Below are 288,358 nucleotides of genomic sequence, written 5' to 3' on the forward strand. Positions count from 1 at the left end.
GCCAATCCTGGAGGGTTGGCAACCCCGTGCCCCCGATCTCCGCTGGCCCCAGCTTTGTCCCCCAACTCTTGCTCCATGCAGAATTGCCGCCAGACAGCGACACCCGCGACGTCCAACCCAAGCGCAGCCAGTTTGCGGTGCGTCGGGGCCGCCTCCCGGTCCTGGAGTAGGCGCGGGCGGACGCAGAGCCAGCTGCTGCTTCTCCACGGGGCCAGCGAGCAACTTCTACCGCGCATGCGCACCGACCCACCCCAGCTTGCAGACGCTAGGTCGCTGTGCTAGTAGCTGCCATGCGCGTTGAACCTTCCCTCCCGCGCATGCGCTCTGAGCCCTGGCCCGGCGGCGGGGTGGGTGGCTCTGCGCCGGCGGCTGCCCCGAACGCCGGCCTAGCGCCCCAGCCCTGCTGCTGGACGGGGCCGCTCGGCCTGACATGAGGCCGTGAGCCTGCACCGCTGCCGGCTGAGGTGAGGCCGGGGAGTCGGGCCCGGACCCTGCCGATCCTGGCCGGGGTGCGGGCTGCGGGGGCGATGAGACGTGCGGCCTGGAAGCCACCGCTCGGGGGGCAGCTGCCGCCGTGGGGGACAAGGGGTTACGGGCGGGCTGGCCGAGCTGCTCAGGGAGGCAGCCAGCTCCAGCCAGGCTGGGGGAGGCCGGGTCACAGGGAAGGGGTGGGTGGCTGATGTGTCCGGCGGCCTTGCAGGGATCCTGACGGGCGCTTTAGCGGGCGGGTGGGGAACACGCTCGGGGAGCACATCGCCAGCACGAGGCGTTCAGCCCCTTGCTCCCTTACAACAGTTCTCTATCTGTGACTGGGAGTGTCGGACTGCGACTGACACAATACGGGGAGAAACTGACTGGGAATCACATGAGGGGAGGATTCACTGCTCAGGTGCCCTGTTCCTCCGAAAACTTGCACTGAAGTAAGGCAGTTGTCTAGCCATAGACTATTAGGATTGGAAGAGACCATCTAGTCCAACCCCTTACATGTTTCCTACTATTTTAAAGACTTTTTTTTCTTATTACAGGTGGGTGGGCCATAAACCACATCTATTTTACCCTTTGTTAATAATATGGGTTGAAACTGATTTTAAATCTTACGTTGTGAGGTACAGGTGAAATCACGGAGGGAGGAGGACCTATCACCCACTTACTTTCAATTCTCCTGTTAGTGTGTCTCAGTATTGTTGAAGTTTCATTCCACTCCTTCAACTTTTCTTATATGGATGCATCTCTGTGTGAGGTCTTGATGTATGAAGTGCTTTTGTGGAGAAATTTTGTTTTAACAAAGGCTTTCTGGGTTAACCAGTGCTAGGCCTGTTCTTTGACAACTTCAGTGTTAAGGGGTTTGAACATAATTTTATAAACTTGTAATCTGAGAATTCTCCACAAACTCATTCCCACACTCAACTCAAGGTTCATAGTTTTTTAGGCACATGGGAGGGAGATATGATGCTGAATCAGACCAGAGGTCTGTCTAAACTGGTATCCATCTAGTAGTGACAAGTACCACTTGATTCAGAGGAAGATGGAAGCAACCCCTGTAATCTCTAGGAAGTCTAGACTAGTGAAATTCGATTAAAGTATCTGTTCATGGATGGTTATGGGCTAGCCTGTTTATCAGGGAAGCTTCTTCCTAATCATTGATATTTTATCCTTGATGCCCTGAAGCAGAAAGGCTAATATTCCCTCTTAATTTTTTCAATGGTTTCTAATGTTAATTCTTGTTATCCTTTACATGTCTAATTCCTTTTTGAAGTCTCCTAAGGACTTTGCCTTTATCTGGTGGCAGTGCGTTCTAGAGATTAATTATGCAGTGTGTAAAAATGATTAAATAGTTCCTTGTCTGAAACTGAGACTGAGGGAAAAAAGTCTTTCTCTGTGACTCAAGAGCCTGTCACAAATGTATGAGCTCTGTGATAAATCAGATGATTCCAGCGATGTATGGGTGGAGTGAGGGAATAACTTGACTAAAAGGCAGAAGTAACATAGAAGATCTTGGGCTATAATACTGACAGTAATACTGTGAAATTCCTGTTCTTTTCCTGGCTACACTATGACTTCAGTCTTTTATCTGCTGAATGTTCAACAGTAGGCTGGCAAAACTATTTAATTGAAATAAGAATGTGAAACTAGTTTGACTTGAAGCATTAAAAGTTGAGTTTCAGAGTAGCAGCCGTGTTAGTCTGTATCCGCAAAAAGAACAGGTGTACTTGTGGCACCTTAGAGACTAACAAATTTATTAGAGCATAAGCTTTCGTGGACTACATCCAAAGAAGTGGGCTGTAGTCCACGAAAGCTTATGTTCTAATAAATTTGTTAGTCTCTAAGGTGCCACAAGTACTCCTGTTTTTTTATTAAAAGTTGAGAACTTCTTAAGTGGTGTCTAAAACATCTTGCTGTGTTGCGTAAGTGCTATCACTTCAAGTTGCAAACAACCTCTGTTCCAACATTCTCTGGTAAAAACTGTTGTTTTTGACATACTCTTCAATTTCTTCATGTTTGGTGGTGGTTTGTTGTTGTTTGTATAATTTCTGTCTGATTAACATTTTCCCATTAAATTTCTCTTTTAGTTCTCAAAAATTGCCCTCTACACTTTCCCACAAAAGGAAGAATATATGATTAGATCAGCCATGCTCTAGAGCAGTGGTTCTCAAACTAGGGCCGCTGCTTGTTCAGGGAAAGCCCCTGGCGGGTCGGGCCGGTTTGTTTACCTGCCGCATCCGCAGATTCGGCCGATTGTGACTCCCACTGGCCGCGGTTTGCTGCTCCAGGCCAATGGGGGCTGCAGGAAGCGGCGTGGGCCGAGGGACATGCTGGCCGCCCTTACTTGTTTAGTAACCACAATTTTGAAAGCACAAAAATTAACCTATATGATCAGTCCTGGAAAATGATATCAGTCCCCAGCTGCAGTTAATTTTTTATATTGATATTGTGCTTTTCATCCCAAAGTATTTTACAAGGATATACATATGGCACTACTGAAGTCCCTCTTCAGTGGTGAGAGATGCTGCACTTGGATGAAAGAGCACATTTGCCAAGGACACCAGGGCAATCACCTGCTCTTACAAAAAGTATGTTAGTATCTTTCTAGTCCACACAGGATGGACAGGTGGTATTTATACAGGGTAACTGTATACTTTTTTTTTTTTACACAACCCACCCTAGATTAGTGACTGCATCTTGATTGCGAGTCCTGTATGATACCCAGCTTTGGGCAAATAAAGAGTATCAGTGACACATTCCCATTAATCGGAGTTGAATGAGGTTGAGTTTGGCATTGGAGATTCCCCTGCTCCCTCAGTTTATATACTTAATGTACATTTAACTACTTTTCCCTAATCCTTGAGCACACAATACTAGGAAACGTACATTGGGAACACTCTGGGAGATGGACTGGGTGGGACATATATAATGACTTTTTCTATCTATCTGATTTTTTTTTTTTTTAAGTCTCTGGCCCATTTGTTATTCTGACATTGTGGTTGTTAAGTTTGGCTGTAATATTTTATAAGGAAGTTGGTCCCAGCAAGTAACTGTTTCCGTGTTGGTGCTTCCAAGTGTCATCCCTGATACAGAGGGCAGCCAGCACCTGACGTTCCAATGGAAGACCTGAATATCTGAAGAATGTCAGTGCAATCCTCTGAGGCAAAGGAGCCTTCCCAAAAGGGAGCTGAATATATTTCTGCCCTGCTGTTCCTGTTCTTTGTGATACCTGTCTCTCTTCTATCGCACTTAAAATTGTCCCTATTCTTACCTTGTGCATTTGTCTCCCTATCCTCTAGACACACGAGGAAGAAGTGGCTAGTTCCATTATGTGTGCGTCAGCCAAATATAACACCCGGGGTCCAGCCCTCATCCCAAGAATGAAGACCAAGCACCGCATCTACTACATCACACTCTTTTCCATTGTCCTGCTTGGCCTTATTGCCACAGGTATGTTCCAGTTCTGGCCACACTCCATTGAGTCATCCAGTGATTGGACAGTGGAGAAGCGCAGTGTCCATGATGTGCCTGTAGTCAAGCTTCCTGCTGACAGCCCCATCCCAGAACGGGGAGACCTTAGCTGTAGGATGCACACCTGCTTTGATGTCTATCGGTGTGGCTTCAACCCCAAAAACAAGATCAAGGTCTATATCTATTCACTGAAGAAATACGTGGATGAGTATGGGATGCTGGTTAGCAACACTATCTCTCGGGAGTACAACGAGCTGCTGACTGCTATCTCTGACAGTGACTTCTACACAGATGATGTCAACCGGGCCTGCCTCTTTGTGCCGTCCATAGACGTGCTGAACCAGAACACGCTCCGCATCAAGGAAACTGCTCAAGCCTTGGCACAGTTATCCAGGTACTTACAGAAACCTTACTTTGTGAATCATAAAGTTAGAGCTGGAGAGGATAAGGTTAGTGATGGGAAAAGTTCTGCAGTGAGCCCTGGTCAGAGCTGAGATCAGAATTTGGGAGAGTCTGGCATCCATGTCTCAGGGAACAGCTCTCAAACTTGCTTTAATGATTTCTTCTCTTTAGATGGGATCGAGGCACGAACCACCTGCTGTTCAACATGCTGCCTGGGGGGCCACCTGACTACAACACAGCACTGGATGTTCCCAGAGATAGGTAGGCATCATGCTGTTTCTTTGAGTGCATTGAAGAGTGGCGTGTGTAGGATAAAATGTCCTTAAAGAGGAAGTGGGGCTCAGAACTCTTGGTAGTCCCAATACGAATGCTACAATTCCTGAGTCTTACATAGGTGGAGTATGTCTTACCCTGTTTTGATAGGAGATGGACTGTCTAGCTTTTTTAAGTTGAGAGGACAACTGTTTGTCCATGGCATTCTACAATGTTGCCCATGCTTAAATTCACAGGGAGTGTGGCCCATGGTAAATATTGCAGCTATCAATCCTCCATCTTGATCTAAGCTGCTAGGCTCCTCTGATCAAGGTGAAGCATTCTGTGCTTAGACCTATAGCCTCCACAGGGTGCATTTTAGTGAAGATGAAGAATGACAGACTTAGTTCTATTTAAATCAAATTAGGAGCCATTCTTGGGCTTCTCTCTAGCTGCCTCTGCTGGGCAAAGTTTAGCTGCTCCTGCTTTGTATTCAAAAGAAACAATATTGCTATTCTAGCTGACTCAACATCGAATGTGATGATTTTGACACCAGAGCTTGATTTGTGTTGTGTGTGATTTCAGGAATTGCACTGATCCAGTAATTTATCGCTGACTATAACGCTGTTGGTTTTCTCTATCCTTCTCTGGCTTGTGCATTTTGAAAATTCCTTCCAGGAAATTACTAGTTTTGAACCCTTATCTTAATTGTTAGTTGTAGGGTAGGTTTCTCTACAGGCGTTCTGGGAAGGGGAAGAGAGGGAGTAAGGGTATGAAGAACATAGCTATAATAAAGAACAGACACTTTAGGTGGAAAGATGGGAAAGGGAAGAAATTTCCAACTATATTAAGCATAAAAAAGTAAATAATTTTACTTCACTGACCCACATGCAGTAGGCCTTACAAAACCAATACAGCTATTAGAGAGCAAGATGGACCTCTTCTGCCACATGATCAGCAAAATTCTGGCTAAAATCTGATTGCAAGATCTTTATTACTGATGATAGCATATGAGGCAGAATGTGGCTGGATTTTTAGATCTTGGTTTGTTTGCAACATTTCAACCATTTTGTCTTTTTATTTCAAAACAGAGTAGATTTTCTCTGCAGTGTTCAGTATACTTTTTGGAGTTACTTTACTGACATTAAACTGTAGTTGCAGTCCGAAAAGGTAAAAACCAAAACACATTAGGTGCTTTTGACACAAACTTGGCCTGAAGAGGGCAGTCAAGCACAATTATTTTACCATCAAAACTTGTTAAACATGTAACTTCTCTCACACTCGCGTTCTCTCAAGTTCTATCATTTTGAGAGTTTTTCATTTCATTTGCATTCTGTTTAATAGACAGCTCTGTTTTGGTACATAATATATAATAGTAACTGTACCTATGAAAGGAATAGATCTGTTGAATTAATGCAATAGATTTACTATGTGCTTCACAACTTTGTTTTATTGACCTCTTATGTATCAGGCATCCATTTAAAACTGGCCTTGTGTGTCTTGGACTTCATACACAGCAAATATATTATTTCACTAGGTGTTTGTTTTAAGCATATGGCATACTACTGGGAGAAATCAGGTAGTTCTGAATCCTCTGAGGTCTATTAGTTACAGGGGGAACAGGATCAGACAAGAGTGAAAGAAACTGCTTTGTTGCAACAGAAAGTCATGAAGTCCTAGGTAACAAATCATGACTCTCCATTTTGTTGAAACTTGCCATCAGTGACACATTTGTTTGTAGCAGAATATCTTCAGAGAGCCTGAGTAGTAGGGGTTATTATATGAGGCTTTCACTTTTGAAGACCTCAGTTCAAATCTAACAAGACCATCTGTACAGAATTGAAGGTCAAGAATGAAGTGCATTAGTAGTCTCTGTAAGACTCTAGGACTAGACTTCCTAGGAGTGCAGCAGGTCAACATTAAAGTATACATTGGTGCTGTCTGGGAAGCTTGCACAAAGAGTCTACTTTATTTCTTTGGTATGTACCAAATCTGGTATGTGGCCCAAAAACAGTGCATTGTGAGGTTCATGAAATATGACAAATATGTTGTGTTGATTCAGTGCTGAACATTAATCTGGGTAAAATAAGACCTTATGTGCAGAGGAGAGTAGTGATGTCTTTTATGGTATTCCTCTAGCTGGAAAACTTTTAGCTAGGTTACCTCACTAGTTTGTTTGTTTTGTTAGAGCTTTAAAACCAATATCAGGATTTCCAGAAGGCAGCTTGAAAGCTTTCGGTTTCATGACCTTGAAGATGGAAACATGGGTTGTCAGTACTAAGTAGTATGTTTAATTGGTGCAGAAACTGCTTTGCTGACAGTGTTGTAGAATATGTAGCCTTCTAGCCTTAATGCCTGGAAAACAGACTCTCTCAGAATTTTCTATCCGGTAATATAGTGGTTGCTCTCATAGGGATGAAGAAAGATTTCCGTTAGCTGGTAGACAAGGCAATTCAGAACTTTTTCTTGGGGTAAATCTAAACCTAGTCTATAGAAGGAAACCTACCTAATAAGTTCCCAGGCAGCCTGCCTCCTTGCTGTTGGTTCTTGAATTAACTGTTGAGTTGGGCACTGATTAGGGATGTAAAAGTTTAACCCGTTAACTGATAAGCGAAACTGATAAGATTGATACTTAACAATTAAACTCCGCTGCTGTCCTGAGCCCAGGACTCCACTGCTGTCCCGGGGCCTGGCAGTCAGGAGGGATGGGGGGCTGCATAAAACGTGGGGGCGCTACAGCACCCCGCGCACTCCTCGTTCCCTGGTTCAACGTTTAACTGATAAATTTTTAATTGGTTACATGGTTACTTTTTTTTTACTGCTATTTACATCCCAGCACTGAGGTTTAGGAGAGTGGGTTTACAAGACTGGGGAGAGAACTAGTGATGCTCCAGAGTAAGTATTGGACATGATCAAGAAAACTTACAGCAGAGGGGAATGCAGACAGTGTTTTGTACTTTCTGAAGAGGAGAAAAGCGATCAATGACTGGGAAGAGGTTAGGGTGCGGTGGAAGGAAGGAGAAAGGAACTGAGAACATGTTCACTCATCTTTAGTTCAATGCAATTTAAAGACTACTTGCCTTCAGTACTCTAAAGGCTAATACCTTGATTACTGCACTGTATGATGAAAATCTGAGTGGAGTTAGTTAACTGGTATTGGTTCCTGTGGGTTTATTTTGGTAAAAGTCTGTGTGATGCACACCTGCTTTCTCAAGGCTGATGAGATGATGTCATCTTATGTGGCGGATTCAATTAAAACAATCTGGTTGGAGTTTTATCATGAAGGGATAAAAATAACCTGGGTGTAAAAGCGCAAGAGGAGCAAGACATGAGCCAAATCCAAATTTTCATTCCTTGCCTTGCAATTGAATTAATGTGAATGAGGTAATTGTATTAATGTGAATGAGACAAGGAACATGAAATTTGAAGGGTGGGAAATAGTCACAGCAACATTTGACACACAGAGACACACACAGTCACTGAAGGTAGGGCATTGCAATCCAAAATAATCACTCTGGCTTTGGAACCTGAATTCTCACTCAGCACCTTTTTTAATTTTTCATCCTGTGCTTAAGTAACCTCTTTCTCCTATAATGTGTAATTAGCCAGTGCTGGTATGTTTGGGTTTGATCACCTATACAGAACTGCAAGTTCAAAATATCTTTTGTTTCTGTAGCACCTTTTGTCTTGAACTCAGAAAACTCTGAAAGCAGTTCACAAACTAAATATATTTTGCTTGCATCATCACTGCAGTGCAGCCATATCTGGAGTAAAGTGTGGTAGCTTTTTAACAGAACAGAACAACTCCACACTACTGTTTAGGACAGGCAGTAAAGCATCCTGTAGAAACTTCAAGGTTATTAAAGCAGTTATTTATTGGACTCTGACTAGGACACCTTGGTCTGATGAAAAATAATTTAGAGTCTTTGAGAGTAATCTACAAGTTTATTTTTCCATCAGATGTGAAAGACAACATCTCCAAACATCATGCTAAGGAATTGGTTTGGTGCTAATTCCGGGCAAGAGAGTCACCTAATGAATCATCAGTATTGCTTCCTGTCACACCCTGGCATTTTTTGGATATCTCCCATTCAAGTACTGACAAGACATATCCCTGCTTAGCTAGTGAACTCTGGCAATATGGCTACTATCCATAATCATCTTAATCATTATAGACAATTAATGCTGCTCCTCAGGGTTCTTTCAGTACTGCCTAGTATAATGGTATGTCATGTTCTGCTCCTTTTCTCCAGAAAATGGGTGGAACTGGCATTGGAAAAATATATATTTTTCTACAATGTAAATTACTTTATATGGTAACTTGAGCAGACCCAGTATTCCTAGGACAATTTAAAGTATAGCGTTCTGTAGTGTATGACTGGGTGTAATGAATTGTTCAGGAAGGCTGAGTGAAAGAAGCTGAATCCAGGATTTCCTAAATTAGGGCAATGCATTCATTGTGCCACCTGGCCATTGGGGGTGAAGTGAGGACTGAAAGGTGGTCTCTCTACTAGCATGTTTCAAAGAAGCGCAGTCAGGAATAGCAAATGTGTAATATACTAGAGTTCAAATTTCTGCTGGCAATATGAAAGATTCATTATTTTCTCTCCTACATGTTCTTTTCCAGTCCTTAAAGCTCTTCCCTTCTGTCTGGCAAAAGGTTGCCCTACACAGGAAAAGCCACAGATGGACTATCTCCATGACAGTCAAGGCATTCCCATTGGGAGGATACACTGTATCTTCATATAGGTAGAGCCCTACACAGATACAAAATTTACATCCGTATGTGATCCGCAGATATCTGCAGATTTGCAGGGTTCTAGATCAGTGGTTCCCAAACTTTAACCGCTTGTGAACCCCTTTCACTAACACATCAAAGTCTCGCGAACCCCCTCTTAAAAATGTATATTCCAGGGTTTTTCTCCTTTACCTGAGTATAAATTATAAAAGCAGTGATCTTGGAAATATAAAATTTGTTTTTATGACATGCTTATTACACACTATTTATTATTATTTATCATTACAGCATTTTTATTACATTATGAAAATGGCAACACTCTTCCAAGATCTCACTTTCGTAGCTTGTATCACTTTGAGTAAGCCTGTTATAAGACAGGGCTCCTACGTTTCCTCAAGGAATATCAGATGTGAAACAGCATGAAGGTATTTAAGCAAGCCAACTTAGTTCCTCCTACACAAGCATTCGGTTCTTGAGCAATCCTTGCAAACAGTGAATGTTACAACAAAGCTTAAACTTGTTCTTTATAATAATTTTAAAAACAATACTAGCTGCCTATTTAATTTTAAAAACAGCAAAAAATATTCACCTCCCTTTCCGTTTCTTAGAGTCTTGAAGTTTAAATCTTCTCAGTGTGATAGATATGCTTGCTTTGATCTGCTTAGCTCTTGGAAGTCCAGGGGCTCCGGGGTTGCTGGCCCCGTGCTCTGTCCGCCATTAGGGAATTTTTTCCCGAGAATCCCCTGTAACATTTTGCGAACCCCCAGGGGTTCACGATCCCCAGTTTGGGAACCACTTCTCTAGATATACCTCTACCCCGATATAACGTGACTTGATATAACACGAATTCGGCTATAATGTGGTAAAGCAGCGCTCCCGGGGGGGGGGGGGGGGGATGTGTGGCGGGGGGCTGCGCGCTCCGGCAGATCAAAGCAAGTTCGATATAACGCGGTTTCACCTATAATGCGGTAAGTGTGTGGGTTTTTTTTTTTTTTTGGCTCCCAAGGACAGCGTTTTATCGGGGTGGAGGTGTAAAATTTGGATCTGCATCCATCTCTTAACATGATCTGCCCATATCCATGGCTATAAAGCGGATATCTGCAGATTTGCAGGGCTCTACATATAGGGAGGTTTTCTAACCTATTCTTAAAAATCTTCAGTGATGGGGATTCTACAAACACTTGTCAGGAATGATTTAGGGATACTTGGTCTTCTCTCAGCACAGGGGGCTGGACTAGATGACCTCTCGAGATCCTTTCCAGCCATACATTTTTATTGTTCTATGATAACCATCTTTTATTACTCTTCTGTTTCTCAGTAGACAGTACTACAAGCTTCATCTGCTCTGAGGTTTATTTCAGAGCATATGGTTTATCTTTTGTCAGTGTGTTTGCCATTTATAGCATTTTCCTTAATGTAAAATCTAAGTAAACTGACTATTTTATGTGGTGTATTCTGAAATACAATAGTTAACAATTCTATAGTGCCTTCAATCCTGAAAAATCTTTGTGTTTTAAGAAATACAAAATCACTGCACCTATAACTGAAATGCAGCTTACCTCTAACAGTTCAGAGCAACGTTAGGCAAAAAGTAGGGCAGGAACTGAAGAATTTGGTGTTGAGCTAAACTGAATTAATTTAGGATGTAATTACTCAAACTGAAATTTAGCTATGACAACAGGATCATTAGTGACTACAAGTGATTAGGACCATCTCATCCAAAACACACCACCTCTACTAGCACTATGCTCCAAAAAACAGTGGAGACACTGGCTCAGTAAAGATTCAAAGAGAAGAGTACCACCTCTTGAATTACCAAAGCTATTCTGGAGCATCCAAAGCAGGCCGATCCTTTGGGGGAATTTGATATCTTAGTTCTGAGCCAGTATAACTGCATGTTAAAGAAACGTTCACAGTTCCCTTTTGTTTTGTACTGCAGCTGGGGTAAGTTAAAATAAAGGTAAAACTTCATGGGAAAGCCACTGATAAAAGTGCTACAGACACTGACATCTCAAAGCAGAAAAGCCTGCTCATATGCTAGGAATGATGACAAAGTATCACGACCTGGAATTTAAACGTAATATCCTATGTGCTCCATTCACAATCTTTTCATTTCCTTACACTTTCAGAGCCCTGTTGGCTGGAGGAGGCTTCTCCACATGGACCTATCGGCAAGGCTACGATGTCAGTATTCCTGTTTACAGCCCTCTGTCTGCAGAGGTGGAGCTGCCAGAGAGGGGACCAAGGTAAGCTGATCCTGGTGAATTGGACTGGTTGCATTCACTAACTTGTTAAATGTGTGGTGTTAGCATCTAGATATAACTTCAGACTTGCTTATAGTGCTGGGCATGTTTGTAAGACATGGTGATAACGGACGTGTTATAGGTTTGTGTGTATAAATCCATGGTACGCTCACATCTTGAATACTGCATGCAGGTGTGGTTGCCCCATCTCAAAAAAGATACGTTGGAAAAGGTTCAGAAAAGGGCAACAAAAATGATTAGGGGTATGGAACGGCTTCTGTATGAGGAGAGATGAATTAGACTGGCACTTTTTAGCTTGGAAAAGAGACGTCAACGGGAGATATGATAGAGGTCTATAAAATCATGACTGGTGTGGAGAAAGTAAATAAGGAAGTGTTACTAACTACTCCTCATAACACAAAACTAGGGGTCAACAAATGAAATTAATAGGCAGTAGGTTTAAAAAAAACCCAAAAGTATTTTTTCACACAACGCACAGTCAACCTGTGGAACTCTTTGCCAGAGGATGTTGTGAAGGCCAAGACTATAACAGGGTTAAAAAAAGAACAAGATAAATTTGTGGATGATAGGTCCATCAATGGCTATTAGCCAGGATGGGCAGGGATGGTGTCCCTAGCCTCTGTTTGCCAGAAGCTGGGAATGAGCAACAGGGGATGGATCACTTGAGGATTACCTGTTGTGTTCATTCCTTCTGGGGTACCTGGCATTGGCCACTGTCGGAAGACAGGATACTGGGCTAGATGGACCTTTGGTCTGACCTAGTATGGCCATTCTTGTGTGTTGGGGAATGGTGGGGGGGATTGGTGTTAGAATATAGTCATGTTCCCTCACCGATAGCTGGCTGAGACTTATGTCGGTGTTACAGGGAATGAAGCATAGTGCCTTTTGGCTGGCCCCGCTCCAGAGATTGCAGTGGTGGTTATCTTCAAATGGGCATGTTTCTAGTAGAGTTGTGCTGGGATTCAAAATATATAATCATTGTTGATAAAATTTTCAGGCGACATGAAGACTGGAGAAATGGTAAATAATAAGGATGGGGCAGTTATTCAGAGAAATATGGATTGCCTGGTAAATTGGGCCCACTCAAAAAAAAAAATGTTTTCATACAGCCAAATGCGAGGTTATACATCTAGGAACAAAGAATGTATGCCATACATACAGAATGGGGGACTATATCTTGGAAAGCGGTGACTCTGAACAGGATTTAGTGGACAAACAATTCAACATAAGCTCTCATTGCAATGCTGTGGCAAAAAAGGAGGGGAAATGCAGCCTTGGGTGTGTAAAAGGGGAATAGTGAGTAGGAATAGGGAGGGATTTTACCTCTGTATATGGCATTGTTGAGACTGATCATTGGAATGCAGTGTCCAATTCTGGTGGCCCACATTTTAAAAAGATGCTGAAAACTTGGTGAGAGTGCATAAAAGACGCAAATAATTAGAAGGCTAGAAAAAGTGACTTATTTAAAGAGCTCAATCTGTTTAGTAGATCAGCAAGAGAGTTGATTAGTATTTGGGTACTTTCATGAGGAGAAAATACTGGATACTAATGGCTCCTTATCTAGTGGAGAAAGGCATAACAAGAACCAGTGGTTGGAAGTTAAAGCCAGACAGTTTAAAATTAGAAATAAAACACACATTTTTAAGTGAGGGCATTAACCTGTTGGAACAAACTACCAAGGAAAGTGATGGATTCTTCATCTCTTGATGTCTCTAAATTAAGACTGGTTGCCTTTTTGGAAGATATATTTTAGTCAATTACAAATTGGGTTCATTACAGGAGTAACTGGATGAAATCCTCTGGCCTGTAATATACAGAAGGTCAGACTAGATGATTTAACTGTCCTTTTTGGCCTAAAATCTATTAATCTATGATTTTTAAAAAAAATATTGTGTTCATAATACCTTTTTATCTGAGCAGCCGAAAGCACTTGACAATGAGGCCTTACTTGCCTGTCACTATTCCTATTTAACAGATGAGTAAACTGAGGCAGTAAACTTAAGTGACTTGTTCACATGTCACAGCAAAACCGATACGGAGCCATGAATATGACCCAGAAACTTTCAATCCTTTGTGTGATGATCACTCCCTGTCAAAAGTTGTCCCTTCACATATGAAATATCTGCTACATAGTGCAATGCTAACAATGATGCATTTTTAACCTGTGTACCTTGCGTACTTGAGGCAGCACCCAAGTGGTTAAAGGGATGCTGTCAACTTCAGATCAGAAGTTTACCTTACATGTCAGTAATCTCTTCTGCTGATAATGTCAGTGTTTTTGCTATTGTCTTTTGAGGGCTGTAAACCTGAATTATTTTGAATTTCAGGTCACCTCAATCTCTAAGGTAAACGAATGATTGCAGGACAACCTGGAGTGGTAATCATGTACACGTTTTTCTCATTGCTTCAAATATTCTTGTATGTGAACAATGCAGTGACACTTAAGTGAATCCCGTTTAGCGTTTGATAAATTGTTACCTTAAGCACAGGGGGAGAGAACATCATATTCATATTTAGGAAACAAAATGCATCGGGTAGACCTCAGCATCTATGGTTTCTCTCTTTAGTACAGACTTCTTCATAGTTCATGTCCCACATGATCAGCCAGGTGGCATGGCTAGTTGCAGTGCATGAGAGAACAGATGTGTATCGGGAGCAAGTGCAAGTGCCTCAGTCACTGATTTAGTGAATATTTTGCAACCACCGTGTATCATTGCACGCTGATTATTGGCAGAGTTGGTTGGGCTACAGCTTGGGTAGAGCGCCATCTGGTGGCCAATCATTGATGTAATTTCAAAAACAGTTGGTCACCATGAGTTCTATTTTTCTTTTGTGGTGGGAGTGGGGAAAAAAATGACAAAAGAAAGCTGGTCAAAATTCAATCGTAGGTCGGTAGATAGAATTATATATCCTTATTCTAAACTGTCAGGCTTGGTATATGTTAGGATTTTACATCTATTTATAGCAAGACTTGGATCACAGGGTTTTGGTGTTATGGGATGTTGACAATGTTATGCCAGAATTTTTGGTCTTAAACCATTAAAGCATAAAAGTGAACAACCTTGTGCAACTTCTGGCTGGCCATTGCCATTATTAGCACTTACCAACAGCTGTGCTGGCTTGTAAGGTAAATTTTATTTTTGTTTCCTTTAGAGAGCTGGATTTAGAATTTGTGATTTAGTTTCTTTATAGTTTAGTTGCCTAAAACAAAGTTATAAATTCAGTGATGCCAGGAGTGAATATTCCAGCAAGCCTCTGCGAGTTACAAAAATAGCATTACAAAGAAAAAAGTCCGTGTAACTCAACTGTCTATTTGGAGCAGCCAGAACTGCTGGTGTGGAGATGGTAAGGAGGGTGGGTAGGGCAGAGTTCAGCTTTATAATGTGTGTGCTTCAGAGCTGTATATTTAAAAAAACAAAACAAAAAAAACACCAGCCATTAAGTGAAGGGAAATTGGAATCTTAAATAGAGGCCTCATATTTCCTGAGTTTTCTTGGCGGGGGGAGAGACATACTGTGTATCTGTGTATTTCCTTGCATCAGACATAGTGGAGTAGTCTGTGTTAGCTGTTCTTTAAATGAAGGATCAGAATAAATTTTAGGACTGTGTTTTCGGTGCAGTGAGCTGTACTACAGCATGAACGAGCTGCACAGCTTAAAGACATGAACAGCTAACTTGAGACTGTATCCCTGCATTCTGACCTGAGCTGTTAAAATACATTTTTGAATATGTTGATATTAAAATAAGTTATCTAGCACATTAGCAATTTACATTATAAATATAAATTTGTTAATCTCAGCAGAGGTCAATGGCTGAATGGGGCTATGATGCTAAACTCAGACCTCTGTCCTATAAGTGGTCCTTCCAGGATAACCCAAAGGCACAAGGCTGAGTCAGTGAGGAGAACTTATCTAACTACTGCCCTTACTGTATCTATTCTGTGGATCAACATAGGGTGCCAGGGCTGTCCGCACCTTTCATCCATATAAAATTAACTAAAATATCTACAAGCAGAAGAACGTAGCATCAGTCATCCAAAGTGTTCTGGGTGCTTTACAATAAAACACTAACATCATGTAAAATATAACCAGGTGAACACATACTGCAATAGTCTTGCATCAGAGGCTTTCTCAGTATGTTACAAAGTTATTTTTGTTTCAGTTTATGAAACAGATGAAGATTTGCCCATCCCAAGCTTTTGGGCACCCTTTTCAAGACTTAAAATTTACAATAATCTGTACGTCGCTTTGAGGAGCTTATCTCTACTTCTTGTTATCCATACAATAATAATTATATCTGGCCAAATCTTAATTATGTGATATCAGTTAGTTAATAACTCCTTCCAACTCTCATCCTATTCTGTCCCCAAACGTTGGAGGAAAAAAGCTGAGTTTTGTGGTGTGTCCATCAGATAAGTAAATCTGGACTCTGCTGGGCCCAGATAGAAGGAAATGAGTTCCAGACTCTTTAGAGAGCAAACTCTTGGAAATGTCAGGTCACCTTGGTTCCACTTTTCAGTCCTCGTAGGTACTTCATCCTGTCATCCCAAATGGCTCTTCACCCGGAATACCGTTCTGACTTGGAGGCTCTTCAAGCTGAGAACGGAGAGTCTGTGCTGATCCTGGACAAGTGCACAAATCTGTCAGAGGGAGTTCCTTCTGTTCGTAAACGTTGTCACAAGAACCAGGTCTTTGATTACCCTCAGGTGCTTCAGGTAAGGCTGCTTAACCTACATAGCCCCACAGACCCAATGATGCTTAACTTAGCAAAGAGTTTTTGTTTAGTTTAGATAGCACGCTTCCTTAATTTTCAGTGAAATTGCTGGAAGAATTTGAAAATGAAAAGTCTATTGCATTAAACAGTATCCTAAAAGTAAATTATATTCTAATTTACAGTTATCCTCATTGAACTCGAAGGACCAAAAGTGTGTTATGAACTTGAAGGGATATACAAGGATTAAAGGGGATGCAGTTTACTGTTTGAAAAACAATTCCACACAGTGCCCTGTGTACCCATGACAAATTGAGATAGAAGATTTGACAGTATGCAACTATGGAAACATCTAGGTGAAATGTGTTTGATGGCCTTGGCCCAACTTCCAAAGGGCTTTTGATGTGTCAATGATATGAAGATAAAACCAGATAAGCTTTCTCAGACTTCTGTGTCTTCTGGCAAGCCCCCAGTACAGAGTAGAAGTACTTTAGCATGCAGTGTGGTGAAGCCAGCTATACCTTTGGCCAGTTGGAGAATATTCCACTGCATTCCATCTCTGGCCACCAGCATGTAATCCATCATTGAACTTCAACAAATTACGATAAATTTGTTTTTCTGCTGTGCATTTGTTGTTTTTCCTCCAGTTCTGTTACATTTTGTAGGAAAGATGTTTAAAATTCCAAGTGGAGGAGGGTGAGAGGAAGGGAAGGGTTGTTCTGAGTTGTAAACCTTCATCCAGAAAAAAAAAAAAAGATTTCTCTTCACTTTGCTTCTTTAATGAAGACTGTATCATTCAAGGATAGCAGGAGAGGGGATAGATAGATATATATAATTTTTAACTTGAGAGCTGGCACATGCAGAGATTGTTAAAATAGTTTCCTTTGCAGAGCCCTGCATCTCCCTTTGGAATGTCTGGCTGATAACAGCAATGATATGAGGAGATATATTTATAGTAACTTTTGTCTAGACAGGAAAAATGGTTATCTGGGCAGATGAGCATGTGTGTCCACATCTGGGGCTCTTTTCTTATTCCCCCAGACCTACCCAAAGTCTTCCACCTGCTGCCCTGTGATCTATCGAGTAGGTGTTTAAAATGTGTTTTGCTCCTTTTTCCTCCATCCTCCCCAAAGCAGTCTGAGATTTGATCCCAGCACAACCTTTCCTGCATTCCCTTTACTGTCGCTTTTATTAAACAGACTCCTGGACTGCTGGGTTGCTAATGCATCCTGGTTTACAATCTTCTCTTGGCTAAGATTTTAGGACTGCTCAGCAGTGTTCTGGTATGAACATAGGTTTCACAGCTTTGTTGGGAAGCAAGTGAGGGGACAGCAAAGACTTTTAATTCCTAGTTCTCATATTTAACTGCCCCCTTCAGAAAGCAAATTGGATGCCCTGAATAGATAGTCTCATATGAATATTGTACCATTGTACAAGGCACTGGTGAGACCTCATCTGGAATACTGTGTGCATTTCTGGTCACCCATGTTCAAGAAAGATTACTTCAAACTGGAACAGGTGCAGAGAAGGACTACTAGGATCACAGAGGAATGGAGAAACCTACCTTACAAGAGGAGTCTTAAGGAGCTAGGTTCGTTCAGCCTAACAAAATGGAGGCTGAAGGGAGATATGATTGCACTCTATAAATACAAGAGAGGGATGAACACTAGGGAGGGAGAGGAGTTACTGAAGTTAAGGGTCAATGTTGACACAAGAACAAATGGATATAAGCTGGCAACCAACCAGTTCAAGTTCGAAATTAGACAAAGGTTTCTAACCATCAGAAGAGTGAAGTTCTGGACCAGCCTTCCAAGGCGAGTTGTGGGAGCAAAAAACAACTTGTTTCAAGACTGTGCTTGATAAGTTTGTGGAGGGGATGGTATGATGAAGTTGCCTACAGTGGCTCATGGCCCATCCATGACAATTGTTAGCAAATATCTCCAATGGGAGAGAGATGACACTAGATGGAGAAGGCTCTGAATTAATACAGAGAATTCTTTCCTATGTGTCTGGTGGGTGGGTCTTGCCCACATGCTCATGGTCTAACTGATTGGCATATTTGGTGTTGGAAAATAATTTCCCCCGAGGTCAGATTGACAGAGACCCTGGGTTTTTTGCCTTCCTCTGCAATGTGGGGCACAGGTCAACTGCTGGTTTGAATTAGAGTAAGTGGTGGATTCTCTGTAACTTGAAGCCTTTAATCAAGATTTGAGGACTTCAGTAGCTCAGCCCGAGGTTATGAGCCTATTACAGGAGTGGATGAGTGAGGTTCTGTATCCTGTGTTGTGTAAGAGGCCAGACTAGACGATCATGATGGTTTCTTCTGGCCTTAAAGTCAATATGCCTCCTCACATACTGTGTTCCTTCTCTTTTCTTGGGCTCTTGGATAATAGATTCACTAGATCCTTTCTTAATAAATAAATCTATAAACAATTTGAGTGACCTTTTTTGGTGCTGGAGAAAGCCAGACTGACAGCCCTGGGGAGTAAAGTCCTGTTAGTGCAGTACTAATACATCATTAGCAGCGCAAGCTTCACCAATGCTGTAGCCAATGTACCTCATCCCTGCCCTGCAAAGGCCACCTATAAGGTGAGAGAATATTTCGCCTTCATGTCCTACTTGGTTCTCAGTTTCTCTGCTTTTGTTGCCAACCAAGTTGTCAATGCCAATAGGACTGGTGGTTTCTGTGGATACTGTCTTCTGGAAACTGGATTGTAACCAGAAAACTCTTTGTACATAGGCCATAGAACAGACATCAGATAGTAACTTACTAACATCCTGAGCTAGCTTTGAACCAATGACCTAGAGATGAAAAATCTTTGACCCACTACAGTCCCTGAACCAGTTCCCTAGCGTTTAACAAACATCAGTTATTTTTGAACAGTGTTATATAGTACTTTTTTTCTTTCTTTCTAATGCATATATCAACACAGGGAAAATTGTTTCTCAGAGTGTCTCCACTGACATTCCAGAGCATTTATATATTGTATCAGTTGAATAATCATGATTAAGGCTTCAATTTTGTCATGGATATTTTTAGTAAAAGTCAGGGACAGGTCACGGGCAATAAACAAAAATTCAGCGAAGCTGTGACCTGTCCCTGACTTTTACTAAAAACATCCCTGACAAAATGGGGAGGGAGGAGGGTTCTGCAACCTGCCCTGCTGCATGCAGTGGCTGGGAATTGTGGCTCCCCACCCCTACCCAGGATCTGGGAGCTGCCCTGAAGGCCTGGGGGATGGGGGGAGGAACCCACTGCCCATGGCAGCTGGAGGAGGGTCCCCTGCTGCCGGCGGTGGCTGGGCTGCTGTGGTGCCCCAATATCATGGAGGTCTCCGGAAGTCATGGATTCCGTGACATAATCATAGCCTTAATCATGATCATAGTCAGCCATTAAGATGTTAAATTTGTAAAGGGTTTGGCATTCTTTTGTCTTTCCTGATGGATTAAACTTCTGACATGGGATCACTAAAACACCATATGGAAAAGCCCTATTAGTTCATCCTGTCCTCATTTTTCGCCTTACACCCAGTGGCCAGTGCAGAATAAAGTTGCACATTTATTTTGAGTCTGATGGTCACTCAGAACATAATGATGGCAGAGAGCAAACTTGAGTGACGTTTTCCTTTAACCTCTGTGTTCAGAGGGGAATGAATATATAAATTATAGGGATGTAATATTTGTTCCTTTTTTCATCTTTGTTTGTGGTTGCTATTCACTGACAGGAAGCCACATTCTGCATCGTTCTGCGTGGTGCTCGCCTGGGACAAGCTGTGCTAAGTGATGTACTTCAGGCTGGCTGTGTCCCTATTGTTATTGCTGACTCCTATATTTTGCCTTTCTCTGAAGTTCTGGACTGGAAGAGGTTCGTATTTATTGGTTTGCACCCTCCATACCAGTGTAAGGTATGCATGCCACTTGGTGATGTGCAATAAATTCAAACCACTTGAAACCTCACAATCTAGAAGTGAAGGAACAGAATATGCAGGGGGCTTCATTGAGAATGCTGATAACAGGGCAGCTGAAGTCCACCCTATGGATGCATCCAAGCATAGGAAGTAATGGAGCAGGAAAATGAGAGGGGACAAAAGGGGGGTGGAGAGCAGCACAGACTGTCCAATTCTTGGCATTGGATTTCCTGATTCTTGCCGCTCAGGATATTAATCTATAGAACAAAAATTATTGGCCTTTTCACACTTGTATTTGCACCCAAGCTGTTTTAAATTTACTTCTAGTAGTTTACACCTCCCAAACCCCTGTGAGGGAAAGAAATATCCCCATTTTACAGGTGTGAGTGACTGAGTCACGGCAGAGATTTTGCATGCATGCAAAATGCCCATTTTGTGTGCATACAAGTTTACGTACTTAACACTCTTTTCCCCTAAATGATTTATTCAGAATTACACCAAGTCATTGACAGAGCTGGAATTAGAACACAGGAATTCTTGGCTCTCAGTCCATACTTAATTCATTAGACCACACTCCTCTACGTAGCCACTTGCAGCTGCTCTACTGCAAATGCACCCCACAGAGTTTTTGGGCATTTCCCTTAGGTTGAGCAGCTGGGGTCATGAAGAAATTCCCCAATGATCTAGTATTGAATAATTAATTGCATTACAGGGGCTTATGCCTTCCTCTGAAACCTCTAGAGCGTAGCATGTTATACCAGTTTAGATGGACTATTGGTATGTTCTCATGTGGCATTTTTATACTTTTTTCCCCTCACTGTTTTGCATTTAGAGCCTCTGTTGTGATACCTGAAGAAAAGATGCCTGAAATGTACAGCATTCTGCAAAGCATTCCTCAGCGGCAGATTGAGGAGATGCAGAGACAGGTAAAATAGCCTGAATATAGCATTTAAATCTATACATGAGTTCATATGTGTCCACTGCCTGTGTATGTGTGTGAAGTGTGGTTGGGAGTAGAAGCATTCTGCATATTCTCATATTATTAAAGTTCAGTTCATTCAGCTCGCTGATTTTTTGCACTAAAAATACAATAACTGACATTTATATAATGCTCAGAATACTTAAAATTATCTTTGCATATTCAGTATTTATCAATTTTTGGCACAACTAAATCTGCTGAAGAGCAGCTGTTTAACAGTACTACAGTATAGTTTAGGTCAGGAATTTAAGAACACTGCATATGATTGCAATTGTAGAAGAACGCTTGAGTAGGCAGAATTTAGTTACCCACACTGGAATTTCTCTGGCATGTTATGTTAACATCCATGCTCTTGTGAAAGATGTTATGGGATCTTCAGTGCCCACAATGGTCAGGGTCTCCCGAGCATGGACTGCGTAAATACTGTGAAAAGAAAAACTGAGGTCCAGACCACCTGTTCATTAAAGATCCCATGGTACTTTCCACAAGAGCAGGGGTGCTTACTTCAGTAGCTGGCCAAATTCCACTGTAAGTAATTTCATTTTACTCTCTTCTCCCTGCTTTCTCAACACACGATGATGATTTAAATTCCTGCAGAGTTCAATTTTATTCCCCTGTTCTTGCAAGTTAAGACAAGTTTCTGATAAAAGCATAGTGCAAATCTGTAGCTTCCTGCTCAGCCATAGCTAAATTCATTGAAGTGAGAGATTCATGAATTCTGCCGACCCTACATATGTCCAGATCTATAAATATACTTTGAAATCTTTGGATGAAAGGTGGTAGTTAAATGCAAAATGCTTTATGTACGTTAATTACACAAGCTCATCCCTGTAAGATAGATGTTATACGTATTTTACAAGGGGAAAACGGAGTCATAGAGAGGTTGTGACTTATATAAGGTCATGGAATGAGTTGAGTGGAGCCAGGAATATAATCAAGGAGTATTGACTCAGTTCCCAGTTCAGTCAAATAGATGATGCTGCCTGTTTGCCACAGATTGTTAGTGTCCATAATACCAGATACTTGCTCTGACCTTAGCATTCTCATGCAGGTGTGTGTGTCAGTGACTCAGCTGAGCAGATCAGTACAATTGTTGGCTGTATGCAGATTGTGGTAAAGTGGCTGAGCATCTTGGAGAATTACATTTTGGAGGCATAGGGAAAGAAGGATATTTGCATTTCACAGATACTTTTATGTAAGGTATTTCTGTCACCCTTGTCATTGAGTGCCTCATAGTTATTGATATATTTATTCTTACACCACCACTGTAGGTAGAGAAATACTGTTAGCCCTCTTTTACAGATGGAGAACTAAGGGACTTGTTTAAAGTCATATAAGATTTCTGTGGCAGAGCAGGAATTGAACCCAGGCCTCTGGAGTCCCAAGTTATAACCTTAGCCACAAAACCATCTTTCCTCCCTGATGATACTTGTAAATATCAAGGAGAGGGAGAAAATGTTTAAGTGGTCCAAGAGGTATAAGTAGGAGTAAGGAGATGAAATTCAGAAATAGGAAATTTAAGATAAATATCAGAAAATATTCCTTATGGTGAGATTTTTAATATGTGGAATAGTCTCTCCAAGTAATAGAAGTCCCATTGTTCAACTCACTTGTAACTACACAGTGCTGGAAGCTATACTATATGTAGGGCCTTACTAAATTCACAGCTGTGAAAAATGTGTCCTGGGCCATGAAATAAGCCCACCCCCATGAAATCTAGCTATTGGAGGGGAGAGGGAGGAGCAGAGCTGGGGGCACCTGAGCTGGGGTCTCCTACTGTTCCCCAGGCTCCAGCTGCTAGTTCCCAGGCTGGGGAGGCACGGGACTTCCTCATCCCCTACACCGGGGTCGGCAACCTTTCAGAAGTGGTGTGCCGAGTCTTCATTTATTCACTCTAATTTAAGGTTTTGCGTGCCAGTCATACATTTTAACATTTTTAGAAGGTCTCTTTCTGTAAGTCTATAATATATAACTAATCTATTGTTGTATGTAAAGTAAATAAGATTTTTAAAAAATTTAAGCTTCATTTAAAATTAAATTAAAATGCAGAGCCCCCCGGACCGGTGGCCAGGACCCGGGCAGTGTGAGTGCCACTGAAAATAAGCTTGTGTGCCGCCTTCGGCACGCGTGCCATAGGTTGACTACCCCCGCCCTACACAGTTGCTCTTGGGCGGAGATGAGACCCACCTCCGGGTACCTCCGCCTGCTGCAGGAAGCTCCACAGCTGGGCTCACAGAAGTGAGGGTGACAATCCCGCGACCCCCCTCTACAACAGCTTTGCAACACCCCCCTCCCCCAACCCTCTTTTGGGTCTGGACCCCCACAATTACAACACTGACATTTCAGATATAAACATCTGCAAATGTGAAATTGACTAATTTTCAAATCCTATGGCCATGAAATTGCCCTAACTAAATGGATCCATTTTGCATGTGCTGGTGCAAAGAATAGACTAGATAATTTAATTTTCCATTTCCTTCATGTCTAATTTCTATGACTAGTTTAACTTTCCTTGTATGCAGAACAGAAGCCTTTGTGCAAGTATCCCAGCAGCCAGCAGAGGTTTCCATTCGCTTTATTCACCCCACTCCAGTTAATTACTATGGCTGTGTTATCTTTAGGTCAACTGCCAGAGATGTGTACATGTTCACAACTCTAACAGGTGCTAAAAACAGCACCTATTAGAGTTGTGAATATGTACACGTGCCCCTATATACGTATGAAGTCTTTGCCAGGTGCTTTGAATTAAAATATATTTTTAAAAAAGCTCCTTAGAATGTCTGAGCTGCCAATGTAGAATACTCCATATTCACCACAACCCTTATGCATTTTAGTACCCAGAACTTGTATGCTATCTCCAATTTTCTCCTTCCCCACCAAGTCAAGTTAGTGTTTGGTTGGAGAAGATCAGTGGCATTTGATGTGGAGTTTTCTGGCATATAAATGGTTTGCACTAGCCATTTTTGTAAGTTCCAGAGTATCACTGACCGTTTTAGAGCTTCTCTTATTCCTCATTCACACCAAACTACTCATACACTTTGATTCTTTTTCACATGTGGTGAATATTCTTGTGCATATTAGCTGGTGAAAATTCTGGAATAAAATTGGAGCAAGGTCTGTCAACAGGCTCTCTGCCCACCTTCCTCTTGTCTTCTGAGGCTGGCTCTGTCTGCTGCAGGCTGAGGACACGTGCACAGATTATCCATTCATTTAACACTTTATCAGCCTTATTTATTGCTGGATTCCCAGTGCTAAGCATCTGTGAAGTCCTCTCTGTGATACCTGGTCTTGTGATATTTCCAGGACAGATATTCAGAAAATAATATCTAACATCTGATATGACATTGAATAGCAAAATAAAGGATTGATTCACAAAGTAAACCATCACCTGTCTCACAGCTGTCTGCATTCTGCTGTTCTGTCAGTTTCACAATGGGGCAATACATTTAGTTGGCCCTTGACATAGAGGTTAAAATATACTTACCTTCTTCTGATGGGAATTATTCTGGAAAAAAAAAATCCTGGAACTTCTTGTCTAGTTGAAAGGTCCTCCTGCGACATCCAAGTGCCAACACCTTCACTCTGTAAACTCTCATCTTCTACTCTTTGCTGTTTGACTCCTTAAATTATATTCAGCACTTGTATGGCACTGTGCATGCATTAATTAATAAATGAAGATTAATCACAATTCAAGACTTCAGGGGCTGGTGAGGGAAAGAATTTCAGAATGTGATTGAGTCTTTGAGGTGTCAGGTGCTAAGAGATTCAAAGGCACAGTCAACTTGAGGGTAACATCTCAGCCCTGCTGCTTTAGTAACACCTTGCCTGAGCTGGACCCTGACTAATAAGTATTTGTAGATGCTCCTCTGTTGATAAATTCAGGAGCTTGTTTACACTTTTTCCAGCTGTGAATTACACCTCTTTCCCCATTGCTTTCCACTGTGATGTGTGGCCGTGTTTGCTAGTATCTATCTGCTTAGCTGCTGTCTCTTATTTAATGGTTACAGAATGCTTTTCTAATCTGTACTCTGCTTCTTCAGGGGCATTATTTTCCTACATTCTGTCTTTGCACTGTTTCAGAGGATTATTTGTCATTGTTTGCAGGTAAATTACTTTGCTCAACAGTATTTAACAATGTATGCCCTGTTTTCTTCTCCTGCTATTCATTGCTTCACTTCTGAATAGGGTGACCAGATGTCCCGATTTTATACGGACAGTCCCGAATTTTGATTGTTTCTTACGTAGGCTCCTATTACCCCCGTCCCGATTTTTCGCATTTGCTGTCTGGTCACCCTACTTCTGAAGAATAACAGCACTTTCTTCACTATCTTGTGATGCTCATCTCTGTGAGGATGTGGCTCTGACCTGAAAGAGACTGACTGTAGCTAGCCTTAAGTGTCATCTATCACCTGTGAAACCTGTGGCCAGATTCCTTGTTAAAATGGGAGTGTTTAGTAGCTGGAACAGTGGAGTGGAATCATGACTATCCTCTGTTCCAATTCTGCCTCTTACACCTTAAAGCACTTTGACTGTGTTTAAACTGAGGCACAAAGAATGGAACTTGTCCAGTAGTAAAATGAATATAACAATGTGGTGAGGCTTATTAATGCTTATAAAGTAGTTTGAAATCCTTGTATTAAAGTTGCTATGGAAATGATTGATTATTGTGCTCTTGGATCTAGGTATTTTCATACCAGCAGATAAGAGCTAGGGTTCTTTTTAACTCCTTTCCTCCATCACCCACAACTTTCATAAAATTCCGCATATGGAGGAGATACCATGTGATAAAATGAATTTATCATTCACCTTTGAATGGCTCCTCTGCTCTGTCCACTAATCTGTTTCCTCCATAGCTAATTTTAATATTTCAAATAGGTTGATTTTTTAAAATGAAGGCAATCCCACAAAATTCCCTCGTTCACCCCTTGTGTCGATTAAAAAAAAAAATACACCTACTCCAGGCTCAGAATGAGCAAGACACAGTTCTGACAGTAATGTCATAATTTTATGTACAGAAAAAAAGAAGTCTACTAGCTTCCCAATGCATTCCCACCACATTTGCTTCTAGGCCTGGAAGGGCCTGAGATATTGGACCTTTGAAGTGTGCCATTTTGTGGTGTTTTTTTTAAATTTTTTTGGATGTTTTAATGATATTCCTGAGCTCTGTACAGTTGGACTTATGATCACTTAGGTGCCAGACATTACAGTAGAGCAGTACAAAGAAAACAACTTCATAGAAACTAACATTTTTCTAAAATATTGCTGTGAAATATCTGGCTCATACGGAATACATATTGCTGTGGTGTGGTGTAAAAGCTTTGTCCCTCTTTGGGGGTGACCTGAATAACACACACTGGCTTTTTTTTATAAATAATACAGCTATCCTGATCTCATGCTGATAAAACCACACCATTGTGTAAAACATACACTATTAGATGGACGCACATGATGAAAGAGCACCCCAGTTGTGCTAAATTCTAAACTATCTGTATGTACTATGCCAGTGTAAAGCAGTTGCTCCTCAGATGCAGAAATCTTTGCCCTTAATGGGAAAGCACTAGAATTGAATCGTAGTATTTAAAATTTTATTTGGCTGTCTTCTCCATTTGTTAGCAGCTCTCTGTACAGCATCTTTCTGTGATTAACTCAGTGGAGTTCATATATCAAGATTACATTTTTTTTTCTTCAAGTTGATATAGATTAAAAATCTCTGACAATAAGACTGTTGAAGGAAGTTGTTTGTGTTTAATTTTTCAAATTTTCTTGCTGGAATTACTTTGCCAAGTATCTGACGGGAAATCACGAAAGCCATTAAATAGAAATGTCTTAAATTTACGGCACAAAAGAATTTGTAAATAAACTTTTTCTTTTTTAGGTTTGGGCTGGGAGAAAATAGTTTGGTCACTATGAGAATTAAATCATTGCTATCATGAGGAGGATAACATACAGACACATTAGCCCTTGTGTTGTTTTTCCAAGGCTGACGTGACTTGGCTTTTGTGATTTCAATACAGCTTCATTTTGCAAAGCTGCTTTACCAGGACAGTAGATGGTATAAATCAGGGAAAAGAGGCAGCAGTATTTAGTGGTTTGAGCAGGACTAAAAATCAGGAAACCTGAGTTGTATTCAATCTCCCTGCACTGCCACTGATTTGCTATGAAACCTTGCCATGCTAGCCTTTGCTTTTTTTGTTCTGGCCTGCAAAATGTTTTGCCATCAGAGCCCCCAGCCCACCCAAACTCTGCATCCTGTGCCCCTCCCCAAAATTGAATCTTCATGTTCACACCCCACTCTGCATTGTTGTGAAAACATTTACAGCCATATAACTGATGGGTAAGATCAGAAAACAGGAACTCTCCCCTCCGTTCAGGGATTCTCCATTTCTATATTTTATATATATGTATGTACTGTGTCCCTGAAGAGAGGGAAGCATCCCTGTTTTCTAAGCTTAGCTTTCTTCTTTTTACAGAAATCAGTACAGTAGGACCTTCTTTTATCTAAGCCTCCATTATCCAGCTCTCCATATTTACCGAACCGCCAGCTGCCCGGGGTTGACAGCGGCTGGGGCTGTCAGTTGTCCCATTGTCAGTCCGAGCCTCAGCCGTGGCTGGAGCTCTCGCTGTCAGCCCAAGCCAGGGGCGGCTAGGGCTGCCAGCCTAAGCCCTGCAACCCATTCTCTGATTTATCCAGATTTTTGGTCACCTGATCTGGGCCGTGTTCCACTCTAACAGACTGGCCACCTGAAAAAGCCACCAGCCTGCTGAGCTGGTGAGATTGATACAAAGCGAGTGTGAGGCACATGCACTTCTGGGACTGCCCGCATGTCTGTTGTTCTGTGGTGTTACCATCCTGCTATCTGTGACAGGTTTCAGAGAAGCAGCCGTGTTAGTCTGTATCCGCAAAAAGAACAGGAGTACTTGTGGCACCTTAGAGACTAACAAAGTTATTAGAGCATAAGCTTTCGTGGGCTACAGCCCACTTCTTCGGATGCATATAGAGTGGAACATATATTGAGGAGATATATATACACACACATACAGAGAGCATGAACAGGTGGGAGTTGTCTTACCAACTCTGAGAGGCCAATTAAGTAAGAGGAAAAAAAACTTTTGAAGTGATAATCAAGCTAGCCCAGTACAGACAGTTGATAAGAAGTGTGAGAATACTTACAAGGGGAGATAGATTCAATGTTTGTAATGGCTCAGCCATTCCCAGTCCTTATTCAATCCTGAGTTGATTGTATCTAGTTTGCATATCAATTCCAGCTCAGCAGTCTCTCTTTGGAATCTGTTTTTGAAGTTTTTCTGTTGTAAGATAGCCACCCGCAGGTCTGTCATTGAGTGGCCAGACAGGTTAAAGTGTTCTCCCACTGGTTTTTGAGTATTATGATTCCTGATGTCAGATTTGTGTCCATTAATTCTTTTGCGTAGAGACTGTCCGGTTTGGCCAATGTACATGGCAGAGGGGCATTGCTGGCACATGATGGCATATATCACATTGGTAGATGTGCAGGTGAACGAGCCCCTGATGGTATGGCTGATGTGATTAGGTCCTATGATGATGTCACTTGAATAGATATGTGGACAGAGTTGGCATCGGGGTTTGTTACAAGGATAGGTTCCTGTGTCAGTGTTTTTGTTCAGTGATGTGTGGTTGCTGGTGAGTATTTGCTTTAGGTTGGGGGGTTGTCTGTAAGCGAGGACAGGTCTGTCTCCCAGGATCTGTGAAGCTCCCTAGTGAGCATCCTCCTTGAGCCATCCTTCCCTCACCTGGAAATCTATATGGAGTCTGTAACATTGGTGGTAATGCCTACAGGCAGTTACTGTACTGTGGACAGCATCCATTGTTCTACTTTCACTTCCCCTGTGCCACAAGTCAACAACAATATTGTGGCAGAATATTGAGGAAGGAAGGGGGGGTGGGGAAGGACAGGGAGTGGATGTGATAGGAGTATGGCAGAGAGGGGGAGTGGAGGGTGAGAGATGAAGGTGAGGAAGAGGGAGAAGGAGAGGAGCAGAATGAGGAAAAAGGAAAGGAAAACACAACACCTCCATGGCTACCACTAAAACCATCCCTTATGAAACCTCCTCCCCCAGGACAGATCTGTTTTTCACTTTGTAATTTGTAGGGTAAACAGACTTCCAGAGTCTTTCTGATTTTTTTTTGTCTGCAGATTCGTTTAACAGAGTATTGTATGTCTTGAAAATTTATGTTCTACTGATATCATAAATCCCAACTCATTGCCCCAGATCCAGCAAACACAGATAAATTCATTACTACCTAGGACTGGAATTTAAGGATAACCTTCAGGGTGGGGTCAAAGGGGAGTGCCAGGGGGTTTGGGGAGGTTTGGTTCCCCCCCCCCTACTTTATTTTTTACATTAGAAATTAAGGCATTGTGTACTCTGATGATGATGATGATCTTGCGATGACAAGGGTGAAGAAGCTAAAAGCTGATGCAACTGAGGAAAGGGATTTTTTAAAGTCACACTTTTAAAATGTGTTTTAACACTTGTTTAAATTCAGTGACTAATGAGCACACTAACAAAGACATTCTTTTTCTAAAGGTACAACATCCTTACCCCTTCAGCTAATATATGAGCTCATGCTACACCCCCTTCAAAACTCTGTAAGAGATTCTCTTGAAGAGCTAGAGAAGACCAGACTTGAGATTTGTGTTTTTGCCCTGAGGCAAAAACAGTCAGAAAAACTTAAACATAACCCCACAACTTTTCAGGCCTTCTTTATGCTCTGTTTAAAAAAAGAAAGACACAAGCCCAATTTTTAAAAGACATTGCAAGTCATTTTAGAGTGAGTTTTCAGTGTTGGATTGGGAGGTGAGATTCCCAGAACAAATAATGTCTGAGCAATACCACTGTAGTTTTTCTAGCTCATATCCCCCATGCCTCAAGTTCTCCAGGTCAAACGGAACTGAAGACACTAACATATGCATAAATCAGTAACTTATTTTAGTGTCACGTTAAAACATGAGTGGCTAGTGTCTCTGACCCCTTCCCTCTCCTATTTAATGTGCTTCTTTGACTCTTCTATTTAAAGCGGACTTTGTGGAGTAATTTCAGCCCTTATCAGTTTGCTGACAGCTATATGAGCCTTTCTGCTGGCTCCAGGCAGTGAGTGCAGGCGTGTGAAACTTCTCATTCTTGCACTGAAATGCAGGGTGAGGCACATATAGGAAGTAGGATTGTTAGCTGTAATTGGTGGATACTGAGAGAAGTATCTATTTCCAGCCAAACTTAATTTCAATATTTGGACGCTTATAGAGGGAGGAATGAGGAAGAGTGAGCTTCCATAGAGCTGTTTTTTTATCTTGTCATTTGAAATGTAGTTCCAGGATATATTGGCTCTGCCATTTGTAGAGAGCAGCAGGGCAGCTCTTAAGGGTGCTTGGTTTGGTCTTACAAGCTTTTTTTAAAAAAAAAATTGACTTCCAGCTGTATATCTTTCCTTGATGGAGGGCAACTTCTGTCTCGGGGCTCTTTAGAATCATCGTTATTGAATATAAAAACTTTCATCCATCTGACATTTGTAGAATTTTAGGGAGTGTGATTAGAGAGGCTAACCCCGTTTTAATCCTCCCAGAGTGCTTCCATGGAACCCTGGGTCCTCCATAAATGTCAGGCATGGACAGTTTGCCATCTTATCAGATGCACTGGAGTTAGCTCCAGCCCCCCTCTCCCTCTTGGGAACGGTCTGTTGCAGCAGACAGCAAGGGAAAGGAAAAACGATTACCTGGCTTACTGCCAGGAGCACTAGGGGAGTTGCAGAATCCTTGGCATTCGCTGATCAGAATTTTTTTGAGTCACTTGAAAAGAGCATCCTTAACATAGATTCTTCCTATCCCTACCCCCATCTTTGCCTTCCAGAAAGTAGCATATTGTCTTCATATTACCTATGGTGCGGAATAATCTCCATGCTACAACATATGGGATAGTTGAGAAGTCCTTGAGAGCAGTAAGCACACCACTCAATGATTTTATGGATCAGAGCTATGTTTTATTCTAATTGGAGCTAGGCAAAATTTTTGGATGAATATTTTTAGTTGAAAAATGCAGTTTTGGTCAACTCAGAACTATTTGTGAACTTGACATGAATTAAATAAATAGTTCAGGACAAACATTTTTTTGGGTGCAGGGGAGGAGGTAGATTCACAAAGAGAGTGTGGTACCTTCCTATAACTCCTAGTCCAGTGGTCAGGGCACTTATCTAGGATGTGAAAGACCAAGGTTCAGTTCTCCCCTCTGCTTCATGTTAAGCCGGGATTTCAGTTTGGGTTTCCGACCTGCCAAGAGACTGCCCTAACCACTGGGCTATGGGGTATTCTAGGACAGCTCTCGATCTCAGTCTCTCCTCCTGAAGATGTTCCACTTTGTATTAAGTACTTGAATAGTCGCTGGGTGGGACTAAAGATTATAAGGGAGGTCAGGACTTCCTCCTCTGGCTGTTTTGCAAATTTGGTCCTTTAAATATGCCTGGAAACAAAATGTTTCTGGTCGAATAGAATGTTTTGTGAATAAAAAAAACCAGTTGTTTTCCCAGCTCTAATTAGAATCTGTGTTTTCGGCCTCTAAATTACAGGGTTAGACATGAGCTTTAAGAGAGTAATTACGCTAACTTAAGTCAACCGTTCCACTTTAAACTAATGAAAATGCTGCTGTGAATTTGGATATCTTACTATCAAACCTTGGAAGGTTGCTGTATGCCAATTCCTAGTCAAGGGATATCTTGGGTATACAACAGTTAAATGCAGATTATCCAAATCTGAAAGCTCAGGATTTCTTCTAATTGAGAATATTTTGCACTGTTTGACTGAAGCAGCTGGTTGCAGACTAACAGTGTTTATGATCACCTGGTCCTGGTGCGCAACCCAGTTTCCACTCTGCTTCCCCATTTCTGTTATTTGGCCTGTACCCCAGTTCTCTTGCCCAAATCCACAGCCTGCCTACTAATTGATACCATTGTAAAATTAGTGTTTACCTATACAATAAAAACATTGCATTTTTATAGCACTTTCCATTCAAGGATCGTAAAGGCAGTAATTAAATCATTCAGAGCTGCTATGAGGGTAGGTATGATACCCATTTATACAACATATAAATGTGTAAGGCCCACACAAATAATTTACTTACACAAGGTCAGGCTGGTAGTCTAATGGAATCTGGGAGTCCTGACTCTGAGTTTTCTGCTTTAACCACTAGATCATGTTTCCTTATACAATAAGAATGTTTGGTTTTAAATTACGAAGTTTTTAGGTGCCCTGTAGTGGCACTCAATTTGCTGCTGGATAGTTTTCATATATGTTTGTTACCTTGTTGACTTGTTGAATAGCAGTTGTGCAAATCAACCTTTTGGATACATTTTCTTGAATGCCACATGGCTTTTTCAGGGGTAGAATAGCCAGCAGTTGAGCAGCTACCACTGTATAAATCACAGAGCAAGTGGAAATAGTGCAGCTGTTGTGAACTAACTCCTAGTGTTGACACAACTCTTTGGAACCTGTTCCATCTCCTGCCTGATGTCACTGTAAGAGTTCATGTGCACCCCCCAGCTGTCAATCAGTGCTAGGAATGCATTGTGGTGCCCTTAGGTTCTGAAACAGCTATTAAGTTCTTTCTCTCGTTTTACCTTTTTTGCTGCTAATTTTGAACATCCTTTAGACATGGGAACAGAACTTGGATGTGTCATTAAAAATGTTTTATTTAAGTAACACTTTCATTTCTAGAGATGTTCAGAAATAGTAGTTAACAGGAGAGCTATATGTTCCATTGAACTAATAATGGGATAAGAAGCCTTGCTTCTAGGATGGAGTTCTGAATATGGTCCAGGCTGAAATAAATTCTTTCAGTAACTGCCTAACAGCTGTTTTGTGGTCTAGATAGAATTAATTTCATCTCCAACTACTTTCTTGCTGGACAAGTTTGTACATCACATGGCACCATCGCATTTGGGAGTGATTGACCCCTTGGTTCTCAGCCTCAGTAGAAAGGCAAAAGACTGATTGGACCATGGAGGATGAAGTGCTTTTGCACCCTGAGAGATGGTTTCATTTGCTTAAGGTATGGGGGAAGCTGGGTAAAGAATTTCAGACTCCAAGGCTGTCACTCCAGTGGCTTTCACCAACACAGATATCACTAAAATGTGTGTTGTAGGCGGAGCTGGCAGCAACGCCTATGGCTGTTTAACACCTTCCAGTGTGGGTGTTTACATACATACATACATACATACATACATAAAAAAAAAATCATATTTCAGTTGTTAGAAAAGAATAAGCAAAGGGGATAAACATGCCTTATGGAATATGGCTTGCGCTCTGAAATAGGAGTGTGCTGGTTTTTTGCAAGTTAGAACATTGCAGTAACTTGACATACATTTTTTTTCATTATTACAAAATGCTGGTCTTTCATGTGTGTGATTGGCACTGGGCTTGTTTTGTGTTTAACCTCTTCAATCAAGGGAATTGAAACTTCCATTCTCCCAGCATTAGTATGGCAGTCATGGGAAATCTCAAACAAGATTGATCTTATTGCAGCAGTTGACACAAGTTGTGCTTTTATTTATTTATTTTTGATGTTGGATACTGATTAAAAGTTTCCAAGCATCTTTTAGCCGTGTTATAAAGCTAGCCAGCAGAGAGCTGGGCAGCTGCTGACCAGGGGAGATGCTGGCGGACACTGGACAAGATCACAGTGGGAAGCATCGGTGTGTGTAACTCAGAAAGCTGGGAAAGGTGTAAACAGATCCCCAATTTAGCTGCAGAGTGGGCTCTGCAAACACTGTTTTATTGGCCAGTGGCTCCTGCTTTACTAACCTCTAACCTTTACAATACTCAGAGGTGCTGCCCACCCGCCGGCCTTGCCTTTGAACCACTCTTGGCTCCTGCCACCTCAAAGGCTTGCAGTCAGATTCCTGTGTTTTGCTTGGGACCTCACCTCTCAGCTGGATGCCTGCAACAGAGAAAACTGATCTACCCTTAGAACATAGACATATTTGAAGGCGATACCCCTGAGACTTGAAACCTATTGCTTTGTGTTTCAAGAGCTGTCCATCAATTTTCAAGAAATGTGGCTGAACCTCCCCTTCCCCTTTCACTGGGTAGTCATATAACATTTGAATGTTCCTGCAATTGTATACACATGACTGATGTTTGTTCTTCTCTTGACTGTTCTGGCCTTTGTAACAGTTATAGCAGAAATCTAGATCGTCATAATTTTGGTTGTGTGGTTAATGGAGAGGGAGTGCTCAAAGCAGAAACTAATCTTATCATGTAGTTATAGTCAAAATGACTCTGTTTAAAATGGCATTGTATAGGTTTATATCTATCCTTTCTCAATGATTTGCCTATTCAGCTAAAAGGATTAGTCAACATTGTAAACTCCATCTGCGATCTAAAAAATCAAGCTATGTTCACCTCTGCCTCTTACACCTTCACCAATGTATCTGACAAATATGATTATCCATAAGGCAGAATAGAGTCCAGCTTGCTGTCCTGTAGTTGCATTGGCTCTACGGTGTCTACAAAAGTAAACCCTTGTTTGCTGTAAATTAGGAATATATAAGGTGAAAACCCAACAGGAGCAAAGATGTTCAGAAAATAGGGTCTGTTTCTGCGTACATATACTCTTTAACCATTTTTTTCCCTTTACACCATTTAGTTTTGTTTTTCCTGGGGGGTCCTTCTGCACGTTTTGGCCCCATTCCCCTCAACCAGAAGGCTCTGTGTTTTTGGGTCCTTTGCTGGCTCTGTGACTGGAACACATTTATGTTGCTGATCTGGGACAGAGATGCTAAGTTTTTGTCAGTCAGCCTTACCAGCAGTCACAGACTCAGGAGCAGAGAGGAGAGTTGGGTTTCAACGTGCTATTCCATGCATTACTCACAGCAGAATGTTTATAATGGGGGAGTCACAGTAGATCCAACTTGTGCAGGATTCCCCCCTACATTCTGTTCTTCTCTTCTGTCATGCATGCCCCCTTCCCAAGACTAGTCTGACATCCCCTGGATGGGAAACACTGCCTTAAATCCTGGTATGTTGGCAGTATATTAGGGATCAAGATATTCTTGGATTTAAAGGTCACAAAAATGCAGCTGTCTCATGGGCCAACATGGAAACCCTTCTTCCTGTCAAATACACCTCTACCCCGATATAACGCGACCCGATATAACACGAATTCTGATATAACGTGGTAAAGCAATGCTCTGGGGGGGCAGGGCTGCGCACTCCGGCAGATCAAAGCAAGTTCGATATAATGCGGTTTCACCTACAATGCAGTAAGATTTTTTTGGCTCCCGAGGACAGCGTTATATCGAGGTAGAGGTGTAGTAGTTTTGTGTGTAGTGTAGTTGCAGCTGGATTTTGAGCAAAGTGTTGCTATTGTGAACTAGCAAAAGTAAGATGAGAATTGAGGATGAAAACTTACGAACAAAACAAATGTGATACAGGAAAAACTTGGTAAAGCTAATCTTTAACAGAGACCTGCTTGTAGTGCATCATTTTGGTATCTGAGTGTCTCATGCCAGCATTGCGGTGGTAATACCTTGTGAACTACCACAGCCAAAATGTGAGACAAGGACCCAAGAAAAATCATAGTGCAAGAAACTTAAAGTGAATGGAATTAATATCTTGCTAGCACTAACATGTCCCTTTAACCTCAGCTCCAGGAGTCAGCATTTGTGATGTCAGGAGTTTACAGCAATAAAACTGAGAACTCCTAGAAGTCTACTCCCAGGCGACTAGTATCTGGAGGGTCAGACTAGTATTTTGAACCTTGACCTCTCCATCTCTGAGCATTGACAACTACAAAAAAAAAGTGGCAGTTAGAATGAAGAGAGGAAACCAAATCTTTGTTTCTGAAGACGCCAAATATACTTGTTTAATCCATGATTAAAATGATTGCAGTATAGATTGAAAGCAGATATTGGATTAGATTATTAAATACATTGAGATAATTTTATCAGGTCAAATTAAAATGAAACTGTACCTAATATTAGCACCAACACCCCTCCCTTCCCCCCGGTATTGAGTCACCTTATAAAAATATCTGGGTTAGAATGTCCCTGGTCCTTACCTAAATCTGCTCAATGCTTGTGATGTGTCTTAGCCAGTATTTCAGATGGACTTAGGTTGTAAGGGTGGCAAGAGGGGCCATGGATTATTTTACATCTGCTCTTACCCTGTGACATACATTGTTATAATCAGCATTTCTGATGCCTAAGGCAAGAAACCAAACAAGTACATTTGTGACTAATGAAGGACAGTTGAGAGGTAGGACAGTATAGATGTATATTTGTGTCCTGTTCAGCCTACACGAACTGCTTGAAATAAAGGATTTTTACCTTCATAGGCCTCTCATGTGATTAGGTAAAGTTAAATAAATGCAATCGACTTCTGGCTTCGTGAGGTCCTGGGACTTATGCAGTTCAGCACAAACGGGAAATGGGAGGAGAAGTACATGAGTGAATAGAAATATTGTTGTTTAATAAAATGCAATAGTTACCTAGTACGTTTTCTCACATTTATGTGATATTTCTACAAGTCACTCTTCTCCTCTGTTCACTCTTTACTGGTTTATCAGAAACCCAAACCAGGTTAAATTATGGTTTGGTCTTTATTTCGGGTGATGTGGCACCAAATGATTTTTATATCTATACATCTTGATATCTATCAATATATATCGATATCTGTCGATATCTATATAACTCCCCCTTTTTAAACACTCACTTGCTTTAGAAATCTTGTCTCTACCCCTCTTGGAAACTAGCCACACTACAACCTGCTTTGCTCAACTTTGAAAGACACTTTTTCATATTTTATAGATGATTAACTTAAATATTTTAGAAGTTTTTTGGTCAGGAAATACAGCATGAGTTTACTAATACTCCATTGATTTAATAGGTTTAATATTAACACTCCTATACATGGGAAGAGGCTTTAACTTTTTGCTTTCAGCCCAAATTTTCAAAAGTCACTTAATTTTGGATGCCTCAATTTTTGGGTAACCAAATTAAGACACCTGAAAGGGGCCTGATTTTCAGGAAGTGTTGAGCTACCTGCTAAGTCAGCCAAAACTGGCTAATCACTTTTGAACATTTAGCCTACGTTCTTTTCTCTTTCATGCAAACTCTATTTCTCCCATTGGGAAAATCAATGGGATGTAAATTCCTAAGTGTCTAAGTCATTTCTGAAAATAGGATGTAGGCTCCTAAGGCACTTAGGCACTTTTGAAAATTTTACCCTAGATCTTTATCACCTGCTGTAAACTACACATTGCTGCATAACCCAAAATTTTGCAGTCGTCAGTAAATTTCTCTCAAGCCCTGCCTAGCAGAGGAAGCAAAAAATGATGCTGATTGTAACTGAAGCATTTGGAGGTTTCTTTCCCATGGAACTGAATACAGAGAAACTGGTTCACATGCTGGCAGTAAGGAATTCATCAGCACAGCAAGCTAGTCATAGAGGGACATCCAGTATGGGGGATTGAGAAATGGCAGCTTAAACATTTGAGTGTGGGAATGTTCTGTTAGACCATGGGTCCCCATATGTGGGTCCATATGGTATGGTTGGAGGCAGCTTGGAACAAGATAGAGCATCGCATGCTAGGATATGTAGTCGCTGAGGTCTCTGCTTCTTTATTGAAGCTGTATGTCTTCAGTTAGTTCTACTTTATGTACATTTTGAGCCTGAAAGCCTCTCTGGGCAAGCTTCCGAATTAACCTTCAGCTGGGTGAAATTTTGCATGTTACTTTGTGCTAGTCTGAAAAAGTCTGTCTGCTCATGGTACCATAAGAACAAAAGAACATAGCCATACTGGGTCAGACCAAAGGTCATTTAGCCCAGTATCCTGTCTTCCGCCAGTGGCCAATGCCAGGTGCTTCAAGGGGAATGAGCAGAACAGGTAATCAAGTGATCTATCCCCTGTTGCCCATTCCCAGCTTCTGGCAAACAGAGGCTAGGGACACTATCCCTGCCGATCCTAGCGAATAGTCACTGATGGACCTATCCTCCATGAACTGTCTAGTTCTTTTTTTAACCCTGTTATAGTCTTGGCCTTCACAACATCCTCTGGCTAGGAGTTCCACAGGTTTACTTTGCGTTTTGTGAAAAAATATTTAGCAAAGGACCAGAGAGTTGCAGTTATCAATTACTGTAGTAATACTGGTTAGCTAAATTATATGTTTAGAAGTTTTGGCATTTTACAAATAACAGGAGGGAAAATGTTTTGTCCTTTTATAGCAGTGTTTCTCAATCTTTTTAATACCAAGGAGTGGCTTGTTGCCTTCCTAAACTGTGTCAGGGAGATCTCAGGGACTGGCGCCGGTCCACAGACTGATCATTGAGAAACACTGTTCTATAGGACCATCCATCCGAGGATTTCAAAGTGCTTTACAAACAACTAAGTCTCACAATACTTCTATGAGGTGGGGATTGCACATGTTTCACAGATGAGAAAACAGAAGCACAGAGGGTTAGTGAATTGTATAAAGTTAAACTGAATAAATGGCAGAGCCAGGAATAAAAGTGAAGATACCTGGCTCCCAGTGTAGCCTCTGGGTTACATGCTTCCTTTTACCAAAGCTTCCCTAGGCTACCTGATCAGGGAGTAAAAAGTTTATTTGAAAAAACACTGTGGGATGGAAGTGGGTATCTGAACCTACACCATATAAAAGGAAAGCAGTTAAAGTAGAGTAACCTCAGCCAGTGTGAAAATGGTAACACTTCAAGGCCTCATAAACCTTTTCAAGTGTGGCACTTTGGGAGCACTTGGCTCCTGCAATGGAATAAAATCTTACAATAGCATGGCGCCTGACCTAGAGGTTGGGAGAAGTGGTGCTTTATGGGCAGTTAACTTTTATTGCTTTCTTCCAAATCTCTTTTCTGTTGACTTTCCCCATTCTCACCAAACTGGGTGGGTAACTGATAGAAACCTAGAAGCTTCCTTTCAAGGAGCATAGTGCTCCCTGCCGATGTACACACCCCCTTGAGTTGTACCCTACAGTGCTCCTTTCCTCATGCCCAGTGTTTTTCTTTTATCAATATAAGCAGAAGGTTTATGTTGATCTGTCTTGTACTCTGTCGGAGCACCATTAGTGGCATTAACACTAGGTCTTGTAAACATATGAATGGACTGTGTAACCTGATGCTATGCTGGCTTGGAAAGAGCTTGGAAAGAGATGCTGGGCCCCCAAGTGTGTTTATTTCTAAGAAAAATAACACCTTGCTTAAATAAATGTTACTTTCAGTGCGTGGGCTACCTTCTTGTTGCAGGTTGCTGTATCGTCTTTCCTGTGAAATTAGCTGTAAATGCTTCTGTCCCATGCTCCTCATCTATTAAAGTGATGTGCGTATTGGTACCTGGAACACCTTAGTGTCTCTGCAGTCCACTTGACCAAAGTTGTAAGGCTGCAGCCAAGGAGAAGGAAATCATGGGTTTGGATGCTTTGTGTCATCTTGCTAAAGGGATTCCGAGAATAAGTATTTATGAGCAGTACGTTGGAGCGGTGCCTTTCTTTTTTGCTTTGTAACTATTTTTTCTATCTTGAATTTGCTAGGGGCTTGATTTATTCTCCATCTTACAAATATTGCTACAGCTACTAGATATACTACCAAAATTGCTTTCTCAACCCCCCCTTTTCATTCCCCCCCCAAAATTCTGTACAAATGAAATTGTTTGGATGTTGGATCCTTTTCATAAAGAGATCACTTCAGTCTTTTTTTTTTTTAATATATATTTTAAGCAACTTTAGATGGAAAATACTGGAATTTACAGCTTAGCAGAATGTCAACAATGATGGTGAAAGCTTCCTCCACGCTGACAAGAGGGAACAACTTTTGGCTTGCAGATATCACCACTTGTGGGGAGGGGAGAGAGAAGAGAGTTCAGTCTCCATAGTTTGTTCAGTCTTTGGTTACTTTCCTTGGACTACGTACAAGGGTGGCAAATGTATTACCTGCAGTGGTATGTTTGTAAAATGGACTGTAGCTATTGGACTGAGATGCATTTCATATAGGTTACTGAAGAGCCATTTAGTGGTAGCAGCTTAGCTGGCAACTTAAAGGCTCTCTAGGTCATTCTCCATTCTTTGGGCCATCCAGTCTCTCAAAACTGAATGTTCTGCTGGTTGGTGGAACAAGACTCTCTGGCAGAGGTTCTCTTGTTTTTCCACACTGGATCCGTCCAGGATCTCTTGCCCATTTAGCAACGTGGGAAAGTCAGGGTGGTAGCAACTCCCGGTGACCTGTTCGTGATCCCCTGCAAGTCACAGCTCCCTAGATTGAGAACTCCTGGTACTTTTAACAGTGGTTTTAAATGTATATTTGAGCTTAATTTATATCGTTAAAGTTGGTGATTGTCTAGGCACCAGCATTTAGGTGGGAAAGAGGCTAGCACCGGGTTAAATAGAGAATGCTTTAGAGAGTCCTTGAAGTGCTCCTGCTTTCATCCGTATATGAGCAAGTTCCCTTTCATAGCTGAATTTAGTGGTATCATGGCACATTTTGAAGATTGTGGGTATCTGGGCTTGGGAATAACCATTGTTACTATGGTTTGTGCTGCTGTCCTACAAGATGTCTGCGTCCTCTTGGTTTAGAACTGTATCCCTGCTAATATTTGGGCATAGTTATTTTATTTTTTAATTTATAAAGTGTCCATATATGAAGATATACCTATCTCATAGAACTGGAAGGGACCCTGAAAGGTCATAGAGTCGAGTCGAGTCCAGCCCCCTGCCTTCACTAGCAGGACCAAATACTGATTTTTTGCTCCAGATCCCTACCTGCCCCCCTCAAGGATTGAACTCTCAACCCTGGGTTTAGCAGGCCAATGCTCAAACCACTGAGCTATCCCTCCCCCCATCCATTTCCACCAAATCTATAAAATAACATAGATTAATACTTAGAATGGCACAAACTTGAAAAATCTCTTCAAAACATGGAAGAAATGCAGCTCTGCATGGTCACCTTGTGAAAATAATCTTTGCAGCATGCAATAGCAGTGGCCTGGGCTCGATGATCCGGGAGGTCCTTTCCAGTTTGTGTCCTGTGTATCTTTACCCTGGAGATCAGGCAGTAAGGCCAGTATCATAGCAGCTAGTATGAATTTAGGATGTAAGAAGGGTACAGCTCATTTGTGTGGGAAATGGAACTTTCTTGGGGGCCAGACCAAGACTATGGAATGAACTCCCGAGGAGCGAAGGACCATCACAAACCTGAGCACCATCCACTACAAATGCAAGGCACATTTCTTTGAGCTGCCCTCAAAATAAATACAGAGCAGCATGTATGTTAAAAAAACAAAACACAAACAGAAAAGACTGTACGCCCTACCAAAACAAGATACCCCACTCTACTTGCTTCTCCCGTAGGGGAGAGGATGAGTCAACAAATGTCATGTGACAGATCTGTAGTCTCATTGTTTAATGCACTATTGGAAGGTACTGAGCTACTATAGCACTGAGCACGGTACAAGAGCCTATCTAGAATATAATAGGGCTTGTCCTTGGGAGCTTCCCAGCTGATCTTATCCATCGTGTGCGATCAACCTTATCTGTGACACTGGAGAACTTCTCACAATAAGGAACACTCAAGGGTTTTCTGAGTGAGGCCAGATACCCAGATTCAGCAGAATGTGTACACGTTGAAGCAAGTCCACGGATCAACCCTCTGCAGATGCCTCGTCAAAGGAAGCAAGAACATTTAGTCACAGCCATGGCATAAAACATCAGTTGGTGGCATAAAAACTATTTGTTGAACTCTGAATGAAGTTTCTGTTGCTTGTCCTTTAGCCTCCTTCCTTCATACTTCAATAATAGATGGTTTGTAAAGACAAAGAAAAGAGAAGGCTCATGTATGAGCCATTGACGGGAGAAAGTTTGTGATTTGCCCCAGGACACAGAGGGTGTCGGTGTCAAAGCCAGGAGTAGAACTCAAGTTTTCTCTATTCCGTGCACTATGCTAGTAGATTATGATGTGTATCATTGACTCCCCACCCAATTCCTGCTACATCTTTGTTACCTTCTGATAAAAGCTTTCCAATCACATACACTGTAAATTAGAAAATTAAAATTATTTTGGATGAAACAGGGAAACACAACGTATATCCCTAGTAGAATAACTTTCCAATAATGCTTAGTAACTTACCATGTTGGACAACCTAGAATAGCTAGCCATGTTAATCACTTCTGTTTTATAAAAGCAAACAAGATAGGAAGGAAGTAATGAGCCCTCAAAACATCTGTCTGGAGACTTGCAATCCCCCTAGAAGGTTTTGGGTTTTGCCTTAAACAAACTCAGTTCTGAAAAATTACAACCAAATGTTGAAACAGTTTCTAGCTCTTCACCCAAAATTAATAATTACATAAATATTAGTTTGTAAAGAATAAATTCCCTTCACCCCCTTCTCCTGTCTTTTTCCTGGTGTGAAAATATAATTCTACTGGACACTGCAAACATTCTTGCAGCAAAATGAAGTGGGTTCAGATTAATTTCTGCTGCAGTCAACAGGAGATAGAGTGTCTGAATAGGTTCTGCATATAACCATTTGTCAGGAGAAGTTGGTTATCAGAGAAGTGAATAATCACCAGTCTAGCATTGCCAGTAAAAATTTACCAGATTAGGAGAAATGGGGTGCACCACTTACCAGCATGAAGTACCATGTTGGGTTCTGCAGTTAATTTGTATGTAACTTGTGCTGCTACTGTACCTAGGTAGGCTATGTAAAATTTATTCCTCTAGCAATTAATTTCTCTTACAAATAATAGTTCTCTAAAACTACTTATCAATTAATAAGTTAACACGCAGATGTAATGTAAAATCTGTGTTCTAACTAGAGCCCTGTGAGGATACAACATTTGTATTCGCATCCGATCCGCAAAAATGGTCTGTGGATGCGGATATAAAGTGGATATCCGTGGATTTGTGGCGCTCTAGTTGTATCTACTTGTGGTCTTTACAAATTTTGGAAGAGAAGGGCTATTAAATGGACTGCCCTGGTCAAAGTTTATCCTTGCTCTGTCTTTGGTTTTCTTTAGGATCTTGTGTAAGACACTTGTAACTTACTCCTCTCTATGGGTATGTCTACACTGCAATTAAAAACCTGCGGCTTCCCAGTGCCAGCTGGCTTGGACACATGGGGCTCAGGCTAAGGGGCTGTTTAACTGTGGTGTAGGCGTTGGAGTTCAGGCTGCAGCATGAGCTCTGGGACCCTCCCATCTTGAAGATTGCTAGAGCCCAGGCTCCAGCCTGAGCCCGAATGTCTACACTGCAGTTAAACAGCCTGTTAACCCAATCCCATGAGCCTGAGTCAGCTGGCCCGGGCCAGCCGTGGGTTTTTAATTGTAGTGTAGACATACCCTTGGCATCTGATTCTTCACTTTTTGTCCTGGTTTCTGGGGACACTAGGAGGATTATATAATTTTTGTAAAGTATTTTAGAGTTCTAAATATTTCTTTTTTATAATATTGGTAAATTACCTTTATATATTTCTCCAGCACTTCCAGTTGGGTACAGTGTTCATTTTTGGCCTAAATTCGTGAGTAGTTCCTATTTGCTCACTACAGAAATACATTCTCTCTCTGGAACCAAAGTGATTCGGTTTATATATGGTTTGTAAAGCACTTTGGGTTCCCTCTGGGTCAAAGGCCCTGTACAAATGTAACTAATCGTTGGATAAACCCATCTGCCTCCTGGAATATCCTTTGAATATTCTTAGGTGTCGAGGCCTGTGATTATTGTTCTTTCCCCAGAGTAGGGTAAAAAGTATTCTAGGTGACGCTACCCATTGTCGTTCTCTATGATCGTTCTTCCTAATGAGCCAAGGGTTTGTTGCTTTTTGTACCATTTGAGTGGCTTTTCCCTTCCAAAGTATAAAACAAAAACATTCTGAAAAACCTGACTTAAAAACTGCTTCCAGAGTGAGTGATGAGGGTGAGGACTTGGCAACAGACCCATTTTCTTCTCAGTTGTATTACTAATATTCAAAACAACACATTGGATGATGCCATTGCTCAGGAACATAATTGAGTCTGCTTGTGAACTTGCATCCTCAACACTTTTAGAAGTAAAATTTTGGATTTATTGCACTTATATATGGTGCTGTGCAACCTGAAGAATCCCAAAGAGCTTTACAAATTGTACCTATAGGAATCACTTTGCGCTTCAGTGAAAAGCAGCCACCTGTAGGATGGAATGCAGCAGCTGTTTAGCATTGCACAACTACACAAAACAGTTTAATTTTGTTATCCAAAAGCCTGTTCTGCCAAGACAATGGGATTCCCCAAAAAACTTTGAGGAAGATTTGATACTTTGCTAGCATATCTCTAGAGCTGGCCTTTTTGTATTGTTTGAAAACTCCCCTTGGCATAGTTAAATAGCACTTGGCCAGAGAGGTATATTCTCCTTTCTGTTTGTTTTCTGGCTCAGCAAGCTTCATATGCTGCCAGTGCATCTGGAAATGTCTTTCCTATCACTTGCTCTCCCACCTAGATGCACGTGCACACTCCTGCAGGCTAATGCTAAAGCTTGGGGAGATCCTAAATAGAAGTGCCTCTGGACACTTAGAGGTGCTGGAAATTCCTGCAGAAACAACTAAGCTCAGGAAATTCACTTTTATTAGGCCAAGGCACTTGAGCTGTGATCATTGGCAAAGCACGTTTCCTTTTGGGTTGGATGTGGTTCTTTAGTATCATTTGATTCCAGGCTTTTAAAATGTGTGTGTCTGTACTACAGAATTGTATCAGTCAGCATATTCATTACCAAATCCCATTTTTCCTCCAGCACTAAGGGTTTGTCTTGGGTAGAAACTGAATCTGGATTGAAACTTTTCATATAGAGTCTCAGCCTAGAATTGATTCATCTGTGAAATTCTGTATATTTATCTGTTTGAATATCACATTTATTTTTTTTTAAAAGCGCCTCAGTTTAGACCAAAGGCATGCAAATTTTACAACACTCATGGCTGAGTTGAAAACTTGCTGGGATCAAGGACTACAACTAATTTGCAAACATGTACATTTTTAGATACAAGAAATGCTAATATTTGCTTGCATTTCTATATTTAGGGCCCTACCAAATTCACAGTCCATTCTGGTCAATTTCACGGTCACAGGATTTTTAAAATTGTAAATTTCGTGATTTCAGCTATTTAAATCTGAAATTTCACAGTGTTGTAATTGTAGGGGTTCTGACACAAAAAGGAGTTGTGGGGAGGGGGTCACAAGGTTATTGTGGGGAGAGTTGCGGTACTCCTACCCTTATATCTGCGCTGCTGCAGGCGGCGGCAGTGATGCCTTCAGAGCAGGGTAGCTGGAGAGTGGCAGCTGCTGGCTGGGAGCCCAGATCTGAAGACAGAGCCACTGGCAGCAGCAGCAGCAGCACAGAAGTAAGGATGTCATGTTATGGTTTTGCCACCTTTGCTTCTGCGCTGCTGCCTGCAGAGCTAAGCCCTCAGTCAGCAGCCAGCACTCTCCGGCCGCCCAGCTCTGATGGCAGCAGGGCAGAAGTAAGGATGCCATGGTATGGCAATACCGCAACCCCCCTAAAATAACCTTGCAACCCCCCCTGCAACTCCCTTTTGGGTCAGGACCCCCCAATTTGAGAAACGCTGGTCTCCCCCCATGAAATCAGTATAATATAATGTAGACGCACACAAAAGACCAGATTTCACGGACAGTGATGCATTTTTCATGGCCATGAATTTGGTAGGACCCTATCTTTATTTTTCATAGAAGAATAGAAATTGCTTGTTTGGTAGAGTTTACCAGTAGCAAAAACCTGCAGCAGATCAGCTTTTCCACATGGTGCAATTACAAGGCAGCTGTATTTTAGGCTCCACTGCTTCAGTTGGCTATTGGGCTGCACTTTGAGTTCCCTCAAATTAGAAAAAACAAATATAACAGTAAATTATTCTCTGCTGTGGTTAAATCATTTTTGACATTTTGAGGGGAAAAACCGATAAAAATATGAAAGAAACTGGCTCCTTCATATACTTGCATGGAGTTTTATTCCACTAGCCCACTCACGAACGCATTGAAATGCTTTCCTCTGCATATCCTCCTTGCTTTTTATTGATTTTATTTATTTATTTATTCTGCAACTTCAGTAACTTTTTCATTTTGAGGTCTCCAGCCTCTGTGGAAACATCCCTCATTCCAGTGAATTTGCCTCCTGATTTAATTTCCAGCTGATTTCTCAGTAGCATTTAGCAGATTGCATATGATAAACGAAAACTGATGATTAGGCATCAGCTCTGTGGCATTAGCAGGGTCTGAAAGTGCATTTCATCCTTTCCTTGCAGGCAAGGTGGTTCTGGGAAGCGTATTTTCGGTCGATGAAAGCTATTGCTCTGGCCACCCTTCAGATTATCAATGACAGGATCTACCCATATGCTGCCATGTCTTATGAAGAATGGAATGATCCCCCAGCTGTTGTAAGTAGAATGTACTTCTGTGGCTTAGTCATAAAATAAGATTTTTTTTCTTTCAGGTCGTTGGTATGTACTATGCATCTTGGTAACATTACTATTTAAAGGTTTGTTGTATTTGTAAGTTGCACAAAATGTTTTTATGATATTCAGGTGAGTGTGTGTGTATGTATGTGTATATATATTTGAGTGTGTTTGTTAAATTTTGTGCGAATTTGATACCTTTGAAAGTGAATAACTTAAGTGATAACACTGGCAAAAGTCACATGGTATAAATAGATTCTGTGTGAGCTTCTGTCAGAACTGTGTGAGGAATACCTCCCCTACTTCCAGTTTTCTTCTTCCTGCTGTTGTCTTGTCCACGCAGCCCTGTGAATGTACACCCCTGGTATTCTAGTCCTAGAATTCGCTTGTACAGAAACTGATAATCATCCTGAGTGATCTACTTTTGGGACAAACTCATTTCACTTTTTATTTGGCCAGGATTTGAACCCAGCTCTCTGAGGAGGAAGTGCTAGTGTGTTAATTAACCTGCTGCACCATTCAGTCCTATTCTATTTTCTTATATTGCAGAATTTTGAAAACTAATTTCTCCCTTAGTTAATTTATATTTTACACATACAGAAAAATTAATACCTGTATTTCCTTTTTCTAAACTATCCTGCAAAAGCTCAGTCAAAGGGTTGGTAGCAGGACGGTTTTCAACTATACAGGAGAAGAGAGCTCAGGAATAGCTTTTTGATATTAAACTCCCTAAATTATTGGAGAATGATAGCATTTTCAATGGGCCTAGCTTAGGATACCGACCCATTAGCATTGCTGAGGGGGAGGCAAGCATGGCACTGACAGATGTCTAGTGTGAAGGTTGAGGTATGAAAGAGGGAAGCAATTACTCAAGAATGAGGAGCTCAGAACATCTTAGTAGACTATTTAGACCGTGGCTTAGTACAGCAAGAATGGCCTGACACCTGGCCTGAGTTCCATGGTAAAAGAAAAATAGGGATTTGGAAACATGCAGCATTAAAAGCCACCTCTCAGGCTGCTTCTTCCCTGCTCTCCCTCTAGCAGGATACCCACTGACTTCAATGACAGTTCCTTCTGCTGTGGGGGACAGATAAGCCCCTGGTTTTTTGTTTATAACTATATTTACAGGAAAGTGTATTTCTTGGGATCCTGTGGGATGAAAGATCCTAAAGCACTTTACAAGAGATCGGTCACCAAACAAACACAGCAATCTCTAGAGTGTAACACTGAAACTGGTCAGCAATACACAGCAACAGTACACAATAGAGTAATACAGGTAGTAAAGAGGAATACTCTATTCATTTGAAATTGCAGAAAAAACGTGAGGAGGCTCTAGTAATTAGCCAAACTGGAATTTGTCCAGCCAAACACCATACTGAGACTCTTCCATGCCCACAAATAGTCAGTTCCTTGGATTTATATTTCAGCTGAAAGAGTCTCAATACATGCATGAATATTTTTCTTGCTTCAGTATGGAAAAAAAGTCATAAAAATGTCCTTTGTGAGCTGTGTAAGCTCTATGTCAGCCAGCTATGCAGAGATCTTTTGTGACCCTCCTTCTCAGGATCAGTAAAAGAAAATACAGTTCAGATCAGGAATTGTTCTTTGTATTTAATTGCTCCTGAACAGACCCACGCAGTTCTGTGACATTAATGACCATGGATTTTGATAAGTATTTATTACTCCAGTATGAGTGCATATAAAAGTATAATTGATTCAATCACTTCTTATTTAACTGGCTAAAGTCTGTAGCTTGTATATTTTGACCCTCGCGCTAATAGTGGCAGCAAAAAACTGGAGCCTTCAGTAGCTATGATTTATCCATTGTAAAAAATGTTTGCTTTAGAGATACTTTATCTCTTGGAGGTGAGCTTATTATCATTGCAGTCTTCTAGGCAGCCTCCTCCGCAGGGTCCAGCTAATTTATAATTTCAGACACTTTGGGCGGCGAGTGCTTATATAGTATCTGCCAGCAACTTAATAAATCATTGAGTTATTTTTTAAATAATTGCACTATCCAGCTGTCAGAATTCCACAGATGGTCTGTGCTTGTCAAAAGGAATAATGTCCCACTTGAGCCATAAGCATGTTTCTTATATTGGTTTGTGCCTTGATAACATGCATTTATAACGACCCTGTTAATTTCTGATTAGTCCTGGTGGGAAATTATGATTCTAAAGATACATTTATGCATGTAGAGATTTGACACAGTATCTTTTAGGAGAGTGAAAGGTGCCATCAGATCCAGATATGAAAATAGAGTGAGTAATTAAAAGTTAGTTTGAGAATGCTACAAGTTTACAAATGATAGTCGTATTCTGGGCTAAATAAATTTCAAGGCTGAGACTTGTACAGGAAATAGACTCTGAAACTTAGGACATCAAAGTTCTCTGAGTCTAGGATATAGTTATTAGTCAGTTAACAAGGACCACCCCAAGTCACTATAGTATTAGTAGTGAAATATGCACTCAGCTGGGCTCCTGTAAATCCCTCTTCTGTTACTGGCTTTTGCCCTCAGAATTTGCAATTCACATTCCCAAAACAAATATGGCTGACTCATCTGACTCCTTCTCCTTCCTCTTTCTGTCACCCATCCTAATGCTACATTTTATATTGAATGCAGGTCCATCTACACTATGGTTCTATTGTGCAGTGTAGATTGCACACTGGAGTGACAGATTTGGGGAAGGGGTCAGAAGATGAGGCAACCTTATGTGCTGTGGGCAAAATCAGTGAGAGGTTCAGAGAGTGCAGTAGCTTTTTGGTATTAAGGGATTTACAGCAACTCATCAAAGATTTATATGGTCACTATATGGTTATTAACCTAACATTTATTATGCAGATCCCTGTGCACTGGCTAATAATGGCCCTGAGTGAATCAGAGAACACAGATTTGCTTACAGGTAGTTATGCACGAAAGACCTGCTTTTATTGGAGCAAGTGATATGAGTTTGGGCAGCTGGAAAAGGGAAACCTTCCTTACTACTTAATGTAACAGAATAAGAGCCTATTGTGTCTGTAAAGTTCATCACACAAAGGAGGAACTAGTGAGAATTCTTATCTGCGCTTCTAGCGGTCCTACTTCATTTGTGTAATGTTTTTATCTGTAGACATTAAATGTGATTCGTGCCGCACATAGTAACCTGACTCTCTTACAGTCACTGCAAACATGAGAAATAAGTGTTCAGTAACGTGCCTTACCATGTTACAAATTATGTCACTGGACAAATACTGTCCAGTTCAGAGATATAAAATAGAACAGTAAGTGATTGTTTTCCAGCTTAACAGTCCACGTAACTTGTTCAATTCCTATAACTCCCCCGTATGTAAAATTCTTCTCTGTGACTTCATGAGGTTACCTTGATTTGAGTCACCTTTTCATTTCAATCCCTTATTTCCCAAGATTTGATGTAACACTGCAGGACTTTAACAATAATTTGAATTAGTTCTGAATTAATATTTTTTAAAAAAATGGGATGATAACCTGTAAAAGTGCTACATACAGGAGTTTGCCAGGGATCTGAATGTTTCCGTAGACAGGTTTCTAACAACCTCATCTCTGAAGAGGAATCTGCTGCTTTCACAATGCTGTCTCCACCTAATTGGCAACAACATGTTGGGATTGTTGCAAAATGCAGGCTAATTTTCTAAGCTTTTTTATTTTAAGGTTTACCTTGACCACACCATCACCTTGAACTGTGGGGGTAGGGACATACCTTCAATCTTGGAACTATTCAGATGGTTACATACTCCTTTGAGAAGAATTTCAATGATTTTGGTATTTGAGGTGTTGGCTATTGTCTTTGACAATGAGGATGGAAATGGTGTTTATACACTAAAGTTCATAGTGAGGAGGTTCACAGCTAGATCTGTGTGTAGCTCACCTTTATTTCTATTTCTTTCATTGAACCCCTCACATGCTGAGTGGTGCTGCCACAATTCTTGTGCAACAGCAACACTTGAATGTTCTTTGACCATAAGGGAATGTAAGTTACATGAGACACGAATGCATATGTAATGCAATGCATCACATGTTGAGTGTGTTATACATTAAGGAAGTGATCAGAGCAATTTCACCTATTCAAATTGGTTGGCTGACTGAAAGTTTTTAGCCCTTTTTAAAAATAAAGGTTTCCATGTGAAGTGGAGCAACATCTGTGTTAATAGATCCTTCCATTGGGGCTGAGGGAGAAGGGAAAAATAGTAACAAATACCAAAACATTTGTTTTCTTTTATATATTATGATACAACACTGTGTGTATGTGTACACCCCCCCCCCCCAGATGTTTCCTTCTTTTAATAAATTAATATAGTGCTAGTAAAAGGTGCTAAATTGACAGCTCTGGAACCATCCAGCCCTTGGCACCTTTGCTGAGACTGCGCAAATGTGCCAGTTATTGCCATTTGTTTACTGATGCAGCCGTTATTCTTTATAAACTGGACTGAGATTACTGACTTCACATAAATCACTAACTATCTGTCAGGTGGTAGTCATGATTTTTGGTCTCTACCAAACTGGATTAGAACCAATAACCTTGAGTCGAAAGATTCCTTATCCTACTATCAGTCTCCCTCAATTAGATGTTTTCTAATTATCTAATACAGAGATAAATTAGTAATTGCAATTCTAGATTTTGGAGACTATTTTAAGTCTCGCTCTCGCTCTCTCTCTCTCTCTCTCTCTCTCTGTGTCCCTGTACCTTCCCAACATATGCAGATGATTGAGAATGACAATAATGTTGTTCTTTCCCAGTTTTTCTTTCGCTGGTGTTAATGGAATTCTTTCAGGCCTGCTTATAGCACAGACCTATAAAAGGTTTGGCCCCATTGTTGTCTGCCTTAGAGTTTTGAACTTGAATGTTATAAACTGTAGTTTAATAGTTTCTCGTTTAATAATTGTTGAGAGAATCGCTGTGTGCCAAGAAATAAATGCACTTCTCTAGCCGACCTCCATTCTCCTGTTGAGTGACTGCCAGACAATGTTTTTTTCAGTAAGGCAGAAAAGAGAATCTCCACCCTATTTAAACTAAAGTAATAGTCAAATTAATTTAATGCAAAAAATTACTTTTTCTCTGAGTAACAGTAGCATAGTTGCTATTCACTTAGCAAAAGCTAAGTCAGATGTTCATTTAGAGAATGGGTTGTGTGTTTCAGCCAACTGGCAACTAATTGAGCCTTTTAAAACACTTACAACAATTTCTGAGCTGTTTGGCTGGCATTTTACATCTCACTGTTCCTGTGAATAATCTAGATCCTGAGGGTTGCCAATTAAAAACATCACTCATCCAAGTTTAAGCAATAAGTGTTAAACAGATGATTCCACTGTATTGTATTTTCTGCTTGTGCCCCAATAACACTCTTCACCTTCAAAACATTGAACAAACATTTATCTGTGTATAAGAGGAAATCTTCCAGCAGTCTTATTGGCTGACACATGTGGTATAACTCACTCAAGTTTTCATTGCTACATTTTTCTGAAATGATTAGATTTCATAACATCCAATCTACTTCCAGGCATCTTAAATTTTACTTGTGAGATGCATTGGATCAGTTGGGTGGGATTTTGTCTTATTTGCCATGTTGGATTTCTTGCCATGTCTTGTTAGAAGGTGTAGTTACTAATACACTTCTGCAATGTTTGTATTATGATAGGTCATGTGTACCAAATATGTGATCATTCAGACATAAAAATATATTTTCTTGCTGAAACAAAATTTCTCCTTGCCTTACCTGCCAAGAGTAGAGTTCAGGATTCTCTGCTTATATGGTAAAAGATGACATAATACTTATCTAATGCAGTGTGGCTGGTACCTAATGTAGAGAAAGTTTAACTTCATCTGCTTGTGATATCCTCTGTGGCATGAGAAACAGACTCCTGGACTTGGTTCTTGGCATGCAGTGGAGGTTCAGATGTTTCACTTTAATGTCAGTTGTAATTTTAAGTCCACACGCAATCTGTCTGTGACTAATACTATTAGGTTTTTTTAGAGAGCTTTTTGCTTTTTTTAGTCTGGGAGAGCCTGAAGAGAGTAGTACATATACAAATGTATATGTAGGGGTTGTGTTTCTTATTCTCATGGCAGTTGTTTTACGTAGGCTGGCCTGAAGAAACTGTAGGATTTTTGCCTGCCATCTTATTCTGAAATGACTTTATTATCTGCCCCTTCCCCTATAATAACCCTTCTTATTTCACCAGCTGGTCTCTTGCTCGCCTTGTGGCCTAAAAAGTAGGAGGCTTGGTCTTCATTAATGGCTCAATAAAAATATATAGTAGTAGAATTTAGTCAGCTTCCTTTTATCCCAAGCTTCACATTCATAATGCACTCAACCTTTTCTGTCCCTAGGGGTGAGGCCTTGCAGCCGTACAATTGATTTCAAGTTTTGTTTTCCCAATTTAGAGTATGTTGCACTGTCTGCGTTGTCAGGAGACTACACTGTAGAGTTTTATTTTAAAGAAAACATTAATCCCATTCCTGGACCCCCATTTAGCAGTGTTCAGATGCTATGGTGATGAGCACCAATAGCACATGAATACCTTGATAGATGGAGAGATCCTAAAGATCCCAGTCACGATGACATTTGTAAATATGCACTCTGTTGTAAACAGCGCTCACCGTCCCCCTTTCTCAAATCCACTCCATTGGCACATTATTGAAATTAATGGAAAGAAGGAAAAAAATTAAAACTAAAATAAATACTTCACAGAATGCAGAGAGCGGCGATGAGTGAGATAACATATTTTATTGGATCAACTTCTGTTGGTGAAAGAGACAAACTTCAAGCTACACAGACCTGAAGAAGCACTCCTAGTAGCTTGAAAGCTTGTTTCTTTCACCAACAGAAGTTGGTCCAATAACAGATATTACCTCACGCACCTTGTCTCTCTAATATCCTGGACCAACACAGCTACAACAACACCGCAAATCACAGAATATAGTCATACTATAGAATTCACAACTGTAGGAGGTCAGAGAGAGTAAAGTAGATTTAGCTAGACTTTAAAAAGGTACTGCATCATTTTATATTTGAAGTTATGAGCTAAAAATCCTGTTTTTGAATCCTTTGAATCCACAATGTAATCACTTTGACTCTGGAGAAGTGGAGAGGGTTAACTCCTCTGGTTTTGCCCTTTGACCACTTGAGGATGGGAAGCATGATGAAATACTTTCTCAAAGTATTCCGAGGAAACACATCATGCATAATTGGAACAAAACAGAATAAATCAAGGCTTTTTTGGTCTTCTAATTCATAATTGAAACCACATTGAGGTTAAGATTGATATTTAAAACAATCCAACCAAAAAGCCCCTCTATGCAGAGGTAGCAGATAAGTACATCTCTGCTTTGCTTGGTACATGGAAGAACTGTTTAGTTACTGTACCATTCAGCACCTCATACTCCTCAGTCCTTGCCTCTTGGCTTTTTAATGACAGTGGGTTGTCCTTGTTCAAATTGAATATGGTTTTACTAAAAAGTGTGGTTAATAACAAGTATTAAGTCTGATGGTTGTTGAAAATAAAATATATAGGGAGGAAAAAGCCACAGTTCTTGTTCATGAGAGCAAGGGAATCTATGTGCTATATTGTTGCCAGTTTTTCCTACTAAATGGTATCTTGGAATTGTTAACCCTTCTGCTAGGATATGGGCCTTCTTCCACACAGCCTCAAGTTTTTAGAGCCCACTCCGAGGCCCCGTCTTTCATGCCTCCACCTTCTCTCCCTTCAAGTCTTTCCTTAATATGCACCTCTTCCCATTGTCCCTTTGCCACATGACAAAGTAATATTACTTAACAAACATAAACAATTTTTTTTAAAAAATCACGGAACTCATAAAATGTGTGTTTAGCTTCACTGCTTGCATATTGCCTTTAATTTCTCCTTCCTTTGTTTATACTTCGAATGTAAGCTTTTTGGGGTAGAGGCATTGCATTAGCTGTGTGTAGCATGTTATTGGTGCTATACAGATGTTATAATGCTTACAGTGATTAGCCAGTTATAGGATAATTGGGGTTGGATGTGATTTCTCAGGTGTCAAATATCCCACTCCTGGATCCTAGCAAGATTGATTTTGTCATACCTAACACACCTTTGCTCCATTGCACATGAAAGATTAGTATCAAGTGCAGTCTTAGGCTTGGTCTACACTACCCCCCCTAATTCGAACTAAGGTACGCAACTTCAGCTACGTGAATAACGTAGCTGAAGTTCGAAGTACCTTATTTCGAATTAGTTCAAACTTACCTTGGTCCACACTCGGCAGGCAGGCTCCCCCGTCGACTCCGCGGTACTCCTCTCGGCGAGCTGGAGTACCGCAGTCGACGGCGAGCACTTCCGGGTTCGACTTATCGCGTCCAGACTAGACGCGATAAGTCGAACCCAGAAGTTCGATTTCCAGCCGTCGAACTTGCCGGTAAGTGTAGCCAAGGCCTTAGATATCTCTAATGGCGGGGTTTCCCCTTGTCCCATTGCCCCCATTGCTTTAACTGCTCTTAAAATAAAATCATGTTTCATTCAATAAGGAAGGAGCAGAATAATGTTCCGGTGTGTTCCTGTAACAAGGGGGAAATGCCTTACTAGCAAATGGAAACTTTTTTTTTTTGCTTGTAGCAATCACGCACAAGCCAGCTGCAATACCTTTCATAGATTCATAGATTCTAGGACTGGAAGGGACCTCGAGAGGTCATCGAGTCCAGTCCCCTGCCCGCATGGCAGGACCAAATACCGTCTAGACCATCCCTGATAGACATTTATCTAACCTATTCTTAAATATCTCCAGAGATGGAGATTCCACAACCTCCCTAGGCAATTTATTCCAGTGTTTAACCACCCTGACAGTTAGGAACTTTTTCCTAATGTCCAACCTAGACCTCCCTTGCTGCAGTTTAAACCCATTGCTTCTGGTTCTATCCTTAGAGGCTAAGATGAACAAGTTTTCTCCCTCCTCCTTATGACACCCTTTTAAATACCTGAAAACTGCTATCATGTCCCCTCTCAGTCTTCTCTTTTCCAAACTAAACAAACCCAATTCTTTCAGCCTTCCTTCATAGGTCATGTTCTCAAGACCTTTAATCATTCTTGTTGCTCTTCTCTGGACCCTTTCCAATTTCTCCACATCTTTTTTAAAATGTGGTGCCCAGAACTGGACACAATACTCCAGCTGAGGCCTAACCAGAGCAGAGTAGAGCGGAAGAATGACTTCTCGTGTCTTGCTCACAACACACCTTGAATCTCTTCTCACAGACCCATCCCTTTAAAGAATTCTCACACCTCACCAACTTCAGGCCAGTCTCCCCAGCTGTGTCTCACATTGTGGGTTCCAGTCCTTGGGCTTTCCATGTTGTCTGTGGAGAGGTTTGCCAAACAACAGAGACAGAGTGATGTGAGATCGCTGTTAGGAAGCTGCCATTTGCAACCTGATACTGCTTGCCCATAAAAGTGATTCACAATAAACAAACTGTCAATCTTGGGTTAATTACCATGGCTCCTGTAATTAATATTAGCATGGGAGGGATGAAGAGGGGAAAGGATTGCTGTATCCATAGTTGAGTGTCAACACATTGTCATGGAAAGTGATAAATGATCTCTCCACCACTACCTCTTGCTCTTCTTTCTGACAGTGAAAGTTCAGATGGGTACCCATCATGAGCGTTAATAATGATGGGACTAAAACAAATGTTTCCTCACCATGTTGACTTCTCCAGCTGCCAGTGGTTGGGAGTAGTCATCTTGATGCCATGATGCATTTCATGCCCTGCTGCCATAACAGAGATTTAATTAGGTTTCTGTTGAGTTAATTGCCTGCATTGTTTGCCTTTCCCCAGCAGAAGTCTGGAAGACTCAAGTAAATTATGGAGGTCTGAATTTGCCTAATTTCCTGCAGAAAGTGGGGTCAAGAGGTCTCAGACTGTAGACACACACTTCAGGCAGGCAGCAGGGGGTTGGCTCTTAATGGCACTTCAGAGATGCCTAAATGCCCTTTTGAAATGTTTCTCTCAAACAAGGGGCCTTGGTTTTCTTTCCCCATTAGGTTCTAAGGAACAGAGTACAAGCTTTTCCTTTACTTGGACACCACTTACCGGGGGCATAAGATGAAATAAACATACTTCTTCTGAGAGGTTACCTTTCTTTCCCTAAGAAGATGTTGTAGTGAGGAAGTTTTGTACTTTGGACAGAGAGTAGGATCAGTTGGAATTGACATCATGTCATGTTTAAAACCCTTGATTGTTGCTTATGTTAATGCTCTTTTGGCAGGGGTTGTCTATATATAATTTGTGAAATACCTAGCACAGTTTTGGATGTTCTTTAAAAAAAAAAAAAGGGGGGGGGGGAAGTAGTGTCAGAAGATGATGATGAACAGAGTAATCCTTGCAAATTATATTATATACCAGGGGTCGGCAACGTTAGGCACGCGGCTCGCCAGGGCAAGCACCCTAGCGGGCAGGGCCAATTTATTTACTTGCTGACGTGGCAGGTTCGGCCGATCGTGGCCCCCACTCGCCGCGGTTCGCCGTCCCGCTCCAATGGGGGCGGCGGGAAGTGGCGCGGGCCGAGGGATGTGCTGGCCGCGGCTTCCTGCCGCCCCCATTGGCCCGGGACGGTGAACCGCGGCCAGTGGGGGCTGCGATCGGCCGAACCTGCCGCGTCAGCAGGTAAATAAACTGGCCTGGCCCGCCAGGGTGCTTACCCTGGTGAGCCGCGTGCCGAACGTTGCCGACCCCTGGTATATACTATTTCTATTACCATAGTGCCTAAGAGCCTGAAGTCAAGGACCAGGGCCCCATTGTGCTGGGTGCTAACACATTCTATTAAGATATACTGCAGCCAGAAAGGAACTTGCACAATAGAGGAAACTTCATATGGGAGCTCTTAATTTGGATGGTGGGGGTCATCATTAAATAATAAAAAGGCTATTGTCTGTAAGATTACTTCACCAGTTATTTCTTTTTGCTGGGCAGAAATGTAGGATTTTCTTGGCACTGTATTGAATATGCAGCAAAACCCCTGCTGCAAGTATTAATACAAGCAGCCTTGTGAAGGATGCACAAAAAAGATTCTCACCATTAAAAGGATCATTTGGAGGAGGTGGGAAATTGGGGAAAACTTGATATTCAGGATCTTTGAGAGAAAAAATGCAGTTTTTGAAGTTGCTCATTAAAGGTCTAATGAGGTAGACTGTGCTCTATTCAAGTTTTAGATTGTGATTCACCCTAGAAATTCTTGGGACTGCTCCATAATCAAAGAGAGTTCTACCCCTGCTCTTCAGGTCCCAATAAACATTAAAGAAAATAAGCCTAAAAACTGGCATTTCAGAAAATGTGAGCATCTGAAATCTGAGAGCTGTTCCTGCACATGTCAACTGCTAGTGTCACCAAGACAGACCAGTAGACATGCAGACTATTTTAGTAGTGTAAGTGGCATTAGGTAAAGGTGGATAAGGCAGCCATCTTTGAAGTGTGAGGAAAAAGAACCCAAAGACCCTTTAAGGAAATGGTGAGGCTCCATACCTTCTCCCAGCAAATAACTTTGGATATGTAAAGTTTATTTTCCTCCCAATACTAGCAGAATTATAGTACAGCAACTTTTCACTTAAAGTCATTCCGGTTAACGTTGTTTCGTTGTTACGTTGCTGATCAATTAGGGAACATGCTTGTTTAAAGTTGTGCAATGCTCCCTTATAACGTCGTTGACAGCCGTCTGCTTTGTCCACGGCTTGCAGGAAGAGCAGCCCGTTGGAGCTAGCTGGTGGGGGCTTGGAACCAGGGTAGACCGGCAGCCCCCCGTCAGCTCCCCACTCCCGTAAGTTCCCTGGGTGGCAGCCGCCCAGCAGGCTATCAATTGCCCAGCAGTTCATCTGTCCCTCCCCCCATTGCCATGTGCTGATCCTGCCCTCTGCCTTGGAGCTGCTCCCGGGAGCCTCCTGCTTGGTGTGCGGGGGGGAGGGAAGACGGGGGCTAATGTTAGGGTGTCCCCCTTCCCCCTGTTCCTGCACCCCATTTACCCCATCTCTGTGGTGGGGGGAATGACAGGACAGGGCTCAGGATGGAGGGAACTTCCTGGGAGCAGTTGCTGTCTCAACTTGATGATCTACTTAACAAGGCATTCCCTCCATTCGTGCTGCCTTGTAGAGGTGTTAGGCTACAGTAACAATAATGGTTGAACCCTTGAGGGCTCAGCCAAAAGCTAGTTCATCATTTAGCAGTAGGCATTCCCTGGGAAATATCCCACCCTCTTCCACCCTCTGACTCCACCACCTCAACCAAGCTTCACAATCATCATCGCTGTGCACAGTATTAAATTGTTTGTTCAAAACTTAGACTCTGTGTGTGTGTGTATGTATGTATATGTGTGTGTATATAAAAAATAATAATAATGTAGTCTTTTGTCTGGTGAAAAATTTTCCCCTGGAACCTAAGCCCCCCCAACCCCCACCCCCAAGTACATTCTTATGGGGAAATTGGATTTGCTTAATATCGTTTCACTTAGTCGCATTTTTCAGAACATACCCACAACGTTAAGTGAGGAGTTACTGTATGTATTTAATTGGGGTTTCTTTCCTGCAATACTGTAAGTGTTGGCAGTTATTGGGCAGTGTTTCTAGACTATTAGAAGTATTCCTAGTTCTTTGTTGGCTGAGATTCAAAGGCTTCCCTGCAAAACTGCGTCAGCTTCTCCTTTCCCAACTCCCAAACCCTTTCTTCCCCCACCTCCAAATAAGTCTTGTTTTCTCCTCTGCTTCTCTGTCCTAGCCTGGATGTCAGCATCTGAATAGCGACCTGGAATGTAAAAGTTGAGAGTCAAAATGCCTGCAATTTCATTCCCATCTAATGGTTCCTTTGCAGCTGCCTTCCCCCACATCTTCGGCTCCAAACAGAGTTGGCACACTCAGTGAGAACAGAGTTGTCTGTCTTGTCTCTTGCCAACTGAGCTGGCTTCCTTATGCTGGCAGTGCATTGAAATAAGAGCTTTAAAGTCTTAAAAGGGACCCCCTAGTTAAAATTCAGATGGAGTAAATAACTCTCTGAAATTGATCTCTCTTATAGGGTTTTCTATTTAACGGTGTAATAACTTTTTTTTCACACAGAATAAACTTAGTCTTGTTGAAGTTAATATTTTATCCCTCTTTATTACAATGTCAGCATTTGTCTTTTTTATTTGTGTGCCCATTTTGTGTCAAGATTGTGCATTTGCTGTTTTTTATTCTATTTCCACTCTAAAATGGTGGCTCAGAGCTGGCTCTCTGCTTGTTGGCCAACGACTGACTATGAAAAGTAAAATACTTTCAAGCAGAGAGTAGCAAATGAGAATCATGCCATGCTAGCTTGGTTTAAAATGTCTCCTAGTTCCCTTTCCCCACAAGTCATTCCATCCCTTCTACTCCACTTTTTCTGAAGCCCATCACTAGATACAAAGTCATTGTCAGGCAATGACAGAAATTGACATTAGGAAATGGGGTTGGCATGAAGGTTTTACGGAACTGTGAATTACGAAAAAGAAAATCAGACTTTTTGAAAGGGTGTTGACCAAAGAGATCTACCTTAACTAAATTCCAGCTCTGGTACTTACATTCTGACTGCCTACATTCCCCTTTTATAGTTTTAATTGACCCTGATCTGATCGAACATCCTCTCTGCTTTTACAGAAATGGAGCAGTGTGAGCAACCCACTCTTCCTTCCATTAATCCCACCACAGTCTCAAGGCTTCACTGCTATAGTCCTGACATATGACAGGGTGGAAAGCCTCTTCCGAGTCATCACTGAGGTATCCAAGGTGCCCAGTCTATCCAAGCTGTTAGTCGTCTGGAATAATCAGAATAAGAATCCACCAGAAGGTAAGGTGTGCATGTTGGAGGGAGGTGGTACATGTTAGAGTAGTGGCAGAACACCTACTGTACATCTAGTGCAATGCAACCTCTCTTTTTATGTACTTTTAAACATAACTATTTTAAACTATTTTGTAATACTTTTCAAATAAAAAAAAACTTGGTACGTTTTCATGACACTTTTTAAAAAGTTGCAAAATACAAAAGGCCAAATTAAACTTTTAAAAGGATCTGTGCTGGTGTTGCCTTTGCCAGCTGCTGATTCAACAGCAAGCCATGCAAATTTCTCAATGGATGATTTTTTCCAAAAAAGCCCATAACATACTGAACAAACATCATTAACGTTTGCTTTGAGGGGGGTGGCGCCTTAATTTGTCTACACTCATTTGATTTTTCTCTACAGACACTATTAAGCACAGTGAACTCTTGTTCCACTAAACTGTTTGTTCTCTGTAAACACAGAACAAATTTGGCTTGATGCAAGAATACAGTTTGGACATTTTGTGGTTATAAAATAAATGAACATTTTGATTGATGAAATAAAACCTGAGACATTCTGTGGGTCCAGAAAGAAGTTTCTGGGACATTGGGTTATCATATAAAAACTCTGAGACTGTCCTGATAAGTGAGGTGAATGGTCTTTTTATTTAAATATTTATGTTTAAAACACAGATGATTCTATTTATATCAGTGATGAACAGACCTCATGGAATTTGAGGACTTTTGAACCTCGCAGTCTTATTTTGAGTTCATGGGTTTATAAAATTATTTGATGCTCATGAACCTTTTTTCATGTCATTTAAATCCATATTATTTTCAAGGCAGCTTTGGTTTCAAAAACATACCAAAGAAAAGTGTTTGCTCTGTATTGGAGGTAAAGAGCCACCTGCTCCAAAAATCAGAACACGACAAGTAGGTGCCCTATGTACAGTGTCTATTTAGAATTTTTCTCTTCCTCCCCTTTCTTTATCTTGCAAGCTCTCTGTATTTTTCACTCTACTTGTTTTCTTCTCTCTTCCCCCATTGAATTTCCTCTGATCTGTTTCCTTTTTTCAGTCTTTCCTAACCTGAATGTGAACTCTCTGATGTTAGCGTGCAAATGAAACTTTCCAACCCACAATGTCTGAGTGACCTTTAATTTAAGAAAAATAAGCTTACCTCTCCTTAGCATCCTCCCTAAAATATGAAGGAGATGCTCTTTGGGTAAGAGTGCTTCCTCTAACTAGAATAACTGTTCTAAAATATTAAAATCTATGGCTGTAGAACCCTGTGAATTATTAATAATGTCTCTTCTGTCCCCAGTAGCCAATAAAGTGAATCTTCGAGACAACTCTTTGGGTTTGTAATATTCCTATATAAGAATGTACTGACAACCTGAGCGTCAAACTGGCCATTTATGTATGTTAGATACAATGTTAAACTGAGTTCCTGATCACTTGCACTCATTTAAGATTCCATGGCACTTTTGCAGGAGTCAGGCTATTAACCTCATTGTCCTGACCCATTTCCAATTTTGGTACATTGCATTCTGCCTCTTTATATTCTTATTCCAGTTTAAATTGGACACAGTATTCATTTCTTGTCTCAAACGGTTGTTTAGTATTGCTGTGTAAAACCCACTAGATGTGGTTGCCCATCACTGACAAATGAAGTGATTCTTGCATTTAATCGTGGTTGGTAATCATTTGAGATTAAAAGTGTTGCATATAAATGGAAGGTGTTGTTTTTGTGTACTCTGAAGTTTTTATTGAAAACAAATTCATAACGTAGTTGAGCTATTACTCCAGTAGAGTAAACACTGCACACAGCATGAATATAACAAAAAAATATTGATTTCTGCCCCAAATGGGTTGTTTCCATATATTCTTTCCGGTAAGGGAGAATTGAAACAAACTACTGATCTGAACAATCTCATATTAATAATCATTTTTAATAATATTAGTGGTGTAAATTCTTTTTATAGGCATATTAATTTTCTGTCTTCCTTATGTTTCCTCAGATATTATTAAATCATAAATCATCTCCAAAAAGAATGCATTTGCCTATGAACCTAATGATCATAGGTCCCATTTGAGAGCTTCGGTTATTGGGCTGTTAGGTTCAAACTGGTCTTTCATGGTAGTAAATATGTGTTTTAATAAATTATATTTCCTCATGTGGCTCTTATCTCCCCCCCCTCCCCCTTTGTCCATTTATTTTTAACATTTTGATAACCCATGTAATCTCCTGGACTGCAGCTGAGGAGAGGGCAGTTTGAGTAAATTAATTTAATTTGTTTTAATACAGATCCATGCAGTGAGTTCCACCTGGCTCTTCAGTGGGGTAGCAGGCCTTGGCTGCACTTAGTCACTCGTTCCGTTTCTCTATTAGCGATTCTAATCCTTGGACTTCAAAGCTTCTGCCATTTATAGCCTATTAAATCCAGGAAGTTTCTGATGGATTAGGGCAAGGAATGAGTTTGAAGTTTGTAATGTGCACCACTGTCACTGATAAGGTCTAGTTTATTACCCTACGGTAGTATCAGCACGTTTATGGCTATTCTTTTTTAATTGGTTATTGTAAAGCTGGGACAGTTAACGTACTAGTGCATCAAATGCAGGATTTCCTGGTCATTGCCATATAGGGGACACATTTCTGGGTCAGCTGTGCAAAGGCAAATCAGGGCTTCTGCTGTCAGAGCCAGTGGGTTTTTCGATATGCATAAATGGTGGCTGGGATGAAAAAATCAAAGTAATTTTCCCTTGTGATGACTTGCAGTAAATTCAGATTTGAACCCAGGTCTCCAGAGGTAAGGCTAGTGTGGTGCTACATAAGCATGTCACTTAACTGTTCTTTATTTTCCCATGTCTGCTCCAGAGTAATTTTATAAATTTAAAACTATACCAAATGCTTTTCCTGCTTAAAATGATCACTCACTTTGAGACTGGGTTGTATAATCAAGGGTTTTATATTTGCACAGAACATCACATAACTAAGCAGTCAAAAAGAAGCAAAATGAACTCTCTCTTCTCTATCTAGGAAAGAAAAGGGTCAAATTAAATGCAAATTTTAAAATCCCTGTAGATGCTGTTAATGGATGAAATGTGACTTTATAGAAGCCGAACCAGAGTTCTCTAGTTCTCTAACAATACAGAATAAAAATACATTTTCAAAATTGAAGATGCCATAATGTTTACTAAAAACTCCCCATCCCCAAAAGACTAGAATACTCCCCAGTCAGGCCCCAAATTATTAATAGCCTAAGTAGAAAGATAAACTTTGCAATGGATCCTAAAAGTCAACAACTACAGACTCTGTCAGACCCAGGGTTGAAAGTGAATTCCAGTCAAAGGGCCTCTACCAAGAATGTCCTGCTTTTTGGCCCCTGATATAAGAATTTGAAGCTGATCTTAATTGCTGCCATGTGATATAGGGACAGATGGCGTCTCAGATATGGGGGACCCAAACTCTTTGATTGGTTTAGTTAGAATGTTATAGTGAAACTGCAACTGATGATGCTTCTGAGGAACTGTCCCAGATTGAGATGTCACTAGAGGAGATTTTGGAACTAACTGATAAATTAAATAGTAATAAGTCTCCAGGACCAGATCACATTCACCCAAGAGTTTTGAAGGAACTCAGACTTGAAATTGCAGCACCAACAAGTATGGTATGTAGCCTATCATTTAAATTAGCTTCTCTACCAGATGACTGGAGGATAGCTAATGTGACATCAATTTTTAAAAAGGCTCCTGAGGCAATCCTGAGAATTACAGGCTGGTAAACCTAACTTGAGTATCAGGCAAATTGGTTGAAACTATAGTGAAGAACAGAATTATCAGACACCTACAATGAACACAATTTGTTTCGGAAAAGTAAACACAGCTTTTGTAACGGAAAATTATGTCTCCCCAATCTATTAGAATTCTTTGAGGGGGTCAACAGATATGTGGACAATGGTGATCCAGTGTAGATTGTGTGTATGGACTTTCAGAAGGCCTTTGACGAGGTCCCTCTTAAGCAAAGTAAGCAGTCATGGGATAAGAGGGAAGGTCCTCTCCTGGTTAAAACAGGAATCAAAGAGTAGGAATAAATGGTCAGTTTTCAGAATGGAGAGAGGTGAGTAGTGGTGTCCCCCAAAGATTTTTACTGGGACAAGTGCGGTTCAGCATATTCATAAATGATTTGAAAAAGGGGTAAACAGTAATGTGGCAAAATTTGCAGATGATACAAAACTACTCAAGATAGTTAAGTGCAAAGCAGACTGAAGAGTTGCAAAGGGATCTCTCAAAACTGAGTGATTGGGGATCAAAATGGCAGATGAAATTCAGTGTTGATAAATGCAAAGTAATGCGCATTGAAAAACATAATCCCAATTATACATACAAAATGAGGGAGTCTAAATTAGCTGTTACCACTCAAGAAAGAGATCTTGGAGTCATTGTGGATAGTTCTCTGAAAACATCCGCTCAATGTGCAGAAGCAGTCAAAAAAGCTAACGATGTTGGGAACCATTAGGAAAGGGATATATAATAAGACAGAAAATATATATAAATACATGGTATGCCCGAATCTTGAATACTGCATGCAGTTCTGGTCGCCCCATCTCAAAAGATATATTAGAATGGAAAAAGGTACAGAGAAGAGCAACAAAAATGAATAAAGATTTGTAACATAAGAATGGCCATACTGGGTCAGACCAAAGATTCATTTACCCCGGAATCCTGTCTTCTGACAGTGGCCAATGCCAGATGCCCCAGAGGGAATGAACAGAACAAATAATCATCAAGTGATTCATCCACTGTTGCTCATTCCCAGCTTCTGGCAAACAGAGGCTAGGGACACCATCCCTGCCCATCCTGGCTAATAGCCATTGATGGACCTATCATCCATGAATTTATCTAGTTCTTTTTTGAACCCTGTTATAGTCTTGGCCTTCACAAATCCTCTGGCAAGGAGTTCCACAGGTTGACTGTGTTGTGTGGAAAAAATACTTCCTTGTTTTGTTTTAAACTTGCTGCTTATTACTTTCATTTGGTGACCCCTAGTTCTCGTGTTATGAGAAGGAGTAAATAACACTTCCTTATTCACTTTGTCCACACCAGTAATGATTTTATAGACCTCTATCATATCCCCCCTTAGTCGTCTCTTTTCCAAGCTGAAAAGTTCCAGTCTTATTAATCTCTCCTAATATGGAAGCCTTTCCATACCCCTAATGATTTTTGTTTCCCTTTTCTGAACCTTTTCCAATTCCAATATATCTGTTTTGAGATGGGGCGACCAGAATTCCACGCAGTATTCAAGATGTGGGTGTACCATGGATTTATATAAAGGCAATATATTTTTTATTATCTATTCCTTTCTTAATGATTCTCAATATTCTGTTAGCTTTTTTGACTACTGCTGCACATTGAATGGATGTTTTCAGAGAACTATCCACAATCACTCCAAGATCTTTCTTGAATGGTAACAGCTAATTTAGACCCCATCATTTTATATGTATAGTTGGGATTATGTTTTCCAATGTGCATTACTTTGCATTTATCAACATTGAATTTCATCTGCCATTTTGTTGCCCAGTCTCACCCGGTTTTCAGAGATCCTTTTGTAACTCTTCGCAGTCTGCTTGGGACTTAACTATCTTGAGTAGTTTTGAATCATCTGCAAATTTTGCCACCTTGCTGTTTATCCCTTTTTCCAGATTATTTATGAATATGTTAAATAGGACTGGTTCCAGTACAGACCCCTGAGGGACAACACTATTTACCCCTCTCCATTCTGAAAACTGACCATTTATTGCTACCCTTTGTTTCCTATCTTTGAACCAGTTACCAATTCATGAGAGGACCTTCCCTCTTACGCAAAGTAAACTGTTATAGGATAAGAGCCTTTGGTGAGGGACCATGTCAAAGGCTTTCTGAAAATCTAAATACACTATATTCACTGGATCCCCCTTGTCCACATGCTTGTTGACCCCCCTCAAAGAATTCCAGTAGATTGGTGAGGCATGATTTCCTGTTACAAAAACGATGTTGACTCTTCCCCAACAAATTATGTTCATCTATGTGTCTGACAATTTGGTTCTTTCTATAGTTTCAACCAGTTTGCCCGGTACTGAAGTCAGGCTTACCAGCCTGTAATTGCCAGGATCACCTCTGGAGCCTCTTTTAAAAGTCGGTGTCATATTAGCTATCCTCCAGTCATACAGAAGCTGATTTAAATGATAGGTTACAAACTACAGTTAGTAGATTTGCAATTTCACATTTGAGTTCCTTCGGAAGTCTTGGGTGGATACCATCTGGTCCTGGTGACTTATTACTGTTTAATTTATCAGTTAGTTCCAAAATCTCCTCTATTGTCAGCTCAGTCTGGGACAGTTCCTCAAATTTGTCACCTAAAAAGAATGGCTCAGGTTTGGGAATTTCCCTCACATCCTCAGCTGTGAAGGCTGATGCAAAGAATTCATTTAGTTTCTCCACAATGGCCTCATCGTCCTTGAGTGCTCATTTAGCATCTCGATCATCCAGTGGCCCACTGGTTATTTAGCAGGCTTCCTGCTTCTGATGTACTTGAAATTTCTTTTTTGCTAATACTTTTTGAGTCTTTGGCTAGCTGTTCTTCCAATTCTTTTTTGGCCTTCCTAATTATATTTTTATATTTCATTTGCCAGAGTTTATGATCCTTTCTATTTTCCTCACTAAGATTTAACTTCCACTTTTTAAAGGATGCCTTTTTGTCTCTCACTGCTTCTCTTGGTTAGCCATGGTGGCACTTTTTTGGTTCTCTTACTGTGTTTTTTAATTTGGGGCATATATTTAAGTCGAGCCTCTATTATGGTGTCTTTAAAAAGTTTCCATGCAGCTTTCAGGGATTTCACTTTTGTTACTGTACCTTTTAATTTCTGTTTAACTAATTTCCTCATTTGTGTGTATTCTCCCCTTTGTATTCCCGCCTGTTAGAACAGCTTCTATAGGAGGAGAGATTAAAAACTCTGGGACTTTTCAGCATGGAAAAGAGGTGACTAAGGGAGGGTATGATAGTGGTTTTTAAAATCATGAATGGTGTGGACAAAGCAAATAAAGAAGTGTTTACTATTTCACATAACACACCAACCAGGTGTGGTTACCCAATGAAATTAATAGACAGGTTTAAAACAAGGAAAAGGAAATAGTTCTTTACACAATGCACAGTCAACCTATGAAACTCATTGCCAGGGGATGCTGTGAAGTCCAAAGTATAACTTGGCTCAAAAAATAATTAGATAAGTCCATAGAGGATAAGTCCATTAATGGCTATTAGCCAAGATGGTCAGGGATGCAACACCATGCTCTGGGTGTCCATAGACTCTGATTGCCAGAAGCTGGGAGAGGAGGAAAGGGGATGGATCACTTGATAATTGCCCTGTTCTGTTAATTCCTTCTGAAGCACCTGGTACTGGCTACTGTCAGAAGACAGGGTCCTTGGCTAGATGGACCATCAGCATGACCCAGTATGGCTGTTCTTCTTTTATGTTCTCACCTGCCTCTGCCCAAAACTCACCAGAGTCAGGAAGGCTGCAAGGAGCTCTGGGATGGGCAGGGAACTTGCATCATTTTTCATTGTGTTTTTTTTTGTTTGTTTTTTTAAATAAATTTGTGCTCCTTACTTTTAACACATGCAATTATGGAGGCCAATTTTCAGAGGCTAAAGAAAATCAGTGTCCTATTTTTTTGATGGTTTCTATAACTGTGCAAGAAACTAAAAATAGGCCATGGGATTAATCCAGTTTATTCAGAATTGAAAATGAGGCTTGATTGATAATTAATTGGATGCCAAATTTTGCAATTGGTCAGTCAGTTGAAAATGTTAATTTTAAATGGGTTAAACGTAACCAAATACATCCTTTAAATAAATACATGCTGGTGGTGTCTATCCACATAAATTTTCTCCCCCTTCCTATGAAGTGATCACCTACTGTCTACTCAGTGTTGTTGCATGACTAAGCATACCTTAGTAACTGCCATATAAATCACCTGTGACTTCTGTAAGGGATTTTTAGCTACCCTCAGACCTGTTCATATGAAATAGGAAAAAGTGGATGTAGCACTTGAAAAACAATGATATAGACGATTTCTAGTCTGAATAGCATAGGTGCTGGAACTAGAGGTGCTGGGAATGCTCAGTTGCAGGGCCGGTGCAACCACTAGGCGAACTAGGCAGCCGCCAAGGGCGCCTAGTGGTTGAGGGCGCCTAAAAGCCCGCTCAGGCAAGGAGGTGGAGTGGAGGTGAGCTGGGGCAGGGGGGCGCGGGGAGGCCGCCCGCAGTAACGGGGGGGGTGCACTGGGGAACCGCTCCCTGCCCCAGATCACCTCCACTCTGCCTCCTCTGCTGAGCACACAGCCCCCGCTCGAATTCTCCTCCAATTGGCACCGCAAGCCTGGGAGGGGAGGAGAATTAGAGCGGTGCTGGCATACTCAGTGGAGCGGAGGTGAGCTGGGGCAGGCTCCCCGGGCTGGGTTAGCTGCCGCGCGGGGGGCAGGCAGGGTTAGCTGCCGCAGGCGGGGCTCCTCTGGTGCAGGGGGCGGGTGGACATGGTTAGCTGCCGTGGGGGGTGGGGTGAGGGGGGTTAGCTGGGTGGGGGAATGGCGCAAGGTGGAAGTTTCGCCTACGGCGCGAAACTTCCTTGCACCGGCCCTGCTTGGTTGAAGTGGTTTTCATTATGTACAGGGTTTACAGTTTGATTCGATGGCTCTCAGTATCCCCATTATATAAATTGTTCCAGCACCCCTGTGAATACTGGAAAGATGGCATGTCTTCCTTAAAATAAAAAATTAAAGATATGTAAACTCTTAAATTATAATGTACAAAAAGATCAAACTGCTTTAAGTATAGTACTTTGCATACTTTATGTTTACTTAGCATTTTTCATCTGAGCATCTCAAAACACTTGGAAAAACACATCCTGTGAGCTATATTCCCATTTTACCGTTTTAGATAGTGCGGTAAGAGAGAGGTTAAGTTTGGTGTGCAAGGTCATACAGTGAATTCTTCTTCTTCCGCCTATTACTAACATGATGAAAACCATGCCAGTGAATCAGAGTCAGGGATAGGAACCAGGAGCCCTTACTTCTAGATCCATGTTCTACCTGTAATAGAACATCTCCCTTCTGGCATTTTTTGTTTGGAATAATAATAATAAATAGGGCTGTCGATTCATCACAGTTAACTCACGCGATTAACTCAAAAAAATTAACCGTGATAAAAAAATCATGATTATTCGCAATTTTAATCACACCATTAAACAATAGAATACCAATTGAAATTTATTAAATATTTTTGGATGTTTTTCTACATTTTCAAATATACTGATTTCAGTTAACACAGAATACAAAGTGTACACTGCTCACTTTATATTATTTTTGATTAGATATTTGCACTGTAAAAACAATAAAAGAAATAGTATTTTTCACTTCACCTCATACAAGTACTGTAGTGCAATCTCTTTATCCTGAAAATGCAACTTACAAATGTAGGGCTTTTTGTTACATAACTGCACTCAAAAACAAAACAATGTAAAACTTTAGAGCCTACAAGTCCACTCAGTCCTACTTCTCCTTTGCTAAGACAAACAAGTTTGTTTACATTTAAGAGAGATAATGCTGCCCACTTCTTATTTACAATGTCACCATAAAGCAAGAACAGGCATTCACATGGGAGTTTTGTAGCCAGCATTGCAAGGTATTTACGTGCCAGATACACTAACCATTCGTATGCCCCTTCATGCTTCAGCTACCATTCCAAAGGACATGCTTCCATGCTGACGATGCTCGATTTAAAAAAAAAAAAAGCGTTAATTAAATTTGTGACTGAACTCCTTGGGGGAGAGTTTTAGGTCTCCGACTCTGTTTTAGCTGCATTTTGCCATATATTTCATGTTCTAGCAGTCTCGGATGATGACTCAGCACGTTGTTCATTCTAAGAACCCTTTCGCTGCAGATTTGACAAAAATGTAAAGAAGGTACCAATGTGAGATTTCTAAAGATAGCTACAGTACTTGACCCAAGGTTTCAGAATCTGAAGTGCCTTCCAAAATCTGAGAGGGATGAGGTGTGGAGCATGCTTTCAGAAGTCTTAAAAGAACAACACTCCGATGCAGAAACTACAGAACCCAAATCACCAAAAAAGAAAATCAACCTTCTGCTGGTGGCATCTAACTCAGATTACGAAAATGAACATGCATCAGTCCTCACTGCTTTGGATTGTTATCGAGCAGAACCTGTCATCAGCATGGACGTATGTCCTCTGGAATGGTGGATGAAGCATGAAGGGACATATGAATCTTTAGCATACCTGGCATGTAAATATCTTGCGACGTCAGCTGCAACAGTGCCATGCGAACGCCTGTTCTCACTTTCAGGTGACATTGTGAGCAAGAAGACGACAGCATTATCTCCTGCAAATGTAAAAAATCTTGTTTGTCTGAGCGATTGGCTGAACAAGAAATGGGACTGAGTGGACTTGTAGGCTCTAAAGTTTTACATTGTTCTATTTTTGAATGCAGTTATTTTTTGTAGATTATTCTACATTTGTAAATTCAACTTCCAGAATAAAGAAATTGCGCTACAGTACTTGTATTAGGTGAATTGAAAAATACTATTTTGTTTTTTTACAGTGAAATTTTTTTATTAAAGTGAGCACTGTACACTTTGTATTCTGTGTTGTAATTAAAATCAATATATTTGAAAATGTAGAAAACATCAAATAGTTAAATGGTATTCTGTTATTGTTTAACAGTACAATTAATCGTGATTAATTTTTTTAATCGCTTGACAGCCCTATTAATAATAATAAAGTTAGGGGGGAAAGCATTAATTTGGATTTTAAGATCTGCAATCTTCCATCTTGAGCTGTGATCTTATTAGATTCTGTAAAGTAAGCTTAGCTTGGGCTTTTCCAGTACTTGAATGGAAGATGCCTCTCCCTGCTCCCCCCCCAAAACCAAGGTGCTTACAAGTAGTGGCAATGATGATTCAGTCATTGCTAAGCCTATGTCCCAGTGTAGTGTTAGATGACATGCTTTTCGATGACACAGGAAAACAAGATCCCGGTTCCTTGCCTTTGAATCCATGTCATGAGCAGTGTTCTAGGAATCGAATTTAATTGCAGCTGTAGAAGAATGCACTAACAGCAAAAAAAACAAAACAAAAAAATCTTTTGAAGACCACATGAAATTTTAGTATTTTGTATTTAATTTCTTGGTAAGAGTGGTGGATTTTTGTTTTGAAACAAAATTGAGAAGAAATCCCCTGGCTGATAACCATTTAAAAACATGTCTAATTTTGAACGTAACCCCTTTTCACTTACCCTTTAAACACATCTCTCTGATCCTGGTCTTACAGTCACTTTTGACCGCATGGGATATGAACCGTATGTAAATAGGTTGTCAACCCAGCTGTAGTGCCAGCAGACAAACATGACTTTATGTGTACGGTATTAATAAAAAATGGTTTAAAGCTTTGAAATATTATAGGAGAAAGTGATGTTTTTCACTCGCTCTGCATTTACTAAAATAAATATTGTGGTCTAAGTGTCTGCTGCTGGAATATTTGTGTAGGCAGAAATGTTTTTTTTAAATTCTCTCCATCCTATCAAATACTTCCCTCCTCCCTTTTTGCTCACATTTAAGTCTAAATGACTGGTTTTGAAGTTTAAGAAAATACATACAGCATGTGATAGAAGTTTCCAACAAGTTTTCATCATGTTAGTTTTAGGCAGAAGAACCTCTCCCTTCCAGCACCCACCATGTTTGTTCCCAGGCCTATGACTTTGGAGGGTGTTTACTTTGGATGGTCATCACTGTGGCTATTACTTTGTGCTGCAATTTCATTTATTCATGATATTACATAGTGCCATCAGCCCAAAATGCTGCTCTACACTATATTTTTTAATTGTGTTGAGATTGGCTTATTTAGACATTAGTATCGCCTCCACCATTGTTTATTTGGTGGATACCTTGGACTAAAAGGGTGGATGGGGTAGACAGGACAAAGTTAATACTTTGTCCTTCTGTAATGTTGTCTTTTAGTTTTTACACAACATATGTAATATGAAGGAACCACGCAAGGAGATACAAATAGCCACGTTTCCTAAGTGTATGGAACATTTAAGGCCTAGTTACAAATACACGCTGCTGCTCTAGCAGGGTTCTGGTGGCTTCCGAAACATAGAAGACAGTCAGGGGCTCACAAACTATTTAAATTGGTATTACCCCATTCATATACACAGGTATGTTTCTTCTAAAAGGTCTCAAAGTGTCTTACAAACATTAAACCTTACACCACCTTTGTGAGGTAGATGCATATGATTATAGATAAAAGGAAGCAGAGGTGTAAGTGACTTACACATTAGAGAGTAAATGGGTAGCAGAGCTGTGAATAGAACATTAGAGTCCTAGCTCCTGATAAATGGTTCTAACTATTAAAGCTTGCTATCTCCTGATGTTAGGATGACTAGTAAAATGAAAAATGTTTGGAGTTTTTATTGAACGTTACTAGGGAAAATAAATGTTCTCAGTGCTGAATCAGACATTGAATTTCAATGACTTTTTCCTTGTAAAAGAACCTGAGATTAGCAATGGGTGAATGGAGGGAGTTCTCTTGCACTGTGTTGTAAGTCATGGTGATAATGGTTAGGATTAGAGACCCAGCGCTCTGCTCAAATCAGTTGGATCATCTACTAGCATGGAGAGCAAGGAAGGCGAGAGTTGTTTTAAACCATCCATCTTCCTTACTAACCTAAATAGAGAAAATAATCAATACAGCTTTATTCCATATTTGCTTAGACACAACCTTGCTCTAAGCTGTGCAGAAATCATCTTCTGAGAATTTGTATTAAAATACTAATAATTGCCATGAAAAATTATTAGTCTTCTATTCATTAAATAATAGCAACTCTGTTTCTGTTGTTTTTACAAATGGAAAGTGAAATCTTTGACTGGAATCTAACTAGGACAAAGGATTTCCTAAAACTGTTTCTGGTTAGAACAATGCAGCTTTCACATGCTTAACTACCGATGACCTGAATGGCTGAGAGCCAGTAGCTTTTGTTTAGCACTGTAGTATGTAGTGCTGGATGAGTGTGAACACACAGTTTGATTGCTATTCAGGGATATAAAAAGTTCATATAGATGAATTCTTCACCTACTCTCCAAGCCCCACGGATTCTTTCATTTTCCCCCATATTACTTTATCCTCCATAGCTTTGAGACCCCAAGTCACTTGCTGCCTCCTTTCAGCTGATGACTGGTTGTGACTTACTTTGGAGTCTGCAGATTGAGCTGTGGTGCTGACAAACTGAGTGTTGCAAGTCATTCGAGCACCCACCAGTGTTAATTTCACTGCCTTTCAAAACAAGGAGGGAGAGACTGGAATCAGATGTAAACCACTTGTGTGGCAAAGGCAGAGCATGGGTCCCACAAAACTACCCAGATGAAAATGAATTTTCTAAAGTGTTTGTGTGCATTTGTTCTACAGTCTCTCAAGAACCACCTCAGGGTAGGAATCTGAAATAATCATATTTCCAGTAAATATAATGCTATTGCTTCTCCTTTCTTTTGGCCACTCACACATGCCAACCCCTCCTTCCAAAATATCTTTCCAAGAAAAACCTGCTCCTGAAGATTCTTCAGTGTGGTTTGGAAAAGGGGTTTTGTTTTCCCAGTAAAGTAGTCTTGTGTTTGGACGCCAGTGCTTATGAACTGTGCAAAGCTCTGGGAGTTTTTTGAGTATTGTATCAGCCATAAAGTTTGAGAGCTCTAGCTGGCAGTGAGAACATGCACATTCACCCACAGCAGCAAGCTCTGCTTGTGTGAGTGTTGGAATGAAGTGGGTGTGTGTTCCCCTGTGGAACTAACAGTATTACAGTGTCTTTGCTCTTTAATTAGGTTCTGAACTCATTTTAGTGTTAATGGACTGACAGTGGGGAAAAGGGTGAATGTCTGTTTACTTGCAAGTCGTAAAAAGAAGCAGAGCTGGAACTCAACTCTGGGGGCTGATTCTAGACTTCTACAGAGTTGGGAATGTGTGCATGTATAATTTGTACATCCCTCCCCACCACATTCATTGTCACTGCTGATGACATCCAGTCTTGATTTGAAGACTTCAAAATATATTTAATTTGTCTGGCATCAGCTTCCAGAAATTGGTTCTTTTTATGTTTTCTTCACTCAGTTGAAGAGCTCTTTTGTACCCAGTCTTTTCTGCACATGAAGGGACTTATACAATGTAATCAAGTCATCTTTCTTTTTGATAAACTAAACAGATTGCATTCTTTAAGTATGCCACTGTGTTAAGGCATTTTCTCTAGCCTTCTAATCACTTTTGTGGCTATTTTCTACAGCTGCTTCAGTTTTTCCACAGTCTTTTAAAAATGTGTACGCTAGAACTTCCAATGTCGGTCTCACCCAAAAAGTATAACACAGTCCAAAGGCTGGAAATTGAAGCTAGATAAATTCAGGTGGGAAGTAAGCCATACATTTTTAACAGTGAGGGTAATTAACCATTGAAACTAATTTACAAAAGGTTGTAGTGGATTCTCCATCACTGACAATTTTGAAATCAAGATTGGATTTTTTTTCCCTAAAAGCTCTGCTCTAGGAATTATTTTGGAGATGTTCTGTGGCCTGTGCCATACAGGAGGTCAGACTATATGATAACACTGGTCCCTTCTGTCTTTGGAATCTATAAATGCTCTATACAGAGGTAAAGTCACCTCCTGCTTTTACTACTCTACTCTTTAGATATCCAAAGATCACACTGGGCTTTTTTTGCCACAGCATTGCACTGGGAGTTGCTTGTCGACTGTGATCCCTAAATCCTTTTCCGAGTCACTGCTTTCTCAGACAGAGTCCCCTGTTATGTAGCTATGGACTACATTCCTTGTTCTTAAATGTATAACTTCGTATTTGGCTCTATTAAAACACATTATTTTGAATAGGCCTATCTTACCAAGAAATGTATGTCACTCTGTATGGCTGCCCTGTCCTCATCATTATTTACTGTTCTGCCAATCTTTGTGCCATCTGCAGATTTTATCAGCAGTGATTTTATATTTGCTTTGAGGTCACTGAAAATGTTGAATAACGTCAAGACTACTACCAGTCCCTGCAGTACCCTGTTAGATGCATCCACATTCAATTATGACTCCCCATGGACCTTATGAGGTCTGTCAGCCAGTTCTTAATACATTTAACATGTGCCTCCCTACTTTTAATGTTCTTGTATCTTGTTACTTCCTTGCATAATCCACTCCATCATTAATACCAGTCAATGTCCAATTGTCTGTTATCCCACAAATATCTGTATCTACACTTTCTCTTATGCACCCTTCTTAATGAGGTCACTACCCTCTCCTCATTCCAATTGTCCTAAGAAACAACTGTGACTACAAGAGATCAGCCAACCAGTGTTGGCTGGGTTGTGGAGTAGGCAAGGTTAGCTCTCTGTTTTTTTATTTTATTTTATTTTAAAAAGCTTTTAGATAATTTGATACTGTTGCGAACCATCAATTTTGCAATAGCTACCATTGTTAACCTTTTGCATTAGAAAGATTGTTTTTAAACTTGCAAATTTAGAAAATGAAGAGCTGATGCTTAATATTGAAATCTTAGCTCTATTACTTTGTGCTTATTACAATATTTTTAATTACTCAAGCTATGTCTCTGATAGAATAGAATACAATGTTTTGCAACCATAGATGCATGTGTAGCATGTTGTAATATATTTTAACTGCAAATAAGTGTTAATGCAGTTGTTTCAATTACCAAATTTAAGCACAGAAACCCAAACTGTAATATTCTCACGGCAAAGTTGACATGCTCCATTTGCATACTTTATTACGAGTTAAACTATTGTATATAATTTGTCATAGTTCGTGTAATAGGGTGTACTTGTATAATTCTTTTTTTAGCTTGGTTTAATCCTGATACCTTAGATTTTTCAGAAGAACCCCCCCCCCCAAATTAATTTTCTCATATGTGATAATTCAATCTGTAACCATTAATGGCAATGAACTTTTTAGCAATCTCTGTTTTTCTCTGATGCATTTAGTTTTTAGCTCTGTTTGGAGCTGTAAAGAGTAAACTCCCCTTCAAATTCTTTGAGCTGAACAGATTCTGAACAGGTGATTACTTTGTGCTTCCCTCAATTCTCCCTACAGTTTCAATTGGAAAACATATTCTTATTTGCTTCCTGTCTTAAGCTGTCACATAGTATTGCTATGTCCTGTTAAACCGTTCCCACATACCGCAATAACCGCAATAGTGGTGGCTGCATTTCAGTGATAGGCCTAGTAACCCTTGTGTATATATGTTTGTAAAGATCTTAATTGCACTGTGGAAATATAACAGGTTATCTCTCTGGTTGCTATTTTTGCCTAGTTGAAAATAAGTTACAGTAACTACTTGCTTAATGTTGTAGTTATGTTCCTGAAAAATGTGACTTTAAGCGAAACTATGTTAAGCGAATCCAATTTCCCCATAAGAATTAATGTAAGGGGGGGGGGGAGAGTTAGGTTCCAGGGAAATTTTTTTCACCAGACAAAACACACTCACACTCTCTCTCTCTCTGTCTCTCTCTCTCTAAGTTTTAAACAAACAATTTAATACTGTACACCGCGATGATGATTGTGAAGCTTGGTTGAGGTGGTGGAGTCAGAGGGTGGAAGAGGGTGGAATATTTCCCAGGGAATGCCTTACTGCTAAATGATGAACTAGCTTTTGGCTGAGCCGTCAAGGGTTAACCCATTGTTGTTAATGTAGCCTCACACTCTACAAGACCGCACAAATGGAGGGAGGGGAGACAGCATGGCAGACAGAGACACACACCCTGTGTGAGCGAGAGAGAGAGAGAGAGAGATGCACATTGCTCCTTTAAGTACACTGACCCCACTCTAAGTAAACTGCCTTGTTAAATAGATCATCAAGTTGAGACAGCAACTGCTCCCAGGAAGCTCCCTCCATCCTGAGCCCTGTCCTGTCATCCCCCCACCATGGAGATGGGGTAAATGGGGTGCAGGAGCAGGGGGAAAGGGGGACACCCTGACATTAGCGCCCCACCTCCCCCACACAGCAAGCAGGAGGCTCCCAGGAGCAGCTCCAAGGCAGAGGTCAGGAGCAGCACATGGCAGTGGGGGAGGGACAGCTGAACTGCCAGGCAATTGCTAGCCTGCTGGGCGGCTGCCGCACAGGGAACTTTGTGGAGCGGGGAGCTGACGGAGGGCTGCTGGTCCACCCTGGTTCCAAGCTCCCACCAGCTAGCTGCAATGAGCTGCTCTTCCTGCAAGCAATGGACAAAGCAGGCAGCTGCCAAACGACATTATAAGGGAGCATTGCACAACTTTAAACCAGCATGTTCCCTAACTGATCAGCAATAAAACAATGTTAACCGGGATGACTCTAAGTGAGGAGTTACTGTATAAATCAAACACCCACAACCTTTTGTGAGGGGTTAGAATACTTGAGGGGAAAAATCAAGCTGAGGATGGGACGCAGTCTTAATAAGAATCAAAATCTAATAGTGAATTCTTTCTCTCTCAATGTTTCTCCTCAGACTCTCTATGGCCAAAGATTCGGGTTCCACTGAAGGTTGTGAAGACCACAGAAAACAAGCTTAGTAACCGCTTCTTCCCCTATGATGAGATTGAAACGGAGGCCGTCTTGGCCATTGATGATGATATCATCATGTTGACCTCTGATGAACTGCAGTTTGGTTATGAGGTAAGAGGATGTTTTTTTCCTCACTGTGTTATGCTATTTGCCTAACACTGTGTGTATATATAAGTATCGCATGGGGAAGAGGGCCAGATGATCAGCTGGTATAAGTCGTCATAGCTCCATTGACTTCAGTAAATCAGTGCCAATTTACACCCGCTGACAATCTGGCCTAAAAAAGGTTGGGGGCTCATAACTTTTTGAAAAGCCTTTTAGCTATAGGAAAATTCTTAGCCAACAGTAAATACCTTGTAAATGGCCTGTCAGTGCCATGAGTCTCCAGAAAATTCTGTATACTTTAAACAAAAGAAATCCCTGCTAGGTGGGAATGGAGTCTATGGCTCTTCAATTTCAGTAACTTCTATTGGCATGACAAGTCACAGAGGTTTTGCCAAAGTTAATACCTCAAGTCTGTTTCTATGGGAGAGATTCACAGTAAATAAGGTTCACATGTGTCCATTCTGTATTATTGCTTATCTTGGATTTGGTGGGTCCAGCTGTGACAATTTGTTCTGTGACCAATAGAAATATTGTTGCATTGCTCTAGAATATTTTTAGCAGCTAAGCACCTTCAAATAAATGAATGATTCTCAGTAAGCATAACACCTGAGCTATTCTAACAAATGGGAATCAAATGTGACTGAAAGTTTTCTGTTTACTGGTCTCTTAGATCAGTAGCTAGCAGTTGCTCCACTTGATAGTACTTTATCTACACCTCCTTTTTGTATGAAGTAGTGGACAAGCAAGGTCCAGAGGTTAAGTATTAAGAACAGGAAAGGCCTCCTGAGGGGAAAGTGTTTAGCACTAGGTGCGGCACAACAAAAAAGGAGGTTGATATGGGCTGTCAAGTGGGAGATGCACAAGACACATGGTGAAGGCAGTGAGGACGCAGTGGCTGCTGTTACAGTGATGGTATCAACAAATAGAAAAATAGAGTCCAAATCAATTAGCCATGGCATTAGAAGGAAGGTGAAATTTTCAAACCTGTACCTGAGTCATCTGTCAAAATGACCACACATTTAAAGGGAAGTAGTCAGTTTCACTTGCTTCTGAAATTTAGGTTTTAAAGAAGGGGGTTGAAATTTCTCTTATGGTATTTTTCTCCTTCCTTTTTTATATTTGGGTATATGACACAGTATATACAATCTGACATTACTATAACACCTGTGTAAAAACAACAATGCTCTGTGTTGTGGAAATAGAAGCCTTTTTTCCAAAACTAGTATTAGTAGAAATATTGGGTGAATTTAAATTTTCTTTTAAAACCAAGTCAGGAGAGGGTGGGTTTTTGTTGTTTGTATGTATGTATGTATGTATTATTTACACTTTGCTGGAGAATGGGAAGTTCAAACAGAATGACACTGGGCTTAATGCGTGAGAGCTGGACCGTGACACCGAGGAGTTAATTTCATTGCCCAGAGTGAAATAACAAAATCGAACAGCATAAAATACTGGAAAGTAAAATAAATGTTGCAATCTGTTGGCTGTTACTAATCTAACCTGCTGACATAGGCTTTTGTCAAGATGTATAACTTTAGTATCCCTGTAATGTGAATCCTCCCCAAGTGAGAGAAACTTTTAGCCAATTACCAGTTTTTGGATTCAAGAAGTTATTTGTGGAAACGTAGGTATGTTGACTTAAACAATAACAATTTTTTTAAAGTAGTGGAGACAGAGTGCCACATGTCTTCACAGGGAAATATGTCCCTTGGGAGTGTAACAATTACATGTTAGTATGTGAGACATGAAAGGAGAACTAAAAGAAGACAATTGTGGGAAGGGTTCTTTATGGCCATGTTGGTCTATACTGCGTTTTCCCCTTGATATTTCCCCCATTGCTAATGACAGTTCATCTCCGTCATTGGAAAGTCTGCTGCCCTGAGCATTTTAAACACTGTACTGCATAGAACTGTTCTGAAAAGGGTTAGATAGCAAAATGGTGATATCATTGGCAGCCAGCAGAGCCTTGTCTTTATTAGTGCTTCTACTCTTGCTACCAGCTGTGGGGCTGAACTGGTGGTAGTAATGGTGGAAAGTTTTAGAGGAGAAAAATGTCATGTTAACAGAGCTTCTGACTGGCGTGCGGTGTAAACACTGCCTCCGTTACCAGTTTAATTCTCATGTCACCATAAGTCTGGCTCAAACTGAAACAAAAATAAATACAAGAAAACCTAAAAAGTTTCCTAAGTAGTTCCAAAATGAACCTTCATTACTGGTGGTGCAAAGCTCTGAGGGCTTCTGTTTAAAGACTCTAACTGAAGGTCACTACTGCAGGTGATCTTAGGTTGTATTTCAGCAAGAAATCATGAGAATCAAAAATAAGGAGTGTGCATATCCACAGAAGTAATACTTTACACTAACAAAGCACTTCACAGGTGTTAAGTCTCTTATGCCCCCATGTTAGGAGATTAGTATCCTCATAGGGAAAATTGTGGCAAAAAGTAGTGTAAGTGACTTCCTCAAGTTTACAGTTACTAAGTATCAGGAATTTAAATCAGGTACTCATGACTCCCCATCTGCTCTAACCATTAGACCATGTTATCCAGTCCAGGGCTTGTCTGCATGGAGACTTAGTGAATGGCAAGCCAGTGTGTAACTGTATAGCACACTAGGCTGTTGTGTGCTTAGTTGCCATGTTTGAAACAGCAGTATGTCCAAGGATACTAGGGAACTTCTAGCACACAGTAGGTGACTTAGTGTTCGGCAGGCTAGTGTACTGTAGATTTACACCCTGGCTTGTTGCACAGTAATTCTGCATGTAGAGAAACCCTTATTTGCCTGCTGTGGGCCAGATGCTTGGATTGCAGGACTGCCTGAGTAACAGCTTGCATGGGTGAATTTAGCTGTTTGGATACAGCATTACTTTGTCTGGGAGACATATTTTGCAGTCCCCTAGTTTAACTGTAAAACCATTCTAGTTTAATACATTGCCATGTAGATAGAATAGTAAAATACCTTATCAAACATGTAACTGAAGCAAACCCAAGGCTAGTTTGAATCAATATATTTTTAGATTACTAGTTTTTTTGTTTTTTTGAAATACATACAAAATCATACTTTTTGAATCATACAAAAGTATGGCAACTTATTTTACTTATACAATTTTCCCTCTTAAGGCCACGGGTAATACAGTTCCTGCTCTCCAGCCCAGAAATCAGGGACTGCAGATTGATCTTCTCTGGCCCTGAGTGTCTTTGACTTGCTTGACAGGCCTGAACTGGCTACCAGATGTTTAAATTGTCCTCAGCCTGTGATAATTTATTTATCTGTTTATGTATTTTACCAGGAAAGTATCTCTTGAGTTCTTGACTCATTTGCAGGGGAATCCAGAGGGAATAGTAGCAGCATATAATGTTACAAGAAAGTTTTCTTTTAAAAGTAGGTCTGCTTCAGTCACAAGAAGCATTTGGAAACGTGACATTTAGGTACTTTCTTCGCTTCTCCCCTCATCCTTGAGACTCTGTTTTTAAACATATGGCAAAACCCCTCTGTCACACAGATTTATGTGGATGTATAGGATCTTTAACAAAAATAAAAATAAAACTCAAAACAAACCCCCCACAACTTTGATCTCCATACAATTTCAGCCATAAAAAATTATAGTAACACTCAGTGTCAGATATTTTTTACTTGTTAAAAGTGAACTTTTACAGTTCAGTGATTTATTACATAATGTAAAAACTATAGGAGCAAGCTGCTCCTGTCTGCTGCTGTTATAAGGAGGTGCAGGAATACCTAAAATATTGTAAATTGAAATAGGATCACTGTAGAAACCGGTGACAAAATTTCACCAAAGTAGAGGCACTGACAAACTAAAGTGCTAAACAGAACGAGACAACTTTTCTAAACATTCATTAGCCTCTGCTATTTTCATTTCAAGGCAGATTATTAAAAAAGTCAAGAAACTAAATATATTCAGATCATCATCATTTAAAAAAAAATTGAGGGAAATCCATTGTTTTTTTTTCTTTTGAGCAAGGAACTTGGAGCCTGCTCTTTAGGATACAATTGGGTGGTTGTGTGGTCTCAAGGCAAATTGCTTCACCTTTCTGTATCTCAGTTTGTCCATCTGTAAAAAAGGGATAATAGTTTCCAAACATGGATTTTGGGAGGACTTATTAATAACTATATAGCACTTTACAACTTCAAGTACTGTATAACCATTGAATACTAAAATAATAAGAAAAAAATACCGTAAAATGGAATTATTTTATTCCCTCCAAGCTATTTTTGCTCTGAAGTTTTTTCAGATTGCATTTTCTCTGTATGTATCTAGGAAAAAGAGTTGGCCACAGTTGGTTGGAATTGTAAACATATTGCCTGCTTCTGTTAGATGGTCTTCTTGCCTTGCCCCAACGTTCACTTTGAAGGTCTTAATTTTTCTGCCGTACTTCAAAAGTAAAAAATCATGGCCTGATCACTGATGAATTTATTATACCCATTACATCCATATTAATCAAAAAGTGATCTTAATTAAAGTTTTGGATAGCCCCATTAAAAGGGTTCTTCTGAGTACAGTCTTTCTCCCCTTCAAAGCAGGAATAATGTAACCATTTGCTTTCTAAAGGAGATCTGTATGTTGTGTTAGTTTGGAACCTACATGCCACCTCGTGGGACTTCTCTAAACTGACTCTGCTGGATCCATAACATTCACAGAGATTTTGTTGCGGTTAAAATTTTTTTTGCAAATTGGAATCATGGAAAGCATCCATTGTCTTTCTCTGGGATTCTTATTTATGTTGTTTAACAGCAACGCTAGCAAGAAAAGCCTGCCCGTGGAGTGAGAGAAAGATACAGATCCCTGATTTATTGCATTTTCCTTAACGCACATAGGATAGTAACAGCATTTCACTTTTATAGGACTGTACTTTATCTTGCCTTCTTCTGGAACTACTTTATTCTTTCTGCTACTGGTTCTAAAATAGATCAGAAAACTCTTAATGTGGTGCATCCATTGCTGATATCTTTCTTACAATAGCAGCTTTCATCCATTGTGCTCTACAAGAAGAAATCACTCAAGTCACCTCTGGAATGGACTGTGGCAGCTGTTTCCTTACTGCACAGCAAGACTACACAATAGTTTTGGGCCAAGAAGTAAAGCACACTGGATCTAAGTGAAACTACAGAGGGCACTTTAGCTAGACATAATATAAACACTCATTTTGGAATCAGGCTTGGACACTTGGATTAATATCCTGTTCTTGTGTAGAACACCCTAAGATCTTTAATAAGCCCAGATTGTCAGAACTTCTGTTTGAAATCTCATCTGCAAACTATCCTGATGCCAAAGAAAGATAGGAAAGAGGCTAATATGGCTCCATTGGGGCTCTTTATTCAGCTGAAAATCAAACAGGAATCCTACAAAAAGTGGAAACATGGACAGATTGCTAAAGAGGAGTACAAAAGAATAGCACAAGCATCTAGCAGACAAAATCAGAAAGAGTAAAGCACAATATGAGTTACAACTAGCAAGAGACATAAAAGGCAATAAGAAGAGGGTCTATAAATATATTAGGAGCAAGAGAAAAATGAAGGCTAGTGCAAGTCTTCTACTTAGCAGGGAAGAAGAGCTAATAATGCATAACATCAAGAAAGCTGAGGTGTTTAATGCCTCTTTTGCTTCAGTTATCACTAAAAAGGTTAATGGTGACCAGAGAGTTAACAGTTAATATTAACAACAAGGGGGAAGGAACAGATTAAAGAATATTTAGATAAGTTATAATAATATATGGAGATATACTGATCTCATAGAACTGGAAGGGACCCCGAAAGGTCATCGAGTCCAGCCCCCTGCCTTCACTAGCAGGACCAAGTACTGATTTTGCCCCAGATCCCGAAGTGGCCCCCTCAAGCTTTGAACACTCAACCCTGGGTCTAGCAGGCCAATGCTCAAACCACTGAACTATCTCAAAATGTATTTGAGTCACCCGGGCCTGATTAAATTCATCCTACGGTACTTAAGGAACTAGCTGAAGCAATCTGAACTATTAGCAATGATCTTTGAGAACTCAGGTCCCAGAAGATTGAAGAAGGGCAGATTTTGTAGCTGTCTTGAAAAAGGGGGAACCAAGAGGACACAGGGAATTATAGACCAATCGGACAAACTTCAATAGTGGGAAAAATACTGGAGCAAATTATTAAACAATCAGATTGTAAGCACCTAAAGAATAATAGAGTATAAGGAATAGCCAACATGGATTTGTCAAGAACAAATCATGCCACACCAGCATCCTCCTCTGACAGGGTTACTGGCCTAGTGCAGAGGGGGAGACTGTAGGTGTGATGCATCTTGATTTTGTAAGGCTTTTAATATAGTCCTACCTAACATTCTCATAAGCAAACCATGAAAATGTAGTCTAGATGAATTTACTAGGGTGGGAGCACAATTGGATGAAGGACCATACTCAGAGTAGTTGTTAATGGTTTGAAGTCAAACTAGGAATGTATCTATTGTGTCCCATTGGGGTCAATCCTGGGTCCAGTGCTATTCACTGTTCTCATTAATGACTTGGTTAATGGAATAGAGAGTATTCTTATAACATTTGTGGATGACAGCAATCTGGGAGTAGTTGCAAACACTTTGGAGAACAGGAGTTGAATTCAAAATGACCTTGACAAATTGGAGATTCAGTAAAGACAAGGGAAAAGTACTATGCTTAGGAAGAAAAAAAATCAAATGCACAACTGCAAAGTGGGAAATAACTGGTAGGCAGTAGTATTGCTGGGGGTAACAGTGGATCACGAATGAGAGTCAGCAATGTGACATAGTTGTGGAAAAAAAGCTAATATTCTGGGATATTTTAAAAGGAATTTCATATCTAAGATGTGGGACATAATTGTCCCACTCTACTCAGCACTGGCAAGGCCTCAGCTGGAATCCTTTGTCCAGTTCCAGATGCCACTCTTAAGGGAAAACGTAGACCAATTGGAGAGAGTCCAGAGGAGAGCAACAAAAAAGATAAAAGGTTTAGAAAACTTGACCTATGAGGAATGGTTAAAAAAAATCTGGGCATGTTTAGTCTTCAGGAAAGGAGACTGAGCAGGGACCTGATAACATTTCAAATATGTTAAGGGCTTTTATGAAGAGGACAGTGATCAGTTGTTCACGTCCACTGAAGGTAGGACAAAAAGTAAGTGGCTTAATCTGCAGCGAGGAAGATTTAGGTTTACTAGGAAAATCTTTCTAATTATAAGGATAGTTAAGCAGTGGGCTAGCCTTCCAAAGGAGGTTGTGGAATCCCCTCATTGAAGGTTTTTAAGAACAGGTTGGATAAATTCCTGTCAGGGATGGTTTAGGTCAGCAGTTCTCAAACTTCATTGCGCCGCCACTTCCTTCTAACAAAAAAAAAAATAGTACATGACCCCAGGAGGGAGACCGAAGCCTAAGCCCACCTGAGCCCTGCCATGCCAGGCCGGGCTGGGGGGACAAAGCCAGAGTCCCACAGCCCCATGCTCAGGGGCCAAAGCCGAAGCCCAAGGGCTACCACCCCAGGTGGTGGGACTCGGGCTTGGCTTCAGCCCTGGGTCCCAGCAAGTCTAACGCCAGCCCTGGTGACCCCATTAAAACGGGGTTGCGACCCAATTTGGGGTCCCAACCCACAGTTTGAAAACCATTGGTCTAGGTGGACTTGGTCCTACTGTAGCTCAGTGGGCTGGATGATCTCTCAAGGACCCCTCCAGCCCTACATTTCTGTGATTTTATGAAAGATGGCATGTCTAAAAGCATTCATACTCTATCATGCTGAAGCATTGGAACAGTGCTGACTAGTGAGATGAGTACTCCCTAGCAGATTGATACATGGCAGCTATCTGGAGTCCTTCCAAGAACAGCCATCGAATGAACTACTGATGAACATTAGAAAAACAACATTTCTATTGAGATCACTAGCAGTAGTTTTAAAAGCAATCTTTGTTTAAAACAACTGGGTTATATATTTTAGCTGCTGCAAGCTGTCAGTTTCCAGAGGCCAGAAGGCTAGTGGTGCGTCCTGCATTGGTGCTTTTAGAAGACTGTAAGCCACCATCCATAAAACCTAGTTTTTACTTTGTCAAGTGGGACTTTAGCAAATCTTTCACTGAAGGAGCAGCAAAGCTAAAAGGAATATGAAGCAACCTTTCCTGTGCTACAAGGGCACTGCAGTCCCTTGGGAAGCAGTAGTTGAGTTTAATCCTTCCTTCAGCTGCCTTCAATATGCATGTCATTCTTTGTACAGGAGTTCTTAGCTCTGTGTGTGTTACAAATCTGTTGTGTTCTCTCAGATCCTTTGCTGAGCCTCAATAGCTTATGTTGTGGTGCAGTTCAACAGTTGGGGAACTGGTATTTTAATAGTAGGGTTTTTTAAATTTCAATTGTAATAATTAAAAATATAAGTCCTAGGAAAGGTGCAGTGGGACTCTGGAGGGAAAGTGTGAGCTATATACTTGTTCTGCTGTGCGTGAATATTTTGAAGCTATGTTATAAAGAAGCAGTGTAATGTAATTTAAGCCTTCGTTGGGTTCTTTGACAGTCATATAGTTCCTTATCAGCTGATGACACCCAGTTACGACAAAAACTTGAGTGCCTCGTCTCTCTTGAGAGCTATAAAGCTCCCAAAGACATTTTTTGCCTGCAGTAGCCTTCCAATAGAGAGATCTCTTACGTAATTACTTAGATACTACTGAGATCATGCCCTGTAATTACTAGGAAAGGTGGTCTTACGGTTAAGGTACTGGTCAGAGTCAGAAGATCTGATTTTCTTTCCTGATTTCTGTGTGATTTTTGGCAAGTTTTCTTATCTGTAAAATAGGGTTGTTAATCTTCCTCCTAGGGGGAATTCCAAAACTATAATAATTGACATTTGTAAAATGTGTGGAGATCTTTGAATGGAAAGGGATATAGAAATGTAAAGTAGTAGTAATGTACCTACAGTAGAAGTCTATAAGTGACAGATCAAGAACTAGTACTGACTGTTTTATCTTACTTGTATTTCCCAAATACTTTAGTAGAGTTTTTACAGTCCAAGTCATGTAGTTAAAAGGCACTGACATGTACGAGGTGCCCTGACTAAGGGAATTTCAGAGAAATTGCACAATGTGGCTTTCAGTGAAATAGAACTCTTGATAACCCTTTTGCTGTGAATCCAGCTTTATGGATGAATGAAGATAGAATGCTTATGGAATGAAGATGAAGCAGTTAAAGGGAATTCCTTGTTGACATGTAGAAAGAGTGAAACTTGGACACGAATGGTTTAGTTTGCATGTGCACCCCACCAATCTGAATCAGAAACGTTTGTGGCCCTACACTATATTTTAAGATTTAATAGTTACCCACCATATCCAAGTGGGTCTGACACTCCCTGGGATAAAATATTGCTATAAAGTTAAAATTAGTAGCATAAAATAAATGTTACCATCGTTACTGGCAAATAGAAAATCCCATATATTTCGTTAGTATTTGCTCCTAGTAAATAATTTGAACACTGTATCCGTTTTCCCCTCCTGGGAAATTGACTGTTGTTTAATGTGGCCAGCATTGTGTAGAATGGGGGCTGCATTAATGATGCCCTGTCCCTGTTCTTGCCCACTTGTGTTTGATCCTGTAGTCAGCTGCAGAGTAATGTATGAAGTGACAAGGATGGTATCTTGATTGTATCCAGCTGCCTGGAACAAGTCAAGGGCAAAGATGCCTGTCATGTAGCAATAGCTTCACCAAAGTACCCATTAAAGAATATAAAGAAATATAACATGTAGCTTTTGAAAATGTCCCTGTTAAAGGAAAGGGGCGTATTAAATCCAAAGTCACCCCTGAAAGCAGATTAGGTTGTAGCCATAACCACCATGTATAAAGTTTCATTTTAACCATGCTTGGCTCTTAAACAATGTTAACTCTTTTTGAGCAGAACAGTTGTGTTCCCTTTAACAGGAAAATTGGTGCTGTTTTCCTGTCTTCTTGCATTAATTAAAGAGCCACATCCACACTTGGAAATGTCGGGTTCTTTTAAAACAAACTCAAAATAAAACAATTACTTACGTGTATTTCTTTCCCAGACATTCATTATTTCAGAATTCCTTGTTTCCCAATAGAAGCTTCTTCCGGCACTGTGAATTTTAATGTCACAAATGCTCACATTAGAGTCACAGAATGAACTGAGTAGCAGCAGTTTGAAAGATGAAGCTGTTAGGATCATTTAAGGAAGCACGTGGGAGCTTGGAGGAAATGAAGGGGCAGAAATAGGTTGAGTCAGGGGAAGCTTCCTAATGGAGAAATTTGTTAGTTTGTGTTATAATTTTCTAAGGGAAATGATAGAAGCCTCTTGGGCCATTTAAAATTAGACTGGAGAAAGCAGTAGAAAATAAAGAACAATCCTTCAATGGCCCGAGAGAAAGAACCCTAATAGGTTGGAACCCAGTAGGTTTTTCCCATCCCTAGCTTTTGAATTTAACACCTAACTCAGAGAATTTGCAGTGGTGGGAACATGTGTAAAAAATGTAAGTTAAATAGCTACACTCTTGTTCAGAGCTATAAAAACTCATCAAAAGATTTTTGTTTACTAAGCAAGATGAACTGTACAAAGTGTGAGGACTGAACAGCTATTACACAACAAAAATGTCCATAAATGTACAATGCATTCTTCCAAGCTCTAAATGCTAGGCTGCCTCACCTGCTTGAGTATTTTTCCCTATGGGAGTTGGTGAAGTGGTCCAGGGAACACCTATAATTGTAACTTCTCTAAGTAGCTTCCCTGAATCATCTCAATTGAGTTAGCTCACTGTTTGTGCCACTGCTGGCTTTAACACCTCTGTTACTCTCTGCAGGTTTGGCGGGAGTTTCCTGACAGGCTGGTTGGGTATCCAGGTCGCCTGCATCTGTGGGACCATGAGATGAACAAATGGAAGTATGAATCAGAGTGGACCAATGAAGTCTCCATGGTGCTTACTGGAGCAGCTTTTTATCACAAGGTAGCACTGATTTCCAAGATAATTAGGAAGTTTGTGGACCATGCAGTGTCCTATAAGATGATATAATATTTCATGTCAGACTAACATTTCTGATCGTTTTTCATTTGAGAATTCAAGTCTTAGTTTTATTGTGCTGCCTTTTTGGTCATTTACTATAGATGGCATCGCAAAACTTTTAAAAGCGGTGTAATATTGATGGCACAGGAAGGTACTGTGTGAATGGTGTGTGGGGGGGGGGGTTAAATAGGAAAAAAATGAAAAATCAATGTATTTTTTATATTATGATAGCACCCACATTGAGCTAGGTACTGTACAAATATATAGGAAGATGTGGTCCCTGCCCTGAAGAGCTTGCAATTTAATATACAACTTTTGGGAAACTCCCGACTTATACATGAACTTTCAAAGGTCTTTCTCAACCTCCAACCCACTCTTGCAAGCTTACCCTAATTATGGCAATGCAATTGTGTTTAAAAATATGGTCCTTTATTTACAAAGAGATGCTCCTCTACTTGGGCATCTAAATAAAGTGGCCAGATTTTCAGAAGGGCTCAGCAGCTTCCACTGAGAATAAACTGGGCCTATTTGAAAATCTGGCTCTAATGTTTGATCCCTTTCTGTCTTTTGTCAGTGATGGCTTCTATACACCTTTTTGTGGAGGCACAAAATATTACCTGATGCATTCTTAGAAATGTGAGAAGGTTCAGGCACCCTAAGAGCGAGCAAGGTGCATGGAGGTGTAGAAGAGACTCCAACAATACACCATATTAAATATTTAAAAGGATGGGGTGTGTTTTTGTCCACATCTGTAGCTCTGTTGTTTGGGGTTCATTTTGTGAGTCTATGGTTACAGTTTCTAGAGCAATCCAAAAACCAGTTGAATATATCCTAAAGCTATATTCTCCAGCTCTTGCTATAGAAACAACTATTCTGTCTAGAACTATTTTGGTGAACTTATAGAAAAACACAATTAAATAGTAAAAGTTTGTGGGACGTGTTATTGCACAGTGAATATAGGATTGCAATTAAAGTTTTAAAAGAAGAAAGCAAATGCAGAAATATTTCCTTTTTCTACACATGGCGTGGCAAAGAAGGCCTAGTTGTTAGGCACACAAAGATGGCTCTCTATTTGTGCATAGCAAGCTAAAGCTGTGACTGGCTAAAAGGAAGCAGCAACTCTTTCACTTTTAAGGTGGAATGTCACAAATGCAGCTCCAACCACTAGACTGTGAGGAGCAGGGTTTGCTCACATTCCATTCCTTAGTTGTCTACTATTCCCAATAACTGGAATATTTTGCAGGGAGACAGTCACTGTAATTGTATTTTAAAGTTGCATTCTCCTTTCTCCCCTCTCCCTCGCCTTTCTATCCTGCAGTATTTTAACTACCTTTACACCTACAAAATGCCTGGAGACATCAAGAACTGGGTGGACGCCCACATGAATTGTGAAGATATCGCCATGAATTTTCTAGTGGCAAATGTTACTGGCAAAGCGGTTATTAAGGTCTGATTTTCAGCAACTTTTATCTGATGTATCTCTCAAATGCAAACATGTCACAAATTGATATGTAAGTTTAGTTTAGTGGGTTTTGAATATCCTCTTTTATCTGCTTTCTTCCTCTTTTACCTCTGGAATGGTTCTGTTTCCCTTCCACAGTAGGAATAGCCCAGTTCATTGAGACTAGCATGCCAATTGGGAACACAGGATTGACTATTGATCATTGTGGCTGCCTACACAGAGAGGATAGGTTAAATTATAAAAAAAAAAATATTTTTTGAGACTGCCAGGGGGGAAAAATCTCCAACTATCCTGGCCCTGTGTATTGTGACTGGCAACAGCTGATTTATAGGAATGTTAATTGCAAGAATGTTAATTGCAAGATCAGTTTTAAATGAACTTTTTATCCCTGAATTAATTTCCTGACATATTTCGACATGTTTTCAGGTCTGGACATTCACTCTGTACATTCATTTCAAAGTGTGTCAACTTGGAATGAGATTTAGAGGCTGCCAGGCATTACTTCAATTAGCAAGGTCCGCTTTCCCGCCTGTCTATCATCATTTACCGGGACTGGTGGCTGTGTTTCCTAGAAAAGTCTTTAGAAGATAAAGTGTGTGTTTTTTCTGAAAAAGTTTTTGAGCTGTACAAAGGCACTGTAGAGTAATTTGGCACCTCAATGCAATTGGGAAAGTCTTGCAGAGTTTGCCAGTCAGCTATTAACTCAAGTGAGCAAAAGAGCGTCTGTTGGATTAAGGTTACGGTGAAGTATGGGAAGCTATATTTCATCACTGTTATGGCTGCAAGAACAAATGGTGTTTATACAGGGACCTTGGCAGTGAGAAAACAGTCATTAAACAGGAATTAAGGAGCTTGTCATCGCCACTTCTTTTCAGTTACAGAAGGCAAAACCCCTCCAAACCATTTTTATTGGGCCCCTGTGAATTTTGCAGTTAGCCGGGCCAGATGGAGCTGAATGGGGGAATGGCATGGCTTTTTTTAGTTTCGAGAGTGCTCGACTTACACTGCAGGCATGTTCAGAGGCATTGCTATACTTTCCAACCAAGGGGATTAATATCCCGTCTGTCGATGACGTCTGTCGTGCCTTTGTGCAGGTGACCCCACGAAAGAAGTTTAAATGTCCAGAGTGCACAGCCATAGATGGATTGTCGCTGGACCAGACACACATGGTGGAAAGGTGAGTGGGCCTCCTTTCATTGCTGAGGGTGCCTCACTGTGACTCCCAGGGCCAGTTTCTGGGTCTCGCTGAAATTAGGACTAAAAGTGCACACTGTCCATATTGCTGAACTCTGAAATTGCTGTCTAAATCTGGTCTACCCACGTATGGGGTCATTCCTACAATGGGTAATGGGGCGCACTGCACATGATCTGTAGTGACAAGTAATCTGCTTAAAGGAAAAGTTTTGAAAGGGCACCCAGTTCAACAGCTCGGTTGTAAAACACATAGATTGTATGAAATTTAGGTTGCCAACAATATTTTTTATACAAATTTTTCAATTTATAATGGAAATTTAAATGTAATGAAAGTTCAAATATTTTTAAAAACACAGGAAGTTGATAAACTGTCAGAGAGCAATTGGCCAACAAGGATAAAAATGACTGATAAAGGGAAAGTGTTATTGATGCTATAATAACTGATGTTTATACAGTCTCTTTCCTCCAAAGATCCCAAAGCCCACTTCTCCTGCTGAAGTGCAGTCACCTGTGTGGTTGAACATGGCAGCTATTTAACAGTGGTTGCAACATTATATGACAGAGAAATATTTTTGAAAGGTGATCTGTGTTTGGAGAGGCAGTTTTGTAAAGGGTTTAGAGGAAAATATTGGGAATCAGAAGACATCTGAGTTCTGTTCTGCACTCTGCAGTTGACTAGTTTTGTAACTTTGGGAAAGCCACTAAAGCTCTCTGTGCCTCAGCTTCTCAACAGGGAAAATATTTACTTACCTTTTGTAAAGTGCTTTGAGATGCTTGTATATAAAGGGCTATCTGAGAATAAAATATTACTTCTTAATTATTTGTTTGGAATTTAGCCAGAATCCCAGAACTGACACACCTTCATACCTCAAGCATGTCCACATGAGCTCTTTAGTCTGTTGTCTCCTCTGCAGGCCTCATGGCTATAGTCTGCTGAGTGGTTAGTATATATAATCCTTCCTTCCTTCCACGATCAGTTATACTGCTGCATATTTTATGTTCAGACTACTTTTTATCAGTCATTCTCACTTTATCAAGTGCACGGAATAATGCATTTGGTCACAAACACATCTGGAGAAAAATAATCTGAAATGCACACATGCCTCCCCTTCATGGGAGGAAGAAACAATGGAAACAATAATGCCGCGGGAGATCTACACTAGTGATGATAGTAAACAACAAATTAGACATGTGTTTGTGGCTGATAGGGCAGTAAAATAGGCCAATGCAAGTCTTAGCTGTAGTGGCATCAAGTCATGAAACAGGAAGGAAATTGTCTAGCTGTAGATATTTTGAATGCACTTATCACCATAACATCTACAGACCCTCTCCACATTACACTGATGAGACTGCACCTGGAACACTGCATTCATTTGTGTGCTGTTCATTACTAGAAAGATATTGACATATTGAAGTGAGTTCAGTGAATAGCTGCAAAAGTGGTTAGTAGGCTGGAAGGATTGATTTATGACACGAGATTAAAAGAGCTAAGTATATACAGTGTTGCTAAATGACGACTAAATGGAGCTATAACAGTCTTCGGGTACCAAAGAGTGTAAATACCAAGGACAGAGATGAGTTATTCACAGTGCTACAAGAATATATTACTCTAGAAGGGATTACATTAAGAAAAGGAAAAAGTCAGATGAAAATCAGGAAGTACTTCCTAACAGTGAGATCTGTTATTGTATAGAATAATTTCTCAAGGAAGGAGTATGGAAGCCTTGTGAAATTTAAATGTAAACTGGATGAAGCACTAGAAAATATAGTGTAGGGAACAATCCTGTATTGGCTGAAGAATGGACTACGTGGATTTAGTAGTTCTTTCCTATTATCGTTGTTGTTTGTATTGCAGTAATACCTAGGAGTTTGTTATGGGCCAGGGCCCTATTACACTTAGGAAGGAAAAATCATATGCACCATTCCAAAATAGGGAATAACTGGGTAGGCAGTACTACTGCAGAAAAGAATCTAGGGGTTATGTTGGCTCATATTCAATTTGTGATCCACTAATGTGATGCAGTTGCGAAAAAGGCAAATACTATTCTGGGGTGTATTAATAGGAATGTAATATGTAAGCTGTGGTAGGTAATTATCCCGTTCTACTTGGCACTGGTGAGGCCTCAGCTGGGTACTGTGTCCAGTTTGGGGCATCACACTTTAAGAAAGATGTGGACAAATTGGGGAGAGTCCAGAGGAGAGCAACACAAATGAGGAAAGGTTAAAAAAACTGGGCATGTTTAGTCTTGAGAAAAGAAGACTGAGAGGGAACCTGATAAGTTTTCAAATGTATTAAGGGCTGTTATAAAGAGGACAGTGATTAATTGTTCTCTGTATCCACTGAATGTATGACAACAAATAACTAACTGGCTTAATCTGCAGCAAGGAAGATTTAGGTTGGATATTAGGAAAAACGTTGTAACTATAAAGATAGGTGAGCACTGGACTAGGCTTCCAGGTGAGATTGTGGAATCCCCATCATTGGAGGTTTTTAAGAACAGATTGGACAAACATCTGTCAGGGATGATGTTAGGTATACTTGGTCCTACCTCAGCTCAGGTGGCTGGATTAAATGTCCTCTCAGGTCTCTTCCAGTCTTGTATATCTGTGGTTCTATGCTAGTCCCTTTAAAACACACACAGCAAAAAGGCAGTCTCTGTCCCAAAGAACATTTTTCAGAGTAGCAGCCGTGTTAGTCTGTATCCGCAAAAAGAACAGTAGTACTTGTGGCACCTTAGAGACTAACAAATTTATTAGAGCATAAGCTTTCGTGGACTACAGCCCACTTCTTCGGATGCATATAGAATGGAACATATATTGAGGAGATATATATACACACATACAGAGAGCATAAACAGGTGGGAGTTGTCTTACCAACTCTGAGAGGCCAATTAAGTAAGAGAAAAAAAACTTTTGAAGTGATAATCAAGATAGCCCAGTACAGACAGTTTGATAAGAAGTGTGAGAATACTTACAAGGGGAGATAGAATCAATGTTTGTAATGGCTCACCCACTCCCAGTCCTTATTCAATCCAGAGTTGATTGTGTCTAGTTTGCATATCAATTCCAGCTCAGCAGTCTCTCGTTGGAATCTGTTTTTGAAGTTTTTCTGTTGTAATATAGCCACCCGCAGGTCTGTCACTGAATGACCAGACAGGTTAAAGTGTTCTCCCACTGGTTTTTGAGTATTTTGATTCCTGATGTCAGATTTGTGTCCATTAATTCTTTTGCGTAGAGACTGTCCGGTTTGGCCAATGTACATGGCAGAGGGGCATTGCTGGCACATGATGGCATATATCACATTGGTAGATGTGCAGGTGAATGAGCCCCTGATGGTATGGCTGATGTGATTAGGTCCTATGATGATGTCACTTGAATAGATATGTGGACAGAGTTGGCATCGGGGTTTGTTACAAGGATAGGTTCCTGGGTTAGTGGTTTTGTTCAGTGATGTGTGGTTGCTGGTGAGTATTTGCTTTAGGTTGGGGGGGTTGTCTGTAAGCGAGGACAGGTCTGTCTCCCAAGATCTGTGAGAGTAAAGGATCATCTTTCAGGATAGGTTGTAGATCTCTGATGATGCGCTGGAGAGGTTTTAGTTGGGGGCTGAAGGTGACAGCTAGTGGTGTTCTGTTATTTTCTTTGTTGGGCCTGTCTTGTAGGAGGTGACTTCTGGGTACTCGTCTGGCTCTGTCAATCTGTTTTTTCACTTGAGCAGGTGGGTATTGTAGTTTTAAGAATGCTTGATAGAGATCTTGTAGGTGCTTGTCTCTATCCGAGGGATTGGAGCAAATGCGGTTATATCTTAGAGCTTGGCTGTAGACAATGGATCGTGTGGTGTGTCCTGGATGGAAGCTGGAGGCATGTAGGTAAGTGTAGCGGTCAGTAGGTTTCCGGTATAGGGTGGTATTGATGTGACCATCGCTTATTAGCACAGTAGTGTCCAGGAAATGGACCGCTTGTGTGGATTGATCTAGGCTGAGGTTGATGGTGGGATGGAAATTATTGAAATCATGGTGAAATTCCTCAAGGGCTTCTTTTCCATGGGTCCAGATGATGAAGATGTCATCAATGTTGCGCAAGTAGAGTAGGGGCGTTAGGGGACGAGAGCTAAGGAAGCGTTGTTCTAAGTAACATTATAATTTTATAAAAAGGATATGTTTTCTATCATGTAACAATATTGGTGTCCCAAAAGTAAAATGTTACTAACTGTTTAGTGAGTATACTCTCAAACTGTGTTCTTCTCCACATTTAAGTTTCTACAAGTGGAGATAACTAAGCTGGAGAAAGTGTCAGAAAGTAATAGCAAATCAAACTTGTTTATAAAACTACTTGATTATCCAGCTAGAGGAATTTAGAAAGGAATGTAGCAACTACACCTTGAAGAAGAACTGCAGTGATACACAACTGGGATATAGTCATACTTGATTTTTATATTTTAAAGATTGCCCTTACTGTTTAGGTTGACCTGGCTTCAGCAGTATAAACCATTACTTGTTGTAAGAGTGTGAGCTGACATACCAATCAACTGCCAGGGTCCATGTAGTCCCATGTTCCTACTGTCTATTTGAAATTAGTGGGCGCTAGCTAAAAAACGTGCATTTTTTTTTTTATGGAATCCCATAAGCTGCCCATTTGTTTTAATGGGATAATAAACCACAGGATTCTCAGTGCAAGTTCCCATTAACTTCACAATGGATAGAACTCTGATTTGGTTTCAGGGCTTAGCATCCATATCTATAATTCATGCAGACACTAGTCAGATATGTCAACTGCCTTCTGTTATGTTAGGAGAGACTCTAAATGAGAGAGGTGCCCTTGACAACAAGAAACTTTGAAGAACAATTCTTATAGTTAACTATGTAATGTCCAGTGCCCAGAATGATGCCCTTGGGTATATGACAGTGTTCCATAACAGGTCCATCTGCAGTCCAGGGAATCAGTAGTCTGGTATGCAAAAGTTCTGACACACATTGGTCTTGACATAGGAGTTAGTACCAAGCCCAAATGACCGGGGATCAATCTATTGTTGTGAAATGGATGGTGTACAGGGCTAATAATGGTGGTACAGAGTTTTTCCTTTGGGGTTTCTTTTTCAAAACCAGCACAGTGACCCACAGATACCAGGTGATGGCTGTTTAGTGACATGTGAAAAGAATTGGTGATCTTCATCCTATTCCTGGAGGACAGATGATCACCCGGCAAAACCATCTGTGAGTGGGCCCATTGTTGGCAGTCTCAGCAGGGAGAAAAGAGTGACTAGATGATGAAAACTGAACTCTTTTCTTGTCTCAGAGGTTATGCTAAAATTAGGTGTGGTTACAGGGGAGAGAATTGATTCAAAGGCTTGATTGTCCAGAAAGCTGATCCAATCTGCTAAAAAGCCAACTGAGATCTTGTTTTTCAATTCACACTAACTTAATTTCATGTTGAGCACAATTCTGTGTTGTTGGCAAAGTAAGAAAAAGATGAAATAATTCTTGGAAGCAAAGATGCGTGTGTTAATTTAAATGTGCAGAGCTATGAAAGCAGCCAGCCAAAACACCTGCCCCTGTGTATGAGATGACCTACTGTGTTTTCTTGGCTTCCGAGCCAAAAATGTTTAATGCTTTAGGTGTTTGTGTTGTTTTGTGTTGTCCAGAAGTGGCAGATCCTGTAGAATGCAAGCTGGACCTGTTAAGCTCCATGCAGGAGATGAAAGCTCCCCTCCTGGGGAGGCACTTCTCCCCATAGACACATTGTGTGACTTGTGTCTGACACTTTTTTTTTTTTTTTAAATGCTGTTCTTCAGCCTTGTTCTGATGTTTGCTGAGAAATAACTTTTTGTGAGTGAAGGTAAAGGTTCATAAAGGATTTTAATTTGGATTTTTCCTTTTATAATTTCTTTTAATAATGAAGCAGCTTTCATGATGGTTACATGTGCTATATTGGCATTGCATAGTCTATCCCCAGAATAAGTACAGTATGAGCCACAGCAGTATAAGATTTCCCTACACTGTTTTCTGCCATTCTTCCTAATCTTTGACCTCTGGAGGGAAGAGGATCCGTTCAGTTTTGGTTTTTGCTGTTGGGCTGCCATTTAGTGCCAGTTGTGACAGTGGCTTTTATGATGTGGACACCTGCCCATTAGGAACTAGACTGAGACAACTAACTGACTCCACACAGGCCACCAAACAGTTGCTATGTTACAATGACTTTCAGTTATTATTAGTTGCCTATTTGTTTTAATGGGATAATAAACCACATATCTGTTGACATATCTGTTGAATCAGTAACCTAGAAGTGAAAGGCTCTGTATTCCATAAGCCATTGAGGGACAGCAGTTGTACAAACTTCTCACACACCATTCTTCTAGTCCATCTAGCTCCTGGAACTCTGTGCTATTCCCTCTGCAGGACTTCAACACACAACTTGGATTACGCACCCCAGCCAAGATTTTCAAAAGTAACTAGTGATTCTGGGTGCCTCAGTTTTTGAGAGGGTGGATTTTCGGCACTTTCTGAAAATCAGGGCCTTTGATGGTGGCTTAGAGTGGACACCCAAAAATTGAGGCACTAAAAATCACTTTGAAAATCTTGACCCTGAATCCTAGTCTGCTGCACTCCATGGGCTGGTCTACACGGGGGGGGGGGGGGGGGGGGGAGGAGGAGAATCGAATCAAGATACGCAACTTCAGCTACGTGAATAGCGTAGCTGAAGTCGAAGTATCTTGGATAGAATTACCTGGGGTTCACACGGCGTGGGATTGACGGCCGCGGCTCCCCCATCGACTGCGCTACCGCTGCTCGCTCTGGTGGAGTTCCAGAGTCGATGGTGAGCGTGTTTGGGGATCTATATATCGCTTCTTAACGAGATGCGATATATTGATCCCGGATAAATCGATTGCTACCCGCCGATACGGCGGGTAGTGAAGACATACCCCGTGTTGTTCTAGTCCTACTCCTCTAGTCCCCAGGTTCCTCTCTCTGCCAGTGCACCCTAACTAGGCCCTACAACAGCCCTGGTTAGTCCACATTTTGGATAGCTGGTTCTCTCTGTCCCTCAGTCCTGACCTACAGTTCCCTTACTATTCCAGGCTTGCACTCCATGGGCCTTTCCTGAACAGAGAATATTTGTGCCAATTTATCAGGTGTTCTGTGATGCACACTGTTGCTCCCATCTTACCCTCCAAACTCCTTCTCATTTGTTTCCTACTGTAAGGATTTGAACACCTTTGCGGGGGTGGGGGAAAGAGGGCGATGGCAGAGCATGAATCATCTGCACTGCTTAGCTTTGAACCCTTTCCACATTTTTAAGCCAGTACGAGAGTGACTATTACAGGTTGAAAACAACTGTGCAGAAATGTAGCACTTTCAAAAATTCTGACTGTTTTCATTTGTTTACTCTTATTGTAGTTAAATAGGGAGCTAGAGGATGGCTTAAAAGATGAGTAATTAACTTTTGAAATCCAGTCTTGAGAGTTTTTTGGGTGGTGCTGAAGCAGTCCCCATTGCAAAACTGTCACACTTAGTTGGTGTGATTGGCCAATTCTGCTCAGGAAAGCTAGCCTGGAGACTGAATGACCCCCTCACCCTTAGAAGGGTTTGAAAGTGAGCATGAGGGTGGAGAGCGGGAGAGACTTGCCCTGAGACTGTTTGCAGCACACTACTGTTGGAGCACAGTCCTAGCTTGCTTTCTCTAGCCAAAATACTTGCTGCTCTTTTGTCTGTTCTTTTAATTTGTGACCAGCAAAAGAAGCAGTGACCCTTTATTTTCTGGATGGCTCTCCATCGCTTCAGCATCTTGGAGGCTCACTTGCTGTGACTTGCAGTGTCAGAAGCTTTTTAAAACTATTGTGTTAAACACAGACCTAAAATTAGCTAAGCACTGGCTGAGATGAGATTAGTTAGGTTTTCCTTACTCTGCCTCCCCCACTCCCAGCCTTGCAATAAAGAGATTAAAGGGGGACTGTACAGTTAAAAATCATGCACTTTAAAAAAACAAACAACCCTCCCTGTTACTCTGCTACTGACACCTGAGATTATTACAAGTGAAAGAATGATCAGAAATCTAATTTTTCACTAATTTTGATCCTTTACTGTTCAATTTTGCTTCATATGGACAGATAAACTAGTCAGTTTCACTTTGTAGTTTTTTATTCTGCTTCACTTTTAGGATCCCAAGCACAATCAATGCTGCTAACTTTATAGGGGAATGTTTGTTTATTTAGTAAAGAAAATCCATTTCTGATGGAGTCTAAAAAACAGAAAAAACATTTCCATAGGTCTTCAGTTTCATAAATGCTTGGTTTTTGCAAAACCTTCATTATGAGTTAAATTTGACCCACCAGTGGCACTTTGAGATGTGTTGGCAGCTAATCTGTTCTGCTTTACAGCATGTGTTGCTTTAAGAATGACTGGAATTCTAGGGGGAGGGAGAAGGGAAGCTTTGACCTCCATGTGCACATGTGTTGCTGGCAGCATCCCCTTGCTCTTCACTGTGATTAAATGGATAAATCAAAGAGCACTAGCCCTCTTCCAAACCCTCTGTCTAGTGAGGCTCCTTCTCCTATTTCCTAGTAGCCAGTGTGGATGAAATATTTCCAAGAACATGAGATAAGGTTATCAAGTTCTTTTTGGGGTGCGAGCTAGTAGCTGGCATGGTCACTTAGTTACATTGCTGTCTTTTTCATACAGGTCCGAATGCATCAATAAGTTTGCCTCTGTCTTTGGGACCATGCCCCTGAAAGTGGTGGAGCATCGTGCTGATCCTGTCCTGTACAAAGATGACTTCCCTGAGAAACTGAAGAGCTTCCCCAACATCGGCAGCTTGTAAAAAGGCAGCTCGGAGGCAAACTTGAGTATAAAAAACAATGAGAGAAAAAAGATGACCAGTGCTAAGATGAGCCTGAGGCCTGGAAGGAAAATGCCAGGGTGTGGGTTCGAACTGAGGGGAAGAGGATTAATGCCAGGTTCTGATATATTAATCCATCCTTCACAATACACAGAACAGTAATGCAGAGCACTGCAGCTATTTCTATATTACACACAAATACAGGACAGGTTCTATGCTTGGGTCTACTGAAAATGCCAAACACTTTTTTCCAGTGGAGCCTGCTTATACTGAAGGATAAAGCAGAATCTTGCTGTGTAAGGAGTGCTTTACATGACTCCCCTGTTCTGTTAAATACACTCTTTTGGTTTGATGCAACCACCAGTATAAATGCAAACTGCTTTCAATACTGGCTACAACATGTATCCAGCCTGTTTTTCCCCTTATAAGGCTGGCATGCCTACCTCCATTGAGGTTAGTTGTTGGCTTTAAGTAATTGAGCAACAAAGATCCCTGCCTGGCTTTTTTGCTTAGCAAGATAAATGTTTTTCTTTAAAAAAAAAAAAAATTAAAAATCCAGTCTTTTGTTGTAGGGTTTAGGGGGCTAAACATTTTTGCATTAAATGAAAAATATTTCAGTGGGAATTGACGCAGATCACAGCCAAGGGGATGGTCTCCTTAATTTAAAGACTTAAAGATATCCCTACCATCACTACACTTCTCATATGTATGTATAAATCTCAGGTTTTCTGCTATACTCATAGAAGAGAAGTCCATTCAATATAAAAGACATTTTATGGAGAGGAAAATGTATCTTCTGCCCTTACTATGTTTTGCTATCCCCAAAGCTCTTCCTTATCAAGATGGAACAGTTGTTTGTTCATACAGCATATCCATGTACTGGGGTAACAGCTAAAATAGATGTTTGTATATGTGAACCCTCTTCAGAAAACAATGTGCTGTAGGATAGATTGTCATGCACCTCCATCTGCAGGAATTCCACTTTACAGCTGGTGTGTGTGTATGTGCAGTATATTAATAACACATACTTAGCAAACAAACCCACATAAGCTGCCCTCATTTGAAAAATTGCCAAGGGCTAGCCTGTGATTAACCTATAGAACCCACTGCCACAGGATCTTACTTGAACACATGGCTTAGTATAATTTTTAAAAGGTTAGACATTTGTTATGGAGGGTCAAGGTGTTTCTCCATGGTTAAAGTTGATCTGAATATTATCTGTCTACACTAGAGACAATAAAATTTTCAAGGATGATCAGTCTTCGTGCTCCAGCATATAAACTGATCCCAAGCTGGAACCAGAGAGAAAGTCTCTTCTTTGCCCAAGTGGTATAGTGTCCATCTATTTGGTGCATTATGGGCAGTTTGCACTTTCCTCACTAGCATCCAGTACTGCAACTGTTGGAGGCATCATATTTGATGGACCATCTTTCTGTTACAGTATGACCATTCTTATAGTTCTGCCAAATCCCAAACAGCAGGGCAAGTGTTAGCACTCTTAGTTCATCCCTCTGCCCTGAGAATGACAGGCAGCAATGGCAAAAATCAAATGGAAGTCAAGCCAGAAACAGGAAACATCTGCTCCCTGTTTGTGTCACCCCAGTAAAACTTTCCTCATTGCCCAACACAGTGGAGGTGTTGGAAATGAGAAGCCTGTTAGAACAGTAGCTGTGAGGGGATACATCAACTTAGAACTCTCAAGGGAAGTGTCTGTAAACTAAATTGTCTCATACTTGGGAATGTTTAATTACCGATAAATTCTAGGACTTGTTTCTAGGACCTTGCAGTCTTTGCTACGTTCTAACTGTGCTGTGGGGGATGGTAGTAGGCAATGACAGGTGATGGTAATGCTAATGACTTTTTGCATACAGGGGGTACCACTGGGTGAGGAACACTGTTTCTCTGCTGCTGAACAGTTCTTCCCTGCAGCCTCCACACATGCACTTATTTCCTGAGTCTGTTAGTTTATGCCTGAATTATGTCCTTGTGCTTAAGAATCAGACTGCAGCTCAATTTCCATAAAGCAGCTCATTTTTAAAAGGGAAATTATGACAGCAGAATATGCTACTGAACTGACCCCAAAGGTGGGGCTAACCTCAGGATGGCAGAGGTTTGGGAGTGTTCCAGAGAGAGAACTTCTCCCATGCACACAGTCTTGAAACTGCTGCAACCTGGTAGTTCCTCCTTAAGTTCATAGGCAAAGGTTACATGTAGTTTTTGCACAAACACTTATAGCACAAGGCAGATTTCAGATTGGGGGAATATGGTGATCTAGAAATAGAAGTGGTGGGTGCCAGCCTGACAAAGAAAAGCTCTGTGTAGCTCGAAAGCTTCTCTCTCTCACCAACAGAAGTTGGTCCAATAAAAGATTTTACCTCATCCACCTTGTCTCTCTGAAACCCACCTAAAGTGATCTCTAGGTTTGACACTCTAAGTGATCAACAGCCCCTCATGGCCAAGATCATGTGGGCTTGAGCAAGTGTCTCTTCCTTGATAAGCCCAAGAGCCATTACGTCAATTAACCTGTCACATTTTGTCCTGCATCATTTCACAGATGTTTTTTATATTCCAAACTCTATTTAATGATGGTATGTCTCCGTTCTGTGGTATGGAAAGTGACTGAATATAAAGTTGGGCAGCTGTCAAGTCTATAGGGCCACTTCCCCCAACCCATTTATAATTGTTGTGTGTTTCTGAAAACGATTCAAAAACTGTAAAATAGCAAAGTGTGTGTGAGAGAGAATTGGGATGATTCTATTGTCGGTCATTAAATTAAGAGAATTGTTAACTGTTCAGCTTGTATGTTTTATTAAAAAAAAGTTCAATATGGATATTAAAAAAAAAAAAAAAATAGCTCAAAAGTATTGATTGTATTCTGTTTGACTTCTGAAGAGTTGACTATGTACATTCCCTAAGGAACTGTGGAAGTATTCTGAAAGGAAAACTGCAGGGATTGGTTCTTTTTGCTAAATAAATCTGTATTAAAACATGAATATCCACAACACACTCTAGAAATAATCAACACTATTTTAACATCTTCACAACTATTAATGGTGCTGGTGTCTTTCAGTGGGAGCTTTTACTCAGGACAGACTCTTCCCATATACCCCTCCAGAGAAGGTAGATTTTACTTGTTTCCTGCCATTATTTGGCAGTACCATTGAGGGTTGGTTTTTTTTGTTTTTTGGGGGGGGGGAATGAAGGGGGGTGACTTCCCTTTTACTCAATGGTTTAATTGTAATGCTGTGGATGTGTCAGAATCCTTCCCACTTTGCTGGGAGTGGTCACTCGCTGCAGCGTTAAGGATTATGTGCTCAGGAGATAATTTGGGAGACCTTTGAAATGACCAACCTGAATAAAAGAAGGGGACTTCCCTACAAACAAGGAGGCTGTAAACATGAAGAGTCAGGATCTTGGGAGAAGGGCGGGTGACTAAGCTATCTTGACAGTGGCTTTCTTTGCAATGGCAGCTTCTTATTTCCTCTCTGTTCAGAGACACTGCAATGTGTTGATTAAAATACGTAGCATGCTGCAAAATTATTGAAATGATGGTGGGGGCACCTTGTTATTTGTACAGGAGGACAAAGAGGGATAGTTACCCAGCCAATTGTGCAAGTCTCGGGTAAATTTTTAGCCTCACTGACTGTGTAAACGGTTTGTCAGCTCAGTCTGTTGCCCACCTCAGAGCTCTGCTATCTGATTACAGGGCATACCGATTGAGTCCCCAACGTTCTGAACTGCTGATTTCCTGCTGTCTCCAGCTCTTACGCTGTGCCCCCTGTTGCATCTGCACTAATGTTACTTGAATTTGCTTTACTGCAGCAACTATCTTTCTAACTGCATTTAATATTAAGCTCAACAGTCAGCTCTTCGAACCCTGGATGCCTAAAGTATGCTCCTAAATCCATATGAAAATAAAAGTGGCCTTATTTTCAAAGGTTCTTAGGACCTGCAACTCCCATTGCTTTCAGTACATGGGTGAGTGCTGAGCACTTTGGAAAAGCAGGCCACTTGTATTAAGGTGCCTAAGTATGGATTTAGGAGGCTACTTTTAGGCATTTGGGTTTGAAAATATTGACCTGAGCTTTATGATGACAGATTATTCTATTAAATGAGGTCACTCTGTGGATGCTTGTGTGGATGCACTATGGAAGCAGAGTCTGTTACGCTGTAATAGCCATCTATAAGAATGGCGTTTGCTCGGAAGCATCCCAAAGTGGTTTATCGACAACGCACAGAAAATCTACTCATCCACCAATGAAATATAGCCTCGTCTGCAGTGAAGAATCACAGCTGTTGTAACAGCAAAACTACAAGAAGTGAAAATGGGTGGGCTGATTCAGGGAGGCAGATTGTAATGATCTGAACTGGAATTGAGGCAGGACAAATGTAAGTATTCCAGTTTTCTTGGAATTAGTTTTAAAGGCTCACGTATTTTCAATTTACCAGAACAGCTGCACGACTTTTTTTTTTCAAAACCAAACAGTAGCTTCCACTTCTACAGGACGGATGTTTCATTTTCCTGCTGTCATGTAGACTCTTCCTTGCAGTAAAAGCAGGGGTAGGGGGGAGAAACAAAGACAAAACTGCACTGTCCAGTGCCTACAGCAGATGATATGTGAGGCGGAGACTGGGAAAAGCTAAGTTGGCTCCACTGTTGCTTGCTGAGGAGCTGCGAATAGCAGAACAAAGACCATCCAGAAGTTCAAACCGTACTGACAGACGATGGGAGTCCAAGAAAGTTGTTGTGGCAAAAAAACAACAAAAAAACCTTCCCCCAAGCCTAGCAATAACTTCAGCTCTCTGCTGGAAGCTGCACGGTCTTGAGCTAAACAGCTGCAGCTCCCTTCACATGAGCATTTAAGTCACTAAAAAAATCCAACTCCCAGAACCCAATTTGCGAACGTATGTGGGTATGGAGGAGGAGGATCTTTATGCTGCATTTCACCTCCCCTCTCTGTCCTCCCTTCATTGTAATCTGTCTCAGAGCAAGGTTAGCTAGGACAGTATAGATTTACATTTGATATTGGTGGGGCTTTTAGCCTCGCATCACACTTGTGTGTGTCTGTCTGTGTCTGTCCAAGTACCTCACAAACAATAAAGTGAAGATGCTTCAGGTATTCAGAGCATTCCCACTCCCCTCTCTGTGAGTTTCTCACTTAACCCCCTCCAGGAGGTCAGTCAGTATTTATTGTTCTTGTTGTTACAGTTGACGAAACCGAGGCCCAGAGAAGCCGAGAGTTACCCAAAGTCTCTCAGAGTCTTCATAGGCAAAGCTGAGAATAGAACCTAGGCATCCCAGTCCTGTGTCTTAGCAACATGACCATTTTTTGTCTTCTGTGCCATTTTCCTGGAGCACTGGAAAGCCCCAGGACTGTCTCTTTATTAGCGTGAGCACGACTTGGCCTGCCCTGGTTTGAAGCCATTTAGAATCGTTCCGAGTGTGCTCAGTGTAATTGTAGTTTGAGGTAAACTGCTGTTAAGCAGTCTTGCGTCTGCTGATCTTCAGCATTCCAGTGTCTGCCAGGCTCTCATAGCTGCTTCCATGGCAAGTTGTGTTTTTCATTAAGGGGTGACAGCAACAATTGAGGCAATTAGCTGAAATGGTGTGGTGATGGTGGTGGCCAGGGCATTACCCACCTGAGGAAACACAGCACAGCCCTGATGGGTATTCCCAGCAGAAACCCTGGGAATGCTGCTAGGCTGCCTGCTCGATGTCTTCATTTTCTGGAGATGGTTGCAGCAATTCTCCAAATGTTCTTGACTTTATCCCTGAATGCCTTGATTGTCTATTTACTTGGAGAAAGACGGAATGCTTTGTTAACTCCTTCCTTTCCAGACTGGAGTGACAGCTCTGCAATCCTTTCGATCCTACCTTGGGAGATGGCGACAACATGGGATTACTACATTTCTATAGTAATTGCGCAAGGCCATGTGCTTTCCCTTCCATCAGTTGTTTTGGGATTGGTTTGGTATTTTTTTTACGTTGACAGTAAACTCTGGGATGGCGACGCTTTAGGTATTCAGACCATTCCCATGCCCCTGACTGCCTGGCTGCAGCCACGTAAAACTAAAATCTGCTTCAGTTGCTTTATTTGAAAGCAAACGTAGTGCTGCTGAAAGTTTTTCTGCGTGGGGATTAAAGTTCTTTGTCCACACAACAGGCACCAGTGATGCAGGCTTCCTTTTTCACTGTCCCCTAGCGCTGCAAGGAAGTTCACTCCCTGTGACCCATTCACTTAGCCTCTTTGCTGAGACTGAGACACAAACAGTTGTGGGGTGTTTTCTTTTCTTTCTTTGAAGCCATTTGTCCACAAAGAGCTGGTCATTTCACATAACACAATGAACAGCCATAGGATGGTAATAATTTTCAGTCATCATCAGTTGCTGTGTGATACAAGGCTTCATGCATCATCCCCAGTCTTCTGAGCCACATAGTTCCCCATTCATTCTCTCTCTTTCTCTCACATGTGCCTATGTACATACATGAAATGATAACCTGGCACGCATGGCTCTGAAATGAGTTCAGTCATAAAGGAATGAATCAGAGCTCGTATGGAGACTGCCACTTATGGGCAGATATTCTGTTATGAACTGGTACAGAAGGACCAGTAATGCTGTTTCTTGAATTAGAATCTTCTAATCCACTTTGTCATTGCTGGGTTGGTGTATTAGTTGGAATATAGAGCAGTGATGCACGTCCTGCCCTCTCCTTTTGCACCTCTTCTCCTCTGGGCTAATATAGTTCAGTTTTTATATGGACAAAGGTCAGTTCAAGTCCCAAATGTAGGTTTGGTTTAAAAACAAGCTTTTCTAAAACCAAACATCACTGGAAATATTTCCATAGTACTGTTTGTATAACTACAGAAACAGTTTTATTTGAAGGAATAATTTTTTCCTGCATGTTTGTGGTATCCAAAATGGTGCACCATTCTGCTAAAGTATGCCTAGAACTGTACACAAGTGTGAATGTGACTAGATGGTTTTAATTGCACTAGGAGAGTGTAGTGCAAAAAGTAAGCAAAACTGTCAATATTTAGAATTCTTCCCCTTTTTAATTATTTAATACTTGTAAATAAATAATCCTTCTCTTAAAGACAGAAAGCATATATTTGAACCTTACAGTGTCTCTTTAATTTTTGTATGTTTGGTTTGTCATTTTGTTGTATAGTTTTATTTTTCAGTGAAGAATGACACTTTTGAGAGTGTAAATCTGCAAACTTCTGTTGTTGTTGATGACTGTAATGCACCCAGAGGTTTGCCGGGGGACTCTCAAAACAGCTAGACAAGAACCCTGCTCCAAAAACGTACAATCAGAAACCCAGTCCTGAAATCATATCAATGTTGGGGGGATCCTTGAGCTTCCGCTGAGCCCCTTGAAGTGAATGGGCCTCCAGCATGATTGCCAGGGTCCACCGAGTAGATCTCATGGTAGGATCAGAGCCTGAAACTTGGCTGAGATACAAGTGAGGAAGAGAACAAACAGGAGCATGGAGAAGGGAAAGCCAGGCTTCCGTAAACATGATCAGATGGTGACTGAAGACTTGTGTTGGTGAGCAAGAATATTTTTTGGCTTAATGGCTAGTTCCCTTCATGAGGGATTGGACTGAGGAGCAAATTGGAATTTTCTGTTGGCTCTAATGGAGACACAAGGAGTGTGGGGTATAAGCACCTTCATGAGAAGTGATGGGCTCCAGGAGCATGCGGCTGGGTGGTAAAATTCTGCTTCCTGCCACACCCCTGCTTCCACTTTATTTTTGTTGGGGTTCAGACCCTCGGTCACGGGCTTCAATGTGACCAATAAAATGTCAAAGTATGGAACCAGCGTGCAGGTGCCTCTTGTGACCCATGCATGATGGACACCCGCACAACTGTCATCACTTAGCATCTCACTCCTACCTGCTCATGTGGTGCACACCTGTGGCCACTTGGCAATGAACCTGAACCGCTCAGATCAAAGGCCCCTTTGTTCCCTCGTGTGTGTTTATTTTTGACCCACCTTTCATATAGCTGTGAGCTGTTTTACTCATGAATATACTTATATTTCACACCTGGTTTACTCTATTTTCTAGGTCATTTTTTAAACTATTGGGAATTGTTTTGTGACTGTATATTACTGGAATTATGGGCTAGATCCTCAGTGTATCTCCATTGAAGTCAGTGCTGATTCACATCAACTGAGGACCTGGCCCTATAATTTTACCCTTGCTGAGTGTAACCAGGCCACTTTATACAAGGTAGAAAAAAAGATCTAAATGTAAAAGGATTGAAAAGTGAAGTCCAGGAAGAAAGCAGCAACAGGAGTAAACTACTAGGTGCGAGCGTCTGTCTTTGTCTCGTCATTGTTACAAATAGTCTGAACATTTATGCAGTTAAGATGGGGAAGTGGAAGATCTTTTACAAGTAATAAACTCATATTTGTCTCAGATTAAATGCAACACCTTAACACATGGGCGCCATATGGCCATAAACAGATGAAGCTTTCATGTATTTTGCCTTTTTCTCCAAGGGGGAGGCTGTGATTGGCCCATATTATTAAAGATTAGTTGCCTGCTTTTAAAAAAGAAAGAGGAAAAGAACCCAAAGCTGTTTAGACTAGTAGAGTTTATAGAAGAAATTGCTTTTCATTTGGAGGTCTAGTACACTAACACACACAGCGAGAGCTCGCACTTGATGTTACCCCTGGTGTCCTGGCCAAATTCCCATGTGGGAAATTACATTCTGCCTCCCTAAATTCCTCTTGGAGTTTCAGTTGGAACCTATCCTCTGCCACAAAGGATGGTGGTTGGGAGATGCTGTGGTCTAATCCCGCCTCCACCACTTTCTCAGACAGGTGCTGAGCAGAGCACCTAACATCTCAGTATCTTAATTTCCCCAGCTGTAAAACAATACTTCCTACTTCTTATGGATGGGGTGCAGCTGTCTGTTTGTACAGTGCTCTGAATATAAGAAAGCCCAAGTTAAATATCGCTACATATAAGCTCCATTATTGTAGGTGTGTTTAATTTTAAAAATGGTATCATCAGCCCTGTTCATACGGCTCAGCAAAGGGCCCAGCCTTCCATGTCAACCTTCAAAGGAAGAGCAAACGTTTATGCTAGTTGTGTAGACCCCTGAAAACAGGAAATACTGAAACTGGGTTTAAGCCGCCAACAAACAAGGCTTTGCCAGCATGTGGAGACTCCGATATCTAGTGCTTGAGGGCCAGAGGAATTTTTCTCCTACAAGTGATCCAATCCATGGCACGGAATAGACAAGGGGTACACAATCTTATTGTTAGTTACACAGTGCCTTGTGAGAGGGAAAACAGTTACGCTATGTCTGAGCTAATGTGACATTTGGCAGCTCACTGAAGGCAAAACAAGAGACACCTGTGCAGGCACAATGCAGGGTACAGCTTAGCAGCAGCACAACAGTTTGAGTGCGCCTCAGCTCTGCATGGGCCCAAAGGGCAAAGTTCAGATCCCGATCCAAGCGTTCTCAGAGTTTGGAGCTAGTCCCTGTTGCTGGCTGCTGGTGGCACACCTGATGAGTTTGCGAGATTAGTCTGTAGATTCTCAGAGGAAAAAAATGGCCACAGCTGGAGGTGATTCCCCAAAGGGAAACAACAGAAGATTTCCCCACTGAGCATTAATTTCCTTCACTCAGAGCTGAAGGTGTGTGAAAAAGCAGAGCAAAGGGACCAACAGGAGACAAAACCTGCTCCATGGCCTCTAGACTCGGCCTAGTCCTGCCCTTGAGAAGCTGCAAACTGGGAATCCACTCAAGCTGGTACTAGCAGCCCCTCTGGTGTGGGAAGAGCTAATGCTGATTGAAGGGCATTGCTAAGGGAGAGACTGAACCTTGTCTGATCACCATCAAGCCCATCTTTGAAATGTGGCAGTGGCTGAGAATGCAGGGAACCCTGCGCAGTAAGGCCCAACAGGCTCCCACTGGACTCTTAGCTACATGTGCTATGGGGAAAGGGGATGTGGTAGGTGACTTTTGAATACCTGACACATGAGACAAAGTGGCCTCTCGGAGGCTAATTCCCAATACACTAATGTTTCCCCTTTGTCCTTCAGAAACCCGGAGTCACTATATCGGAGCTATTCTAGCCAATGGCCTATTGAAATGCAGTGTGGTCTACTAGTTAGTATAGGACTGAGGAGTTTTATTCTTGGGTTTTATTCCCACTTCTGGTGCTGACTTGTGGGACCTTGGACAAATCACTTCACTTTTCCATGCCTCTGTTTCCCTATCTGTGAAATGGGGTGTCTTATCAGCCGGCTTCATTCATTACTATTTGGGAAGTGTTCCGAGACCGTAAGGTGAAGGAGCTGGAAAAGTGCCAGGTATTATTTATAACTTTAGAGGGTTTGATCTCTCCCAGCAGAAATAGTTCCTGATACTATCTAGTGGGAATAGTACCACCCACTTACCTCTGCTCATGCTCTCCAGTTCACCTACTAGCAGCCACTTTAAAGTACACTCTTCGTAGGTGCGAAAAGCACTCACTAGCTTTAAGTTTGCCTGTGGGGTATTGCCATGGCTGGGTTTTGGCTGTTAACAATCTCTTTGTATGGGGGTAGAGGCAGCAGTCCTGTGAGCTGCCACCTGTTGTTAATCTAGCCCCGGCTAATCCATTCTGCACTGTGTCAGCAGTTCAAAAGGGCACTGTTAGTATTTTTTGCCAACTTCAATTAATGTGAGATTTTGGAGGCCCCCTCTGATCACATTTCATCTGTCATGAGTCAGGAACAAAATAGACAGATTCCAGTTGGGAGGAGAGAAGAGAAGGAGTTTATTGCAAACAAAAACAACAACAGTTGGGTCTCCTCAGACAGTGCTGCCAGTAATTCAGTTCATTTTGACTCCTTTAAAAAAAATTGGCACCTAGAAATTCCAATCCCTCCCACCTCACAAAAAAAAAAAAAATTCTAAGTGCAATAACTTACTCCCAAAACAATTCAAAAAGAACCAAGATGCAAAGCAGTTTGTTCTTTTTTTAATATTACACTGTAACGAACTTGTAATACATGTCTGTATAGGCAGTAAAATTGTATGGCACAAACCTCACATTGCAATATCTTTTCATGGTTTTTTTTACTCATTTTTTTCCTGAACTTTTTTTTTAAATTTTATTTTTTTAATATAGTCTACCTCAGGCTGTTAAGCTAAAGAAAAAAGTTGCGTTTACACAAGGTTACAATATTTTACAGCAAGACCAATAATATTGATTGAGGTTTGTTTTCTTTCTTTCTTTCTCCTTCTCTCCCATTCTCTCTTTCAAACACTGCACACCTAAACTGATATATTATTATACATTGAAAACTGTCCTTCAAAATCAGTAGTATAAAAGTCCAAGCTCTATCTATGTATCTAGCTATGTGGGATGGGGTGGGTAATCATGTTACCAGCAAAGAGTTACTAGGTACAAGGTCAGTCTTTCACCGCCCTGCAGTACCATCAGCAGAGTTGAAACTGGCCGAATGAGTTTCAGGCTGATTCTGCCCCCGTTCCCATTTGGGTTTAATCCTTGATTCAATCTGTTTGCTTTTCGCTGCGTCAGTCAGAACAGTAAAATAAACACAGTCCTGTGCGGCCGTTTGATTATTTTTGCAGCCCTTTCCAGGAAACTACCTTTTCGCCTTTGTTTGTTTTTAGAGTGTTTTACAACATACTGCGATGTCTGGGTGTACGCTGTCAAAAAGGAACACATGGGGAAAAAAACCACCCCGTAGAAACACACACGCTCTGCACACAGACACTCTCTGCACTGTATGTACACATATGTACCGTACACACTCCAGATCCACACTGACCACATACAGATACTGTGGTATGTACACACAACACAGATTGCATATACATACGTGCAGGGCATTCATTCCTTACATACTGTACATATACAGTCTGCATACAATGCACACCCCTCCCATACATGCCTTGGAACATATGGACATATTTACATGGATACACACACACACACTTTTCTCTCTTGTGTTTTATTATCTAGACACGACGGGCTGGGCCCCTCTCTTGTTACAGACTCTAATTCTAGGACAACAGGTCAAGCAAATTCTCCTTTGACTTGCCATCTTAGCCGGCCTTTCCAGGGAGCTAGCAATACTAGTGCCTGAGAGATGAGTCGCTGAATTCATAGCACATTTTAAAGGAAACAACACAAGCACAGCAACTGGCTTAAGGGCCTGTGAGGAGCTTGGCCAAGAGGAGTTTTGAAACCCCCTGCATGGAGGGAAGCAAGTCCTCTTGCCTCAACACTCACCTATGCACACAGCCCAGTGGTCTCTTAAGATGCTTGTTCTGCAGCAGCAGAGTGGAATTTCAAACCCTTTCAGAGACCTTCAAATTCCATGGGCAGGAGCTGGAGCAAATGCATCTCCATTCCCTCTAGAGTGGGCTTAGGGTAAAGCATTGTGGTTCTTGAAGTGTGGTCTGTGGCTCAGGGGGAGCCCTCCCTGGTGACTGGCAGAGGACAGCAGTGTGCAAGCCACGCAAGGGGGGGAAGGGGATTGGGAATGAAGGGTAATGAGTAAATGTTTGCAAGTTGTTACAGAAGCGATTCTACTCCCAATAAAGCTGTGCGACCAGGCACCTGAATAGCGATCTACGCTCTGCTGCTTGTAAAACCAGCTCTGAAAACCATGCTGCTGTTGCCCTCAATTTTGCCCATTCCCATTTCCAATGTCCTCCCCCTCTTGTGTTTCTAATGGTGGTGGAGCAAGGTGGCAGCTGCTTACGTCCCTCTTGGCGGTGTAGCCGTATGGCCACACTCGCTGCTGTTCAGGGGAAAGTTTTGTAAATCAACTGCCTCTAGATGCTAGCAGAGGGCACAGGAGACAGCAAAACTCCATTGCGGGCATTGGGCCTAGGCCCCAAGAGGGCGAGTCTTCTAGTGCTCATTATACACAGCTGTTGAGCTGTTTTGAAAATTCCCTCAGCAGGTATTATTATTGTTAGTTCTAGTACTGTAGCACCTAGCCGTTTCAGTCATGGACCAGGGCTCTCGTACACGAGGAGATGTGCAAACAGACCAAAAAGCCAGTCCCTGCCCCAAAGAGCTCACTTGGGGGCTGGTGCCTTGTGTCTTGTGAAATATGGCTGGTGTGTTTGCCTGTCTAAAGGCATGGCCAGAGCAAAATCCTCACAATGGCAAATTATAGAGCGGAGCAAAGCCCTAGCTCAAGGAAGTATTGACAGGGTCATAAAGAGCATAAACCTGAATCTGAAAGTGCTATCCCAGCACCTCAGTCTAGAGGAGGCGTGACAGACTCAGCAGTGCCATTGCGCTAATTAGGCAAGCAGCGGACTCTGCAGCTGGGCTAAAGGACGCACTAGATTTTAAAATATTTTTTTGTAGTTAATTTAACAGTTGGGTAAAAACAAATTCTTAAATTAACTAAAACAATTGTTTCCGAGTAGCTCATAGAAGCTTCCTTGCCTAGCTGGGAAAGTGATTTCCCACTCATTGTTTCAGCCTTACTTTGTGTTATCAAAATTGGGGCCCTGTGCGGAAGTGACAGTCAGCTGGCAGCGCCCGTTGAGCGCGAGCGAGAGAGTCTGAACCAGTGGCAGGCCTTGCTTAACTAACACGCTAACCCTTCATTTGGAATGCCAGAGCCACCCTGCTAATGTCATGTCTCGGCTATAGAGTGGTGAGTGCTCAGTACCCTGCTCGATCAGGCCCAGTCCTACCCTGTGCTCCTCTAAAACCGCCTCCCCTACAACTGTGGAGGTAACATCCCCTAACAGCTTTGGCCACCCCTTCCCCCCCGGCAATATTTGTCTCACATTAAAAGTGTAGTTAAGAGCAGCTCTCCTCGTGTGTCTGTACTCTGTGTGTAGTGCACAGGCGCTGCCTCCAGCTGGGGCTGTTTGGAGTTCCCCTATGAGAGGAGGCTTGTGCCTGATGTATAAGTGAAGGAGCATGTTTTACTGCTGAAGGCTGCCGAGTGCAACACTCGTCAGTATGGCAGACACTTTCTGGGACCTGTCCCTACTTAGCCCAGGACCACCTTGTTTTCAGTGCCAGATGTAAGTCCATTTCAGTGGTGGGGATGAGGGGAAAGGCACGTTGGGCTAATAGGGGAGGACAAGAACTGTACTGGGTTCCCTTCACTCCCATGTCCCCCCCTCTTCCCCGTCCCCCCACACAAACATCACATTCCAGCTGAACTTTACAGGATAGGTTTGTTGTCCCCCCAAAATCTAGCATCTCTTTAGCAAACTGTGTGAGATCAGGGCGTGTAGGAGAACACTGCTCCCTTTCCAAGGCTGAACCTCTGCAGAGCCCCAGCTGGTATGTGGAGGATAGTGTAGTCAACAGTCCCTCCGACAGCTGCTTAGTTCAGGCCACCTGGATTTAGAAAGCATAGTGGTGACATTAAGTAGCTGGGAGCCAGAGTGAACCACGGAGTCTGTCTTTGGCCAACAGACTCAGTAAGGGATCCTCTTTATGGGCATCCCACCTGGATCCAGTCTCTTTTCTTCTCTACAGGGCAGAGGGTGGCAGAAGTACTTTTCAAATCACAAAGGGCTGCTCAGTCTTGCTGAGGCAGTTTGGAGTGGGCGCTAGATCTGCCCCAGCATCACACTGGGGTCTTGGCTGTTAGATTTCTGCTTAAATAACATTTTAAAAGATTTTTTTGTAAAACCAAGTAGCAATGGGCTGAAGAAATGAAAACAACAATCAAGGCAAGCTGGCTCTTTTCTCCTGCAGCACTGGACATCCAAACCCAGGAGCTTTGCGCTAGGGCAGAGTGAGGGTGAAAATGACCAGACCAGCAACTTTGTTGATGCAGAGCGAACGGCGAAAACTAAATGAGCTGCAACCGTGGGGAAAAGCCAGTTTGGGCCTCAGTCCTTCAACTGGAGCCTGAGTTCTGCACAAGCCCCTGGGGCCACCTACTTGGATTCTATTCCATGCTCTGGACCTTAGAGGTTAAAAAATCCTTCAATTTTTATTAGGGAAAGGAGCTTTTACTAACACTAGGCGGGTGGGATTGTATTGTTTTTTTGTGGAAGAGGGGGTTAAAATGTGGGTTTTTTAAACTTTGACAGTATCTCTCTAAAACATACACGAAAACTGGAGAAACTTTCAAGAAGGGCTTAAGTTCCCCCTGTGACTCTGGCTGATGTGGCAGGCAGCCTTGTTGCAGCAAATTAAAAACCCACGCAGGGAACATGTGCCTAATCCAGCGGTTCTCAAATTGTGGGGCGAGACCCAAAAGTGGGTCATGACCCTGTTTTAATGGGGTCACCAGGGCTGCATTAGATTTGCTGGGGCCCAGGTTCTGAAGCTGAAGCCCAAGCCCCACTGCCCGGGGCTGAAGCCGAAGCCAAAGCCCAAGCCCCAACACCTGGGACCAAAGCCCAAGCCCTACTGCTTCAGCCCTGGGCAGCGGGGGGCACAGGTTACAGGCCCCCCACCCAACCCAGGGCTGAAGCCCTTAGGCTTTGCCCCACCCCCAGGGGCAGCAGGGCTCAGGCAGGCTCAGGCTTCAGTCCCCTCTCCTGGGGGGAGTAATCTCCTTGTGTAGTAATTTTTGTTGTCAGAAGGGGGTTGCAATGAAGTTTGAAAACTGCTGGCTGATCATTAAGCTAATCTTCTACCCTGAGGCACAACTCCTGCTCATCCTTGGCTGACATAGACTCACGTGGACTTCTGGATACGTGCATGACCCTTCCCTCGCTGAGTGTGGGGGAAAGATTCACTTAGAATTCTACTGACCCCAAAGACTTTTGAAGAAAAAAGAGACAGAAGTATTAGTTTCACTTAGTCTAATAAATACATATGAATGTTAGATCTAATATAGCTGTATTATTTATATAGGGCACAGCAGCGTGCTAGGCAGTACATAAATAATAATAATATACACACATAGCCAGAAACCTGAATTTTGGAAGTAGCTTCTTTGGAGACATTCCAAACCATTGTGAAACAAGACTCTGAAAAGAACCCTTAATACTCCCAAAAGAACTGACTTCCTAGCACCCAGAGACAAGGAGTTGTGGTAATGTCTTTAATTGAACCAACTTCTGTTGGGGAGAAAGACAAGTCTCTCTCCCTAACAGAAGTTGGTCCAATGAAAGAACCTCACCCACGTTGTCTCTCCAATGGCCTGGGACTGACATGGCTACAATAGCACTCACTATTGTCCCTAACATGTTAGGCCAAGTTCATCCTGATTTAATGCTCCGGAAGTTACTGGATTTACATGTGGGATGAAATGAGCCTCCACATCACATGGGATAGCCAGGTCCACCATCGCTCTTGTGACAAGAGAGAGGTGAAGCTATGATGCAGCTGCTCTTTCTCATGAGCCAAGGTGCCAAAGCCAGCTGCCCCTAGCCAATGCTGTTTAACATCATCACTTGAGGCATGTGCATGTGTTACATACGCTGTCAGAATTACCCCGTGCTGTTTCCAGTGCTGCTTCAAGCATCCATGGCTTTAAGCCATGGTGCAATGGGAGCGTCTGAGACTATCCCTGGCACCGCAGACTCAATGGAAAGGTTGGGAAGAACTTGGCCGCGCAGGGGAAAAACTGTAAACCTTTGGGTGAGTTAACTTTGAATAGTTAATACAGTCCCGGATAACAGGAAACAAATAGGAACTACAGCGAGAAATCAAAAAGTACCATTGACTCAAAGGACACAGAGAGCCCAGGGAGGTTCTGCCTGTGTTCACCCTGCTGACCAGCATTTCAGAGGATGCAGACTGGAGGCCACTGCCCCCCTACTACATGCTGTTCACTAGGAGGATGGTGGTGAAATGACAAGGGATCATTCCATACATACCGACTCCAGGACAGCGGCTGCGTGTGCGTGGAGGATTCCACAACACATGAAAGCCAGCAAGCTGGGGGCACATGCTAGCGCTTGAGCTGTGATTCAAGGAAACCTCACTTCTGCTATGGAGACACACAGCCCCATGCTGGGCAGGGCCCACATAGCAGCTGCACTTATACAGTTGCTAGCTGTAGGTAGAGGCCAGTAACTGCTGATCCGATAAACACCTCTTTAAAAAGATGGAAGATTAAAGGCCTGCCATGCCCTCCCTGCTGTGGACCTGTGCTTACAAATCAACTAACACCAGCTTTTTCCTAGAAGGGGCGAAGGAACCTTAGCTTACTGGGTGCTAATCCCCTCTGAGCACCTAAGAGGCAGGGAAGGGGCACTGGGAAGCTGCTATCTCCCTTAATGAGCCTGAATAGAGGTGAGTGAAGTAGGGTGTAGCTGATAGGCTTAGCCTGTAACTTCAAGCTTTTCCAGCAATGGTGGTATTTAGCTCTAGCCTTCAGGTGTGCTGTAGGAAAAGACATACCATCCCTTTCCCCATCCTCCCTTGGCGTCTCTGCAAGTCCTTGCTTCAGCAGCTAAGCTTGTGCAACACCGAGAGGAACCGGGGCAGGAGTCAATGGGGGTAATTTCTCTTTCTTTTGGGCAAGATTCTATTGCAAACTCAACTCGCTAGTTGTGACTCCTGCTAAGAGGCCAAGAGTGATGGCCCTGCGCCCACCCCAGGAGGTGCCTCCTTGCTGGTGCCAGGCATCACCCCCGCACCTGTTGCCTATATGGGACAGAATAAAATGGATTAGAAATGACACTTCAATACATGGGTGGAGGGAGGGGGAAAATCAACTGAAAATGACGGGTGGCTGATTGGAAAGTCCGATCTGGTGTCAGAAAAGGCACGGGGAGAAAAATGCCCTGGTTATTGGGAAATGCAAGCATGACAGTGAAAGGGAAACGCCACCTGTTAGAAGAAAACCCAAGTCTAGCTGGGATAGGAGCTCCGCCACTTCCTCTTATCCTGCTTGAGCACAGGAAGATGGGAGCTCCCTGTGTGTACGTTTGAAACACTCCACTTACGGTAAGATATGTGTTCGTTGTACCTAGGATAGCTAAAAGTGCTGCATTCAGCTCCCCAAAGAGGCAATGGCTATCTTGAGTCCAAGTGGATGGTGGGTTTTTTTGGTTGTCCCTGTTTGCTCTGTCAGTGTCTTGAGGGCGTTGGCTGCAGCCCTGTCATGTTGCCCAGGAGATGGCAGCACTGTGCTCCTTTGCCTTCATCCTCAGGGCCGCGATGCTGGAGGTTTTGCGGTCAGGCTCGCCGCTCAGCTCGTAGCCGTTGATGCCCGGGCTGATCCCAGCGGTGCCGAAGAGGCTGCCCATGTGAGTCTGTCCCACGTGGCTGCCAGGGCCGGAGACACTCAGGAACTCGGAGACGCCGCCAGCTGCATGGGGGTGAGTGTGGGGGGACATGCAGGAGGGCACCGTGTCACAGGGGACCACGCAGGCGGGGACAGGGGAAGCGGCACCATTGTTGCCAATCCAGGATGGGTTCTGGATCTGGGAGAGGAAAAGAAAGCTCAGTGTTAGCTCTAGGGCAGCCCTGGAGACGGAAGAACTGGAACAGCACAGGGAGGAACAGTCCTGGCTTCTATCACCCCATGCCCTGACTGCCCATGGGCCTCAACCCTGACCCACAGGGGCCCCTTGTAGAGAGGAGAGGGACAGTCAGGGTCTGTAGCCCAGTCAATCCTCAATCTCCCAGCTGAGACCATTAGCAAGGGGGCCAGCTAATGCGAGCTGTGCTGTGGACACCTGGCCACCAGAAACTGGCCTGAAAACCATCAGCCCGTTTCACAAGGGCCCCAAACAGCCACTGCATGAGAACAACTTGCAACCTGTGCCAACCTGGCCTAGATTCAAATAATGATCTAGAGGGAAAATGCTCCATGTCTATTTCCGGTCCCCACAGCCCTTCATTTTAAACTCCACGTAATGCAGCTTGACATAATATACTGGGTGCAGCCAGAAAATTGCTCCCATGAGCCCCTTATACACTGAGCACCGGCTGAGCATTGGAATGGTTAGCTTGAAAGAACACGTGAGCTACAAGAATAAAGGGGCTAAGAGCACAAGCAACATCGGCAGCCCTCTGGGGTCTGGCAGCTGCTGTTCCTGGGTTGGTTATGAGTACTTGGGACTGTTAATCCTGCTGGCCAGGTAATAGGGTTGAAAGAAGGCCCGTTAACCACAAACTCGGTGTAGGTAACCACTGAGCAAGGGAAAGGTGTAAGAGCAGAGGGGGAGAATTCTTAAATGTGTGTGGGGAGTAAATCCAGTTCTATGTCAAGGAAAGTTTTCCAGAGAGCTTGGGTGTGTGTGTGTCTGGAGTCATACAAAGCATCCTCCAGCCAGGAGACTCATGAGTGAGTGCCATATTAGCCCCCAAACCACCTGAGATAAAGCTGGGCCATGCAGTTTTGCTCAGTGAATAGGGAACGAAAATGTGTTTAACCCTTTGGATACCAGCTAATCCCAAAATGCTTTACACGATGGGGATGGGTTCCTGGGTTTTGGGAGAGGCTGCTGAAGAGGAGAGGACAGGAAGCACTGAGTAATCATCCTGAAGCACCCAGCCTGCTTCTGGGATAGTTCCCTCCTGACCTTGCCTGTGGGAAAGGCTTGCCCCAGATTCCACAGTTGCTGGGTCTGCCCTACCCAGGAAAGCAGCAGAGCCCAAGAAGTTAAGCCAGGTACTTCCTGCCGTGGAAGCCAGAAGCAGTCCTGTGCTGAAGGTGTGGCTGGTGAGGGAGCAGAAGCAGCTGGGGAGAAGGTGCTAGGGAGCAACGTTTCTCAGCTGTCTAAAGTGTAGGCTAAGGAGATGAGAGGTGATCATGTTGTGGAGCTAGGCAGGTGGTTTGCAGGGAGAGGTGGGAGATGGGATCTGAGTCAACTCTCCTTCCACCCTTCACCTGAGAAATTTGACGGACACGTCTTCAAGTTAAAATGGCAATATGATGTAAGATCTCAGCTCAGCAATGAAATGCAGAGGAATCTGCTCTATTGGCATCAAGTCCATTCCTAGCAGGCTGGTTGGTGTAAGTGCTCAGTCAAGTCATCCATGCACCCACCCAGTGTGCACATCACACCAGGCGTGGCACGTGGATGTGCTAATAATGCTGACTCAGTAGCTGTTCTCCTCTTTTATCACCATCTGGATCTTCCCTGGCCTCTTCCCTCTTCTGACTGCCACAGAAATTTCCTTATGAATTGACTAATTAACTTACCCTAGCTAGGGAGAGAAGCTTCCCTTTTTGTAACAGAGGCATGAAATGATCAAAATGGAAGGGGTAGAGGTTGTGTTCATATGTCCAGAGATTTTGTTCAAATTAAACAGGGGGGTCAAATTAACCAATGAATTGGTTAAGTGGAAGGCTCTGTAGATTTCAGATTATATCTACATAAATCAGTAAGGCAAGTCAAGGGAAAGAACAATGACATCCTGAGCATTTGTAAGCAGGCTCATAGTTTTCAGAGGATTTCCCCAGTGGAACTGACCCCAGTCTCAGAATTGGCTACTAGTAGGTGCTATGCACTAGGTTCATCAGACAGCAGATCATTGTGCTTTTACTTATCTGCCAAGGCTTGAGTGTAGGGTATTTACCCTGTAACGAAGAATGACACCATAAATGCCTAAAGCAGCACAAGGAGGTCAGTTTCCTGCCCCGCTTTAGATGTTAGCAAGGTCACTACTTGAGGCCGAGGAAAAGCAGAACCTAGAAAGCTGGTTTATACAGGGAAAAATGTTTGAGGTCATTCTTATGTCCCAACATATTGCGAGCACTCTAAAACAAATCACACAGCTTCCATAGGAAGGTACATGATGGTGAGCTGTTTGCACTGTCTGGAGATCCTCAGAGCATCCAGTAGATCCCCAAAGTCCCTTCCCAATGTGCACTGGGCTCCAGCTGAAACCTGCAATGGGTTCTCTGAGACAGGCTTCTTTGGCTGTTCCACAGTCCTGGGCAGGATACAGAAAGGCCATCACCAGGATATTACGTTCACCTTTAAATGAAGGCCTTTACGAGGTACATCGCTTCTGGGGGTATGACAGATTATGTTTAGCAGTTGAGAAATCCAGACCAGAAATTACTGCGCAAAGCCTGCAGGCCACATTTAGACCCAACGGAAAAGCGAGTGCAGCTCCATGCCGCGCTGCCCAGAGCACCAGGACAGGCAGCCACGCCACCGCACAGCACAGAGCACTGGGTAAGGCCGGGCTCTGCAGCTGCACTGCCCTGGGAGCTCGCAGCCCTACCGCCCAGAGCACTGCGCCAGCAGCGGAGCAAGCTGAGGCTGCGGGGGAAGGGGGAACCTCGGGGGAGGGGCCAGGGGCTAGTCTCCCAGGGCAGGAGCTCAGGGGCCAGGCAGGAGGGTCCTGTGGGCCGGATGTGGCCCATGGATAGTAGTTTGCCCACCTCTGATTTAGACTGTAAGTGCTTCAGGTCAGAGATTGTCTCTTGCTGTGTGTCTATTCAGTTTCTTGCAATGCTGTTGTAGCCGTATTAGACCCAGGATATTACAGAGATAAGGTGGGGGAGATAATATCTTTTATTGGGCCCACTTCTGTTGGTGAAAGAGACAAACTTTTGAGCTATACCAAGGTCTGGGAAAGGTACGCAGAGTGTCACAGCTAAATACTAGGAGGGACAGATTGTTTAGCATAAGTAGTTAACCATATTCTAAGTCAAAGTGGCTCGTTAACACCCCTGTGGTCCCTGGACAGATTGTTGTAATAAGCCATAAATTTATTAAGACCATGATTTTTAGTGTCTAGCAAAGTTATGAAAATGTAGTCTCCCAGGCTCGTCTTTTGAAGGTAATGTGCAGGTTTCCTTTGAGGACAAGGGTTGAGAGGTCAGATATGGAGTGATCACTTTGTGACAAGTGTGCACCCATAGGTGTTACGTTGTTTTCGTCCTTGATCATTTTTCTGTGCGAGTTCATTCGAGAGCATAGTGATTCTCTGATTTTGCCGATGTAGTTGTTATTGTGGCATTTAGTACACTGGATGAGGTACACCACGTGTTATGATAGGAATAAGTAGAACCAATGAATCTTGATAGGTGTGTTGTGGGGGAGTGTTGATCATCATAGCAGTGGAGATATGTCAGCAAGTTTTGCATCTATTGTTATAGCAGGGTCTGGTGCCACTTTGAATTGGTGGGTCCTGGGCTGTGGAGACCTTGCTTCTGATGATGAGTTTGGAGAAGCTGTGGGATTGTTTGAAGGCCAGAAGTGTGGGTTCAGGAAAGATTTCTTTCAGAATGTGGTTCCCATCAAGTATAGGTTGTAATTGTTTAATGATGCCCTGCAGGGGTTCCAGTGTGGGGTGATAGGTGACAATGAGGGGTATGCAGTCAGAGGGTTTTTTTTTTCTATATGGAAGCAGGTTTTCTTGGGGTATTTGGGTGGCCCATTCCATGATGCAATCTACTTCTCTGGTGGAGTGTCCTTATTTTAAGGTAGGTATCCTGGACTTTCTCCTTGAAGCATATTCTGTGGTATCTGAGGGCCTGTTTGTAGATAACAGATATCTTGGGGCCTTGGGGGTGGTTACTGGATCTGTGAAGGTAAGGATGGTGATCTGCGGGTTTCTTGTATATAGTTATCAGTAGGATTCCATTGCTGAAGCTGATTGTGGTGTCCAGGAAGTTGATGCTGGTGCGGGAGTGTTCAAGAGAGAATTGAATAGATGGGTGGTTGTTGTTGAAGTTGTCATGGAAATCTATGAGGGAGTTTAAGTCTGTCCAGAAGATGACAATATTATTAATGTATCTCAGATATATCATTGAGTTCACAGTGCATTTGTCCAGAAATTCTTCCTCAAAGTGGGCCATGATGATGTTGGCATACTGGGGAACCACCCTAGTACCCATGGCTGTTCCCGTCGTTTGGGAGTATACGGTTCCTGACTCAATTGGGCCCTGACCTTGGTTAGGGCCTCTAGGTGCTGCTGTAATACAAATAGGTAATAAAGTGTTTGCAACACTCCAGTATGCTTGTCTGAGAGACACTGGTGTGTTCTGGTTGCAGTCTCTGGGGCAGACCATTTGCTTGCTTAATTTTTGCTTAGCATATGCCGGCTGGTTAGAGAGAAAAAAGGAAACCCCTGCACGTGCCCCCCACTCCCCAGATAGCAAAGTCAGATTCAAGTGTCCGGCCATCTGGGATCCTGAATCTTAATAATAAAACAAAATGATACTGCAGAAGAAGAGCAGGGTTTGGCAGCGGGAGGCCCTTCCTTGGGGAATAGGTGTGCTGTGGAGGGGGAGATGAGATGAAAGAATGCAATAAGAGAAGATCCAGATGGAGCGAGAGTGTGAAGAGCCCAGCATTCCACAGCCCGGCAGCACCACTGGCTTCTGTTCCACTACTGACCTTTTACCTCCTGCAAAGTACATTTTTTTAGGCTGGGGGAGGAGGTGGTGAGGAGTGAGGGAGGCGATGAAAGTACAAAGGCAGAAGAGAGAGTGTTACAAAGTGCAGTCTAGTGCGTCCTTTGCTTGAAAGATCCTTTGGTGTCTCTCAGCTGTTTAATAAGGGCCTCTTATTCCTTCCAATCCAAAGGGGAAGCCAACCAGGGGGAAAGGCCAAGCGCTCTTGGCCTTGCTGCAGGAAAGCCTGCATGCCGTGCTCTCCAGGAAGGCCAACCATGCATCTGACAGCTCAGAGTTGGAGGGGAAATCCCAGCAGCTGAGGGGAGCAAAGCTCAGCTTTAAAACATCTGACCTGGCAAACCCCAGGATTTCTTGGCTCCTGCATGACAAAGCCTGGGTGGCTCAAGGGGACTTGCTGTGGCCACCGAACCCAACTACCACTGAGAGTTTGAGTTCTTCCCTTGGCAGCCTTCTGAAAACATGGGAGAGGAAGGCCACTGTTTAGTGTGTTGGCCTAGGCATTGGCAGATGCAGGTTTGATTCTCTGCTCTGCCACAGGCTCCCAGTGTGACCTTGGGCATGTCACTCAGGGTGAGATCCAAAAGGGACTTAGCCGTTACAATGGTGAGCGTCATGGCAACTCGACAATCACAGGAACAACACTGTGATCCACAAAGCCGGATGTAAGTGCCTCAGCCCCCATACGATGAATGGGGAAAGATAGGTGCCTAAGAATGCAATCCACAAATATCAGCACTAGGTGAGGAGCTGTCTAAGCTAGCCAAGGGGAGATGCTAATTCTGCCTCCCCTTCCCATGGAAGGCAAACTGCAGGGAGACACATATCTCTGCTTGGAAATCTGCTGCCTGGAGTCAGGTGGCTTAGGCACCTAAGACATTTCTTGCGGGAACAAGTTAGGTGTGCTCCACACAAAATGGCTCACGGAGGGGCCCACCTTCAAGCCCAGTGGTTAGAGCACTCCCTGGGATGTGGGAGACCCAGGTTCAGTTCCTCCCTTGCAGGCAGAGGGGGAGAAAGGATTTTAATAAGGGTCTCCCACCTCTCAGGAGCATGGTCTAACTACTGAGCTATGGGATAGTCTGATGTGGGGGCTCCCTCAATCCATTCTGGTGATAGATAATGAAAGAGTGGTTGGAGCAGGGGGACTGGAGCCTGGGTCTCCTCCCACCTCCCAGATAAGTGTCCCAACATTGGACTAGGGAGTTGTCTTTTCTCTCTCTGTCTGGCCCAATGACTATTTAAGTATTTATCCATAGTGGAACAGTCAGTGGGCCAGAGGGAGACAAATAACTCTGGGCTTTGAATGGGACCCTCTGAGCACACCTACTGGATTGGGCCCGGCATACGACCTAGGTGGCCAAACATCTGTTTTTCCCCAGTTCATGAGTTGCTCCACAGCTTAGATGGGAGATAGGCATACGGGCACCTAGAGGCAAGCAGCAGTGCACATGCTCAGAGGCAGAAACACAAGCCCCAAGGGAATTTTTACCCTGAAAACTTAGTCACAGAGTGAGTTTAGGCATCTACTGGGCTTGATGGGAATTTTGTGGACCACAGTGGAGCCAAAATGGGGACTTAAGTAACTAAAACAGGGGCTTAGGTGCCTGGGGCTTTACTTTTGTGACTTCTACTCTTAGCCTCTTGGTGCCTTTGTTCCTTATCGGTAAAATGGGGGTAATAGCATTTTCCTATCTCACAGAGTGTTCCGAGGATAAATACATTACCAATTATGAGGTGGTCAGCTGTGCTGAAGGGGGACATACAAGTATCTAGCTAAATGGAGAACCTCTGAGCAGGGTGTTTGGTGTCTCCTCCTGCATGAATATATAAGAAGGCTATGTCTGGTGATATCACAGAGGGACAAGCTTGTCCTGGGAGATTTAAACAGATGAGAAGCCTGCGCCTAATGACTCCTACTTGATTCAGGCAGGGACTAGTGTTAAAAGAGCAGGGACATCTGGGGAATTTGTTTAAGGGTGATTATAAAGGTCCTTTCCCACCTTTTCTAAACCAATTAAATGTTTTCAGAAGCTGAAATATCCAGGGATCAGAACAGAATATAATTTAAGAACTGAATAGAACAGAATTGGAATGAATGGAGTGTGGCCAATGAATCATTGTCCATGCTGCTTGGTGCAGGGTTGGTCTTGGTGTTGACCCTAGAGGAGGCTGGAAAGGACAGCCCTATATTAGGACATGGGAGATCCAGATCAACCTGCCCACTCTTAAGAGCTGGGGAGAGCTGCGTAATGATAATTATCATTTATGTATTGATTTGCATTACGGCAGCACTTTGGGGTAGAGTCCAGGCTCAGGAACTGACTGTGCTAGGTGTTGTACAAACACCAAGACAGTCCCTGCCCCAGAGAGCTTGCAATCTAGGTTTATGACAGGACGTGACAAGCCGACGGGAAAGACAAATAAAGGGGGGAGTGGGAAGAACAAGGTACCAGCAAGAGGAGCAGAATTAGCCCAGTAGATAGTGGTTTCACTGCACCACTTGCATAGCAGTCATCAGCTGCCAGTGTTTTGTAGGCAGCACCGCAGAGGTAAGTCTGAAATAGGATAGTGTATAGCTCCAGACTGTGCTACCCCAGACTGTGCCTGAGATGCTCACAGGTCAGTACAGTGTGTGTCTCGGCAGAAGGACCGACTTATTGTGGGAAGCACAAGGGACTATAAGTCAGTGTCGTGTCAGGCATCTGTTGCCCAGATACACCTGTACCCCGATATAACGCGACCCGATATAACATGAATTCGGATATAACGTGGTAAAGCAGCGCTGGGGGGGGGAAGGGCTGCGCACTCCGACGAATCAAAGCAAGTTCAATATAACACGGTTTCACCTATAACGCAGTAAGATTTTTTGGCTCCCGAGAACGGCGTTATATCGGGGTAGAGGTGTACTAGAAGTGACTGTGGTCTCGGCCCACCACCTCCCAGCTAGGCCAGCATTGCTCCAGTGCATCACAACCATGGCTAACCTCAGGGTTTGGGAGGGAACGACTGAAAGAGGCTGAACAGGGCAGTCGAGAGGCCGGAGTGGGGCAGGGCAGGGGACACTCACCTGTGCGTAGTTCTCTGCTCGGGTTAGGAGGGGCAGCTCATAGGCTGTTGAGAAGTGGGTGCGAACCTGCTGCATCTGACCAAACCGCTCTCGCTTCCTCCATTTTGCCCGTCGGTTCTGAAACCAAACCTGAGGGGACAAGCACAGATGGCAGAGATCAGAGAGGATGGGAGCATGGAGTGAGCTCAAAGTGCCTCCAGAGAGAGTGGAGGGTAGGAGCTCCCAGAACACCAACCTGGGGGAGACTTTTGCCAGATAACACCTCTTTTGCTGTACCCAGAGTGCTTTGCAATAGAAGTCCTAAACCTAACTGGGGGCAAGGGACAATTTTCGATTGTAGGCATCTTAACAAGTGCCCACATGCAGTTGCACAAAGGCCCAAATCCTCAAAGGTATTTAGGCTCCTAACTTCCATTGATTTCAAAACAATGAAAGTGGGCCCCAAATCCCAATTCTAGCTATCTAGGCACCCACTTGAGCTCCCATATAAGGCAACTGGGCACCCCACTTACTGCTTGCCCTAGAATTCGGTGAATCAGAGTCTCTTGTTTATTTTTGGCTAGATGCAATTTCTTACCTGCTAAAGTAAAAAGGATGCTGTTGAGACGAATGTCCCTGCATCACTGATAAGTCTCCCCCCCCCCCAGATTAGTCAACTGGAAAGAATTTAAAATCTGTTTTTTTACTTTGTACCAATAATCCTGTGTCTTTCTTTCAGCACTTTCATCAGCTCAGAGAAGGACACTAGCCCTGTCATTTTCACTTTCTGTTCAGTTTCATTCCAGGGGTCCCATGGCTGCTGATCCCACTTTCTGACACTCTGGGGAAATTGTAAATCCCCCAACAAATTGTTTTCACAAAAAATAGATGGAAACTTCCCTCTTCCTCTGAGGATCCCAGTCCTTGAGAACTGAGCTTCCTCCCAAGATGCAGGAAAGTGGGAAACACTTCCTAGTTCAAGAGGGAAGAGAATCGCCTCTGCATTTACAGAGCTGAGATCTGGGTTTTTCCATTGTTGGATCTTTCTGGTGCAAGGGATTCCTGTGGGAGCCATAGAAACCCACTGGAAAAATTCCTTGAATGAAAGAAAAAGCATAGTTGTCTCATGTATCAACCTGGCATCATTTTTACAGTAAGGCAGAGAGATCCAATGGAAATGATGCTGACCCAGGAGTGAAGAAACTTGGATTCCAGTCCTAGCTCTGCTACTGACTCTGTGTGACCTTGGTCATGTCCTATCACCTCTCTATAAAGATGATAATCCTGACCCACCTCCCGTTTGCTGTGTGGATTCATTCCTATTAGATGAGAGGTGCTGTATAAAAGTACGTATGAGATCACCAGCCCTGGAGTCTCAATTCACAGAGGCCACTCATGGCAATCTGCCACCCTACGCAACACTTCAGGGTGCCCCGCCGCCATGCCAGTCCAATTTGGCCCAGCTGCACCCTCTGTCATGATGGAAGGGCAGCTGGACCAAATTTAAGGGAACGGTGTAGCAACCTGGTGTATGGGGGTCACAGTGCCACTCAGGTTTGACTCAGCTGCTCCTCCATCGGGGGGTGGCAGGGCCAAATCTGCCACCCTAGCAGCTTCCTTGTTTGCCTATAGCTAGTGCAGCTTCAGTCAATTCATGTACTTATCTACTGAGCAGGTAGCAGTAGTGCCAGCTTTTTCCTTACTGCACCCCACTGCCTGCCACACAAGACTCACTGCGCTGTGCAACCTCTAACAAGCCTCATTTGGGCCAATTGATGTTTTTGCCCATGGCCTCAGCCTAGCCCTAACGAAACCCTCCCTGATTTGGAGATCCTGGGAATGAACATGAACATTACTGGGCTGTGTCTGCTTCCCTATTCCTGCCCTGCTAGCTTCTTCAGCTGAGCTGAATTATCACCCTCTGATCAGCAACGTGGATCAAATGAAGATCTTCAATAAATAGACTATATGTTGGTGCCAAGTTCAGAGCATAGATCTGGGACCCAGGAGATCTTAATCCTGGCTCTGACAATGGGTAACTCTAGGGTCTTGGGTAACTCACTAATCTCTCTTACTTTCCTCATTTGTAAAACAACACTTCCTTTCTAAGCTCCATGAAATGTAGTGGGCACTTGCTTCATGCTTAAAAGTGCTAAGTTATCATTATTATCACACATCCCTTATTTTACAGCTGTTTATCTATGGAGGTTTAATAAGTACTTAGCTGAAATTTAGTTGTTTGGGTCTTGTCTAGGCAGTGGAAAGTCTCAGACCCCGATTCTATTCTGACTTTTGCTGACTGCACATCAATGTAACTGCACTGACTTCATAGATCCCAAGGCCAGAAGGGACCATTTTGATCATCTGCTCTGACCTCCTGTATGACAGAGGCCATTGAACTTCCCCACAATAATTCCTAGAGTATAGATTTTAGAAAAACAGTCACTCTTGATATACAAATTGTCAGTGACGGAGAATCCAACACAACTCTTGATAAATTGTTCCAATGGCTCATTACTCTCACTGTTAAAAATGTAAAAATTAACGCCTTATATCCAGTCTGAATTTGTCTAGCTTTAACTTCCAGCCATTGGATCATGTTACACCTTTCTCTGCTTGATTGAAGATTGAACAGCCAATATCAAATATTTGTTCCCCATATAGATATGTGATCATGTCACCCCTTAACTCTCTCTTTGTTAAGCAAAATAGGTTGAGTTCCTTGAGTCTATCAGCATTAGGCAGGTTTTCTAATCCCTCAATCATTCTCATGGCTCTCCTCTGAACCCTCTTCAATATATCAATATTCTTCTTGAATTGTGGACACCAAAACAGGACACAGTATTCCAGCAGTGGTCACACAGGTAAAATAACCTCTCTACTCCTATTTGAGATTCCTCCGTTTATGCATCCAAAGATTGCATTAACCCATTTGGCCACAGTGTTGCACTGGGAGCTCACGTTCAGCTGATTATCCACCACAACTTCAATGAAGTCACTCATGATTTACACCTGTGAAGCCAGTTCCTGTGCGTTCAAAGCCTCCTGAAGCTGTGGGTCAGTGAAATGTATCCATCAAGAGCTGCTTTGAAGGGCTCTGACAGATGCATGCAGTCACAAGGGGCTGGAATGTCCAGGTCAGGCTGGTGCATGAAAGGAGCTGCCAGGAGCTACATGGCAGCTCAGGGAGCATTTAGCACTGACCATTCAGTCAAGTCACAGGCGGGCTCGGGGGAGAGAAACAGCTCCATTGCTTATGAGCAGATTTCCTTGCCATGTGGGCTGGGGATGGGTTAGAACCCAGCAGTGTGACAGCAGGGAGCTCACTCACACACATGCAATGGAGCCTGCTAGCTGCAGCCCTGTCAGCTGACATCTTCCCATTTAGGGATAGCCTGCATCCTCTGCAGCAATTAGCAACAGCCCCACCCCCTCCGCGGGTAGGATTTTTATGGGAAGTAATGAAACCAAAGAGGGCTCCAAAATACACAGAGACAATGCCGCATTTGAATAATATCCCAATGGAACAGGTCTGGTGCCCCAGGCATCTGTCTGCTTTGTGCTAGCACTGGCCCCACCTCCGAGCAGCCCAGCTGGAGGCCAGTCCCAGTGCTGGCCAGCTCCACAGAGCTTTGATCTGCAGCTGCAGTCAGTGGTGGTGACCGTGCTACTCCCTATGTTGGGGAGACCATGCTGTGCATAGAAGGCGGGTAGCAGCTAGGGAATGTGCTGTGCACTGCACACAAGGCTGGTGAGAACATGTGCCACACACATGTGCCCATCTCTGAGCATGACAAACACATATAGCTGTCTCATGCAACGTGCACATCCCCCATCCCTCACACCTGAGATCCCCACTGAGAGACAATAGAGTGCATCACATTCTGGCAACTCTATGCTACCCGGGACTTCCCCAGGCAAGGGATATCCTTTAAGTGTCCTGATATTCTGACTTTAGGTCTCCTTTCCACTGTCAGAGCCTAGGACAGCGTCTGGCTGCTAATGTGTATAAAACTGAGCATACTGCAGCAACCTTCAGCTTTACAGGAAAACTTCAAAGGGATAAAAATAGTGCACAGGGCTCTCTTTTGTTGTTTTTGTTTTGGGTCTTAAAATACCAGCGATCAGGGAAACCTCCAGCAAAACTCTGGATGAAGGTCTCACCTATGGAGTGGGAGTTTTCTGAGCCCTTTGTGGGTGGGGGGAAGTGTTTTATTTTTAACACCGAGCTTTCCTCCGGTTGTTTATTCAGGCATTTAGCTTCAACCAGTGTTAACAAAACCCAAATGCTTTAAACAATCCTGGTCCCTTTGCTCTGTCATGTTTTAGTTGCTTTGTATCTTTGTTCTCATAAAACTGTTAGGCCTCCAGTCTTCCACAGAGTCTTCCAGGAAAAGCAGGGCAGATAAGACATATAATATAATGCTCTAAGCAAGGAAAGAAAACAAATCTTTCCAGGCCTTCTCAGTGAATTCTAAAGAAACAGAAAATGGTACAAACCCAATTTTCTTTTCTTAGCAGGGTACCTTTAATAGAGAGGAGACTACAGGTCCCAGCATGCAATGTGGCCTATCCATTAGGATCAGGAGGCAGCATTGCATACTGAGGTCTACAGCTTCATGCTAATGGTCAGGGTGGGCAGCAGTGTAGCGTAGCATGTTCTTCACCTGCAGGCTGCGTGTTGACAAGCCCTGATATAGCACAGGAACAAATCAGTCTTGTAAAATCAATAGACTAGAAAATGTTCTATTGTTAGCCAAATGGGCTCGTTTCCCCCTGGAGCTGCCCAATTACCCCAAGGAGGCACGGGAGTCTAGAAGACGGCTTCAAGTTCTTTATTGATCAGTCAGCTGAGCGGGTGTCCCCCTCGACTCATGCCAGAGGGAGGAACACACCTTACAAGCACAACTGGGCTTCTCTTATACAGAGAGACAAACAACTTAGCGTGTCTAAATTCTGCTAACCTATGCATTGTTTAAATTCAGTTCTAGTAGTAATCAGGATACATCTGTTAGCTTCCCGTCCTTCACATTCCTTTCCCAGGGTCCGTCCAACCCCCTCCCCTTTGCCATATATCTTCTATACATCCTGTATACGTGCAGCTTCATGCATGGGAAACAACAGTGAGAGCTGAGATAAGCATGTTTACTGGGATAACAAGCAGAAGCCGAGATAAACATGTTTTTCGGTTTTTGGGCCTAACACTATGGCTCCATATATATCTAGCCTTATAGTGGTACATCAATCCATATACATGGATACATGTTTGGGGGTAGGAGAGGCAGGGAATAGTTTGTAACAAAGAGGTCAGTAACTTCCTCCTTTCCTCCCCTCTGCTGCCCCCCCTTTCAGCTGGCGCTGCCTGTTCTCACACAGTGGGCAAATGTCCCCCCTCCTCACAGTGCTCATCTGGCTATTCTGAATGCCCCACTCCCATGCTTACATCCCCCTATGCTTCTGACGCAAACAAAAGTGATGGGGGAGGAGGGCTCAGTATAGTTAAAGGAAAGAGGGGCTCATTCTGCAGAAATGAGATCTGGATTTCAGAGTCAACCCCCACACGCTTCAAAGTTCAGGGAGTAGGCTTGGGGCTGAGGCTGGGGCTGGGCCCAGCTCTAGGGGAAGCTCTTTGGGTTTCTGTCTCCCTGTCTGTGGCTGCATTTCTCTGCCTCTGTCACTGTCCAGCTCCAGCTGTTTCTGTGTTGCAATCCCTCACAAGCTCTCTCTCTCTCATGGTCTCTGCCTCTTGTCTATCTTTCTCTTTCTCACGGTCTCTGTCTCTTTCTCTTCCTCTCTTGCTGCCCTTTTCTCTCTCACGCTCAGGCTCACAGTCTGTCAGTGTCTGTCTGTCTCAGCTCCTCCCTTTTCAAGGCCAGGCTGTCTCCCCTTCCCTTAGTGAGGGCCACAAGCCCTTCACTTTCCAGCCTGCAAGAACAGAGCCAGAATTCATCTTTAAGCGCTGAAACTGGACACCATTTTATCAGTGGCCTGGAATGGGAAATTGGAGCCTGGGATGAGAGAATTGAATAACTTGAGCTTGTTTTCATTTCATGTTTAATTTCCTGCAGGCTTAGCTCAGTCTTTCCGCTCCTTCCACCAGCCTCCCAGGGTTTTATGGGGGAAAAGGGATCAAGATATATTACTTCTTGTTTTGCTTTTCTTTTTTTACCAAGGCAGTGATTTTGCTACAGCGGAGTTTGACATTTCCCCCTTACTTTCAAGCCCCTGCCGCATCACAGGGTCAACACTGAAAAGATTTTCATTAACAACCCAGCAATCAGGAGGTCTGCCCTGGGGAGGGGCAGTGGGGTGACATTCCCTGGCGCTGACCCCATGGGGAGGTGGCAAACCAGAATCACAACTACTGTCTGCCAGTGAGAGGTATGCTCATGCGTTGGTATTGAGCTGGGGTGCACTGCATGGGGGTTGGGAGGGGCTGTGTGTAAGCAATTGTGTGGGTATGCCTGGGGAAGGGGAGGCGCAATGGTACGTGTCTGTACACAAGTGTGTATCTCTCTGTGTGTGTATGCACATATATGCATGGGATGGAGTCTTCACAATGGTGTGTGTGTGCATTTATGCATAGGGACGGGCGTTCGACTGAAGATGTGAGCACGTGCACAAGGAAGGAGCTGTGTGTGTGTCTGTATTTTATGGGGTGTGGTGGAAGGTCATGCAGTGAGATCAATCAAACCTCAAAGGGCCCCCTTGGGATCCTGCCCCTGGTCACATAGCCTTCTGCAGCTCTCACACCAAAGAACCAGACCAGATCCATATAAACGAAATTAGGTGGGACTCCAGGAGCGGCCGACCTGAGGGAGGAAGCAAGGCAGGGGTCCTGGGCTTGGAGGGAGAGTTGGTAATCTAGTTGCATTGATCCACTAAGTCCTACAGATTTGTCTCTGCCTCTCACACTGTACTGGTTTCAGTGGTAGTTATTTGTGATGGATACATGCCAAGCTGCAGTGCTGCTCAGGGGGGCTCACCACCCACTTATGGGGGAGGGGGGACAGGAGGAAATGCATAGACATGGCCAGCAGCCCACTTAGGGGGAGCAACCTTTTGTGCCTGACCCATCATCCCCATCCTAGCCCTGGCCTTTCCTTCCCTTGCTGCCCCTGTTTAAAAGTTTGTTACCAAGCATTTACTCCCTATGGGTATTTCCAAGAGGGCCTAGAGACTTTAGCTTGCATGGTTCTATAGTTCTGTAACTTCCTTCTGACTCCACTGAGGACCTCCATGGCCCAGAATAATTGAAAGGAGAAAAGAAAAAGCTAAACTGTACATAAACAAAGCTGTGCTAGAGGTTGCATGCCTTCCTGCCTTTGTTTACATGTAGCATGTAAGGGCAGGAGTAGTTTGTTGAGTGCTCACTTTTATAAAGGTGCCTCTGTCACTGCAGCAACCTTGGAGCACATTGGGATTGTCAACTGCTAAGGTCACTGCAGTTTGGGCCATGCGATATCTCAGCTAGCTGGCTCCTTTAAATAAGGTTCAGGGGCATCTGCAGGCAGGGAATGAGAAAAGGAACAGCACGCTGCACCTCAGGGGAAACTCAGCTTTATTGCCTGTAGCCACCAGCTGTGGAGATTAGAATCCGAAGCAGGCAGAAAAGTGGCCTCTTCAGCATCTGGAAAGAGGCCAAACTGTGGAATGATTTCCAAAGACACTCCATTCCAGAGCTCCGCAGACAGAGCCCACTGTGCCGGGCCTGCTGCTGGGGTGAGTTCTTCTCCAGGTGCCTGGCTCCCAGTCGGGTATTTCACTAGCAAAGTGAGAGCTGGGGAGAGGTTTGGAAAGAACCAGAGCAATCACTTGTCTGTCTGGGCTCTGTCACTGCTACAACCTAGTGCTTTGGGGACTGTTTAGTTCTGGAGGGAGACCAGCTTGGCCAGAGGGAAGGCAGTTCCAGGACCAGGCCAGGCTTTTACTGAGGCAATTCACAGCACAGACCACCTCATCTCCTTCCCACCAGGCTAGGGAGGAGAAAGGTCTGGCTTTTGGTTCACCTATTACAATATCTGCTCTTTAGGGACCATAAAGCTCCCTGTTGGAGTCTCAGGTTCGGTTATGGGCCAGCCACGCATCACACACTACAGCTTAGAGCCTCAGGCAACAAACTTTCATCAAAGTCAATGGAGCTATGGTGATTGGTAGCCACCAGAAAAGGGGGCTCACCTGGCAAGTGAAATCCATTCAAGTATTTTGCCACCATTTGGCAGGTGAAAAAAATACTGTGGTGGGGACTTAGGTAACTTGCTGTGTGTTCTAACACTAGGTTTTCTCTTGCTTCTTGCAGCTTGAGCTTCGTTAGGTAAAGGAATCTAGTGACTTTGGCCACATCTCCACAGATCCCTGCCCATTCTCAGAACATTTTCTGTCACCCTCAGTTCTGTAGGCCACCTTTTTCTGGCACAGGTCTTAAGTGGAGGGGCAGCAGCAGGGCAAAGCTGGACAGCTTTGGCGCGTATGATTAACAATCTGGTCACTGCATTGTAACAAAACCCAGGTCTGCAGACAACAGACACAAATATTAGCTAAGTCTCTCACACATGAGCCAGGCCTAGAACTCCGATCCTTTGGCTCCAAAATACAAGCTTCTGTCACTGTAGAGGAGAGGTAGTGCTCCATTAGTTAACAGCAATGGCAGGCCTCCTAACATGTCTATGGGCCAGACTCTAGAGGGGAATATTCATTCACTCAAACACACACAGTGCCAGACTCACTGCAGCCTTGTACTCTGTGTTGTCATTGCCCCTACTAGGGCAAAGTGTACAATACTATCACTCACTTTGCACATGTGTGAACAATAATGAAACATGCAAGGCCATGGAAGATCAGGTACCAAATCCTCTCCTCTACACCCCCTTGAGTGCTCCTGGAGAAGCTAAAATGCATGAACCAGACTCTCTGGGATGAGCATGAGAAGGAGATTCCCCCATCCCACTACCACTGACATAACATTGCCATTCCTAAGCAAAAGAAGTCAATCTGTGCCGTGTGTGATCAGTAAACCTGAGATTGTACCCTGACTTCCAGGAGAAACCATCAGCATTTGCGATGTGTCCCCAAGAAATAGCCACTTCCTGGGATCTCTTCTATGCAAGCCCTGATGAAGCCTCAGCTTACAATTGTGTGAGACCTGGCAGCTTTGCAGCCCAGGGTTGATGTTGGTCTCTCCTGTTCTTTTGGAGGTGGCAGCCATACCTTTTTGCCCCAAAACAATAGGCTTCCTGCATTGTCCCTGAGCCTGCTCGGCCAACCAGGCAGCAAAACCCATTTCAATTGTGTCTCTGCATTCTCTGTTTTGACTCCCTGGCATGGCAGGTCATGATGACCTCTGCCTCCCCCACCTTGCTGGCAATGGGATGTAGCATGAGAAAGGTTGGCGCCACCCTGGCTAGTGAGCCGGTGTCCCCATCTGATTCTTTTGGAGCAAAATAATTTACATGAGAGCTTTGTTGGAATAACTATCGCTGAGACTCCCTGCTGCCTTGTTGCTTGCCAAAATGTTCCATTAGCTCAAGGAACAGCATTCTTCTCTATGAACCTCAGAGGATACTAATCCAAAGCAAAGAAGTCTGCACTAACATCAGGCAGGAATAAGGTCCCCTGCATCTTGGTCTATTCCTTCCCATGGCCTAAGAGAAGAGCATGAGTCTGTGGTATGGACTTTCGGTACAGCCCTGTAGGCTGTAAGTTTAAGTGGAATTAGGGGTGAGGTTCTAGGCAACCTCAGCTAAGATGTAATATTGTAATACAGAGCCATATTCCAGATCTAACAAGCCTCAGTGAATTTTAAAACTCATTATCTTGCTGCCTGGAAGGTTCTTGGTTCACAAACTGAAGACCCCACTGCCCCCATCCACCCCAAAGCTTCCCCCATTACCTGTACTCGGGCCTCAGTGAGATCGGTCCTCATGGCTAGTTGCTCCCTGGCATAGACGTCTGGGTAGTGGGTCTTCTGGAAGACTTTCTCCAGCTCCTCCAGCTGGTAGCTGGTGAAGGTGGTGCGGTTCCGCCTCTTCTTGCCCTTGTTGCTCTCCGAGTCGGCCTTGTCCATGGGGCTGGGGAGATCAGTGCTGGCCCTGTCTTGGGGCACCTTCACCCCGGCCTCCTTCACACTGAGGTAGCTGCCGTCCATTCCCGCAGGGTCAGAGCTTGGCTGTAACTCAGCCTCTCCCAAGGAGCTCTCTTTCCCTGTTTGTATGGAGAGAGCGGGAAACAGGGATGGAGAGAGAGAAAGAAAAGAATGTAAAGCCCAGGACAAATGAATCAGTCTGAACAGGAGTCACTCCAGTAGGGAAAAGAAAAAACTCCAACAGAGAGAGCAAGGGTCAGATAGGTGATGAGGAAGGAGGGAATGTTAGAGATGGGGTGAGGGAAGGAACAGAGGCCAATGGGAGAATGGGGCCCTGAGAAAGGAGAGGGATAGGAGGAGAGAGACAGAGCTGTGGGGGTTGGATTAGAGCTAGAACATGAGAGGGCTGGGAGATTAATGGGAAGAGGGGCAGAGAGAGGGGGACTCTTTTTATGGCATAAGGGAAGATAAACAACACTTTAATTTATATTCAGTTGCAATTTTGCAACTCTGGTAATAATGCCCCGGATGAAACCCACGGCAGAAAGTGAGACTGATGCCACCAGGGGGCAGAAGCAGACCGAAGCATCCCATGAGTCCATAGAGAGGAGGAGGGGTAAGGAATTCCACCCGCTCAGAATGTCCCTGGAAAGAATGGAACCAAATTGGGCCTCTCCCACCCAGTTCTGGTTGGAGTTTTGGAAGCCTGTTTCAATGTGAAACTCAAAGCCAAACATGGGAGGCCTGGAGGAGCCCCCACCATAGAGTGGAAGCAGAGGCAGGTTCCTGTGGCTGTCTACAAAGAGAAACTGTTGAGATTTACACAAATTGAGCCCCAAACCAACCCAAGCCTCCTTGCCTTTGCTGATTTCCAGAGGACTGACTGTCACTAGACCTCAGCTTCAGGATGGAACTTTCCCAGGATTTGGCGGGTCTCAGTATCTGGTCTATGGGGGTCAAACTTGACTCTAATTGTATTTTCTTTAAAGTTCAGATGATGTTTATTATGCCAGTGAAGGCTGATCAAAGCAATATCACCCTCCATAGACCTGTGTGTCCATCATAGACTCCTGTGTACCAAAAGGGGTAACAGCGTATGGAATGGCTATCATTTCCAGTTCAGATGAGTGCAATCTGCTCCCTTCTATGGGAATAGGTCATCTGAACTAAATCTCTCTATGATGCATATATGGCCATTACCATGTTATCTGAGCACCTCACAATCTTTGGTGTATTCACCCTCACAGCACCCCATGTTCCACTCTATACAGGGAGAACTGAAACATAGGAAGGCAGAGAGATTTGAGCAAGGCCATGTAGGAAGTCAATAACAGAGCAAGGGACTGAAACTGGACATCCCAGGTCAGCAGCCTAACTTCTGGACCATGCGTCTTCTCCTGTTGAATACAGTTTGCTAGAAAAACAACTGCAAATGGTAGCTATATATTATACTCAATAGGTCCTGTTCCCCTGTCATGTACACCCACATAGCTTCACAGGCATCAAGAGAACTACTCTGATTTACACCAGTGAAAATAAGAGGGGAACCAGGCCCATTGTGTTTTGTTAGGGCTTCAATAAGTTTTGGAAGAGAGGAGGAAGAACAAAACGATAGCAATCACTGAAGAAAGTGATAAGATAATAGAACCACAGAAAAAAACACCCAATTCAAGTATTACCTAGTCAGTTTACAGCCTCAGAGAAATGAAGGGAATCCAATCGCTGCTTCCCATCAGACTGTCCCCAGCAATTAATAATTAACCAAGTGATATATCAAAATAGTAGAGTGAAGAAAGAGGGTAATAATGTTATTGATACTGTGTGTTAATTTCTGTCTCAATCCCTATCCTGAAGGCTAGAACCTCTTTGAGGTTTCTTTAAAAACATACCTAGAGTTATGTACAGAAAACAAAAATTATGTTTTATTTCTTTAAATGCAATGATAAAAGGAAGGATCTTATTGACAATCTTTTAACTGGAGATGAATTGTTCCCTTACTTTCTCTCCCCAACTGTCATGTAATGTCCTGTCAGCTGTTAAACAGCTACCGTGTTCCACACGAGAGGTGGCTGACTTTCAGTGGTGGGTGAGGTGATCTCTATATAATTAATGGCTTTGGGATCTTGTGACATGGAAGGCACCATGGTTAAATAATGGGAATTAGGAAGTCCCACTTGCTAATCTCAGTTCCACTAGCAACTGCCTCTGGAACCTTGGACAACTCATTTAACCTCTCTCCATGACTCACAGTCCCCATCTGTAAAATGGGAACACTACAGTACATATCTGTTTAAATGTCTCAGGATTAATCAGTGAATAGTTGTAAAGAACTGTGAACACAAGATGTGCTATTTAATTGCTAGGTGATTAATTAAATACCCTACAGCATGTACAATATAGGGCAGATGTCTCTCATATTATAATTGACCATAACATGCCAGACACACTTGAGGGGCTCTGTAAAATAATAAATCATATGCATGTAAGAGAGAATAATAATACATCTCTTATTGCTCTCATCAATAGAGTCATTATATATATATATATACACACACACACACACATACACACATTTATATATATATTTCTCCAACCTAACATTTCATTCCACAGCAACCAGACCCCACTGCGAGGGTAGGAGGGGTGGGGTGTAAATTCAGCCTGGCTGTGCTGACGGCCCTCTCTCAACACACTAGGTGTGAATTCATACACACTAATTTACACTTTGCCATGTCTTATTGGTTCATTTAGCCACAGCTGATTTGTGTTGCCATGTCACCTCTTTGGGCAGAACTCAGCTCCCACTCAGGAACCGCTTGGTTTTAAGCCCAATTTAAGATAGGTTCAGAGTTGTCAGGACTCTAGGTGACTGGGTATGCATGTGGCTATCAACTTGCTCACTCCGTCCTGCCGTACCAGTTGTGCTGTTGCACTAGTGTCTGAGCAGTACCAGCCTGGTGTGTACCAGCCTCCTCCCCCAGTCCTGTCTATGGGAGTGGTTAATATGGGCTGCCCTAGCAGGGTCCTATACCAGAGACGACCAAACTTGGCTCAGCATTGTGCCATGAGCCCAAATGCCAGGCCTAATCTGCATAGAATGGAGCAGATTTTGCTACTCCTATCTTCAGTAGGGAAGGACATCTCCAGGCGACTATAGTTCCCAGCATACAGTGCTCCAAGTGGCCTGGCTACTCAAGTCAAGGTGGAGCATTGCATTCTGGGATCTGGGATGACCCCTTGTGTTGAATACAGGGTGTGTGTGCACATTGTAGAACTCTGTTGGTCACACTGTGGGCTGCTCTAACCTGTACTATTCAGGATTTTGCAAGCCTGTGACATGTAAGGGTTTCCCGAAGCACATTTTGCAAAGACCGAGTACAGTGGAGCATGATGTGGTTAAGAATCACAGCTCTTCAGCCACATTACTTCACTGCTAACTTTGCTTATCAGTGACTATACCAGAATAAAGGGGAAAGCTGAACTGAACTGCTACAGTCTGGGGACTGACTGGCTAAGCAGCAGTTCTTCAGAAAAGGACCTGGGGATTACAGTGGATGAGAAGCTGGATATGAGTCAGCAGTGTGCCCTTGTTGCCAAGAAGGCTAACGGAATATTGGGCTGTATTAGTAGGAGCATTGCCAGCAGATCAAGGGAAGTGATTATTCCCCTCTATTCGGCACTGGTGAGGCCACATCTGGAATATTGCATCCAGTTTTGGGCCCCCCACTACAGAAAGGATGTGGACAAATTGGAGAGATTCCAGCAGAGGGCAACAAAAATGATCAGGGGGCTGGGGCACATGACTTACAAGGAGAGGCTGAGGGAACTGGGCTTGTTTAGTCTGCAGAAGAGAAACGTGAGGGGGGATTTGATAGCAGCCTTTAACTAACTGAAGGGGGGGTTCCAAAGAGGATGGAGCTCGGCTGTTCTCAGTGGTGGCAGATGACAGAACAAGGAGCAATGGTCTCAAGTTGCAGTGGAGGAGGTGCAGGTTGGATATTAGGAAACACTATTTCACTAGGAGGGTGGTGAAGCACTGGAATGGGTTACCTAGGGAGGTGGTGGAATCTCCGTCCTTAGAGGTTTTTAAGGCCCGGCTGGACAAAGCCCTGGCTGGGATGATTTAGTTGGTGTTGGTCCTGTTTTGAGCAGGGGTTGGACTAGATAATCTCCTGAGGTCTCTTCCAACCTTAATCTTCTATGATTCTATGAAAGAAGAGGGGGCAGAATCGGCAAACTTTTCAAGCTTAATTTTGAATTCCATATGTTAGTCCTTGGGCGACAATTCTAATGCCCTAATGGCTTTCACCATTAGGACGTTGTCCATGCTATTCAACCAAGTTGTCAACCCACTACTCTTAACTCAGCCTTAACCAGTACCACCTTAAACACCCCCCTTGCATTTTTCAAACACTTGTGTCTGGTTACAACCTCCCTTATAGCCCATTCATTGCACATGGGGTTTTGTCACAAGCACATATTTGAAGGCAAGAAAAGATGCACAAGCAGAATTTTGGAAGTGGCAGGACAAGAGTAGGAAATAGGGGCAGGACACGCTATAGAAGTCTTTCCCCATGAGATCTTCTGCCTTGTCTTAGAGTCTTAAATGCCTCAGATAATTGGGGAAGCATCTGTTCTGAACCCAGGCTTGCTCCAAACAGTTTGAGGTTTGGCCCTCCCTGTTTGCAGTAAACTGTGTTGCTAGGAGGAGAAGCACCCCAGAGGAAAAAAATGACATGAGAGAGAGGATGCAATCTAAGGAAATAGCTTCTCCCCCAAATTACCCTGCACAGGCACACCTCTCCATGACAGGGGGTAACAAGAGTTTCCTCTGCATCATAATTATGGGGGATTAAACAATTCAGGTCATCTTAATGGAGCAAAACTGTTGATTAATTACTATAGAATATGACTGTTTGTGTTTATAAAGTGCTTTGAGATCTTAGGGTGGATGGTGCTGTATATATGCCAAATTCTCCTCTTCATCACACTGAGATAATTTTGTTGACGTTGATGGAGTTGCATTGCATTCACTGAGAGGAGAATTTGGCCCTGTACTTTGTCTCCTGCAAAGACTCTGCTGCCATGAATAAGCCACTGGCCGGAATTTAATCCTTAGGTTCCAGCAGCACAAGGCGTTCTATATTGGTACAGAACATCCACCAGGAATGAAGGCACACTGCATTCACTGCCCAAATCCCCCCCTTCTCCAGCTGGAGATCTGGAACCAGCTGATGCTACCCCTAGAGTGCATGGGGGGGGGGGGGGCAGCCAAAATAATGACTACAGGAGGAAAGGGGGAAAAACCCCACACACCAACATGGGAGAGCACTGGGTCTGATTTAACTTCATTGACTGCATTACATAAGCCGCAGTTGGGAGTTGGACCCAGCGCTTTCAGTGGAGAGATTTAGCCCTTGTTATGCAACCCCAAGGACAATATATACTGGATCTGTCTCTGGCAGGGGTCGCCCTGGCTTTCTGACGTCAGTTCCAACCCCCCTTAGCCTCCTTTCCTTTCCTTTCAAGTCCCCACCTTCCAGCCCTTTATTGGTTGCCTTTATTTTATGGGATATTTCTCAGAGGATTCTTTTTAGACAAGAGTGATTGTTTTCATGCCTGAACAGCAGAGCAGAGCTGAGCTACCCGGTTCTCACCCTGCCTGTAGAGACTCTTGAACTGGCTACCTGCAAGATGGTGCCAGGTGACAGGCAGAACTTGCAGCAGCAAGGCCTTAGTGATGGTTGAATTTGTAACGAGAACCTTCTCTTCCTTCCACACTTCTTTTGTCACTCTTCCCTGCCTTTACTTGGACTGGCTAGAGGGACAAGGGGCATCTTTAAAATAATGTATACTGAATATTTTGCCCTTATTAGGTGCTTTACATGTGAAGATCTCAACACATTTTACAACGGGGGATACCGTGTCAATTGCCTCATTTTACAGAAGGGGAAACTGAGGCACTGAGCAGGGATGTTCCTTGCCCATGGTCATGCAGGGTGTGATGGGCAGAGCTAAGACTAGAACTCAGGAGTCCTGGGTCCTAGTGTCCTACTTCTTTGAAATACACCCAAATATGTGACTCTCAGAAATTAGAGGGAGAAAAAGCTAGTTCATTCTTTTTGGGTGTCAATGCAAGATTGTTCCTATGGTATTTTCTCCAGAGATTTATGCAGTCTAATTATAAATGTCCCAGGTGGTGGGGGACCCACCGTGTGCTGTAGGGAGACAATTCCACAGTCCAATAGAGATGATGATCCGTGCTAAGAATGAGAAGGAATTAAAATGTACTTTACATAAATAATCAGAATGTGATACTCAGTCAGACCTTCTATGTGCCTTTCAGCTCTAGGGTGGGATAAAAAAAATCTGATTGGGGAAACTGCAGATCACATGATTAGATGAGAGCCATTCTAGTGGTTACACTCGGAGGCTGCGGGTGCGAGTCAAGACTCCTGAGTTCTGTTCCCAGCTCTGTCAGCGCACAACCCAGGCCAAGTTGAGCCATAATTTCCTAGGCTGTAAAATGGACTCTTACATACGTAACTACTGCCAGGCAGGCTGGCACAGTTTAAACGTATTTGCAAAGTGCTCTACGAGATCCTCAGGTGAAAGGCACAATAGGCCAGACTGTGCCCTGCTGCTCTGAAAGGCAAGGGAAGGGAAGGGCTCTCTTCCCTACACAGCAGCATGGCACAAGAGCAGCTCCTATTGTGGCCTCTGGAGATCGAGACACTCTTAAAGGGACAGGGGTGGGATGGCGGCATAGCTGGCCTGTGCCAGTGCCCACTACGCATAGGCCAGTGGAGCTAGCTAGCCATGCAGGGGGGAGTATGTTGTAGCAGATGCACTGCCTCAGAGTGTCAAGGAGGAATCCCCAACCTGAGGCTGTGTCTTAATGGCACAAATGAGCCCCATAGTAGCATTATACATTTCTTTTTAGAGTGACTTGGTTCTTATGGCCCCCGTTCAGGAGTATGCCAGGAATGGTGGAGAGAAGCAAAGCCAGGAGGGTTCAGTTATGGTGAGCCCTAAAGAACAAACATAAAAATGGCTGCCACTGATCTCCATGGGACAAATTCTGACCTGGTGTGACAGCCATTGATATCAATAGAGGTACCCCAGGAATGGATGTTGCGGCATTTGCCTTCTGCGCTCTTCGGCCATTGGCAGAAACAGGCTGTCTCTGAGGTGCCAGTTCCATCCCAGTGTTGACCCAGCTGAGACTGGGGCAGGAGCAGAAGAAACCCCATTTATGACCCACTGTCAATTGGAAGTGGGAATGGCAAGGAGTGGAATGCAGAGAATATGTCAGACCTGCATGGAGGGGGTGGTGTTTCTCTAGCCTAGAGAGGGTTGCCAAGAGAGGAGACTTGCCTCTCCCAAGGAAAAGGGTCACCCCTTTCTAATAACCTCAAAATAGTTCTGTTAAATACCGACATGAAGTAAATTACCTACATCTGCCTAGGGACAGACAAGTTCTGACTTCTTGTAAGCAGAGATAACCTCATAGTTTAGATCTAAAGTTTGAGGGTTTTGGATGAAGGCTTTTTTCTAGTCACTCTGAGCTACACCATCATGAAGATTTCCTTGACCAGGAAGCAATGTAAGCATCACTTATTCTCATTACACCCTTTAGGCTCTAAAAACCCAGATATACAGTTCCGTGCCTTCCCTCTGCTTCCCAGAACCCCTTAGCTGCCCTGAACAGCAGCACAGGGAGACCTATTCAGCTCCTGAGCTGTACTGGTGCCTCTGCTGGCAGTCTTTTCAGTCACAGGACACCATGTGACCTGCTGTCAGAATCCCCAAGCCACCAGATACAATTTGTCAGTGTGCAATGGCAAACTAGTATAGTTTGGCGCCGAACTCCTGAACAGCATTATTGTTCCATTGCTATGCAGGAGATCCAAGACTGGGGAGGTTCTCCCACATCCAGATTCTGTTCCTCACCCCCCCTCCACCCTCCAAGTCTGGTGAAAGGAAGGATCTTTGTTGACAAAATGTATCATTCCTCCCACTGGATAACTCTGAGGAAGAAAATTGCTCCTATTGCAGGGGACTAAGCATTTGGAACCCACCCACCAGATTTTAGCAGATGATGTCCAGGAAGGCAAACCCCCAGGAAGGTCCTTACCAATAAACTCAGAGGGAACATTTTTTCCTGACCTCAGATCTGGCCAATCAGTTTTTCAGTGTGAACCCAAACGATCGTAATCAAGCATTGTAGCCCGTTTACACTGAGACACCTGTTTTATCCACCCTGTTGGACCCTGTTATTGAATCCCTTTAAGGTGGATCCTACCGGTATTGTCCCTGTAGCAGAGTAACAGACTTTTATCATGCAATCACTAAGGCTGCGTGGATTAGCAGCTCAAACCTACATCACTGTATTTTGTGGAGGGTAATAGGGCCACGCCTTCCTGGAATTCTGTCCTTTCATTCAGACTGAGTTCAACGTTTACTGTTAAATGTTCACACTGGAGTGATATGTGAAGATTTTGAACAAAGACAACACCACTAGGCCCAAGTTGAAATGACAAATGTTTTGGCCTGAAATTTGGCCCTGCCTCTAATTTCCACACACATTATATTTAAGGCCCTGATCCTGCAAATTGTTGCATGTGGCTAAAGCCTTGTGTCTGCATGGAGCCCACTGCAGTGTCAGGCCTCATATAGATACTAACTGCAAGACAATTACATGATCAGGGAGATGCACTTACACTGAAAATCTATGGTTATCACTGTCTTTTAGTACTGCAGATCCCCTAGTAATTACTAGTGAACCAAAGAGGCCTGCAGGAACCTGCCACTGCTAATGTAGGTAGTGTCTATGTAGTTGTTACCAGGTTGATGTTATGACTTTACTATGTATCTTTATACATCATGATATCCCAGCTCCATCATTGAACCATAGCTATTAGTGAAAGAAGAGTTCTGTTAGCCCTATCTAGCCCATTCCTCCTGGCGAGTGGTGACCAGTCTAGTGTTAAAGGGCTGCCTTAAGTCTAAATCATGGCTTTGCCGTGAGCACTGAACAAGGGGCACCCTATCCTGCCCTCTCCCTGCATGGGATAGTTCACAGCTGCTCTGAGGAGGCTATGTCCCGCCCTGCACGGCCACTTGTGAGGTGGGTAACCTGTGCAGGGGAGTAAGGAGCGCTCAGCTCCTCAGAGGAATTTAGGCTTTTAACTCCCCATGAAATCAATGAGAGTTTGGCCCCTAAAAACCTTTGGAAGTTTAGGGTGAGAAGAATTCTGGGCAAGCGCCCTGCTCATGGTAAGATACACACAGCTTTCCACTTCTATAGAGCAGAATATTGTATGGAACTGGCTAGCATGTGTGTATGTACCATGGTCCTCCACTGAATGGACCCAGAACTGCCCAAGCCTGCTGGACTAGCTGCTGATGGAGAAGTGCTATACCCCTTTCTCTCCGGCATGGAAAATCAGGTCATGATGTAGCCCTTAGTTCTTTGAGCAATTAAGTTTATTTTGGTCTTAATTTCTCAGGCCCAGATTTTTGGGAGATTCTTTAACCTAATCTGGGCTCTTCATGCCATTTTTGAACCCCTGTTTTAACATCACTGCTAAACTTTCCCCCAGATATGGACATGGGAGCAGATTAGCTGGTGAGGAAGATTTACATTACCAATCCACTCCATAGACTTGGCCATCTGTAGTAAATATATCCAGTCTTTGTGATCTTGCCCTAACTTACACATGCTGAAGCGATTATATTTTTTCCCCCAAGTTGTCTGTTACAGCCCTTTATTTATGTCTCTTGTCTACTTCAGTTGAGAAGTTGACACATGGCTGTCATTTAAAAACCAAACCAAGTATTGGTTTAAAAGATAAAATGGAGCTTCTGGATTTAGTTTCACAAAAGCCAAAAACACTCAGTTATTCACATTCAGGGAGCAAAGACCCTGGTGCTGCCCAAGCACAGAGGGAGACACAACCCTAAGATCTGAATGTCTTGGCTTTTATCACTTTATTAATGATTACTGGGTGTTTCATAAAGCCTTTCCTCCTGAGGGATCCCAAACAGATAGGGAACACTTGCTCCCCCCCTAAAAATGCAGCCATCTCTGGGGTGGGATGTAGCAGCTGTTAGACTTTCTAGAAGAAGCAAAGACTACACTGATCAGTTGAAATTGTAGGTGGAATTTAGGCACAATAGGCAGAATGTAATTAACCCAACTGGAATTTGGCCTCAACACCATAAACATCTGGCACTGACTCTCGTGGCTGTTATTGCATGGCTGGCTCACTAACATGAAAAGTACCCAGGGATCCTTAATGATCACAAGTGGTTAGCACAAGGAATGTAAGCTGGATCCATAAACACAATACAGGGCTTAGTTCTGCTCTCGCTTTGGGGTAACTCCTCTCGTTGCAAAGGTGTTGCTCCTGCTTTGCACCCTGTGAAGGAAGCACCAGGCCTCTTCGTAGTTTCCTGCACTCATTTTCAGACAGTTAATAGAGGAAGTTGCCTACAGTCCAAGCTCGCTTTGGCAGATCAATTAACCTCTTCAGTGCTGGAGAAAATACCAGATAACGTGGGGCAAAAAGCACTTCCAGTTCTCCTCCCTTCTCACAGCAGCCATGTTGCTACCTGAAGTGTTGATGTTCCTATAGGAGATCAGCTCTTTTGAGGCATTTAACAGTCAAGTGTAGCAGCTAAGGGTTAAAGGCAGGAGCCCATTACCAGGGCTACTCCTCAGATAGAGCAGGAGCGCTGGGCGAAGGGCCTGACAGTCTGGGAGCCAGTCCCCACAACACTGGAGCTCTGTGTTCCCAGCACTATCTGATGCAATCGAGAGGCTCCTAACCCACCGATAGCCTGGGCCAGCCCATGATCTGCAGCAGAGTACAGAGTCTAACCACACTCCTGCACCGGTTACCTTGCTAAGTGACTGGAATTAGAAGGAGATTCAAAGGCCCTGATTCTCCATTGCCCCGCACCTTGTGCGGTCCTTATCCTACTGCAAAGCGGGTGTGAACACCATCATTCTGATGTGGGAACATTTTATACCCACTTTGCACAAGGCGCCAGGCCATGGTGAATCAGGCCCCAAGTGCTGACTAAGGGATCTACTTATTTTTTCCTTAGGCCACATATAAAATGCAGCTCGTTTCCAATTCCCCAGTGTGTTTCTTCTCCAGGGGCTAAAAGTCTAAATAAAATGAGCCGCTAGATGCCTCCCTTTGGACGCTGCAGACTCTGCTGACTGAAAGCCCACTTCAGCTGCTGTGCCCGTTTGGAGCATGTTTAGTCCATCGCATGCTGTGCCCTCCATAGGTCATCTCTGCATTAGGCTGTCTTAGCTCTGGATAAGGATGAATACAAATTCCTGGGTCACATCTTTTGGTGTCTGGCACCATCATTATGCAGGTGTGTGTGTGTGACAGGGTGGAGTCCTGCATGACTGTTTGGTTTTGGGATCCTTTGTTTACCCACACCAAAGAAAAAGTCTGGCTGCTCTTGCAGAAACTGAAGAAAGTTGCTGACTTGCCTCAGAATTCTGGGTAGCTGCCCTGCTCATGGTAAGATACACACTGCTTTGCACTTGTCTAGAGGAGACTATTGCATGGAACTGGCTAGTATGTGGGTATGTATCACTGCCCTCTGCTGAATGGAACCACAACGGCCCAAGTCTGTGTCATAGGCCCTGTCCTGCTAGCTGGTAATGGAGATTCTTTAACTCAAATGGTGGAAGCTGTGTTTTTGGAGCAGTAGGATCTGAGTTCCCGTTCCTCTGCTGCCGTGATGTTCCAAATGGGTCAAATTTGCAGCATAAAGACAACTGTGAAGTTCCTGGTTGGTGCTGGCCACAGTTATGTTAGAGCATGAAATGGCTACAGATGCAGCGGTCTGGCCAGAACACGCCTCCTCCTGGGGGGGAAGGTAAGAGGGCCAATTTCTTTCTATCTAATGCTCTCATCGTAACAGTAGCTAAGCCCTGTCTCTTCAAGAAAGACTTGTTTTTCTAAGCTGAGCAGACTGTGAGGATAACAGTACGTAAGCCCTGGAGCAGAGAATGATGTATTGGGTAGTCACAGACGCCCTTCCCAACACACTGGCCTGAAAAGAGCCTGGGCTGCAGGGATTTGGAGCAATCCAATTTTTGAATTGCTGTGCTCTGACTCCACTCCAGCTATGGGCATAAAACCTACTGGCCCGTGCTCCAGCTCCGGGCTCCGCTCCAAAGCCCTGGCTTTGAGAGCCTAGCACAGAAGTGATGTAAAGGGTGCTGCAAGCTACACATTGTAAGTTGTTCCATTGGCTTTCTGGTGATCTGACACCCGATGTGTAACCTACAACGCCAGTTCTGTCCCCAGTGTGTTTGGCCCAGAGACTTGCATGAGAGTCATCCCCCGCTTATATCAGGCTGCACACGACCCCTAGGGACTGGCTGGCTATGTTTTGTTTTGATAATCCCGATGTGGGTTTTTAGAATAAATGATCTGATTTGTAAACCTTAACTTCAGCGCAGCTAACAAGCCCGCATCATGTCAGTTCCAGCTACAGAGCCTGTGTGTGTTTTTATGCATGAGTAATTTTATTCTCTATGGTTATTGTTGTTTTTGTTGGGTTGCTTAAAACCATGTCTCTTTTATCCCATAAAACATCTGCTTTAGAGGCACATGTTGCTTTGTTTACTGATTAGTTGAATTCATACACCCTGTGGCTACTTGGGGAGCACATTATCTGTTTAAATGCAGCTGGTATTGTCTGTTTCTCTCTCATGCTAGTTACAGGACACTAACTAAACCCACTTTTGTATAAGATAATGTATTCTGAAGGCCCTGAACCAAGGCTATGGCTGGAATTCAAACAGGGCATGGTTAATGCCCTGAGTTCTTCTTACTGTAGCACTTAGCTGAACTAGAAGGAAAGACAGAGATGGACAGTAAAGCTTTTACAGCTGCTTTAACATGCAACTTATGCCACTGCTCGCTTCACAACTTTCAGAATGCAAACTATTGTAATAAACTGGTGTGTGTGCGCATGTGCTTGCCACTGCCCTCTGCTGGACAAGCATAAAGTTCCTCAACTGTATGTCATAGGTGCTATACTGCTGACAAATGAAGCAGTATTCTCCTTGAGTTAAGAGCTTGTCCATTTGAAGTAGAAAGATCTTAGTTCTCTCTTTGCTAGCCCTGTGAATTTCTGAGAGGCCATGGTTTTCAGCATTGTAACATATGTGAAATTCTTCATTGGCCACAGATGAATTATACAATACGTTAGAAACTTCCTGCAGCCTTAATCAAGATCAGCTACTAGGTGTCACTTTAAATGAAATTAACAGGATCATTAAAAGTGAAATTCACTGGTGTGTACAAGGTCAGCCCAAGGCCTATGCATTATTGAAGTCCCACTTAAGCAGGATTCCTCCCTCGGATTGACCAAGATCAGCTAATGAGTTTTTAAACATGATTTGCCCTGTCTGGGTTAGAAGTAAAGTCCTGTATAAAGTCACGTTAGTTAAAGTGGATTAGCTACTGCATTTTTACACACCACTTTTCCCCCCTATATGTGCCCTGAAAGAGCTGGGGAGTAAATCCTAACCTCGCTTCTGGGCTCACTTCCCTGTCTCCATAAACATGTGTGTGAGCTAGTCCAAGTGTATAAAGTCTCTGCCTTTTCCTGCACTGACATTGAACTGTTGGTATCTGAGGGCACGTTTACACTCTTGTGCTGCTGTAGTGTAAATGCTTCCTATAGCAACACAAGGGTTTTTTCCATTGCTGTAGGTAAGGGCAGTAGGTAGCTCAATGGAAGAATTCTTCCATTGACCTATCTGCATCTACCCTGGGGTCTAGGTTGACCTTATTATGCCACTCAGGGTGCAAACTTTTTCCACAGCCCTGAGCGATGTAGCTTGGTTCATCTAATTTTTAAGTGTAGACCAGGCATAACTCATTGCTTTTAACAAGAAAGGTGCTAAACCCCCCCAATTTCTTTGCAGTGTATTTTCAGCGGGAGCCTGTATGGTGCAGAATGAGGCAAAAGAGTATTTCCAGGGCACCTTAAACAAACTTGTGGCTTCCTTTAGATTTGGGATTTGATAGCCTTCATGATGAGGAAGGTCTGGGTCACCTAGATGAGTTCTGGATCTGAAAGAAAATGTTTCAGTCTCCCAATCTGAAGCAGGTGTTAAAAATAATAGTCCTGGCCAATGCCACTACTGTTAAGCAGCTAGGGGCCTAAAAGATCCTTGGATTGAGCATCTTAGTAACAAAAGGTGGGCATCCCCCTTTATTGAGGGGGGCAGATACCCAATCGGTCATCTCCTTCAGACGTTTCCCCAGCAAATTGGCATTGCCTCCATCTTCTCTGCAATGAGCCTCAGCTATTTACCCTTTAAAGGCCCAGTCTTGGCTAGACACTGAGTAACCTGAGAATCTGGACTATCAGGGTCAAATGGAGGTGAAAGTTATCAGTGTAATCATCCAAATTACTCCGATGGGTTTCACCCAATATTCAATCTAACCACTGGCAGAGTGAGGCAACTCCAGGCCCCACATAGAAATCAGCCAACTTGTTACAAAAGGAAAACCCCACTTCAAAGCTTACTCCGCTAGGGGGATTTGAATGTAGCTCCAGAGCCTGGCAGTGGTATGGTTTCAACTCTGTACTGCATACTTTGATCACAGAATCGTAGAAATGTAGGGTGCAAAGGACCTTGAGAGGTCATCTAGTCCAGCCCTCTGCGCTAAGGCAGGACCAAGTAAACCTAAACCATTCCTGACAGGTATTTGTCCAATGTGTTCTTAAAACCTGCAATGATGGGGATTCCACAACCTCCCTTGGGAGCCTAGTCCTGAGCCTAACTACCCTTATAGTTAGAGTGTTTTCCTAATATGTAACCTAAATCTCCCTTGCTGCAGATTAAGCCCATTACTTCTTGTCCTACTTTCAGTGATCATGGAGAACAACTGATCACCGTCCTCTTTATAACAGTCCTTAACATATTTGAAGACTGTTATCAGGTCCCACCTGAGTCCTCTTTTCTCATCGCTAAACATGCTCAGTGTTTTTAATCTTTCCTCATAGGTTAGCTTTTCTAAACCTTTTATAATTTTTGTGGCTGTCCTCTGCACTCTCTCCAATTTGTCCCCATATTCCCAGAACTGGACACAGTACTTCATCTGAGGCCTCACCAGTTCTGAGTAAAGCAGGACAATTATTTCCCATGTCTTTCATATGACATTCCTATTAATATACCCCACAATAATATTAGCTTTTTTTCAACTACATCTCCTTGATGACTCATATTCAAGTATTTTGCATGTGTCTTTATTGAATTTCATCCTGTTGATTTCAGACTAATTCTCCAATTTGACAAGGGCATTTTGTATACTAATCCTGTCCTCCAAAGTGCTTGCAACCCCTTCCAACTTGGTGTCGTCTTTAAATTTTATAAGTATACTCGCCACTCCATTATCCAAGTCATTAATGAAAATATTGACTACTGCTGGACCCAGGACTAACCCCTGGAGAACCCCACTAGATAAATAGAGCCCTGCGCAGGTACAAATTTATACTGTGGATAGAAATTGATATCCGCAGAACCGCAGGGCTCTCCCGGAAACTACAGCAGCGAAAGGAGCAGAATGTGGGGCCACTGCTCCCAGGATCCAGTGCCCCGTGTGGAAGCTCCTCCCGCGCAGCTGTACTGCCTGCCGCCCTACCCCCAGCCCTGCCCTCATCCCTTGCACGCAGCTGTCTGCATCTCTTGTCTGGGGGCGCATGCGCTGCTTGAACACAAGAGCATGACCAGGGACAGCTGCCAGTGAGCCTGGTGCCCGCCCCAGTGGGTGGGGCTATGGGCGGTACAGCTGCACCGGAGGAGCTGCCGGCATTGGGTGCTGGCTCCTGGGAGTGGCAGCCCCACGTTCTGCTCCTTTCGCCGCTGTGGTTCCCGGGAGAGCTCTGCGGTTCTGCGGATACCAGTTTATATCCGTGGATATAAATTTGTATCTGTGCAGGGCTCTATAGATAAACCTTTCTAATTTGACAGTGAACCATGGATAGCTACTCTTTGAGTATAGTCTTTCAACCAGTTGTGCACCCACCTTATAGTAATAGCATGATTCAGCTCATCACACTGAAAAAGTGCCAAGATGGACAGGGGTTATGTGATTTGTCTGTCTGTCTGTCTCCACCTGTCTGTCAGTCTCCTTTGCAAAAGGAACAGATTAAACAGTCACGTCAAAAATACATCATTGAAGCTCAGCTGCCTCCCAGAGGTGACTCAAGACACCTGCTTTGTGCCTCTCATACAAGAGCTCAAGGTAAGATAACAAGTGAATTGAATGGAGGGAAAGAAGCAGCTTAGAGTTATTTTGTCCTGAGCTGAGCAAGAGCTCAGCCACGTTAGCATTACAGGATCCTGTTTCAAACTAGTGACAAGCAAACTTCAGAAGGCTTGGAGATACAATCCAAAGGGGCATCCAATATGGTGGCTGCTTATCTGAAACTTACCTAAACTATGGCCCGGACCCAGCAAAGCACTTAAGCAGGTGCGCAGCTCTGCTGATTTCAGTGTGATTACTCGTGTTTAAAGTTAAGCATGTGTTTAAGTGCGTCGCTGGATCACGGCCCTGGTGAGCATCTTGGGGCTGCAAAACTGATCTAACAGTTTCCCAAGATAGGTTTCCATGAGGTTTCTGGTGCTTCCCAGAAACAACACAATAGAGATGATTTGGAGACTCAGAATCACTTAGATCCAGATCTCAAACAAACCCAAGGGTCTAGAGGTGTTTGGATCTGGGGCACAGATATAGTTTGACTTCTATTTTTGGTGGGGGCAGCTCTAGTCAGGTCAATAAGGTCATGCGTGGGGGGGTGTGTGTGCAAATTCCACGCCTGCCTGCATCTTGCAGTTTGAGGAGGCAATACCCCCTCTCCCCTCCAAACTACACTCATGATCTGGGGTACTAGTTCAGATCCATTTCTAGCCAAGACCAGCACTTCTTTGGGGAATCTGGCACTTTTGTTATCAGCTGGAAATTGGAAATCGAGATCCATCTGAAAATGAAAGAAAAAAAAAGAAAAAAAAAAGTTGGCTGAACTTTGAAGCACAAAACAGCTTATTTTTGAATTTTGGGCTGATGTTTGGGTCAGGTACTTTACCCAAACCGTTTTGCCAGTTTTAAACAAGTGATCAGTAAAAAAAATGTTCAGATGCAAAAAAATTATTTTCTCTTCCCACCTAGTTCCTTTACCAAACAGGCCTGCTCTTAGAAATAAGGCTAAAACTTATGTCCATTCTGACTGCCCATTACAGGACTGGGAATTACTAATGTCCCTACAGGCATAAAACATTTGTAAATATACTGGAGAGAAATTTGGATTCTGGGAGCCAAATCCTGCAAAGGTTCATGGACGCAATGGGGTAGGGGTTGAAAAAGAAGCCAACATCAGCAAGACAGGATTCTCTGGCCCTAAAGAATATTATATGGCACTGAGGCATCTATTGTCTAGAGAATGTTGTCAACCCCTTCAGTCCACTGGTACCCAGCTGCATTAAATGTGACATACACAGAGGTCTGTGTGACAAAGGAAGCTTTTATCTTAGGGCTTGTCTACACTAACAGCGCTGCAGCTGCAACCTTTGCAGATGTGCTGCTGTAGTGCTTAGTGAAGACGCTACCTACGCCGATGGGAGGGCTTCTCCTGTCGGTGTAGGTACCCCACCTCCCTGAGAGGCAGTAGCTATGTTGATTGGAGAAGCCCTACACTGCTGTCTATGCTAGGAGTTAGGTCGGTATAACTGCATTGCTTAGGGGACTGGTAGTTGTACCAACACAAGTTTGTAGCACAGACCAGGGCTTAGTGTGGTCTTGAACTCCTCATGAAATATATTCCTGTACCTAGAACAGGGGTCGGCAATGTTCAGCACGCGGCTCGCCAGGGTAAGCAGCCTAGCGGGCCGGGCCAGTTTATTTACCTGCTGACGCGCCAGGTTCGGCCGATCGCGGCCCCCACTGGCCGCGGTTCGCCGTCCCGGGCCAATGGGGGCGGCGGGAAGCCGCAGCCAGCACATCCCTTGGCCTGCGCCGCTTCCCGCCGCCCCCATTGGCCTGGGACGGTGAACCACGGCGAGTGGGGGCTGCGATCGGCCGAACCTGCCACGTCAGCAGGTAAATAAACTGGCCCGGCCCGCTAGGGTGCTTACCCTGGCGAGCTGCGTGCTGAACGTTGCTGACCCCTGACCTAGAACATAACATCTTACTGAACTGATGTCAATGTGATATGGTCTTCTTAATGTAAATCACTGAATAGATGTCCCCTCAACGAGAAAGAAAGAAAGAAAGAAAGAAAGAAAGAAAGAAAGAAAGAAATGGTCTGAGTCTGACCTGCCTGGAAACTCCCGGTGCCCCTTACACAGTCTAAACAAATATTTATTTAAATTACTCAAAATGCCCCAGTCTTTTATATGTATCCCAGAAGAGCACCATAAAACATCTACAAACAGGACTCCATTAACCTCTGCTGCCCTGAGTTAGAGGAGCATATTTCAACTGCAGTTAAATTGAAGTTTAATAAACTCTTGGCCTCTGTTGGCTCCCTCCACAGACCCCTTCCCCCTCTGTCTTTCCTCCATGAGTTATTACATTGGCATTCAGTATGAACAGCAGCTGCCAATATGGGGGACTCATTAGTGCTGCTCTTGCTTCTGATCTGGCTGGTAAAGCACCTAACAGTGTTCAATCAATCACAGCTCTAAACGGCTGCTACAATCTCACACCTCTTATTTTTTCAGTGGGGGGAGGTGATCGAGTGGCCCCTTCTGGCCTTAATCTCTATGACTCTATGTGAATCCCCAGAGTTGGATTGTCCTTTTGACTGAAGAAGGTTAGATGCAACTCTCTGTCACCACAGCGGCTCCTCAATGGGCAAAGAGGAGGTGTTCACCCCCAAAGGTCAGAACTCATCCCAGCAGCCCAGAGAATTTGGGACCAAGCTGGGTCTTGAACTTGGATGACAGAAGGCCTCCATCTACTGACACAACCACCATGAGCTTATGAAGATGTTTGAAAATACTGAAGGTTTCACCAGTTTTAACACAGCTGTTTTATTCATTTGAACACATACATGCAAAGCTCATTATTCTCCCCTTTAACAGGCTCTTGCTATCCAATCAGGGAGTGGAAACACTACCACATGATTTGGGCAACCAATGACACACCACAATTGCCCAAGAGTCAAAACACATTGTTCACAAACAATCCAAAGGGTGAACATGATCCACAGAAATGATATGGCAAATGCTTACAAATAACAAAGCCATTCACAGAAACTGGGATCAGTTTGCAAACGACTTCTTAGCTAGAAAGGGAGCTAAATTCATAAAGAATATTCTAAATCTATAGCTTAGCCAGATCCCATCACAACTAACCAACCTGGCTCAGGGTTGATCTGTTTTAATTGTATATAGCGGGGCACAGAGAAAATGAAATTAATTTAAAAACGCCATTGGATAATTTTGAGCTACCAAAACATTGAGACAATTGCACTCTGTTTGTGGAACTGTAAAGGAGATGATGAATTATTCAATGGATAAATTGCTCATCTGAAATCATTCACTAGTTCTTTTCACTGCAGCACATGAAATAGTGAATTTTGTTTCACTTAAAATGTCAATAGTTCCTGCAATAATTTTAATTGTCACAAACAAACAATAAAACTAAGATTACGTGAGTCCAACAGAATTTTTCTCTTTGTTTTTTCTACATCACTGTTTTGGCTTTGTTGTCACAATCATCTGTTTCTGTCAGGTTTTTCAGTATTTCATCCCTTACTACTCTAACTTCCTAAAGGCTTGAGTCTGCACTAGTGACTTCAATGGGAGTATGGTCATTGACTTTAATGGGACCTGGATCTGGGTCAAGATTTTTATACAGTAAACATACAGTGGAAAAAAATAGTATGTGATCATGCAATTAAAAACTGGATCATAATGCACATGCACATGCTGAATGAAGGTTCCGCAGACAATTTCCTAACTTTCTTTGCAACCTTAATAAAATTCTTTTAACATAGGAAATTACACATAAACACCTAAATTTTAAAAAAGCAAATGGAACCCCCCTGCCCCAAATATTCCATCATGTGGCATCATTTTCACACCCACATTGTCATCAGTAGGGTTGGAAATGTTAGATCAACCACACAGACTTCTGCCACTTGAGCTAACAGAGTAGTTGATAGCAGTAGTAAGTTGTCATCCTCTATGTGGACCAGCACTAGAGGGGGATAGCAGACTTTGCCAGGGGCTTCACAGATATTTGCTGACAGCAGAAGAATGCTGACACTCAGGAATCTTGGGTGCCATTTCAGGCTCTGGAGGAAAGCGTGCTCTAGTGCAGGGGTTCCAAAACTTGGGAAGTGGCGCGGGCCAGGCCACCACTTCCCACAACTCCCATTGGCCAAGAACGGTGAACCGTGACCACTGGGAGCTGCGAGCAGCCTTACCTGCAGATGCTCAGGTAATCAAAGTGTCTCGTGGCCCGCCAGGGGCTTACCTTGAACAAGCCACAGACCAAGTTTGGGAACCCCTGTTCTAGTGGGAACAGATTCTTCTGCCTGTTTCCCCCAAGCATGGGCCCTTCTGCCCCATTCCCTCCAAACTGTCCCTGTCCTGATCCTATCTCTTCCTCACCCCTGACACCTCATCTCACTCTCCTCACTTACCCAGTCCCAGTCTCCATACCTCAGGCTTCTCATCTCAGTCCCAGTCTCATTGCCCAGTTATGCTTCTTCAGTCAGGGAACAAGAAACAGGCTAATGCATCTAATTGCAGCTAACCTACACGGATCAGATTTCAAATATCAAATACATGCCTCATATACACTCTACAGCCCAAGGCAGAGCCGTCCCTTGAGTACAGCGAACCGGGGCGACCGCTCTGGGCCCCACGCTTTGGGGGACCATGAGGGCCGGACCAATGGTCCCAGAAGTGATGGGTCAGTCCCAGAAGTGACGGATTCATCGCTTCCGCTCTGGGCTTTGCACCCCCCTTAGGGACGGCCCTGGCCCAAGGATTACTCACAAAAACTGCTCAGCAAATAATCTGAGATCAACAAATCTGCAAAAATCATAAGTTTCTCATAGACAATTCACAAACAGAAAAAAGGATAATTCACTCAGCTCTAGTCCTGGATAGTGAATTTAGTCCCTGGATCTTACAATCTGATCTATGTGGGAAGAACTTTGTTTGCATGCACAGAGTTCTATTGAATTCAGTAAAGCTCTGCATGGGCAAAAGGGTCTGTACATATGAAGCAGATTTCATGACCAGGATTATAGTTCTTAAATTATGCCTCTTCTAGTCAGAGTGCAAGTGGAGGAAAAATAGCCGGGAGAATTTAATGGAACATGTGAGTCAGAGCAGGTATATGTAAATAGTGTGTGCATGGGAAGGGTAAAAATCAGTGGTCATAAAAAATTAAATTGCACCAACATTTGTTAAAGACATATATCCAAAAGGTACTTCTGTCAGATATGAAATTCTGAAACAAGTAACCAAGCTCTCCCAGCCTCCGCCAATTTCCTTCCGCTCAGTTCTTTAGTGATGGGCCTATCTGCAGGGGCCTGGAAAGAATGAAATTAAGGAAGAAGAACAGATAAACAATTCAGGTTCCAGTGCCTGGAGAATCATGGAATTCACCACAGGGAATACAAGGGAGGGAATAATTTGCTTAGTATTGCCAGAGACTCTGACTCCCAAACTGTCCCAGACTCCAGGATCAGTGGAATGATTGAAAGGAAAGTTGTTGTGTCTGGGGTTTTGTTTTGTTTTTTTCAAATAGGATTCCTGCTTCACTGTCTCCTCAGTTTTCTAGCTCACTTTGTATTTGGGTCAGAATTGTGCAGGCTCCCTAAAAAGGCAGAAAAGTGTAAGAGATTTTCCTCATCAAGTTTTTTTGAGGCAGCCCATTTTGTTTGTGCCACCACAGGCATCTCAGGAGAATAGATCTAGTCAGAAATGAATAATGATTTTCCTGACTGAACAACTCCTTCAGTGGAAACAGTTAGGCCATCTCCCACTGAGCCTGTATATTTTCAGAAAGCTGGGACTTCAGAACTACAGCTTCAGTCCAGGGGGACACTGTGGAAGCACTGCCCCAGGTGCAACGGGTAAAGCTGGAATGGAGGAAGCATCATCTTTGTGTCTTTGCAAAGCACATGGTCTGAGATAAACAGTTAAGTGACAGCAATGAGAAAATGCATGTGGAAACCTAGGTCTCTGTGACAGTCTAGGAGGATGGTCTAATGTTTCCAACAGGAGAATGGGAGTTTGAAGGTCTAGATTCTTTGCTAAGTGACTCCGTGCCTCAGTTTCCCCTCTGTAAAATGGGGATGATAATACTTGCCTTCCTCATTAGGTGCAGGAAAGTTGTGGGGCTCAGATGCTACAATAAGAAGTGAGACAGATAATAGGATTAAATAGTAACTGTTCACTTTGATAGTCTCCAATGAAGGACAAGAGAAATGTTCAAAGTATTAGAAAATAATGCAGGCAGCTAGCAAGCTTCAAGGGGATGGGAATGGGCCCAGAGCCTCATAGGTATTTAGGCTCCTAACGTCCAGTGAAGAAAATGGACCTTTGAGGATCTGGGCCATGGTGTCTTTCACCTCTAGTCTGCTTGTGTGAATCCAGAGAGGGTCAGGTGACCAAAGTTACTACACCTCTACCCCAATATAACGCGACCCGATACAACATGAATTCGGATATAACGCGGTAAAGCAGCGCTCTGGAGGGGTGGGGCTGCGTGCTCCGGCAGATCAAAGCAAGTTTGATATAACGCGGTTTCACCTATAATGCGGTAAGATTTTTTGGCTCCCGAGGACAGCATTATATCAGGGTAGAGGTATATCAACTGATGACAGTTCAGCAGCCAACGTGAAGTGCATTTGGTGGATCTTTGGTTAGTTTCTAGTGGACAACCATTTACATCACAAAAACACCAGCACAACTACCACTAATTGTCTCCTTCCCTGCACAGACCCTAAGACTGAATGGGACGCAGAAATTAAACTCTCCTCTAACCCTTACGTCAGGTCTGAAGCACATAGGCAGGGGATATTTTATAGTCTTTGCTTGACCTGTTCTGTGGATAAAAGACTTCACTTTGTAGGGCTGTTAAATAGGCCAGTACTTTTCACAAGCACCAAACCGATATGTATACACACACGTGCTTTTTATAGGACCATAGTAATGTACACTATACAAGCCTTGGGGCCCAAAATGCCCCTTCCTATGGATTTCCTAGTTTACGCAAAGAGATTGATTTACGGGGGTTGAGGTTGAATGACCTGTTTGCTGGGATTTGTTTTGATACAAGAAAAAATGATACTGAATGACAAGATAGAGGAAAGATGCAGCTGTTCCCCTTGTTCACCTGAATGGTTAGACAGTATTCAGGGTCTTGCAGGAGAAGTTGATACAACCCTCTTTGTTTACAAGGAATGAGCATAATGTTCTGTTTTCCTGAGCACAGTAGGAATCAAACAACAGAAGGCCATTTTTTGCTCCATATTCCAAACCTCTTTTTCCAGCCAGCACTTTACCCAAAAAGCTCTCTCTTAGGGTCACACTACAGGTGCTTCTCTGTCTGTCCTGGGCTTCCTTGTTGCCTTCTCTATCTGCTTCTGAGATGTTTCTGACCGCATCCATTCATACACACACAGCTCCACCAAAACAATACCCAACCCTCCCCAGCAAAACCCCTCCACTCTCATAGCCCAGCTCCTGACCCACCTTGCATATGGCCTGTGTATTGTCTAAGCTATTTTACTCCAGAATGAGTTTAATTCTTCTTACATTGATCCTGAACGATGGGCAGCTGTCACACCCACCAGCTTCAATGAGATTTCACCTAACTCCCAGCATAACCATGCCCTATCTTAACTGACCCATTGTGCCCAGTGAGTCCAAAACGGTGATGCTCTTTATGACCCCTCCCAAACTGAAAGAAAAAAATTATTTACCAGTTACGAATGATCCAAGCTTAGCTATTCATTTAATTGGTTAGTTCTCATGCTGTTTCTTGGACAGTGCAGAGGCCAGCCAACACATTATGTGCCTCCATGATATTCTGTCCTGAGCCAAATCTGGTGCATTATGAGGTAGGATGCCTGTGAAGGACAGATATCTGTTGACGCCATCCAGCCGTCATGTTTTAGGTCTTCTGGTTGGCCGTTTCCATCCTGCTTTCATTAGGTTGAACTCAAAGATGATTCTCACAGGGAAATTGGTAGGGATTTAGCCCAGATGATCAAACCACCTTAAAAGAGCTTTGGGTGACTGAGAGAACAGCAAATGGATCTCTTCGTTCAACTTCAGTTTATACCATTTGATGTTTTCAGTTGTTCGGAGATGTTTCATCTGAATGGTATCCAACTTCTTTTCTATCTTGACAGTGAAGGGCCATGTTTCATAGTTCATATAATTACATAATGTTTTTCTGTCTGAAAACACGTTCACATCACCAATCCAAACTGATTTTACTCTGTTCCAAGTCTCCTTGAAGTTCTTCTCTCCCTGCCCAATTTCCTTTCTACCACCCAAGTAGAGCTCATCAAAAATTGTCTGTTGTAATGCTGGCTGACAGACAGAAACTGCCCATTCTGTTCTAATGGGGAACTCATTACTGTCACGACTCTCCCAGCTTCAGCTTCCACAGCTACAGTCTCAGTTTTGGAGGGGTAGTCACACTGAAATTCTGTCCCCCTGGTACCTCCTCAGATGGTCCTTATGAATAATGTTGGGTTTAGGCCTGGGACTCAACTTTATCCTATAAATAATGTCATTTATTTAGGTCAGTACTGTAGAGGGTCTCTCTCAAGGTTTATCCAGCTTAGGGCTGCTACCCTTCTTTCACCTCGGGTTGTGAAACCAAACCAGATCCCTTCTTTCCTTATATGACCTTCCATCATAGAGGGTTTTTTTTCATTTTTTCAGAGGCTATCAAATTTTTTCCAGCTAAGGTGTGGGCTTTTTCAGTTCTGGATTGTAGGGTTTCTACATAGTCCACATGGTTCAAATCTTTGTTCCACCTCAGGAACTCCATACAAAAAGTTTGCTGGGATCCTGAGCTCATGCCCAAACATGAAGAGTGCTGGGATACATTTTGTACTCTCATTGACTGCTGTTCTATAAGCCATCAAAAGGAATGGGCTATGCTGGTTCCATTCCCTTTGATGCTGTTCTACAAAGGTAGTCCCAGAGTCCTATTGAACCTTTGCTCCATCCAATCAGATCGCAGGTATGCTGGGGTGTTGCAAGTTTTGTGGATCCCTAGACTCCCACATACCTGCTGAAACACTTTGAATTCAAAGTTTCTCCCTGGATCTGTGTGTAACTCACCTGGGACCCCAAATCTGGTGAAGAATTCATTCACTAGGACCCCTCCTACTGTCACAGCCTCTTGATTCCTTATTAGATATGCTTCAGGACATTTTGTAAAATAGTCCATGGCTACAAACTAATATGGATTGCCAGACTCTCTCGGGCAGAGGCCCAAGTACATCAACAGTAATGCACTCCCTCGGTGTCTCCATGAGATACTGCTGCCTAGAGATTCTCCCTGTCTTAAGGGGACCATTCTTTGCAAAGCATGCATCACATTTCCTGTGCCAATTTTCTACATCCTGCCTGCATTTCATCCGGTAGAAATTCTTCCTTAGTTGGCAAAGGTTTTGCAACCCTAAAATGCCCAGCAGTTTTCAAATCATGACATAACCTCAAAACCTCCTTTTTCCAATATGGTACAACAAGGAGATACCTCTCAACAGTATTTATCATCTCCAGGGTTTCCCATCTCCTATACAATATTTCATCTTTAAATTCCAAGCTTTCCCACTCGGAGCAGAAAGCTTGTATTGTGGTATTTTGAGGGGATACTATATTCCAAAGTGGCTGCATTTGCCAAATGATTTTCCAATCACACACTATCCTGATATTAGGATCGTCTCTTTGGGAAGCTTTTAGCTGGTCTGGAGTCCATTCCTGCAAACTCACATCCTTTGTTTCAGTGGCTGAACCAGGAACATTTGCACTTCTGCAAATTATGGGAAGAGAGGTGACAGCCATCAGTTCCGGAGCACACTCATTCCTTTGGGCAGCCAACGCTGTGCTCTTCTACTTCGGGCAGTGTTTGTAATGAGCCTCCTAGTAAGCCCATCTGGACAAGTCATCAGCATTTCCATGCTGGTGCCCAGACCTGTCTGTGACTATGGAAATCACAGAGCTGCAGTTTTTCCAACCACTTGGCAAGTAGCCCCTTAGGATTCCTGAAACTAAAGAGCCGTTGCAGGGATGCATGGTCTGTCTTGACCACAAACTTTCTGCCATACAAATAGTAGTGAAAATATTCTATAAATTTAACCAGTGCCAGGAGTTCTTTTCTGGTGGGGGAAAAATTTCTCTCTGGAGAATTTAGACTATTGCTGCAATAAACCACCACCCTCTCAAGTCCCTTGTGCTCTTGGGTCAATACTGCCCCCAAACTGTAAGCACTAACACCTGTGTCCAATATGAAAGGGGTTTTGAAACATGGGTAGGCTAAGACAGGAGCAGTCACAAAAGCCTTTTCAACTCTGAAAATGCTAAATCGCACACTGCTGACCACTGAAATGGTTCGCCTTTCTGATTCAACTTGCAGTGGTTTTGTAGTATTCGCAAAGCCACAAATAAACCTTCCATAACAGGAACAGAAACCTACACAACTGCGCATGTCTGCCAGTGTCTGGGGGCCAGGCCAATTCTGTACAGCCTTGATTTTCTTTTTGGCACTGGAAATTCTCCCCTCATTGACTGAGTGCCCAAGGTGGTAAGTTACCTCTTTTTGACACAGCTCACATTTGAGTTTCATCTTGGGAGCCTTAAGCTTATGGCAGACCATTTGTAAATGTGTCAGTTCATGTTCATCAGGTATTAGCATGCACCAGGATATCATATCAGTATAGCAAATACGCGTAGAGTGGTGTGTCATTCCATGCCCTTTCCATTAGCCTCTCAAATATGTCTGATACGAAGGCCAAAAGCCATTTCTTTAAATTGCCACAGGCCTTGCCCTGTTGTGAAAGCATTCTTTTCTCTGTCCTTTGGATCTTCTTCCACTTGCCAATACCCACTTCTAAGATCCAGTATGGAAAGCCAGATTGAACCTGATACAGCATCCAGCATACCATCTATTCATGGTAATGGATACGTGACTTCATTTCGTTTTCTATAGTATACATCGAATCTGATGCTGCCATCTTTTCTTCTTAACCAGAACTATGGGTGAAGCTAAGGGCTGGTTGAAGGTTTAATTATGTTTTACAGATTTGTTTCCACAATGGCCTGTAAAGCCACTTCCCTTTTTGCTACTGGTAAATGGTGAGGTGGCTGTTTAATGGGTTAGTTTTCCCCAACATCAATCGGGTGCAGGACCAGTGCAGTGCAACCTACATCTTTGTTAGTTCAGAAGAACAACTCCTGATCCCAACCAGAACTCTTTTAGACTGTTCAACTGCTCCTCATTTAAATATACAACACTGCACTGGAACAAGTCCAGTAGAAACTCTGGGAGCTCACCTTCCCCACTTCCTCTTGTAGTTTTCTTTTGCATGTATTAGATCCACTAGTTTACATTTTGCAATAGTGGTTCCCTTTTTTTGTTTTTAAACTATTTGCTGCTTATCAGAAACATTCAGCAAATGATCAGGAATCTGTTTCTGATTCAGATCCACAAGAACTTTAGCAGATATAACCTAGATTCCTCTCCTGAGATTCTGGATCTCAAAGCAGGTATATGTAGCTGATGTTATCGTTTCTGCCCCTGGAGGCAGGACAACTTGTTTACTGAAAACCAATTTCCTATAAGCCATGTGCTTCACCTGGGCTGCATCTTTAAAGGGAATTTCCACAGACTTAATTAGTAGGACGTCTTTTCTGGCATTTATTACACAGTTATTAGCCATAATGAAACCCAAACCAACATTAGCTCATCCACTGTCTTGGCTATCCAGACTTCTTGCCTGAATTCCAGAGGTTCAAAATACAATTTTGCCCGGTTTTGGACCAATGTCTTTGCTTCAGTCACTGTCTCCATTTGAGACTAATTGCATGGCTAAATTTTGGATCCCCTATTCCCTATCCTTTGTGACTGGTCTAATAACTATTATGTTTGAGCCAGTGTCCACTATTACTATTCAATTCACAGATCCTATCACACATTCAATAGGCAAACTCCCATTGTTGTTGTTTAAAAGCCCAGATATAAACCAAAACTATGGGGCTAATCCTTGTATCTCCAAGCTTTGCCCACTCAGTTTGGGTGCCTCCCCATTTCCTGAGCTGGGAGAGGGAGTTTCACTAGACATTTGTGATGCTCTGTCCTGGCCTGCTTTATATTTATAACAATCCTTCATGTGGCCAGTTTTTTCATACTACTAGCATTTAACTGAACTGTTTCCCTTCATTTTTTCATTATTGTCAATTTCCCTTGTTTGACAAACCAAATGAATCATTTTTCTAATCATTCAAAAATGTAATAAACCAGATTAGAATGCCCGTTACCATCACACATACTAGATACAGAGCTGTACTTACAGGGCTCATGGCAGTCAGCTTCTATCTTCCTCACTAGCAGCTGTTTCTTCCTTTGGTGAACAGCTGCAAGAAAAGATTCAAGTTCTGTGACCAATTCCGAAGGCTTTCCGAGTGTCTTTGGCCTCCTTTGGTTGATCTGCAAATCCAGGCCCCACTGAGCATCTATAAACTGGTCCATTGCAAATTTATCCTGGAAAACCTGTCCTCACTGGTAAGTGGATATGCCAGGAACACAAGTCTCCTTAGGCCCGCTGCTATTTCAGATGTGGTCTTCTTCCCTCTCCTTCTAGCTCTTAGCTGTGCCCTGGCCAGCTCAGATTGACCACTGTCTCCAAATCAAATATCAAGGGCTTGTACCAGGTCTGGATAACTCAGTGTCTTTTCTGGGGCTAAGTTCTTCAGCACTGTTGGAGCTGGATCACGCTAGCTGGCTGCTAGAAACCTTACTTTCTGTTCATCTTCACAGCCATTTATTTGATTTATGGCATTAAACTGAGCCAAATAAGCCTCCCAGGGAGTTTTCCCTTCAAAGACAGTGGGGTTTTGCACTACTTGAGCTGGGGCAATCTGACCTATCCCATCTGGGCTACAAATGGGAGAGAGAAGTGTTGTAAATGTCCTACCTTATCCAAATCCTCTGGCTGGCCCAATTCCTCATCCAGGTGGCTGCCTTCCATTGTGGTCTGTGACCCTTTGATTTCCTTCTGAAGGTGATTTTTCAGTTCCCTATGTCCTTGCTGCAGCTCATCAATGTTTGCAAGTTCCAATTTGGCCAAAGCAGTCCTAGTCTTCCTTATTTAATGGAAAACCTTCTGGGACATGGAAGTAAGGTAACTGGTCACCTCATTGATCCATCTTGCCATTCCAGACTGGGAATGTTGCACCTGGGCCTCCCATTGTCCCTAGACATTGTGTAGTTGCTACCCCAAGAATGATTTCATCTCTACTTGCAGGTCAATTTTCATTCCCTTCCTGGGAAACCTCCAGATATGATTTTATTTCCTTTTGTGAAGCTTCCAGCTTTTGATTTAGATCTTGATTTAATTCCTTCCGGTTTTGTTTTACTTCCTTTTGTCCATCTATGATTTCTGTGAGCATACTCATCATGTGTGCCATCTCAGGACATTAGGAATAACTGGCTCACAATTTTTCTCCTTGGAAACCGGATCCCAGCCTTAACACCAGCTTAACCCTTTTGACATGAGCAGTTAGCCAATACTTGGGGTCTTGTGGATTGTGGGGAAGAGCAATTGATGATAGAACTAGGTGTTTTTTTTACTCAATCCTGTTTATTTACAAAGAAGTACATATAAAATCCTGTTTCCCTGAACTAAATGGGAGTCAAACAGAAGACAGTTTCCTTGGTCAATATTCCAAGCCTCTTTTTCTAGCCAGCACTCTACCCAAAAAACTCTCTCAGCTTTTCTCTCAGGGTCACACTACAAATGCTTCTCTGGCTCTTCTTGTCTTCCTCATTGCCTTTTCTGTTTGCTTTTGAGGTGTTTCTGACTGCATTTGCCCACACAGCTCCACAGCTGCATCAAAACAAAACCCAGCCCTCTGCATTCAGACCCCAATGAAGCCCCTCTGCCCACATCACAGAAAGTTCTGCTTGCCCCTTCTCACCACTCTGTTCCCAGCTCTCTCCATTTCTCTCTTTCTTTGCATCTCTCTCCCTCCACTCCCTTTCCACCTCATAGTTCTCCTCTCCTTCCCCAAATCTCTCTATGATAGAAAGAAGATCCTAGAAAGATCAAGGGCATTAGAACCATTCCTATTATAGCATCTCTTCTTAATTAACAGTTGAAATATGGATCTCCATTCACTAGAGCAGAGGCAAAAATTGTGAAGTGCAATAAACAATATTTTGAAGAAAATATAATATTCAAGTATAGCTAAACATCATTTGTTTAAAGATAGATAGTTTTCTTCCTTCAATATGTATACTGCCATTTAAAAGTCTGGAGCACCTGAAAAGCCAGTGACTGGTATAAATCACCATAACATTCTCCTTATTTATATGAAATATTTCTGTTCATCTTTATGTAAATATTCTTAAATTGCAAAGATACTAGTCTTGCTGGGGAATGCCTCAAGTTGTTCCTAATTCTGAACTAATGTTCTTTCCTTTTTGAAAATACTTCTCTACAAAGATATTGGCTTTACATTTTCAAAAATGACTTGTGATTTTGGGTGCATTCATTTTTTGAATGCCCAACATGGGACATCTTAGAGACCTGATGTTCAGAATTTTCTGAAAGTCTGGGCCCTTTCAGGTGTCTCAAGCTGGACACCCAAAAACGGAGTCATCCATATTTACTACTGACTTTTGAAAATTTAGGCCATTAATGTCTTTTGCAAAGTTAACTGGTTTAAGATATAGACAGGTCAGGGCACATGAAAACATCCAATCAGCTACAATTTAATACTTTGAATAAGGGTCTGCCAATCAAGAGACCTAGTTTCTATCCCTGATTCTGCCACCAACTCACAGTTCAGCCCTGGGCAAATCACTTTCCTTCTCTGTGCCTCAATTTCTACAATTGTAAAATGGGAATAATAATACTTTCCCATTTTTGCAATGCACTTAGAGCTCAATGGATGAAAACCACTATAGAAGTGCAATGTTATTGACAAAATAATAAATGGCTTTAAAGATTTCAATATGTAATTGACAATAGAGCCAGATACTTGGACAACTAAGTGGCTAGGGATGTGGCTGGAGATCTCCTTAAGCACTAGACGTTGGCTGAGAGCCACCAAGACACCTCCTCCCTCTTACAAGGGAAACTCATCAAGGCTTTGCATGCGGGACTTGGAAAAGGAATAAATCTTTTAGATCTGAGGGACTGAAGTCTGCACATTAGCTCCCCTTAAACTCTGAGTGCATTAACTTGGGAGGTTAGAAACCAAAGCCAAAAAATCTCTTTTGATTCACAACTTGTTTTGAGCAGTCAGCCATAAAGCAGCCAGTGAATCACTCCCGCCAGTTAGTCATGCAACCACAGTGAACGTACACTCCAAAAGGAGTACAAAATAAACAGCCTGCAGCCCCAGATAACACACACACAGAGCTCATTTGTGCTATCTGGCATCAATATATATTGTTAATGGGACTCCTACATCAAACCCTTAGTAAAAGACACATTTGTTAAGCATCTCCAAGTCTCTCTCCCCATCAGCTTCTTCATCTGTTTTGCAGCGTGTTGCTTTCAAAACAATTCAGACTAATAAACGTTTAAGACTCTGTTTTCCTCCTCCTCCTGCTGCTGGTAAAACCTTTGCAGAAAGAGGTGGATAAAGCAGAGTTCATGACAATCAGCACAGGACAACTTGAAAATAAACAGCCCTAGTGAGAAAGGAAACCTTCCTGCCTAGAAAAGAAAGATACAAATAAAGGGGAGGTTGACACATCAGTGTTATTAACTGCTTGGTTCAGGAATCCTATAAAACTCTCAAGCCAAATCTACCGGCCAAGCCAAGAGAAGCAAAACGGGTTGGAAACAGACTCAAATAAATCATCTTGCGAAGACCCAGGAACACGCACAAGCCATACCTTCGACTCCTCCGCTGCTCGATTAGCTCACTGAGGAAATCCTACAGGTTTGTGTGCGCAGGGAGACTCCGCTACCTCCAGTGTCCGCTTAAACCTAAGTTTAGCCAAACTTCTTGGCGCACGCTCCCTTCCCTCCCCTCCCTGGGAGGGTGCTGCTGGAGCCTTTGAATGGCAGATCTGGTGGCCCTATTATAAAAAAGAGAAGGCAATTGCCAAAGCAGCGTCAGCTGCACCTCGGGGAGCCCTAAGACGCGAACCTGGCACAGAAAGCCGGCGTTATAAAACATGGGAAGAGGCCGCTTCTCAAAGGAGCCAGCTACGCTCAGAGGCGAGCCCACAGGCCGGCTGCTCGCTCGCGCTGAACATCTGCCTGCTGCGCTCCCTTGATTTCTGCCTCCTTTCCCCAGCCTGTTTCCCTTCCTCTGAGGTTGTCTCATTTCAGTGTTCGCCTCTTTCTCTTCTTCCTTCCTGTTCTTCGGGCCCGTCACTCCTGTTCCCTTCCTGGGTTTTCGGGGGGGCGTCTCATTCCTCCCCCCCCCCTTCAGGCGTTGCTTGTGTTTCATGCCGGGTTTCTTTCTGTCCGTTTTCTCCGTGCTAGGCTTGCTTTTCCCGCATCCCCCCTTGCTTTTCTTCTCGCCTTTCCTTCCTTCAGCTCGCTCTCTGATGTAGTCTTTAATGTCACTCCAGTTATGTATCTCCAAAACATATTTATTCCTCCAACCCACCCACCCCCCTTGCTCTTTACCACTGAAGAGAGTCTGTAGATACCCGGAGTCTCTCTCAACCCTTTTATCTGGATGTGAGGACCCTTGTCAGGAGCAGAGCCCAGTTCAAAGCTTCGGAGGGGAGTGAAAGTTCAGGACCTGTAAAACCGGCCCCATTCAGCCCCGGCCTAGAGAAAGTCTGACTCTCTCCTGAGATCCACTTCGGCTCTGATCCCTATCAGTCACATCTGGAACCTGGGCTCCCCTCTGATCCTTATCCATCACATCTGGCTTCAGGGCAGTACGGCGGTGCAGGAAGGGGCTTTAGATGAGGGGAGATGGAGCGGGGAAGGAGATGGAGGCAGGATATATGTGCGTAATCCCCTCTTCAGACAGTGCCAGACGCTGCCCTGATGACACAGCCGTAGTGGGTCCCTCCCTTTGTGTGTTCCCCCTCTACGACTTTCAATCTTTTATTGCTTGGGGGGATGCAGATTAAAGGAAGAAAAATTGTGTCTGAAACAAACTTCTCTCTGCATCTCCGGCTGCCTTTGGCCGACGCAACAGGTGGTCAGAATCACCTGAAGCAGGGGGGATATTAACTACGGAGGGGGCTGCACTGCTTTCTCCCCACTGGTCCCTCTTCAAACTCTTTCTCAGCTCTGATCCCTGTCCATCCCCCTTCCCAGGTAGCAGTGAGTCTAACCGACTCGTAGTCCCACTGCTGTCTAAAATGCTTCACGAAGAGAAGGGAGTGGGGTGAAAGAGGAGGAGGGGAGGAAGCTTATGTTCACGGATAGGGAAGTATAAATGATACATTCCCCAGCGAAGGGTGACCACAAGTCCCCCAGGGGAGAGGCAAGAACACCCAGTACTTAGTCATGCCCCATTCTCTCTACCCCCTAGGCCCAGCGTGTTGCTTCGGTCTCTCGCCTCCAGATCGCTCAGAGCAACCCGCATCTCCCTTGTACCTTGCTGAATCCGGAGGATCTTTTACTTTCACTGAATTGGGACCCGCCCTGGAGTCGCGCTAGGGCACCAGAATCTCTCTCTCTCTCTCTCTCTCTCTCACACACACACACACACACACACACACACACACAAAGAGGGGGTGGGTGGGGAGGGGGGCATTTGAACACTTTGCGAATGGAGACTTCAGGGAATTCAGCGTAGGGGACTCTCCCGCACCTGGATGGGGATAGCAAGCAACAAATAAACAAACAAAAATGTCTCTCGGTGGCCGCACGCAGCAAAGATGTTGCCAGCAGCCTCCCAGCCCCTCTGAACGCAAAGGAGAGGAAGGGGCATTGCAGAGAGAAGGGAAAGCTTCTCAGAATGCCTCTTCCTCAACTTCCTGGCACCGGGGGATCTGCCGGGCAGAGAGAACCCAAAAGAAAGGCAGCCTTATTGACGGGAAATCATTAGGCATCTTGAGATACACCAACAGGAGCCTTCTCCCCACCTCCTCTCCTTAGCTAGCACTGTGGCGGCGCCTCCAGCCACACGCAATACGCAGGACATGCCTTGGGTATATTCTCTAGTGGGGTCCTTATATTTCCACCCCTACATTAAAATGTCCACTTCGAAACTGTGACGACCCCTTCCCCTTTAAGTGTGACCCACAGGCCCCTAACCCATCTCCTCTCCTCCACATATTGACGCAGGCAGATGTGGAAGAGCTGATATTTCCCTCAATAAAACTGCTTCACACGTAGAGAGCAAATGGCAGGAGAATTCCACTATAACATGTCACCTCGACGAGCTTGGAGCGCGCAGAGAAGAGGAGATTGGCTGCCCAGATCACAGCCGATTAGCGCTTCTCAGTGAATACCTTCAAGACAGGGAACTATGCGCCTGATCTAAAGTCCCTTAAAGTCAATGGGAGCCTTTCCATTGACTTCAGTGGGCTTTGGAGCAGGCCCCAAATATGTTTTAAGTCTTTAACGTCAGCTAATGGCTCATTCTGGAGCAAGGTTATTTCTCGTATTCGTACATTTTAAAACGCTTGAAAATGCTTAGACGCTATTTTGCAAACATGTAAAAATAAAAATAAAGAAAGTGCATTAGAAAGATATCAGAAATATAACAGTGTGGCGAGATCCTTTAATTCCTGTGGCAATTCCTTTCTACTCTTATTGATAAAGCGTTATAGATTGCATTTGATATTTGCACAGAAATAAAATAGATCGTTATTATTTGCATAACCTTGTACTTAAAGATTCTCCTATGCCAGGAAAAACAGTTTGCGTTCATCTAACCCGCTGAGCAAACATACTAATGCATATTTCTCTTTCATTCCCCTAAAGGGTTTTTCCCCCCCCAAAAAAACATATTTCAAGACAGCAGTATTTTTCCCAGGAAATGTAATTTACATCACCTCTACGTAAAAGAAATGGCAATTCAGATTGCTTTAATACATAAACCACTTGATGTTTTTTTCCCCACCTCTAAACCAAGATATAACCTGTGCTTTTTTCCTGGTTCCAGTTTAGGGGATAATCCATAACTGGTAGTTTGACTTCAGTGAAAAAAGGAAAGCAATGTTGCTGCATTCAGGAGACAGAGACGCCTTCAGTATGCGTACAGCATGCAAATTCTATTACTAATATACAAAGTCTATTGTACAAACATCAGACCGAAGTTCTTTGACTCTAGACTCCGAAATCTGTTTCCACGACCTGTCTTGGTGCATGCCCGGTCCAAGTCACTCTCCTTTGATTTCAGCGAAAACAAATACAATTTGGAAATTAAACGTTATAAGTGATTCGATCATTTCCTTTGCTTTTGCAAAAATTGCGGATCGGAATAGTGAAGATGTTGTGCCCGCAATGCAAAATGGAAAGACTCGTGAGCATCGCTAAGCAAATTAAAACCTTTCATTCGCCTCGGTGACCCCACAATCGAAATGCGCCATAAATGAATTGGAAGCATTTCTGTTATCGCTTCGTTATTACACTTGACTATAACTCCCCTTATGCTATATTTATAGCTACTATCCAGTAGATAGTCTGGCTAGTAGCGTAGGGCAGCCACAAGCTTTTTATAGCTTCGAAACAACGTGTTTATTAAAAAACATATATCCGTAAAACCCCTCTCCATCAGGGGATCTTTGCCGTTTGTTTCGTAGCTCTAGGTTTGTACATTACATTCCAGCCAAGGACCTAACGGTGTCTAAAGTGGGACACCAGCACAGAGTCTCACAGTCGCTTTTATTCCCATTCTTTAGATGCTGATGATCAGAAAAATGCAGAGGGCCGAGTTACGGGGCTTGGTGTGTTTTGGATGCAGGTGGAGGAGCGTGGCGGGGGACAGCATTTTTAGAAGTCATCAGAAGCTGGCCAAACCCAACGGAAATCAACAGGGCTAAGCCGGTTGAAATTAACAAAGGGAAACAGCTACTCAGAAAGAGGAGGAGGTATGGGCCGATCCTGTCGGCAAGATTCGCACCATTGGCCCTCACTTACTAGTACAAGTCCTGCCATCCGGCGGGGGTAGAATCAGGTTTTTATCTCGCTCTAGTTTTCTAGTGAAGACAAGGCCTGGGGGAAGGAAGACTACTGCGCTCCGGATCGGGTCCCCTTCTATGTGCATTCTTTGCGCATCCAAAACTCCATGGCTTCATTGGGAATTTGGGGGCTGGGGAAAGGATCGGCCCTTATTGTTCAGATTCGGGATACACTACGCGACAGCGGAGGCCCAAAGGATCTGCTGAGCGAAGGTCCTTAGCAGGGGCAAAGTGGAGAGGTTAGAAAGGACAGCGCCACGAGATAAAGGGGCCAAGGAAAAGGCTCAGCTGGGAATTTTATAGAGGGAATAAAGCCAGTGCAACAAACCCGCGCAGGCACTGCCAGAGGGACTTGCTCGGCACTCCTAAACTGATCTCCCTCCAGCTTAGCAGTGAGATACAGTCCGGCTCACTCAGCAGGGCAGTAAACGGAGAGAAAAATAACAAGCAAATAAAACTGAATTTTTCTTGGTTTGCAGAGGCCATTAGCGCCAAACCTTCAACTCTCCACACTTGTTGGTCACGCCCAGCCCAGCGAAGAAAAGCTGCGTGGGGCCAACATGAAGCGGGCGATTTAGTGAGCCTGAGTGCCTTATTACAGCGAGTTGACAGCCCAAATGAAGGCTTCTCGCAGCCCCATCTCTAAATTGAAGCCCTCAGCCAGACCTGGGATCAGATGCGGCCCACACCAGAGGGGCTGGAACAATTTGTAGAGTGGGGCTGTTGAGAGCCATTGAACCAAACTGTAAACCCTGCATACAGCGGAAACCACTTCTAGCCAGGGGGTTCAACAGCCCCTAGCTCCAGCATCTATGGCCCACACAGTTCTGAGCCGCTCTGGCCCAGCTCCCGGCACACGGATCCTTCTGTGGCAGCGGCGTCCAGAGCCTCGGCACTACACGATCAACACTGACGGATCCAGGATGGTGGTTGTTATGATACTTGAAAAGGGGTCCCCCCTATGGTTCCTGTAGATTCTGGGACCCGCAAGAATCAGCACTTTTCCCCTCTTTGGCATAAGTCTCTTTCCACAAGTATGTTTCATCCTCATCCGAACGTGACCCCTCACTGGCACCAGGGTCCGCGTCTCCCCTCAGACCAGGGTAAATTCGGAATAACTCCAGTGAGGCCAATGGGGCAACGCCAGTCCAATACTGATGCCCTGGAGGGGAGAGTCAGGGCCAGGCAGCATAGATAGTGTCACGGTTTGGGATTAGGTTAGCCACCGAACTAGCTAACACAGAGATAGAAACAGCTGGCCCAAAGGACGGGATTGGCAGTCGCCTGCTATGCTCATCTGTATATTTCTACCCGCCGTAGATATATGCCCGTATTAACAGGGAGCTAAACTCAGCCTAGAGTGACTGGACTCCCAAAGCCCGAGATTAGTAAAAGACAACCCTAACTGGGGTTTGGCAAAACTGCAAGCCCTGGTTAACCAGAAATACAAGAGAGCGATTATTCATTATTGCAATTATGCTAATTTCCAATGTATACAAATCATCCCAGGGTACAATGGCATGCGTGCGAGTGTCGACTCAATATAGTGGTGGGAGAATTATTTAAAACAACACAGCGCGCGCTCTCTGGGAAGCTCGCCCTGGCCCGCGCTCCTGAGCTCTTCTCTCCCACCCCCTCCTCTTCGCTGCTTGTGAAGCAGGAATTCTATCTCTGGGATGGTGTAACCCGCAAAGGAGGGGTTAACCCCCCTTTTACATTCCAGATACAGAACCACATAAACTCACACGGCTCTGAAATTTTCATTTAATTTTAGAAAAGAAGAAATTCCATCTGTCTGCATGCCTCTCTTCCCTCTATGCAGCAATCCGTCCAAATCTTACAGTGGACACTTACTATTAACCAGAAACTATTTTAATCATTAGCCATTATTATTATTAATTCTCCTCACAGATTTTATTACATTGCCATGTATTCTAAGCCACATCACACCAGACTTTTAAAACTGTTAGGGGTTCTATGGTACCACTAGTGAATTGGGAATTCTGCTTAATAATAAATAAAACAAAACAAACAAACAAACGCCTAAATATGCAATCGATAGGAATACAGAATCCCGGTGGCATTAATGTGGGTGATACATTCATTTGGTTCTATACAGCCTTGTAATGTGTCATCAGATGTTAAGATGTTGCCCTGGATTTTTCAACCTAAAAAAAACAAATCCAGTTAGCAGAGAGTTTTCAGAGAAATCAGGCACCTCCGAGGAATGGCCTCAAATACTATTTATTCACTAATTAATTAGTAATGACTTATGCAGCGCCATCCCCGTCCATTGCCCCAGAACACACGCAGAAAGATCCTCTCTGTCCCAAAAAGTTTACAATCTATGTTAAAGGCCCAGCGAATTATTTAGTGGAGTCCAATATAATGAAAGTCGTTATTTAAAACATATCGATGGCACATGTTTGGGGAGTATAAAGAGAGACGCTTCCCTCCCTCCCCCTCTCCTGCCCCAGCGCCTTCTGATTTATCATCTTGAAATTCGCAGGGAGGTGTATTGGGAAATGAGTGGCTGAAAGGTTCAGGGTAATGACATATAATGTTCCAGGTGAGCATGTGGTTATTACAACTCTGTATCAGGTAACTCGGAGTGCTCTGCATCGTGCGCATTAAAATTCATACGCGCTGTAACTCACTGTATCGGTCTCTGACACCGCGCATTCCCTCCTGGGATTCCATTAGTGGTGCGTGGAGTTACAGAACGGCGCAATGAAATTTCAAAGCGTTGGGGTGTGGGGAATTTGGAAACAGCACATTGAATGGGGGAGGCTGTATCTGTATTTCTTTTTCAGACTCTTGCAACCCCCCTTATGCACTAAATCTTTCTTTCTGCCCATGAAGTGACCCAGGGCCAGACGCTGATCTCAGTTACACCGCTGTAGGTTTGGAGTAGCTCCACTGACCAGTGTAAAGAAGAATAGACATAGTCCCCATTCTACATGGACACAAGGGATTTGCCCGGCACTGTTTCTTTCTGACAATTCAGCCACGATGAGTTTCCAGACCTGGCGTTATGGGGTTGGAGGGGGAGAGAACTCGCGCTACAAGCCCCATAGCAAACAAAATCCGTGCAACTCCACTGCCCATTTCCCTGCAGCATTTCTGGGGGAATTCTTCTCTTTCAAGACTCTGATATCTGTATTTTCTGTGTCATCAAAGGACCCCGAAGAAAAATGTTTGGGTGTGAAGTCTTGGGCGCTGGTAGTTTAATTTCAGTTTTCGGGGAAATTAATCTAAATCGCTCTGGTTTCTGGGAAGGAAGGTCCCACATTCCTCCCATCCAGAATGGTGTCTGTGGGAAAGTTAGGGACTGGAGCTCGCAAAAGCCCGGACCCTTGGCAGGTGGGGAGTGGGGCTTCTTCGGATCATTATAAGGGGCTTTCTTTTCTTTTTTTTTACAGCGATTACATGTTGCGCTGTCTGCCTTTTTCATTATAGATGGGGGTAGCAGCCTGTGGATCACAGCTCCCTTGCCTAGCAGCCTTTCTCCCTGTACTGCGCGCGGTGCCTGCGCCATTTGCGGGTGCACAGCGCACAGATTTTCCCTGCACTTCACCAAAGGTGGGGGACTCCTTTGCAGAAGGCGAGGAGCTTTCAAGTTGCTGGGACAAGGGAGACCTTTCCCCTTTCCTCATTGGACTTTAGGAGCCTCTGGTTCGAGCTATGTCTCTGGAATCAGCTGTCATTCGGGGAAATAAATGAAGCTAACGGGGCTGGGTACAGTACAGCTGAAGATTGGCCGTACACATATTTCAAAGCATCTTTCTCCGCTGCACCCCTTTGAGAGGGGCTGCCCAGGCTGGCTCCTTGCAGCACGAGTGATGGATGGCTTGTTAATGTAACCCCGGGCCCTGTCCCTTCCAGCTTTTCCTATAGTCAGCAAACACTCCAAGCCTTCAGGAGATGCTTAGGGGGTGGGGGTGGGGGAAGGAAGGTGCCTTTGACTCGTTTCAAGTCTGGAAAGGGGGAAGGGAGGTGCATGGAGAGAAAGTAAATAATAAAATAAAAGCAATTGGAGAAGCTCAGACATAATCCAAACCAGGGTTAAAAGAAAATGGAACTAAAGAAGGACGGATAGGAAGTAACCCCAGCACACCGCTGCTCCACTGTGGAAAAGCAGGAGCTGCAGAAGACTTAACTTTCCCTTGCACTTCTGATCTCCCCTTTGTAATACTTCTCCATTGCTCACTTTGACTGGCATCGCTAGTGTTTTGCTTTCTCTTTATTCCTCTAGTTTGTTCCCGGTCTAGGGCTGCTTTGGGTAACTTTTGATTGATGGAACAGTGGGAAAAAAATGAACTTTCACTGAGACCTGGTTTTGAAAGAGCAGTGAATTCAGACTGTAGGAGTTAATTAACTAGCATTTGTGTAGAACAGGGAAGATAGATAGTGAGCTAGATAGGTTTTTATTTTCACTTTCCCTTAACCAGAAGAAGAGGATTTTTTTAAACCTCCAAGTATAACGGAAACACCTAAACAAACGTTAGTATGTCATTTTAAGAACATCCCCTGAAAGATAATGAGAATAAATCCGGTTTAATACTATTTAGTTTAGCGCCAATGCGAGGAGATGTCTTTAATTGCCACTAATGAAATGAAGAGGATGCAAGTGTGTTACCTTTGATGAGTAAAACGCAGGGCAGAAATCAACAGAGTGGCACGGGGAGGAAAAGCGAATACTAAAGATAACCCAGTAATGGGGAGAGCAGATTTCTCTCAGCATTCACATTTAAACAGAAGGCCACATTAGGGAATATTTTCAGGAGGGATTAACTAAAACTTGTTGGCTTTTTTAAAGAACACAATTATGGATTTTCTTTAATTTGTAGTGGCAGAATAGCAATCTCGAGGTGTGCATCAGATCTAGAGAAATTATAATACTTCACTGCAGCGGGCCGAAAGGAAATAAGCGGCTGTCATAGAAAATACAGGGGGTTTTGGAACACGGCGGTGCTTGGAAACACAAAGAGGCACTGGCTTTATAATAATAATAGCAACAACAATAAAATTACAATCGAGGGATGCGAGTCTGTACATGACTTAAGTCATTTCTATGCGAAATAAAAAAACAGAATAAAAGCCATTGTTTCTCCCAAGGGCATGTTGTTGCTCTGTTTCAAAACGCGCATATTCCCCCCCCCCCCCCGACATTACTGGGACAATTTCAGAGCAACCTCAGGAAAATGGGTAGGGGGGAGCTTTTATACATCCCACCCCACTCTTTTCCTGGGAGTATGTGCATCTGTAGGGGAGGGGATGTGGTTGTTTTCTTCCATCCTCTCCCGTTATATGATCTCTTCTGCACTGGAAGACGGGATCCGAAGCCGGCAAAGGGTGCACAGTAACAGGGGAACGGCCCGCGTTGGGTTACTGCTCAAAGTGCATGCTGGAAAGACACCGGTACCACACCGAATCTATTTACCTCTCTCCGACAGATACAGGCCCGATCCCGGCACGGATCCCCCTTGTCTCCAGCAGGGCTTTAGTCAGAATAGGGACGGAGCACACACTGAAGGAGAAGCGGGTCCCAAGCATGTGGCCCCTGTCCACCAAAGGCGCGCTCGTTTCTCCCTTTTCCTGGCACTTCAGTTTATCTGCGCGCCCCTCTTCCCATCTCCCTTCCCCCCGCCCCAGCCACTTTCAGCAGCAAACATGCCCCTACCAGAGCCGTGTGCACGGGACTCACCGTAGCAGGAGACCTGCAGGGCTCCGTTGTGGCTGCTGGTCTCCTGCAGCTTGAGGTTGCTCTCCGGGGGAGTTTTGCAGGGGCCTCGCTGCATGTAGAGATGCTGCTGCTGCTGGTGGTATTTGTTAAAGGAGCCTTGTGCCCCAGCAGAGTTGGGAGCCTGCCCGCTGCCATCCAGGGACTGGCATTCCTGCTGGCTATAGCGGCTCCGGCACTTACTGCTGCTGTCACCAAAGCCTTGTCCTTTGCTGGCCAGGAAAGTAGGGCTGAACTTGTCACTTGCTTGAAATGCCCTAAAAGGCGAGGAGCCCTCTGTGCTCTGGGAGGCTGCGTTGTAGTAGGAATCCATGGCAGCCGGATCACAATAAGAAACACAAGTATCAGCATTCATTCCTAAAATTAAAAGGCCCGAGTGTCCTTAATGCGCTTGGAGGGGCACCAGGAGCCTGCCTCTCTCCCTCTCCCTCTCTCGCTCTGTGTCTCACATGCACACTCACAGCTGGGCCAGGGAACTCTAAGAGGATTCAGATGTTCCTGAAAGCTGACCAGATCTCCAAAGCCTTCTCAAGATCTTGCAGAGCGAAAGGGATCTGCCCCCCCCTTTCCTCCCTCTCTCGCTCACACTCACTCTCTGTCTCACCCTCCAAGCTATCTAAAGTCCAAAGAGACTCTTCTCAACACTTTCCCCCCCACACACATACAAAAACCGAGACCTCTCCCACAATTAATATGTAGATGATGACAGTGGAGGGGAGGGGGCCAAGGAAGGAGGGGAGCAGCGTGGGGGGGTGGTCAGATCTTTTGCATAAAAAAACTTTTTATGATTAAAAAATAGAAAATCAAACACATGACATTAATGCAATTAGGGGATGAATATGGGGATCTGTGCAGGGCGGAAGAGCAGGGAACAATTTAATGGGTATGACACACTCGATTCGTTCTGGCTCTCTTCACTATTGACTTTGCAACGCAGCTGCAGGGACCTTAGACTTTGTAACCCCCACCCTCCCCATTAGGTCCTTTATTAAAAGCAATATGGATTTCCCCCCCCCCCAGCCATATCCCTTTAAGACCCTCACCCTTCCCCCCAATTAACCCTTTGGCAGCAGCCCCGCTCCCTCTGGCATCTCCAGGACTGGCAATGACTTTTTCAGACCTTTTCAGTGTTGCTGTGGGGTATTTTTCTGCCCCTTGTTAAGGGCTGAAGACAGCCACCCCATACCCAGGGCAAGTTCGTCCTTGCTTCTAGAGGTATTATTAATTAATTAATATTATTACAACCCAGGGAAAATTTTCACATTTTTTCTCTATCAGATGCAAACAATTCTTTGTTGCTCGTGATTTTTTATTAAAATCCCTCTGGTAGCAGAGAAGTGTTTTACTAGATAACCTGCTTCCGAGGCGGTGAGACTGGAACTTGTAGAGGGACTGGGACTGGAAGAAGCCTTTTCTGGACTGAAAGGTCAATTGCAACCCCAAAGGGGCTTAAAAGCAAACCAGTATCAGCCCCGGTCCCATCAGCTGAACCGGACTCCACTCCTGCTTCCCCAGTTAACTCCTGCTGCCCTTACACTTATTTTTTTTTTAAATCCCGCCTTTCTTCCATCCCTCACATCTGGTTTCTATCGCGCTCTTACCTTGAAGTTTTCAGTAATAAAGATATTACGCAAACTGCATCCACAGCTCTTCAGTCAAAAAGGCCCTTAACCCTTTCCTCGCCGCCTGTAGCCGGACGATCATTTCTGCCTAACGCCGCGAGGGAGATGAGCCCAAATATCGCTAAAGACAGAAGGCCCGGCTCCTGCTCTAAGGAAGTCAGTGGGCCCAAGGTCCGTGCAACGGGTGGTGCGCGCGGGGGGGAGGGGAGACGAGAATTGACGTTTGTCTGTAAATATACACTCGGGGCTTTTGCAGATGTGCTCTTCTCCCCCCCTTTCCCTTCTCCACCCCCCACTTCGGACTGGGGGGAACAGACTCACGTTTTTAGATTTAGTTACATAGTCGGAAAAGCGAATTTGCAAACCTCGAATTTAACAGAACGGGCCTAGGGAATAATAACCCTGATTGCAAAGGAATAACCTGAGGGGAGGGGATTGGGGAGTGAAGCGGTTTAGACGCTTGCAAGTAGATTGTTACAGTAGGCAGGGAGATTTTACACTAATAACCAGCATTGTAAATATCGTTGTCTGACAAAACTCTATATCGCACATTAGTAATAAATACATTATGATGCAGCAAGGGGGGGGGGGGGCTGCCCTTTATCCCAACGACACACCGGGGTTTTCTAGTGAGGTCCTCGTTAAATAGCCAAAGATGGATTCATTTATTAGATTTCAAAACATTTTCGAGTCTCCCTCGGAGCAGAGCAGCAGCGCTGGGCTTGCTCAAGTTTCTGGTCCAAGAAAGCTTTCAGAGGATTTCCCTTCTCTATTCTCTTTATTACCTGCTTAATTCTTTCCTCGTTTTTTCGTTCCTCCTCCCTCCCCCATTCTCGCTCTCCCTCTCTCTTCAACTCGATACATTCACGTCTTTCTAAAAAAAAAAAAAAACCCACAACAACCCACTTCTGGACGGCCAGTGGGAAATCCTCAGAGAAAACTCAGCCCTGCGAACCTGGGATTCTCCTCTGGGTCTCTTTCTGCAGGGTGAGTATCTCGCCTCGAAGATAACCGCATCTTTTCCAGGTCTGGCTCCAGTTTTATAGCCAGTAGCTCGAGTTCATTGAACTTTTAGACCCAGACATGAAGGAGAAAACCTATTTGTGAGTGTTGAATAAAGGGGTTTCTAGCCAGTGGTTTCGAGGGCAATTCTATTGGCAAAGAATCAGCACCAGCCTCAACCACTCTAATGAAGAAATGCTAGGGTATTTCAAAACTCTTGGAATAAAAATGTGTGGTATGGTACTTGGCGTTTGGATTTCCCTTCAACAAAGCTACCATTAAAAAGGAATGAGATTCCCAAGATCCTGAACTACAACAATAAATATACACTGGTAATGATCAAAACGGCACCTCTCGATGGTTGAAACAAAGGCTCTGTCCAGTGAATCTATTCACCATTCGCTAACCCAGCCCCTAGTTGCATTAAGTTGTAACGAAAATTTAATTAGCTTCCAATCAAGGATAATCTGCAGCACTGTGGAAAGGTTTGCTATAAAACTCTCTCTCTAATGACCAATTTGTGTCACTGGAAGTGAGAGGTTAACGCAGGAACCGTTACCGAGTTAAAGGGTGTTTGGAAAATTCATTGAAATCTAGCGATTAAAAATAATTGGAGAATTGCTTTTCATATCTATGTTATTTTGTTGTTGTCCAAAGTCCCTTCACAAATCCGAACGATGATTATTTTTGGTTGTAAACGAAGCTGTGTAAACAAAATAAAAGCAACACCGAGTCTATAATTATACATCGTCTCTGCTCCAAATTAATATAAGCACACAGCTGATTTCCCCAGACTATCAGGTTTACTGAACGCGTACAGATTTTCGTTCCTATATTTAAAAGGAAGAAAAAAGTAAAATCTTTTTCGACTTTCCTGCAGTCCTAGAAAGCCAGACTCATGAATATGTTATCAAATGCATTTAATATTTGCAGGAAACGTGTTGAACAGGCCATTATCTGACTGAAGCGACCCCACTGTCTGTTGATCAGTATAAAATCGATGCGAAAATCAAAGCTCACTTTTCTCTGATCAGCCCCAGCCTGCTTTTATAATAAATACATATAAAAAATCCTGGATAGCTTTTCAGTTCACATCATGATCCCATCAGTTTAATGTTGTTTTGAAAATAAGTCCTCGCTGAATAAAGATTAGATATATTGAAACTCCACGTGCCTATGAACAGTTGAGTTTGACCGAGACAGTTCTGAGTGCACCAGACCTATTTGCGAAATCAATCGTGTTTCCCAAACCACCAGAGTCGGGGCTACTTCGGGAAACCAGCTCCACACTATCACAGCTGCACCGCAGCCTCTCGCTGGGGAAATAAATAGCGCGTGGCATCCTTGCAAAGTTTTAATTCCAAGCAGATAGTCTTTGTTGGACTAGAAACAGACGAGTGCATTTAAATGGTAGCGATGTCGTCTTTTGATAGAGGATTATTCAGGCAGTTCAGGCTCCAAAATAAACGTCTATTTCGGTCTAATGGAAAACCCAGGCTCGTGTGGTATCTAATGAAAAATACAGTGGTCAGCAATTAATCTGTAAACGCATGCATACGTGTATATACAAAGACATAGTATATTATTCATACACACTTATATGATGTTATCTACACAGAATTCTAGCATATATATATGAAAGAATATGCTAGAATTCTGTGTAGATAACACACATATATGATTGATTATATGATTTATGACCTACTGGGCATTTATATTAATCTCTCGGATTAATTATTCTTAATGATTTAATCTGTCAGAGAGAGAACATATTTCTCTGGGCAAACTGCTCACCAATACAGCTTTGAACAAGTGGCTGGATTCAATTTCTCCTTTAGAAACCTTAGAGGAGCGGAATCAAGGGGAATGGGATTCCTGGTTAAAATATTCATTGTAAGGCTAAATCCGCCACTCTTTCCCATCCAAAATCATAATCATTTTTTTTCAGGCTCTGCTTGTTTCACTTTTTGTACCCCCACTTTGCTAAAGGACTCCTTTTATTGTGACTGCCTCCAGTCCTGAGCTGTGCAGGGGAATAGCTTGGAAGGCTGTGGGACGGCTCCAGCACTCTCCTGCAATCCCTTGTCTGTCTTTCTCCTATTATTCTGCGAGAGGAGGAGATGTTTCCAAGTTGTGACTAAATACCCCCATTCCGCGAGTGGGCGCCTTTCAAAGCGTGGGGGATGGGTAGTTTTTCACATCTTCTTCCCCTCCGTTTTTTGGCAGAGACCTGCGCTCTTGGAAACTATCACGAGTTTGTTTTCTCATAGGCTTTGCCCCAGACTACCAAACTGCTAGCGCCTTTTTGTACCTGATCTGAGCGAACTTATTTTTAACGCTATTGCTGGTGGGATACATTTTGTGCTAATCTCCAAAACTTTTTGCAGCGGAATTACTGTTGCATCTTTATTTCAGGAGCTCCCGGCTTAGTTTGCATAGCAACAGCGCTCTTGGCCCTTCAGTGTGTTATGTTTTTTACCTTTTATTTTTGTCTCCCACTAAACTAAACTAACACAGTCCATGCTGGGTACTGGTGGGAGAAGCTGATTTCATTGCCTTCCTCTGTCCTGGTGGTTTTTCTCGGAGATCTTTTTTTTTTTTTTTTTTGAAAGCACATTTCTTGGGTGATGAAAGGCCACTCTGAGGAAATGGGACTTGATCCAACCCCCTCACTGAAGTCACTAGGAATCTTCCATTGACTTTGGATCAGGCTCCTGGTTCAATATGGCCAAATCCTTTCCCGGTCTTATTCAACATCAACCCAAATAGTTGGCACCAAGGCTGAATTTGGCTCATTTTTTTCTTGCATCAAGTCACCACGCGCCTGTAAAGTCCCATGTGGATACAGTGATATATCCAGCTCCGCTCTTGCTATTCTGACTTCTTAATCGTCCATCGATTATATCTAATTTAGAAGGAACATTCTGAACTGCTTGCCAAATTCCCACAGAGCATGGGCTTCCACTTAAGCACAGGTTATAGAATAGTTGTTTTTAATCTTTCACGTTAGGACTCAGAGAAAAATCAGAAAAATCGGAGCGGTCCCCCCCGCCCGCACACACACACACACTCTGGATACAGCGCCGCCGCACCCCACCCTCACTCTCCACTTCCCCACCCTCAGAATTCAGGGCTATCCCTGCGGGGTTCAGAGACGTTCTTTTCTCAGCGGGGAAATCCCACCCTGAGTGAAATACCGCACTAATAATCACTCCCCTTCTTTTCGTCCTGATACAAACGAGTTAAAAATCGGTAGCTGTTGTACCCGCATCTGCTCCACACGTTTCTGTTATTCTGAGGCTTCCTTTTAGTGCCACTTCAATCAAACAGAAACTTCGGGGAGCGGCCAGTGTGGAGCAGAGAGGTTGGCTTGTTGAAGAATTGCTGGGATTTTGCACTGAGGTCTCCCTCTTTTCCCACATGCTCTGGCTTCTTGGGAGAACAGACGCTATTTCGTGTTCGCTTTGCACACCGATTTTCTTTTGTCTGATCAAAGCGCAGCTTCCATCAGTAGTTTGATCCCAGAAGAGAATTTCTTGTGTCCATTGTTTCATTGTGGGTCTCTCTTTTTGCTTTGGACACAGTTTGCTCATGCTGGTCAAATATTTCCAGACAAACTCAACACCTGTTCAGTGGCTGGGCAGTCTCTAGAAAGCTTGTGGAGAAGAGAGTCCCAGCTTCAGACGCACTGCTTTAAAGATTGCATTCTACGCCGATGTTATGGGAAAAATCAGGAACAAACGACAACATAATTTCGTGCAAAATAAAATAAAATAAAAATATCAATGGGCTTCGGAAGAGAAACTATTGTGGGACCCTTCAGTCTCATTTGCAAGCGCCGTTAGCAGGGAGAATTCTAAAAACTGTACAGAAAGGATCCCCTAATTCTGTCTTTTAATTTTTCCCCACAGCTATTTGCTGTTGCAGGAGGCAAAGGCTTTACAGATTTCACGGTGTCTGTGTCACTCCCCTCAGGTTTTACTGTCGATTGGGACTGGCCATGACAAGCCATGTGGTCCCATCTTCTTCTCTGTCCAGGAGCCCACTGCAACTTTTATGAATTCTGTATCAATCTCATTGATTTGAGGCGGGGTGATGAGATCCTTCTTTTTGAATCACTAATTTGTGCCAAACAAAACCCAGGTGCAAAATAGCCGTAGAGTCTTCAGGCATGTGATACGAAGCTGGGTATATTCATTCCACTTGTTACTTGTTTAGACACAAGTATATATAACAACAAGAATGTATGTAATAGAACAGATTGGATCTTGCTCTTAAATCCGGAATTAATATTTAAATCGCTTTATGAATTATCAGGGAAACAAGTGAATATACTTCCCCCTACTCTTTTACCCGCGGCCTTAACCATGAATGATGAAAATATCAAAGGACAGATTGTGGGTAGAAGTTTCACGGAAGGATTTGTTGCCACTATTTTAGTGACAGATCCAGAAAAAACAAACAAACCCAGGAGTCCTGATTCCAATCCCATGGGTCAAACTGAGTGATGCACACTGGTTTAGTCTCCTTTAACAATGTATTGCAAATCTATATACATATTTGGAATGTTACATGGACCTGAACCTTCTCATTTTGAGATATAGTAACAATGTGATGTTTCATTTTCAAATCTTCCAAGATTTGCTGTGTGAGGAAAAATACTGAGATTCCTGGGCAGGAGGGAATCCCTCCGGAAACTTGCATTTTATTTGTGATTAACTGCGTAGCTGGTGTCCAGAAGAAGAAGTCTCAAGAAATCCTTTCAGTTACTATTCCCTCAACACAAGAAAAATATAGAACTGAAAAATATTCAATTTTGTATAAGACTCCATATCATCCAACGACTTAGAAAAATAAGGGACAATTGAAAGTCTGAGTAGATGAGATTCAAGTCTACACACGTATATATGCGAATATACACCCATTACATATATTGTATAGTAAATGACCACATAAATAACCCTCCTCAATTAAATTAAATGAAGAAATGCTGCAAAAGTGCATGTCAATTAAAACTTCAGAGGCAACTAAGTCTTCAGTTTTCAGAATTAGATTCCAGATCTTGAAATAGCTGGTCATTTGCAGAACTCAGAATGGCAATAACAAAAATAAAAGACCTGGCAAACAGGCAGGTTGGGGGCATCTCCCTATGTTCTGTAGATCCTGGGCACAAGAAGAAATGAGAAAGGCAAGGGAGCTTCTGCCATGCTGCAGCCAGAGGACTGAGCTGGGGAGAGTCTCTGGGACCTGACACACTGAGCTGGGAAGTAAAGCAGTGTGGGGAAACAGAAGGGAGCACCACAGACCAAATCAAGTTAAAGCCTTGAACTTATTCCCTCTGCCCTTCCTTCTTATGTCTCCCTTCCCATTACTTCACTGTCTCAATCCCTTCATCATTTCAAAGAACCAGGGAATAATCTTTTTAGCATTGGGTGATCAGCTCCTAAAGCAGAGCTGGCCACTCGATTTCGTCTGACTCCTGGATGGTTTAGATTGCTCACGTATTCATGGTTGAGCCATCCTTCCGCTGTGCCTCTAGGAGCTTCTTTCCTTTGGCTATTACAAGATAGTCCGATCTGCCGCAGGGTTTTAAAACTAAACTTCCATCTTCAGCCGGAGCCTACAGAGACCAGAGTCCCGTTGAAGTCGGTGGACATGGAGTAAAGGCCATATAATAAGAAAATTAAGCTGATTAAAAATTCAAGGAGGAGGCCTGGAAGCAGTTCCGAATGATGTTATGGCCTCTTCAGGAATGACTTTATGCAGGGACAGCTGTCGGGTTTGACAGTATTTTTACACATTATTTTTTTACGTTCTTATAGATATTTCCTTCCAGAAGGGCTTGCTTAGGATGAGTGAGTGAGGCTTTAGTTTATACCCTTTTTTCACAACAACCCCCTCATCCTTATTATTGCTTCTGCTTGGCTTTCCCTGCTCATTCTTTACAGTGAACCACACAGCAACATGCAAGGGAGCCGAATAAAAAAGTAATCCCCTAAAATGGGGAAAGGTCGATGAAAAAAATGGTGTCTATGGATTTAGAAAATGGATTGTGTCTATGGAGCAGAATCCTGGTCCCACTGAAAAAGAAAAAAAAAAAACACTTCCAAAACTCCCATTGATTTCAGTAGGGCCAGGATCGCATCCCACATTTACATTACCAGGTTGGATTCAGTGGCCTGCTATTTCCAAAAGCGACTGGTGACTTTGGATGCTTCCGGTTTTGTCTATGCCCAACTTGAGACATTTCAAGGGGTCTGGATTTCAGAGGGTAGGTGCTCAACATTTTCTGAAAATCAGCCCCCAGTTAATTGTCACTAATGGGGGACCCAAAGACTAAGTCATTTTTGAGAAAGCAAATTACTGAATATGCTGTTTAGTTTATTCTACAGGCCAGTGTTGCCGTAGTAGTACATTTTACTCTTTAGCTTAAGAACAACAATTAACACAGAAAGAGCCACCAATAAGCGAGGCATTTGTTCAAAGCTAAGGATCACTTCACTTCTCTACAGGCTGCCTTGGCCAAAGCCAGCGAGTGATGCTCAACCAGTGCTCTGCTGTGGCTATTTTTCTTATAGTCCTTCTTGCTAGCTCTAGATTGCTTTTAAAAACCTTCCTGGTGTACAAGCACCAGCCATATGAAGGAGACTGGGCGAGCCGAGACGCTTTCCCACTGTTGTATTCGAATCAGAAACCAGGACAATTTTTTGTGTGTGTGACACACTGGGGAACAGTTTGTGTTGAGTAATTCAGCCTGGTCCAAAGCCTATAGAAGTCAAGTGCAGTCTTTCTATTGAGTTCAATGGGTTTTAATCAAGCCCTTCATCTGTGGGATCGAAATTAATTTTCCTTCAAGTGAACTCTGGACCTACAGTCTACAAGGCGGAGGGGAGTTTCCCGTTAGAGAGGGCAGTAGAAGGGGAGGTCGCTCCGTGCTTCCTTATGGTGCAGGCAAGGAGAGGGGTCAGCGGGTGCCAGTGCTGATCGCTCTGAATGGGGTATTTCAGCTCCAGCCAGGACTTCTCTCCAGGGTGCCCATGACCTTCCTGGAGGTCAGTGGGAAGCGCTCTGGCTGCGGCCTCTTGGCATCAGCTCCTTCAGCAGTTGTGGCATTTACCGCCCTCGTGGGATGCGTCCCAACCCTGGGAATTTCCTCTTTGCCCTCTACCCGGGGACACAATACAAAGAGGGCAGGGGAGGGAGGGGGCATCTACTGGCATTTCGTGCACCTGTCAATGCGCAGCTTGAGCGGATCACCATGACCTTTACAAGCACGGGACAAGCTAGAGCCAATGCGGCCGCCGACACACTGGGGGCGGAGAGGGGGGAGGCGGTGAAGGGGAAGAAAGAGATGGGGGGTGGGGGGGAGAAGAAAGAGAGACGTTGTGACCATGAAAGAGAGCGAGAAGGGGGCCATGAAGGACTACAGGGGAAGAAGACAGCTGCAGAGTGGAGGGATGTGTGTAAAGGGTTGCATGGGAGAGGCAGGGCTGGGATTTTAAGGGCGTATCAGTATTTGATTGCTCTGGAGGGCTAATATTTCTGCAGCTAACAGCCAGCATTGGGGGGGTGGACAATGCACGCCTCGAGCCAGGAGCGCGGCACTACACCCGCACAGGTTTGAACAGTCCCGCACGGCACAGGGTTTTCTCCCACATTCGGATGCCCGCTCATCCCGTAACCCAGCTCCTAACGAAAGCACCCTCTGGCTTGCAGCCTCTCACTTGCCCTTCACTGGGGAGCAGCTGGTGCCTACTGCAGAGAACTGACGGGAAGAAGCGGCGGAGAAGCGGGGACATTTGTAATGATGGTGTGTTCAGTGAAAGAAAACCCCAGGATTTAGCGACACCGCAGTATTCTCCAGCCACTGAATCCCTTATTCCCCGTACGAGGCTAATCTCACATTTGAAAATGACTAAACCCTTTGCGTTCGCCTTTTAAAGGAGATCTGTGCAGTTTATATGAACTTCCCCGGGCGCCGAGTGGCTTTTAGAGCCGATTTTGCCAATATAATAAAGAAAGATAACGGAATTTTGTAGCACACTGGAGTTCTTTTTCGTTTGTTCTTGGTGTCACTTATTTCTAATGGGGCCTAAATCCCATGATCATTTGAAAACAAACAAACAAACAAACAAACAAACAAACAAAACAGGAGTAATAAATAGCACATGGCTATGAAAAATACAGTAGTGTACAATGTGGTCACTACATCCTAATCCAATTGTGTATTTATTACTAATTGTAAGAACAACAACAGAATGCGCACGATTATGGATAGTAAAATGATTTACAGTGCGGTTATTATACTACTCACTAGAATATGTATTACTAATATTCAGATGCACAGAGTCTCCCCGTGTGTGAGTACCGCGTGCGGCTCACAAGTACCGGAGATCAAACTCGCTTCCCATTTATGTAAAGGGAAATCACATTCATAATTGCACAGTTAAAATAAATATGCCACGCCAAAAGACACTTTAACTAGCCAAACGATCGGAGCTAATCTGGAGCACATGCCCTGATTTCCATTGCGGTGGAACAGTGAGCTCTGCTCTGGCCAGTAGCAGACATCCCTTCTTCCCCGCAAAGCAAATCCTCTCTCGCATAGGATCGCTGGCAGGCTGACATGAAAAGGAGAAGAAACAGTCTTTTAGGTTACACAAGCAAACAAACCCAAACCTCTCTTGCAAAAGTACAACGAAATGCCCCAGAGAGTAAAGAAGGCAAATGAAGGAGGAAGCAACACGAGAGGATGAGACAAGACATTTTAGTTGCTTTAATTTAGGAGAGGAATCAAACCTATCCCCGCCGCTGCATTTATAACTTCCTTCTCCTTTTCTTATTCATTTAATAGTGACTCACTTTAAAATAATTTGCTTGGCTCATTTTCACTGTTTAAATCAGACAATGGTATAGTCGGGCAGCATCCACCCACCCTTCCAGTTATTAGATAATATCGACGGTTGCCCCAAATTCTCAGTTTATTACAGGAGAATGGAAACCTTAACGGTATCACATCTGTTGCTAGGTTCAGCCCCTGCATAGGAGAATACATATTAACAGTTTCCCTTTGCCATAAACAGACCACATGATATAGACATAATCGGAGGTCGTATTTTGATTAAACTGCGATATAATTCGAAAGGGTCGAACCTGTTACCATTACAAGCGTTTCCCTGCCGTTGTGATAAGACCTCCAAGAAGATGTGAGTCTAACGAAAGCACCCTCTGGTGTTTAATATCACTCCGTGAATCTTCGTGCTCTGGTCCTGGGGTCACTTCAATGATATTTTCTTTTCTTTTCCTCATTCAATTTTTCCTCCAAAAACATTTTCCTTCTTTTTATTTACAAGTGCCCACAAAACCCTGAAGATTAATTATATCTTACAATGAGAACTGCATTGTTTTTTAAAAAACCCAGATTCACAGAGCATAAACATATGCAGAAATGATCAGATTTCTTGTTTTAAAAAAACCCTTTCAAATTGTTGATCTTAAAGAATTGTGCAAACCCTGGGGCTACCAATTTACACACTAGAAGAGGATCGGGCTTATTAACGCATTAAGCCTACAACCAGGAAAGCATGATTATCTCCTTTTTTCAGATTGGGAAACTGAGGCACACAGGTGAAGTGACTTTTCCAAGAGCACACAGCTGATTCTCTGATTCTCTGTCCCGGGCTCTAATCACTAAATCTCCCATCACACGTGATTTACAAATCAATACGTACAATCTATTAACTGTGTCCCAGAGTTCCAAACCTGGGTGCCTACAGCTAGGTTGCTAAATCCATATTTAGGCATCTAAATAAAAGTGGCTGATTTTCAAAAACACTGAGCACCCACAAATCCTAGGAAGTCAATTAAAGTTGCAGGAGCTCAGCTCCTCTGAAAATCAGTCCACTGATATTTAGGTCCCTAACTTTAGGCATTCTGGTTTGAAAATTGTGGACTGTGCAATTTCCCCTTGTAATCGAGAACAAATATGCTCAATAGTCATCCTCAGATTGTAAAACCTCAGTCACCCAGAAATGGAACCCTGTCAATAGGACAAACCTGGAGCAACACAAGGAAGAGACACAGAGAATTCAAACATTCAGTAATGCAACAAAACTAACAAGACAGAGGAATGATTGATTTTAAAGTGTTATCTTTGGGGGGTTAAAGGTCAGGAGAACAAAATGCAGGGAACTAAACAAAACAACACAACAACAACAATACTGAAGCTAACATCAGTCACTCCAGAATGATTCCAGTTTGGGATTGAGATGGACTATGGGTTGCATTTATGTGGTGGTTGGATGGAGTGGGAAGACAGTTCGAAATGACAGTCCAATCAGCTGAGTCCCAGGGCCACCTGTGTCCTCCCTGCTGCTCAGATTTATAGAGTGTAACATTTTAATAAAAAACACACACACCTCCCCACTTTGGTGCATTAAGAGATTTCTAGCAAAACACAGTAATGCTGCCATAAATTTCACTCCCAGCACCCTCACAAGTAATAACTCAAACCCCAGCATTTTGTATTTAATGTTTATTTTGATGGCTGCATTCCAGAAAGAAAAGGGAAAAGAGGCAAAATCGACTTTCCCCCCTGTTGCTATTAGCCTGATGTTTTCAATAAAAGTCAGTGCAAACTGGGAAACAAACACTTAGAAAAAGAAGGGAGGCAAACAAGAGAGTTTATCAGTTGGAGCAGCTGGTTAGTGAAACTTTCGGGCAAAACTCCTATTAAAGTCACTGATCCTTATGCAGTGACTTATTGAGGCCTGGGTTCAAATCTTGACTTAAGTCACAAGTGGAATGAGTTGGGCAGCTTCCCATTCTATTCCACTATTTCACCATACAGGGCCGGCTTTAGGCCAATTCAACCAATTCCCCTGAATCGGGCCCCGCACCTAAGAGGGCCCCGCGCCCAAGCCCCAGCACAGCATACCGGCAAGAGCCAGTGCGCCATACCGGGGTGGCCCGGCTTCCCCAGGGGGCAATTTAAAGGGCCTGGGGCTCCCAGCATGGGCTGGAGCCCCAGGCCCTTTAAACTGCCTCCAGAGCCCCACTGCTGGAGCCCTGGGGTAGGGCTGCAGGGCTCTGGAGGCTATTTAAAAAGTCCAGGGCTCCCATTGCTTCTACTGCCCCAGCCCTTTAAATAGCGGCTGGAGCCCCGCCGCTTCCCCAGGGCTCCCGCAGCTATTGAAAGGGCTGGGGCAGTGGAAGCAGGGGAGCCCCAGGCCCTTTAAATAGCCCCCAAAGCCCTGGTATAGTGGGAGCTCCGGGGGCTATTTAAAGGGCCGGGGCTCCAGCTGCCTCTGCTGCACCCCCTGCCCGCACTGGCCCCGCACCCCCTGCCCTGCCCACACCAGCCCCGCCCCCCCGCCCTGCCTGCAGCCAGCCCTGCACCCCCTGCCCACAGCCAGCTCCTGCCCCACCCCCTGCCCTGCCTCCAGCCAACCCCTGCCGCACCCCCCTGCTGTCCTGCCCGAAGCCAGCCAGCCCCACACACATCCCTGCCCACACCAGCCCCGCACCCCCTTCCCTGCCCGCAGCCAGCCCGTCTGCAGCCAGCCCCACACCCCCTGCCCGCAGCCAGCCCGTCTCTAGCCAGCCCCGCACCCCCTGCCCTGCCCGCAGCCAGTCCCTGTCTCCAGCCAGCCCCACACCCCCCTGCCTGCAGCCAGCCCCGCACCCTCTGCCCTGCCTGCAGCCAACCCCTGCCGCACCCCCCTGCCTGAAGCCAGCCAGTCCCGCACTCCTCTGTCTCCAGCCCTGCCAACCCATGCCGCACCCCCCTGCGGCCCTGCCTGAAGCCAGCCAGCCCACCCCACACACCCCTGTCTCCAGCCAGCCCCGCACTCCTTGCCCTGCCTGCAGCCAGACCCTACCTCCAATCAGCCCCTGCCCTGCCTCCAGCCAGCCCCATGTCCACTGGTGCCCTGCAGTTCCCAGGGCAGTAATCCTGCACACCTGCTTCAATGAGGGGGGCAGGGAGCAGCTGGGATCCACACATGTGCACACCGGGTGACCAGACAGCAAGTGTGAAAAATCGGGACAGGGGATGGGGGGGTAATAGGAGCCTATAAAAGAAAAAGACCCCAAAATCGGGACTGTCCCTATAAAATCGGGACATCTGGTCACCCTAGCACACGCCCAGGGAGTGAAGGGGACCCACACATGTGAAACGGAGCTCATTAATAACCGATCAACAGCATATATGATGCAATGTACATAATATATAATTTTATTATTTATATAGTTATGGAAAGTAAATAATACATGGAAGAAATGAAAGGCTTTTTTTTACATGTTTTTTTTTGGGGCCCCGCCAAAAATGTTCGAATTGGGCCCCGCACTTCCTAAAGCCGGCCCTGTCACCATATTTGAACATCCCAACCAATTTGGCACAGTTAGTGGCTGTGCTCAGAAAAGGCTCAGAGCTGGAACAATATGGGTGCTGCAGGTCATGAGTGAAGTGCATTGGCAGAACTGTTTGGAGGCACAGGGCTGGAATAGCAGAGGGCTGGAGGTTAGGATAGAGGGATATTGGTAGAGTTACATAGGACCAGGTGATGGAATAGTAGTGTGTGCTGCAGGTCACTTCTGAGGTTCTTGGAGGAGCAGCATAAAGCTTGACCTGCATATATTAAGCCATCAATTGCTCCCTTTCGCCAGCACTAATTCACATTCACCATTAAACAGGAAAATCAACCAGACAAACCCACCAAAGACTCACACAAATGAGCCATAACAATGGTTAACTAGTACGCAAGCTCCAAGCAACGATTATTGACCCAAGTAGGAGTAATTAAAATCCCATTGAATATTTACCCAGGTGGGAATTAGCTTCTGATCACTTACCCAGGAGCAGAAATCCTTGTACTCTACCTGATTCAAGGGAGGCAAAAATTGACCTGTGGCTGATGAGAACTGTAACAGAACACAGAATCAGGCTGATGACTGACAAATGATGGGCCCCTTGCTTATAGCTAATATGTAAACTGTACATGTGGTAGATCTTGGGTCACTTTACACTCACTGTGGATGAAATTCAGCACTATGCAGAAACCAGAAAAAGCTTATGGGGTTAGGGTTAAGTGGGATTTAAGTGCTGCATAGGCCTTGTGCTTGTGATCTGCACAGTGGTGAATTTCACCCTGTCTTAACTAAAGGGCAGTATGGACAGTAATATAAGGAGGATCACACAAGGGCGTACATGTCCCTGTCTTTGTTCTACCCAGCTCAACTGAGACCTGGATTTTTCAGATTGCTTCCTCCTTTTAGAGAAAAATAATCTTATAATCCCCCAAATCATTCCAGACCCCAAATGGATACAACATAAGCAGAAAATATTTTTTCTCCATGACATCTCATAACTACAAACATTTACCTCCCCCCCCCCCCCGTCCCCCCATTTGCAGCTGTTCACTGGCCCCATGAAGACTCAGTAACTTAGGGACCTATCTCAATCCTATCTCATCTATATGTTTTTATACTGTGTGGATTGCTATGGTATCTGAACATTAATTACTGTGTTATCTTCCTCTCTGGCACTGAGACCAAAGGACATGGGGCAACTCATCATCTGATCTGCTCACTATCTGGCAGTGAGATCAGGCAGGGAGGAACGATTTCCCACCCTGGGGCTAAGGGACCGAAGAGTCATCATCCAATTCAGTTCAAGTAGCTTGGGGATTCATTTTTGGAGACGGTCTCACCTATGGTAAGGCCAGCTCTGAGTTAGTCATCAACATCCAGAATTGTGAGGTTAAAGATACTTAAGTCTCTGATATATATGGAGGCACTGTAGATTCAATCCATGTTACACTGTATGACATGACAATGTTTGGTTCCTTAGTCCAGTGGGACCTGGTAAATTATGGATTGTGGTCCTGATTTTCAGCAGTGCTGGGATCTGTGAGCATCTATTGATATCTAAAGGAGTTGTTGGCTCAGCTCCTCTGACATATTTACAAATTGCACCATAGGTGAAAGTACTTTAGTGGAACAAACCAGATATCAGGAGCACATCTTGTTATCACTGGGGAGAACTTTGTGCTGTCTCAGTGCCACCTGAGTAGCATATGTCAGGACCCTGGGAAACAGGCACTAGTCTTAATGCAATCCAAACCACAAAGAGAGTTTTGATTGCCAAGTAGACACTAGTCAAACCCACATTAAGGTAGAATGACCCTCTCTTTGGCAGCGTGGAACAAAGTGTCAAGATATGATGCCAGGTACATTGCCATGGAGAAGGGGAGGTGCTGTGGGTGTGTCAGTAGGGTATTCCTGCTATAAGGCTAGTACATGCTTTCTGATTCCTGCCTTTGGTTAATTTGGCCATTTGCATGTGCATTTACCCCATTTGCACATGAGTAATTGTGCATCAAAATTAGGTAACTTTATGTGCAGGCTGTTGCGTGCCTACATAATTTGAAAATATACCCCCTCTGCTATCATTGTCAGGCTCCCGTTAGTGAACACCCCATTGAGATGAATGAGAATAGTTCCTAGCTCTCTTGTAGCTGTTTTTGAGGCTGTCGAAGACAGTTCTGGGCCACGGTCACATTTGCAATCTTCACAACCAGGAGGGCTAGAAAATTAGTGAAATGAGACGGATTTGCACTAGCTAAGGATCTGGTCCCTCTTTTTAAATTATTTACTATATTTTTAAAAATAGAAGCTTAAATGCTGCAAACCCTGAATCTGTTAAGCAGGACTCATAAGTATTAGAGCTGGGAAAATACTATTTATCAAACGTGTTCTGCAGTGAATAGCAGGAGCATTTGCACAGTCATTTTTTTCAATTAATGTTATTTGGAACATTTGACCTTTTCTAATCAATACAACCACCAGGCTGGATCCAGCTCATGGGCAAGGAGTTTGACATCCCTGTTGCAGACAGAATTCAAGACACAGGATCCTAACACTTTATATTTACCTGTTATATTTAGTCCCATCTTCCTCCTCAAGGGAGGCCTTCATCTGCTTTTTTTTATTTTATGAGAAACTACAAAATGTTGGGAGAAGAGAGGAAGTTCCTCCTCAAGGTATTGAGGAGCACAAAGGAAACATAGTCCATTGGGTCAACTTAAGGGTCTTAGAGAATAATACAGTTCCAAGATGCTCAGCATTTCATTTGGTATTAGCACTTTTTTTTACTGGGTTAAGATTATTGTTACATGGAGAATGGGAATAACATGTCATTCTGGACAGCTGGAGTGGTGTACCTCAGTTCCATCTGCACCCATCCACCTCACAGTCCAGGCAGATCTTGAGAATGAGGTTCACTGGGGGTGTGTGCGTGAGCGTGTGATATCATTTAAACAATGTAAACATGTGAAATGAGACTTTTAAAAAGTTTTTGAGGAGATGGGAAGAGATTTATTTTAAATGCTGCAGTCTCCCTGAATCCATACATTTGTTTTGCTTTTGGATAAACAGCAAGCAAGAGCTCACTGAACCACACAACCAGGCAGAGACTCACAGATACCACATTCACAAGAACTTGATTACCGTGCTGGCTGGGGTTGAAGTGAAATTACATCCAAGGTCTCAGGTTCAAAAACCCAACGAAACCTTCTAGCGAATCCTATTTTGCTTCTAGCCGTATCCCCTTGGGCTACAAGCTGTGAGGCTGAGTTACTGCTTGGGCATGGGAAATACCATGGGAGACATCCATGCACTGCAGGAAGGGGAGTGGATGATTCAGTGACAGTCTTTCTTAGGGTTGATACTGAGCTCCATTTTCACAGTGTGATGCGACAGGGTGCTGTGCTGCTGGAGGTGCTGTCTTTTAGATCAGATGTAAAAGTCCTTAAAGATCCCAGGGCACTTTTTGCAAGAATCAAGAGTCCAGTGTGATGATAATACTTAGCTCTTATATAGCACTTTTCGGCTGCAGATGTCAAACCACTTTCCAAAGGAATGCAAATACAGTTATTCCCATTCTATAAAATGGAAAACGCTTGCACAGGGAGGGGAAGTGTCCTGCCCAAGGTCACACAGCAGGTCCCTGAGAGAGCTGGGAACAGAACTCAGGTATCTGACATGGGTATTTACATTCTGTCTATCTAAATGCTTCTGTACATTATATTGATACTTTATTCCTCACTGATGAGCTCTAAACGGTTGGGTAGCATTGCTGGTGCTGTTATCATGGCTTCTGCATTCCAGAAGTAAGTGAGGAGAACCCTACAGGTAATGCAGTTTGCTTTAAGTCTCACAAAGGACATGATATAACTCAGTATATCATAGCTACACAGGCATATGCCTCCATCAATAAGTTCTGTGGTCTAAAGAAAGGGTCCTCTTAAATTCTCTCTTATTTTCAATTCCTAAATAGCTGTGGCAGCAAAAAATGCTCACTTTCATCTGAGACTGGAAGATCATACCTCATCCTTTCAGACACAGATCTGGTCACAGTGATCCACACGTTTGTGACTCCAAGGCTGGTTTATAGCAACTCATATCTACGAATGAAGCCACTCTAACTGAAAAAGCTCCAAGTAATATAAAACACATCAGTCTACCGCTTTGGCAGCTCAGGTCACTGCGAACACATCACCCCAGTGTTCTGCCCTCTGCACTGACTCCCTATTGAACAAAGAGGCTAGTTCAAGGTCTCTGTTTTGATTTCCAAAGCCCTTTCAGGGACTGGTGATAGCCCTCTAAGACACACTCTCTCTCTATAACAATGACCTCCCATGACAGCTACATTTCACTCATTCTATGAAGCTGCTGACCAAAAGAGAGAGATCTGTGTCTGTTGGAGACAGAACTTTCAACAGAGCTGGACCAAGACTACACAACTTTCTGTTAGATAAAATAAGAATGATCATTAACCTCCGCACATTCAGAGCTAAATGCAAACCTCATCTCTTCCACCTAGCCTTCCAGTCTCCCAAGCTCCCTGCCTAATGGACTGCAGAGGAGCTGGGGACATGGGCAGGAAAAAATGGATCTCTCACTTTCACTAATTTCATTGTCTCTTTCATATTGATCATAAGCCTAATATTCCCTCTTCTCTAGAAGCAGCAGCAGCTGCTAGCAGTTAAATATACAGATATTAAAATTCCTCCTGACTAATTCTACAGTAATTGACTAAAAATAAAAGTTATATGGCTAAGAAACAAACAATGCCTTTCCCAAAGCTCTCTGATCAGAAATCCCCAGGAGACTTGGGTTTCAAATTGGGTTAAAAGCTTTATGATTTGTTTAACCAACCCATATAAACCCAAAGGCTATTTTTGACCCAGAGTGTATTCTTGGCAAGTAAAGGGAAAAACATTTGTAAACAGACAGTTACACTGTCTCCTCTGTGCTGCTGCCCAGTTGGTAAATGAACATCCTTTCTAAGCCATATTGGAATGGAGCGGTTGCGAAAGCAGCTCTCTAATGGAAGTCATGTGAACGGTGTTTTTGAATTGTATGGGCAAAGACTAATACTGACATGGGTTCAATAAATCATTCTGGAGAACACCATGCTCTCCTCATAGCAATTGAATTACTACAGCATTGCTGGGAAAAGAAGAAGACAAGCACCATCAAACAATCTCCTAATTTCTCAATCTCTCTCTCTCTCTTTAATGGGAAATCAACACTTATGGTTACAGGCACGGTCTTAAATAAATCTTAGTTCCCCAGCGGTGTATGGCCAAATGTTGAGAACCGAATGGAAGGGTTGTGGGGAAGGTAAAGCCAACCCTCTGTAATCTAGTAAAAGATTTATAGGCCTGGGTATTGCTTGTGGGTTTGGATGATTGCTGAGGAATATTAGTGTAGAGATGTGTTTCTAGGCCTTCTGCCCAGCCCCCTGCAAACACACAGTGGCAATCACACTAAGCCAGATTCTGCTCTCAGTTACAGTGGTGTAAATCTAGAGTAACTCCACAAATCCAGCCCTCTGTTTCTACCCTGCTCATTTTCTCTTCCTATTACTTTATCTCCTTAGTATACCACAGGGCACTACTAAGCAATGGCCACATACATCCTTCCCAGAGCTTGGAAAGGGAGTATACCCCTTAACTGAAAGGCTGGTAAGAGGCCTCTGGAAACTAAGTCAATCCACAAGGCAAGTGCTTAAGCCAGATCCTGAGTTCTTAGCTTATCATATTCTGTCAACCAGGCAATACCGAGCAAATAATAACCTGATTATCTTACGTCAAGGCAGCCAATCTGAGAAGGAAAAGGATATTTACTAGTTTCTGGATTCTGCAGGACTCTGATGCAGCAGACTGGATATTTTGCAACAGCTTCTTAACAGCATTTGTTTTTGATGACATAGGATGACACGGTGGTTTGGAGCTTAATCCAAAGATCACTGACAAAGGCTCTCTTGGACATCACTAGGGTTTGCCTAAGGCCCTTGGTGCAAATAAATAATTAACTATTGAGATGACTAGCAATACACTCACACTGGCCGAGGCATGGCTATACAGTGGCTGGGTTAAACGGCAATGCAGTGTACAAAAGATTATGGGGAATAGTCAGTTGTCCTAAACCAAACAAAGGTCAGAGAGGAGTGGCCTTCCCCCTGCAGTAGCATGTGGTGATACTAAAGCTCCCTGGTCATTTAAGCACTTTGGGGCCTTTATTTTATAGGCAGGGATAAAGTCTATATTCACCTTTTTTTTTTTTCAAACACCATCACCCTCTCTTGTGCTTTGTAGAGTCCCAAGCTACAGTTGCAGAGCTGTGGTCAGGATAAAAGCCGACAGACCGACCATAAATCAGCCAGATCCGAGTTCCTTAACCTTTCATATTAACCTCTTGCATTGACTTGAGTTAGGTGCTCCACTCCGCTGCTGTAAATCACCTCGCAGTGAATTTATGAGCATCAGCACAATAAAGCAGGTTTTCTTTATTTCTCCCCACACCTCTTTCACTTGGTGCACTTCAGAAATCATGCAGGAAAGGCTAATGACTGAAATCTGTGAATATTACTAACTCGTTTCCCCCACCAAAGGGATCTGGCATGAAGAGGTGGGGAGGGAGGGGACAGGGTGTCTTAATTTCAGTCACTGGTGACGTGATCAGAAAAGTCTATTCTATAGACCCCAAGAAACCATTAGGTCCCCCTTGGAACAGACTCCCCCCCAAAAAACAACCCCCCCAAAAAACTCTAGCAGTTAAACCCACTTGAGGGTTAAAATAAAAACCCAGTCATATATATACAACCATCATCCCATTCTATCTGCACCCTCAAATCCTCAAAGAAGGGCTTACGGACTGGTTTGCCCAACAGAAACCTTGAAATACCTGGGTTTTTATTAACCTGATGGATTAAACCTACACAAATCATGTAGGGCCTCATGATTATCTCACTTACACCTAGTGTAAATCAGGAATAACTTTACTACAGCCAGTGAAATGACACTGGTGTAAAAATGAATGTGAGAGGAGACGCAGACTCTCAGTGCTAGGCATTCATTTGAATGACTGGTATAATAATTATTTATTTAGCAATACTAGTCATTTGTTCCTTTTCCTTCCTCGATGTAAGCATGGACTCAAAGTTCAAATGTCCTAATCTTGGAGATGCGGGAGCTTCAAGGAATTGCCAAGGGAATTTTAGGGAGACTTTCTTCAGGAAATGCAACTTTTGTGGGGAAAGCAATAGGTATCACTAACCTCATTTGCAGATTTATCTTGCTTCTTAGCATTTAGTTGCCAGCTCTTTCTGTACTCACATCACAAAGATTAATATTTTGCAGGCCCAGCAAAGGGCTTTTTAAAAACCCAACAAGATGCCCTAGAAGACCACATCCCAGACTGCATTTGTTCAGCAAGCTCTAGCGTAAGATATTAATGACAATAAGGGCCCACTAACACACAGCAAGGCCAAACCTGCAGGGCTTCATGGTTTCCAGGACAACAGGGTTGGTGGGAAGGGGAGACAGGGATGGGATCACTACAAGGTCTCACACAGTAATGGAGCATTATTTCGTTTTCTGATGGGGCTTTAACAAGTGAGGTCCTCCCTGTTCTGTGCAGACACTGGAGATCCCAGGGGACATTTTTTGAAGGGGCAGGAGCTTGCACAATGTCCTTGACCAAATCTTCCCTTCTCCCACTATTGTACAACATGTTGCCCCCCTAACTACTGCTTTCCACCCCAGAGATGGCTGCATTTCAGTGATCAATATAGTTTTTATGAAGTGCTTTGAGATCCTTATATTAAAATGAATACAGGATTGAAATTTGTGGCTCACATCCTCATCCTGGAATCTATCAGACAATCTGCCAGTCTAAGGTATTTCTTTAGTGCCCATCAGATGAAAACTAAGAAAGTTATTGTGAATAAAAATGAACTCACTCCTAAATCTGACCTTGAAACATGCAGCTGAGCGCCTCATGGGAGGTACTGAATGCCCTCAACTTCCACTCAAGTCACTGCGGAGTTCAGGAGACTCAACATACTGAAGGACTGGGTGCTATACGCTAGCAACTGGCGCTCTGTTTAAACATTTTAAATGCTTCCAGCACCGTAACATCTAGGCTCCTGATTTGGATGGGAGTAGTTCTTACACATGCATGAGCAGTCCCATAAGTCATTGAGACAAATGATATGAACTTAGGTTACTTGGTATTAGTAAAGGGTTTGTAGGATTGGTCTCTTTGTTCTAGACTAGCAATACAAGTAAAGAAAACTGGCAACAGCAGGGGAGAGGTACCCCCCAGAACTTCCCTCAAGAAGTTATCACATTTACTTAGATTGGAAGCTATTTAAGGCAGGGATTGTGTCTTTCTCCAGCACATTGTGGACACACACTACCTGAATCCTACTACTAAACCAAGAGTAAAGGGAGAGGGCAACTCCGAAAAACTCTCCTGTTAGCTTGAGCTAGCAAACTGGGAAGGGCTGCTGCTTTTCTCACTAATGGACAATTTAATTTCAATTTGCAGTTAAAGAAACAGAAAGCACTGGCTAGGGTTTGATTAAAAAAGAAAAATTAACAGCTTTCTGCTGTACCTAAGGGAGAATTAATCTCAGTGGCACTTTCAAAGATAAAATGGGTAAACATAAGCTTAAACATAACTGTTAAGCTCCAAAAAACCCCATTCCTTTTCCCTTTGGGATGATTGCTTTCTACAATTCATATCTACCAATACAGCCAATGACCTCAAACCACAGTAACTTTACATCTGTTAAGGATAAAGAAGGTAAGACTCAAACCCAGGTCCAATTACACAAGAAACCACACTGCAAGATTGTAATCACCATCAAACAAACTTGCATTATGTTACCCTGCCTGGGCAAATGGCATATGGCATTCCATTTTTCTCCCCATCATCATCCTAGGCAAGTGAATGGTTATGCCTGGCCCAGTAGATATGTTTGATAACATAGCAAAACTGCATTAGGTTGTTCACCGTAACAAGTTTCCTTAGGATCTGTATTGTTCTAATTAGGGATGCAATGCAACAGTTTCATGTATAACATGGCAAAAGACATTTTGGAGTAAATATTCAGACAGAGGTGAAAGAAAGCAAGGTTCATAGTAACCAGCAAAGAGGAGGAGGGACTGGTTTTGTGCCCCCCCCTTTAATTTGCTTCTGTATTATGATGTATGAAGAACGCTTGAAACGTTTTTTGTTCAAAGGTTTTCTTCTGTTTTCCCTTCCTTCTCTGCCCACTGTTAGAAGTACCAGGAATGTCAAGTCTTGCAATCAGTGATTTTGCTGAAGGACTACTTGGATGTCTCAGCCATACATCCTGGGAGTTTTCTACCTGGTTTAGGGTTTTTTCTGGTACCCACCACTGAAGTGTCTAAGCTGTTTTTTCAGTCCATAACTTATGGGCCAGAGGTGTGGAAACATTAATAAAGGCCCCACTTCTCCAAGCTGATGGAGCCTCATTTGCCTCAGGGGGCTCTTTGCATCAGTTTTCAGAATAGAGGGCAAAGATACTATGGTGATGTGAGCCAGAGAAGTACCGGGAGAGACAGACAGAGAGTTTCCAGGCCCCCAAAACATTTTAAATACCTGTTTCAAAAAATTCTTTCCAGGTCACCTTTAAAAAAAAGTTTCAGACTATATTATCCTGTAAGACCCAGCTGAAGTGTTAAGTGAGGAAGGATAGCCTTGGGTTTAAAGCACTGTTGTGGGACTCAGGAGAGTTGGGTTCAACTTTGCCACAGATTTCCTGGGTGACCATGGGCAAATCTCTTGATTTCCCCATTCCTCAATTCCCCATCCGCAAAAGCGTATAGCAGTACTTCCCTTCTGCCATCCCTCCTTTGTCTTGCCTATTGTAGGCTCTTTTGGGGACAGGGATGGTCTCTTACTATTGCATGTCTCAGCATCTAGCACAATAAGGCTCTTGGGACCTCAAAGCGCTTCTGTAATATAAATAATAATAATAAAACCCATTGGGAAGCAAGATGCCTTGCCAGTGGTAGCTTTCCCTGGATGCTCAGAAGGATTTGAGCTCAGTCTCTTCTTTCAGCCAGGTCTGGCTGGCTAGAAAAGGTATATAAAGGCCTCTCTACCCCATCACTTTCAGCAAAGAGAATACTCGTACCTGGGGTTTACTGAAAATAAACTCAGATCCCTTATCTCATCTCTTTCTGTTCTATCTGAACATCCAGCTTTCCTACAGTCCCTGCAGTATGTTTCTTTGTGACTAAGGCTCCACTTAAAGAGGATTTTGGAGAATGAATTCATATTATCAGAACAATATTCTAGTAATCTTCCAAATGCTCTCGGTTTGGCAGGATTACAGCATTTGGATTTAAATATTTAGTTTGCTGTAAAACAGCAATGACCCCCAGCATCCCACACCAGACAGGCACACTAGTGTCCCTTCCCCAGCACTGTGGAAAATATCTGTAATATAAAAACATAAGACACAACACAGAAAAGCCCTGACTCCACAGCCCAGATAATTCAAAAGGATATTTCAAGTTACAAGTTTGTTTACCTTATACAAAAGTTAATTGACTCCTTTTGATCTTACATGGGAAACCACAAAGGAAATTTTGTTATAGTAGGAGCAAACTGAAGCTTGTAAGTTACTCTCCAACTCGAAATATTCATTAAAACAATTCTGTTTGATTCTTAATTTAAAGAAAACATTTTAAAATGTTTTCCTTGCTTATTATTAAGAATACCTCTGTCCCTAGGCTAGGATGTAAAATGCTTTCCCTACATATAATTTTCTTGCTAGCTGTCAACATTGTGCAGTTTATAACCTGTCTTTAGGGTAGGGGTCTGTGTGTAAGTATGTATGCATGTATACACATTACTCCCATAATATTTTATATATATTAAGTCTGTAAGGATGCGGTTTTTAAAAATTGTCAAATATTCAAAAGTATTCTAAATCTTAATATCCTTAAGAATAATGATGCTTGCTTTAAAGAAGGTTATTTAAATTTTAAAATCTAAGTATTGTAGATTCTAAAGTGTAAAACATCTTCATTTCCAAATCTGACACAATTATTAAGTGAAAACTTTGAAAGAAAAATTTCTTTTTTGAGGTTTAGCTAATTAGTATGCAATGTTAGGGAACAATCAATGCAACCTAATTATGGAGAGGTATCAGAGCATAATAAATAATAATAATAATAATAATAATAATAATAATAATAATAATAATAAGTAATAAAAATAATAGTGATATTTAAGAGAAAGCCAAGTAAGAAGAAAGTAGCTGATTTTTTTCTCAGATCTCTAGATATTTAAAATTTTGAATAGGTTTTAGACACCAAACCTTTGTTGTCTAAACGATTTTTATTTTAAAGATGGGAATTATTTCCCCCCTCTTTTCAGCAATCTAAAGATTTTTCTGCAGATAGCAGGATTAAATATCATCCAGATAAGAAGGAAAATACAAACAAACAACAGAACAAAACAAAAACAAAAAAGCAAACAATTCTCTGCCCCTCCCCCCCAAACAAGCAAGTAAGCAAAAAACCCAAACACTGCAGAGCAGTAGAAATGACTTGCTGAAAATACTGAAGGAGAGAACTGGTGAAATAAAACAAAACAAAAAACAAAAGTGATTTGCTGTCATATTGGGAGATAAAACCATGGCTGATACAGATAAAAATCTGAAGGCACAATCTTTGGGACGTCTTTATGTGCAAAGCTCACAAATGTTAATTGTAAAACCCTATGGTTTTAAAAGGTGAGATTTATATAACATGTTCTTGAATATTTTCCTTGTTCTCACTTTAGAATCAAGCCACACCGTGTGTCTAGGCATACATACATATGTGTATGTATATTTTTCTCTCTCTATCTGTATACACATTCAAATATGTACTCATATCAAATAAAACAGACAGACCTAAAACAAAAATTAGTGTGCAGCAAAGAAATTTCACAGTATTATTGTTTGCATATAATAAAGTCATGATTGATTCTACACTGAACACGCATAATCTGAATGCTAGTTAGAATTTTATGCTTTAAGATATTTTATTTTAATTAAATATTAAAAAACCCACCTACATAATTACTAAGAGAAATAAACTAAATAATCCTGAGTTAAATGCTTAAAATATTGATTGGATTCTTAGAATTTTTGCCGCTACAGTTTTCAGAGGTAATGCTGAATGGGACAAATTTTTAATTATTCAACAATAAATGGAAATGTTTGTCTTGATTATTTTTGAATGTTCAGTTTCAGAATACCATGGAACTACCATGATATCATAATAAAAACAACATTAAACTAGTTATTGCTTTTTGTAGTGATATCCCAGAAACTGCCTCTTATTAAAAATAAACAAACCAAAAACCTTTGAAGAAAGCTGTTATAATTCCTATTTGCATTATTACTGTATATTTGGTATTTCTAGTTTTAAAATATTATTTAAATTTTTATAACCATGACTATTTCCTTTTCCAAGCAATATAAATATAGACACAAACAATGAACCCAAATATAATAAAAATCCATTTTTTAAAACTGGATGAGCATTAAGATATTCCATTTCTCAGTTAAGAAACCAGGAAATGATTGAATAAATATGGATGATATTTAATTAAAAATAAATGATACTGGACCATTGAATTGCTTAGAGTGAAAAGCAAATAAAAATAATTGGAGTATTTACATTTTATCTCTTCCAAAATATTATTCTGAGCTTTTTATGTTGCACATTTTCTTCCCACCACAGAAGAGTTTGAAGAATTACCGGGGGGGGGGGGGGGGGAAAGAAGCATTTTTTTTAAAAGTAAGAAATAACCACAACCAAGAATTCCTGCAGGTTTGTGACTAAAATTAGATAGTTCAAAAGAGGGGAGAGGAAGAAAGACAGCGAACTAACAGAGTGATGAAAAGTGCAATCAGGCACTGGAAATGCAAGTGTCCCTTTGCCTGATTCATCTCCGTGTTAAAAGAAATGAAGTTTCCCAACAAGGAAAGAAAAGTTCGGACCCTACCTTTTTCAGCTGAAAAGTAATGGGGGAACTTGTTCCAAAAGTGGGTATGACCTGCACTGCCTATATGGTATGCCTTACCTTAAAATCTATACATTTCTAACCAAAACAGCTTGGAGCAATTCACATAAAACAGACCCAAATGTTACCCATTCCATGTAAAAGATCAGGTTTCTGTCTCAGCCCAGCCTCAGCCTGTGATATCAGGCTTGGTTTTTTTAAAAAAAGATATGTATTCTTATGTTTCCAATCCTCCAACACACTTTTTTCATCTTGGTAAAGTTCTCTTTTCAGAGGGGGTGTTTGGGAAGGATTTCAAACTTGTCAGGGCTCTCTTTTTTCAATACAGCTAAGCTTTCACTTTTTGAAAGCTTGAATGATTTGCTGTGGTCACTGGCTCTCTATTATTAATATTGTTGCAGATACATAAAGTTTACTACAAGCTGTAAATATGTCAGGTTTTGCCATGGGGTTTGCTAATAAAAAAATCGTAGAGGGGGATTATTGATGGGGAAGATAATCTTTTCAATAAGAGTTCCTGCTTTTTTCCAGGGACAGCAGGGGCATTCCACACCACGGAAAATTCAGACATTTGAATCTCCTAACCTTTTGCTCCGGGCAAGGCATAAGGAACTTTGGGCATAGCACTTTATTCTTGACTTTCTCCTGACTAAATGTGATCCTATCTTTCAGCACGATTTTAAATGCCCTATTAGTTTTATTAATATCTTTGGTACTATAGTTTAAAGAGTTCTTAACCATAAGGAACTGATTGATTGCCCTGTGACACTTCCAAGTTATTTCCATAGCTGTCCCCTTGGGTTAATACAATGATAGTGAAAATAGCTAATGTCTTTGTTTCTTTAACATTCAAGGGACATCATGAGGTTAATCAATTTTTTAAAGAAATTGTTTTAAAAGAGCAGAGCAGATTTTTATTTCTTTTCCTCTGGCATTCCCCCAGGCCTCACAAAAAAAAAAAAAAAAAAAAAAGGGTCAAGTCACAATAAGTGGTTGATCAGTCATTCTTAATTCACTTTGGTATTCATTGTAATAACAATAAACATGCTGAGTTCATCTGGTGCTAATGTGGTTGTCATTTGGTTGCCCAGAAGAATTCTATGGACATTTACCATGAATTAAGTGCATCATTATGAATTGTGTCTACAGTAGAAAAAGAAAAGGCACATGAGTTTGCTTGACTGCAGGGGTTAATGGTGAGTTATTATTGCACCTAAGTGAAAGTTAAAATTTCAATTCTGTCAAAAGAAGGCAGGAGGACACAATAACCTGCAAGAATGTGTCCAAATGGGATTGTCTCTAGGTGTATAAACTAATGTCAAAGACCTTGGAGAAGATGACAGGAGATTTTGCCTATGGGAAGATTTCATTTGACTCAATGAGAAATGGTAAGTTGTGGCAGGGGAAAGAAAGCAGCAGAAGTTTAAAAAACAGAGGCCGGTGGGAATTTACCTTCCTTTCCCAAGAGCTTATACATTGAGGGCTCTGGAAATAGGCTTCTTTATCATGGAGAAGGTTTTAGAGTCCTCAACTCCCCTCTGCATCCTTGGAAGGGTTCCAAGCCTGGAGAGCTGGAGGGATGGTTGTGGATGGGGAAGAGAAGCCAGCTGGAACTTTCTGTATTCTCCTCCCTGCCCCCATGAGGGACTCCAGGGGAAGTCAGTATTGACTTATGGTGTTTCCTCCTCTATGCCATAGGAATTTCTGGGGGAAGCCATGGTAAGGACATAGATACGACAGTGATGGGCTATAGAAAACCGTCAGCTAGCTAGGAAGGTCTCTAGGAACACTCCTTTTGGATGAACTGTGCTACTCAGGAGCTGGGGGAGATCTGTGAGGCTGAGGCCAAGTGCAGGGTGTGGATGCCTTTGCCTCCTGAAGATCCCAAGAGATCCAAAGAAGATCTTGGGGGATTGGCGCATTAAGGCATGGAATTCCCATTGGGAGTGCATGGGGCAAACCCTGCCTCCCTATGGAGGAATGAATAGGAAACTCTGCAAGTTGAAATTCTTAGCGATTTCTCTCTGTGAATCATTCCTGCATGGTCATTCCTGTATTGCAGTGACGGGGAGGCAAAGTGACCTTTGTGTAGAGTTTGTATACAGTGTAAGTTTGCAAAATCCTTTGTGATATGAGGCATGATGCAAATGGATATTAGCATTCATTAAAGCATTGCACTGGAGAGCACATAGTAGATCTTTTGTTATTATTATTATTACTTTTAGAGCACCCGAGCATGTGCTGGGCACTTGACAGAACAAACAAAAACACAGATCCGGCCCTAGAGAGTTTACTATCCAATTGTAGAGGCCATAGTGAGTGGAGTTAACAGACAGTAGGGAGGGTTTAGGGTGAGGACGGATGAGAGATATAGCTATACAAGTCCCAACAGGCATGAGATCATCTTAGTAGCTCAGCTGAGGGTTTTAGTGTAATTTCTAATGTAAATAAGTTATTATTTCCTCACTTCTCTTCGGCATCACAATGTTAGTCCTACAGAAGGATGTGAAGGAGGTGGAGGGGGTGGCTTGGCAAAGCAGAGGCAGGGGAGAGTGTTCTATGCAGAGGGTGGGTGTTGTGGCCATGCTTCCAGGAGAATCAAAGGGAAGAGGCCGGCATAAATGAGGAGGAGATAGTGATGTGATGAGCATGTGCTTAAAGTTAAGCATATGCTTAAGTGCTGTCCTAAATAAGGATAGATTTTAGCATGTGCTTAACTGTTTTCCTGAATCAGGGCATAAAAGCAAACAGAGCAGCCTGAAAAAAGAAGAACAGGAGGACTTGTGGCACCTTAGTCTTTCCAAATGTAGGACTCGGAATGACTCACATAGTACTAGCCCTAGCAAAGGAGGAGAGCTGACACCATGGTCAGGATCAGTTCAAAGTTTTGCTGTATAATTGCAAGCCATTCCCATCTAGGATCAGGAAAACTGAACATGGGGCTTGTTTATTTTAGCCTTATCCCCCCCGCCCCCCCGCCCCTCAGGCAGGCGACTAGGTTTAGATTTCAGCCTGATAGCTGTTCAGACCAATGATGTGAGAGCACAAGGGCTTTTTTGCTCCAGTCAGAGGCCTCTGCTGAGCCTGTACGATTCTCCTGGCACTTCATCCTGACTCAATGTTAATGAAACCCCTTAAAATAAACACTTCCTTTATAACATGCTCCTTGACATGGGGTGGGGGTGGGATCCTTTGACTTGGGCTCAAGAAAGCACCATGTCAGACAGAGGCAGGTACATCATGATGCAATCCATTGGAGAGAAATGGGCTGATTTATTCCAACAGGTCCTGGGTACAATCCTTTAGTCCTTTCTTCACTTTTCCCCCTTCTTCCTTTCTCACCTGAATCCTCGCAGGCAGACATGAATGAAACTGACACAAACAAGCTGGCTCATTAGCACTGTCTATGCATTTCTAATAGTGGCCTTGACTGCAAAGTTGTAGCACAAGTTGTGATTGTCTAGTACCCCTATGAATTAATGGAAGAGGATCTCCTGGCATAAAAGGCTCTGAGGAATGTCAAGCTAGACATATGCATTTTAGACCATCTGTGACATTGAAGGGGCCTCTCTGAGATTAGAGGGCCAGATTCTGGTCTCAGTTCTATGGGTGTAAATGGATTTCAGTAGAGATACTCTGGATTCACACAGGCATGAGATCAGATTATGGCCCGTTGTAATGTATCGATTGCAGTGTTGCTGTACCCATGCTGCTCCCACAATATTAGAGAGACAAAGTGGGTGAGTTAATATCTTTTATTGGACCAGTTTCTGTTGGTGAAAGAGACAAGCTCTTGAGCTTACACAGGGCTCTTCTTCAGGTCTGGGAAAGATAGCACTCAGTGTGTCCTTGTACTGTACTGAGTCACATCATCTTTCCACTCTTCCTGCCCTAGTCAGATCCAGGAATCTGCCATGTGGGCATCTCTCTTCTTGATGTCTTGCCAGAATTTGATTTGGAGCTCATGCTGATGAATGAAAACTATGTCTCATCTCTCCCTCCTAACCATTTGCATCCCTAGTATCAGGCCCATATTCCTCTTTGTTCTGCACACTGCTGCTATTTAACCTCATTATGATAAATAGTCATAAAACGGTGCTTTTTGACATCAATAGAGATCTACTAAAATACTAGGGTACAATATAATCTTATGTAAGAGATACTAATATGTAATATGCATCCCTGTACTCATCACCTCTGAATCAGGCCCACACTGGGTGTAACTGAGTCTGAATTAATCTAAATTAGCATAATTTATACATCAGAGACTGGAAGGTGGAAAAGGCACTAGATTACCTCTTGGCCCCTAGTATCTAAATGAGAACCTGGTATCATAACCTCAGCCAAAGAATCACTAATGGCAGTTGAAGGCTGCTCAGCACCCTGTATGATCATGGCCCATCTGGGCAAAGTAGGGCAGGGACCCCTCTTTCTACCAGGTGAAATTCCTGCATGTAGGTTAAACTGAAGTCCCACACTATGAAGAAAACAGGGATAGTTTCCCAAGCAAAGGAGAAAATAGCGAACATTTTTTCATTTGTAAAATCTGACAAGTCCACAATATTACAGCGCTAAATATTTCCCTTGCCCCTGTACATGATCTGGCAGAAGTGGGCAATAGGGCCAGATTGTGCTTTGCCGTGTGCTCTCTTTGGCTTACTAGTGGATTCTGGCTGTAGAGCCAGTGCATCCAGCCATGTGAGGATCAGCTCAGTGCCAGGGGGATCCTTCTGTGGTGAACAAACTGATCATGTGCTTAAATGCTTTCCAGAACTGGGGCCTCAAACTGCATTGGTCAGAGCCCTACACTTCCTATTCAGAGATGTTGCTCTAGCCAGCTGTTCACCACAGGGTTAGACTGCTGAATTGGGGCCGAGTTATTAGGCTGCTAAGCTGATACAGTGGCCTGAAAAGGTTGTGATCCTTATGATATAGAACTCAGTTGTCATTCTTAACCTGATCAAACCTACACTCCTGGTTACACCCCCAATGGAGCCCTGGCAGAGCCATCCCTCTCTCATGACTACCAACACTTTCACACCTGCTGGGAAGGCCTCTAGCTTCTTCCAGTCTCCTGTGAAATTTTTCTTTTCACCAGAATCTGCCTGAAATCGGTGCATTTTCCCCTGGAGACCCCACTCTAGTATCTTTTACATTAGAGTACTGCTACAGATCAAGGGCAGTTCTTTCTGTTGCTTTGACACATGGTCAACCTGTGGAATTTTTTGCCAGAGGATATTGTGAAGGCCAAGACTATAACAGGATTCAAAAATGAACTAGATAAGTTCATGGAGGATAGGTCTATCAATAGCTATTAGTCAGGATGGGCAGGGATGGTGTCCCTAGCCTCCATTTGCCAGAAGCTGGGAAGGGCCGACAGGGGATGAATCCCTTGATGATTACCTGTTCTGTTCATTCCCTCTGGGGCACCTGGCATTGGCCACTGTTGGAAGACAGGATACTGGGCTAGATGGAGCTTTGGTCTGACCCAGTATGGCCATTCTTATGTTCTTATGTTCATGGGGACTGTTTGGGAAGTATTTTGCTCTCATTTGTGAGCGTTACAGTGCTCAGGAACTGGGAAAAAGCAGATCATTTAACTTTGTTTGGAAAAATGTGTCTTCTTTTCTCCTGTTGTGTCCTTTCCTGGTGGTATTGATGGAGTAGTCCTAGCGGCACTTCTAGGATTGTGATGAACCCATCACCAACAAGAAGGATTTCTTCTCTCACCAGCCTTTTCATTTGCCCTTTCAGGACAGGCTCAGCTATAAATATAAATTAATGGAAATATCCCATCTCCTAGAACTGGAAGGGACCTTGAAAGGTCATTGAGTCCAGCCCCCTGCCTTCACTAGCAGGACCAAGTACTGATTTTGCCCCAGATCCCTAAGTGGCCCCCCTCAAGGATTGAACTCACAACCCTGGGTTTAGCAGGCCAATGCTCAAACCACTGAGCTATCCCTCCCCCCCATTTGCTCATTCACACTGCACCTATGCTGTAGGTGCAGTGTGAATGAGCAAATATTTGTTACTTTTATTTACTGAGGATTGTGCACTACTTTTATGAAACATAGAAAAGTCAAGCCTGGGCCCAAAGGCGTTGATTTTCTAAATCCCACGTGCAGTTCAGAAACTCAATGGATGGTCTAACCTTAAATGCATGCATGTCACAGCAATATCATTACCCACAGTGCTATGTAAGTTTGATTAACACTGATAGAGTTTTAGGAGGGATTTAAAAACAGAGAGGGTGATCAAGTGGAGCACAAATCCAAGTTCCAGATGTAAAAGATGGCATGACAAGAGACATGCAGGGGAAAGTGGGGCATTGAGGTGTGTGGCTTAGGGACAGTCCAGGCAGCATGAGTAATCTGAAGAGGAGAGAGCAGACCTACAGATAGAGGAGTATTACACAGAGATTTGAAAGTGAAGATGAGATGTAATGAAGATGAATGGCAGCCCCTGAAGAACATAAAACTGGGAGAGGTGTGGTCAGAGTATCAGGAGAGGAAGATTTAACTGCAATGCAGGTGTGAATCATGTCTCCTCATGGTGGGGCTTCTCACTTTTGTCCCTCAGTTTATGAGCATTTTTCAATGAACACAGTGTGGCAAAAATCATGACTTCGAAAACCCCAAACAGCTGATGTCAAGTATCTCCTAGGATGAGAGCTCATTGATTGTTCTTATATGTATCTTAGAAGCAAGTCATACTAAGTCATCAAGTGACCATCAAGTGATCCATCAAGTGATCCATCCCCTGTTGCCCATTCCCAGCTTCTGGCAACGGAGGTTAGGGACACTTCAGAGCATGGCTTTGCATTCCTGCTCTCCTGGCTAATAGCCATTGATAGATCTATCCTCCATGAACTTATCTAGTTCTTTTTTGAACCCTGTTATAGTCTTGGCCTTCACAACATCCCCTGGCCAGGAATTCTGCAGGTTGATTGTGCCTATTAATTTCATTTGGTGACCCGAGTTCTTGTGTTATGAGGAGTAAATAACACTTCCTTATTTACTTTCTCCACACCAGTCATAATTTTATAGACCTCTATCATGTTCCCCCTTAGTTGTCTCTTTTCCAAGCTGAAGAGTTCCACTCTTATTAATCTTTCCTCATATGGAAGCTGTTCCATACCACTAATCATTTTTGTTGCCCTTTTCTGCACCTTTTCCAATCCCAATATATCTTCTTTGAGATGGGGCAACTTGATCTGCACACAGTATTCAAGATGTGGGTGTACCATGGATTTATAGAGGCAATATATTTTCTGTCTTATTATCTATCCCTTTCCTAATGAGTCCTACATTCTGTTAGCTTTTTTGACTGCCGCTGCACATTGAGTGGATGTTTTCAAAGAACTATCCACAATGACTCCAAGATGTCTTTCTTGAGTGGTAACAGCTAATTCCATCATTTTATATGTATAGTTGGGATTAAGTTTTCCAATGTGCATTACCTTGCATTTATCAATATTGAATTTCATCTGCTATTTTGTTGTCCAGTCACCCAGTTTTGTGAAATCCTTTTGTAGCTCTTCACAGTCTGCCTGGGAGTATTTTGAGTAGCTTTGTATCATCTGTAAATTTTGCCACCTCACTGTTTACCCCATTTTCCAGATCACTTATGAATGATATGTTGAACAGCACTAGTCCCAGTACAGACCCCCTGGTGGACAAATTGTTTCCTTCTCTCCATTCTGAAAACTGATAATTTAATCCTACCCTTTGATTCCTATCTTTTAACCAGTTACTGATCCATGAGGGGACCTTCTCGCTTATCCCATGACAGCTTACTTTGCTTAAGAGCCTTTGGTGAGTGACTTTGTCAAATGCTTTCTGAAAATCTAAATACACTATATCCACTGTATCACCCTTGTCCCCATGCTTGTTGACTCCATCAAAGAATTCTAGTAGATTGGTGAGGCACGATTTTACTTTACAAAAAACATGTTGACTCTTCCCCAACAAATCATGTTCATCTATGTGTCTGACAATTCTGTTCTTTCCCATAGTTTCAACCAGTTTGCCCAGTACTGAAGTTAGGTTTACCGGCCTGTAATTGCCAGGATTGCCTCTGGAGCCTTTTTAAAAAACTGATGTCACATTAGCTATCTGCCAGTCATCTGGTACAGAAGCTGATTTCAGTGATAGGTTACATACCACAGTTAGTAGTTATGCAATTTCACATTTGAGTTCCTTCAGAACTCTTGGATGAATACCATCTGGTCTTGGTGACTTATTGCTGTTAAACTTATCAATTTGTTCTAAAACCTCCTCTAATGTCACCTCAATATGGGACAGCTCCTCAGATTTGTCACCTAAAAAGAATGGCTCAGGTGTGGGAATCTCCCTCACATCCTCAACCATGAAGACTGATGCAAAAAATTCATATCGTTTCTCCGCAATGGCCTCATCTTACTTGAGTGCTGCTTTAGCATCTCAATTGTCCAGTGGCCTCACTGGTTATTTAGCAGGCTTCCGGCTTCTGATGTACTTAAAAAAATGTTTGCTGTTACTTTTTGAGTTTTTGGCTAGCTGTTCTTCAAATTCTTTTTTGGCCTTCCTAATTATATTTTTACACTTCACTTGCCAGAGTTTATGCTCCTTTCTATTTTCCTCAATAGGATTTAACTTCCATTTTTTAAAGGATGCCTTTTTGCCTTTGCTTCTTTTACTGTGTTCTTTAGACAAAATTGTAACTTGTAGTAATTAAATTGTTAATTATATTAGTAATTTAAACTGTTATTAAAAACATGGCTGTGTAGGGATATATTCAAATGATATTAATTACCTTGGCCAATGTGGCCTAGCAGACAGAGTACTGGATTGGACTCAAGACATCTGGGTCTATTTCCAGCTTTGCCAGTAGCATGCTGGGTAAGCATGGGCAAGCCACTTCCCGTGTGTGCACCTCCGCAAACTGGGGATAATGAGACGGATACTGACCTCAGACCTACTGAGGAAAAGCACTAGGTATTGTTTTTATGTCGGCTATGAAAAATCCAAACGAAATGAAGTTATATATCTTTGAAATCACCACCCATGAGGATGTTGGCACTTCCTGCTTTATTTAATGTAGACTGATGCTTCAGAGGAAAGAGAAAAAACCCATTGTGGACAATTATGGCATAACTTGAGTAGAAGATTTTTTTTCATAACCTCAGGCAATTAATCTTTGGTTTATATTCTGAAGCATGAGGGTTGCCTACTTTACGCTTTTCCACACTAGCTAGTGTGACTGCAGCTCCTCTTATTTATATAATTTCTAATTCTTTTGAGGGGCTAGATAACTCAAGCTGTTGCTAGTGGACTATAGAACTTTCCATAGCTAGCTCACACATTCAAATCCAGCACAAGTCAGCAGTAACTGAAATGTGTTACCACCTGATGGCTTTTTGGTGACCCAGATGAAGTGAGTTCATAGGGCTCTTTCCAGTTCCCAGAGGATGGATGTCTTCATCACAGACCACAGAAAGGCAATCACAACACCTCCCACCATTATAGCTGGTATTAATTACTAATAGGCTGTCTCAGAAGAGAAAACTAAAGACCGAAAGAATCCTGAACTGCCTGATCACTCTTATAGGTTGTGCCTCCATGTCAGGCAGGGGGTACATTAGCAGAAAGCATGAGGATGCTTGCACTGCCACTGCCCATGCTCTGTCTACTCCATTGGGGATAAACTGAGGGTTCTAGTCTCCAGGACTGCTAAATAAAATGAAATCTTAGAAAAACGTTACCTGAATTAGAAAAACCAAACATCTGTCCTCCTCTTTGATGCTGCATTTCTCACTGTGAGCATTTAGGGGGCCAGATGGGAACATTCTTGACCTCCAACACAAGGGGAAAAGAATTCATACTTGTTATCATGGACGGGTTAAAATAGGTTGACAGCAATAGTCCTAGATTAGAACTGATTTGCTCTCCTTTAGAACAGAACATCTCCAGACTATTTGAAGTTCAATACTGGTACATTTCCAGTCGTAAGGCCTCTCTTAACCTGCATTTTATGAAGTCCCTTGCACTGGATTGAAGAACTTATTTCTTTGCCTGTTGGCTGGAGAACATGTGCATAAGCTGAAGTCTTCAAAGGAAGGTTCAATTTCCTTTCCTTGGTGTTATTTCTTAGTCTGTGTCTAATTGGTTCTGCCAATCAAATTCCTTTCTGTTTCCCTGTCACTATATCAAGAAGTCAGTTTTTGGCACAAAGGAGCACAGCACAGCCGCATTTTAATATTTTGTTCTCAAACACCTTCCTATCTCCAAATATGTTTCCCATGCACTTACTTCTTATCTGCTTCTTCATCACTGGTAATTACAAAGGCCCACATCCTCAAAAGGTATTTAGGTTTCTCACTTCCATTGATTTCACTGGAAGTGAGGATCCTAAATACCACTGACGATCTGGGCAAAGATATTTGTTCAAATAGAAGCTATCTTCTTTATAATAAGTAAACTTAGACCACACACAACCTCCCACCCATTGCTCTGCCAGTGTTCCTCAGTGCAGACTTCTGGCTCGCAGCAACTCCAGATATTTCAGTTTTGGGCTCCCCACCCACAGAACTATGCCAATGCACCTCAGTCCTGGGCTCTTCACATACAGCCCTGTCAATTCCCCTCACTCCTGATCTACAGCAAAATCTCCTATTGTAAGCCCATCCCCCCCTCACTCTCCTCTGGCCTATATACCTTGGAAATATATTTATTATACACTTGAATTGTCCAGCATTTCAATTGGCTGGCAGAATGCTACTTGGCCAAAAGAGGTTTTGAAACTATTACCTCCTGATCTGTTTAGTAGATATTTGGTAATTGTTTTCTGACTAATAAAGGGTATAGACAGGATAACCTCTACTAGGGCAGCCTCAGTAGCCTAACTGCTGCCATTTTAGCTGTAGCACAAGACCCTAGTATTTGAGATATTTATTTTTCCCTCCCCTTCCTCTCCACTTTTAGCTCCTGATCATGCAATGAGCTCTATGTGGGCCTTCGTGTGGTATCTTCCGTATACAGTCTGTCATCTGCTGACTTCAGCTACATTGTAACAAACAAGATTCTGGGATGGGAGGGGAATGTAAAAAAAAATGACACAAAATTAAATGAAACAAACACTTTATGCATTTGCAGGGACAACAGTTTTCGAGGTAAAAAGAAATATATTAAAACAGAGGAATGTTTTCTATTTGCATTTACCCAAGAGGCTTGTTGCTTCTGGAACCCTCCCTGCTGTTGGCTGAGAGGGTCGCCTACTGCTGTGTGGTCACACACAATAGCTTCAGCAGAAGCTAACTGAAGCATTTTTATAGCAAAATTGTGAGGGAAAAAGAGTTAGGATAATTTTCTCCAGAGATCAAATCTAACCCAACAGCCTTACCACAGTTTATTGTTATTAAGAAAGGGGGAGCTGGTAGCAACCCCTATATTTAGGTTATCTGACACTTCCAACTATAGTGGATTTTTGAGAAGCTCCATTACATTATATCACAGCGCCCATCTCACCAGGGCACCCTCAAGCATCCAACCACAGTGGGATAGGATAAGTCCTACCTCAGTTACCCCTTTGCTGTCCCTAGGGCCAACTGAGTTGCCCATCCTTTTGCCTACAGACCCAACCAGTAACCATCACAACTACCCAGAAAAAGGAATTATGTCTTTCTCCAAGTCCAATTTAAGGCCTGCCTCTAGGCATTATTTGTTTATACAGTTCTAAAATGAGAACATTCCTGGACACTAAAGTAAAAATCAGCAGTTCTCTTGTCCTTATTCCAGGGCCCATTCTCCAGTCCATCTACTTGTGAGTGAATAAACACCATTTTGGAATTCCTGCATCCCTAGTCCAAGTTCTCCACACCACTGGCCACTCACCACACTTTTTACAGCTCTTTCACCACACTCTGAGACCAAGGCACCTGTAAGTGGTCTCCCTATATTATTCCACTCCTCAGGTCCCTCCACCTGGGAGCCCTATCTCTGCCAAACTCCTCCAGGATCACCATCCTGCTCTTGGTTTTGACCTGCCCCTGGGTAAGCCTGTTCTCCTCCTTTACCTAGGGACCTCCACATGAGCCTGCTATCCATCAGGGTTCCCTAGTTCTGACCAGTTCTGTCATACCTTCTTTGTGACAGCTCTTCTGCCCCCTAGTAGCTCCTAGGAGAGGGCCATCAATGGCTATTAGCCCAGATGGTCAGGGACACAACCCTATGCTCTGGGTGTCCCTAAGCCTCTGACTGCCAAATGCTGGGACTGGATGACAGGGGATGGATCACTCCGTAATTGCCCTGTTCTGTTCATTCCCTCTGACGCATTTGGTACTGGCCACTGTCAGAAGACAAGATACTGGGCTCGATGGACCATTGGTTCAACCCAGTATGGCCTTTCTTTTGTGAAACAATATGCCCTGGATCACAGAACATCAGCTGTTCAGAAGAGGCAGGTGTGTGATGGGGAAGGAGAAGTCAGATGAGGGGGGATTTGCAAGGGCAAAGAGAAGCTGTGTAACTCTGGTTTGAGGAGCGGGTACAGAAGTAGAAGAACACAGTTTTCAATGTGTTCATTGATGCTTTGTTGCCACTTTTCTTTTAGAATAAACATAGTTGCACTATGCTAGGAGAAGCAGCACTTGCTTGTGGTTAGAGCAGTGGACTGGTGTCACGGAGTCCCCGGGCGATGCTCTGGAACTGCTCCCTACGAAGCCAGTCAGGACTCTGGTGAAGTCTCCTCTCTGTGAGCAGACTGTCTTCAGGACAAGAAGCTCACACGGCTTCCACCTTCCTGGGTCTGACCTTGGAGCATTCAGCATCCTCTGCCCCTCCATGCGCTTCCCACAGTCAGTCCGCCCAGATGGGGTCCTGGGGAAGCCAGAGGGTCCTGCACCCCAACTTCGCAATCAGACATGATTCTTAGCCAGCCAGTAAAACAGAGGTTTATTAGATGACAGGAACACAGTCTAAAACAGAGCTTGTAGGTACAGAGACCAGGACCCCTCAGCTGGGTCCATTTTGGGGGGCAGTGCGCCAGACAACCACGTCTGCACTTCACTCCACGTCCCTAGCCAGTTCCAGACTGACTCACTCTCCAGCCCCTCCTCCTCTGGGCTTTGTCCCTTTCCCGGGCCAGGAGGTCACCTGATTCCTTTGTTCTCCAACACCTTTAGCTATCACCTTGCAGGGGGGAAGGGCCCAGGCCATCAGTTGCCAGGAGACAGAGTGTCAGCCATTTATGTACACCGTCCCTTTGCTCTGCAACGATTACACCCCCTTATCCCACCACCTAGAGACTTAAGAAATGCATAGGGGAGACTGAGGCACGCCTACAGTATTCAGAGGAAACATTAAGAACAGTCCCACTTTGTCACAACTGGGAACCAGGGCATTTCCCACATTAATCACTGTGGCTGAAATTCACTCCATGCTGTGGGCCAGCACACAAGCCTTATGCACCATGTAAGTTGCACCTAAGCTTTTTTGAGGGGTTAATTGAAAATTAAGCAGTATATTTGGTGAGTGATTACTTTCTATATTGAGGTGAATTTCTTTCTGTATGACCTTGGTCAAGTCACTTGACCTATCTGTGCATCAGTTTCTCCATATGTCAAATGGAGACAATGATATTATCTGTTTTTCAGGGGTGTTGTGAAGGCTAAAGTACTGTTTGTGATGTGCTTTGAGATCCTCGTGGAGAAGACACTGTTTGCATGGTGAGTGTTATTATTTCCCTCCTATTGTGGGAAGTTGGAAAGCAAAGGACAAGGAAAGCACTGGTGTATTGTTTGTGAATCCAGTTTCTTTTGCCCTGGAACGTGGCCTACGGTGTCAATCTAAACGCAACTTCAAATCTTTTCAAGTTTTATCTTTTCATTTCAAACCTACCCAGCTCCTCAAGCCAACCTTTCAAACCTTGGAAACGGATGAATCACTCACCTCTTTATTTCTGTTGTGCCACCAACGTCCTGTTTCATAGGAGTTAATTGGCCATGAAAGATGAACTGTTACAAAACAGACAGCCCTGAGCTATGTTTCAGGCAGTCCTCAAGCTACTTAGAGCTGGTTAACACACCGTAGCATGAACTATGAATCGACATGTTTGTTCTGCCACTTAACCACCAGCTGCTCCCACAAGCCCTCAGCCCCTCCTAACCCAATAGCTTAGAAAGCCAGACAACGATCAATGCTTCTGTGTTCAGCAGAAAGGACTCCTGACACAGGGGATTATTTTTCTCTTATGAGATATCTGTCTCCCTTCTCCTGCTTATCCCATCCTCAAGCAGAATCCACAAACTGTAACATCATTTCCCCCAAATGCCATGGGAACACATCCAGCCACTATATGGTGGGCCCCCAGCCCCCAGGGGCTCCTGACATCTCAGAATGAGATAAATGCCTTTGAATGACAGCAATTACTCCCAGAGGAAATAGTTTACTTAAGGACAGTGCCCCCTTATGTCGAAATTGTTTTTCCTCTTTGTCTTTTTATTCCAGTGACGTTGAGGGGTTTGGACAGAAATTTTCCACACATATTCCTTCCTGCTTTCCTTTTTTAAAGGCTTTTGCCTGCCTGCCTCTCCATCTTTCTTGCAAGACTTTGGCAAATCTTCTCATGCATCCACAGGAAAAAAGCAGAACTGTGACTTTGCAGTTAGCTGCACAGGTCATTCCCCGCTTTGTGGTTCCAAACCTTTGTTCACTCTTCACAGAGGAGAAGGGGCCAGAAAAGAAGTTTCCGGCATAGTTTAACTATGTTGAATTTTGCTGATAACTAATACAACATGGTAGAAGCTTTGACTTTCAATAAGCAGAACTATCCGAAGGGAAAAAGACGTTAGAAAAAAAATTGTGAAAGATAAAGGAGTCACTTAAAAGTGATCCAGCCACACTATTCCTTTGCCATGGCTAAACAAGGGAGAATCTTTCAAAATGATCTGAAGAAAGTTATTCAGAACATAGCACTTTATCAGGGGAAGCAGATGTGACATCTCATCTTTCTGTTTCCTTGAAACTAGATGTGAGCCTGAGCCCCAGAATTCAAATCTGGATCAGAACCATCCCCAAGTACCAGGTATTTGGAGCCACCATTTTGACTCAAGACCATCTTTGCTGACCATGAAAATCACTAAAACGTTAGTTACAAAATCAGAAACAAAGTCAAATACACGTGCTTTGATGTTTTCTTTCAAACTCAATTTCAGCCAAGGTTCACCAAAAGGCTCCCGAAGCTTCATGAACTTTTTTGGGGAAGCGGGGCTGATTTAACCCAGCACAACCCAGCCTTAAGATGAGTGAAACTTCGAATGGTTCATTTTCAAAATTAAATCGCCAAGCACACACAGAGATCTTGAGCCTATTGTTGTGCATGGCATTTTTACACCTAGAATAAAGGTGCAGACTGTCATGAAGATCTTACTATCTAGGCTGAGAGTCTGGGTACCTTCTCCTCTCTGAGCCTCACAGTACTCATCTGTAAAATGGGGATAGCAACATTTATTTATCTTCTGGGGCGTCATAAAGATTAGCTAATGTTTGACATGGATTTGGGGATCCTGGGATCAATAGAAAGAGCAGTGCAATAGAAAAGCAAAATATTAAGGTCGGATTCTCATCTATCCTAAGACTTCTTGATATTGGCCCGGCATTGTCATTTGCACCCACTTCATTTTGTAGAGCTAGAGTATTTGTGTTAGTGGAGCTCCAGGTTCCTCCAGTCTGTTACTGCAGGAGAAATAGAGTCCAGCATCCTGGGATGGGTCTATGCATAACTGGCAACTTTTTCATTTTCTTTTTGCAAGGATGCAATTGCCCAATAAGAAAGGGGCAATTGTTCACTGGGCTTCCAGCCACTGCTGGGCATTGTGCATACTCTGGTGCATTTTAGCACTTACACAATGCTTTATAGATCTTCATTAATTGCCATCCTTACCCCTTTTTGAGGTGAGTAAACATTATTAGTCCCATTTCTCAGATGGAGAAATTAAGGCCGAAAAGTGAAATGACTTGATCAAGGCTACAGAGGGAGTCAGTGTCTGAGCCAGGATTATAATGCAGGAATATCTATCTCCCCGTGCTGTCCTTAGCCCACTAAACTACATTACTTCTTGTGCTATTTAGCTGCTGATTCTTGTGGCCAGAGGTCACAGTGGCTGCTCAACAGTGGAGCTAGCTCAGCTTCAGACAGTAGCTTGAAGTGTCTCTAGTGTCATTAGTGATCTCCCTACCTGAAAACTGATTTGCAGTCCTGAAACCTAAGGGATGTGTGGCCATAGATTTGTTCTCTGCCCTTTGTTCTACGCTCTTAGCCAGGCCCTGGAGCTGTGTCTGAGCTCTGTGGCCACAGAGGAGAGGGGCAAGAATTTGGACCAGTGCATTTATTTATTTCACATATTTCCATTGCAATTGCATCAGCTTTTGACAAATCTGAATTTGGTCTGAAAATATGCATTCTGGGATGGTCTTTCAGCTCTAATAAAACCCAACTAGAGACTCATCTGAGTAACACTAGGACCATGTCTACACTACCACTTATGTCTGCAAAACTTAAGTTGCTCAGGAGTGTGAAAAAAACACTCCCTCCCGCAAGTGACATAGGTTTTGCCAGCATAAGTGGTAGTGTGCACCACACTATATTGATAGGAGAGTGTCTCCCATCGACATAGCTATCGCCGCTCGTTGGGGATGGTTTAATTATGCTGACAGGAGAGCTCTCTCCCACTGGCATAGAGCGGCTACACAAGAGATCTTACAGCGGCGCAGCTGCATCGGTACAACTGTGCTGCTGTAAGCTCTCTAGCGTAGACTCAGCCTGGAGTGGGTAAGACTCAGTAACCAAGGGTCAGATTTCCTAATAAGTTCGGCAACCAACAGCTGAAGCACGTAAATAAGTCATCAGATTGTCAAAAGATCTGCATCATTTGAGAACAATGAGTGTTGCTGAGTGCTGAGCACTTTTGAAATCTAGTCACATATACCGGGGCCCTACTTTAAGCTGTTGAAAGCTGAGCTCTTTTGAAAATCTAGCCCAACGTGTCCAACTCACCTTCCGGAAGCAGAGCAGAGGGAAACAGCACACATCTCTCAAAAACAAGGCCTGGCAACACCACATGGGCACTTTTCTCATGATGTCATTGTCCTGGAAACTTTTGAAAGCACATTGCCAAGGAGGAAGCCTTGTGGGTCTGAACTTACCACGAGTCTCGCTGAGTGGGCCAACCTTTGCTGAAAACAGCTCATTATCTAAAGTGGGAAGAAACAAGTTGGACGTTGTTTACCACTGAGGTCACCCTGGTGCATCTTCCAGCTGCCTGAGGATAGTGGGGAAGAGACACAACACGCCTGTTAAAAGATTTCCATCCTTAAGGTGACAAGTTCTCTCTCTTTTATTTGTTTTTAAGACATCTTGTCCATTGAAAACAATTCTTCTCAAATCCTGCATGGTTCAGAGCTCTGGGTCTGTGCCAAAGTTTGAAGCTGCTTCTGAGGAGAACTCCTCCAGCTTGGTTTACCTTTTATAAATTTGGTTTCCCTGTGTTTCTTGGCTCTGCAGTTGGTGATGTTGCTTATAAGAAAAGTAAATGGATGTAACAACTCCCATACAGTAAGGGGATAATTCCAAGTTTCAGCCTCATTGACATTATGGTTCAGCTCCAAAAAACCTCAGCAATAGAGATCTCTAAGTTGTTGTACTTTGGATACTTTTTTAACAGCATCTGACAGTGAAGCACCTCAAGTCTTCAGAATCCTAGAAAGAGAAGGACAAATTCAGACACATGCAGCCTGCAGAAACTCAGGGACGTAGGTGAAACTCTCAGGAAAGTCTCTGTGTCTCATTAAGCTGTATCATAAATGATGGGGTAGGTTACATGTTGTGTGAGAGTTGCTTAGGAAACAGAAGTGGTAAGGTAGTATAAGCTCTACCAATTTAAACTTTGACAAGTGTGCAAACTGAATGTAACTGACACACTGAGTACCAGATTCTGATCTCACTTTCGCCAATGTACACCCAGAGCAAATCCAATGAATTATGTGGAATTACTGTTCATTCATATCAGTGTTACTGAGCTCAGAATCTGGTTCCAAGTGCCGTCATCAAACTCACCAGGAGACACAATAGTGGCACAAATCATTGTCAGCTACAAAGGGATGAACGGTCTTCCCTGGTTTGGAGCATCAGTTCACAAGAGCTTCCAAGAGCTGTACAGCTTTTGAAACCCCTTTGGTTTAGAAATCCAGTTGGAAATGCCACAAAAACAGCCTCTTCTCTGGTGACAGACTTGCTCCTTCCATTTCTGGATAGGCTGGTAATTCCAGACAAATGGCCTTTCGTATAGCATTTTTGCAGCAATTCTGCTTCCAGCAAGAACTAGGAAGCCCAGAGACACACAAAAACTAACACAAATTAGCTGGACCTTGCTGGACTTCAGAAATGGTTCCTTTTAGGTTTGGATCCAGTAAACTCATTTTATTCCAACCTGCATTTCTTATTATTTTGCATTGCTCTTGAGGTAGCACCCAGAGGCACCAGTCAGGACTGAGGCCTTTCTGTGTAAGGTGCTGTACAAACACATAGGAAGACATGAGCCTTACTCTGAAGAATTCACAGTCTAAGCTGGTAGTATTTGTTAACCCCCCCCCCAAGAACTTTCCACTAATTAATAAAATGCATCATCCTCCATCAGAAAAGGATAGAGGTTTTAAAACAATGGTCCCTGTAATCAGTAATAAATTCCAGGGGAAATCAGAATGAGAGTGACATTCTTTGTATGAAAATTAGAGATGGAATGGAATGAGAACCTTAAATCCCCGCAAAAGGTAAATCTAAATAAATAAAATCCAACTCCATTGAACTTTTAAATTGTCTGACTCAAACTCACCCATGTTCCTTTGGTTCCAGTTTGCAGTCAAAACTGTAAGAGGATCCAAAGTGTGGACACCACTCTGGAAATTTCACCCCAATAAATGGCCACCGTTGCAGAAATCTTGCATGAGCAGCTGATCTCATGAGACTTCAGTGCCAAACCCAAACCTTAGCTCTGGTTCCACCGTGACCCTAAACTCCAGCTCCTAGCCTAAACTGGATCTGGGTTGAAAAGCTGAGCATTCAGAAGCATTTGGCCTATTAATTCAAAGCAATTAGAGTGCATGGTAAAAAAAAAAAAATTAAGGGGAATTAGTGAAAACAACAAGGAGTGGAACAGAACCAGGATAGGTTTGTCTACACAGGGCCTGTCTGAATTATTTTACTCCTGCTTCCCAAAACAGAAAAGGGATGAGGGGGAAACCTTGGCTTTTCTAGTTTGCACTAACTACTGTATTTCTGCTCATAAGGCAGAAAGTGGCGCGATGTACAATATGGTTCTAATATGCAACAATGGAGCCAAAAAAGGATTTTTCCTTTCCTTTTTTTCTTTTTTATAAAAGGAGTTAACTTAATTTCAAGAGTTTGTGTGTTTTTCATTAGCAATACAGCCTTTTGAAATCTGTCAGAAGAATGCCGAGCAGAAACTGAAATTGATATAAAAGGGTTTGACTCAAATCACTCTCTGCACCCTGCTACCTTGCTTCAGCTTGATTGCTTGGGAGGGGGGGGGAGGGGGAATGGGGAGGGGAATGGAAGGAGACACAGACCAGTTCCCTTCTCTCCAGTCTTCATTCCTTCTCCGTAGGAGGAACTCAGGCGTAATTAGGCTTTGGAGCTGGGAAATACACTGTGCCCCTTTTCTGTTTTTTGATGAAGAGCGTTCCAGACGGGACATTCCAGGTAATGGTAGTACAGCATTCAGGAAAACAAATGGGGTTATGCTGCCTGGGGTAAACTGTGACATGATCTTCAGACTTGAATCCTGTCAGAGCAACGCTGCTCTGAGTGAAGTCCTTGCCTTTCACCATGTCCTCCATTTTTATTAGATTTTTTGGCCAGGAATTGATTACCAGGTGTGACACGTGATCAGCCTGGAGTGTGTAGATATCTCTCTCTTCAACTATGCCATATAAACTGTCACAGATCTAAGCTAACCTAACTTGGGGTGGTGGGCTGTAAGGGATGCTACATATGTAAAATTTATAGGGAGAAATTCTGCATATGTACATCCATATAAACAGGAAATAACTCTACTGACTTCCATGGAGTTACACTGGATTTACACCAACTGTAAGAGAATCTGGACCATATTCTTTATTAAAAAAAAAAGCAGCAGTAAGTTCCTTATCTTTGCTACTCATAACATGTTAGAATGAAAGAACCTGCAGAGATTTTCAAAATAAAGTTTGCTGCCCATCATTGGTATTTTTCTTTACTTTTTGCACTATATGGTACTTGGCTTGATCAGTTTCACATCCAGGGATGGCTTCTGAATTTGTTCACACTTGTGTGAACTGGGTATAACTCGACCAAGGCCATAGGAGTTTCACTGGTGTAAGGGTGGTGAGATTGAGGCTTCTTTTTCCTAGCGAGAAGCTTTCCAGTTCCCATATGCTGCCCTAGTGCAGCTGTGGTGGGGATTCACGGAAAAAAAGAAACATTTTTTTGTTTTTAATTTAATTAAGATCCTCCTCCACCTTAGTTACATATGCAGTTTGGGCCTAATACTAATCAACAGTATCTCTTTTAGCAAACCTAACCACTGCAGGGTTTGGGCCAATGAACTGGAGACTGTCACTAACATTGGTTATTACAAGCTGTCGGGAAGCAAGACCTCTGCTGCGAGTGTGGATAAACAAGCAGTATCTGTACAGATTATTTGTAAACTGCGAGTATGGTCGGCTCTTGAGTGGAGAAAAGCCACCTCAGAAGTCTGTTGATACAAGGGATGTTAATGCTATACCTCCAGAAAGATCCTGGTCTCATTACAAAAGATGCTGTTGCTGTTTTTTTTAAAAGAGGGACGACATTCTTTGGAATCACATCCTTTTCTTCCTTATTCTCAGTCCCTCAAAGACCCTTCTTCCACCCAATTCACACACCCAAGAAGGGCTGAATGCAGTGTTGTGTTCACGGCAAACACACAGAGTACTTAGATAAAAACAAAATACTCTTGTTGGAAAGTTGCAGTGGAACTCTACTTTATTTCTTAGAATTAAGAACAACGCACAAGAACCCCAAACCAGAGAGACACAAAACAGGTTGCTCCCTAAAACAGAGAGGCACAACTCAACCTACTTTACTCTAAGCTTGCCCTCTACAAACTGACTGCTGAAAGATCCAGATCAGACAAGAACATAAGAGCGGCCATACTGGTTCAGACCAATGATCCATCTAGCTCAGTATCATGTCTTCTGATAGTGGCTAGTGCCAAATGCTTCAGAGGGAGTGAACAGAACCGGGCAATTTATCGTGTGATCCATTCCCTTATTGGCCAGGCCCAGCTTCTGGCAGTCACAGATTTAGGGACACCCAGAGCATGGGGTTGCATCCATGACAATCTTAGCTAATAGCCATCGATGGATCAATCCTCCATGAACTTATCTAATTTTTTGTGGACCCAGTTATACTTTTGGCCTTCACAATATGCCCCTGGCAACCAGAAGTACTTCCTTATGTTTGTTTTAAACATGCTGCCTATTAATTTCATTGGGTGACCCCTGGTTCTTGTGTTAGTGAAGGGGTAAATAACACTTTCTTATTCACTTTCTACACACCATTCATGATTTTATAGACCTCTATCATATCTCCCTTAGTCGTCTTCTTTCCAAACTGAACAGTCCCAATCTTTTTAATCTCTTCTCACGTGGAAACTGTTCCTCACCCCTAATAATTTTTCAATTTCTCTGTACTTTTTCCAATTCCACTATATATTTTTTGAGAAGGGGCGACCAGAACTGCACACAGTATTCAAGGTGTGGGTGTACCAGGGGTTTATATAGTGGCATTATGCAAAATTCTGTCTTATTTTCTTATCCCTTTCCTAATGTTTCCTAACATTCTGTAAAATTTTTTGACTGCTGTTGCACATTAAGCTGATGTTTTTAGAGAACTATCCACAATGATTCCAAGATCTCTTTCTTGTGTGGTAACAGTCAATTTAGACCCCATCATTTTGTAAGTATAGTTGGGATTATGTTATGTGCATTACTTTGAATTTATCAACACTGAATTTCATCAACCATTTTCTTACTCACTAACCCAGTTTTGTGAGATCCCTTTGTAATTCTTTGCACTCTGCTTTGGACTTAACTATCTTGAATAATTTTGTATCATTTGCAAACTTTGCCACCTCACTGTTTACCCCCTTTTTCCAGATCATTTGTGAATATGTTGAACAGTACTGATCCTAGTACAGATTCTTGGGGCATACCCCTATTTGCCTCTCTACACTGTGAAAATTGACCATTTTTTCCTACTCTTTGTTTCCTGTCTTTTAGCCAGTTACTGATCCATGAAAGGACCTTCCCTCTTATCCCATGACTGCCTACTTTGCTTAAGAGCCTTTGGTGAGAGACCTTGTCAAAGGTTTTCTGAAAGTCCAAGTACAATATATCCATTGGATCACCCTTGTTCATGTCTGTTGATCCCCTCAAAGAATTCTAATAGATTGATGAGCATGATTTCCCTTTACAAAAGCTGTGTTGACTCTTTCCCAACATACTGTGTTCATCTATGTGTCTGATTCTGTTCTTTACTATAGTTTCAACCAGTTTACTTGGTACTGAAGTTAGGCTTACTAGCCTGTAATTGCCTCAATTGACTCTGGATCCTTTAAAAAAAAAATCAGCGTTACATCAGCTGTCCTCCAGGCATCTGGTTCAGAGGCTGGTATAAGTGGTAGGCTACATACCACAATTAGTAGTTCTGCAAATTCATATCTGAGTTCCTTCAAAACTCTTGGGTGAATAACATCTGGTCCTGGTGACTTGTTACTATTTAATTTATCAGTTTGTTCCAAAACCTCCTCTATTGACACCTTAATCTGGGACAGTTCCTCAGATTTGTCACCCAGACCGACTGGCTTCGGTGTGTGAATCTCCCTCAAATCCTCTGCAGTGAAGACTGATGCAAATAATTCATTTAACTTCTATGCAACGGCTTTGCCTTCCTTGAGTGCTCCTTTAGCTATGCGGAAGAGATGCTCCTCTGCAAAGCCAACTAGTCTTCAAGGAGGACCAGAAAACCCCTGAGAACTGAAAGTTATAGCATATCATTATTACACACTTTCTCATATATCACATGCAGCTCTCCAGATCCTCTTTTTAATAAAGTTTCCTTTCCCTGAGAAGGAGCTTATTATTCCACATTCTCTCAAACTCCTTGATATGACTATGCAAAGCTGTTGGGAATTTACTTCCAAAATGTGTCATTTTGCACCCAAATGTCCCTAGGGGAGACTTCTGTTCTTGGTGTTTTTTAATAAGTCTATAAGCAACAAGGCAGAGATGACACTCAGATCCTCCCTCCATTTCTCACCCTCTTCCCTGAATCACTGTCCATGCTTCTGAGTAGAGGCTAGTCTACACTAGAAGCACTACAGCAGCGCAGCTGCATTAATGCACCTGGTGAAGATACTCTATGTCGATGAAAGAGAGCTCTCTTGTCAGCATAATAAATCTACCTCCACGAGAGGTGGTAGCTATGTCAGCAGGAGAAGCTCTCCCACTGACCTAGTGCTGTCCACACCAACGCTTAGGTCAGTGTAACTTACATCCCTCAAGGGGGTGGCTTATTCACACCCCCCCCCGAGCAATGTAAATTTATTTATAAGTGGCAGTGTAGATCAAGCCCTAATATCTAACTCTGAAGTTCACCAGGCAGTAGAGTACTGCACAGGGTAGTACGTGAACAGTGACCGCTGCTGGCTGATCAGGAGCTGTATTAGCTGAAAGAAGAAGAACAGGAGGACTTGTGGCACCTTAGAGACTAACAAATTTATTAGAGCATAAGCTTTCGTGGACTACAGCCCACTTCTTCGGATGCATCCGAAGAAGTGGGCTGTAGTCCACGAAAGCTTATGCTCTAATAAATTTGTTAGTCTCTAAGGTGCCACAAGTCCTCCTGTTCTTCTTTTTGCGGATACAGACTAACACGGCTGCTACTCTGAAACTTTGTATTAGCTGAGTTCATTAGCTGAAATATTATGGGCCAAATCTTGCAAGATCAGACTCTCATCTGAAGACGGTCAGATCCTTGCATAATCAAGCCCTAGCAGAGTTCTAAGTGAAGCTTGTCAGTCTACTACGCTCAGAGTCAGAACAACATGGTAGTGGTCAGATAAGGGAGGAAATGAGGCCTTCATTGAAAGTACAGATTTAACCTGGATCCTGCCATGGTACATGGATAACTGCCACTGTTCTGGATTTAATATTCAGCTGCTCTCACAGATGAGGTCCTCCCCAGGTAGTGTCAGTCAGAGGTTCTATGGGGATATAAGAAAAGGGCGTTCTGCAAAATAAAAAATTGACACAAAAAAGTATCTCACTCAGCTGCTCAGATGCACACAGCCCTGTTATTCCAGGAATTTATCACAAGGTCTTATAGGAGTTATATACCCCAAAACTGATTTTTTTTCTCTCTCTCTCTCTTTATGTCATCAGCTCCCAGAGATTTTGCTTGGGGGGAAGGGGAGCTGGCAAATGTTTGTATTTAAGAGCTTGGGCAAAAAATGTGATTGTATGTTTTGAAAGGCAACAGAAGAAAACCTGGTTGACCTCGAGAAATTAAAACAAAGAAAAACAAAACTTTTAAATTTGTGTAGATTTTTGGGAAAAAACAACATACTTTGGAAGATAACATGTCAAGTGAATAGTTATGAAGATTTTGGTAGTTCTGTGTGTTGCCATATAACAAGATCCAGTATCTTTCAAGAGTTTCTTTGTACTGCCTTTGGTGATGGCTAACAAACAGAGCAAAGACCAATTATAATGGGGATACAGGCTTCGAAAGACTCAGTAACACTTGGTTCTTCTGACTACTTTTGCTACTTAACCTTAAAAATCCCTTTCAAGTAAATATTTCCTTCAACTTCTGTTTTCTTCTATTTTTCCATGTTTTTACTTTTCCAGAACTTTTAAGTCCTTATCTTGCAGAGTTTGAGTTATGTGTTTTTCGTTTGTTTGTTCTTTAATTAAGGATTGGGCAAAGGTGCCCGACTGATGGCCCTGGAAACCAAAATCCCATCAACAGAGCAAGTACAACTCTATAAGATTCCCCCAGTGTGTCTCAGCCTGGATTCTGGATGGACATCACTTCTATGAGGGCTTAATTCTCACTGACCTCTTCAAACGTTGTGAGCTGAGGCTGCCAGTCAGCTGCCAGTTATGATGTTGATTTCTATGATGTGGAGACCTATCCAATAAAAATTAAACTGAGGCCCGCTAACTCATTTCATATAGGATGTTGAATCACCAATAGCAATGTCTTTCAGTCACTATCTCCATTTGAACTGAAAACCAAAAGATTAAAGGCTCTTATACCATATTTTTGCTTGGAGGCATCCCACCCCTACACCGGGAGGTACTTGTTAACAAGCAGGAGAAACAGAAGGAATGAACTCCAGGAAAACATTCTTGAGAAGAAAAATTAAAATGACTAGACATAAAGGGTGAAATCCTGGCTCCATTGAAGTCAATGACCAGGATTTCTCCCAATGTGGTTATTTGATAGTTAAATGAAGATGCCTTCTGAATTGCAGGGGTGTTCTGGGAGAAGCAAGAGAATTGTGGGGGTTATTTTATTTTTAATCCCAAAATTAATGGTCACTAGTGGCAATAGAAGAATTTTCCCCAGAACATGAATAGTCCCCAGGCAACAAGACAAGATCATGTAGACAGCTCTGCTCTTGGCCCGCTGAATCTCAGAGAGAAACTGGTGCCCTTAATTAAATTCTGCTTTACTGAGCAGTCACCCTGAATGAAATTCTGCTTCAGTGAGCACTACCGTGTTTGAGCACTCCAGGATTACAGACTCAGCCATTTCCACTGAGGAAAAAGTCATTTGAGATGGCTTGTTATTCCATCCAAACCCTGTTAGTCATGGAGAGCAGGCTGCCTGCTACCCAGAGATCCCTGTGCCCGTTAAGACAGAGAAAGAACAAAGCAGCCCTTCTCTGCAGAGGACAAAAAGAAACAGTTACTCAAAATTCTCCTCTAAATAGTGCTGCAAAGGGGGAAAAAACAGACTTATGGAGAATAGATAAAATGCTGGAGATGCATGAGGAAACAGGAGAGTGGAAGCCATGTTTAAAGAAAACAATGGCAACATTTTGGGTTCAGAGAGCTTGTTCAAACTTCCTAAGTAAAAGGCCTCCTGTAGCTAGTGTTCCCTCCTTGTAAGATGGAGATGGTCCCCAGATCCAGTCAAAGGCAGAAAGAGTAACTTGTACAGTCTTTCCAATTTGCAGCTGGCTCCAGCTGGGGCTTGCCACATTCCTTCCTTTCGCCATCCCTTTACCAACCCATTTATTGGCTAAGCAAAGTGAGGCTTTGGCAAATTCTTCACCATAGCGGACACAAGTAGAGCTGCATGGAAAAACATTTTTGCACAATGGAAAAACTGTTGAGGTATCAAAAAACGTTCCCATCTTGAATCAAGATGAAAAGTCAAAATCTTGAATATTTTCATGGATTGAAAATAGGGGGAAAAATTGGTTGGCGTCAAGTGAACCATTTTGTTTTGATTTTGACCATTAAATATTTTTTTTTACTCTAATGGAGACACAGGAGCAGCATGGAAGAGCCTTTATCATGCAGGGGTCTGGATCTGCCCAGCAGGGATGGATGGATGGTAGTAGTGCCAAGGAGGCCTCCATCTTGTCTAGGGCTGAGAGCACAAATAGGATTGGAAAGTACCCTCTGGCACTTACCTGGATGTGGGAGCTTTCCACCCTCCATATTCATTCCTTTAAATCAAAGGATGCTCAGCCTGTGCTCTGGCACTGGCACACTGGTACTGGGGAGATAGCTCGTTATCACAGTTAACTGAATCCTGGCCCATTGCCATAAAGTCACCAGCCAAGTCCAAGATTAAAACAGACTCCAGCTCAACTTCCTTTGGTGGTCACATGCAGCCAGTTAATGACCACATTCATTGAATATAGGAGCAGAGACAGAGTTTGGGTAGCTGAGGGTGCTCCAGTGTTTTTGATTATTTTTGAACTTCCTCTCTCATAATTGATAATTACACAGACTGGAAGTGTCTCTTCCTAGCAATGCACTGGAAAATAAAAAAGATAAATAAACTATTTTTGTGGTTTGTTTTAGTTGCTGCTTGCCTGAGAGGGGGGAAGAAGACAGGGAGCAGAACAGACCAGCTTTCAGGGAATGGCTGACCTTTCAGACCTCCTGAGCCTCCAAAAACCTTGCCAGTGTCAAACCAGCTGTGGAACCAGGAACTCCCTTTGACGTCACAGCTGAAAGGTCCTAATTAGTTAATTTCTCAAACCATGTGGGCCTCAAGTGGTCTAGCTTCACCTTTAGCCCTGGACCAACTCACCCAATTTAGTGGTTCAAGGTTCAATCCTATGTCAGGGCAAAGAAGACACTGAGAAGACGTTTATTGTTTCACTTCATTGTATCCGTATGAATTTTGCCATGATACTATTTCTGGATACCTTCTTTGCTTTATGTTTCCAGGGCATCAGCAGTCAGGCATGAGCCCAATTATCCTTGCTCAAGGAGGACAACAATAGCCAGGAACTAGTTTGCACGTAACCCGCTTCTCTTTCTCCATCTACAAATCAGCTATGAGCAAAATACACCTCCCCATAAAGACATAAAGTGCCTTTCTTTTTAAATGCTATGTGCTGCATTACATGCCACTGCATAAGAAGCAGCTAGCAAATGATAATAGTGATACCTTCTGCTTCTTTAGTGCCTTTGCCGGTGTGCCAATGCTGGAGATGCATACGAAGATTCCTAGAGTAATTTAGACACTATACTTGTTTGAATTCTTCTATTCCATAAGGTGCTCAGATAGTACAGCAACGGATGCAATATAACACATCGGTGCCATCATAGAGAATACACTTCACATACCCCTGAGATGCAGCTGTTTCTGGGACGGAACATGGCAGCTATATATCTGTGGCCAGCAATGCTACACAAAAGTTTAGGACACAAAGAAAAGGAGAAACTGAGACTGTGGGGGGAATTCTAGAGAAGGTACGAGCAAAATGGACGAGAGAGAGTTTGCCCTGGCCGATGTGAGAGGAGACTTCTCCTAGTGGGCACAGAGAGCTTTAGTGGTGGTGGTGCAACAGTGCTCCAGGTTCCATCTCAGTACTGGCCCTTCAAACTCCATGCTGGGGCAGAGTGGGAAGGCAGGCACTAGTGCCTACATCCCCAAAAGTATTTAGGCACCTAACTCCCATTGATTTTAAAATCAAAGTTAGATGCCTAAAGTTCTTTGAGGATATGGGCACAGTAGGCGGCAGCAGGTACTGAAGGAGCCTTTCTTCTCTCCTCCTTGGGCCCTGTTGGAAAATCTCATGGGGGGTAGGAGAAGGGGTCTATATGGTGCATCCCTCATAAAGTTCTAAAAGCATGATGGGGGAAATAAAAAAGTTCTGATTGAAGCAGCTGCCATGGCAATAGGGGTGCCACCAGGACAGCTCAGCCCCAGCCTCAGAAAAGGCAGAAATTAACAAGTACAATTGGCCACAGAATTCTGGGGTGGGCTTGTGAAAGTGTTTTCTGTTATCCCCTCCCAAATGTAATTCACTGATTTTTTGTTCACATTAATCCCCTCATCATGCACAGGGTCTGCTTTAGGTTTGGGAGTGGTGGGGGAGATCAGGGAGATGATCCCCTGATATACACTCCAAAAAACGGACTAATTTTACATATAAAGTGTGTGTCTCTTCGAGTGCTGTCCCAGCTCTGCGTAGGTAGCTGGCTTGGCACACCTTGATAGTACTACTCAGAAAGAGCATAGACTCATGCTCATCCAGGTTTATTATTAACCAAACACGGTCCTAGTGGCCTGACTCAATCGTTACAGGTACATTAACACATGTATGCCTGTTACAATGGAGCAGCTCAGTCAGCAGAAGGACTTTCCACTGCCTACTAGGCCAGACAGAGATACCCCTCCTATGATTTCTCTTTTATACATTGATATGCAACTTGTTTGTATTACCCTTCTGATGTGGTTAGTTACCAACCCTACACCTTGTACCTGCTGGTTTGAACAAAACTTCCCCATTCAATATTATTCTGTCCTCCCATCCTTGTCTTACTTGAGATTGGTGTGTTCCCAGGAATGTGTTCACATGAATATCCAGTACCTAGTACTTAGGTGTACCTGTGTATGAGCAATGCTAGCAGTATCTTTGCCAAGTTCATGTACCGGATAGTGAACTTGTAAACAAGCATTTGCCCCATGACAGGGCCTGACTTGCTCATAGCATGGCCTGGTTTTGCTGACTGTGATGCAGGCTTCAGGTCATACACCAGGCCCAGTGCTCCAAGCTCTCTCTCACTCTCTACTACAATGTGCAAAGGGGCATGCCAGCTACAAATGTTGAGTCAGGGTGGTTCTAAAGAAGTCTAGATCAGTCAGTCTTAGGGCTGGTCTATACTACAAACTTACATCGGTTTAGCTATGTACACAACTGTAAAACTGGTATAAGAGAGATCAGTGTGTGTGTGTGAGGGAGAGTCAGTTATGTGATAGAAGAGTTCAGGATGCCAAAAGAAAGTGTAAACTGCACCAATTTAGCTTCACTCTAGGTTGAAATAGATTGAATAAAATGCCCTTAATCTCAATTTGAATTAAGTCCAGAAAGTGAAATTGTCCTGTCTGGTTCGTATGTCCAAACTAAAGGAAGATGGAAAATAATGCACCCCCTCCCACCACACACAAACATTTAACCACTTTTTAAATATTCTTTCCATTATTATAACTAAATGTGTCATTAATAAGATTGTTAAGGACATTTACATATATATAGAACTAACTTCTACTTTGACTTTCACTCCATGCAACACAGAATAAGGCCCCAGATTTTAATTTGCTGCTGTAAACTTTGTTAGTGCCGAGTTAAGGTTGATCAGCAATATTTTGTACCTTTCCAGAATGTTGAATGTACCTATATTTAAACCTCTGAAAACCAGGAAAACCCTAGCTTTAATATGTCACAGCAATTTGATGGTAGGGCAGTAGCACCATTACAGGCAAGGTTACCCCAATATCTCCTTTTAAACGGGTGAAAAACTTGTAAGAAATTCTGTCTCTTGGGTTATCATTTTAAAATGGTTATTATAGTTTATGCACAGCTTGATTTCTCTGTAGCAGTTTGTGGAAGAAAAGTATCATTTGACGTTTAGTATCACGGTTTTCAAAAGGGCCACATGACAGATTTTCCTAGTGTCTGACATTTTGCTTGGACCTTTTTTCTGTCCAAAATGATAGCATGTTGGGGAGTGGGGGGAATATTGATAGGTATAAACCTTTGATTTATGTAGACCAGATACATCATCAGAAAAAGCTGTGTTTATTTTTCCATGATAAACAAATTACTGTCTTGACTGATGGACAGCACCGCATTAGTCAATATTGACCTTACACCAGGCCTTAGAATGGAGCCCTCTATTATGGGTACATGTCCTAATGCTTGACAAATCCTTTGATCATACTGACATTGATGAGAATTGCAGCTACTTGCTTTTGTTTGATCACACATACTCCCATTGTGCTTGAAATGAGTAAGGTGCGTGTAGCATGATTGCATAACCCTATAGCAACTGCTTATTAGAGTCTTTCATCTTTTGTCTATTGATACCACACATTTTCCCTTGACAATACTTTTAGAGTAAAATCTGAGTATGCATGTGGACTTTGGAACATTTTGCAATATTGGCTCTGTTAAGGAGTCCACTCACCGCAGTGGCACCTCCTGCTGGCCATCCTGGGGATTAGCTTTCCCAGCTTGCTCTCTTTCTCTAGTGTTGTCTTCTCCCATCTTGTCTCACCCTGCTGCCCTGCTCATTCCCAGGTCTACAGCTTCCTCTCTGTGGCTTGGCCCTCCAGCCAGGTCACTAAAGTCCTTTTCCAGGGAATTCACAGAATTTCCAGACTGCTGTCTGTCTGGCACCTCCAACACCATTGCCACTCCCCAGTGGCTGGTAGAGGAACCCAGGCCTGTCTTCTCCATTGGGTTGCAGCCCAGGGACCCTATAACAGCAGCCACAGTCCCCCTACAATCCAACCATTTGTTGCTGTTTCCCTGGGCTTCTTCCTACATATCTGGCTGCCCCTGCCTCGAGGTTTGTCAGCCTCCAATGCCCTATACTCAGGGAATGACTGCAGCCTACTTCCTTACAGCCTTTCCCAGCAGCAGCAACCACCCCTCTGTAGCTGGCTACCTGGCTTTATACAGACTCTGCCTGTTCCTGCACAGCTGAGCCTGTCTTTAATTAGCTGCCCCCAGCCTAAAGCTCCCCTGCTTGCAGCCTAATTAGCTGATTGGGTCCACCTGGCCTAATACAGCTCTTGAAGGGCTAGTGTGGGGAATCCATCCCATTACAGGCTCTTAAACCAGGAAATTTGCTTTTAGGGTAAAACTTTCAGAAAGAGCCCCTGCAAAATCATAGGGCAGGTCTACACTATGGGGTTAAGTCGACCTAAATTACACAACTCCAGCTACTTGAATAACATAGCTGGAGTCAACGAACCTTAGGTCAACTTATTGCGGTATCTACACCACGCTGGGTTGATAGGAGAAACGCTCCCATTGACTTACCTTACGCTTCTCATTATGATGGAGTATCATAGTTGATGGGAGAGCGATCGGTGGTTGATTTAGCAGTCTTCACTAGACCTGCTAAATTGACCCCCGGTGGATTGGTCGCCACAATGTCGATTCACGATACGTGGAGACAAGCTCATAGAAATGTAGGGCTGGAAGGGACCTCGAGAAGTCATCAAGTCCGGCCCCCTGCACTGAGGCAGGTCTAAGTAAATGAGACCAACCCTGACAGGTGTTTGTCCAACCTGTTCTTAAAAACCTCCACTGGTGGGGATTCCACAACCTCTCTTGGAAGCCTACCCCAGAGCTTAACTACCCTTACAGTTAAAAGCTTTTCCTAATTTCTGATCTGTATCTCCCTTGCTGCAGAATAGAACTACTAATATGGATAACACACATTCCTCAAAAAGCGGCCATACCTAGGCCATGAACTCACTGCAAATGGATAAGGTTCTAGTTCAGTGGCCAAAGGCCATTACCTTGAGCTAGCCAATTATTCAGAGCTCAGTTTATCTGAAAACACTCTGGTTTGCAACAGAATCACAGTTCTCTGCTGCATATGCAGAAATTACTTTCTCTGGCTTATCAGCTTGGCTCACGCCACACTGTAGATCCAACTTTTACCCTGATTCACTTTTTAAATATTGTTTCCTCAGAGGGGCAGAGGGTACCAACCACTAGTGAGATAAATCCTGAGTGTGTGATATCAGTTTGGGGATGATCAGAGCCACAGACTGAGCCTTAAGCATGCACAACGCCCCCCCCCCCCAATAGAACCATAAAATGTTGATGTCACATAATTTTTTCAGGGGTATATATCTCAGAAACCCCTTACTCAAACAATGCCAAATTTGGACCATTAATCCTACCCCGAATCTCCATGAGGCATAGCAATTTTCAAAACAACCTGTAAGCGTGTGAATTTTGCAGCACATAAAATAATAGACTGTTAAAGAGTAAGTGAGTCTCAGGGCAGGTCTACACTTAAAATGCTGCATTGGCGCAAATGAAGATATTCTATGCTGACAGGAGCGAGCTCTTCCGTTGGGCTAATCAATCCACCTCCATGAGAGGCTGTAGTTATGCTGGTGGGAGAAGCTCTTCTACCGGCACAGCACTGTCTACCCCAATGCTTAGGTCAGTATAACTACATCACTCAGGGGTGTGGATTATTCACACTCCTGAGCAACATAGTTATACCAAAGTAATTCTGTAGTGAAGACTAGCACTCGGACGTTAACTAGAATGGTGCTACCACCCCATAGGTTGCTTCATCCTTCTCTACCCACGTGGATCCTCACATTAAAGACAAATAAATACATAAATACATTATTTAATACTATTGAGGTTGCTTTACTTACTGAATTTAGGGTTTTATTTTCAGATTTAAAAAATACATTTATATACATATTGTTCAGTTTTTTTTTTTAAATTCACCCTTCTTTAATCTTTCCAAGAAGACAGACAAGGTCATCTCTTCCTTACTTTAAATTTAAATTTCTTAAGGCCTTGACTAAAGAAAACTACCATCCCTCCCCAAACTATCAACAATGCCAGGATCAGTGCGACAGAGACTTGGAAATCACAGCATCCAGGAGCTCACAGCCAAAGCAAAAGAAATGACTCATTTTCCTGTTGTCTTAATAAATTCAACAATTCATGAGAAAACAAACAAAACTGTGAGCTGGGTGCATAGCTGGAACCTACAGCTTCAAAATCTAAACTATGCAGCAAAGGGCTTGCTAACTCAGTCTGACTTCTCTCCAGCATGCAATTTATAACACCTAAGATTGTCATGTGTGAGCTCCTTCATCTAAACAGTGAAACAAGCCAATGGAACTTTCTGCCTATCTTTGTTGGCACTCATCACTGTATAATGTAGTACCCAGTTGATGCTAAATTGGCCTTCATTAGGTAATGCAGTTCACTTGGGGGCAATGACTGGGTAATTCCAGTCCAAAAGGGACCCCTTCTCATCTGACTCTAGATTAGTTTACTAGCAAACTGCTCAGCTGGGACAGTGAGGGATGAAATTCAGACAGAAACTTTTAGGAGCTGTTTAGCTCCCTCTGATAACAGCCTTGAAAGGTTGGAATGGGGCTGAAAGGAATAGGGGTGATTCTCCTTTGCCTGAGACCTTGTAGTATCAGTGTAAAATATTACTGCATTGGAATGGCAGCATTTCATTTCATAGCCAGTGTGCTATGTGTAAATGACTAAACTAAGTACATGGAAATGGCTAATCAAGCCCAGCACATTTTGAAAACTGCAAGAAAACTTACTGGAGGAAATCCAATATTGTAAGATTATGTCGTAAACTCTTCACAGCAGGGAACATGGTTTGTTCTATTTTTCAAACAGTTTGTTTAATTTATGGTGCTATAACATTATTTATTAATAATAATAATTAATAAGAGTTGCTCATCTGCAGCAAACCACAATAGAAACATTATTCCACTGTATTTTTTGAGCCATTTGAATATTAGCTCATGTGCTAAGTACTCCCACTATAGATATATACTCTAGTGACTCCCACCAGTCACTCCAAGCACCAGCTCTGCTAATTTTATATTATTACGTCCTTCTATCAGCTTTGGAGGAGAAGTGGCATTTCCGTCGAGTAACCTCTTTTAAACAGGCCTGGTAAGATCACATGGCATCTCCAGACTCTAAACACTTCTGCAGACTTTCGCAGCAAAAGTCTATTGTATTTTCCTGTGTCACACATATAACGCTTCTATGGAGTCATGATATGACAGGGCCAGCAGAGTTAATGCCAGGTACTATAATTTACATGTCTTCATTGCCCTCTTCACTGCTCTCTTTTGATATGATGCAATGACAATTCCTAATGTAAAGTAACAAACTTAGGACCTGGTCACACTGAAGTCAATGGGAGATTTGCTATTGTCTTTGATGGAATTCAGATTTGGCCTTTAGTGCTTTAATATCCATTTTGAAAGAAACATTACAAAACAAAACCTGCCACAGGCATGGCTGAAACCATATCACTAGTATTCAAGGCTTCAAACCTGGCTACTCTGACCTAGTGACAGGTCACAAATTCAGATCCCACATCAAAGGCCTGATTTTCCCCTGCCTTGCACCTTCAGTCCTCATTGAGACCTGTGCAAAGTAGGTGTAAAATGCTACTATTCTGATTTGTCAATGTTTTACACTCACAATCCACTTCCTTTGCACAGGAACAAATGGCGACAGAGCAAGGGCAGAGCCCCATGATTTCATAATTAAAACTGATGCTGTAGTGCAGTCCTGGAGAGGATGCATCACTCAACGTGCAGAGCTCTTCTGAAAATCAGTCCATTTATTCTGGTGTCCAAATGGGAACTGAACTCTTTTGAAAATCTGCCCCTGGTTTTGAGTGCAGACTGCTTTTGAAAATTTGGTTGAGTGTTGTGGCACAGCATGAAAACTGGATTGTGGTTTAGAGAGGGCCATTAATATTATAGATGTTTCAAGGGCTTTTTGAATAAAGGGGGTCTCTCAGTCAGGCCCTTGCCAAATCCTACAAACCTCATTGCTTGTTCTACATTGTATTCTAGAAATGATTTTTCAGCAGTAGCTGAGTTGCCAACCAGGTGGTCTCATTTCCCTCAACTTTTACTCACCACTTGTTACAGTTAATGCGCGTGCACGGACACCCACACATACACACGTTCTCTCACTTGTATTGCTAGAGAATCTTTGCCTCAGAAAATGCTGAATTGTGAAACTGAGGTTACAATTAAAAAATCATTTATGCTCAAAGGAATAAATAAATACATTGTTTCTCACTTTTCTGCTGCACTACTCTTTTCCCATCTTGTCTCTCATGAAGGGGCTGTCATCATCTGGGCCTGCCATTTACCCTCTATTACATGCTGAGATCTCTGAACTATTGTAAGATCTCTGAACTATTGCTTTCAAAAGCTTGCAAAGACCTCCAGAAGAATGATAATAACAAACTCTGTCTTCAAATATTAACTAATCCTCACAGCATCCTTGGTAGGTGGGTCAATATCATTATCCATTTTACAGCTTGGGAAACTGAGTTGCTGGGGACATGAAGGTCCAGATTCTCAAACCTATTTAGGTACTTAACTCCTATTCACATCAGTGGGAGTCAATAGGAATTAGGCACCTAGATGCCTTTGAGGATTGGCAAAGAAATGACCTGCGCCAAGAATCAGTCCATGTTAGAGCTGGGATTAGAAAGTTTCCTGGGTGTTAGGCCTGTGCTCAGATCACTAGACCATGAACCTAATTCTTGGTTTGGTTCTTCCCTGATCATATTACTCTTTAGCCCTCAATTTTCCTTTAACCTCTACTGTGAAATGCCAGTAGCCCAGGCAGCCTGTTTCAGGGGGTCTTGGGGTGTCTCCCTCCATTGAATGCTCTGAGAAGAACATTTTCTTTGGGGTCTCCACATAAAGCTTATTCTTCTTTGATTTTTGCCTGTCATGCAACCTCAGCCTGCTGAAGACAATAGTGGCTTTGTTACTCATTAAAGGGCTTTAATTGACTGAAAGAAATATTCAAGCTCTTCCTCAAGAAGCTTATAATTTAATAGGTGAAATGTCAGAGAAAATCAATGCAAGCCTGTTTCCTCTCTGCTTCATTATGCACTCCATTAAATAGCTTTTATGTTCTGTTTATAGGTTGGTTATGTGTTTTTTCCCCTTTTCTTTTAATTTTTCGTTTCTTAGTTTTATAAAAGAAACATTTTTAAATTTATGATGTAAGGAGAGCTGGACTGAGAACCAGCATTCTGGGAAATTCATTTGGTGTCCGCTGGCAAAGGAGGGGATCCATGAGACCACAAACAACACGATGTCCATAGCAATAGACTCAATAGTGGCACACTGCCGAGAGGAGGAGGGCAGAAGAATCAAATACATTCCTGGCAATTTACTGATTGCGATTCTTCTGAGGTATAAAATGTCCTTAAATTGCCGTGTACCCCCTACAGAGACCTGATCGCTCAACCTGGAAGGAGAAAACCACAAGCAACTTGTTACATTTTCTCCCTCCCTCCCTGCAGAGAGCAAGAGAGAATGCCTTTTCCAGTTCGTAAACAATCTGGTTGACTGGAGGGATGCTGTCACCCGGATGTGGCAAGTTTTATAGATGTGTGAATAAGAAAGAGCATGCAAAGGAAAGTATTACACTTTAGGGACTGATTAAACATAATGACAACTTGCTCTGTCCTCCCACTCCCCTGTGTAACATGTCCAGAATTGTTACAGAGCTATTGGGAATCTCAGCCTTTGATGGGACCCAGGAGCAAATCATGGTGGTGCACAGTTTTGGACACGAGCTGGAATATCGCAAGTGATATACCATATGTTTCCTAGAACAATGGAGGGAACATTCTACAGCTAAGACCATGGGACTGAGCGTCAAGATTCCTGGGACTGAGAGTCAGGATTCCAGAGTTCTTTTCCTTGCTCTGGCATAGAGTTGCTTGGGCAGGTTATTTCTCTTCTCTAGGTTCTCTGCTTCAATGTAAAAGACACCAATATCCTGGGGACAAAACTGTGTGAGCTTGTTTGACTGGCTTCAATAATATTGTATGGTGGAGGGCAGGGGTCTTTCACCATAACTCAAGCAATCTGACAAATTCTTCCAACTGAAAAGCAAGGAAGAAGGTTCTCAGATAGAAGAGAAGAATAGTAGAGTATTCTAAGAAGAGTGTCCATTCGTAATTGTAACATGGGAGAAATAAGTGAGAAGAACGGAAGGTTATGATAAATGATGGAGATGACCTACTGGGTGGAGGTCATCTCCATCATTTGGAGGTGAGAGAGAAGGACACATTCTTGGCCTAGCTGTTATGGTCCTTGAAACCATAAGATACATACTCATGGGTCACTAACTTTGACTAGCCGGACAGCCCTTGTGGAGCAAATACAATCAAACATGCATCAACAATTAGATACTTATGTGACAGTGAAGATATATGATCCAGAAGGCAGAGAATCCACCTAGAAAATAAACCATCCTGAATGTACTTCTATAACAATAAAGAGGAATTGACTGAGAACATGAGAATAATCTGGAAGCTCAGTGCCAGGCTTCACAAATGACTATTATGAGCATTATCAATTATACAGATTGCAGCAGAACCTCACCTGTGCTCAGAGCTTTCCATACACAGAAAGAAAGGCAGTCCCTTCCCCAAAGAGTTAACAATCTAAAAAGACAAAGATAGGCAAAGGATGGGAGAGGGGGGTTCATAGAAGTCAAGGCTAGAATGAACCACTATGATAATTACTCCTGAGGGAATTCTGTGCCCGCCTCCCAAAAAATACAAAATTTGTTTAAACAATACAATATAATCACACCATTTTCAATTATTTGCTGACAAGTATTTTGAAATAAATTACCAAAATAATTGAAAATGGTATGATTATATTGTTATTGTGTTACTGTGTTATTTGACAAATAAAATATACAGAACTGTGTAGAATTTTAAAATATTTAATTTTTTGGCACAGAATTCCCTCTAGAGTACCAGGGTTCTGTGTGGTGCAATCTGGATGCAGGCAGCTCAGTGGGAGGTCCGAGTGTGGGTGGGGTGGGGGGGAAATCTGGATGCACAGGGGCTTGGTGGGTGGGTTCTGGGTACAAGGGGAATGAGACTCTGCAGGGGCGCCCAGGTGAAGGTGGTTAGGGCTCGGGGAGGGGAGGCTTAGCAGGTGGGGCTTGGTGGGGTGGTGGATGGGAGCTCAGTGGGGTGGGGGTCTCAGTTTGGGGGGCTCCTGATGCAGGGGGTGAGGCTCAGTGGGGTGAGGGGGGCTTGGGAGGGTGGGTGGGTTCTGGGTGTGGGGAGGCTCCTGATGCGGGGGGGACTTGGTGGGGGGATTCCACTGTACGGGGAGCTGTTCCCCCTGTCTGCCCAATTCTCGTGCATCCGGACCTGCCTACACCCATCCCCCCCCGCTAAGCCTGACCCCCACACACACCCAGAACCCCACTGCCCCGAGTCTCACCCCCCTGCACCCAGAACCTCCCCCCCAAGCTCCCCCCATCGTGCAGAGCTTCCTGCAGTCAAAGGAAGTTTCTGGGGGTTGATCTGACCCAACCCTGTCTGCTCTGTGAAGGCATGGGGAGGGGGAGAACTCTGTCTCCATCGTCCTCGTCCTGTCCTCCCCCGCTCAGCCGGGACTAATGTCCCTGGGTGGCCATGATAACCCCAGATCCCCAGTGATTTACCTCTCCCCTGGCTGCCCAAACAGACATGTCTGAGCTGCTGGGGAGGGGTGAGTGAGCAGCTTCTCTTTGCTTCCCCGCAGAAGCCATTTTCTGTGGAAAATAGAGAATCTGTGGCGGGCAGGGGCATTTTTCTGCTGAGCCACAGTGTGCAGAATTCCTCCAGGAGTAGATAATGTTATCTGACCTCCTACATAACACAGGCTATAGCTTTTCAGCCAGTTGTTCCTGCCTTGGAAGGCATTATTCTACCAGGGCTGGATTTGAGGATCAGGGCCCAGTAGGAAAATATATTGGGAAAGCAGCTCAGTCTTGAAGCTGGTTAGGTTTTTTGCTCACACTGCTCCTCTTGCAAGGTTGTTCCAGAACTTCACATCTCTGATGGTTAGAAACCTTAGTATAACTTAAGCCTAAACTTGTTGATCGCCAGTTTATATCTATTTGTTCTTGTGTCAACATTGGCCCTTAACTTAAAAAGCCCCTCTCCTTCCCTGTTATTTTTCCTTCTGATGCAGGGTAGTCAATTATTTTTTGTCAAGGTCCAAATTTTTTGGTCAAGGTATGGTCAAGATCCAGACTCCAGAGAAAATAAATAAAATAAATAAATACATTTCAGGCTCCGTTCAAAAGCATCTTGAAGTCTGGGTTTAGCCTGCAGTCCACCTATTGACTATCCCTGCAGATGTATTTAGAGACAGCAATCATATCTCCCCTCAGCCTTCTTTTGGTTAGGATAATCAAGCCAAGCTCCTGGAGTCTTCTATCGTAAGGTAGGTTTTACATTCCTCTGATCATCCTAGTAGCCCTTCTCTGCACCTGTTACAGTTTAAATTCATCTTTCTTAAACCTGGGAGACTAGAATTGCACACAGTATTCCAGATGAGGTCTCACCAGTATCTTGTATAATGGTATTAACACTTCCCTGTCTCTACTGGAAATACCTTGCCTGGTGCATCCTTGGACTGCATTGGCTTTTTTCACAGCCACATCATATTGGCAGCTGACAATCATCCTGTGATCAGTCAATACACCCAGCTCTATCTCCTCCTTTGTAGCTTCCAACTGATAAGTCCCAGTTTATAGCAAAAATTATTGTTGTTAAACCCTAAGTACATGACTTATCCTCTCTCCAGCCTGATAGTTCACCTTTCAATATGATCCACTGTAGTCTCCCCTTTAACCAGTTCCTTATCCATCTTTCAATTCTCCTATTAATCCTCATCGTCTTCAGTTTAACTAATAATTTCACATGTGGAACTGTATCAAATACCTTACTGAAATTCAGCTAGATTAGTTCTACTGCATTTCCTTGGTCTAAAAAAAAAAAAAGTTATCTTCTCAAAGAAAGAGATCAGGGTAGTCTGGCATGATCTACCTTTTGTAAGGTAGATCAAAATTTGTTGTAAGACCTTGTATAAAATTGGGGTCAAACTAACGGGCCTATAATTTCCCAGATTACTTTTTTCCCCTTTCTTAAAAATAGCTATTACATTAGCAATTCTCCAGTCATAGGACATGACCCATAAGTTTACAGATTTGTTAAAAATCCTTGCTATTGGGCTTGCAATTTCATGTGCCAGTTCCTTTAATATTCTTTGATGGAGATGGGCCCTGCAATTTGGTACTAATAAGTTTTTTGAGTTTGACTTCCACCTTAGATGCGTCAATTTCTACCTTCATATGCTCAGTGCCATTAACCACCCTACCACTACCCCTAAACTCCTCATTACCCTTATTAAAAGCTGATGCAAAGTATTTGTTTAGATGTTGGGCCATGCCTAGATTATTTTTAATCTCCACCCCATTCTCACTCAGTCCCACTTCTTCCCCTGCTTTTAAAAAAATGTATATGGCTATAGAACCTCTTACTATTGGTTTTAATTTCCTTTGCAAGGTCCAATTCTGCTTGGCTTTTGGCAGGTCTCACTTATTCCCTATACTTTCTGGTAGCTTTTCTTGTTGATCCTTCCCATCTTCCATTCCTTGTAGGCTTTCTGCTTTCTCTTAATAATCTGTTTGAGATGCTTGCTCATCCAGTTTGGTCTGCAACCCTTCTCTAATGAATGTTTTCCCCTTGCTTGGGATCCGGGCTTCAGATAGCTTCTGCCACTTTGACCTAAAGGAATTCCTAATCTCCTCCACATTCAGATCCTTGAGTTCTTCAGTACTGTCCACTTCCCTAATTAAGTCCATACATTTTTCTAAGTCTGCTATTTTGAAATCAAGGACCTTAGTTGCAGACCTATTTTTGTTTATCCTTCCATTTAGTTTAAACTGATTAGCTCACGGGATGGACCAAGGTTGTCTTCTAGGAGTCATTGCTACTTATCAATACTAAATCTAAAACGGCTTCACCTCTTGTTGGTTCAGTGACTATTTAGGGAAGAAATATGTCAGCTATCACGTCCTGGAATGTCTGGGATCTGCCATTATTACCAGCACTTGTCCTCCAATCTATATCTGGGAAATTAAAATCTCCTATAATCACACAATTCCCAGTAGAATTTATTTCATTTAAAATATTAAATAGGTCTCTATCCATATGGGATCCTGGGGGTCCCAAAGTGATTTTGACCCAAACAGATTCTGTTTTATCCATTCAATTACTTCTAATTTCTTTACAGTCTACCTCATTAATATACAGCGCTACTCCACTACCTTTATTTCTGTCTTTCCTAAACAACCCATACACTTCAATACCTATGCGCCAGTCATTACTACTATTCCATCATGTTTCTACAATCCCTATAATATCTGGTTTCACTTCCTGCACCAGTAGTTCTAGTTCCTCTATTTTGTTACCCAGACTTCTTGCATTGATGTGCAGATACCTTATATGTTTCTGTTTGGCTTCGCCCAGACTCCTTGCCTGATTAGGTACGGTCATTCTACTGCCAGTATCGCCTACCTGATGGTTAGTGTAATTGGTACTGGCATTATCTTTCCTCTTGATGTCCATTCTCCAACCCTCTGTTGTTTCTTTCTCCATTGCTGTATCCTCTTTTACTTGATTTTGTTCCTGGTCAGTGCAGTGACGTAGCCATAGAGTGACCAGGTGTCCGGTTTTCGACTGGAACACACGGTCAAAAAAGGACCTTGGCAGCTCTTGTCAGCACCACCGACTGGGCCGGTAAAAGTCCGGTTGGTGGTGTTGCAGTGCTAAGGCAGGTTAGTCCCTACCTGTCCTGGCTGGCACTGCGCTGTGCCCCGGAAGCGGCCAGCAGGTCCGGCTCCTAGGCGGGGGTAGGGGGAGCACTGGGTTCCGTGCACTGTCCCCATCCAGAGCACCTGCTCTGCACTCCCATTGGCTGGTTCCCGGCCAGTGGGAGCTGGGGGTGGTGGTTCGTGCGGGCGAGAGCGAGCGGCATGTGGAGCCTCCTGGCCCCCCAGCCTACTAGTGTCAGATCTGCTGGCTGGTTCCAGGGCGCGCGCAACGTGGTGCCAGGATAGGCAGGGAGCTTGCCTTAGCCCCACTGTGCCGCTGACCGGGAGCCACCCGAGGTAATCTCATGCCCCAAACCTGAGCCCCAACCCTCTGCCTCAGCCCTGAGCCCCTGCAATCCCGGAGACCCCTCCTGCACTACAAATCCCTCATCCCCAGCCCCAACCCAGATCCCACACCCCCAACCCAGTGCCCTCACCTCCCTGCACCTCAACCCTTGCCCCAGCCCAGAGCTTCCTCCCACACCCTCAATCCCTCATCCCCAGCCCCACCCCAGAGCCCTCAATCCCTCCTTCACCCCAACCCCCTGCCTCAACCCACAGCCCCCTCCCACACTCCAAATCCCTTGACCGCACCCCCTATCCTGGAGCCCCCTCCTGCACCCCAAACCTCTCAGCCCCACCCCACCCCAGAGCCAGCATCCCCAGCCCAAAGCCCTCACCCCCTTCTATACCCCAACCCGCTGCCTCAACCTGCAGCCCCCTCCCGCACCCTGAACACCTCATTTCTGGCTCTACCCCAGAGCCCGCCTCCCCAGTTAGAGCCCTCACCCCCTCCAGCACTCAAACTCCCTGTCCCAGCCTAGTGAAAGTGAGTGAGGGTGGGGGAGAGCAAGCCACCGAGGGAGGGGGAATGTAGTGAGTGGGGGCCTCAGGGAAGGGGTGGGGCTAGGGTGTTTGGTTTTGTGCCAATACAAAGTTGGCAACCCTACAATGCTAGGACTGGACACTTGGGTGGGCTCTGACCTTGGGTGGGTGGGCAATGATGGGGGAGTGGAGGAAGGAGGGATCAGAGTCACCTCCCCTCACCCCTCCAGCCAGACTTGCGGGGGGCGATGGACACTCTGGCCAGACCCCCCCAACCCAGGCTCGGACCTGGAGGATGGGGTCAGAGTGCGGGGGCTTGCCCCGCTCCACCCACCCGGATTGCCCCATTCTGCCCACCCAGTGCTCCAGCCGGGGAGTGGGGTCTGGGTGCGGGGGCTTGCCTGCTCCCTGGCTGGAATGCCCTCGACCCTACTGGAGCATGGGGCTGGTGAGTGGAGCTGGACAAGCGCTAGGGCTGGAGCAGAGTCAGGCTGGCTGCTAAGTGGGTGGGCTGTGGCCCACCTAAGCCCACCCGTGGCCATGCCCTGGGTCAGTGTTTGAAACAGGCACGGAGTTTACATGAGCATCTCCCAACCATCTCCCCCCGAATTCCTAATTTTAATCAGTTTTGCCAACCTCCATCCCAGAAGTCTATTTCCCTTCCTATTCAGGAGGAGTCCATCCCACAAGAATAGTCCCATGTCCATGAGTGCCTCCCAGTGGTTGAACATCCCAAAGCCCTAGCATCACTGCCTGATCCAACTGTTGATCATCATAATCTTGTCTCGACTCCTCTAGCAAGAGGTAGAATCCCACTGAATTATCTTTCTCAGCCTGGCATAGTCTCCCTTGATACATTCTAATGAGAATCTAGTTGTATCATTTGTTCCCACATGAAGGGCAATCAGTGAATTCTTTTCAGCTCCCATTAGGATTCTCTTCAGCCTCAGGTCCACATCCTGTATCTCAGCTCCTGGCAGAGAGCACATCCTTCTTCTTCTCCAGTTCATCTCTTGTGACAGGCCTGTCCATTCTTCTTAATAGGGAATCCCCAGTCATGTAGAGCGGTCTCTTCCTGGTGTTTGTGTGATTCGCCAGCCTTCCCGCTTTTGTTCTTTCCGGCTGCATGTCCTCTTATCTTTTGTTCTCACTTGCTATTTTCTGCAAGTCATCCTCTATCCTCCTGGGGCTTCGAACTCTGGCTATCTCCATTGACTCTTTCCCTCTTCTTGTAGGACTTAGCTGTTCTTCTTTTCTTCCTTGCACTCCCACCTTCAGTTACTGCCGGCTGCACCCCTTCATTTTCCAACTCAGCAAGACCATTTTTCCTTCACTAGCTGGTCTTTTTCTCTGCCTGGTTCTCTTAGTCACATGCTTCCACTTGCCACTTTACTCATCTAGCAGTCTCCTCTCACAGTTCTCCAATCCAGCTTGCATCTGCAAGTCTTGAGTTTTCCTTTCAGTCTCCTCTTGCCTTCCCTCCATCATCTGCTCACATCCCCTTTGAACCTCAACCATAGTTTCTACCTGTGTATCCAAACCCCAGACCTTCTCTTCCATCAGCTCTATCAGGCAGCACTTCATACAAATGAAGCACTTTTCAGGTACCCGCTCCAGGATAACATACATGCCGCAGCTTACACATCCAGTCATCCTCACTTTCTCTGCCATTCTATGGGTCCTTACCACTGCTGCCTCTTTATTTGTCATAGCCTTCCCATCTAAACTCTGGTCAAGGGGAAAAGTAAAGACACAAACAAAACAAAAACAGAACACCACACACTTCCTCTCCCAAAGTCTCTTTACAGACTTCCACTCAGGCTATGTCTACACTGCACTTTCCTTGCTGCACCCCTGACCAACAAAAGTTTTACCGATGAAAAGCACCGGTATGGACAGCTCTTTGGACTCAGGGACCCGCAGCAGTGCTGCGTGAAACTTAAGGAGCTCAGGCAAGCTTACCAAAAGACGAAACAGGCAAACGGCCGCTCCGGGTCAGACCCCCAGACATGCTGCTTCTATCATGCAATTCTAGGGGGTGCCCCTACAACTACCCCATCCCTGTACGTGGACTCCTGCAAGGGAGTCTCACGCAACAGGGATAAGGATTTTGGGGATGATGATGAGGAGGAAGTTGAAGATAGCGCACAGCAGGCAAGCAGAGAAACCGTTCTCCCCGACAGCCAGGAACTGTTTATCACCCTGGAGACATTACCCTCCCACCCCGGGCTCCTGGACCTTGAAGGTGGAGAAGGCACCTCTGGTGAGTGTACCTTTGTAAATATAATACATGGTTTAAAAGCAAGCGTGTTTAATGATTAATTTGCTCTGAAGACTTGGGATGTAGTCGCAGCCAGTAAAGCTACTGGAATGCTGTCAAGCAACATCCGTTCTTTATCTCTCTGTGTTATGCTCAGGAGAGTGATATCATTCATGGTCACCTGGTTGAAATAGGGGGGTTTTATTAAGGGGACATTCAGAGGTGGCTGTTCCTGCTGGGCTGTGTGCCTGTGGCTGAAAAGAAATCATCCCCGCTGTTAGCCACGTGGTGCGGGGAGGGGTGAAGTGATCATCCCAGAGAATTGGGTGTGAGGGGGGGTTTAGTTGGGTTTATGCTGCACATTAACCCGAAAACCACAGCCCCTTCTTTTACATGGCCAACCCATTTTAAATGGTCAACCCAACTCTTCCTGTTTTTCCTCCCACAGCTGCAAATGTTTCAACTCTCCCCCTATCATCTCCGTCCCAGAGGCTAGCACAGATAAGAAGGCAAAAAAAAAAAGCACTCACGATTAAATGTTCTCTGAGCTCATGCAGTCCTCCTGCACTGAAAGAGCTCAGCAGGATGCATGGAGGCAGACAATGTCAGAGTTCAGGAAAGCACAAAATGAAAGCGAGGACAGGAGGGACGTGTGAGAGGATAGATGGCTGGAGCAAGAGGAGTGGTGGCAGCAGTGTGGTAAGAGGAGGCAGGATGCAATGCTGAGGCTACTGGAGGATCAAACTGATATGCTCCGGCGTATGGCTGAGGTGCAGGAAAGGCAGCAGGAGCACAGACCACCACTGCAGCCTCTGTGTAACCAACCACCCTCCTCCCCAAGTTCCATGCCTCCTCACCCAGACGTTCAAGAACGCGGGGTGGGGGGCGAGAGGAGGCTTCGGGCACTCAACCACTCCACCCCAGAGGACTACCCAAGCAACAGAAGGCTGGCATTCAATAAGTTTTGAAGTGCAGTGTGGCTTTGTCCTTCCCTCCTCCCCTCATCCACCACCCCACCTGGGCTACCTTGGCAGTTATTCCCCTATTTGTGTGATGAATTAATAAAGAATGCATGAATTTGAAACAACAATTACTTTATTGCCTTTGCAAGCAGTGATCAAAGGGGGTAGGGGAGGGCAGTTGGCTTACAGGGAAATAGAGTGAACCAAGGGGGCGGGTTTTCATCAAGGAGAAACAAACAGAACTTTCACAGCGTAGCCTGGCCAGTCATGAAACTGGTTTTCAAAGCTTCTCTGATGTGTAGCGTGCCCTGCTGTGCTCTTCTGGTGTTGGGCTGCATGTAATCAGCAGCCAGGCGATTTGTCTCAACCTCCCACCCCGCCATAAACGTCTCCTCTTTACTCTCACAGATATTGTGGAGCACACAGCCAGCAGTAATAACAATGGGAATATTGGTTTCACTGAGGTCTAACCGAGTCAGTAAACTACACCAGCGCACTTTTAAATGTCCAAATGCACAGTCTACCACCATTCTGCACTTGTTCAGCCTATAGTTGAACAGCTCCTGACTACTGTCTAGGGTGCCTGTGTATAGCTTCATGAGCCATGGCATTAAGGAGTAGGCTGGGTCCCCAAGGATAACTATAGGCATTTCAACATCCCTAACGGTTATTTTCTGGTCTGGAAAGTAAGTCCCTTACTGCAGCCGTTCAGACAGATCAGAGTTCCTGAAGATGCGAGTGTCATGTACCTTTCCCAGCCATCCCAGGTTGATGTTGGTGAAATGTCCCTTGTGAACCACCAGTGCTTGCAGCACCATTGAAAAGTACCCCTTTCGGTTTATGTACTGGCTGCCTTGGTGCTCCGGTCCCAAGATAGGGATATGCGTTCTGTCTATCGCCCCACCACAGTTAGGGAATCCCATTGCAGCAAAGCCATCCACTATGACCTGCACATTTCCCAGAATCACTACCCTTGATAGCAGCAGCTCAGTGATTGCATTGGCTACTTGGATCACAGCAGCCTCCACAGTAGATTTACCCACTCCAAATTGATTACCAACTGACTGGTAGCTATCTGACATTGTAAACTTCCAGAGGGCTATCGCCACTCGCTTATGAACTGTGAGGGCTGCTCTCATCTTGGTATTCTTGTGCTTTAGGGCAGGGGAAAGCAAGTCACAAAGTTCCATGAAAGTGGCCTTACGCATGGGAAAGTTTCGCAGCAACTGGGAATCATCCCAGACCTGCAACACTATGCGGTCCCACCAGTCTGTGCTTATTTCCCGGGCCCAGAATCGGCTTTCCACGGCATGAACCTGCCCCATTAACACCATGATGTCCAAATTGCCAGGGCCCATGCTTTGAGAGAAGTCTGTGTCCACATTGGTCGTGCTGTTTTGGTTTGATTATTATTTTGCTTTCCTTTTTGAACTCTACTGCACCATTGCAGTTATACTACCTTGTAGGCACCTATTCCACAGTTACCAGCACAACTGTCCAAAGCAGCAATTTATGGGAGATTTTGAAAGGCTTTTTAGGAGCCCAGGAGCATTCTGGGCAACTCACATAATTCCTGAGATATGCTCCATAAACCTCTGACTGCTGGCACCATTTCCTAAATTTCTTAAAATGGCAGCCAGGATGAATGCTCACCATTCTCTACTTGCTCAGAAAGAAAGGTTTCTGCTGAACCTTTTGCAGAGCAGTTGTGAGAGGACTGGAGCAGCTGAGGTGAGGAAATGGAGGGTGTTCCAGCAGGACTTGCAGAGAGCCAGAGACTGAGACCAGCAGCTGGCAGAGATTTTGCTATAATAGTGATCAACTCCCTCTCAGCTGCTCTTATTATTGTTTTATCTGAGGTGAGGAACAATATTCTAAAACTGGTGAGAGGCTAATTTTTTCTTCAGTTTTGTTTAAAATCTGTTGTAAGCCAGAAAAATAAAGAAGTTTGAGCAGTTGAGGAACAGTGAACATTTTTAAAAATAGCTATTGATAAAAAGCACATAAAGGAATGTGGAACATATGACTATGTATAAGTCAGCAATTGATTTCAACCCCCAACATTTTTTAAGGGGAATTTAGAAACAAAAAGAAAATTTTCATTTTGGTTTAGTTTTCAAAAACAGGGGGGAAAATCAAATGTTCAAATTTTCATTTTCTCTCCTTTTCCCCCTTTTATGCCCCTCTTTCTCTCCTCCCAATTTCCCCCCAACAACGATGCAATAAAATTAACACTATCTAAGGGATGGTATTTTCCCTATGACTTTTTTCTTTTCCTTTTTTCCCCCTTTTTTCCTTTTTTCCCTTTTCAAAACTTCTAAAACTTTTGAAAAGTTAGAGTGATAAAGTTACAGTGGGGAAAAAAACTATACATTATTCATTCTCTTGCATTCAGCAAAAGAATTGTGTTTTCAATACAACTCAATCTTTTCAGTTGAAAAATTTCAACCTGCCCTAATTAGTATCATTCACCCAATTGTTGGCACAGAGAATTTTGACAAATCATTAATCATTGAATCATTTATTATGACCACTTGTGTCATATAGTTGGACGGTTAAGTCACATGATATTGTTTGAACTCCCTAATTGAAAAGCTGAAGCATTTTAAATGGGAGATAACAGACTGATTTGAAAAGACTGGAAGGAATAATTCTTCCCAGGATGGGGTGGGGAAGGTGAGGGTGAGGATTATGTGACTGAAAAGGTCTTTGCCATCTCTAATGTCTAAGCTACAGAAGAGTTAGCCCCACATCTACCCAAATATGGCTTAATTAATGCCTAATAACGCCATGAGCCAGTCATGGGACTGCTACAAAGCAATATGCACAGTCTGGAGACCACAAATGGCATGGTCTGCCAGCTCCAAAGGTCATTGGAATGTGAGAGTCCTGATCCAGGGTGCAAGATGAAGAATACAAGAGTCTCAATCAGGAATTCAAGAAAAGCTCCAGATTCCAAAAACCAGGATCAGAAACTCCTTAGTTCACACACATAAGGCTTAGCTAGCTGGAGAAATATGGATAATTTAAAGGAAAAATAATTGAATGTGTCCCCCTCCCCCACTTCACCCCGAAGCTCCATCTCATGAAGAAAACTCTTTTGTAACTGACGGAGCTTGAAACTGAATGCACATGAAGCGAGTTAGAGATGACAGCAAACTCGTGATTAAATTTACTAAAAAAAAATAAAATAGCCCCAGATAGAAGGCCATACTTGTATAATGCAGATATGGGGGGAGCAAGCTCTGAGACGCTCTTTGATATTAAGACTTAAAGTGTCATTCTTCATGAGACATTATTGTTCCTGAACTCTAGGAATGTTCCCTCATCGCTTACCAGGGGCACCTGGATTCAGCACAGTCATGACTTTCTATGGGCAATGAGTTTCACTCTGCAGCATGCTGCCTGCTTTCTTTGGCACTGAAGGGGAGTTACAGCTCCATCTCCTGATAACTGAAACTGGCCAAGGCAGGATTGTTGCTTACAGTACATTTTCTAGTGCTTTGTCTAATATAGTTTTAAACAATTCAAGCTTCCACCACTTCTCCTGGGGCACTATTCCAATTCCTCATACATTTGACTGTTGGAAAGTTTTCCACAGTTTCCTATAATTACAGTTCATAATGCACTTAACTGTATTGTTTTCCACCTCCCTGACCTGCTTGTCTGTAACAGGGAGCATATTTTCTGTAATGTATTCACAGCAAACCAATTTAAAAGGTGCAGTGAATAGGTGGAAGTGGTTGGAGTGTGACTGTTTAGCATAAAATTTAGCACAGATCCAGCCTCTGTTCCTGATGGGCCCATTCCAATTTAGAATTTTTCTGTGATCTTTACAGGTGAAAATTGTTGTCTCACAATGCCTGCTGAGGTGTTCTGCAAACAGAATGCTCCCTCTAGCCATCCCACAATTCTCTTGGGATAAGAAGAAGAATGTGGAGTGGAGTTTTGTGCCTGCCTCTCCTGAACCTTTGCCGCATCTTTCTGATTACTCAAGAAGGGAATCTAATGTTTCAGAAACCAAACTAAACCAACCTCCCTCTGCCTTTGAAAAAAATGTAACCTTTGCCCATTTGTAGAACTGAATCTCTTTGAAGGTTCTGAAATGTTCAGTTACCCTTGAACTGTCCTTGAGCAGCTCAAAATATACCACAATTCCAAGAGGAAAGCTGATCTTATGAGTGTTGCAGACTGATGGGGTTTGGATAAGAATTAACACTCAGAGGGTTGTATATCTAGAATGAGACTAAACTGTCAACCCCCTGAGATTCACCAATAATTACTGGTCCTTGTACCTTTGTACAGAGGTTCTCTTGGACTGAATGACCTGCTTTGCAGAGACATCATAAGGAACTATGGATTATGAATGGCTGGAAAACAAGAACTCTATTCTGCAAAAAATGTCAAGGTTTCAACATCTGTTTTCGATCAGCATTGGAACAAAAACTAGAGCTTTAGAATTTTTTCATGAAAAATCCACCCCAGAATAGCCAGCCTCCTGGTGGTGGGGTTACTCACCTGAGAGATGGGAGACTCAGCTTCAAGTCCCTGATACCCACAACCCAAGTGAGTGCTCTGACCACCGGCAATGGAGCTACTGTCTATCCCAGGCCCAGTAATATTTATACAAAGTGGAACAACTTCAACTGAAGAGACTGAGAATCAGATCAAATTCTTGGGTGCATTTCTCTCTCTCTCTCTTTCTGGTTTTAGCCAGAAGTTCCATCCTGGACCTGAGAAATGATTTTGATGAATTGTCATTTTCTAATGAAAAACCATTTCGTTGAAAAATTCCCCACCAGCTCTACCGTGGATGCATATGACATTACATTGCCAACCCTGGTGTCACTTTCTCTCTGTTACCAGAGATTTTATTCATGTAACAACCTGAATAGTTTAAAAAAAACCCAAAAAACTAATTTTAAAGGGATTATGACAAACCTCTTGTAAACATATTCAATAAGAAGAGGACTTAGGACAGGGACTATAATAGGTCTGAGTGACTGTGCTGGGGAAACAGATAATTTCCTGATAGTTAACAGCTAATTTTTCTAACAACCAAACTGCAGGAATCCTGCATACAGGGTTTCTAATAGACACTTGGGAAAATGAAAAGAGGGACTGATGGATACCAGGTGGCCAAATTTTATTGGCAATTACTGAAGACTGTGTTCAGCTAAGTAGGCACTAAGCATCAGTGGCCATCTGAATCTGTATAGTAGGTATGGGCAGTTTGTACCCATATACTGTTCATACCTGCACACATGAGAAATAAAATTTATCAATAAATTACATTGTTTGCTCTATCTCCATTAGTAACAACAATGTAAATGTTCAGCCCTGGAGCTGATTCCCTAGTACTATTCTGCAGTCATGAAAGGACCACAGTTTGTTAATGCAGTGTCTTTTGCTACTGGTCTGCCATATTACTCACTGTGCTGCTTCCCACATTGAAGCCAATGCACTGTTAGGGTATACTTGATATTTTCAGTAGCAGTCAGTGGATTGGCCTGTGGAACTCAGTGCTTCAGGACATTAATGAGGCAAATAACTTAGTAACTTGCCATACCCCTTTATACCTCCCAAGACATTGCCAACCCATTTGTACTGTGACAAGAAGACTTTTCTGTGTCTCTTCTGTTGTGAGTTCCAGATAATGCTGTATCTTACAATATTTAGTAAAATTATAATTACTTATTAATACAGATAGTTGAGATTTTTTAATAATAAAGTTTTTCTGACTAAAAAATGGCCATTTCTTGAAAACAGAGCTTTTGCGCTGTGTGTAAAAGCTGCCATGACATTTTCATATCAAAATTTTGTTTGATTAAAAATATTGATAAAAACATACTGAAGCTTTTATAAAAAATTGAGATTGGGTCTATCTGAACCCTGCAAAACAGAAACCATTTCCAAATTTCCAGTGATGCTATTTTCCCATGCTTTTCCCTGCTCTGCTTATTAGCATTAGCATTAGTTGGGCACCCAGATTGACAGGGAGATAGGAACCAAATGCAGAAGTTTGGATTCAGATTTGGGTTCAGAATCTGAAACAAACTGAATCAGTGGTATTTGGATCTGATCTTCCAGGTTCATGATTTGGACCCATTTCCAGTTTTAACTTATTACTTCTCAGGCATTCCTCTTCTACTCTCTTGCTTTGCTAACTTGTATTCTTGCCTGAGGATCTGGGAGACTGTAATTTTGAAAACCTTTGAAAATGTGCCCTTCTCCTTAAGCCAAATGTGCAGCTTTCTCTTTTCAAAGTATTGCTCTCCATGGGTTTTCCCCACATGCTAGCTGCCACGTCGGTAAATACACGATGATATATGGTTTCATGAAATTCTTATGAAGCAGCAGAGCAGAGCAGAAAACCTATTGTTATTCATGTCATCTGGATACATTGGTTTGGAACAGGGAATCTAAACAGAACATAGTTTGGATGCAAATACTCCAAACTTAGATAGAACTAACAAATAGGCAACAGTGCAATACAGTGTAATTAAATAGTAATACATAGGGTTGGCAGAATTCAATTTGTATTTTTTTATAATTTTGCCAGATAATATTGATGTTTATTTTTAAGGATTTCCCGCCCCCCTAATTTTTGTCAATTTAAATGTTCACAGTTGCACAAAATTATGGCTTTTAAGCATTTTTTATGTTTTTACTGATTTAAATTTTCACAGTAGTGGGAAACTACGCTGGGGTCAGACAATGGTGTGTGTGTGTGTCAAACAATAATTATTTAATGACAACAGACTCAGGTTCAAAAAACATTTTAACCATTAAAACACAAATTGTCTACACTGCATGTCAAAATATACAAAGTAAACAGCTTTAAATCAAACGCCAATAAGTCCTCAAGCAACATTTTTCTTATTTTGTCTACGTGTAAATTTCTATTATTATTGATGAAAATATTTTTCCTCAGTTTGTGTGTATGGTGAAATCGACTTTTACCGACATTTACTGATAAAAATCTCATCTTTCTAATCCCAATAATACATTACAAAGCAAATTCAAGGAGGGTTCTGGGGATGTTAGCCAGAGCAGGGCTTTCAGTATCAGCTGGATAGTGGACTGCATTTCCGGGGACTGCCATAGTTCTGGACGAGTGGCACTGCAAAGAATCTATCTAGCCAGAACACTCACACATTTTAGGAGTCCTTACCCAAAAGGTGATTTGCAGGTGGAGGTAGGCTAGTCAGAAGACAAGGTTTCTCTAATAAGGAGAAAAAGGAAACAGATAGAGAAGTTGGGGAAAGGAAGGAGAGGTGGGAAGACCTAGGGATAAGAGGGAGAGATCCAGGAGATCTTGGCAAAGGGAAGGTATAGAAAGGAGAGATGCACTTTGTCAATCCCAAGGAATTCTTCATCTAGGACACCAGTAGTGATAGGACCAGCCCTGAACTGAGCTTTGATCCTGTGTTGTATGACTCACTAATGCCCCCTCAATGGAATTAGTTCTTTATGTTATGTAGTTACCTATATATCCTTCCTTCCTTGTTTGATACTGTGTAGACTGTGGTCCGGTGATTAGTGCTTATGTTTGGAAGCTAGTGCTCCTGGATTCAATTCCCAGCTCTACTACTGATGTGTTGAGCGGCCTTGGGCAAATCACTTTATCTCTCTGGACCTTACATTCCCCTCTGTAAATGAGGGGGTTAGTAATACTGACCTGCCTTCCAAGGAGCTTATGAGGCCTGAAGTCATGCATGTTTGTAAAACACTTGGAGATCTTCGGATGAAAGAGGCTATTGAAAGACATGATTATATTAATTAATTATTATTATTAATGATTTGATAATAATGTAATAATGAATAAAATATGTTTGCAGGCTCTCAGAATGATTGTGAAAGTCTCAAAGACAATGCTCTAAAGCAGGGTCATCCAAAGGCTGTCCACAGACTAAACATAGCCTGCAAAGCCCTGAAATGTGACCTTCTGGTTTGCTGTAGGTTAGACATGGAGGGAAAACCCTTAGAGATGAAGGATTCTAGCAGGCCAGAGCCCAAGTTGGCTATTTGTGTGTGATGGTTCTGGGCATGTCTTGTTTTTTCTACATTTTACTACTGGGAAACTCAATCAAGTAATTTCTGTTCATCCACCAAGGGAAATATAAGCACAAGTAAACGGCAGAGCTGTGAATTTATTTCATATGTGAATTAGGGCTACCCCTAAACTCCTCGTGTATTGCCAGTGTGGCTCTGATTGTCACAAAGTTGGGGTTTTTTGTGGGGAGAAGGGATTTTCAACAAACCAGAGCTGAATTTTGAAAGGGTCTGGTAAGAAAATATGCAAGTGACGAAAAGAGCAAGGTACACCAACACTGCAGGGACACTCTCCAGCCTGGTCCCCACTAAGTCCCCGCTTCGGACTAAGGTACACAAATTCAGCTACGTTAATAACGTAGCTGAATTTGAAGTACCTTAGTCCGAACTTACTGCGGGTCCAGACGCGGCAGGGAGGCTCCCCCGTCGATGCCGTGTACTCCTCTCGCCGAGCTGGAGTACCGGCGTCGACGGCGAGCACTTCCGGGATCGATCCCAGAACATCGATTGCCTGCCACCGGACCCTCCGGTAAGTGTAGACGTACCCTATGTTTCATCTCAAGTGTGAGCAGTAAGACTATATTTGCCTTGAACAGCACCTAGGAGAATCAAGTGAAATGATTTTTAAAGGAAATATAAACTGCTTTGCAATGAATATTTACTACACATACTACCCCTTCCTGCTTGCTATAGAGCGATAATAATATTAGAATGTTTCCCACTCCCACAGCAGTGGATGTCACAGTGCTTTTATGAATTTAACTTCATAATCCTGTATTGTCTGCCATAGGATAGGTAGAGGTTAATATCCCCAGTTTGTGGATGGAAAACTAAGGCACAGAGAATGAAGTGACTTGCACAGGGTCACACACGGTACGTCTACACTGCAATTAAAGACCTGTGGCTGGCCTATGCCAGCTGACTTGGGCTTGAAGGGCTTGGTATAAGGGGTTGTTTAATTGTGGTATAGATGTTCAGGCTCAGGCTTTAGGCAGGAGGGTCAGCTTGAGTTGCAGCCTGAGCCCAAATGTCTACACCACAATTAAACAGCTGCCTAGACTGAGCCCCATGAGCCCAAGTCAGCTGGCATGGGCCATGGGTGTCTAACTGTAGTGTAGACGTACCCAGAGTGACTCAGTGGCTGAGCTGGGAATAAAATCCAAGACTCCTGTCTTGCAGTCAGATGCTTTAGCCATTACACTACAGCTTGGACTGTGCTCAGATTGTGTGAGTGGCAAACCTCTCACTGACATCAGTGGGAGCAGAATCAGGCCCTTTGCATTCAGTATTGCTCTGAGGAAGCTGAGCTGGGCTGGGGAGGAGTAAGAGATGAACCTCAGCAGCTGCAGTGCAGGTGAGGTTTGGAATGAGCTAATACCCACATAGCTGGTCACTCATCCCATGTCATGGCAATACACCTTGTTGTCTTGTTTTCTCTGTATATAATCACACACAATGTATTCCATTAACAGTGGTTACTAAATTACCCTCTGAAGGCCTTATCCATAGGGCAGGCTGGGAAAGAGATTTCCTATCCCATGAGGATTTTTGAGATTTTGAATTTTTTTCCCATCCCAAACGAGGCCTAAATCTCAAATATTTTCATAAACCAACCAATTAAAGTTTCTTAGGTTGGGTCAATTGAGATGTATCATGTTAATAATTTAAAAATGCTTTGTTTTGATTTTTGACCTTTTCTTCTTTTTCTAAAAGCCTTGTTTAATCTACATTTACTAAAACTTTTAAACAAAAAGTCATTTCAACTTGAAAAATGGAGACCTTCCATATCAAAATGGAACATTTCAACTATTTTTTTTTTTTAAAGTTTTAGCTGGGCGATTTGTCAAAAATGTGTTTCATAACCAGTTTTGGTTTTGATGAATCAGCATTTCTCAAAAAACAGTTTGCCCCAAACTTCCCAAACAGCACCACTTATCCAAAGCCTACTGAAGTCAGTAGAAAACCTTCTATTGACTTCAATGGGCTTTTGAACAGGCTCAGAATGAGCCAGAGCGTGTAGTCCTTATGTATACAAAACTCCCACTGGAATTTCTGTATGCATTTCTAAGGGTTGCCAGCCTAGGGCCATACATGTTATCATTCTCTTTTCATTACTGCATAGCACTAATACAAAGTGATGGATAATGTAAGAAGTGTTGTAGCACATGTTGTTGTCAGTTCATTGCACGTCATCAGCATTTTCACTGGCAGCTCATTACTGTAGTGTAGAAAGAGCAGAACACAGGGGCTGACAAATACCCATATCTAAAAAGTCATCAACGATAGTTTTTCTCCCCACCTCTCTACAGAGATTGTATATACGAGGGATAGGGAAATATTATTGTGGGATTCAGGGTTTTGCAAACTTCCTGAATGATTTGTGGAATTTGCTAAGCCTGTCTGAGTTCAGAAACAATTTCTCCTGCAACTGAAATCCACAGGGCTTGATCCACAACCACTCCCACAAGGGTGTGTGTGTGTGTGTGTGTGTGTGTATGCAGATTGTACCCCTATGTGTCACTGGGGGCAGTGGCATGTGATAGAGCATTCATCCTTTGAGGAGTGCAGTAGTGTTTGCACAGCTGCTCTCCCTTGGACATTCTGTCAAGATAGTACCCCTTTAAAGCACAGTCAGGGCTTCATGGGGGACCCAATAGTGGAGGCGGCCTGGGAGATGCTTGAAGACTCCAGGTTAGCAAAATACATGCTTCTGTGCTTTGCTGAACGGGGATGTATGTGAGCACATGCTTAAAGTTAAGCTTGAGTATGAAGCTTTGGGGTATCTGTCTGTACAACTTATGAGCTCTGGTTGATATTAAGAAGGAGTTACTATGAAAATTGCTGTATCATTGAATGTCTCTATGTAAATGTGGAATCCACCGTTGCTGAAAGGTCTGTAAACATCTCTGCCAGACCAGGGACAATGGTCAGTTGTTACTTTATGGTTGCCTATATAGGTGGAAACACTTAGATGACAAGGGGTTAGCTGATGAGGCTGATGAAGGGGAGAGAGTAGAAAGTCCTTGAACAGGATGAAGAGACAGAGTGGTTTAAATGCTGTCTCAGATCTAGTTGAGCTACTTCCTCTTGACAATCAGCAGACTGCTGTGAGGAGATCCAAATGCTAAATCCCTGTGTGCTTTAAGCCTCTGGAGTCTGAACAGAGTTCAGGCACTGCCCCGGACTTGGGATCTCTAGGCACACGCTTGGGGTGCAGATCCTCTATCCAGTAGCCCTTCTTGAGAGCTGAGACCTTGCAGTTCAACTGCCTACCTCCTGGGACCAGTGCTGATTCCCCAGACTTAGTTTAAACACTCCCCCCTCCTAGAACTCCAGTCCTGTGGATTCACAGGTTAACTCTTCCAGGATATGTAATAAGTATAACACAACACCACAGAATTTGCACAGGATTCTAAAACACCATTATTCTTTATTTAATAGCATGAGAAATACACAGATGTAATAAACTCTACATGCATTTCCCCGCCTCACCACTCAGGAACATTCTTTGGGCTGAGGTCAGAGTCCTCTGAAGCAGCCAGGATCCTTCTCCTACAGCTGATGGCCTGTCTTCTTAACCATGAAGCCCCCCTCTCTCCAGATCAACTTGCTTTGACCTGTGTTTGTCCTGCAGCTATGCCAGGCTTCCCCTGCTATGAAAACAAACCTGTCTCTTCCCCTCTCCTATGTGACTCTCCAAAGCCTTCTCCATGAGTCCTTTTTAACCCCCTGCTTTGTCACTTCTGACTCTCCTATTTGGGGACTTTCCACTCTCTCCTCTTCATTAGCTTCAGCTAATCCATTGTCAATCAGGTGTTTCCACCTGAATAGATGACCATTTAAATTCTAATGACTGGCTATTTTCCCTGGTCTGGCGGAGATGTGTTTACAGCCCTGCCAACAATGGTGGATCCCACATTTATATACAGGCATTAGGTGATCAACAATTTTAATAGTAACAACTTCATAATATTAAACAGAGTTCATAAGATGTACAGATTCCCCAAATCATCACACCCTGCTTAAGTGCTTTGCTGAATTGGTACCTAAATCAGTACATCTCCCAGGTAACCTGGCCATGTCCCCTCCCTTTTTGAGGGCTGTGGTACCCCCCTCTCCAGGTATCCTCAGCAGAGTAGGGTTGCACCTAGACTCTCATCTAGGCAGATTTCCCATGACTGGGATCCCGGAGACCATGTTATGTCAGATTTTACCAGCAGAAACCCAGGAGTGACTCAAACTTACGTTTCTTTTCCAGGGAGCTGCAGTTTAACAAAACGTAACAAAGCATGTAGTCCCTCGCTCTATATTAAGATCAAAAGAGCCCCCCAAAGCTGGGCTGGCACAATTAGCTCCCTATACAGGGTATGCATATGCATATTCCTTACTATTTATATCTCTTCCCTTCTGTGCCGCTCGTGGAAAGCAAACCTGATAATATTCAGGTTTGAGTCAGTTTTCAAACCCACAATACTTGAGTGGCTTTGAAATTAGACACTGTGTGGTAGCTCATATTGAATATATGCAACGTGTCTGTGTATACATACATGAGCGCACACACACACACACACACACACACAGACTTTATTATAGAAGGAACTGGTAGCATGGCTATTATTAAGGTTGCCTGACACGTCCCATTATAAGGCTGCTTTCACTTACTTACAACTTTGCCAAAATTTAACCATTGGGGCTGAAATTTTACACACTGGATACCTGCCTCAGGCTGAATTTTCTGAACATTTTCTGCCAACACAATCTAATCATTTCTGAGAATGAGGTGAGGGAAGAATACATTGTTCTCCCATGTTAAAAAGTGTTGGTGATCTTTTCTTTGAAAAGCCCTCCAGCACACCCATTCTTTGGAGTAAGGATTTTAAATTTGGCAGGAGCGAGGGGGATCTGTTCCAAGGATGTGCTTTTTGCCATGCTTGTGAAAATCTGCCCAAATTTGGCCAAAGTATAGGCCTTTGAAAAATCACAGTTTGCATACACTCAATAGAGGCTTCTTAGATTTTAGCAGTTAAATTCCCTAAAGGCTCCATCTGCACTGGGCATGCTCCAGATGAGGAGGACTTTCCCTGCAATTGCAGTTCTGGGCTGCTGCAGGCCATGCTGGGTCCAGGCAACTGAATTGAAAGTAGGGAGCCTGCCTCTCCAGTGCTGTCAAAGACCCCTCCTGCTGGCACCCACACAGCATGGAGGAAGACACTGCCTAATTCCAATGCAGAGGGGACAAGAGCTAGAGCTGTGGGTGGGGGGAGGAGAGGAAGTAGATTGGACCAAGGAGTGTGTGGGTGGAAGACTAGGATGGACTGGATGCTGCCAGGGGAAGAGGGAAACAGAGTCTGAGAGTTGGGGAGGAGGGGAGACCGGTAGTGAGAGCTTAGAGCAGAGGTGGGCAAACTTTTTGGCCCAACGGCCACATCTGGGTACAGAAATTGTATGGTGGGCCATGAATGCTCATGAAATTGGTGGATAGGGTGAGGGCTCTGGCTGGGAGAGCGGGCTCTGGGGTGGGGCCAGAAATGGGGAGTTCAGGTTGTGGGAAGGGGCTCTGGGCTGGGGCAGAGGGTTGAGGTGTGAGGGGGGGTGAGGGCTCTGGCTGGAGGTGTGGGCTCTGGGATGGGGCTGAGGATGAGGGGGTGCAGGAGGGTGCTGTGGGTTGGGACCGAGAGGTTTGGAGGGTGGGAGAGGGATCAGGGGTGGGGCAGGGGGTTGGGACACGGGAGGGCGTCAAGGATGCAAACTCCTGGGAACAGTTACCTCAAGCAGATCCCGGAAGCAGTGGCATGTCCCGCCTCCGGCTCCTACGTGGAGGCATGGCCAGGAGGCTCTGTGCGCTCCCCAATCCGCAGGTGCCACTCCTGCAGCTCCCATCGGCCATGGTTCCCAGCGAATGAGAGCTGCGGGGGTGGCACTTGGGGTGGGGGCAGGGTTCGGAGCCCCCAGTCACCCCTACGTGTAGGAGTCAGAGGGGGACATGCTGCTGCTTCCGGGAGCCGGGTGGAGCCATGGCACGTGCAGACTGGGGCAAGCCCCCAACCCTGCTCCCTGGCTGGAGTGCCAGAGTGGGACAAGCCCCGGACCTCGCTCCCCAGTGGGAGCTCGAGGGCTGGATTAAAACATCTGAATGTCCGGATGTGGCCCGTGGGCCGTAGTTTGCCCACCCCTGGCTTAGAGTGATACTGGGATTGGGAGCTGTTGGGGAGACTGGGACTGGCGAGGCAAAGAGACCGGGAGCTGGGAGCTGGGTGAAGGTAGATTGGAACTGGCTGGGTAAAGAGATTGGGACTGGGAGCCTAGGGAGACTGGGAGCCAATATGTGACCAAAGACAGATCCGATGAGGAGCTGGGGGGGACTGGGGCTGGCTGGGCAAGGAGACTGGGAATAACAAGTAGAGTGTGGGAGAAGGAGAGGATGGGAGAGGGAAGACAGATCTGATGAGGAGCCAGAGTATGGATGAGGACTGGGACTGGCTGGGCAAAGCTACATGCAAAAGCAATCAGAGTGTGTGTGGGAGAATGGGATGATGCTGAGATTGGATGTAGAACCTGGGGAGGGACACTGAGGATGCAGAATGTGGGAGTGGAGGCAACTGGAGGTCAAGATCAGGGAAAGAGACAGATCATATGATGAGTCGGGAGGGAGGAACAGGGAGTGGCTGGGCAAGTAGACTGGGATGAGAGAAACCTGAGGAGTGGAGACTGGGATTGGCTATGTGAGGAGAAAGAGACTGGGACAAGGAGCTGCTTTGGAAAAAGAGACTGGACTGTGACAGGGAAGGTTTTGAGAGGACAGAACAGAAGAGATCACATTGGGTGGAATGGGTAGAAGAGTCTGTGCCCACAATCCCCTCCAGAGTCTGAAATGGAACCCAAGATTCCTGAATCTCACCATTCCTCTGATGTCAGCAAATACCTGTGAAACCCACTGGCAAAGTGTGTCATTTGTCTCTAGTATTAGTTCACACAGAGGACGACAACTATCTACTTGCTATAAGTTAGTCTGTTAGCTCAAGTGGCAGAGATCTGTGTGGTGGATCTAAAGATTCCAGCACTGCTGATGACCTATGTGGGTATCAACATGATGCCACATCATGGGAATTTTGGGGGACTGGTTTGCTTTTTTTAAAAACCTAGGAAATTACATACAAAAACCCTATGTTAAAAGAATATTATCAAGGTTGCAAAGTCAAACCCTGTCCAGTTAGGAAATAGCAGACTTAAGATTTCCTGTGTGACCTTAATTTAGTCTGTGTATGCATATGCATTATGATATAGTCTTTAATTATATGATCAAATACTATTTTTCCAAAGAATCCCTTCCCAATTCAGTGCACAGAATGGACCTGCCTGGGGATGAATCAATGTAGTGTAGAGATGAAGGCTGTTGTCTGTTAAACCCTGCTTCATTTGTTGCCAAAGGTGGAAGGTGTGTACCTATTGCAGGTACTGGAATAGGCCCACCCAGAACAAAAGGCCTACCCCTCAACTGGAGATGAGGAATCAATGAACTCAGGCCACAAAGGAATTCTTGGGACAACAAATGAAAAAAAAAAAAAAAAAAGGAATGGTGCTCAAGTGGGATTGTCAGATGACACAGCAGGAGGAGGAGGGGGAATCAGGTGGGCAGGGTCACTGGTGATGGTGAGACTGGCGCCCTCCCAAGCTTTGGGGACTCCCGGCATCCTTCTTTGCCAGGACAAGGGCCAGTCTCTCTGGATGTGTTTTGAAGCCCAACAGGAGGCACTGAGCCACCTCTGATAAGTAATGCACTCAATAGAGGGAGCCCTGATAGGGCACCAAAAAGAACCTCTCTAAATTCCCCCTGCCACACACTGCTGCTGGAAGCTAGATGGTGACTTGCTGGTGGAAGGAGAGGATGTGACAGAGGGTGGAGTCCTTTCAGCCCAACCGGGGAGGGTTGATGTGGTAGGCCAGTTTCCCCAGGATAGAGAGGAGAACCAGTAGGGTGGCATTATGGAAGAAGAGTGAGAGAGAGGTGAGCACCACCCATACACCCGTGTCCACCAAGGGCTTGAGGGGAATGAAGAGTCCCCCACCTCCTCACTGAGATACCCTTCTCCATTGCCTCCTGGGTGGCAGCTTCCAGTGTAAGGAAGAAGAAGATCTTTCCATACATCTGGAGGCCAACACAAAGGCCAAGGGCCCCACTACCCTTGCCAATGCCTGCAAGTAGGTTTCAATGTGGGGTGAGGTGGCTACCAGGTGGTGACAGCTGCTGTGCCTCCTGGTCAGGCTGGGGATGGAGCCATGGCTGCCGTAGATGGAATAAGAGGAGGCAGCAGCAGCAGCGACAGACAGAGGGGCCACAGCAGATTGCGATGGGGCAGCCGGCAGGGCCACGGCTACCTGAGCATATGCTTTGGGGGTGGAAGATGGGCAACCTCAGAGCTGGTGGAAGGGATGGGAGGGGGTGGCTGATGGCGGGGCTGTGGCAGGAGCAGCTGCCACCATGGAAAGAGCCTTCTGGGTGGAGCTTTTGTCCTTTTTCCTGGCCTGGCCCTTTTTGCTGACACAGGGGTCTCCCTTGGGGTATGTCTACACTACCCGCCGGATTGGAGCTGTGTTGATGGTGGTTGCCATGGGAGAGGAGGCTATGGGAGGAAGCTGAGTTGGTCGGGGATCACCATGCCTCAGTTTCCTCTCCCCCACCTGTACTTTCCCTCCATGGGCAAAGCTGGAAGCCTCACATGTGCTGTTGAGGGCAGGTGATGTCAACAGCCATCAGAGGTGGGGGAGGAGAAGGGCAGCAACCTGCAAAGGGAAGGGGGACCATATAGGACTGGGGGCAGCAAACCGACCATGTGAAATAGGGGGTTGGGCAGCTACCCGCTAGGAAGAGGGGGAGCACATGAGATGGGGGGGCTTGAACTGTAAGGAGGAGGGGAAGCAGTAAACTGCAAGGGAGAGAGGAGGATCATGCAAAGAGAGAGGGGAGGGACTGTAAACCATCAGTGGGGAGCTGGGGAGCAGGCAAGGGGGATGAGAAGGAGGCCTGCCAGCCCAATGCAAACTGAGGGGAAGTGGGGAAGGATAATCCAAGGGGGCACGTGCACCCACATGCACTGGTGGTGGAGTGAAGCAAATGTTGCTGCAGTCCCAGGGTGTGTGGGTGGGTGGAGACAGGCAGGCCATCAGGCAGGCAGATGGTCAGCAGTGGGAGAGATAAGGGAAGTGGATGGGGTGATGGGAGGGCTCCATGCATTCCACTTCCCCCTCCCTTCCTGGCAGCAAGAGCCAAGCACAGCAGCAGCAACACCACCAGTAGCAGACACTATATAAATGCATAGGACACCCACACCTTGAATGCTGTGTGCAGTTCTGGTTGCCCCATTTCAAAAAAACATATATTACAACTGGAAAAGACGCAGAGAATGGCAATGAAAATGATTAGGGGCATGAAAGAGCTGCCATATGAGAAGAGATCATAAAGACTGGGACTGTTCAGTTTAGAAAAAAGACGACTTGGGGGGGGATATGATAGAGGTCTATACAATCATGAATGGTGTGGAGAAAGTGAATAGGGAAATGCTATTTACCCTTTAACATAACACAAGAACTAGAGGTCACCCAATGTAATTAATAGGCCGCAGGTTTAAAACAAACAAAAGGAAGTACTTCTTCACACAACCCATAGTCAACTTGTCATGGGATGCTGTGAAGACCAAAAGTATAACTTGGTTCAAAAGTGAATTAGATAAGTGCATGGAGCATAGGTCCATCATAGCTATTAGCCAAGATGGTTAGGGATGCAACCCCATGCTCATGGTATCCCTAAATCTCTGACTGCCAGAAGCTAGGAGTGGATGATGGGATGGATCACTCAAAATTGCCCTGTTCTGTTCATTCCCTCTGAAGCATCTGGCACCGGGATACTGGGCTAGATGGACCATTGGTCTGATCAAGTGTGGCCGTTCTTGTGTTCTTATGAGTCTCCTCTAGAAGCAGCAGCAACATAAAGTCTATCCACAGAGTCACAGATGGGGAGGGAAGGAGGCAGGGAAATATAGGAAAAGAAAGGACAGTCTCATGGTTAAGGCAGTTGAATGCTGCCCCAGGGAATTGGATTCTATCTCTGCCGCTGCCACAGAGTTCCTGTGTGATGCTGGGAACTTAAACCAAACTCTTCACAGAGGGTCGCTAATTGTGTGTTTCTCATTTTCTGGCACCTGACTTGAGGTCTGATTTGCAGAAGGACTGAGCACTCAAAGCAGCACCTAAAGTCAGTGGGAGCTGTGCTTTGCACATTTAGTGGTTTATAATGCTAGGTACTCTGAAGTCAGGTCCTAGGTGTCTTGAATAGGGCACTCAAAATTATTGGATACTTTGACCTTAAATCCCTCAGTGCCTCCGTTCCCCATTCTGTAAAGATGAGAATACCCCCTCACCTCACCTGGTTGTTATAAAAATAATTCATATGTGTGAAGCGCTCAGATGCTGCAGTGATGAGCACCATAAAAAAGTCCATGAGGAAATTAGTAATTCTGTGTTCAGAGCAGGATTTGAATAATGGGCAATAAATAAAGCCTAGGGACACACACAGAACAATGAGAACAAAACAAATAATTGAATAAGTGCTTATTCAGTGAGCACCATCCATCCCGAGCATGGAATGAGGCAGGGGTCCTATGGAAAAACAGTATGTGATCCTGTAATTAAAGACTGTATCATAAAGTATACACACAAAGGGGCTGAATCAATATTTCATAGGCAACCTGAACACTGGCATTTCCTAACTTCCGAGTGCTTGACTTTGCAACCTTAATAATGTTCTTTTCACAGTTTTTTTTCTTTTTTGGTATATATATATATATATATATATATATGTACACACACACATACATGCACATTTATATATTCTGCATGCATTAAAGGTCAACAGCAATGTGGTTTCTGAGTAAATTTTGCCCATTAAAATATTACCAAAGGCAGATGTTTTGGGGCCTACAGGATTTATAGATTTGCTCTCCAAAGAATATATTAGTGAAGATGACTATTCTCCTGTTGGGTTGTGTGCTGTGTTTTTGAAAGCTTCAGCGCCCACTCCAGATTAAAGCAGCATGTTGCTGGAATATTGGGCCTCCAATGAAGACGCCTTTCAACAACGCAAAACCACTAATGAGAAAACATAGACGGAAGGAGAGCCAACCCCCAATGGCTTTGTTTCTCAGCTTTGAAATATCATCCAGAGCCTGATGGAAGAACAGGTCTGTGGAAATGGAGACTTTGTTCTCAGAGCCCTAAGCTCTGACATTAGTCTCTAGCTAAGTTACAAAAGGAAAGAAGGGAGAGAGAGAAAGAGAGAGATCCTGCCCGGCCATGTACTGTACATGCAGATAGCATATTGCTTTTTCCAAGCTAGAGAGACCTCCTCTTCCAACTGTTCCAGTAATTAACCTCACTTTCTTGGCTGGTGTTAATTTGTTTCAAGTATTTGGGCTTTAGATCTAACCATGGGAACCTTGCCCCCTGAAGAAACCTTGCCAACTATTACTAGACATTTTACCACACACATGCAGGCCAAAAAAAGCAAGGCTAATTACACTGGGTTTTTTTGCAATGTGAAGTGTATCTGTAATGCGTTCAATGCCTCATAATGAAATAGGGGAGGAGAGAAAAAGCAAGGAAGTCTCTCGTGTGTGTGTGTGTGTGTGTGTGTGTGTGTGTGTGTGTGAGAGAGAGAGAGAGAGAGAGAGAGAGGGACAGAGTGAGAACTGATTTTGACTAAACTTCATTCACAATGTAAATGTCACCTAAAAGACATTAGGATCCTAGGTGTTATGTTCTACCACATGAAACCAGAGATGAATAGTGCTACCAAAATTTGAGCTGTGAATAACTAAGTTCAATTACCTGGTACCAATGGGAGTTCTTTAAGTTAAAATTTAAATAGAAGGAATTATCCAAACCAGATGTCGGTTTCCCAATACTTTCTATTTTTCCCCCTTAGTGCTCTGCGTGTTACCTGTTGAATAATGAGCAACGTGGGAGGAGGAAGGAAGGCTATTTTTGTCAATGTAACTGGCAACTATAAAAGGGGATGCATGACAACACCTACTGCTGAGCACACAAGCTGTAAAAAACTATGTAATTTAAGGTCCAAGCTGACTCCATTTTTGCTCCGTGCCATTGTGAAAAGCTATAAGAAGGTTCAGCAAATTAAGGCGGGAAAGGTAGATTTAGAGTTGACATTTTGGGATTTATATTAATTTGGGTCCCAATCCCTAATTTTACTGAAAGAGAGGATTTTAAAAAATGCATGCTTTTGAAATTAGCAGTAAAAAAGTAATAATACCTACCCCTTATATAGAACTTTAGATCCATACACCTCAAAGCACTTTATCATGGTGGGTCAGCACTGTCCGTAATTTAATTTAAACCCATCTGCATATAAGATTTTTTAGGATCTGTCTACCTAATTCTGCAATCCTTTGCTGTGTGCTTCTGGATTTTTTTTTAAAGCAGGCAACTTTAAATTACTCAGATGCTTTTCCTACTAACTTCTCTGAGATTGAGGTTATCTTTGTCTTGAACAAAATCTTGACCAGATGCCTTCAGAAGGTTGGACTGTGGTGAGCAGGCAGCAGGCTAAATATGTCTTTTCTCTTAGTGAAAGCCTGATCTCTCCCATGGCCATCTAGACTAGAGCACAATTCACCTCCATTCTACAGAAATCTCAGTTTTGTTGCTGATAGAGCTGCGTAGAGTATGCAAAGTTCCATTTGGTGAAGGATTTTGAGATTTCATAAATTTGCTTCATACCAGATTGGAACACCTCAAAATGTTGAAGTTCTCTGCAAAGGAAAATTCTGAAAAATAAAATAAAATGAAATAAAACAAAAGCAAACTAATTTGGGAGCAATTGAAATGTTTTTATTATAATATATAATACAAAATTTAAAACATTTTAAAAACAAAAAGTCATTTCAAAGAGAAAAATCAAAATGGTTAATTCTGAAAACGTTGATATTTTGGTGTTGTAGGAACTTCCCCTGCCCCTGCTCCTGTCTGCCTGCCTCTCAGTTTTCTTCCAAAACAAAATTCTGGAGATATCGACCTAAGTCTGCAAAGTTCTTCAAATTTCAATGGAACTGCGTATTCCAATGGATGATGGTTTCATCTCAATTTCTCTGGCCAGCTCTAGTTATTGATTCTATTAGTCTGGCTAGAATGTGATTTATGCTAAGGGAAAGGCTTAAGCTTCTTTCCTGCCTTGGAATTTTCCTTGTCCCCGACATTTTGGGCCTCTCTTCTACATACAGAGGGCCAGGCCCTCAGCTGTTGTAAATCAACCTAGCTCCATTGATGTGACACTGCTTTACACCAGATGAGGATCTGGCCCAGAGGCTGCATTTAAAGAAGATGGCTGGAATATTTTGCTGCCACGTATACTAAGGCTAGGTCTACACTACCCGCCTGAATCGGCGGGTAGAAATCGACCTCTCGGGGATCGATTTATCACATCCCGTCGGGATGTGACAATTGATCCCCGAATCGACGCTCTTACTCCACCAGCGGAGGTGGGAGTAAGCGCCGTCGATGGGAAGCCGCAGAGGTCGATTTTGCCGCCGTCCCTACAGCGGGGTAAGTTGGCTGCGATACGTCGAATTCAGCTACGCTATTCGCGTAGCTGAATTTGCGTATCTTAAATCGACCCCCCCCCCCCCCCCCCCCGTAGTGTAGATGTAGCCTAAGACAAGGGCAATCATACCTCAACTTGCAGGGCATAACCTTAATATCTGCAGGAGTCAGGAAGAAAATTTCCCCCTTGTGCAGCATTTCACTTGTGGCTGGCTGTATGATGAGTTTTTCACCTTCTCCTGAAATAGCAGGCATAGGTCACTGATGCACACAGGGTAAAAGTGATGGATCAATAGTAACTGCTCCAGTATGGCAGGTCTTATGAAAAGCATTCTCAGTTTGAGGTTCAGCAGTCTGAGAGATCTGAGTACAAGTGCAGACATAGGAATTGTCATCCCGAATCAGTCCCATGATCCAGAATCCTGTCTGTGATAATGGCCAGTAGTGCCAGATGCTTCAGTAGAAGGTGCAATCAACCTCACATTAAGCAGACATGGGATGTATCCCTCCATATAGGATCACCCCCTAATCTCTAATAGTCACAGATGGTCTTGAGCCCTGAAGCATGAGGTTTGATATCTGAATCTGTTAGCATTAACTATTATAGCTGTGGACATTCTTGTTATACCTAGAAATGTCCAATCCGTTTTTGAATCTTGCTAAACCTATGTGGCCAAAACGGATCCATCTTGATGGCAAAGGGAATCTCTTATACTGGGCCACTTTTTGAATGAGGTCTCACAAGTGAACATCTCCCCTGATGTGTGATGTCAAAATCCCAGCGTCTGTACAAAGGAAATCCTCACAGGCTGGCGGGCAATTCAGCTAGATTGCCTCTTGGTATTAGGAAGTCCCCTGGTTTGACACTAAACTAAAAAAGAGAGAAGAGGATGAAGGGGGAGAAACCAAAACTCATATTGGCCAAACAACATCTGAGCCATTCTAATTAGATTCTCCACTTAACCATTGCAGTCTCTCTTGATCACTCCTGATATCAGAGGATGGAGATCACATGCCTCTGAGATTCACTTAACAAGGCCTAGACCAGAGTGGATTTTAAGGACCAAAACTGGATTAAAACCCTCCTTCCCTGCCCCATAGTTCATAACGGTTTACCAAGTTTAAGGGGGAAAAATGATCCCAGATGTACCACCCTAATTAAATACTAAAATGAAATTGGATTAAAGTGGATGCTGCCTGCCCTTGTTTCATTGGGATGGCCTCCTTCCTTCTCTGGGACTAGTGGAGGGATTAAGGGCCATTTACAATCAGACATGGGGTAGAGGGAAAAGGGATTAGGTCCTAATTCTGCACCCATTGAAGTCAGGGGCAAAAATCCCATTGACTTGAATGGGCCAGGTTCAGGCCCTAAATCATTACATTATTCTTCTTGACCACTGAGGAGATTTTATCACACTCCAGAAATTTGTTCTTGTTGAGACAAAAGGCAGGTGTGGAAGAAGAGCCTGTTTAAAGCTCATCTTGCTAATGACACAATTTAAAAATAATAATTACCCAGTAACAGTAACCAGGGCCATAATATAAATCAATATATTTCACATACTTAACATATATCTAGTTATATAAAGTTGTGTATTTTTGTTTCTATGAAATCTGTCCAATTTTATATATCTTTATCCCATCTATTTGACATCCATGTGCAATACATTTGAGCAAATATATGTGAAATGCATGGGAACTAGGTTTATTCCCTTATGCTAGATGGTACATCACCACCATGCTACATAATACTATCCCACAGCCTCCCTAGGGGACTCAGAGTTTGCTGACAGTGGGAGCACTCTAAGCCAGTCAGATGGATTTGATATGGATTTGACAGGGGTCTTAAATCCAAAGTATTGGGGTCCCACTCCCCATCTCCAGCCTGATGGTATTAGCAGTATACAAATCAGTCTCCTATAGGCTCACTGTCTGAGCAGGATTTACTCAAAATGAATATTTATGGTGTTTTCATATTTTGGATAAACCCCATGAGTCTCATAATGTTATTTGAATCTAAGTGAGGTTGATGGTCCCGGCTCAGTGCCCTGCCACAAAAACCACCTCTTGCAAATCTGGCCTAGTTCATAAAGGTTTAGAACTAAGCCAGTGTAGAAACTGAATTGTGGTAATCTCCAGGCAAGAGTGGAGATGGGATATGTCAGGGAAATGTGGATTGAGGCTGACCTCTTCATGCAGATGACCTCTAGGCTCCACCAGGCAGAAAGCCTGTCTTTCTCCAGACCACAGAAACAAACTCCATCAATGTTCACTTGCCTTGATATAAAGGTGCCTTGGCTTGGAGAAACAGAAGAAGGGGATGGGCTGTGGTGCTTTCATGAACACTGCTGCTCTGCTGTAGTATCTCTCTTGACACTGATTCAAGCCTTTCACTTTTGAAAATTCTGGACTTGAAAAAGCTACTAGAGTAGGTATGGGAGAGAACATTTTCATTAAACGCAGCCCAAAGTGAAGGGGTGTTTTTCTCTGGGATCCTGGTTTCTGTTCCTGCTGCATGGTCCCTCCTGCTGAAGTCTGAATCCTCTGCTGGTGACACTGAGATAGGTTCCCGTGGAGATGAATATGAGTCTCTTTCTAGGCATTTATTCAACATACTCAAAATTGTGGTATCGGAATGCCTAAGAACATAAGAGCTGCCATACTGGGTCAGACCTATGTTCCATCTTGCCCAGCATCCTGTCTCTGACAGTCAGTGGCAGATTAGTCACAGGGCCAATGAGGCCTGTGCCCTGGCCAATTGGTGGGCCCTGGAAAAATGGGCACTGCCATGCCTTAACCCGCTCTGCCCACCCAGCACTCCTGCACATGCTTGTTGACTCTCTAAAGGAATTCTAATAGATTGGTGAGGCATGACTTCCCTTTACAAAAACTGTGTTGACTCTTCCTCTAACAAATCAGGTTTATCCTTGTGTCTGATAATTGTGGGGGTTTTTACTATAGTTTCTACCAGTTTGCCTGATACAGAAGTTAGGCTCACTGGCCTGTAATTTCCAACATCTCCTATGAAGCCCTTTAAAAATATCTGTGTTACATTAGCTATCTTCTAGTCATCTGGTACAGAGCTGATTTCAGTGATAGGTTACATACCACAATTAGAAGTTCTGCTATTTCATATTTCAGTTCCTTCAGAATTCTTTGCTGAATATCATCTGGTCCCGGTGACTTATTATTGTTTAGTTTATCAATTTGTTCTAAAATCTCTTTTACTGACAGATCAGTTTGGGACAGTACTTCAGATTTGTTACCCAAAAAGGTATCACCCCCACATCTTCTGCAGTGAAGACCAATGCAAAGAATTCATTTAGCTTCTCTGCAATGGCCTTGTCTTCCTTGAGTTCTCCTTTAATACACCTCTACCCCGATATAACGCTGTCCTCGGGAGCCAAAAAATCTTACTGCATTATAGGTGAAACCATGTTATATCAAACTCGCTTTGATCTGCCGGAGCGCGCAGCCTCCCCCACCCTCCAGAGTGCTGCTTTACTGCGTTATATCCAAATTCGTGTTATATCGGGTTGCGTTGTATTGAGGTAGAGGTGTACCTTTGTTGTCTAGTAGCCCCACTGCCTGTTTGGCAGGATTCCTGCTTCTGATGTAGTTAACAAAATGTACTGTTAGTTTTTGCATCTTTAGCAAGTTGCTTTTCAAATTCTTTCTTGGCTTGCCTAATTATACTTTTACATTGTACTTACCAGAGTTTGTGCATCTTCCTATTTTCCTCATTAGGATTTGACTTCCAAATTGTAAAAGATACCTTTTTGCCTCTAATGGCCTACATTACTCTGTTGGCAGCATTCTTTAGATCCTCTTACTGTCTTTTTTGATTAGGGTTATACTTTTAGTCTGAAGTTGTGACTTCAGGTGGGGCTACGTGGAAGGAGTGATAATCGCTTAATCAAAAATTCTGTCTTCATGCCACTGTTCTACTAATTTAAAAAATGAGAGAATAATACAGGAGAGTACAGGATAACTAGACACCCCTAAGCAGTGTAGTCTAGAAGAATAAGTGCAGAAATAGAAATCAGGGACTCCTGAATTGTAATCCCAGCTTTGCCACTGACTTGCTGTATGGCTGTAGACCAGTGGTGCGAATCCTGCGGCCCACGGGCCGCACACAACCCGTCAGGGTAATCTGCTGGTGGGCTGTGAGATGGTGTTTACATTGACCGCCTGCAGTCACGGCCGCCTGCAGCTCCCAGTGGCCACAGTTTGCCATTCCCAGCCAATGGGAGCTGCTGGAAGTGGTGGCCAGCATGTCCTTGTGGCCCGTGCCGCTTCCCGCAGCTCCCATTGTCCGGGAACAGCGAACCTGGGCCACTGGGAGTTGCGGGCAGCTGTGCAAATGTAAACAAACTGTCTGGCGGCCTGCCAGTGGATTAACCTGAGGGGCCGCATGCGGCCCACGGGCCTTAGGTTGCCCACCACTGCCGTAGACAATATTGAACCACTTTGTATCTCAGTTTTCCCACCTGTAAAATGGGGATGACGATAAAAAGCCAGAAACAGAACTGCTCAGCTATGTGTTATTATGGACCCTTTATTGCAATCAGCTCAAGAAAACGCACCTTTTGCTCAAGTGATAGGAACCTGTGCATTTGGAGCATTTGGAGGATATCAGGTCTATCCCTCTTTGCGCCCTTGGATTCCGTGTGTGCAGCACAGTGACAATTGTGAACACACAGGGGACTTGTCAAAATACTTACCACGTCAGAGGGGAGCTTTATGCAAATAATCACTTAATGTTTGATTCTTTGACTTGGCTTCCCCTCAATAAGTTCTTCATACACAAACCCACTACAAACTAATTAGGCTATTTCTCCGGCAGGCCATTAAGGAAGAAAGAGAAGAGAACTGTTTCTAAAGTGCTTTGAAGAGGGATATAACTACTAAGTGGCAAAAGGCATCAGTAGCTCTTTAAATTCTTTCACTGTGAAGCTCCGAGGAACAGAAATAGCAAATGAATGGTTTCCAGAAACAATGGGAAATAACTCTTGATTCTGTTTGGCCTGTGTTTCTCTTTAGGGGGTAGGGGTGGGGGTGGGGAAGAGCTAAGAAAGAATTAGTTTCAAAGTAATGAAGTAAGTTAGACATATTTTTAAATGACCCACTTGATTTGCAAAATAAAGTAATAGGGGCCGTGCTCACAGCTCAAATTAAGTATATAAATACACTTCCATGTATATTGTCCAGAACACAAAATAATTCCATCTGGAGATTTAGGTATTGTCTTGCACAAAAGCTTCCACTTGAGTCATTAATAGTATATTTTTATTAAAGGAAAATTGGCTTCAAAAGCAGTTGGGAATTGTGGGAATAAAACTGGGATGAAAGTAATTATCCTCTTGCCCTGTCTCTTTCCTTGTGCTCATTCTTCTGTCCCAGACACAGACAGCAGCAGCAGCTCCTCTGTCTTCTGTTCCTTCCATGTTTGATCTTTTGCTTGGGCTTTCTTCTGCTGGATCCTGGAGCCAAGGGGAATGAGGATATTGTGTCCATATTGGATGTGATGACATGTGTTTGAACTAGCACCAGGGTAGCATGTCAGGAAAAGCTTGGAATCCCCTAGGATGGAATGATGGATCAGGTCATTGCTGATGGGCAACCTTGATCTTCTTTTATCCTTAAGAGTTTTAAAAAACCCAACAAAGTGCTATAGGAAGTAGACCCTGAACCTGCTGAAGAGCCTGTTTATTGGTTAGTGGTTTGGGGAGGTCAGTGAATAACAATATAAAGCAGGGGCGCACAAATTTAGCCCAAACAAAGGCTGCAGCAGCAACTTGTAAGGAGCCCGAGGGCTGCATCTAGTTAGGATAAAACAGATGAGATTGGAACCATCCTCCTCTAATGTGGAGGTGCATATGAAGACTGCAGACACCAATATGAAATACTCCATCTTGAGCAGGATATCTGAGACCTGTAGTACATATGGGGTGCCATATTAAAGATGTGGTCAGCACGGGGCCGCATTGTAAAACTCCATGGGCCACATTTGGCCAGTGAGTTTCATGTTGATCCTCATGTTCCACCCTCTTGGATACCCAGATCCAAAAGACACAAATTCTGACGAACTGAAAACACATGTTCTTTAGAATTCAAAAGGAAAGTGAGTGCAGATCATGACTGGCAGGAAACCAGCCTCTGTGGCTAAGTAATTAACCTGGATAAGCTTCAAATGCTTTGTCTTTAACACAACGAATGTTCTTTGCTTTTAGCCTATACAATACGTTAGTGGGTGAAGTATTTTTTGAAAAGCTATACCCTAGGGATTATTGTGGGGAAGTTGTAGGCCTGTGCTATACTCATAGACTTTAAAGTCCGAAGGGACCATTATGATCATCTAGTCTGGCCTCCTGCACAACGCAGGCCACAGAATCTCACCCACCCACTTCTGTAACAAACCCCTAAACTATGCCTGAGTTATTGAAGTCGTCAAGTCGTTGTTTAAAGACCTGAAGGTGCAGAGACTCCTCCAGCAAGTGACCCGTGCCCCATGCTGCAGAGGAAGGCGAAAAACCTCCAGGGCCTCTGCCAATCTGCCCTGGAGGAAAATTCCTTCCCGACCCCAAATATGGCGATCAGTTAAACCGTGAGCATGTGGGCAAGACTCACCAGCCAGCACCCAGGAAAGAATTCTCTGTAGTAACTCAGATCCCACCCTATCTAGTGTCCCATCACAGACCATTGGGCATATTTACCTGCTAATAATCAAAGATCAATTAATTGCCAAAATTAGGCTATCCCATCATACCATCCCCTGCATAAACTTATCAAGCTTAATCTTGAAGCCAGATATGTCTTTTGCCCCCACTACTCCCCTTGGAAGGCTGTTCCAGAACTTCACTCCTCTAATGGTTAGAAACCTTCGTCTAATTTCAAGTCTAAACTTCCTAATGTCCAGTTTATATCCATTTGTTCTTGTGTCCACATTGGTACTAAGCTTAAATAATTCCTCTCCCTCCCTGATATTTATCCCTCTGATATATTTATAAAGAGCAATCATATCTCCCCTCAGCCTTCTTTTGGTTAGGCTAAACAAGCCGAGCTCTTTGAGTCTCCTTTCATAAGACAGGTTTTCCATTCCTCGGATCATCCTAGTGGCCCTTCTCTATACCTGTTCCAGTTTGAATTCATCCTTCTTAAACACGGGAGACCAGAACTGCACACAATATTCCAGAGGAGCTCTCACCAGTGCCTTGTATAACGGTACTAACACCTCCTTATCTTTACTGGAAATACCTCGCCTGATGCATCCCAAGACCGCATTGGCTTTTTTAACGGCCATATCACATAGTCATCCTGTGATCGACCAATACTCCGAGGTCCTTCTCCTCCTCTGTTACTTCCAACTGATGTGTCCCCAATTTATAACCAAAATTCTTGTTATTAATCCCTAAATGCATGACCTTGCACTTTTCACTATTAAATTTCATCCTATTACTATTACTCCAGTTTACAAGGTCATCCAGATCTTCCTGTAGGATATCCTGGTCCTTCTCTGTATTAGCAATACCTCACAGCTTTGTGTCATCTGCAAACTTTATTAGCACATTCCCACTTTTTGTGCCAAGGTCAGTATTAAAAAGATTAAATAAGATTGGTCCCAAAACCGATCCCTGAGGAACTCCATTAGTAACCTCCTTCCAGCCTGACAGTTCACCTTTCAGTAAGACCTGTTGTAGTCTCCCCTTTAACCAGTTCCTTATCCATCTTTCAATTTTCATATTGATCCCCATCTTTTCCAATTTAGCTAATAATTCCCCAGAAGGTCAGACTATATCACAATGGTCCCTCTTGGCCTTAGAATCTATGAATCTATAAAATGTCATGCCTGTATGTATTGTCCTTTGGAGAGTGGAGAGTCTGTGAGTTCTTGAAGATGGTGGCTTCCATTTCTCTTAAAACCCATTGTGTTATAATACCTCTGCAATAATTAATGAATACTGGGATTCTGGCTTTAAACAATACAATTATAAACTGACAGGACAAAGTGTCAGACCGAAAAGAGTATTTGGACAGGCAAAAATGGGGAAAGAGAAAAGGACAGATAGAAAGATGAAGAGTTCAACAGAAAGAGAGAGGGGGAGAGAGAGAGAGAGAGAATAGCTGTCATACAGTCAGGGCTCAAACCGAGAGGGAAGTGGGAAAAAATCACTTTTAACCTTTGTTAAAATAAAGTAACTAGTTCAATTAATATTAGGTCAGGACAAAAGGCCAGGGGTCTTCCCCTGGTCAAATATTTAGAGTTGGAGCAGAGCATCATAGCCAGGGGGAAAATAAAGCAACTATTCCAAGAAAAAAATCTGCTCACAAAATGAACTAAGAAAGAAAGAAAGAAAACGTGTGTCAATGAGAGTGTCAGAATGTATCTGACTGTCTCTGTGTTAAAAGGTATTATTATTACTTGTATTGCCGTAGGGCCTAGAGTAATGCATCAAATGAGATCAGAGCTCAGTTGTGCTAGGTGCTCTACACACATATAGTAAGAGGCAGTCCCTACCTCCTAGCCCTTACAAGCTAAATACAAAAGTGGAAGAAAGGAAGTAGGATTATCCCCGTTTTACAGATGGGAAAATGAAGCACAGGGACACACAGTGATTTGCCCAAAGTTGCATAGGAAACCTGCGGCAGAGCTGGGAATTGACTCCAGATCCCCTGAATTCCAGGCCAGAGCCTTAAACAAGACCATCCTTCATAGAGGTGTTTGTGAAAGTCACTGGAAACTTTAAATGAACTCTCATTATGTTAATAAATTTTACTTCATTAAACAAATACTTTAAAAAATGTATCTGGGATTTTAATGTATTTTTTTTACAGAAAGGTAGCAAAGTGCACAGAGGAATTGGTAGCAGCATCACATATGTAAAGCTAGGGATAATTTACTGAATATGGAACTAAACTGTAGCAAACAAGTTTGTGAGCATGGTCTGTGCTGCCAGAATTGTACCAACTCTTGATCTTACATATGTGAAATGGTTGGATAATGTAAGAACCAAAGCATCTTCCATAACCTCTGAATTCCTATTAAAGTGAACCTGTTTCTTCATATAATAATGGAACAGAACCATTAAAATGCAGCCTTGACCACATGTTTATTTTAATTATTCATTCACAGTATCTAATGTAGAGATGGGTAACAACCAAACCTCAAGTCTGAACATCTATGAACTTTGGGGAAGTTTAGATGTAGAGCTAAATCCAGCTCCATGTAATGGACTGTATCAAGTTCCTGCATCCAAACATCCCTGAACTTGTTCTGAATGTTGCAGATCTAGTGTTCTTCTAGTTTACTGTTGCTTCAAAGCATTTAAAGTCACTATTGAGGTTGGAAATCTCAGTATGTGACCTGCCTTTTTTCATATACACCTCTACCTCGATATAATGCTGTTCTCGGGAGCCAAAAAATCTTACCGCGTTATAGGTGAAACTGCGTTATATCGAACTTGCTTTGATCCACCAGAGTGCACAGCCCCGCCCCCCCAGAGCACTGCTTTACCGTGTTATATCCGAATTCGTGTTATATCGGGTCGCGTTATATCGGGGTAGAGGTGTATCTGCTTTCAAAGTCCATTTAACTCTGTGGTTTTCAAAAAGTTTTATTTCAACACAAACATCGTAGTGTTGTTTACTCCAAAGAAACTCAACAACAGCTAATTCTAACAATTCAGGAATTGAGTCATGAGCAACCCTATAATAACGGCTCATTATGCATGGCTCAGTGCTCCCCAAGAAGCCTATAGCTAAAAAAAACCATGTGCAACTCTGTACTCAGCTCATGAGCAACCCTACAATAATAAACCAGTGTGTATGTGTTTGCTCATACAAACATGCACAATAGAGGAAAGACACCCAGGGTCTGATTTTCATAAATTACACCCAAGGTTGACATAATGCGGCATGTGCAATTACTGCAATTGCACGTGCAAATCGAGTGTTTGTGCATGCAAATGGTAGATCCATTTACATGTGGCAATTGCAGTATCCAGACACAAAAATTAAAACAGAGATTTCAGTTTCAAGCTTTCAATTTGCTATTAAATGATAGAGAAGAGAAAAAAAGGGGGTTTCAAACTTCACAGAAGATACTTTGATAGGATCCCTTTGAAATTAATTTATAAAAAAACCAACCAAAAAGTAATAAAAATGAACTCATCACTAATAATTGCATCAGGATAAGAAACAAAGAGAAGCTGTGACCAAAAATCCATCTTGCAGAATCTCCCCCTTCACTCATAATACATTAAACAAATCTTCATATGTTTTGGTTTAGAAATATTGTATAACATGATTGTAATTTCTCTAACTCCATAATGAAAGTGATGAGATACAGCACTTGTTAAAACTCTGTTCCCCTTAACAGATTTCAAAGGACAATATTCTGTGTAGATCTCCTAAAATTGTCAATAGAGTATGCTCTGAGTGATAGGAAATCAGCAAGCTTGGTCTAGTGTGCTGACCGGCCAGGAGAAAAACAAAACAAAGAGCCACTCCCCAAATACAAAAAGAGTTGAGCCTTGTCCCAGTTGTGCAGCATTGAATTTTGATGGTTTCCCTTCATTTCTGGCTGAAGAATCCAGCCCTTGCCTCACTAGCTGCGCCCTCTGGAAGGTTATCTTGGAATCAGAAATCCTGTGTTGCGTGACTTAAATCCATTGTTTATAGAATCGTCTAACTGACTTCATATGTATCTGGTCCAGGGAAACTGATGTTATTAAAACACAACACTGAGACATCAAGCTCCAATAGCAGTTCAACATGAACAAATAAAGCATGAGTTTTCCCCAAAGTAAAGCAAAGCAAGGATCCCACGTGAACCGCAGGGATGAAAGGAAGATGTGATACCATCATCTGAACGTTGACCTTTCCACTCTTGTTTCTTTTTCCAGCTCTGAGCCCCATTCCTGAGTCTCTCTTTCTTTCTTTTATCCTCTCCATCCAACTCTAAAGAACACATGGAGCAGGTAGGCTGCAGGCTGGAAAAGTTTTTCTGATGTTTCAACTCTATTTGTTTCTTTTGCATCCCAGTCAGAGGTGCATGGGATGTTAGCTGCAACCTTTAACCTCCTAAATCAATCCTGCCTCTAAAAAGTTCATTGACTATTGATGAAATTGGCATATAAACTGAAGCGCAAAAACAAACATAGGTTGGGGGGTTTCTGAAGTGTCAACATGACATTAGTAGATTTTGCTTATGTATGTGTTTTCTATGTTCTTTGCTCAGCATTTAGTATCAAATAGAGTTTCTGAGGCAAATTCTGCTCTGTTACACCAAGTTAAAATATGGAGTAATTCTACTGAAGCCAATAGTGTTACTCCAGATCTATGTTGCTGTTAATTAGACCAGAATTTGGCACTCCAGGTATTAAAGAAGCCTAGAGTAAATACCATAAATATTGCATATTTGATCCTTAGAAAAGCCCTTCAAAGTGGCTGTTCTTGAAACTGGAGAAAGTTTTATAGTCTAGTAAGAGGTTATCAAACTGGAGTGGGAGCTTTGGAATGAGTGCAGAAAGTGGGCTGGTAACATTCATATACTACCATTTATCCAAAGATCACAAAGCACTTTGGAAACTGATGACAAAATAGATACTGTATTTAGTGATCATTTCATCAATCAGTGAAAAAACAGCTACCTTTGGAGTGTGCCATGGTAACTGCTTAACAGCACACGACAATATTACAGAACAGTGTAGAGCAGGAAGTAAATAATACCTGATGCATTTGCAATTATGGAAGGATTTGTAATAACCCAAAATGGAATTTGGGCAAGACACCCACTAGTGCAAACACTCTTACTCTTGTGAAAAGTGCCATGGGACATTTAATGATTAGAACCTCTATTTTATGTCTCATCCAATAGATGGATTTCAGCCTGGGAGGGAAGAATGTGGGACTACAGGTTGAGAGCTACCACCATTTCTGCCCATGCTGTGCCTGTCTTGTGGCTGGAGGACTTCAGTCTCCAGGGCTGTCATCTAGCGCTAAATGCCTTTTTAAAGAAAACAACCCCTCCCCTCCCAATTTAAATTCTCCAGTACAGAAGAGAGAAAGAAGGTAGAACCTTCAGTATCAACTTGGATTTAAATTTTCCTCCCACATTTAGAAGCTAGTGCAGTTGCCTGCATACAATGGGTGATGTGGGAATGACAAAGACAACATATATCATGTAGCAGAATTTTTTATAGGTTACCAAAGAAAAAATAAAACAGGAAGAGAGGAGAGGAGACCATTTCACTAATCTGAGCAGAAGGCACCATCTCTAAGGCTTGAACCAAAACTGCCTGCTGATATGCTCGAAAACCATATGGATTTTTGAGACATTAAATGATTGTACTCTACACCATCTGGCAGCAGAGCCAGGAAGAGCAGCAAACGGTAAACTAAAAGGGGTAGATGTAGAAAATCCAGATGAAACAGATGTATCTCTGCCAGGCTGCCCTTTGGAGAGACAAGCACTTGAGGGTATTATAGTAAGGTCTGGGTTATTCAGAGGAGTTCATTGTTCATTCATGGAGCCTCATGGCAGTTCCATTTAAATCCCTGCTAGACTAAAGAGTGGAACACAGAACTGTCCCAAAATGACTCTGCACCTTAAAAGGGATGTTCAATGGCCTGTAGGCTGAGTGGGTGCTTTACAAAGCTATCATGCTGGGGAGCCTTAACCTTGTTTTTTAAAAATGCATAAATACTAGATGGTCCACCCTGAAAGAGCAAATGTGGGCTTGACTTTACGATACTACAAACAGTGATTGGTTGGTGCTATCACATCATCATCCAAGAAGCCCCATCTTCCTGTGAAAAATGAATTTTTATTTGAAAAGCAATTGCCAAAAAAGCACACTCTGAGCACAGCCCATAAGTCAATTCAATAATTTAAATGGATCCAATGGGCCTGCAATAACTCTAACAATAGGGAGTTAATCAAACCTTTTCAACTCCAAACAGGATTGGGTTTAAGGTGTAGGTTTGGGGTAGTGATTGGGGCTCTTATATCAATCATTCTTTTCAGGAGGAAACAATGTTCTTGCAGTTCAGGCAGAGGACTGAGAGTTAAGAGATTTGGTCTCTAACCCTGTCACAAGCTTTCTGTGTAAACCTGGGCACGTCACTTAAACTCTGTATGCCTCAAATTCCCCATCAGGAGGATAATAATACTGAACTACCTCTTAGGGGTATTTTGAGGTTCAGGCTGAGATTTTCAAAGGATCCTAAGTGAGTTAGGTGCCCAATTCAATGGGATTTGGGCACCTATCTTTCTTCATCTCCTTTGAAAATCCCAGCCTCACTTTGTTAATGTTAGCAAAGTTCTTGGAAATCCTTGCCT

The 288,358-nt window shown here is 43.2% G+C and overlaps 2 protein-coding genes across 11 annotated transcripts; one reads left to right on the forward strand and one right to left on the reverse strand.

Moving 5' to 3' along the window:
- The first annotated feature begins 287 nt into the window (after positions 1 to 287).
- On the forward strand, positions 288 to 103,546 carry EXT2 (exostosin glycosyltransferase 2). Of its 9 annotated transcripts, none has more exons than XM_008179788.4 (16): positions 288 to 464; positions 2,950 to 3,071; positions 3,783 to 4,348; positions 4,528 to 4,617; positions 11,476 to 11,592; positions 13,938 to 13,955; positions 16,129 to 16,324; positions 20,046 to 20,185; positions 21,061 to 21,154; positions 46,513 to 46,644; positions 60,300 to 60,489; positions 78,045 to 78,211; positions 89,000 to 89,143; positions 90,519 to 90,647; positions 91,757 to 91,839; positions 100,529 to 103,546. In XM_008179788.4, the coding sequence occupies exons 2-16, from the start codon at positions 2,970 to 2,972 to the stop codon at positions 100,665 to 100,667; spliced, it is 2,307 nt and encodes a 768-aa protein (XP_008178010.2). In that variant the 5' UTR covers positions 288 to 464; positions 2,950 to 2,969; the 3' UTR covers positions 100,668 to 103,546. The 9 variants fall into 9 exon arrangements, with proteins under 9 accessions (XP_008178010.2, XP_023956237.2, XP_008178014.1 ...); XM_065592795.1 differs by having other exon boundaries at positions 339 to 464; positions 2,950 to 3,075; XM_024100469.3 differs by lacking the exon at positions 13,938 to 13,955 and having other exon boundaries at positions 309 to 464.
- Positions 103,547 to 115,170: 11,624 nt separating this feature from the next.
- Positions 115,171 to 180,929, reverse strand: ALX4 (ALX homeobox 4). 2 transcript variants are annotated; one of them, XM_024100483.3, is made up of 5 exons: positions 180,798 to 180,929; positions 179,161 to 179,553; positions 136,879 to 137,189; positions 127,011 to 127,139; positions 115,171 to 119,042 (listed from the first exon to the last, which is right to left on the reverse strand). In XM_024100483.3, exons 2-5 carry the CDS (start codon positions 179,549 to 179,551, stop codon positions 118,719 to 118,721), a joined length of 1,155 nt encoding a protein of 384 aa, XP_023956251.2. In that variant the 5' UTR covers positions 179,552 to 179,553; positions 180,798 to 180,929; the 3' UTR covers positions 115,171 to 118,718. The 2 variants fall into 2 exon arrangements, with proteins under 2 accessions (XP_023956251.2, XP_005286800.2); XM_005286743.5 differs by lacking the exon at positions 180,798 to 180,929 and having other exon boundaries at positions 179,161 to 179,802.
- Positions 180,930 to 288,358: the final 107,429 nt, after the last annotated feature.

This window comes from Chrysemys picta, chromosome 4 (genome assembly GCF_011386835.1).
Source record: "Chrysemys picta bellii isolate R12L10 chromosome 4, ASM1138683v2, whole genome shotgun sequence".
NCBI classification, from domain to species: domain Eukaryota; kingdom Metazoa; phylum Chordata; order Testudines; family Emydidae; genus Chrysemys; species Chrysemys picta.

What these genes read in the sequence shown, in the direction of transcription:
- EXT2 (XM_008179788.4), top strand. Translation starts at nt 2,970, where the DNA reads ATGGCACTACTGAAGTCCCTCTTCAGTGGTGAGAGATGCTGCACTTGG. An exon ending in ATTACCCTCAGGTGCTTCAG is followed by an intron (nt 16,325 to 20,045) that starts GTAAGGCTGCTT and finishes ATTCACTGACAG; the next exon opens with GAAGCCACATTCTGCATCGT. An exon ending in TTGAGGAGATGCAGAGACAG is followed by an intron (nt 21,155 to 46,512) that starts GTAAAATAGCCT and finishes CTTTCCTTGCAG; the next exon opens with GCAAGGTGGTTCTGGGAAGC.
- ALX4 (XM_024100483.3), bottom strand. Translation starts at nt 179,551, where the DNA reads ATGAATGCTGATACTTGTGTTTCTTATTGTGATCCGGCTGCCATGGAT. An exon ending in TCACTGAGGCCCGAGTACAG is followed by an intron (nt 127,140 to 136,878) that starts GTAATGGGGGAA and finishes TTGTCCCCTCAG; the next exon opens with GTTTGGTTTCAGAACCGACG. An exon ending in GAGCAGAGAACTACGCACAG is followed by an intron (nt 119,043 to 127,010) that starts GTGAGTGTCCCC and finishes TTCCTCTCCCAG; the next exon opens with ATCCAGAACCCATCCTGGAT.